The sequence below is a fragment of the Paramisgurnus dabryanus genome, chromosome 20, assembly GCF_030506205.2.
Source record: "Paramisgurnus dabryanus chromosome 20, PD_genome_1.1, whole genome shotgun sequence".
NCBI lineage: Eukaryota > Metazoa > Chordata > Actinopteri > Cypriniformes > Cobitidae > Paramisgurnus > Paramisgurnus dabryanus.
Window position 1 is genome coordinate 19,099,981 of NC_133356.1, and position 280,235 is coordinate 19,380,215.

At 37.8% G+C, this 280,235-nt stretch overlaps 12 protein-coding genes and 2 long non-coding RNA genes across 24 annotated transcripts in view; 7 read left to right on the plus strand and 7 right to left on the minus strand.

The window, feature by feature from the left end:
• Nucleotides 1–108,554, minus strand: part of ndst2a (N-deacetylase/N-sulfotransferase (heparan glucosaminyl) 2a) — a 132,829-nt gene extending 24,275 nt beyond the window's left edge. For 2 of the 3 annotated variants that reach the window (XM_065296928.1, XM_073812837.1), the window contains exons 1-4: nucleotides 108,422–108,554; nucleotides 81,905–82,011; nucleotides 52,299–52,333; nucleotides 15,235–15,334 (exon numbers count right to left, since the gene is read on the minus strand). The gene's annotated coding sequence lies outside the window, so the exon portion shown is untranslated. Of the gene's footprint in view, nucleotides 1–15,234; nucleotides 15,335–52,298; nucleotides 52,334–56,684; nucleotides 56,844–81,904; nucleotides 82,012–108,421 lie in introns of those variants that run through there. The other variant, XM_065296930.2, reaches the window with a different exon arrangement.
• A 2,728-nt stretch (nucleotides 108,555–111,282) lies between these two features.
• Nucleotides 111,283–154,159, minus strand: zswim8 (zinc finger, SWIM-type containing 8). Of its 7 annotated transcripts, XM_065296935.2 has the most exons (27): nucleotides 152,413–154,158; nucleotides 144,396–144,549; nucleotides 144,185–144,279; nucleotides 139,012–139,184; nucleotides 134,552–134,659; nucleotides 132,865–132,946; nucleotides 132,644–132,764; nucleotides 132,233–132,434; nucleotides 131,845–132,020; nucleotides 130,465–131,698; nucleotides 130,261–130,392; nucleotides 130,000–130,179; nucleotides 128,703–128,886; nucleotides 128,520–128,618; nucleotides 128,278–128,402; nucleotides 127,054–127,318; nucleotides 125,774–125,926; nucleotides 125,354–125,576; nucleotides 124,616–124,905; nucleotides 124,208–124,431; nucleotides 123,105–123,596; nucleotides 122,587–122,767; nucleotides 118,515–118,574; nucleotides 117,623–117,772; nucleotides 117,201–117,320; nucleotides 114,743–114,921; nucleotides 111,283–112,828 (listed from the first exon to the last, which is right to left on the minus strand). In XM_065296935.2, exons 1-27 carry the CDS (start codon nucleotides 152,588–152,590, stop codon nucleotides 112,625–112,627), a joined length of 5,784 nt encoding a protein of 1,927 aa, XP_065153007.1. In that variant the 5' UTR covers nucleotides 152,591–154,158; the 3' UTR covers nucleotides 111,283–112,624. The 7 variants fall into 7 exon arrangements, 6 of the variants coding, with proteins under 6 accessions (XP_065153007.1, XP_065153004.1, XP_065153003.1 ...); XM_065296932.2 differs by having other exon boundaries at nucleotides 117,623–117,769; nucleotides 128,520–128,886; XM_065296931.2 differs by having other exon boundaries at nucleotides 128,520–128,886.
• A 332-nt stretch (nucleotides 154,160–154,491) lies between these two features.
• LOC135787140 (neurotrypsin) lies at nucleotides 154,492–171,441 on the minus strand. The gene is made up of 14 exons (XM_065296937.2): nucleotides 171,015–171,441; nucleotides 169,421–169,463; nucleotides 165,570–165,812; nucleotides 163,540–163,678; nucleotides 163,278–163,456; nucleotides 162,309–162,456; nucleotides 161,530–161,708; nucleotides 161,018–161,159; nucleotides 160,661–160,875; nucleotides 158,949–159,090; nucleotides 158,592–158,870; nucleotides 158,205–158,327; nucleotides 157,827–158,107; nucleotides 154,492–156,987 (listed from the first exon to the last, which is right to left on the minus strand). The coding sequence occupies exons 1-14, from the start codon at nucleotides 171,087–171,089 to the stop codon at nucleotides 156,668–156,670; spliced, it is 2,508 nt and encodes an 835-aa protein (XP_065153009.1). The 5' UTR covers nucleotides 171,090–171,441; the 3' UTR covers nucleotides 154,492–156,667.
• Nucleotides 171,442–173,063: 1,622 nt separating this feature from the next.
• chchd1 (coiled-coil-helix-coiled-coil-helix domain containing 1) lies at nucleotides 173,064–175,233 on the minus strand. The gene is made up of 3 exons (XM_065296938.1): nucleotides 174,937–175,233; nucleotides 174,251–174,369; nucleotides 173,064–173,757 (listed from the first exon to the last, which is right to left on the minus strand). The coding sequence occupies exons 1-3, from the start codon at nucleotides 175,073–175,075 to the stop codon at nucleotides 173,653–173,655; spliced, it is 363 nt and encodes a 120-aa protein (XP_065153010.1). The 5' UTR covers nucleotides 175,076–175,233; the 3' UTR covers nucleotides 173,064–173,652.
• Nucleotides 175,234–183,178: 7,945 nt separating this feature from the next.
• Nucleotides 183,179–201,730, plus strand: LOC135787143 (rap1 GTPase-GDP dissociation stimulator 1). Of its 2 annotated transcripts, XM_065296940.1 has the most exons (15): nucleotides 183,179–183,700; nucleotides 189,609–189,713; nucleotides 190,866–190,988; nucleotides 191,549–191,674; nucleotides 191,807–191,935; nucleotides 192,113–192,238; nucleotides 192,442–192,585; nucleotides 192,714–192,845; nucleotides 192,940–193,074; nucleotides 195,943–196,068; nucleotides 196,793–196,932; nucleotides 197,054–197,180; nucleotides 198,548–198,676; nucleotides 198,844–198,992; nucleotides 200,544–201,730. In XM_065296940.1, exons 1-14 carry the CDS (start codon nucleotides 183,688–183,690, stop codon nucleotides 198,969–198,971), a joined length of 1,683 nt encoding a protein of 560 aa, XP_065153012.1. In that variant the 5' UTR covers nucleotides 183,179–183,687; the 3' UTR covers nucleotides 198,972–198,992; nucleotides 200,544–201,730. The 2 variants fall into 2 exon arrangements, with proteins under 2 accessions (XP_065153012.1, XP_065153011.1); XM_065296939.1 differs by having other exon boundaries at nucleotides 198,844–201,730.
• LOC135787607 (uncharacterized) lies at nucleotides 186,616–187,734 on the plus strand. The gene is made up of 3 exons (XR_010547122.2): nucleotides 186,616–186,729; nucleotides 187,012–187,073; nucleotides 187,234–187,734. It is a non-coding gene; the product is annotated as an uncharacterized lncRNA (long non-coding RNA).
• A 3,743-nt stretch (nucleotides 201,731–205,473) lies between the features above and the next one.
• Nucleotides 205,474–212,613, plus strand: LOC135787144 (uncharacterized). Of its 2 annotated transcripts, XM_065296941.2 has the most exons (3): nucleotides 205,474–205,612; nucleotides 207,173–207,379; nucleotides 210,585–212,613. In XM_065296941.2, the coding sequence occupies exon 3, from the start codon at nucleotides 210,592–210,594 to the stop codon at nucleotides 212,008–212,010; it is 1,419 nt and encodes a 472-aa protein (XP_065153013.1). In that variant the 5' UTR covers nucleotides 205,474–205,612; nucleotides 207,173–207,379; nucleotides 210,585–210,591; the 3' UTR covers nucleotides 212,011–212,613. The 2 variants fall into 2 exon arrangements, with proteins under 2 accessions (XP_065153013.1, XP_065153014.1); XM_065296942.2 differs by lacking the exon at nucleotides 205,474–205,612 and having other exon boundaries at nucleotides 206,897–207,379.
• Nucleotides 212,614–214,696: 2,083 nt separating this feature from the next.
• Nucleotides 214,697–215,095, plus strand: sprn (shadow of prion protein). Its single transcript, XM_065295960.1, has one exon. The coding sequence runs from the start codon at nucleotides 214,697–214,699 to the stop codon at nucleotides 215,093–215,095; it is 399 nt and encodes a 132-aa protein (XP_065152032.1).
• A 964-nt stretch (nucleotides 215,096–216,059) lies between these two features.
• Nucleotides 216,060–219,284, minus strand: mtg1 (mitochondrial ribosome-associated GTPase 1). Its single transcript, XM_065296943.2, has 11 exons — nucleotides 219,061–219,284; nucleotides 218,797–218,864; nucleotides 218,612–218,713; nucleotides 218,430–218,516; nucleotides 218,284–218,340; nucleotides 218,119–218,209; nucleotides 217,957–218,018; nucleotides 217,770–217,866; nucleotides 217,595–217,676; nucleotides 216,513–216,625; nucleotides 216,060–216,390 (listed from the first exon to the last, which is right to left on the minus strand). The coding sequence occupies exons 1-11, from the start codon at nucleotides 219,161–219,163 to the stop codon at nucleotides 216,293–216,295; spliced, it is 960 nt and encodes a 319-aa protein (XP_065153015.1). The 5' UTR covers nucleotides 219,164–219,284; the 3' UTR covers nucleotides 216,060–216,292.
• A 982-nt stretch (nucleotides 219,285–220,266) lies between these two features.
• elovl6l (ELOVL family member 6, elongation of long chain fatty acids like) lies at nucleotides 220,267–223,337 on the plus strand. The gene is made up of 4 exons (XM_065296944.1): nucleotides 220,267–220,485; nucleotides 220,600–220,731; nucleotides 222,285–222,436; nucleotides 222,523–223,337. Exons 1-4 carry the CDS (start codon nucleotides 220,391–220,393, stop codon nucleotides 222,948–222,950), a joined length of 807 nt encoding a protein of 268 aa, XP_065153016.1. The 5' UTR covers nucleotides 220,267–220,390; the 3' UTR covers nucleotides 222,951–223,337.
• Nucleotides 223,338–228,097: 4,760 nt separating this feature from the next.
• LOC135787149 (uncharacterized) lies at nucleotides 228,098–234,555 on the minus strand. The gene is made up of 3 exons (XR_010547036.2): nucleotides 234,117–234,555; nucleotides 231,530–231,614; nucleotides 228,098–228,326 (listed from the first exon to the last, which is right to left on the minus strand). It is a non-coding gene; the product is annotated as an uncharacterized lncRNA (long non-coding RNA).
• mxtx1 (mix-type homeobox gene 1) lies at nucleotides 229,368–231,078 on the plus strand. Its single transcript, XM_065295943.2, has one exon. The coding sequence runs from the start codon at nucleotides 229,791–229,793 to the stop codon at nucleotides 230,406–230,408; it is 618 nt and encodes a 205-aa protein (XP_065152015.2). The 5' UTR covers nucleotides 229,368–229,790; the 3' UTR covers nucleotides 230,409–231,078.
• On the plus strand, nucleotides 233,404–243,190 carry tspan14 (tetraspanin 14). The gene is made up of 9 exons (XM_065296945.1): nucleotides 233,404–233,497; nucleotides 234,562–234,648; nucleotides 235,374–235,424; nucleotides 235,616–235,762; nucleotides 235,901–236,071; nucleotides 239,046–239,171; nucleotides 239,361–239,414; nucleotides 239,903–240,016; nucleotides 241,716–243,190. Exons 2-9 carry the CDS (start codon nucleotides 234,568–234,570, stop codon nucleotides 241,779–241,781), a joined length of 810 nt encoding a protein of 269 aa, XP_065153017.1. The 5' UTR covers nucleotides 233,404–233,497; nucleotides 234,562–234,567; the 3' UTR covers nucleotides 241,782–243,190.
• A 2,579-nt stretch (nucleotides 243,191–245,769) lies between these two features.
• Nucleotides 245,770–257,834, minus strand: sh2d4ba (SH2 domain containing 4Ba). The gene is made up of 9 exons (XM_065297551.1): nucleotides 257,651–257,834; nucleotides 256,830–257,053; nucleotides 256,387–256,546; nucleotides 255,987–256,134; nucleotides 252,562–252,700; nucleotides 251,892–252,207; nucleotides 250,307–250,434; nucleotides 249,010–249,230; nucleotides 245,770–246,656 (listed from the first exon to the last, which is right to left on the minus strand). The coding sequence occupies exons 2-9, from the start codon at nucleotides 257,008–257,010 to the stop codon at nucleotides 246,564–246,566; spliced, it is 1,386 nt and encodes a 461-aa protein (XP_065153623.1). The 5' UTR covers nucleotides 257,011–257,053; nucleotides 257,651–257,834; the 3' UTR covers nucleotides 245,770–246,563.
• Between the last annotated feature and the right edge of the window lie 22,401 nt (nucleotides 257,835–280,235).

Here is a 280,235-nt window from a genome sequence, read left to right on the forward strand (position 1 = left end):
CTTAAATTAGATTTTTTGTAATAAAAAGACACTCAGTGTCACTCAATAAAAGCCAAAGTCTGACAGAGAGTAAAATGACCAACAATTATTCACTTTTTAACATGACGTTACGTCACTAGTTCAACGCACGTTTTCAAACAGTACCGTGAGATTTCAGATACACATTAATTACAATATCTTGTAAATGGTTTAGTATTTTAAAAGGGTATATTTCTAAATGTTATGCATAACAAAGGTGTTTTTTTAAGTTTCTTATTTACATTGATAACATGTGTGTTATATCCGCCTCATAGCGGTCAATCAGCTTTCTTAATATCGGTATCGGCCATAAAAAAACAACATATCGGTCGACTTCTAAAAAAGAACCAATCATCAATCGATAAGAATAGTGATGCTCTGGGGGAGGGGCTCTATACAGTTTCGTTTGACGTGCTTGCCAACCTGTACGCATACGTAGTACTTAAAACGACATTGAAAAGGGTGTTTTTAGCAGAATTTAAGATTTAAAAACAGTTAACGTAAGGTTTAAAAAGAAATATGTGGTTTAAAAGTGATTTTAGCACATGATATCTGTCTTTCAGAATCCAACTAGACAGGATTTTAGTCTTGTATGACTGAATAAACGGGCCAGTGTTGCAAAAATGACCACCTATAGACGTGGTTTTACTTAAGATGGCACTGTGCATACCAATTAAAGCATCACAAGAGCGATTTAAAAGCAGAACTGCTGCTTCACTCTCATGAATTTAATGTAATATGCCAATCAATGTATGTGAAAGTAGCACTTGAAGCATTGTTACTTCTATCAAGCCACGCTGGGCGCTTTCATTATAATGTAATGATTATAATACTTTATTTCATTACATCATCCATGAACATGATTGATTCGTACAGACAAGTAAAATAAAAGACTTTAGAATTCGTCAAACAGACAAAACATATTAATGGGGGAAGTAAATGCAATAAGAATTGTTTGTCAATCATAGTCAATTTTTCATTTATCAGAAAGAATTAACATCATTAACAGATACTTTGAGGATTTAAAATAATTCTGGTTTATACAATTACACATAATGATTAATTCCTCATAACTAATAAGAGCACATATAAAGGAAAGGCACTGTTTCTTCCAAAAGGAACGCCAAACCCTGTTACTTCATAAACATGCCGTTTCCACCATGCAGCACCACATGGCTGTTAAGAGAATAAACCTCCTGCACACAAGTTTAGCACAGCATGGCCACCCACTGTGTATGCATGTGTGGGATGGGGGACACGTGCCTCTTTCCAAAGGCAGAACGCAAGAATCTGACCACCTGTTTGGCTTCCCCCGATCATTGGATGACTTCCAGGCCCCCTCATCTCAGAAGACCCAAGTGATGTTCCTGTATGGTGTGTAAGGGGGCTTTCACACCGAGTGCGTTTACATGTACAGAATAAGCGGATAATCATCAAAAATCTGCTTCTTATCGAAAACGGTTTTAATGTGTTTACATGCAAATCAATAAACCAGGTAGGAACCGCCTACAGAGGGTAAATTTAACATAAGCTTTTATTTTCGCAGATTCTCTGCCAACTGGTTTAGTCAAGCGGAGACTTTTATGCATTACTTTGAGCTTACTTCATAACATTCACACATGAAGAAAACTGCAAGAAAGCTAGTTAAGGTGGTGTTTACATGCCGCGTGAAGTCGGAGTAATGAGTAAAAACTACCTGTACAGATCGTTTTTTGCTTATGTGGTTTATGGGCTTTCCACGATAAAACGTGTTTACATGACCTCACATGTTATCAGTTTATAAAGCATAATCGATATTAAGGTGTGAGTGTTAGTAGTTAGACTAATAGTTGCTAGTAGATGTTCTGTACCGACTGCTATAGACAACTGAATAAGGCAGCCATCACTGTCTACTCCTAATGTTAGCCACCTCATCTCAATGCATTCATTTTGCTCAACTTTGTCACATTGCCATCAGCTTCTGTTCATCATGTCACCTGAAATTGCCAACTATCACCAGAAAAGAAATACTTTGAGACTCTTTGTCACTGTAAATGCCTTTAAAAAAATCTGATTCTGACACTGTGAGGTCCGTATTGGAAGGTATTGTGCGATAGAGAGAGGCAAGGAGTGATAGACCAAGCTGTGTATCATCATTAGAAAGTGAAGTATGGCGTAGGAGGGTAAGGAGAATGAGCGAGTGAGTTGAGTCCTGTTTGCACAGTTTAGCTCTTGCTTGGCTGTCTCTCCTTTTGGGAACACTGAGTTCTAAGTGTGCAAGCCAAAGCCATAATCAAACCGGAAGAATGGCAAGGTCAAGTGTGTGAAGACCATGCTGCAGGCATGATTGAATGGCCCTTTACAACTACTTGACTAAGGTATAGAGAATCTTTTCTTTTTGAAATATTTATTGAGAAGTTTTAAGGTTTTAAATACACCTTAATAGTTTAAATAATAATTGTGATTTATTTATGAATAAAGTCAGATGTTGTTTGTAGATTCAATTATATATAGCATTATTTTTTAAGTATCATTTAAAATGTCTTTGTCTGTCTGGCATAAACGCTGCAGTGTTACATGAATACGCCACTGACCTTGAGGAAAATATTACACTATTTTTTATGACAAACAAACACTGAAAACAAAAGCAATATTGTGAAGAAAAATATGAAATTAAACTATTACAGCATATTACATACTTCATAAAATTAGTATTAAATCAATACCAAAAAGAAAAATAAATATATCACATCCTAATCTGTGTGTTTAACATGCATAATGTGTTCAAACTTGTTTAACAAAAGAGTATGGGAAATGCCTGGAGATGTGACCTGTAAGCACAGGTCCAGTGGCAGATCTAGGACAGAGATTTCAGAGGTAGAGTGACCTTACCTGACTGCCCTTACACAGCACCCACATGCTTCCTCTCTACTGACAAGCTTGAGGTCAAACACAAACACATTAACTAAAGGGGCAAGGTCCTATTCACAGGCTGACATACACTCAAGAACACTGTACTGTAAAAATGGCCTTCAGTTCTCTGCAACCTTCTTAAACCAATCAGAATGTGATTGTATGTTAAAGCGGGGTCATGGGTCAAGTCTCTAGGCAAGATTAAATCAAGCAAAACGACAAGAAAACCAGTGTGATACACTGATTTTACTGCTGTCCTCCAAAGCCATTTATACAACAAGGACTCTAAGGGCCTGTGTCCACCACAGTGTATAAACGTTGAAACGTTGAAAAAAACACCATGAGCTATTCCCAAAAACACCAACTGAGGGGGTTTGGCAGCGTTTTTCAGCTCATTACTTTGGTTGAAATGATTTTTAGTTTATCAGTCTCTGTACGATGCACCGGATGGTTGGTGTTGTATTTGTCCCACACCCCTCCACTATGATTGGATGGCTGAGTGAAGTGACATTGATTTCTTCTTGTTTTTCAATTTTTAACTTTCGGTGAAACGCTCAGCTCGTTAATGTCACTTTTTAATCAGCTGTCCAATCACAGTGGAGCATAGTGGTGTAACAGATCGCAGTTGATCCATATGTATCATGACCCACTAATACACAAATTTAAATAGGGAAAGTTTATTATTTGCACATGTTTCAAAGGCTTGCAAATGTTAACATTCAAGTGATTTTTAACAATTTAACAAAAAACAAAAGTGAGCAGCATTCTCTATGCATAGACACACATGCGGTTGCATGTGTCTGGTCCAGCACCAGTCAGTTGTGATCATCCCTATGCCCTTCTAGGGCTGGGTATTGCTTAAAATCTTTCGATCCGGTGCCAATTTCGATACTTCTGTTTCAATGTAGGTTCCTTACGATACCATATGTTTTAAAATCCATTTAAACATTAACAAAAATACATTAAACACACAACTTTTACTTTCACCTTCACCCTAATTAAAACAAATTCTGGTAACACTTCTCACTCAGGGTAACATTATTAATAAAACTGGTTGTGCTTTTGAATAGGGGTGCGCAAGCAGACACACTTTTCAGTTTTTTTATGAAAAGAAGAAAACAAAAATAAAGAAATTAAGAATATAATTAACAATGCTTTATTTTATGAAATGTAAAATGGTATTTAGCTTGGACTAACAGTATTTAAATAAGTGGGTTCATTTTAGCTGCAACTTTGACAAAAAGTTAAAATATTTTAATTATTTTAATTCACGTGGTGGTGGACAGCCAATTGCCGGCGCTTTAGGTCCAAGTACAGGCTCACACAGACACAGCCGCTTGGCTTTTGGAATCGAAATTTGGCACCAAAAATAAAAAAAATTTCGATCCTTAAAGTATCTGAGGTTTTCTTTCGATACAATAAAAGTATAGACGTTCTGTACCCAGCCCTATGCCCTTCAATGATCAGAACGCTTGATGTATAAACTTGAGTTGCGCTACTGTGTCTCCATCTAAATACATTTGGCGAATAGAGCAATGAAAAACAAAGTTTTTATGTGGAGCTACTGTTTATGCTGCGCCGTTTGGAATTCACTCTTCGTCTGTGTGTGCACGTGTTTAAGCGCACTCAAAAGTGCACACACGGAGAGACGCGTTTTAAAAAGCAAGCAAACATAAAATCTTTCTGTTCTTGACAGGGCACAAACAAACAAAATGACCTCCCCAGTATTCTTTTTCTAATAAAAACATTTGTTTATGTCTTAAGTGTATGTGTAGGCAGAAAACTGTCTGTGCTTATCTTAAAGAGACAGTGACCTCAATTAACCTACTTAAGTCGGTGTCATTAATGTTAATCAAACAACCCAAGACAAAGAGAAAATCACTTCTGTAGCCTTAAAAATTATAATTATGTTTAATTTATTGAATAAAGAGAGTGTTATTATTCATTTGATTTCTGTACCTAATGCTAATTTTAAACCTTACTTAATATGCAACTTTATCTTTTTATAAATATGTTTGTGATTTTTTATTTGTTCTTATTAGATTCCCCCCCCCCTTTTTTTGCTGATCTGAACCTCAAAAACCGTAATGTGATCCAAATGGTGAGTTTTGTGATCCGAACCATGAGTTTTGTGATCCGTCACACTCCTAGTTGAGAAGAGACAAACACCACAACAACCAACCGGGCACATCCTACTATGACTAATAAAAAAACAAAACAAAGGTATCACAGCAAACAAAGTATTTAGCTGAAGAAATGCTGGCAAGTGCCCACAGTTGGCATCTGCCTGCCGTTTTCAGCCACGTTTAAACACTTTTGTGTACACAATCCCTAAGCTCCTCTTCTGCTGCCGGCGTTTTAAAAATGATGCTTCCATGGAAACAACTGGAAAAATATTCTGGCGTTATGAAAAACACTTTGGTGGAGACAAAAGCTAATGTTCCAAAAACAATTATTATTAATAAAAATACTTTAAACAGTTAAAGGTCACATTCTTTCTGTGTTTTTGAAGCTTTGATTGCGTTTAGAGTGCGCAATATAACATGTGTTCATGTTTCACGTTTAAAAAACACGTTATTTTTCACACAATTTACTTTTCTCTATATAGCTGTTGTCATTGTCCCAAAAATGGGCTGATGTCTTCCTTGTTCTATGAAGTCCCTCCTTCAGAAATACGTAACGTGTTCTGATTATGTAGCATATATTGACTAATTAACAATTTGAAATGTCAGAACCTCCTGGTATCAATAGATTTGATGCCAGATTGTAAGGCCACAGCTCATATGCTGTGTCGCAACCTTGCATTGAGGCTTTAGAGTGTGTAAGTCATGTGGGTTCACATATCGAGTTTACGGCCGACAGTGACATACGTATCATATGCTCTGACAATGGCAGCTCATTCTTCATATGAGAACCTGCCCAAAACTCCAACAATGATTCAAACGCTCCATCCATCAACCAGCCTCGCCTCGTGAGTTTTGTAGCGTGAGCAAATTGTAATGCAATATTGCCAGGCAACGTTCTTTCAAGTATAAGGCTTGCAAAAAACAGAGCAATGAGTTTCAGCAAAGAAACAGCAGGGGAATTAGCCACAATCTATTGCCCAAACTAGCTAATGCACCTTTTTGCTCAAAGCAATGTTTCCTGGCAGCAACATAATTGCTGTTGTTGGCATGTACCATTAACTCTCAGATTGGTGTTTAACTCACTGTCTGGTCTAATATGCTAGGAAAGCTTGTTTACATCTCATCTCCAAAATCTACTTAATCGCTTGTCTAAAATAAAAGGATCACTTTCTTTGGTACTCTTCTAAACAGTACAACATTTAAACACACGGTCAAAAAACCTTTAAAGATAACTTCCTCCTCTCCCACTTAAAGTACATTTAAAAAGTTAGAACTTCTTCAAAGACCTTTAAATATTAGGGAGGGGCCTTTTAACCAAGCACATCTCTGAAGCAGAGGAGATCATTCATCTTAAAAAGCCACAAGAGTCAGAAGTTATTTCCTCACATCTCAGTGTTTTCTGATGTCTGGTAGCAGGAGGTGTAAAACCGATGGCACAATGTCCTTTAGTGGTGCCTGTTCTTCTGGAGAAGGAGAGAGCAGGGTCACTGAGAAGCTCAGATCAAAGACAAGCCCAAGAGGAGTACTTCTGAAGGGAACACACGGATACCTACAATAGTCATGGTGGCACTCAGCTGAAATCTGGCAGGGGTCTTACTTGTGCCTGACATGTAAAGTACAGAAAATGTTGTCCTGCTTCTGCTACAAAACCACACAGTGAATACAGTCACAAAAAAAACAGAGGCTGTAAGGAGAGAGCTTACGGATAACATTTTGGCGTACATTCACACAGTCAATGTGTGGGATTTCCAATTTAGACGACTCTCGTGTTTTCAAACTGTACATACAAACAACAGGAGCAGATAAAATAATATCTGTAGCAAACAAAGTTAATACCCTTTTTATCTTCCTATATCTTGTAATAGCCTGGAGTCATGCCTGTAACTATTGACTATATACAAAAGTAAACATTAAGTCTTTGTGTTGTTGCTGTTTTTATAAGACTCAAAACTATGACAAGGTTAGTGATTACAAGTAAAGGATGTCAAAGTACAAGTGTGCTGTCAGGGTATTGTGTAAAGACAACTTGTTGTCAACTATACACCATACAGCACCTATTTCATTGCTAAAAAACAAGGTTTTTTTGTGTATATGGTATAATACAATGTGTTTGTGTGGTTTATGGTAAAAAACACATTATTTTCTACATACCGTACATGTCTGTAGCACCAGATTTCACACTCTTCCTGAAACACACAGATTTGAAAAGCTCTGTGTCCCTGATTGGCCAGCTAATCTGTACGTTGTGATTGGTCTGAATACATCTGATGTCAGCCGGAAATGTGACGCTCCTTAACCATGTTTGAAAGATTTTGTTGCTAACAATAGTTAACTTGCAGAGTCCGAAGCGGGAGGAATTAGGATAATGTCGGTCTTGCCTACATCACCAATCCCAGGAAGTAAACTCTAGCCTACAATCCGTATGCTTACTTTGGGGTTTGTACCTTTTGCATATCGTTAACATGTACTAATACACACACACCAAAGGAAATGAAAAATCGTGAATCGGACAATAGGTGCTCTTTAAAGTTGGATTGTGACATTGAAAATATGATGTGTTCACCTAGAATGTTGTATTTCATAGGCAATGCCTGCATGCACCAAATCTTCATAAATCCATCTGAATTCAATCCAATAGCAGATTAGGAAAGCACAGTTTATATGTATCCTAAAAATTGCTATCCGATTTAAACACCTGTCTAAATGTATCAGAGTCCTGCACGGGTAAATTTTTGGAGACTCACTCCTGCCCGTACCCGCAAAGTTCAGCACCAGATCCGACCAGTCACTCGTGATAATATCAAAATTAAATCCGCACCTACCCAGACCCGTTAATATTTGGCCCATTACCCGACCCGTACCTGCATAAAATCGCACACGCATAATTCACACACGCTAAAATCATTCCAATTAAAGGGTCTCTAAGCGAATCTGTGCGACGTCACTTTTTGTTGATATTTGAACTGTTTCCAAACAAACGGAGCGTAGCTCACTCCTTCCCCTCCCCCTCGTGCTTTCATGAACGCGACCAACCCCCACCACCAAATCCTTCTTGGCGTTTATTGGCTGTAATACTTTGTTTTGTTTCGTGGTGCAGGTTTGGCCACTGTGTGTATATTGAAGTTTGTAGAGCCTGGGCTGTCTACAGAAATCGCGTTTTTTTACAGTTTGATCAGCGGTCAGGTAGCAAGCAGATAGTGAGGAGATGTTTGCTGTATGTAACAAAAAATGCTTTATGGTCTAAAACGCGTGAATTCCCTTAGAGCACCTTTAAAGTGCTTTATTTTTTATATCTCGAACCTCTCTCAACATCACAATAGCGTTATGAATGGGCTAATGAAACGGGCTAAAAACTGATGTACATTCCCTATATTCCAACCAAAAGTGAATTGCCAGATCCAAGTAACAAATCCAGCCCAATGGCCATTCAAAACTAGCCCAAAACCAGCCCTATTACCATGCACAGCAATGTGCATAAGTGCGCTACTTTGCAAAGCTGCGCTACCGTCCATTATGAAGTTTACACTTCACATCTGAATGAATGTTCAAAGTCAAGATTAGATGGAAAAAGTTGTTCTTAATTTTACAGATGTGCATTGGAAACAATTTTGAATAAGAACAATGCTACTTTATTGTTTTTTGTCATGTGATTGTAAATGAGACGTAACCATAACCGCTAAACATGAGCAAAATTCCACTGCGCATGTATTTTTGAATCAGATTCAGAAAACACTATGATTCACAATTTTCCATACTTAATTTACTCCATTGATCAGATTACTATAGGTCTACACCACCCCATTCAATCTGATTCGAATTAACCTTATTCAGATAGATTAAAGAGTTTATATAAAGGTTTTTTAGTCTCGAGTCATCAATCTGATTAGATATGGATCATTTGGTGCATGTACACATACCTATAGTAAAACTGTATATGGGTATACGATGAGTTGGGGGGCACATTTAGCACTTCAAAAGATCTGAAAAATGCATTCTGCAGTGAAAATGCTACTCAAGAGATAAGATTGTTTAGGAAAGTATTTATATCTGTGCATTTAATCTGGGAATATAACAAGAAGGAAAAGCTAAAAATCGATAGATCCAAGCAAGATGTCACAGTGACCAATCACGGCCGGCTTCTGTCACTGCATCACTGTGACATGGGTATTTAGAGCTTTCTAATTGGTCACGCTGTGCGAAGACTTCGAAGCTGACAAAATGACAGCTGACAATGGATCCTCGCTCACTGTCAAGCTATACATCCACAAACCGCCCACATCCTGTAGCTAAGGTGCCACAGTTATGCAGTGCAAAAATTGTAGAGTGAACCTTGCAACTTTCTGTGGATTCAATAAGATGGCATGCTGTCTCACAGCTGGCCAATCAGTGCCAAAAGCTGCCGGGGATTCAGTGTGTTTGTGTGGGTAGGCGTGAGAAAAAGCAGTGGGGGGGATGTATGTAGCGAGCGACCCTAGTTTCTTTCTCTATTCTCCATTGTCGTTCTGTTTTGCTGGCCAGGGTTTAAGGCACTCCCATCCATCCCCAAAACAAGAATGCCTCTTCGCTCCAATTAAAATTTCTTTGGCACAATTTCTCTGCGGTTATCTTTTCATTTTGTATCTGTCTGTGGAAGGCGCTTGCCAGGATTCTCCATTCATTCGGCGATCAATCGTAGCGCGCATACAAACGTCCTGCAGGACCCCACAAGCACAAACTCGTCCTTTACTCTCTCTGTCTCTTTTTCTTTCTCACACACGGCAGACAAATAAAGGCACACAGAATTATACAATCGAGGGAATGTGCATGCAAAGCACCTCTGAATAATGAATCCTTCCCTCTCAAAGGAGGTCCCTATTAAGAAAAAAACTCCAAAAAAAGTAGATGACCATTTTACGAGTGTCTTGAGATCAAACAATGACATCTTTTCTTGTGATAGGTTTGCACACCTAGGTGAGGTAGGTGTTCACTGGAGGTATTATAAGTAAGTAAGGTGCTAGCTTAATTGGCACAGAGCTGGAAGGACCACAGGAGGGGAGGAGACAGAGGTGGGTGGACGGTTCAGAGGCCACAACTCTCTTCCTGGCAGAACTGATAGCACCACATGGACCACACACACACACACACACACACACACACACACACACACACACACACACACACACACACACACACACACACACACACACACACACACACACACACGCTTTGTCACTTAACTCCCCAAAGCGTAGTACACTGAAGCATTCATACTCTCCCTTTCTCTTAAACACTCATTATAAAGGTCAAAATAACAATCATTCACAAACACAGCCATACTGCACACCATACATGCAGGCAAAAACAGCATAGAGTCAAAACAGTAAGATTATATATAAACAAATTGTGACCCTGTCTGTGAAATCCAAGCTAATTATGAGATTAGGAGCATCAAAGATTGATTTCACATTAATTTGAATTTTTGATTTGGCTTTGCTCAGTCAGCATTAAAGATATCAAGGTTATATTTTCACAAAATGTTCTTTATATTACATTGGATGATTACAAAATTACAAAAAGTGACTTTGCTGGGTTTTCCTGGAGACTGAGTCAGAAATAAATACACATTTTTCAAGACAAAAAGATTTCCATGATTTTTTTTATGAATACTCTAGTGTTACAACATTTTAATATCACTGTATGATGGCACACACACGTGTATTGCAAAGATATATTAGCAAAAAATGTTTTTTCAATAATTTACTATGTTCATACCTCAACTTAGACGAATAATACATACCTATCTTTTTTCATTGTGTGCACTTAATCTGTGTCATAGACTGTAAAAAAAGATGGACGAGGCCTGTTCACTCTCTTCCATTGGTGAAAAGTGAAGCCGCCAGTGTCCCGATATGGCGCTGACATCTTTGGTCTTGAGTCTGCGCAATAGTGATTTCGGGACCAGTCATGCGCAGTAGTGAGCAGGAAGTGAAGCCGCAAAGTCAAAACCCCGCCCTCGCTCTCGTAGAATGCGCATATCACACGAAATCACAGCTGTCAATCATGACGTGACACCACCGTTTTTATATCATTAAATAACTAACTAAACACAAACCTATTTTGAAAACAAACATTTGAATTTACATCAGCGTGATAAAAACTACAGTAAATGACAGAAACCAGCTTCGGAAAAAAGATAATTGAAGTGTAAATAATTTTTTTAGTTGGTCTCAAGTACCATTGAATAACATGGGGAGGCGGGCTTTATGACCTATACTGGGACCAGTCACTGGGGGGCGATCGAGACGTTTTGGCTTCACTTTTCAGGGCTTGTGCGGAACGCTTGATCTGTGTACAGCACGTCGTGAATGCGTTCGCATTTAGCCTAGCCCCATTCATTCCTTAGGATCCAAACAGGGATGAATTTAGAAGCCACAAAAAACGTCCATTTTTTCACCATTTAAAGACTGTTACATGAGTAGTTACACCAGCATGGTGACACAAAATAAAACTTTTGTTTGGAGCCATATGAATGAATGGGGCTAGGCTAAATGCGAACACATCCAAGTTGAGATAAAAACATAGTAAAACATGGAAAAACGGTGGTGTTTTCCTTTGATAATGTATCTGTTTGACACAGACTACGAAGTGTTTTTTATTTTATTTTTTTATTTATTTAACCAGGAAGATCCAATTAAGACGCACACAACATCTCTTCTACTATGGAGTATTGGTCAATGAAAATAAATATGTATATCTAAAAATGAAATCTAAAAAGCAGTAAAAACCCTAATAGCTATTAAAACAAACATTAGTGACAAAATGTCACTTTTACCAATATTAACTTTTACCAATAATAATGAGATGTTCAAGCATCAAATTATCATATTTTGCAATTAAAGGCACTTCTGGCATCCAATAACTATTTTCATAATTGGCTATGAGTTAATTTTGGTAAAGCAGCATTTATATGTAGTCACAAATGAGAGCAGATTAGCAACAATAACTGCTCTAATTTATTACAAAAATATCTCAATATTTTTTGACTCGCAAATTGAAATCGTTCAAATCCGATAATGCAACACAGACAATGAGATGACAGCACATTGAAAAGCTAGACTAGACATAAAAACACAAAAGGTCTTCCTTCATCCAGAATAAGTGAATAAATGAAAACATTTAAAATCAAGTGGAAATGCATTCACTGTAATCCTCTACTCTAAATAAATCATAGATCTTAGGTTTTTAATAATGCGTCATATTTAAATAACATTTGTGATTATTCAGAAAATCTTCATTTGGCATCTTTATCTTAACCTTGATCACAATAAAACAAAACTCACTCGCTTCCTCATTCTTAACTTCTACAGCTCAAGCCAAAATGCCGAAAATCAAATTTGCACTCGGAGAGAGAAAAATGACAGCTCTCCAATTGGGTAAAAGAGTCATCGATCACATCGGCCAGTGTTATTACTGTGACAGAGCTGTGCTCAGCGATTCTGCACATATTCATTTTGAGCAGAGTTCAGAAGGGGACCGTGAGTATATCGAGCGTCCATCGCACAATACACCTGATTCTATAGAGTAATACTTTCTGCCAGCTCACCAATCAATGCAATTCAGCTTCAATCAATTCCTTTATACTCAATTCAATAGATGTGTCATTGGCATCACTTAAAATATACATAGAGGGGGTGTATATGATAAACAGTAGTATTAGGCTCTCCTCCCAGGCACACATAAAACACACACCTTGTTATTTGTTATCAAAAACACATTGAAGTTTTACCATCACACCTGTGCATAGTCAGCCTCATTATTTGAGATCCAGGGTCAATGGTTTGCACATGCAAAAAATAACATAGGTTATTATGGTTACATTGCCACATTCAAAATAATAAGCAGTATGTAGTGAATACAATGTAAAAAAGAGAGGGGCAGACAATGGTCAACAACCCCAAACACTGATGCAATCTCGACAGAGCAAACAATATCAAATCAAGATAGTTTTCACTGCAGTTTTACACAGGCATCGGTTTATCTCTCTGTGCTGACTGTGTTTGTGTATTTTTTAGAAATGCAGCTGAGCATGTATACTACTGTTCAAGGGTTTAGGGTCACTTAAATGAAATGTTTTTCATGATTTTAAAAACCTTTTGATTTGAAGGCGTGTGTTTGAATGTTTAAAATTAGTAACAGGGAGAAAAAGAAAACTGTGTCAACATATTACAAAACAAACATTTTATTAAAAAATGTTTTTGAAATGGATAACTTGGACCAAATAAAGAGAAATCATTCAATAGCATAGATAAAAAAACTGCAAAGATGTTTAAAAAGCATCCAAGGGTGAAACCTCAAGAAGCTGACAGATAGAATGCCAAGAGTACTTTTTAAGTAAATCTAGTCAAAAGTTGACTACCCTAAAGATATAAACAAGTTTTATAACAAGTAACACAGTATAAACAACACAATTTCTAAAGTTGCATTTGTGTTATTCCATAGTTTTGAGGCTGCATTATTCTTGTATATATGCAAATTAATATGAATAAATAATGAGTAAGTGATCCTTTTTCCTTTATTTCTTAACGCCATTCCAGCATCTACGGCTATATTCATGGCAAGAACCAGGTAATCCTACACAAGTTTATTCAGACAAGTTGATTTATACACAAGTTGGGGGAGGGACAATTTGGTATCTCCAATTTGCCTAACTTGCATGTTTTTGGCCTGTGGGAGGAAACTGAGGTACCCGGAGTAAACCCACGCTGACACAGGGAGAACATGCAGAAACTCCACACAGAAAGGCCACCTGCCCTAGCTGGGGCTTGAACTGGGAACCTTCTTGCTGTGAGGCAACAGTGCTTCAAACTTTTTCCGCGTGCGGACCCCCTTGTGTACGGTGAATTCCTTTGAAAAGAAAATTTATGACAAAAACAGTTCTAAAATGTAACACTTTATTTGAACAAAACATATTAAATTAGTAGTAGTGCTGTTGGTAAGCAGCCTTATTTTTTTTTTAGGTTTAATTACACAGAATTCGTGATAAATGAATGTATTAATTTTATTAATTATTATTATTATTATTATTATCTCAAATTATTATTATTATTATTATTGTGTCTTCTTTGTGTTTTTGCTGCTGTAACACAGAAATGTCCCCATTGTGGGACGAATAAAGGAATATCTTATTTTATAAAATGTCATAAAACTGGGGCCCCCCTGGCACCATCTCGCGGCCCCGGCCTCCAGTTTGAGAACCACTGGTGTAGATTTTATAGGCTGTGTTCAACTAGGCAGCATTTTTATAATTGATAGCAGGCAGGTGAAAAGATATATGAAGGAAATGGCAGACATCAAAGATCATCTGAGGAGTGTGTAATCTTAAAGGTCTGCCCCATAACCCTTTCTGAAAGCATGTATGTGCTCTTGACAGCATTCACAGGTACATGATAAAAGCTTCTCTTGGGTTCTCTTTTGGGTCAATTACATTTAAATAAGAGGTGCACTGAAACTCAGTACACAATTTAAATGCACACATAATACGTAGTTTTATATAAAAGTCAGAAAAACGTATTGACTTTGTCTAAATTTAATATCTTAGGTTGGCTAAATGGGATGTGACTTAAAGTTTTCATACATCTGTTTTATAAACCCAAAAGAAACTAGATGATTGGATGAAAACCTTCAGACATTACTGTTTGTTCAGACAGTAAAGGTCAACAGCAAAACTGGGAGGAATACTTGCATGACTTTTCACAGCAGTAGAATTGAGGGCGCACTCACATTAGTGCTAACCTCAATCAAACCAAACCCCACCGTGAGTGTCGCCCCTCCCTACTCCCCCAGAAGCATGCACTCACACTGTACTATGAGCGATCCAAGCTCAGGCTTTCGTCATTAGGATGTGATTGTTTCAAAGGAAACAGGAAGTGCTCTCTTAAGACTGGAGCCCATCGTAATGTTAAGTCTGTGTTTTTTATTCTGAGCCGTTTGATGCCCGATGACACACAGCCCTCTCACATGTGTGTGCAGGTCAAACATTCACGTAACCTTGCTGCATCCATCAGAAGATTTTTTAAATATATGCTGGCCTAATGAGACACACTGGCACTGGTGTATCGTTACACCCCTAATCACTAATATACTGGGTTCCTGTACCTAGAACATAATTTAGGAATATATCACTGACACAATTAAAGAAATAAATGACTAAAACACTTACAACTTTTTGCTGCCGTGGATGATCTTGTTTAATTTTGATGAATTGTTCAGTCTACAAGTCGATTCGTCCTGGGTGTAAATCTCAGCATGTGTTCAGATACCTGTAATGAGGACACAGAGGACACATGAGGTGAAAGTTTGATAGATAACTGCTTGCTTCTTGCATCACGGTCCAGTCGATGTTTGCACAATCTGATTTGAGCATTGCCTCTGTGTCAGATTGCCCACTTTTCTCCCCTAGACTATGCTCTGAACACCACTAAAGCACTTTGTGGGTTTTGTGTGCTGATGCTCATCTGTTGACAAACCACACAAAGACAAGAACCCATCCATGACCAATAGACCTCTTGCATTTGTGTCACATGTTTATAAACTGATCTAAGTACAGAGAAGTCCAGAAAAATAATTAAAGAGAGGACAGTTATAGAGAAAGGTATAGCATGAAGATTTGACCCTAGACCAGTGGTTCTCAACCCCAGTCCTCAGGCCCCGCCTCCCAGAATGTTTTAGATGTCTCCTTATATGAAACACCTGATTCCACTTATTAGGCTCCTTCCAGATTGTTTGAAACTTTTCTTTTGCTTAACACACTAACTAGCTGATAAACTGACTGCCCTAGACAATGGAGCCTTACAACAAAAAAAAAATGGTGCTAAATGGCACTAAATTATCGTAATTATAGGGGAACCATTTATAATACCTATATAGGACCTATGAAGAAGCAAACTTGGTAATATAGCACCCCTAATGTGGTTCTACACAAGTGCTGCATAGTTGCTATATGACACTTAAAATGGTTCCCCTATGATTATGAGCAAGTGAACGACTTGTTTTTAGAGTGTATAGTGTTTTTTGCAATGAACAGTATGCATCTGGTGGCTTGGAAGTAGATTTTGTGTTATAGCTTGATTCGCTACAGCGCAGGTTGGTTATGCACAACAGGAAGCAGAGAGAAAAAACAGGGACATGGAGGGAGGCAGACACAGACTGACTGACAGACGAGATGCTGTGTGAGAGAAAAGAGGGTGGGCAAAAAAGATAACAGAGGAAGCACACAGCAAGGCTCCTTTGTTCTTGTTGATGCAAATCGAAAGTTCAAAGTTTAATGATACAGTAAGCTGAGAGACACACAACATCTATCCAAGAGAGGAAACCTTTATTGAGCGATTTTAGTCTAAATTATTCATGCGTAAGATATGATGCACACATGCATAGCCAGTTTCACATGCATTAAACCTAATTCACAAAGTATACATATATAAAACAAAACATAAAACATTCTCATAAAATGATGCTAAATACAATTTACAGATGTACAACTATGCACAACATTTTAAAAGCTTAAAATTTACAAGTTTATCATGGAATGTAAACATGCAATATGTCAATAATGTGTGAATTGTATTGGATTTGTGTGTGTGGTTTTTTGAGACTCTCCTGGCAGCACTAACCCCTCTCATATTTGTTGTCATACTCTTTAACCAATCAAATTCAAGTTGCAATATGAACGCAAATACAAATCTAGACATGCATTTACATCCAGTACAATGGCATTGTGTATGTATAATGTGCTCATTAAAAGTGACAGCATTTATACAACGGTACTCTTACCGACGCTCAATACTGTAAGTCTAAAAACATTACATTATCTCACTAAACTGAGTCTATATTTGCCAATAATTATATTTAAAGGTACTCTTATTCTGAAAGGATTAGTCAATTTTCTTTAAAAAAAAAAATCCAGATAATTTACTCACCACCATGTCATCCACAATGTTGATGTCTTTCTTTGTTCAGTCGAGAAGAAATTATGTTTTTTGAGGAAAACATTCCAGGATTTCTCTCATTTAAATGGACCCCAACACTTAATTAACTCAACACTTAACAGTTTTTTTCAACAGAGTTTCAAAGGACTCTAAACAATCCCAAAAGAGGCATAAAGGTCTTATCTAGCGAAACGATTGTCATTTAAAATTTTAAATATGCACTTTTAAACCACTTCTCATCTATCTCCGGTCCTGTGATGCGCCAGCACGACCTCACGCAAAACGTCATCACGTCAAGAGTTCACGAATGATGTATGCGAAACTACGCCCCAGTGTTTACAAGTATGGAGAAAGAGGGTGTTTCGATGTTGTTGTATGTGAAATGACACTAATTAATGTATTTGTGTCAGTTTACTATTTAAAATAGTCCACAAATGTGCGTTTTATATATGTGATACGCAACCTTTCTACGTCACTATGCTGGCGCATCGCAGGACCCGAGATAGACTAGAAGTTGTGGTTTAAAAGTTCACATTTTTTATTTTTCTTGTCAAAAATGACAATCGTTTCGCTAGAAAAAATCCTTATTCCTCGTTTGGTATCAATTAGAGTCCTTTAAAACTCTGTTGAAACTGCAATTTTAAACTGCATTAAAACTGTTACGTGTTGGGGTCCATTAAAGTCTATTAAAATAAGGAAAATCCTGGAATTTTTTCCTTAAAAAAAATTATTCTCGACTGAACAAAGAAAGACATCAACATTTTGACATTGGATGACATGGTGGTGAGCAAATTATCTGGATTTTTTTTTTTTTTTAGAAAATTGACTAATCTTTTAAACTTATTCAAAGAGCACTCATTAATACAAATATTGAGAGCGATGTTCCCCTCTCCACTGACTAATCCAACATTGGTTGAGAAGTGATACAAACTGGACGACCTCCAGTATATCAAACAGTGAACTTCTCTCGTTTTCATTTAACTGAAAGCTTCCTTAACGATCCACTGCAAAAATCCTCCTATATTCAGTCTATACATTATAGCATGCAGTAAACGGGACACATCTGGTGTGCTATATTCCGCCCTGATCTTTTCTTTACACATGTAACCCACGTCTTCACTCTGCCCTAACGCCTCAATGTGACAGAACAAAGTCTATAGTTCATTCAGAGTGTTAATTAATTCCCCAAAATCTCTAAGGATATGGCCCGCATGCTGATTGGTTGACTATTTGACAGCAGTAAAAATCACCCATGTCAGTCTCAACATCATCAGGCTGAAACCAGACAAACTCCATTTCTATCCTCATTATTCAGGTCTCTACTGATTATCAAGTTTGCACATGCAAAAGTCCACAAAAGGCTCAAAAATGAGTTTTCAAAGAAATCCCATCAATGCACCATCAAACCAGACAGCATCGGTGATCTACAGTACATGTGACAGGCTGATGGTCGGTAAAGTACGTACAACCGCGTAGGGACGGTCGTGACTCATCGCTCCAGCGGGGAGTCGTGAGAGACCGGTGAAATGGTGACATAACCGCATGTGCAATGACAGGGTAGAAGATTAGAAAATGATCATATTGGAGATTGGAGGGCTGTGCTGCCGTGGCAACACTCTGAATTATGAGTATATTTCAAAAATGAGAGGAGGGAGGAGAGAGGCAATAAGTGAAATACCCTTTTAAGATCCTGCAATTTCAGTAGCATTTTATCAGAAAAGCACAGCTACAAATCTGGGGAGCCACATGAGTAAGAATGGAGAAAATAATGGAGGCAGGGTATACATAGCTGCTAATCTTACGACAGTTAATGATTTAATTACACCAGAAACTATACAAGTCATAAAAATGACTAAAGAGAGAATAAAAGTAGAGTTATCAGAGATTAGACAGGCCTAGTAAGGGAAATGGAAAATGAGGTCTAAAAAATACTTCAAATTCATCAGTGTGAATATCTGAAAATGAAAGAAACAATTTGTTTAATACTATAATGAAAGAGGTTGACAGAAAGACATCAGCACAGGAAAGATATGGTCACTGATGCTCTCATACATCCCTACAGAACCATTCAGTCTGTCTGAAGGCATTTCATCATCTCGGCTGCAAAAGATAGCAAGTAGAGGAGATAAACCAGAAAGGTGATCCTGTTTTCATATAATCTCTATATCCTGACAAATACTGTCTCTATTCTTTAGCACTGGACACATCTATTCACATATCTGCCTCTAAAAGCCTAGGTACAGCGCGAGCATACGCGCACAGTCGATAACACAGCCTTGCAAAGCACAGTTCATTTGACTCATACACATGCACTGACACGCGACACATGTACAGTTGCAATACCATTCGTGACATAATACATACTCCATACAGTACGTTGCCTAAATGGCAATTTTTTCCCAAATGAAGGGGCTGATGCTTTTAAAAACTGCGAATGATGAGCATTCAGATGCTGTGAAAATCGATAGATGTTTCTACATAGTCTGTGAGCACAAATCTGTGTGGGTCTGCACAGCATCCTCTGTCTGACTCTTGTGCTCTCATGTACTGGTTATGTCATTTCCGATGCAGAGCTTGTTTTTGATAAAACCCTGAAAGATACTTTCTTACATAAAATAAACATTTGCTGCAAATAGGGTTCCCACACATTAGTTAACTTCAAATTCAAGGACCTTTCAAGGACTTTCCAGGTCCAATACCCTCAAATTCAAGGACTAAATGTGGGGACACATTTCAAGTGAGAGCAAGGTTACATCATGTTACATTTTAAGATACATTGTTACAGTTCCCTTTCACGGGAACTCGCGCTGCGTCACTGCTGTGACACTTTGGGGACGCTTCCAGGGGTAAGTGCGTCTATATGTGTTTATCAAATTCAACCAATAGTGAGGCTTAACAACAAAGACAGGGTGACTCGGGAGTCAGGAAGTATATCGGTATCTGAAATATTGCCATACACGGCGTTACATACAACAACAGTTACATACATAACCAGAGAAGTTTTCATGAAGTTTTCATGAAGTTTCATTTTGGTATGAATTTGGCATTTAAAGCGAACAGTTTAGCACGTGCGCTTAAAAAGTCTAGAATTATCCTACACTACACAGGGAATAATATGGATTTTTTTCCAGAAAACATCTTGCATAAAATAGACTCAAGCACTTCCAATGGCCTGTATCTATGTATGTACTGTATACTTTAAAAAACTTCCCAGGGCCTTGAATTTTCCCCCCCAGATTGACCACCTTTCAAGGATATCAAGGACACGTGGGAACCCTGTGCAAATGTTACAAATCTTCGTTTATCTTTTGGAGATAGGGTCATGGTTTTTTTAGGGGTGCCGGAGGATAAACATTCTCTGCCTTCAGCATTCGCTTTCAATTGCAAATAGACTTTATAAGTCTCACTAAATTGTGAAAAGTAAAAAGGCTAAAAGGTTGTTTAGAGTCTTCAACTGCGAGCGAGATCAGGATTTGCGAGTCTTATTAAGCTTTTCCTCCACTCAGGGCCAGAGAGGTGCAGAGCTTATCAGTGAATTCAGATGAGATATGCCAGTAAGCCCTGGAGATATTAGCTAATATGAGTTAGGCGGAGGCAAATTTCTCAAAAATGAATGAGTTGGAAAATTAATCTCATAAAATTACAAATTGAAGGAATTGCAGAGAACAAAAAAGGTCAGCGCACTTATCTTTACGGTTCATGTTCAGGCTGAAAGTATGAATTAAAGGAACAGTTCAGCTAACAAGGAACATTTTTGTCACCATTTTCTCTAATAACAAAACCATATTACTGACTTTCATAGAACGAACGTAGAACGAAGGTGGTTATAATTTTTCAAAGTTTTCAAATTGTCCAAATGTATTATTTTCATACAATGAAAGCATTATAAAACTACCAAAAGAAGTGGTAATAAATGTTTTCCATATAGCTTTCATACCTGCCACCTTACATTCAAACCTGTGTCGCACCTTGAGACTTATTGAGAAGTACCTGAATAAGATCTCGTATACAAAAGATCTTTGTGCTCCTCTGAAGAAAATCAAAACCGTTTCAAATGACATAAGAGCAGGTTGATAAAGACCATCAATATTTAAGTTGTTTCTTTAAGGTTTGCACAACTATTTAAACAACTGTAGATAGATACCAAATACCTTGCCTAAAGGCACTGGATTACAAGACCTTGTAAAGATGTGGAGGTGGAAATAGATTTAACAATGTAAAAAATCTTGTCTTGTGGTATGGAAGATACACATTATTTATTAGGGAGAATAAACACATAAAGTACATATTAGCACTGAGCAACGACAGCAAGAGAAACCATCTCTATTTTTCAGCCTTTTGACCATATTCACCAAATTAAATATTTATACATTGCTCATCCAAGGGCAAAAAAGAACATCACATCAACGTCCAAAACGTTGATTTATTTTATATCTCCAACAAAAGAGAATAAAGTATTAAATAGGCCTAAATTGTAAATATTTAATAGACTGCCCATCTCTAGTACGAACTGCTGTCTTTGACCAGCTGTGTAAGGAGTTTTACTGAGATTGTAAGGGTCTCTATGGAGGGATCATGTGATTATTACTGTACCATTTACTGCATATTCCATGGAGAGGTAAGTCTGTGCTTCATCACATTAATAACAGCAAATAAACATTAATAATGAAGGAGAACTTCATCACCAAAGACGCTCAGAGAAACAAAGGTGACCCTCAGAGAACCACACACACCCAATATCTTGATATACAGACCGAAACTCCCATGACAATGGATGACCCATGACCTTCTGTCTGCTCGTCCTCTTTAACAGCCTTCTTTTGACCTGCCCTTTAATTCCAGAACATAACATTAACTTTTCGGCTCCCATTAGAAACCAGCTGAAATCAATAAAAGCAGAGCCCAGCAGTCCAGCACATCCCATGTGATTCACTGTGACTTAATGACTTTATTTCTGTGCCGTGCTTTCCATCATCCACCTGGTATTTTTAGAGTGGCCCGAGTTCGTGACACAGCTTTAATTTGCAAATGGGTATAAACAAAATGTTCAGTCGAGGCACAGTGCTCTCAGACAGGGCAAAGGGAAGGAACAACAAAGAAAGCAAGAGGGCCAACATCATGACGGCTTCAATGCAATTGCTTTGAGCCTCCGGTTTATTCTACACTGCGGAGCAGACGACACACAGCTCCAACTCCCATCACACAGTCTTCACTTGGCCTTGCCATCCACAATCTCACTGGAGCAGAAAACAGAGAGAGCAGAACGCAGCTCAGATGGAACGGACGGCTCGGTCAGCTGTGCAGGTAGAAAGGATGTTCCCCTTTTTTTCCAACTAGTAATGTTTCACCGGGTCTCTTGGGATTGGGCCGAGCTATTGATCAGACCAGGGGTGATGAAAGAACAGAGGTTGAAACTTTCATTTAGAGATGATGGATGGTTTGTTTTAAACCGGAGAACAAAGAATGGCTATATGTGTTAAGACATAAAAAGGACCCAAATGTAAAGAGCAAATGCAATTAGTGTCACCTTGGTCAAGGTTGGACAGTTGTGAGAATGATGACGATAATTCAAAGAGAGACAAAGGAAAACAAACCACACAAACGTTTGGTTTTCTGTGGGCGCTATTCTCTCTCATGGGTTGTTTTTATTAACAGGGCTCAATGCAACAAATTTGTATACTGGCCCAGTCGGGCCAGTGGTTCAGGGTTTACTTGCCCTGCCAAAATTTTCACTGGCCCCACCAAAAAAGATTTCAGTGTCACAAAAGTAAAATATAGTCAAGTATAAATATACGTTTTATTCATGATTTGAAACAGTGTAATTGATTTGCTGTGTTGAAAGGTCTTTCAATGCGCTTAAAAATCTCTTCATTCATATGTTTTGCCATCAAGTTAAGTGGACCATATAAAGGGTTATCTGCAACCCTTTTGACACCATGCAAGCTATTTGTTGTGAGTTTCTGGTTTTGTTTACGGCATTCGCTTGTTCCAACGAATAAAGGCTTCCGACTTTACCTGGAAACTGACGGCAAAATGTACAAAACATCACATTGTTTCTTTCAACCTGTTTTACCCAAGTTAATATCTTCTTCAAAGATGTTTAATAATTATGTTTTCGTTTGGCCTATAATTAAAGGTCGTCGCCGTCTTAACTTTTTGCTCTAACACTTGACGTAACATGCCACAACCAATAAGGTAGGAGAAACCTCATGACATTGCTGAGAAGTTAACATTCGCAACGCTTAAAGTGTGTCTTGATGCTTACATTGCATAAGAATATATACATACAAACGGCCACAGGCAGAAAACATATTTTAGGGACTGATGGCGATGCACTGGCACAATCGGGCAAGTGACAATAATGGCCCGAATGGCTCTCAGGCTGCATGGCCCGGGCAAACGGCCAGTCTATTATGTTGAGCTCTGATAAAAAAAGTTATATGAAGGTCACAAAAAAAACCTTGTTTTGATAATTTTCAATAGTTTTATCTATTAATAAATAAATAAATAAATCGTAAAAAAAAATTTTTTACAATTCAATAATTTAAAAACACAATAATTTAAATCTTGCGACCAAGTTGTGACTTCATTAACAACGCAACCAAAAATTCTAATATGAACCAAAAGTACCCATAGTTGAAGAAACACCCATACACACATATAAAATAATGTGCATAATGAGTTCCTGTAGCTCAATTTATAGAGAACTGCAAGTAGCAACGCAAAGATTATAAGTTTGATTCCCAGTGAACATACATTTTGATAAATAATACAGTGCTTGAAGAACTATAAGTCGCTTTGAATAAAAGCGTCTGCCAAATATATAAATGTAAAATGTAATTAACACTACATATGGCATTGTATACTCTTTGCGCCAAAGAGTTTGCAATTCCAGTTACTACATTTACATTTTATGTGATCACACGTCTATTTATATAACACCAGAAGAGAGGTCATTCAAAGGAAATAAAGCCTAGATCCAAAAGAAATTGAGGTAAGTAAAGGTATAAGTTTCCAGCCACATCTTTCAGTGACATTGACAAAGTGTCCAGGCAGGGCGTCCAGAGGCTGTGGGACATGAGGCCGAGGGACATGTCCTTCCACACCAATGCGCCCAGGGCCAAACAAACATAAAGCAATACGTGTCCAATGAAAGAGCCAGGTCCCTCACACACAAGCACCTCTGAAGGCTCAGCCACCACAATGCGATCAAATAAATAGCTTTGAGGTTTTATTATTAGAAGTCACCTAAATTTCACCTCCAAGTCAAACCTCAGATAGTGTTGTGGGAGCTGAGGAGCAGAGTTAATATCTATCTTACCATACAAACAATAGAAGGCAGGGGGCAATACCCAGAGACACGGTTAATAGTGGGCTTGGATCTGAGCCTCTAAAGAATCCCTGTCTAACTGAAATCTGACCCAATAAACCAACACTGAGCAATAAGCACTACTCCAAGCCCCTCATTAACTGAGGTGGAGGTCTGTCTCTAATGCCAATTTAACAGCCCTGCTATTGCCCATGTCGATCTCATTCCAATAGCCCAGATCCCTCCATCTCCCTTGCCCTGAGGGTGTTTTGCTATTGTGACCCATTACAGACCATAATCGTCCTCTGAGAAAGATGAGAGCAATGCGTGGAGGCTTGGAGCGACGACCACGCTGGAGCATGCGTCTGGCTGGGCGGGAGATTAATCCAGCCCCATGCTGCGACAGGCCTCTGATAAACACAGGACGGTTGGATTAAAACAAAGACCAGACGCTCGAAAGGATGACTAGCACACGGGGAGGAGAGCCCGGGAGAGACTAGGGATTACCTGATGGAAATATTCATGAAGGTTTCCACTCCCTGCTGTCTTTCCCTGTTGACTTTTTTGTGATTGCCAAATGATGGGTCCCTCAGGGCCACTGCTTTAAAAGCAGATTAATGATAATCCAGGTTAATGCAAGAGACAAACCCACTATGAGATATGTGTGCGTGTTCTGAACCACCATGACTACAACAAAGGAAAGTGTGTTATAGCAAATGGTGAATAAAGTACAATGTTTTGTTGAAGTCCCTTTTTATATGACGAAAGTGTGATGTTACCTTTTTGGTTCAAAGTGAATTAATAAAGAATCATTATACTCTTCGCTGAATGTCAAAACGTGGCTTCAATATTGTGATGTATAACTCAAAGCATCTAAATATTTTCTCATTTTTACCTTCGTGATAGTACAAAGTACATCATGCACATTGTGTACAATTTCAAAAATTACAAGACTTGATCCAGTCAGCACGCTTACAGTTGGCTGCACATTAGAATGAACATACAATAACTGTCCAGTGTAAAGATGGTTACAAAAAAACATATGCAAAGACGACACGCCAGTTTGCAAATACTACATAAGGAAATCTTACTGTCATTTTGAGTATTGAACATTCTAACAACGTACTTCATAGTAGATTTTTTTTACATGTTATTTTACATATTTGAAAAACTCAATTTACAAAACCTTAAATCTATAACGCACATTAGGGCTTTTCACACTTGAAATAGATATCAGTTTCACACTGTTCATACTTATCCAGGGGTTAAGAGATAATCCTGGGTATTCATAATCTGACGTTTCACATTGTGCATTCCTAAACCCTAGGTTAACGTTTTCATTAGCATATTGCCGTGTCAACAGTCATGATTGGATGAAAAGCGATGTCAAACTGACTGAATAAAAATAATGTGCTGTCACTTTAAATAACCGTTTCTCACACTTCTGCGTCAGTGACAGAACAGCTTGCAACGCAAATCTCTCTTAGCTGTTTTATAATCCTTTTTACTCCAATTCAGGTGTTTTCAGTACACTGACTATGATATGGGGTATGTGCACTTTAGTTTCTGATTGGCTGTCCGTTGCTTAGCATCAAATCATAAAATTCTAACCCGGGGGTAACCGCAGTGTAAAAAAACTACTATGGGCATTTCGCATTGGGCACAATAAAACAACGTGAATGTGAGATGCAATGAAAGCGAGGATTATTTTTTGACCAGTGTGTCAATTTTTCCTGTGTCGCCGTACGCTCCATCCAATTAGATTTGAGTTTTAAGTGACATGCCCGGAGCCAATGTTGTTATGTAAAATAGCAACGAAAACACACAAAGGCGTTTTCAAAACCAGTTTAAAGACCGGATAGAAGAAGAATGATACATTTATTTCTTTTAAAATTAATATTTTCATGCTTCTTAACAGTTTGTGGTGACTCGTGATGCTATGCATTAATGTCTAAGCAATTCTTATTTTTATTGGTAAAAGACAATAGGCTGACCAGCTGAATAGTGAGTGGTGCTACCTATGGCACTTTTCCATTGCATAGTATCCCACAGTTTGGTTTGGGTCAGGTCGGGTCACCTCACTTTGGCTTGGTTAGCTTTTCCATCGAATTCAGAAACACTTCGGAGTGGGAGGGATTATAGGTGTGTCGTTATATTTGTGCTGCCTTCTGCTGTGACATCATGTGAGAGCATCATTGTACATTCCCATACATTCATTAATTTCTCAGTCCGCCACATGAAAGTTTCTATATAAACTACGCTGAGCCTCGTTGCATTGAAGCATATATGCAGACGTACGTGTCGCGAATGTGCCGCCACAAACTGCAAGTCTGTAAAAAACTGTTAAGGTGTTCCTGATTCTCAACCTGTGGATGTTGAGAATCAGGAACCAAAAAGGTAGTCTGGGAACTTGATGACAACATGTTTGCTCGAGACAGTGCAAGCAAGCATGAAGGTAAAGCTAATCTTTTACATTATAGCGATGACGCTGGTAGTGACGATTCTCTCAGATCAATCAGTGATCTACAGTGTTTCGCATCACGTTTTGGTATCAGCTCAGGTCGCTTGGAACCCCAACAGAGGTGGTACTAAAAAAAGTAAAGGGTACTATGTACTGCACCCACTGGAAAAGCCCCCAAAAGTAAGCTGACCTGACCCAAACCAAACCGTGGGGTACTATGCAATAGAAAAGCGCCAGTAGTGGGCAAGTCTGCACCACCTATCAGAGAAGCTTGAATTAGCACAAGTCGACCAATGGTTTTGTGCTTGTTATCTTGCAACACCCGGTATGAAGGGTCCTTTAAGACTGAACTGTTCTACAACACAAAGTGTAAGTAAGGTCTGTATGTAAAATACCCTGGGATTAATTAATTTCAAAGTGTAATACTTAGGGTTATAGGTTTAATTCAGAGTTATCTCGTTTTGGAACCAAACTCTTCATATAATAGTTGCCTAATTATCAATAAAGAGGGACACAAGTCCTAATAAATCCCCACTTCCCCTCTATTTCTCTCTCTCTGTCAGTGTGGCCACATTAAGAGATATAGCTGCTCACTTCAAGCGTGCTTATTGGGTTAAATGCGCCACACTGCTCTGCTTCACTCGAACGCCATACAGCTCAGGAGACGAGACGAGACTCCCCGCCGAGAAAGCTCTGAGCCGGAGAGAACATGTTGACTCATTGCTACATTAGACACACTCGCAAGAGCGTGCACACACACACACACAAACACACAGAACGAGAGATTTTCCAATGACGCATCCCACTTACAAACACTTTGATTCTGCTGAACACAGATCAAGATGACACGTGGAACCCAAATCCATTGAACACGCTGATTAAAGACATCAACATGTTATTCTTAAGGAGAACCGTGAGCGAATTTCAACTTCAAAAAAGGCAAGAGATTTCCGTCCTCCAAACTCCAGTGAAGTTTGTGTCATTACCTCCCACTTCTGTGTCTCTCTTTGAGGGCCATCCGAGCGCTCTGTGTGGAGGTAATGATGCAGCAGTTGAGACGCAGCGGTTCAATGTGTCAGATCGCATCAGGGTAGAAGCATTACCCTGCAGCAAGACACATTCAGAGGAAGCATAGCTTCGCTCACACACACAGAGTTTAAATGATGGGATTAAGCACTGTGGCTCATGAAAAGAAGGATGAGAGAATCATGTCTGATGACAGCCTGAATGTTTTCTCTAAACGCTTGTTTCTCATTCGGGAGGGATACAGGGAGATGTGGACAGTTTTGAACAGGGAACGACAGCAAATCTGCAAGTGGAGTCTTGTGAAAATATCTCTTTCCTTCTTTATTCCTTACCTGATCTAAACTCACATGAATGTCGCTTGATTTACTCATGCTTAATTCATGGAGCCTTGTGGAGACAAACACCCACCCACAATGAGGTTTGGCTGTTACTCCTCTTATTAAAACACTCTGTGGGAATCAAGCAAATACACAGCTATGTATACAGAGTATAACTTGCACACACACACAAGCGGTTTCATAAAATGAAATCACATAGTTACTGTTAATACAACAGTTGTCTATTTTATGCATCCTAAGCTTAACTTTGTGTTGACATTAAATGGATTGTTCAGCCTAAAAATTTTAATTACCCCATTATTTACTCACCCTCAAGCCATCCTCAATGTATATGATCATCTTTTTTCAGAAAATGTCCTGGCTGTTTCAAGCTTTATAATGGAAATAAATGGTGCTTTTGATTTGAAGCCCAACAAGTCCATTAATCCTTCTCAAAAGTAATTCGCACGGCTCCAGTAGATCAATAAAGGCCTTCTGAGGGTAATCGATGCATTTTTGTAAGCAGAAGAGCAGTGTAGCTCACTAGGTTTAAAAAAGAGCTACTGTTTCTCCTAATTACAGCAAAGCCAGAAATAAATATGGCGTAATACGTGAATGTTTTACATCAGAAGTGTATTTGAATTATAACTATAGCTGACTCACAAGTAGATTTGCCTGTGTCTTAAAGCTGATATCACCACATCCTCTTTCACATATATTTACATTCAGGCACTAGAACAATTTCCTTTTAGTTAGTCCTTAATTTCCATTTGAGAATCTGCTATTTAAGGACCAAAATTTAAGCATTTTCTTTCTGGTTATAAGCTCTTTTTTCATACTCAAATTAGGCCAGTAAGAGGCAAGTCATATCGGATGAAGAATCTTATGTTTTTCCATGCCAGAGGAGGAACAAAACAGAGCCGTGATTGAGTGTTTGGCATTCATAGCCAAACACATTGAGATGTTGTCGTGGAGGAAGATAATTCAAACTGTGATGTGGGAAAGCAATAGGGGGAAATGGAGAGACGAGGAGGCTGACTATGTACAGATCTGACATGGCACTCAAAACATTTAAGATATTCTGCTCTTTTAAAGCAGTCCATTTAATCGGGCTCAGAGGTTCAGCCAGATTTCTTTAATTTTTGAAAGACAATATGAAACTGTAGGTATAAGCACCAACTTTCTTTAGCTACATGCTGGACAGTAAATTTCGTCTAGGTCAGTTGATTTCCTGAAACTATGGTCAATAAAAAAACTGCGTAACTGTGTTACGGGGTCCACCCATAGTCCACGACCTTCAAGTCCAAAAAAAGTGCGTCCATCCTTCACCAATTAAATCCAAACAGCTCCAGAATGATAAACAAAGGTCTTCTGAGGGTAATCCGCGCGGTGTTGTTGTAGAAATATCCATATTTAAAACGTTACTAACGAAAATAAATACCTTCAATCCAAATACCAAATTCGGGGGCACAGAAGCAGCAGCAGAGTAGCCTCCGTAGGCTGCGTAAGCTCTCATCCTGAATGCGGACGCAACTAAGATGGCAGCGCTACCGGAAGGTAGTTATTTACGTTAATAAAGTTTTAAATATGGATATTTCTACAACAACACCGCGCGGATTACCCTCAGAAGACCTTTGTTTATCATCCTGGAGCCGTTTGGATTTAATTTGTGAAGGATGGACGCACTTTTTTTGGACTTGAAGGTTGTGGACTATGGGTGGACCCCGTAACATTACATTTAATCAACTGAAAGATCTAAATCATTTTCTAAAATATCCGAAAATGTGTTTGTCTGAAAAACAATGGACATATGCAACTCGGACAGCTTGGGGGTGGGTAAATCATGGGTTTAATATAATTTTTGGCCGCACTATCCCTTTAATATTGTAATGCATTACTTTTAAAAGTAACTTTACCCAACACTGCTCATGTGCGACGTGTAGTTTTTCTTTCTTTGCCCATTGCAGAGATACTGTATGTGTATATGTCAGGTCCTAACAGCGCAATGCGTCTTCACATCCTCATCAAACAGTGTATGCAACACATATCTATCACGAACATTTGCATCCTCATGCCGAAAGTTTATTATTTGCATGCATTTGAAAGTTTTGATAGTTTAAACTTTAATGCTCCTAACAGCTGCTCGTCTGCGTACACCCCATGCGCGTACACATAGCTGCCTGTTATCAGTGCGTCTGAACAGAGCAATCTCTCTCTCACGTCTTAAAGCTGCAGTAACCTAATTAATCTCTGAATAAAATCACTCTCTGCTTTTCAACTGTTGTAATATATATGAATGCATGTATATTTAACAGACATAAGTCTTTTTAAAGGCATATTACATTTCTCGTTGCAGAAGAAATATTTGTTGTGCTATTTTTTTAGATTCTCTATTAAAACAAAAAATATACCTTATTACTGCAAGTAATATAACAAACACAAAATCTGTGATATTAATTTATCTGAAACAAAATGTTAACGGTTGCAGTCACCAAAGAGCTTGCAAATCAGCTTAAAGAATCGGAGCATCCCTAGATTTGAGTATTAATGTACTATTGAGAAAAAACTAATGCTATCAATAACATATACAGATTTATAAGAAAAACACTGAAATTTAGAGTTGTGCCGATAGTAATAGCCTTCATGATTATAGTTGGCTTGTTTGTCCATTAATGTTTTAAATTATTATTATTATTATTATTATTATTATTATTACGCACTGTTATAATTATCATCATAGTTTCATATTAACTCTTTCCCCGCCATTGACGAGATATCTCGTCAATTAAGAGAAAACGCTTCCCCGCCAATGACAAGATTTTCCGTCTTTCCGCAATACCGCTATTATCCACCAGGTGGCGCCCTTCCGCAACTTTTTAAAACCGGAAGTATTGCCCTATGGCAAGCTGCTGCATGTCCGTGTCTGTTTTAAAGATCGCTCTGAATGGGATCTCTATGAAAAGTCAGTCACAAAAATTGAATTATCTCTGCTTTTTGCTCAAAATATGGTGTTTTTGCAAAAACCTACCCATATTCAAAAGCTGATTGCAAAAGAACCACTAAAGGTAGGATGAAACGTTTTTTTTTTTTGAAAGCAGAGGGTCTGTTCTTTCATTTGGTATATTGTATGTTTATTTATTTAAAGAAGAACATTTTCTGGAAGGTATTAAACTTTGGTGAAAATCATGAAAAACGCTGGCGCTGGCTGGCAACTTTTTTTAAAAACGCTGGCGGTGAAAGAGTTAACATTCCCACATAACCTTGCGTCACCAACAAGCATTGCATGAATGAGAGAGATTGTAATGAGCCCGGCTTGGACGACTTCTTGCGCAAGTGAGCTTGTAATGTGCTTGGCCTTTTCCTCGCACCTGAGCTTGTAATGTACGTTCGTAATGCGCTTGGACATTTCCGTGCACTTGAACTTGTAATGCACGCCAGAGAGGTTGTTATGCACAAAGGGAATTGAAACTAGCGAGGGAGTTGTTTCTGTTTCCCAACACGCAATTAATTTACAGCACCCCTGGGCATCAATGATGCGCTTGGATAAATGGCATCATGTTTAGGAAGGCTGCGGTCGTGACAGTGTTTCCAGCTGCCCTTAAAGTAAAGCAGCTTCTTTTTTGTCCAACAAAGCTGCTTGTCATAGACAAATTAACAATTAAGAAAACTATTGCGCCACCCTACCAATACTATAGTGTATCGGCGATCATATAGGCTGACGATAAGACAACTCACTATGGAGAATATCGGTCAATCCTACTTTCATTACAAAAAAACTAAAGGCACATAAGGCCATTAAAGTTGCCTATCTCTAATCATGAAAGAAATGAGGTGGCAACAACAGATAAGAGCAGGAGTTGCAGTTTGTTTCCACACTCGACCCATAATTCATGAGGCATGTGCTCTGATTGTGTCAGGGATCATTAATTGGCCATTGCATTGCTGTGAGCCATAACTAGAACAGAGGCCACAACAACAAAAAGACCAATATCTATTAATACATTATGTAAAACTGCAGAAGTGAAGAAGATGTTGTTTCAATTGCCCTGTGACCACAGAGAAATGGGGGAAAGAAGGAACTGGCATTGATGAAGAGAACTGCAGGATGTTTCTGGCACTACATTAACACTAATTAGGGCAGAATTGATTGAGAGGGGAACATTCTCTCCTATTATAGTGCTGCCATTACTCACAGAATGACAACTGACAGTGTTGCATATGAGACTGAGCAGAAGTCAATGTTTCTGCTGATAGCGGCATTGCTCAGAGACTGCATCTTACTGCTGTGTGCCAAGTAATTGCATTGGGCTGCTGTACTGTTGTATAAACTCCAGGGCAGTGTCCGAAACCTGACAAATTCAGTATCTGCAGGTAGAATTGCATCTGAATTCAATGTTTGTCTAACATCCAATCTTGACAATTCATCCATCTGACTGATTTTTAAAGGTAGCAGTGGCACAGATCCTTACGATATCCCACAATCCTGTGCATGTAGTTTAGCGATTGCTTGAGTAGAAGACGTCATCTGATAGAGCAACTCAAAATAGTAAATCAAATAAAAAGAAATTCTTTCATGTTATGATTGCTGCAATTAAATACTCAATTGAGTTGCCTTAATGCCCGATCTTAAATAATCGCTGCAATCAGCACAGCTGGACAAAGTTTAACTCTGCACACCTGAAAGTACTGAACATGCTTACTGGAATGTATTTAATACTTTGTACAAAAGTCTTTGTTGGTTATGAAAGCTTCAAGATGTCTCCTGTATGGAAAAACTAGTTGCAGGCACTGCTCTGGTGTGATTTTGATCCATTCTTCCACACAAACAGTCTTCAAATCTTGATGTTTCCGCGGGCCTCTTTTATGAACTCTGATCTTTAGTTCTTTCCATAGATTTTCAATTGGATTCAAGTCAGGTGATTGGCTGGGCCATTCTAGCAGCTTTATTTTCTTTCTCTGAAACCAATTGAGAGTTTTCCGGGTTCTGTGTTTGTGTTAGGTTTTACTCATCATGAGATGTTTCTTGCGTGACACCTTTATAATGAGACACTAGGCCATTATTTGGGACTGAACCAGCTGTTATTATTTGCACTGACAAGGGGCATGATTACTTTGTTTTTACTGACTGTCTTGGCACCTCCTTTTCTTTATACTTTGGCCTGTGTTATTTTACACAATTACACAAATTTATGGACAACTATGATTTGATTTCTTGCATAGTATTTGTTGTAACCAACATCTGGTGACAGGGTTCCCACACCTTAGTTAACTTCAAATTCAAGGACCTTTCAAGGACTTTCCAGGTCCAATACCCTCAAATTCAAGGACTAAATGTGGGGACACATTTCAAGTGAGAGCAAGCTTACATCGTTTTGCCTTTTCAGATACATTGTTACAGTTCCCTTTCGAGGGAACTCGCGCTGCGTCACTGTGGCGACACTTTGGGGATGCCTCCAGGGGTAAGTGCGTCTGAATGTGTACATCAAATTCAACCAATGGTGAGGATTAACGACAAAGACAGGGTGACGTGGGAGCCAGGAAGTATATCGCTATATCTAAAATATTGCAAAAGACGGCAATACAGGGACGCAGGAAGTATGGCAAAGACGACACAGCGTCTCGTTCCCTTCTCAGGGAACAACAGTTACATGCGTAACCAGAGACGTTTTCATGTGTCAAACACAACTATGCAAAAAAAGCATTTTGGTATGAATCAACATTCGAATACAGAAGATAAAAGCATTTAAAGTGAACAGTTTAGCACGTGTGCTTAAAAAGTCTAGAATTTGTATATGTTATTATCCTACACTACACAGGGAATTATATGGATTTTTTTCCAGAAAACTTATTGCATGAAATAGATTCAAGCACTTTCAATGACCTGTATCTATGAATGTATATTTATAAAAAGCCTCCCAGGGCCTTAAATTTTTTCCCACAGATTGACAAACTTTCAAGAATTTCAAGGACCCGCGGGAATCCTGTGGTGAACATTTCATTTCAATAGAACACTATATTTACTAAAAGATTTATATTAACATTTCAATAGAGCACTATATTTACAAAAAAAACATGACATGTTTAATACTTATTTTATCCACTGTATACATGGACTAATGGCTATACTTTAAAAGGGGATCAATTTAAATTCAACTTTGCAAAATAGGGTTTCCTATGCAAACTATTCCTATGCAAACTAAAATCCAGTCAAAAACCAGAGAATACATTGTGTATAAAACAAGTGCTGTCATAAAAAATATAAAACATACAGTACAAATTTGTAGATAAACTTAAGATAGTCAACCTTTAATTCACTGAGCGATTAGTTAAACAAATACCATGATACAATTTATAGATTTTTCCTTCATCAACAAAAAAACAGTTTGAGACCCAAACTTAACTTGCAGTAGACTTTCACAAAGAATCAATAATAGAGTAGATTCTAGAGTAGATCATTTCTGATAACAAGCTAATTAAATAAGTAAATTACCTCATAGCTAAAGCCTATCAACTATTACCCTGAGCTAACGTTACCGTGTAAAACTAATGTATACAATCATAGCTACAGATCCTTGAATTGTTGCCTGGCTGAAAAAACTCTCTCTCTTTCGCACAGCGGTGATCCATGCTTGCCGCCACTCCTCATCTTTGGGAAACAAACACACTTTCGACAAGGTATTTGTTCCAGAGATCAGTTTAGTTTAGTGTCTGACATGCTATGTACCGACTAAACAGCAAGGCAGCTGCCATGGTTTATTGCTACAATCGAGACAACTTGGACATGAGAAACACAACGAGAAAATGTTGGAAATTTCCCACCTCAGACGTCGAAATAAGTCTTGCAAGACATTTGAATGTGGACATCTGACCTCTGACTTTGGGGCAGATTGTTTAACCCCGAACTTAGGAACAAATGCCCAGGATACTTCCACATGAGACTAACGCTGTACTTTTTATGTTAAAATGTGAAAACTTTAAATTATTTTGAAATGAAATGAAACATTCTTTTCTGTAAGATATATGACTGAATTCAAACAATAAGTACCGTTTCTCATGAGACGTGATTGACTGGAAACTACTGAGGTCGGAGGTAAAACAATTAAACTGGGATATTCCCACCTCAGACTTGGGTCGTTTCTCAATTCCAAGAACACAAAGGACGGACTTGCGTTCTTGTGGAGATCGATCTTGCCAGACGACCTTGGAAGAACGAACTCAGGTCACAAGAACATGGAACGCACTTGTGAGAATTGAGATGTGCGCGATCTTCCTGTTGGTCACCAAAACCATTGTTTTGACGCAATGACTTCTGGGTCGTAAAGCGATTTCAGCGCGCAAGTCTGCACTCGATGCACCCTCGATATCAAGAACACATCCGGGTATTTTTATGCATCCTCTATACTTGCGTTCTTGAGAATTGGAATTGAACTTTGTCTGTTAATGATGACGTAGAGCGAGAACACAAAGAAGTAAGATCGCTGAAGAACGCACATTGAGAAACACCCTTGGTCTCATACGTGCCATTAAAAACACAGTGGTGATTTATCCTGTTCCTGAAGATCTACACTCCTGCAGAGCTGTGCTTTAATCCTGCCGTCAAACACCTGCCTGCAATTTTCAAGTGAACTCCAAGACCTTGATTAGCTAGTTCAGGTGTGCTTCATTAGAGAGAGACCTGAAATTTGCAGGAGGTAGACTTCTAGAAGCAAAAATGAGCACCCCTGTTGTAACCCAAATCAGCATCATGTCTACAGTTAGTACGAATACAAGAAAGTAAAAGCAATGTGCAATCCCCACCTCTGGCATCAACCGCTTCAAAATGCCAGACACGCAGACACAAGTACATTGATGTACTCTGGTTTGGCCTATGGTTAATGACTCTAACACAGTTAGTTTTCCCCTCTCCATCTGCTTGGTTGTCTCAGTGGCACTTGGCAGCGGATTCAGGATTCACCAAATCCCCACTATCGACACCATTCATTTCCCAAACAATCAGTCACACTCTCTGCCGTTATCAGACACGCACACGCGTGCAATATACAGCAACACGGATGCTCATTAAATGGACATAAGTGTTACTAAAAGCTCATCTCTGTCCACAAACACCTCTCACATCACACACTCACAGTCTCTGTGATGAAGTAGTATTAACCTACAGCCTTCCAGCATTGCTCCCCACTGTCCTCTTACACAGCTCTGATCTCATTCGTACAGCTCTTTCAGCAGCAGTTCATCACACAACACACAACTGTCATCGCTGCTAAAACAACCTGCAGATCCTGCTGATGATCATCAGCCTCCAGGCGAAAGAGCCAGACAGAGGGAGAGATGTCACAAATAACGGTTTAAAAAAACAAGCGCACAAAGAAAACTGATATAAAATAAGATCAAATATTATATGACCCTATTCATTTCTTTGTCCTCACTTACACTCATTGAAGAACTATGAATGCCATAAAGCCCAGTATACAAAATGAGACAAAAGCTTGTGGCCTATTCATGTTAGAAATCTAATCTCAAAATTACCATCAACGATCTTCTAGTGTTTACGCTTTTGCCTTGATCTTTTGACATATTTAACAGGTGTTAATATCATTAAAGGTCACATTCTTCCTGATCCCATTTTTTAAACCCTAGTTAGTGTGTAATGTGGTTATAATAGCATAAATAATACCTGTAAAATTATAAAGGTCAAAGTTCAATGCCAGGTGATATATTCTCTTTAACAGAATTCCGCTATCAAAGCCTACAGCGAACGGCCGGTTTGTACTACAGCCCTCTACTTCCCAGTTGAATGACGTCAATAAACAGGAATACGTCAGTCGGCAGCTAAGCTAATGGCAAGCTAAGCTGCTATCGAATCACAACACACTAAACAAGCTACACAATCAGAACTCAATACATACGTATTTCTGAAGGAGGAACTTCATAGAACAAGGAAGACATCAACACGTTTTGACGACAGTGGTATACAGATAAGTAAATTGTGTAAAAAATAATGAATTTTTTTTAACCGTGAAACATAAACGCATGTTATATTGCACACTGTAAACTAGGGCTGGACCAGAAAATTCGAATATTCGAATATTCGTTCCGTGGGTTGACATTCGATTTTCAGTTTTGAGATTCGATTATATTTATAAATATTTTTCAGCGTTAATGCAGAGCTTTTGCCAAGCAGGAAGTGCGCTTCACGCTCCCGCTCTGTAGGTGGCGCAGAGAGACCAACATCCATAGCCAACAACCACCAAACGCCACCAGTGGAAGAGATCGCCTCAAACGGAAAGCGCGCTTCCTGCTTTGGCATTCACGCTAAAAGTGTTGTAAATAACGTTCAGTTTCATGCAAAAACTGATTGATTTGCTTCACAAGACGTCAATATGTCACACAGAGTTATGGGAGCGGAGTAGACGCGCGGAAAAAGCAAGCATTTGACGCGCGTCCGAAGCAAAATCCGCTTCTTGTGGGAGGGGCAACTGCTGTGCGAGTGTCTGTTTGCAAGATGACTGATGTTACTTGTGCATTTATCAAGAGAGTTACCAGTTTTGTATTGGGTAACCTTACTATGGGGAAAAATAAACGGCGCGGGTAGATAAACGTCACGTGACTCAAAAGTGAAGCGTGTATTACAACTTACCAAGTTGCCCAAAGTCCTTACTGACACTCTTCCAAGCGAGGTCCTTTTTAGTCCTGTCTCCACTATAGAAATAAAAACTTGTGTCATATAGCTTCGAGTGACTGCTTGAGTGAGTGACTCCGGGCGGGGCTGCCACCACAGCAGCAAGCAGGCTCCTGATTGGTTAACGCGGCGCGAAATTCCGCCAAAGTTCAAATATTTCAACTCGGGCGTCAGCCGCAAATTCGCGTGAACCGCAAGATGCACAAAAAGCACCATTCGCGCTTACCGCGCGTACCGCGCACAACGCTCAATTCGCGCCTTTCGCCCGAGCTTCACGCGCGAAAGAGGCGGAAACGCGTCTTCCGCGCCGCGCCGAACGCCTCTTCCGCGCCGCGGGACCTCCTGACGCGCGTCAACGCGTCTTCACATTGACTTAACATTGAAATCACTCGCGCTTCACGCCCTTACCGCGGTCGGGGTAAATGCAGCATAAGTGTTAGTAAATAAACTTGATTTTGAAAGTATGCTACCTTTTTATTACAGTTTGTTGAACTTCGTTCATTTATTTTCGTTGTTTTATTTAAATAGCCTACCCTTTACGTTGTCAGTAATTACTGTGCTGCTAATTTCTGATACGGGAATGTTTGTTTGTTCGCTTGCGCTGTTCTGTAGAATTTTTAAAGTTTATTAATTCTAAACGTGTCACATGTCCATATTGCAAGAAAAAAAGGCACTACACTCCCTTGGGTCCGCAGCAACACATCCGCCATATAATAAAACTGTAGACAGACAGACACACACATACACACACAGAGATTCTTGCCTTTATTAAAGAGAAAAATATGTTCAGCCCCTCCTTCCGAAGCTTCGAATATTCGATTTTATTTCTACTAGAGCTTCGAAGCTCAAAAAATGGTATTCGGAACAGCCCTACTGTAAACACAATCAAAGCTTCAAAAACACAGAAAGAACGGGGCCTTTAGTACGTCCTGCAAGTTTCTTAGCTTTAAATGCCCTCCTTTTCAATAACAAAATAATTTGTGTAATTATTCTCAGCAAAAACAAATATATATATATAATAATGGCTGGATAAGTGACATTAACAGATTAATTTTCATATAACCCCCCACCACTTTATGGTGCAATACTATGTATAAAAAAAGAAAACTTTTGTACTCATTAGCTGAGAACGATATATCGGTGTTCCCTAATAATTCATTTATATACTTCCTTTAGTGGTCAAAACTTTTATCGTTGTGATATTGGCTGTATGTGACATAAATAAACACACAATGTGCATAAAAAGAGAAGCTGTTTCTGTAATAAACTGCAGTTTTAGCAACAGCATATAGCCTGTCAATCAACGAAAGTGGGCCCGACACGCTCTTAAAGGAAAAGTTCGGTATTTTACACTTAAAGCCCAGTTTTCAGATTGTTTATGATGAAATAGAATGGTTTTGACTGAAATTTCGACATATAATGCTGGCGCGAGAATTTTCGGGTGTTTCTTGTATCACCTCCCATCTCTATAATGGCTTTATAGGTGCACAGGAACAATCCTTCCTAAAATGCATTAGACTTTCGTTTACAAAGACGTGAAACTCACCGAGTGGTCAGGGGTGTTCACTGATATGCTCACACAAAAATCGCTGCAAAAGACGCATTCCAACAGGTTTTATTGTAGTTTTGTCCAACTCCATTGACTTGTATTACATGTCCTGTGAGGTACGGTATTACTCCGCGCCGGGAACTTTGTTTGTATTCTTGCAATTGGCAAAGGCGGATTTAGACGAAAGTTTAATGCATTTTAGGAAGGATTGTTCCAGTGCACCTATACACCCATTGTAAAGGTGAAAAACAAACACCCGAAAATTCTCGGGGCAGGCGCATATGTCGAAATTTCAGTCAAAACCGTTCTATTTCATCATAAACAATCTGAAAACAGGGCTTTAAGTGTAAAATACCGAACTTGTCCTTTAAAGGGGAAGCACACAAATCAGACTTTTTCCAATCAGAGGATGAAAAACAGTGTGGAAAATGGTCATAAATTACTTAAATCTGTATGTTTTTCTGCAAAAAAACTTAAGTAATATTATACGTGCACCTCATGGAACATAATAAAAACACATGTCATGACCCCTTTAATTCAGATACTAATTTTTTTAAATTAAAAACTTATTGACCATATTGCCAGGTGTATGCACTGTCCACAGTAAATAAAATTAGGAATAAAAACTATCCAATTATATTCAAAAGTGAGTGACAGAGGAGGGAGAGATATTACCTAAAGACCCCATAGATATGACCTTGATGTTTCTGATGACTTCAACTATTGTGTTGCTATGAGAATGTGACGGTTATGACTTAATAAGCTTTTTGCTTAACCTCACAAGAGCAAACAAGAAAACAGGTCTCATTGTTTCTGCTTGTCAAGAAAATGTTAACTGCAGTAGGATCTTATGGCAATACAAAAGCTAATAAGGCATTCAGCTAACCTAGCTAGTTATTTTTATTTCTTGCATTTTTCCATTTTATTATCCAAATGTCTGTGAGAAGAAGACTTTAAAATATATATGTATCTGTATGCTTCTTCGAAGGCATTTTGTATTAACCATAAATTTAAACCAAAGAACCTGAATTGTACAGTACAGGTACAGGCTAAAATGCTTCTGTCTTGTGCTGAAACCCAAATTCACTTTAAAGAGACTCTAGAGAGACATGTTTAAAACGGCAATGGAGGTTCAGGGCTCATGACACTGATTGGGAGCGAGAGAAAGAGAGACAACAGAGACTCTGGGGGTGGATGTGGTGAGAAAGATGAAAAGATAGACTGATAGCCAGACTGCTATAACGGCACAGCGTGTCTACTGCTAACAAGGACAGAGAGATCAGATCAGAGGCTTAGCGACCACCACCACTACCACTACAAACAAAGACAAAGAGAATCTCTCTCTATGAATATGTGGAACTGTGTTTAATGACGACCATGAAGTGTTAAAGCTTTCTCGGGTCTGGGATCATCACGTCTAGAAGGGAAGGTCAAATTCATACTTCATTAGGGAATTGAGTACCATTCCATTTTTCTAAAAAATAAGTGATATGGCAAAATATATGAGGTCTTAGCTGAGGTGCGAGCTTGCAGTGTGAATGAATTGTCTGTGATGAGATTCTGAACATATTCATTTTTGTAAATGATATTTAAGAAGATGATCCTTAAGTAATTAAGCAATAATTTCTGAAAGATTAGGTGACATCACAAACAGAATCATTACATTTCTTACCATTCACATCCATACAACTCACTGCCTGCGTATATGCACATCTATTTTTTATGACAGTATCTTCTACTAAGAATAGTGCTTGAAGCACAAGGTAACTTTCAGATTTTACATCAACTCATTGTGGACTGGGATTTTTGTTTGAGCCACTTTTGTTCTCTAGTTGCAAGCCTCAAGCTAGAGACATAGCAATGTATACACTCTTCACAACAGATAACCCTAGTAAGAGAGCCAACTGGAGGAAACATCTAAAATAGCTTTTTCTTTCTACCTAACATTTCCCAAATCCGACTCTTCTCTATTCTTTTCCACTCCCCATAAAGAAAACTGACACTTTCAGCACCCTCCTCTCTTTTCCCCCCTCTGGGCGTCTCATCTCCCCGATACCATTTTCCTTTTCCTCTCTCTCCCTGGACACATTCAGTTTCTCTCCGGCTGCTTCATTATTTTTCTCGTCTTTCTGGTGAAAACAGATTCTGAACATTCCTGTACACCATTAAGCTGCAGGCACTCATTACGGATAGCTCTCGGCTTTCTAGCACAGCCGAGCGATCGCTCAACCTTGCATATCCGCTCCGTTCCTCTCCGGCTTTCCACATATGCTGTTCACACAAATCGAGAGAATGAGGAAAGTCAAGTGAGGAATTGCACAGAGCATTTTTTAAAGTTTAGACTGATCTGAAGTCAGAGCGACCATCTGCTAGGAATCCTGCACAGGCTCTGCTTTGAAAGACATCTTTGCGCACAGCCAGAGCATTTCAGGCCTCCTGCCGCATCTGTCATAAGACATGTTGATCTGTTTGATAGGTCTCGGTGTACTTCGAAAACAACAGACATTTGGTTAATGAGCAACAATCTGATACAATGAAGTGGTGTAAGATCAATGCAAGCAAAGCACAGATAGTGCTGCGTTCTGAGATTGACGTGGAGGAGCAGGAGCCGGGGGTGTTCGATTACCAGCACTTCCAGCAGCTGTTGGAGTGACAGGATGAGGTAAAGCTTTACCGCTGGTATAAAGTGTTGTTGTAAAGATGAAGTTGTGCTGCCGTTAAGCTAAGCCAATGGAAAAACGCGGCTTCCCGTTGCAATGGCTTCAAAATAACATCTCGGTGTCATCAGGATCAGATCGGGTTACTCTGCTGGAGGGAGAAAAAGCAGACGACGGTTGGCTGCTTTATAAATGACTCAGCATTTCCCATCGTGATTGTGTGCCTGTGGTTTCGCCATCTAATCGGAGACAAGCCGCACGCACCTTCACACATTACTTCCATTTGTGGCATGAATAAAATCAGTAAGTGATTATTAGTGATAAGTTATATAACTTATGATGTATGATGACATACAGTCAGCAAGAGGTAGCATGCGTTTATATACAGTAATGTGCAAGTATGCAAAGTTAATGCGAGGTCTTAATAACCATCCATATTTGAAGAGTTTGGTTCCAAAACGCAAAACACCATTTAAAATTTAGTTACCACCAAATCAGTATTGTATCAGGTCAGTATTAAAAAGTAAATTCTTAATTTTCTGCTAAATCCGATATCCGCCGTGTTGTTCAGTCATCTTTTCTTCCTTTTTTCCAAAACGCGATAAACGGAAGTCCTGCAGAGTGCAATAAATCTGCTCAACAAATTACAGCGCACCATTCCACGCATTGTGAACAATAATGGAGGCGCTTTGAATTCACACAGAATCCTAGTTTTCCTCATGTACTTGTATTTTGTGATCAACAAACAAACAAACACACACAAAATAATACCTTTGATGGCATTGACAAACCCGTGGTGGTTTTCTGTGGCAGGGAAGAAACGTAAGCCACCCGGGCGATGGAAAAATGCCGGCTGTTGCTTGTTCTCACACGATAAGTAAGTGTTTTGATTAATGGCATTAATGTTTATTTTTTAAATCAGTGTATACCACTAGTCAACTAAATGAATACTAATACTGTGTTGGATCCCCTTTCGCTTTCAGAACTGCCTTAATTCTATGTGCCATTGATTCAACAAGGTGCTGAAAGCATTCTTTAGAAATGTTGGCCCATATTGAAAGGATAGCATCTTGCAGTTGATGGAAATTTGTGGGATGCACATCCAGGGCACCAAGCTCCCATTCCACCACATCCCAAAGATGCTCTATTAGGTTAAGATCTGGTGACTGTGGGGCCATTTAATACAGTGAACTCATTGTCATGTTCAAGAAACCAATCTGAAATGATTCAAGCTTTGGGACATGGTGCATTATCCGGCCTGAAGTAGCCATTAGAGGATGGGTACATGGTGGTCATAAAGTGAAGGACATGATCAAAAACGATGCTCAGGTAGGCCGTAGCATTTAAACGATGCCCAATTGGCACTAAGGGGCCCAAAGGGTGCCAAGAAAACATCCCCCACACCATTACACCACCACCACCAGCCTGCACAGTGGTAACAAGGCATGATGGATCCATGTTCTCATTCTGTTTACACCAAATTCTGACTCTAACATCTGAATGTCTCAATAGAAATCGAGACTCATCAGACAAGGCAAATTTTTCCAGTCTTGAACTGTCCAATTTTCAACTGTACAACCCGGAGGGGGCTTCTGCTGTTGTAGCCCATCCGCCTCAAGGTTGTGCATGTTGTGGCTTCACAAATGCTTTGCTGCATACCTCGGTTGTAACGAGTGGTTATTTCGTCAAAGTTGCTCTTCTATCAGCTTGAATCAGTTGGCCCATTCTCCTCTGACCTCTAGCATCAACAAGGCACTTTCGCCCACAGGACTGCCGCATACTGGATGTTTTTCCCTTTTCAAACCATTCTTTGTAAACCCTAGAAATGGTTGTGCGTGAAAATCCCAGTAACTGAGCAGATTGTGAATTACTCAGACTGGCACCAACAACCCTGCCACGCTCAAAATTGCTTAAATCACCTTTCTTTCCCATTCTGACATTCAGTTTAGAGTTCAGGAGATTGTCTTGACCAGGACCACACCCCTAAATGCATTGAAGCAACTGTCATGTGATTGGTTGATTAAGTAATTGCATTAATGAGAAATTGAACACGGGTTCCTAATAATCCTTTAGGTGAGTGTATATAGATTCAATAGATTTAAAGCATTTTGAAAAAAAAAACATTTTTACGGATATTAGTCAAAATGGATGTGTGTGTTTTGGAACCAAACTATAAATTTTTTTCACTGTCTTTAACATACAAACAGAAAACACTGGAAATATGTACATAAAATGTAAAAAAAAGGCTTCTTGCAAAAGATGATATTTAGTGTGATCTCTCTTGGCACTAAGCACTTGAACTTTTTGAGTGAAGACCTGAAGTCATTAGATTAAAATCATTTTATTTAGGTTTAAGAGAGCAGGTTCCTGCTATTGCTCAAGTGTAAGGGGAACTCTCACTAAATACTTATGTTTACAATCAGTTTTTTAATACTGCATACAAATTTTTCTGTATTTTCTGAGAAATAACTGAATAAGATCACTATACCATTGCAACAACAACTAATTAAATGGTGGCAAGTATGGTCCATTTTTAAGTGTACACGAGGGTTTGCGATTCAGTGCGCGTGATGCAAATTTCATCACCAGAAAAATATAGGCATACTGTATGTAAATGCTAAAAAAAACATTTATTGTAGTGCAACCTTTTCTTATATGAGTGAAATAAGGAATAAAGAAAAGTTATGTTATGTAAACTTTAGTTGGCTTCGACTTCCTGTTTAAAAGGTGTAGCGGAGAGCAGCTGGTGCCCTGATGAAACCTTGTAAAGTCATGTTGTAAGTGTAAAGCCGATGCAGTGATGAAGTGACTGGCTGAAGTTGTTTGAGGTTTTCTTTCCCAGACTTGCACAGTTCACAGTCAGCCTTCTCGCTCCGAGCACCTGGAAACAAGCCATCTCAGCTTTTCAGCAGCATGCAATCAGCTCCACACCGAACACTCCTCGCCTGCTCACAAACATGCACACTCGCCCCCTGATTTTCCTACCTTTAACATATAAGCCGACAGAGACAAATAGAATGTGAAAGTGGAGTTGATGATGTGGCCTTTCCTTGTGTCTGATGCATGCAACAAACACCGTCTCCCACGCAGACAAACACCAGGATGCACGTATACACACAAAGTGACTGAGACAGATTCAGCTCACACCCCATGTCTAGGTTTTGCCAATGGCCTCTTCCTGTCTCCGTGGTGATAGCTGAGGAAAAGCTGGCCAGTGGGCGACACTGACAAATGTCCAGCCCTTAATCTTAGTGTGTGTGTGTGTACGTGAGAGAGAGATGACAGTTGCTTCAAAGACAAGGCCATCTGCACTGCACCAATTTCAAAGGCCTTGGTTTATACACTTTACTTTCCGTTCCGGTTTTTCTGCCCCATTCCTGATCTTAATTCTCCAGCCGAGTAGAAAGTATCCCCTCATGCACAGTTACAAGTAATGACGACTGCAGTGAAATTGAATAGTGATGAGGTTCGGGTTCAGGCCGTTGCTATCATAACGGGTTGGCGTGCTGCAGGTCCGGGTGGTAAACCTGAAGGTCTCCATTAGCACAAAGCTAATGAGACAGAACCTCCGTGGGCTGGGTCACACACTCATTACAGCAGGATCACAGGCGCGTGTGGGGTAAGAAACCAGTGTGTGCGAGCGCATGACTTATGGGAGAGCCAAAGAGGTGTGATGGAGTCTGTCGAAAGTTATGGCTTCGGGGGTCTATTTTAATCAGAAAGAAAGAGAGAACAGATCGAGCGTTCAATGAATTTTTTTAAACATCTGCAAAGTGTTGCCCAAAGCTGTCGCATTAATAAAGAATGCTGGAAAATTATAGAAAATACTATCTTGGAGAACCATCTTTATATTTGTTAAAGAAAGTCTGTCTGTACAATTTTAATGGTTTCTACATGGTTGCTTGCTAAATGTTTCACACCAATGTACAGAAAAACACTGCAAACACCCTGAAAAAAATGTTGGACCACAGCAAAATCAGCAATGTTAAATCAACACTGCTGGTGTTTATATGATTAACACCAGACCTGGTGGTCCCCATATACACCAGCAGTGTTAATTTAACACTGCAGATTCAACCTATAGTTGGGTTAAATTTGGACAAACCCAACTGTTGGGTTATACATAACAAAATCCCAGCATTTAGACTAAATAACCCAACATAGGTTCATTCCATAAACAGTAAAAGAAATGAACACAGCGACCCCATTGGATTTAAAGGAGACAAGTGAAGTCAATTAGAAGCACGCACTTCCTGGGGGTCGAGCGTACTGCGCGGACTCAAACTGAGCTTAATGACGTAGATGTCACGTGAGCAACCTGTCTGACAATCGTACGTTTTGTAATAGCCATGCCAAGAGAAATCTGAATCAGCCATCGAATCTTGCAGAGACGGCGAGCTTGAACAGGAGCAAATTTTGGTAAGTATTTGGATTAATAATCTCCCTTGACTTTATGCCTCAATGTTCATCCGATTGCCTCATAAACAGTAAAAGATTGCCTACGAGCTTCTCCTCCTGTCCATACGGTAATTTCTCTAATGTGCGACAGTGTCGCAGGTTATGACGCATTCATTAGCCTATCTTTACAAAAACTGCTTCTACTGGGCCATAACGTGGGCCTTTTATACATTTTCGTGTTTCTTTAGAAATAATTAATGGACAAATGGAGTCTTTAAACACCTCAGGAGTAAAGTTATCCGCTGTCAAAGTGATGGCAAAATGAATGGGAGTCAATGGAATGCTAACAGCAGGTGGGGGTCCGCTGATCAATGGCGGCACCCGGGGAAGCTTCAATAAAATATGAAACCCTGCCCCCATGGTTTTTTCAGAACCCAACTATTGGGTTTATATTTGACCAACCTTGGATTAAAACAATAGGACTGGGACAATTGATCGTTCAAATGTGTGTTTTCTCAATGGATGAATTTTAAAGCAACACTATGTAGTTTTTTTTACCTTTAAATAATGTCTCTAAAATTATTTCAGTGATAGAACAACTTTTAACTGGACAAATTGTACTGTTGCTGCAACCTGAGCAGCCTCCTAGCTGCTACAAGCACACTCTGAAAGTGGCGGTGGAGGGTAGAGCACACAGCCCCGCCCCTCCCCCTGCCTGCAGAAGAGTGTCTGATACCAGGCACTGTTGCGCTTTTCAACCACATGGGGGGATGTAAGTCATTTTTACATGGAAACTACATAGTGTTGCTTTAATGAATTACGGTGAAATGCTGCCAAATCTAAAAACCAAAGGCCGTTCTCGTATAGAAACTCCATTTGTGCTGCAGAAGAAGTACCAATACAAATGCTATTCCAGGAAATGTCTATAAGCATATTTACATCTCTGTTCTGCAAATTGTTTCAGGTATTTTCATGATAAAAAATAATATTTTAAATGATTGTGTTGCTTTTTTAAAATGCACGTTATAAACGAATTAAACTTATATTGATTTTTGGTTGATAAAGACTTTCTACTGATCAAATAGCTGTAGTACGCGCACGAGCTGTGCATGAATCACAGAATCAGACCCTTGTGATTCAGAATCGAGTTATTTTTAAACGAAAACGCAATGCATCGTCACACCCTATAAACCAGCCCAACATTTTTTTGCAGGGTGTTGCTTTGCAGTGTTTTTGGTTCATGGATGGAACATTTAGCAAGCACTACTTGCATTACTACACATTAAAGATTACCAACATGACAAATCTAAAAATACGGAGCTACTGCTCTGACAAGCTAAAGGATATGTATTATTGCAACTTGATTAATATGACCCGTCACTTGTGTGGGAACCTAGTGTGATCTAACCCAGCTCCCTTTCCTCCAAAACACACAAGAACAGAGCCAGTCTTAACACACCCTTAAAGAGCGATCAATGCAATGGACAACACCTGCTTAAACACAACAGGACCCATAAACCAAACCACTGGAGGAATTCATTAGGATGTGCCCAACACTGGCCTTTCTTTCCAAAGCTACATGCAGGCAGTTGTCCAACTTGTCAAAACTGCACGGTGCCGTGACCTGTGCTGAAAGAAAATAAACAAAGCCAACCTGCTCCATTAGGGCATGGTTGAGTGATGTCAACTCTGGCATAGCCCCTGTGATGCAACACAGGGCATTAATAATCACACCGAACAGAAAGACGGAGCTGCTCGGGCCATAAGGGATCGTGATGGACTGTGCTTTAGCATGGGCTCGCTCTTTGGACGCCATACAGAAAAGCCATTACCGACGAAGCCATTTAACAACATCAATTAATCAATCAAAGCAGGCAGGAAAATGATTTTGCTAGCGTCTTACCGAAGACTCCATTCTAGAGAAGTTTTGATGCAGGATGTCTCATATTTCAGAATGGGGGGAGGTTGGGGACAAAGAAAAACAACACAGCAGGGAAAACATTCTCATTTGGATGCCGTCCCAGCTTCGAAAATTGCACTTCATTAGCAAAGTGAGCAGAGAAAGCAACAAGGTCTTGTGCTCAAAGAAACTTTCAAGTAAACTTTTATCAACACTATACTGAAGGAGCAACAACGGCCGTGTACCAAATGATGATGAGGCCTACACCGATACAAACAGCTGTCTTCAACAAGACACACTGATTAGCGTATTTATATATTTAAAGCGGATCTTGAATGAGAGATTGCTGGGTCAATGCAGAACTGATTGTGTATGCAGATTATCGCACACAGACAAAGCTGATTAGGATCAGGGCCTTGTGTTGGTTTGGGACGACAAGAGACCAATACTGATGACAGGAAATGCTTGTCAATTACCGGAGGCTGCGTATCAGGTTTTCACTCCATCTGTCTCAAACAAGCTCTTGCACCCTATTTTTACAACCTTCAGTTTTTTTCCTCTTATTTATCGTTAACACAGAGGCTTGTATCCTCAGGTGGCCCATCTCTACAGAGTGGCAGCATGTGTTGGTTTCCCCTTGGGACACATTAGGGGGAGGGACAGCAAAGCCACATCAGCACTAAAACACTTCAGTGCTCTAAATGGGGCTCTAATCAATCGGATCAATGGACTTGATCAGCGTTATGAGCTCCGATCAGAGCGCGCGTGGGGAATGGAGTAATCCAGTTAAGCCATTAGCATTATGGGACGGATAAGCCAATTGGGCACCGAGCCCATCTATGAGATCTGCTTATTAGCACAATGCCATATGGAGACAATAGTACACAAGTGCGAGACAGTCATGAATGTAGGAGGGAGAAAATGCAAGACGAAAGGTCTTTATTGTCGAATGTCTGAGCCAGTGCGACAAAGAAAAAGCATGTTTATTAACAGTTCACCATGGTGATGTGTCGGAAGGGAAAGAAGTGAGACTCTGACTTGAGTAAACAGAGACAGCATGGCCCCGTGTTGGAGGTCACCCTTCAGTCTGTGATTGAGCATGAGGATCAAACTACATTTAATGCACCACAGCTTGTGTTACAGAAATCCAGTTGCAGCCACGCAATTACCAGACAGTTTTCAGCCTGCGCTCACACGCTTTTCCCATCTGTAAGAGAGGTTAAACACAAATACCGTCCCACCGTTAGCAAAAAGGAGGGAAAACCTACAGGTCTGCTCGGTTGCCGGCTGAGTAAATCGCATTAATCATCTGTCCTGATGTTGTTTTTCCTGGAAGCGCGTTTCATATTTAGATGCTCCTCAAAGAAAACTCTCTACAGATGCTCACGTAGGCTGGCGAGGACCGAGGGGGCATTAAGCAGCTCTGTCTGAATCTACTATAAATAACAATGTTACATTAGAGAAACAGAGCTAATGCAGAGAAAAAGGACAAGAGTTAGACTGCAAGAAAGGAAAAAATCTTTTTTAGTAATACAATAACTTAAAATAAAATAGTTAAACTGGCAGTAGGGGCAGGGTTATGGGTTGACTGATAAAATGTACACCCCAAATGCACTGTAGACCACTTCTGATCAAGACAACGGCAAGATGCATAATGTTAAATATAATGTGAACAAGCTGAAGAAAGAGTGGCAGATACACTGCAGGAAGACCTCCATCTGAACTGGGAAAAATCGATCATGTCTCTTACTGACAGAAAGACAAGAAAACAGATTTGAAGAAATGTCAGCGGATGAATGCTGACATAGGCTACACTTACACTGGTGTGCTTTTGTTTTGATGTGGTGCCATGATAGGGACTTGACAAGTCAGGAGAGGCCCAGAAGACCCAGTCAGGGAGCAAATGTGGGCAGCTACTCCTTCATTTACATTAGGGTTGTAACGGTACTGGCGGTATATCATGATATTAACATATACAATTATCATACCGAGAATTCTAATCTCTATCCCCGCTGAAAAAAGTTCAAATCTGCAGCATGAGAAAACTTTGGGTATCCAAACATATAAACGAGTATAAACGAACGCAGGGTTGTCCTTGAAGATGGATTTCCAGTTTGCAAGAAAAGTGGACGATGAGTGGCTGCAAAAGGAGGAAATACGTTAAACATGTTCTACCTTATTTGCAAACACATCCCTCTGTGCAGACAAAAGTGTCTTCTGTTTATAAATTAAAGCAGTATTATTTACGTGATGCAGAGGGAATCCAGCAATCCAGTCATGATAATCGACCATAAATCTGACCCGGATGTGTGTTTAATTTTCGGCTGATCTGTATCACGGACAAAAAGCTGTTATATGAATGCGCCTTTGAAGGGAACTGCCTTGATAAAAGTCTCGATGGCATTTTTTTTTTCGTCTAATCGCAGTATAATGCCTGATAAAGCCCTGTTTATGAGCGCATATGGCTTCTTTCTTTACATAGCAACCCTGGTAACTTCTCTCTCTTTCTCTCTCTCTCGAGCGCACACTCTCTCCGTCTAAAACTATTATTATACTGTGAAAATCTCATACCAACCGTAGGAAGTTTTCATGGGGGAGATTTCAACCCCAGAGGGTCTGCAGAGATTCTAAAAGTCTCCACTTTTAAAGGTTGAAAACTCTGGAGAAGTGTAGATACCCGACATAACTGTAGCAAAAGAAATGTGTAGCCAAAATCAGCACATTGCGCTTTTCCATTGCATAGTACCCCACGTTTTAGTTTGGGTCGGGGCAGCTTACCTTTGGGGGCTTTTCCACTGGTTGCATCACATAGTACCAAATACTTTAAGTACCACCTCGGTCGGGGTTCCAAGCGACCTGAGCTGATACCAAAACAGCTGCAAAAACACCGTAGATCACTGATTGATCTGAGAGAATGGTCACTACCAGCATCATCCCTATAATGTAAAAGATTAGCTTTACCTTCGTTGCTAGCTTGCGCTGTCTCGAGTTAACCTGTTGTCATCTGTGCTTTCCTGTAAGTTTCCAAACTCTATTTAAGCGATGAAAAACATCCACATGTTGAGAATCAGGAACACCATACCAGTTTTTGCCAGACTTGCAGTTGTGGCGGCACATTCGCGACGCGCACGTCCACATATATGCTTAAATGCAACTTAAATGAGGCTCAGCGGAGCGCGTCGACTGACGCCACAGGTGATTGTACAGAAACTGTCATGTGAGTCAGAGGTAGTGATAAATGCGATGTGCAAACATCCATTTATGGTGGTCAATTTTAATTTGTGGCGGACTGAGAAATAAATAAATGTATGGGAATGTACAACGACGCTCTCACTTGTATGATGTCACAGCAGTAGGCAGCGCAAATATAAGGACACGCCTATAATCCCTCCCACTCTGAAGTGTTACTAAACTCGATCGAAAAGCTAACCAAGCCAAAGTGGGGTGAGCTGACCTGACCCAAACCAAACCGTGGGGTACTATGCAATGCAATGGAAAAGCGCCATTAGAAAGGTAGGGAAGAAAAGGGGAGCAGATAAAGCAAATTTGGTCATCACTTCAGCTAAATGTAAAAAACAATCTTGCCTGAATCTGTAATGCCACACAACATCAAACTACAGAAACTTTGCTTGAAGAGAGAAAATAACCTTAAAGCATCAAACACTGGCAGTAAAAAAAAATTTATGTTGCCTGGAAAGCTCGAAGATTACGTTGCAATAGAAAAAAAAATATCAAAGAATACCCCATACAAAACATCACACTTTTGAATATACATGGCTGCTCCCTCTCCACATTACTTGAAAATCTCATTGTGTGTCTCTCTTGTATCCACATTTTTCAATCTCAAATTTTTAATGGAGACAAACTGCTTTGTGTAAGGATGACGAAACCCATTCTCAGGGCATTTCTCCATTAAATGACAATGTCTCAATTACATCTGTGGTTTTATATAACATTTATTTAAAAAACAGGGTATTTCTAAGGTTTAATCTACATGGCTTACCTTACTGAGAGCAGTCAATCAGCAAAGGTAGAGACCTGGACAGAGAGAAAATAAAGGGAGACAAAGAAAGATCATTACTGATGCAGCTAAAAGCTCAACAAATTAAGACCCTGCTGTTCAGGTCTACATCAATATCACCTGCCCTCCTCCAGTAGTTCTTAAACCAAATGAGAGAAAGACACTAAATGGCTTCTTAAATAAGGAAAACAAACTATGACGTATGTGTCCATATGTTTTTCAGAGATGAATGTTCAACACTGAAAATGTGTGATTTGGGATGATATATTCAGGTAGACATAAAAACTTAAATTTAGATCCTGTTTGTGAAATCCACGCTCATAACCTAATTATGAATTTAGAAGCATCAAAACTTGATATTTTAATCATTGATTTCTCACTGATTTCAATCTTTGGTCTTACTTGGTCAATATTAAAGATATCAGGGTATAATGGTATGTGGAGTGCCTAGTAATATTTTATATTTTTACAGAATGTTCTTTAAATGTAGGATGATTTTTTTTTGTAGAAATCAGTATCACAAAAAATGACTTTAGCTGGGTTTTCACAAATGCGTAATCGAATACATTCTAATCTCAGTTTGCAGATTGTTTAAAAATACATTATGGATAACCACCCAGCATTTTCCCTATGAGGTAGCAGGTGGTCACACAATTCTAAATTCACACAAATCTAGATAACGTTGCCTTTACTAAAAGAGTCGTGCTCGATTGTCTTGGTTAAACAATACAAGAGGTCCGAATGGGCTGAGGAATAAGTAATACTGCATGGGGAAGGAACAACAGAGATCGGGAGGCTTTAGGACTTTGACACTTAACCCCATGAGCTTTAGTGCTGTTGACTACCACATCACAATCCTGCATGCCAAACGTCAATCATCATGGATCAGCCAACAAGCCAACCAACACTGTACATAAATAATACAATGCGAATGGCTTCAACTATGAATCATTCATACATGTTACACACATATTGATGTATGCAAAGCACATTGTGGAACTGTTTTAATGTACTCTTACATGTTTAAAAAAGACAGAAAGAAGTATATACAAAATTAACGTACAAAATCTTGCCTGCAGTATTTACATCAATAAAACCTGCCCTCCTAAAATAGTTCTTAGACCAAATGAGAGAAAGACACTAAATGGCTTCTTAAATACAGAAAAAAAACTATGACGCACGTGTCCATATGTTTTTCAGAGATCAAAGTTTAATACTGACAATTTGTGAAATTTAACTATGAAATTACAGATGTACTTTGAAGAATGAAAATCCATATTAAATAAATAAAAAACATATATAAATGCAATCATAAGAGCAAGAGCTCTTTCCTTTCACATTTAGAGATCTGTCGATTTAAAGATGAAGTTATGTCGGTGCTGTCGATGAGGAAAGATGTCTCAAGTAGAGCCCGACCGATTTATAGTTTTGCCAATTTTATCGGGTGATATGTGCCTGTCGCACATATATCTGTATCGGCGTATGCACAAATGATATGGTAGTTTTTTAACAGAACATAATAAAATGCTTGTGAATGGTGTAAGTGAGTGGTTCTCAAACTTTTTCCGCATGCGGCCCCCCTTGTGTACGGTGCATTGCGGACCCCAGTTTAAGAACCACTGGTGTAAGTACTTGTATGTTCAGCAGATTGTGCTCCATTGTTTGCTAGGTCAAGTGTGCATTTTACAGAAAAATAATACACCCATGGAACATTTCTCAACTAATCAGAATAAAGCATTTTACAGGCCCTTGTTATAAGCATGTGTGTACTGTCCTATAACATACACAAAGAATATCAGGCATTATATTGATATCTGAATTTTTTTACTGCCTAATATCTGTATTGCCCTCCCCCCCAAAAACGATATCGGTCGGATTCTAGTCTCACGTGATCAGACTCGGACTTAAATCTGTAAGCAACAGAAGCATCTTTCATGAAGACATTGGCAATGTTGTTTCTAACTTATGCTGTCTATGTGATATATCTGCCAATTAACAAACCAGTAGCAATGATAACAATTCCGCCTTACGGATTCTGCTCTGGATGGTGTTTCTAAACCAGACTCTCTCACTTGGGGATACAACAAAGACAGAAAGACATTGTTTAAGAGAGAGAGAGAGAGAGTGAGAAAGAAAGAAAGAGATAGAAAAGGGGAAAGAAAAAGAGTCTTCCAGCAGGTAAGGATTATTAATCTATCATAATGGGATTTTACCTGTGCAGCACTGTGCGGATAAGTTCCTCAAGACTGAACTCTTTTGTGCTTTTCTCAAAGCTCCCTCCATCTGACCATGTTTGGAAGAAACAGGTCAGAGGCATATATAATATTAGTATGCAATGCAAGTGCTTGAGCAACAGTCCAACTGTACTTATTTAATCCATATTTACAAGGGGTTTCACAACAGCAACATCTGATATTTCACAATTCTTAAAACCAATTTCTGCAGGTTGGATGAAAAATCACATAAGTGCGTCTGACATGTTTGCTTGTAAATAATCATTTTTAATCAGGCTTTTATGTTTAGGTTCAGTAAATTCACTTTAATTGCAATGAGAAGGTTATTAGTTAGTAATTGAAATGCCTTATTTTCATTGGTATTTAACAAATCTGACCATCTTCAGCTGCAAAACCCTCTAAGGGGCCAATCACACCAAACGCGTGTATGGCACTTGCAGGCGCATTTTTTGATATTCTATAGGCAGTGAACGTATGCGCGCTGTTTATGCACGGCGAACGCCTTGCGGTTTTTGCCGGTGGGTGCAGCACACGTTTATAAAGGAGTGCTGAGAGCGGAAAAGCAGCCGACGTCATTTGCGTCTTTCCATTGTCCAATCGAATGAGGGGAGAGGCGGGCCTTACGTTGTGGTGAGGGAAGTTTACAGTTGCTTTGAAGAACCAGACTCCACTTGTTCACTCTCTCCTGCGTGTTTGTGCACCTCTCACCCTCAAACAAGGTCAGAGCAAGCGCCCTCTTTTCAAAGTTTCTGCTAATATGACATGTTAACAGCAAGAGCGCGCACGCTTCAATATTTGATTGACAAGACAGCTGACTTGGAGGTTGCCTAGCAATATAAAAAGCCGTGTCGCACTGCTCTTTTTTAAAAAGGGCAGTGCGTCGCGCCTTGCGTTTCAAAGCGGTTAAAGCGCGTTTGGTGTGATTAGCCCCTAATGCATGCAAGCTTTTGTGGCAAAAATTTTCTTTGGACAAAACATAGTAAACAATTGCAAAATCACTAAAGATGCAACTAGAAACATTGCCAAGAATGAAAGAAAATGTAAAAATGAAGAAACTGAAGCACACATTAAGGGGCGCTGCGATCCATGTGACATACAGGGTGTATTCAGGTCCAAGTACTCACAACAAACTCGGATCTTTCGTGTACTTAGAGAACAAGTGCACAAAGTCGATTTCGTTTAGAGGATTCTGCCAAACAAATCGATGTGGAGTTTAGCAAATTCGGAGGACAACATAGTATTTCTGAATGGCGCAAGACCATAATTATGCGGATTTTAAGCAAAGGTATTTGATGAACATATAATATATAATGTGAACATTTTTTTAATCGGCATCAATCTCATTTTTGATGGTAGTGTGGTTTCGCAGTTTAGCATCTGCGCTCGTTAAAGAGGCCATGACATGAAAATCTGACTTTTTCCATGTTTAAGTGCTATGATTGGGTCCCTGGTGATGCTATCAACCTAGAAAATTTGAAAAAGATCAACCCAGTAACTTAGTTTTGGTAAACCATTCTCTACAAGCACATGAAAAAATAGGTCGTTGAAATTTGGCTCTCCTTATGATGTCATAAGGAGCTCTTATTATAACAATCCAACCCCTTAATCCAACCACAGCACTGCCATTTAGTGCAGAGAGAAAATAATTCACAGAACAATTGAGTTTCAATTTCAACAAACCACCATCATTGTGATCAGTGTTTGCACTTGATCTGCACATGTGCATTTTAGAGGACACACCCAGAACGGCAAATTTTTGCACACACCTACAAAGTGGCAATTTTAACATGCTATAATAAATTATTTATATGGTATTTTGAGCTAAAACTTCACACATGTGCTCTGGGGACACCAAAGATGTATTTGACATCTTAAAAAAGTCCTGTGACATGGGCCCTTTAAATACTATACAAACAGTGGCAAATTTTCTAACTATTTAAAGAGAAGTAGAAAAGGTTGTAGAAAAAAATGAATAAGCAATCAAACAAACAGTTAGTAGCAGAACAAAGATATAAATGAAGTAAACAGCAGAGTCCAGCAGTACACCCCACCCATTATGCGACAGCAGTATTCATTTATATAACAGAAGAGTTAATATTTAAATTATTAAATAACACATTAGTGGTTTACTCACCAGGTAAACAGTGCTGCAAGATAGTACTGAAAGTACTTAAAATATTGAAACATTTTGGAAAAGTTTGCAAAAATATTTCAGTGTTTTCATTCTTAAAGCCTGCTGTCACTTTCAAGTACTGGAGTCCCACACCAAATTCTTACATTACGCTGGCAACTACGGCTCATCTGTATCCTTCAATCCCCTACGGAGTTCATTTTAAATTAGAAAGACCATTTCAAGAGTGTGGGGAGAGAAGTTAACAGAGGCCGAAAAGGGAAAACATATTTCACTATAAATAAAAGGAATCTTTTATTATGCAAGCACATTCACTCCTAATCAGAGCGTCTGAAGTTCATGGGGTGACATTTGCAAGCTGACAAGTGCAGGGCCGATCATGCTAATGCTACGAAGTAATTAATCTGCCCCCAATGAAACCCAAACCATTGAAAGGTCACTGACATACTCACTCCCCTTTTTATATCTCAAAACACAAACACGCACTCCCCCGAGTGCATAGCCACAATGTGAAGCCAAGTCCAAACACAGCGCATCAAAACAGCTAATTTATCTTCTAGTATGAAGCATTCTGTACCTTTGCGTGTGTCTATGTGTGTGTGTGTGCATTTTTATCAACCCTGTTGTTGCCGTTTCGCTGCCGACAGCCAAGATACAAAAACTAACTTGACCCAAGCATCACACGAGGGAGGACGAGGGGGTGGGAGAGGACCGGTTTTCAGAGTTAATGCCGATGGAAATCTCTGCTGCTGGATCAATTTAGGCAGCACAGACCTGCAAAAGCCACTGATCCTTCACTGCTTATATAGCTCAAGCAAACTGCGTATGTGCACCACATCTAAAGGAATAAGTATTTTCCCATTACCCATTCCTGACTTGGTGTATTAAGAAAAACTACAATGTGACAGGTTAATGATTTGTTAACAGAGACATTTTTTCAGACGCAATGACCTACACTACTTCTGCATGACATCCGATTGCCTAAATAACTGTGAATGGATTTAGTGAATACAATATAAGATTTCTCCATTATTTAAAGAGCTTTAAAGATAGAAATTATGTTGCATGTGAGATGAAGCGCATGAAGAGCTACAACATATAAAAAAAATTTAAAAGATCAAGTTATCTAAATAAAAAAAATCCGAGAGCCGATCGGGTTCGGGTCTAAAAGTTTCACATGTGCCTCTGACACGGGTCGGGTACAATAATAGCGGCATCGGGTCTCGGGTAATTTAAAAATGAATGTGTTTTTTTCTGAATGGACCCGAGAAGACTCGAACTCTCTCGCCTGTGTGTGTCAATGTCCTTTTCAAACCTCTCATCTGTTTGCCAAGAGCGCTTGCAACATTGTGTGGTTGTCGGAAGGTTAATTTTCGTTGAGACAAACATGTCAGTCAATTATAAATGTACATTTTAGCGGTTACGTTTGTGTCGTCGTCAGATAACAAAGTAAATCGAATGGAGCAGCTCAAGAGCCACAAGAGAAAAAAAATGCAATGCAATGTAAATTCGGCCTAAACATGCCAATGATTTCTTTAGTTTGTCATTATAAATCAGCACCCACTTTCATTGTATGTAAATTAGCTGCTACGATATTCTGCCCACTCTGCCTCATCTCTTTGTTTCAATAATAGGAAAATAATATTGGTTAAACTCACACAGAGCTATTCATTTAAAATATTACTGAAAGCATCTGCAAGTTTATTGGCTCTATGTCTAAATGTGTAAAAAATTACAAAATATTAACAAATAAGGGAAGAAAAATGGTCTCGACTCCAAATGAGCCCCTTTGTGCTCTCACAAATAAATGACTTATACAAGTATGCTATTGCACTGATGAATAGGCACATTTGTGCAAAAGAAAGACCTCAGGCTTATATATCTGATAAGATGTAAAAATCTCCGCAGTCTCACAATAATAACAAGAGGGAGATTTGAGTAATTGCCAGCCCTTATGCCTTTTACAGAATTGTGACAGGACTGTGCCAACGATCTAGCGTAGATTAAGAAACGCAAATGAGAGAGGCTTTGATACCAGGGTTGGCATATCTGACTTAGGAATCAATAAAGCAGAAAAGATCTAGTGACTTATCTGGCCACAATAGGTCTATGACGTTGACTCAAGGGCCATGGCTTTTTAAAGGAGCGTGGAGGAGTTATGAGAACAGCAGGGCTATTATTAAGTGGGTTTCTCCATCAGCTATTCCACATCTAGGATTCAGTGCTATTAAATATGTCAAAAAATGCACCCATAAGGAAGCCAGCAGCATGATTTGCCCATAAACTGATATTACCTGTATGCAACACCTTAAACATGTTTAAAAAACAGAAAGTGGCACGCCCTAGTTAAAATCATTCATTCTTGCATACTTAAAAAACACATACAATGCAAAATGCATACTTCACCCCTCCCTTTTACAAAACAGGGAAGAAGAAATAAATATGAAGAGTTACTTGGAAAGTGTACCGCAGGAGAAGTGCACACTCGTGCACTTTCTGACAAGAGTAAGACGGCGTGTAGGGCGAAGATTTATGGCGTGCACAACATCAGGACTGGTTGATAATTCTATTAGAGGCAGCACCATGGATTAATACACATTCTCCCTGGGCTCTCTATGTGAGGAAAACAGGGTAAAACAGTTAGTTCTTCCCAATAGATCGATAGAGGACAGGCAGCAAGCTGACAAAACTACAGCTCCAATTTCTAACGGTCTACATCAGATGAGATCTCTGAGGGTGACCCAAAGAATATTAAGTAAATTTTACTTAGAAAAGCTGATTTAAATTAACAGTAAGTAGAATTTACTTAAGTTTACTAATTAAAGTTAAATTACAATGTAAAAAATGTGATGTTTACTTAAAATGTTATAAATAATATTATTTGGTAGAAAAACACTTTTAAGTACTTTTAAAGGGTTCCTACTTTAATAGAATCTTCCTGATTTAATCACGTAAAATTTCTTATTTTCTTTACATATTTATTATTACATACCACATTATGTTGAGCAAGTAAGAAGAGACTTAGTAGGTCTCAGTACTGGCATTAGCACAGTTATTGCTCATCGCGTGAACTAACACACATCATGATTTTCATCTAGTCATCTATTGTCTATACACAAGCACAACTCTTCTTAAAGATGGTAACAACAAAACTCAAAGATGAAGCAGAAATAAATGAGCATTAAACACTAATACGTCTTGCTTTTTAGTTAAAAACACATAAATAGTGTTTAATTTCAAAATTTACTCTTCAAATGCAGTCCTATGCAAAGCATGCTGGGAACTACAAGTCCACTGCCTAGTTAGTTATATTTATTACTAAAATAATTCAAGTAGTTTTAACACAAAATTATTAAGTTAATTTCCCTCTTACAAATTTAAGTAGATTTAAGGTAACATAGGTTAGATTTAAGATTTAACATAATAAAATAAAGTTTAATTAATTCAATAATAGGTTCATTTAAAATTACTTAAATTACTTACATTTTTGTGTTTTTTTTTATGTTAAAACAAGAATAATTTTTTTAACCTCCTAAGACCTGGATGTGGACATGACATTTTTTTGTTGTTTGCACCATAATACTTAATTCTGTCTAACTGGAACCTGTTGTACCCAAACATGGACAAATACACTGCTTCATGTTCAAACAAAAATATTTGGTTATTATATTTATTGGTTCTTCCTAACCCCAAAATAGCTGGAAGAAATCAGAAAAAAAAGACAAACCAAAGCTCAGGTCTTAGGATGTTAAATAGAATTTACAATTTTTTTTGTTAAATTTACTAAAGCACATAATAATTTTTTACAGTGTGCATGCATTGATGCATACAGGCTTATATATAATGCATACATATATTAAGAAATGTAAACAAGGATCAAATATAAGTTCATAGGTGCTTGTTCATAGGTGCAGATTTCCTTTTCCACCGGTGGGTAGGGGTGTGCCGGTTTTAGAATTGGTGATGACGGTTATGACGTGAGTCAAATGTGACGGTTCATAACATAACCGTCGGTGGGCGGCGTTTTGCTCATTTAAATGCTCGTGGATTGACGGGAAAGTGTCATTTTCCCATAAAATCATGAATGTGATGCCAAGTGTGTTTTAAACAGTAATAACAGAAAGCAATGAAATATTTAAAAAACACACTGTTGCCAGAAGACTGCGTTGTCACTCTCTCATCTATCATCTATTTGAATAATCTTCATAGAAACAGATTTGTGCATTGGGCTTTTTATGTCTGTAATTGTGTCTATATCTGTCATTACACGGACCAGAACAGCACGAAAACAATGTGGATTAAAAGCGTATTGAAGAGGTTTTGCTCATAAATGCAGGTAAAAGAAAGTAATGTGAACTTAAGATTGTTATTAAACGCAGCCGGTGTAAAAGCACAATGGCCACGCGCAGCAAACGCTCTCCGCAGACGCGCTGCACAGTGCTCACCTGGCGTTTGAATAAACTAGACACTGATTAGCTTCTTGCTCTACGTTTCTTTAAAATTAACAGCAAGACAACTAGCAGTGAATGTGCGTTCAAGAGAGTTAGTAGATTAGCATAGGAGGATTTGGACTTGAAAAGCGGAGAGTACTGACGCCTTTCCGCGGTTAAAACAACATTCCTTCTCATGGTCATTCATGTTTATTTGATGCTATAAATTAACTAGAAGGAAGAGATGATTTCAAAGGCGAGACTTTGTTTAATATGTTTAATCTCAAAAGTAACCGAAAAGCAACCTGGTTTGTCCTGTATGTCGGCGCGTTGTCAGTGTCTGCTCCGCTCTGTATTTTTCACTGCGTGAGAACGTGAGGGGGCGTATAACACAGACTGTTAACAATTGTTTTTAATTAGTATTTAAAAATTCTTTATGATAAAAAATGTTTAAAAAAAATATTTTAAAAACACGGTTTTGCCGGTTATAGAGTTCTAATGACGGTGTTCAACTATAACCGTCGGTCTCACGGTTATATAATGACCGTCACACCCCTACCGGTGGGTGCTCGTCACAACGTGAAGCAATGCTTAGGTTACTTAACAATGACAGATGCTCTGGAGCACCCAAGCACTTTGAAAAGGAGGAAAGCGGTGTGGTCATGTTTTTCAAGTGGGTTTAGACACGAAATGTAAAGCAAATGTGAAGCAATTGAGTATATGTGCTTAGCAATTTCGGTGGGTGCTTAAACGCAAAAACACATTCTGATGGTGTACTGATAACACAGATTGATACTTTTTCACAACCTTGACCACGAGAAAATATCTTGCCTAATTGTCCTGCCCCAAAGCAAGCGGGTCATCATCACTGATATAAGTTGCCTCCCCTTGCTTCCACACGAACTTGAAGACATCTCGCTGGGTGGAATTGTACTTTAATTTTTTCATAGTTTGTGACATGCACACCACCGCTGGTCGCACTTCACCACTGCAACCATGAGTAATAATGCACAAGCATAAAATAGTTTACTTGTTCTTTAAAAACTTTACAGCCTTAGGTCACCACATATGTATTTTTAGGTGAGCAAACAAAATCTTATAGGTTTCACTGGGTGTGCAGTTCTGAAAGACCTATACTTTAACAAACAAAAAGCTCTCAGAAAAAAGCTGTGTTTTAAAACACAGGTATCAATGATCAAAAGAACAGGTTTTTCTCCTGCACTCGGCAGACACTGACAGCAGGCGATGATGGACAGTCAGAGAGACGTAACTCCTATAATCACCTTTTGAAGAGAGGATTGTGGTTAAATGCACAATAGACGGTCCTAAACAAGCCAATGCAGCCTGTAGGGAGGAATCGTCCAGATGCTGCAGACGGTGGCTTGCTGGCCAAGAATTCACCGGAAGAGTGACTAATAAACACACGCAGTGAGCCAGAAAAATAATGTAATCAAATGGTTTAAATAACTAAACAAAAAGGAAAATTTAATGTAAGGAAAAGTAATCTTATAAAATGCTGTCCAAAGGCTCTTAACTGCATCATGCCCTCAGTACAGTATCAGATTGCAGATGGAATAGACTGCTGAGGTCTATGAATCGAGTCAGACGACCTCCACATAAACACACACAACACTACTACTTTACAACTTAAGTTACTGTCTGATGGAGATCAAGACATGGAGAAGCACAAAGACTACAAACTAAATTTACAGGAACACACAATGTCCTGGCATTTGCTCTAAAAGGGCTCAATTATTTTAGTATTACAGAGGTGCTCCAGAAGAATAGAGTAGCATAATAAATGGCAATGAGGCGAAACTAATGTACCTCTCTCAGTCTGTAAACTCTCCAGCCTCGCTGAACAGAAACACATCTGAAAGGGCGGGAGGATTTTTTTATGTTCCCCTTTGGTTTAGTCTCAGCGCTCATGCAGCAGCCTGTATCTTTGAGTTATCGTAGGGCAGTGGATTCACAGCCTGTTACTCTTCAACCACCCCCACCCCTCCAATTGTTCCCAGTCTGTCTGCCACAGGAAATTACACTTCCACCTTCAGGCCACGCACAACCAGGCCAGGCCTGCTTGCACATGAAGACCAAAATCAGACAGCGGGAGAGAGGGAGACAAATGCAGGCTGACATGCTGCTAATTCACAAAGGAAAGAGACTGGGTCAGGTCTGTTTACACCTGGCCTTAACATCAATCTCAGGTGAAACACAAGCACTCAGCTGAGACCCACTGCTATACATAAGGCATCAGCATCTGACCACCGCTGTTTACGTTTTGCAAATGATTCACTTGGATAACTCTTGTTGGTGAATGGTAGACAGAACTTAATTTGCTGCTGCATTAATGTTTACACGACAAACACAATGTGGTCATATCCATTTCTGACTACTTTCAAATGAGGTTTGGGTAATCAGATTGCAGAATGCTTTGGATCCTATGAACACCTGCAGATGTTGTTTATTGTTGAAACAAGGTCTTAGTGAAGACCAAAGCAAGTGAGCACTTGATCAGGAAATGAGCTCATATCTTTAAGTCAGTGCAGAAAACAGTTATTAAAGGCTAAAAGTATTTACAACCTCTAAAAAATAAGGTGAAAGAAGATCGTTTAAGTTTAAGAGAAAGAGAAGAAATTAAGTTACGAAAAGATAACTAGACACTTCATGGTATCGGGGAAGATCTCACAATTATTCTATTAATCCTATTTTTTCGAATTTAATAAAACTGAGGCTGTACACAAGAAAAATCACCAGTATTAAATGTACCAGGTCTGGTGGTACAGGTCTCATATAAACACCAGCAGTATACATTTAACAGTGATGATTTTGCTGTGTATAAAAGAGAAGATACAGGGATGTAACGTTTTTAACTTTGCTGTCAATTCAGGGTTTCCCAAACTGGGGTATAGAGGGTATGCATCTGACGTCACCTTCAATGAAAGTGACTGCGGTTACGCCCACTGAGTGGCAAAAGACAGAGCGGCAGAATTTGAGCACAGTGTGAAATCAGCGGAAACACAGGAAAAACGCATCTAAATGAAAAAAAGCTGCAGTGCTATAGACTGTACTAAAAGATTAAACAAGAATTCGGAGCTATTGTTTTACAGACTGCCAAAACACATCGAAAGGAGAAGTAAATTGATCGTTCATGCCAACGTCCACAGATCACAGATGGGTTGACAAGTTGCTAAGGTCACTATCAAGCAGAGGTTTTACTTTCTACTTAAACTTATTTTTTCAAGTATTTTATCCGTGTTTATCTTTGGAAAACATACATTACAATGCATATTATCATAAGTTTTTCTTTTCCATTTAATATTTAAGTTTACACTCCACAATTTTAAAGTAATTAGGTAATAAATACATTTTTATATACAATATAAAAGAATACACAGTATGATTCTATGTATTAGAATATAGTGAAGTAAAAATTTTCCCAATACAAACACCCTAATAAAGCACAGATGCTTGGAAAATGTAACCAAGTATTGTCCACCTCTGCTATCAAGTCCAACTATATTCAATTTAAGCTGATAATAGTCAGTTTTACTGGCATTTTTGCAGCAGCCCCTATGAAAACCAGACATTTTGTTGAACGTTTGCCACTCAACAGGGGTGCTCCGGCGTGGTCACGTGGAAAAATGACGTCAATGCATACCCTCTATATGCGAAACTCCTAGTGGTTCTCAAAGGAATTGCAAGAGGTTTGTGAGGTGATGAAAACCATTTAATTAATTAATTCCAATTAAATCACAAGATGCAAACAAATTATAACCTGACAACTGTGTAAAATACTACTGACAAAAACTTAAAACGGAAAGTTAAAATAAATAAAAAATATGCAAATGTGCTATTAAATTATTTAATTATTTAATTAAAATCTTAGGGGATATTTCAAGTAAATAATTTAGGTAAAGGGGTTTTGACTGACAAAAAGTAAATTGGTCACGTAGTAACAATTAAAAAATCTTGCTGACAAAAGTTAAAAAAGTGTGAAAATTAGCTGTGACATTGGATCCAGTAAATTGCCTACACAAAGTTCAAGCTATTAACTAAATCTGAAATAAATAAAAGCTGTTTATCAAATCTGGAGTGTTGTTAAAAAATGATAAAGGATATAAAGAGAATGAAACCAAAAATGCATAGGAGACTGAAAGGGTCAACCGATTATCGATTTGATCGATTATCCACGTCGATATTAAGCATTTTGCAGATAATCGTCATTTTACCATCTGATTTGTTGGGAGTCACAAGTCTGGCCAATTAGCGCAGGAGGCTGAAGACACCGCGAAAGTACTTGCTAACTGGAGCTGCTTCGTATACAATGATTTCGTTTCAGGCAGTTGACCGAGCTGGCATTTGTACGTCATTGTAAGTCATGCCATTTAAAAAATACAAGCCATTCTAAAGAATAAAGAACTTGAGCACTTTGGTTAGGGGTGTGCCGGTTTCAGAATTGGTGATGACGGTTATGACGGGAGTCAAATGTGACGGTTCGTCACATAACCGTCAGTGGGGGGCGTTTTGCTCGTTTAAATGCTCGTGGATTGACGGGAAAGTGTCATTTTACCATAAAATCATGAATGTGATGCCAAGTGTGTTTTAAACAGTAATAACTTTGAACAATTTAACAGAAAGCAATGAAATATTAAAAAAAAAACACACGGTTGCCAGAGGACTGCGCTGTCACTCTCTGCCCAGCATAAATTAATCCTCTATCTATCATCTATTTTAATAATCTTCGGAGAAACATATTTGTGCATTGGGCTTTTTATGTCTGTAATTGTGTCTATATCTGTCATTACACGGACCAGAACAGCATGAAAACAATGTGGATTAAAAGCGTATTGAAGAGGTTTTGCTCATAAATGCGCAGGTAAAAGAAAGTAATATGAACTTGAGATTGTTATTAAACGCAGCCGGTGTAAAAGCACAATGGCCACGCGCAGCAAACGCTCTCCGCAGACGCGCTGCACAGTGCTCACCCGGCGTTTGAATAAACTAGACACTGATTAGCTACTTGCTCTACGTTTCTTTAAAATTAACAGCAAGACAACTAGCAGTGAATGTGCGTTGAAGAGAGTTAGTAGATAAGCATGGGAGGATTTGAACTTGAAAAGCGGAGTGTACTGACGCCTTTCCGCGGTTAAAACAACATTCCTTCTCATGGTCATTCATGTTTATTTGATGTTATAAATTAACTAGAAGGAAGAGATGATTTGAAAGGCGAGACTTTGTTTAATATGTTAAATCTCAAAAGTAACCGAAAAGTAACCTGGTCTGTCCTGTATGTCAGCGCGTTGTCAGTGTCTGCTACGCTCTGTATTTTTCACTGCGTGAGAACGTGAGGAGGCGTATAACACAGACTGTTAACAATTGTTTTTAATTAGTATTTAAAAAATCTTTATGATAAAAAATGTTTAAAAAAATATTTTAATAACACGGTTTTGGTGGTTATAAAGTTCTAATGACGGTGTTCAACTATAACCGTCGGTCTCACGGTTATATAATGACCGTCACACCCCTAACTTTGGTCTTCACTCAGTGCGCTCTCAACAAGTGACCGATTGAGTTATTTTTTGCCACTCTTTAATTATTACACATTAATGTTCAGATACACACACAGGTATGCTTAAATGCCCGTCTTGGCGACACATATACTTAAGGAATAGGCTATTGAACCAACTAAATGTGCATATAATATGGTATTAAAGGCAGGATAGGCAGGAATTATCTAAAAAAAACTTTTTTACAAATTTGTTTAAACTGTCTTTATATACCAATACATAAGTAAAATGTAAGTACTCTGAAAAAGACAGTATAAAAATCGAGTGTCTGTAAACCTCTCACCACTGTTTTAAACACAGCTCATTTTTCCATTCACTCCACCCCCTCCCTTCTGGGTTTCTTCTAAAGCCACGCCCCCAAAACACATGAACGCGCGACGCTGACCGGCTCTGCCGGGAGCGCGGTGCATGTAGTAACATCATGTCACAATCACATGTAATAATACACCTAACTTTATCACTATGAATATAAACAAATAGGATGGCTTTTAGTACTCACTATTAAGCCAGTGTTTTGCATAGAAGAGTTTCCGTGATGAAAGCAGTGTTGACTCTGATAATGACTACACTCCGGACACAATACCGCTACCGCATCGTCGACTCGAGGAAAACCCAGGCGATATTTACTCTCGTTTGATTGCTTCGTTTATTCCGTTTGCCTTGTTTGCCTTCGCTGACTGGATATGCAGGTACGGTGAGTTCTGAATGCACTTTCTCTGCCATACTTTTGCTCTTCCTAGAGTGCCTCATGCACGTTCAAATCAATCGGGTGTGCGCATGTGTGGGAAGATCCTATATCAACAGGGGTGGTGCCATGGTCGCGAGAGAAAGTGATAGTCGCGCAAGCCAATCATTTGTTTCGTCCCGAATGGAAAAATTAGCTGTGTTTAAAAAGGTCGTGAGAGGTCTAAAGACACTCGAGTTTTATACTCTCAGAGTACTTACTTTTTAATTATGTACTGGTATATAAAGACAGTTTAAACAAATTTGTAAAAAAGTTTTTTTGATAATTCCTGCCTATCCTGCCTTTAACGTTATAGTTTCATGAAAACATTTGCGGTCTTTTCAAAAACATACACAATAAGCTATGAAGGTAATTAAATTATTTACACTTATTATATAAATTCAAATTGTTTAGTTAATTGTTATATTCATAGGATAGTTCTTGATGTGTCCAATGATGTATGCAATGATTAAATCGTCAGAATATAATTTATTTAATAAAATTGTATAGTTTATATATAGTTTATGGGTGCTTTGTGCTCTTTTTTGTTATTATTAAAATGATTGTTATAATTAACATTTCTTAACATTTTTTAATTAAAATGTTCAAACCATTGACAGTTTTTGTCAGAGCCTGTGTCTTAATTTTGGCATTAATTTAATTTGTTACACCAGCACTGTAAAAAAGTTGCTGTAATTAAGCAGCTGGTTGCCAGTAACTTACTGTAGACAGGGTTTCTGCAGGTTTCACAAAGTCTAATTTAAGACTTTTTAAGACCTTTTTAAGGCCATAATGAATGAAATTTAAGACCTATATCACGACAATGAAGTCCAATTTTATAGTCCAGTGTACATGTATCCATGTGTTTTTTTTAGAACCTTATATCTTTCATGACAAAAAACAAGATGTGTTTTCTAGGTGTGTGACAAGACACGAGAAGATTGGGTTTTCGAGAATAACATCAGCCAAGATGTTTACACTTTGCTGATATTAAGGTGAAGTTTTTCACCTTAAACGTCATACAAGGTTTTAAGAAGTCCCCAATGACAAAATATATGAAGAAAAATAGCATTTTAATGAACTAAAATCACATTATTTTAAAATGTTTTAAGCAATCCTTGGGTGTTTTACTAACAGTTATTTTGGTAAAGGATGATGATCAAGTAATATGATTTTTTTTTGTAATAAAAATAGAGCTAAATGGGAAAAAGCATTAACGATGACAATAATAATTGATTCAAATAATGTATCAAAAATAAACACATGGTTTTATGTAACAACAATGTTAAAATATTAGGTCTGGTTACCCAGATAGAGTTTAGATGAATCCAGGACTAGGTCTTATTTATATTAGGACTTTTAAGGAGTTTTTAAAAATATAACTTCCAAAATACTTTACTGGTGTGCATCTTGAAACAAAACAATGGCAGGGAAATATTTTATGGCAAAAATATAAATAGTTAAATTGCTGAGACATTGGCAGTCTAATGCACAGGATATGCAAGCAGTGGGCTTTCATGCATGACAGAGTAAAAGACCACACCATTAAATTCTTATATATCCTATCATACTTAGATATTTACATAGACAAAGTAAACAACTTAGAATTAAACAAAGCTTTGAATGTTTTAATTCAGAACTGTTAGAATTAATCAGCAAAGTATTACCTTTGTGCAAACAAGACAGGCTTCGTTTTATTTTGTCGTGGTGCTCTTTAGGGCTACTCTGCTGTAGGCACTACAGAAATGAGAGATACCGGGTGTTTTCGACAGGTTTCTGCAGCGGCTTTATGTTTCTTACATTACATGTGTGCCACTAAAACTTTGATGCCCACTGTTCCGAGTTTTAAAACTTTCTTGCAAAATAAACAACGGACCCCGTACGCTAACTGTTCTTTAACACGGAGCAAAATCAAATTTCATTAAATGTGTACTTCCCCATAGCTAAAACTCACACTTTTCTCCATTTGCTTATACCCGGTCCACGCAGTTTAGCGAACTCCCCACAAGTTTAGTAGATCCTATTCAGTTTTGCTTGACACATGACGATGTATAAAACAGTTACAATGTTCTTGGCAGTGTTGGTTGGACAACATTTTAAGACCTTTGATACGCGGATTTAAGACATTTTAATGCTAATTAAGGCCTTATTTTCATACTACAGAATTTAAGACGTTTTAAGACTTTTTAAGGATCCGCGGACACCCTGTGTAGAAGATAAAGACTGAAAATGTTTCTTGTTCATTAAACTTTGGAAAAACTGTTGCCAGTAATACTGTAATTTTACAGAGATTTTTTTTACAGTGTATCAATTCAAAATATAAATTTATCGGTCTACTCGATCTGTAATAATCTGTATTGACATCGGCCCTGAAAAACACAAAACGGTTGACATCTGGACGGAGAAAAGAGAGAAGTGAAAGAATAAAAAACATCTTAAGTAGGCACAAAATGATGGCAGCCGAGTGGAGCAATTGTCCAAGTCAAGTGTATGAATAAACATTTAAAATGTATAAAATACATGAATGACGCTTTAAGCCAAAAGGTCTTGGGTTCCAAATGGAATCTCATTACTTGGCTCTCTAGGCGGCATAAAAACTATTAACACAACAGCTGGATTTACACAGTGGGGAGAGACACCAGGAGGGAGAGAGGGAGTGGGGGTTGAGGAAAAGAAAAGCGAGTTGAATTGACATGTCAGAGCAGCAGGGGGGAATGAGAATAGATGTGAGCATGGACTCACATGTGTGAGCAAGGATGACAGGAGTGGAAGCGAGGGATGGCGCAGAACAGCCCGAGACACAATAACTTTAAACCTTTCACCTAATCCACAACAAGACGAGCCACGACACATCAGGAAATGATCAGATCTCTATCTGCCTCTCCAGAGGAAGTGTGTGAAAAACACTTTCGCTGACACCATTAGTCTTGAGGGATGAACAAATGAAACGACATTCCTCTTTCACAATATATTTATTTCAATGCTCACAGGAAACAGTCACATTTCCTGTGTTATAAATATGTGTTTTGTGTGAAATGTGTGAACTGATTTCAGTTATTATGTGGGATACAAAACGGTATTATTACAAACTCAAAATACAATGCATCTCCTAGGCTACATACTACATGTTCCTGTATGCACATGCGTGACCTACGCGTACAATGTTTTTGCAGGGTTTTGAAAATCTTATGATGACAAAAATGTTGTCATGCGCACACTGTACACGTAAAAAGTGGACCATAATTCGGACCATAATAACAGTACATAAGCTGTGTGTATGGTCCAGTATAATGCCTTGCTCCAGGAGGACAGGGCGTACAGTCTCCATACATTTCCATACTGCAAGCTTAGTGTAAACATATTCTTAATCAATAGGTTGCCACCACCCAAACCTCTCAGGAAAAGCAAAGGCCTTGATGAGATTTACTACCCAGCGGAAATGCTGTCTATAAGACAGAGACAGAGTCCACTTAATAAACCTCCCTGTTTCATTTCTGGTCATGCTGAAGCCCTTATCTTTAACAACCAGTCAGCAACACAAGTGACATTGTCTTTTCCGATTGTGAAGTGAGCACCAAGTAGGAAAAAACAAACCAAGATACAAGCTTCTGCCAAGTTTAATCCTTTTAGTGTTTATTTCAGCACAGCCTAAAAAAAACTATGAGCATTACATGCAATCGTGCTTAGAGTTAACGTCAATCTTATGTAAAGAAGGCTGTGAAATATAAAATCAGCATTGATTATTTTAAAACATAAAAATTACAAAAATCCAACATTTCATTGAAGACCCATGTTGTGGGTCTGTTCATCCTAGTAGAGATGAACTAGAAAAGTACAAAAATTCACACCAAAAAACCATAAAACATGGTTGGTTCCAAGAGTGGTATGTGAGACAAAGGGAAGAGTTAACTATACTTATATAGGGGAGGCAAATAGTATGTTCAAACTCACAGTATTTCAGAAAATAGTATGTAAAAAAGAACCCAAATGATCGATTACCTCTGCCAAGATTTTGATGTGTGCATTCGTTGGACACTTTACTATCCCACAAGCCCCCGGGAAAGGAGTCACTCAAAGGAGAAAGAAAGGTGTTGTCATATTCAAAAATGTTGGAAAGTGGTAACACGGCTATTCAAATGTAAATACATAAGAAAAACAGTTGTTACTTGTAGTTAAATTGCACTGGTTTAACATTGTCCAAGTTAATGTGTCACTTGTGGTTATGAAGATTAGTGAATGACTGATATATTGCATTGGCTGATATAACCGGACAATATTTGGATTTTTTTTACATAAGATTTATCCAAATATTGGCTGATATATACAGTACTGTGCAAAAGTCTTAGACCACCATGCTACCATTAGATGTGTAGTTTTTGCAATTTTAAGGTGATCAAATATAATTATTCATTAGTCTCTTTATTAGAAAAAAACAGAAATTACAGGAAATGTGTATGTAGTATTAAAAACAGTATAAAAGTATAAGCTGATGTGTCAAGTATTTAGGGTAAACTCCCCTTCCACTTGATCAATAACTGTAGGATCTCTTAAACCTAAATGAAATTAAATCCTAATTTCTAATTCTAATCGAATGACTTCAGGACTTCAGTCTCCTAAAAAAAGCTTAAGATGTGTTTCGTGCCAAGAGAGGTCACACTAAATACTGACTGATGCCTGAAGAAGACATTTAGTTCTGAAAATGGTTTTGTTTTTAATTTTGTGTACATATTTCCTGCATATTGGATCTTAATAAAAGGAGTAAAAAAATAAATATGGATGGACATTAAAACTTTGCTAAAACAACAAAGCTGGTGATGGTGGCCTTTTGAATTTTGCACAGTACTGTATATCAATTGGCCAGTAACTTTTTCTGTTACTTAAATTTGTTGTTTGTAATAAAAATACTATTAATAAAATACTATATACATACTATTCATAACAAATGTTTATTTATTTTTCAAAATCATTTACTGTAATTTGTGTTATATAGGCCTCTTATCGGTCATCCTGCTTTCGGCCATAAAAACCCCCAATATCGGTCTACCACATGGCGGATGTAGTAGATCCCATTTCATTCACACTACCCATTTTCAAACTATATAGAAAGTACCTTTTAAAATGTCGATGAGTAGGTAATTCATCTATTTCAGTACTGTCACAGAACTGCAGTGGCGGTCACAAACACATACAGTTTTTCGTTAAAATGCAGAGGTTTGATCAAAGAAATGTCATGTCATCCGCTGAGCCCAGTCTGTGTTCGGTTATTCGGAAAAGCCAGAGCCATTAACTCATTTAAATCAGTTTATGTTTTAACACAGAGCCAAAGATAGCACTAAATATTTACTCCTATCCCCTCTCACCTTCATCTGCATCACCCAGCTGCTGTAAGCATGCACGCACGCTATAAATTTATGTTTACAACACCAAGCAAGAGTGCATAAACTTTTTGTAGACAAATTCATCTTTACATGCCTTTGTGAAGCACATAAAACTCTGGTCAGCTGAGGGTGACCTTCATTTTAAAGTGCATATAAAGAAACTCTCAACAAACATGAAACAGTATGTTCTTATTGTCTTAAAACAAAAACTATAAGGTTAAAAATGGTAAAAAATAATAATTATGGTTTAACACTCATGGTTTAGGTTAATTGCATTTGCAACACCTCTGAAAATAATCATTAAGTATATGACTTGTAAGAAGCCTATTTTTAAAAATAATGATGATACTTTTACTGCTGTACAGTTATGGGGAAAAGGAAAACAAATAGCAACAAATTTCAGCATGAAACAACTTGGTTTCGCAAGTCAATTCAACTTTTGAGTTTTGACTCAAAAAAATTCACATAACTTTTAAGTTGAAATTGTTTAACTTAAGATATATTTACAAAAAATTATGTTGATTTAACAAAAATGCTGCTATTTTACAGTGTGGTATTTGGTAGTTATATTTTGTTTTTCTGTGATATATATTACATTATAAAAAATAGGATGACTTCATCAAATTACTTTAATATCTCTATTTCAGAAGAATTATCTATTATAGAATAATAAAATAAAAAATTATTTACTGCATGCATTTTTTTAGTTGAATCAACTTAGATTTACAAGTCATGTCAACTTTCAATTATTCATCTTGGCGAGATGAGTTGCTACTACCCACAAAATGAAGTTGACTTCTTTCAACTATATTTTATAAGTTATATCAACTCATCTCTTGTCAAGATAAATAATAGTGAGTTGACATGACTTGTAAATCTAAGTTAATTCAACAAAATTTTTTAAGGCAGCAAATTTTTTTTAGTGCATGTAATCTAGCCCCACCACCAAATTTTTGTTAACGTGCATACTTTGCTCGCATACAACGTCACACATACAAATTATTTTCTTGCAGTATTTAGCTTAGTCACAAGGTGGCAACCATGCCCCGGGTGGCAAGTCTCAAAGTAGTCAATAAAAGACGACAAAAACAAAACAAACCAGAACACAAGCCAACTACATTACATTGGAGCTCAGTGTGAAAAAGTCAGGAACTACCCTCCTTTATACAACTGTACTATGAAAGAGTAGTTGTTTACATGGTTTTTAACTAGTAGTGTCACCCCTTTACACCTACTTAACTGCTCAATACAGACCCCTGTAGGCCTATGTACGCATTCAAGTCAAATAAAGTAAGTTATGCTTTGTGAGGCTGTGCATTCAAATATGCAAAATACTATACTTCCAGCTTTAGAGTCAGTTGTTTCAACTTCAGAATCAGTTGTGACAAGACCACCTATCCTTTTCCAGAGTTAACTCGTCAATTAAGAAGACGCTTCCCTGCCAATGACAAGATTTTTAGGCAATCTGCATTTCCCCTATTATTCACCAGGTGGTGCTCTAGCCCAACATATAAAACCCGGAAGTATATCCCTTAGGGCAAAGAGTTCAAACTCTGTATGTTTTGATCATCGCTCTCAATCTGATCTCTATCAAAAGTCCTTCACGAAAACGCAATTATTTTTTTAAGAAACCTACCCATATTTGAGAGGTGATAAAAAAAAATATTTTCTGGAAGGCACTGGTGCTGGCTGGCAACTTTTTTTAAACACTGGCGGGGAAATAGTTAAGAGCTCACCAGAGATCAAGTTTATGTTTCACAAACAAAAATAACAGTTTATCATGCAATCACGAAACAGAGTGGTTTCCAAATTCTTAATTTTCAGTGATCTACAAAACCCTAAAAGTGCAAAACAAATCATAGATAATATCAATAATTTTTCCCCTTATATTGGCCAGCAGCCCTCCCTTGTTTATACTGTCAAAAGATAGGCTTATTAATGACGATTGAGACTTCAATAGACAACACAAATGCAATCCAATAAAAAATCCCAACCATACAGTTTATCCAAACAATCTGACAGCAGACATGTTGATAATCTGCACCTTCATTTTCTCCGGTACAATCTTCTTCTGTAAATCTTAGTGCTGGTACACAGTCGGCCTCATGGACAGTGAATCATTGGCATGTTGGCAGAATGCGGAGAACCCTGCACTGCTGAAACAGCATGGCACCAAATTCAAGCATCGCAACGTCTTCAGCCAGGCCATTTTGGATCTCGACCATATGGACCCGACCATCCATCCGTTTCATTTCAAATCTGCAGACGCTAGGCTGCTTTAACTCTGCAGCACACAGGCTGAGATCAGAGCATCCTACAGATGGTTTGAATTTAATCATTAACTGATTAGATGCTGTGGACCATGAATTGCTAAGCTTTTCATGTTGGAATGCAATCTAAGTTTAAAGCAAGCAGTGAAGAGGGTTAATGTGTAAAGCGTAAAGAAATGGGGGAATAAAAAAAGAACAGAAAAGTACAAAAGAGAAGATCAGCTTAGCAAAGAGATGTCCTTCAACTTGAAAATCCTCTATCATTACCCAAAAAGATCCAAATTACAATTAAGCAGGATTGTGACCTCGCCTAAAACTTCATTCTGTACTACCCTCCAAAGCCTTGATTTCTCTAATTGAACTTTTTATCTCAAACTCAATTTGCCTTGTTTCTACCTCCGTCTAACCCTCTTACTTTCAAAATTATTAATTAATGAGACAGATTTTTCTTGCCGTGGTCCAGCATCTGCCCGTATACTCTCTGCCATGTGAGCTAAAGGGTCTGATCAGGAGTCAGGTCAGAACGCTAAACCCCACTTAAACCCAACGGATGGCAGGCGAGATGTAGAAGCCTCCTCAGGACTTAAGAGCACTCGACTGGAGCGCAGCGGCAGAGCACGAAAGCGTGTCAAAAAGCTGCAAAAAGCCAGATGGGAGAAAGCGTGTGAGCTAGAGAGAGAGAGAGATTAAGGCTTAGAAAGACACAGAGACCCATAAGAAGGATGGATGAACATGGTTTGTTTCCTAGACGTTGCTGTCGTCATTCTGTCAGAGAGTGCCGTGGCTAAATAGCGCAAGAATAAAATAAGGGAATTATAGCAGAGACTTAGAGAAAAATACACCCGTGTTTATGAAAAGCGAGCCAGAGGCAATGTTTTTCTTTTTTGGGAGATTGTCTGGAGACCAGGGCTCATTCAGTAAGCAAGTCCATAGCCATTAGCAAGACATTAGGAGACTTAGGATCAGGTTCTATTCACAACTTTCCTAAATCTTCCACATATTTGAAGGAAAAAAGGATTGGTGGGGGTGAAAAATACCAGTGAATGGGCTGCATCCGACAGTGAGACGAGAACAACAGCAGATGGATAGCTAGAAATGGGGGACCATACAAAACATAAATGAGAGAGAGCGTGAGACAGCTTTAGAGAGATGGAGTGAAGGGCAGAGAAAGAGAGATAAAGCAGCAATAAAGAAAACATTCACTGTACAGGGCAAGTTAAGTCTTGTGAAACAATTTATCCCCATCACCCCAGTAATATAGCAGTGTGAGCCTATTAAATACAGTCAGCCTGCTCTGATCTGGGCTGCTGACAGCTACACCCTCTGTCCTTCACAGTGACAGACAACAAAAGCACACTGTGTGTGAGAACATGTAGGAATGGTCATTGCCACAAAACAGTTGTCGTGGTAATGAACAGGTCAGGGTCTCGGTGCTAGAAGTTAAAATGCTTGCTTTGAGAAAGTCAGATAAAGCTACACTATGTAATACGCTTTAACAGAGAAAAGTCTGCATGCAAAAATGGAAATTGACAAAGCTCAAAAATATATAAAACAAATCAATAAAGGCCAACATTTTTATGGTGTAAAAAAACTATGTGTTCTTGAAAAAATCTACAATCGTTTTAAACTATTAAATGTATTCAGAGGTAAAGGTTGACTAGGGCAGTGGTTCCCAAACTTTTTCAGCGTGTGGCCCCCCTTGTGTACGGTGCATTCCTTCACGGCCCCCCAAAGAAAATTTGTGATAAAAAACTGTTCTAAAACTCAACATTTTAATAAATAAAAACATTATACTACACAAAAAATAGTGCTTTTGGTTAATAGCCTTATATTTTTAGGTTTAATTACACAGAATTCATGAAAAATTAATGTATTTCATAAAATGTCATAAAACTGGGGCCCCCCTGGCACCATCTCGCGGCTCCCAGTTTGAAAACCACTGGACTAGGGCACCTTACTAGTCAACACAATTCTACACATATACGAATATTTTTTAATTTAATTTAGTTTCAAAACTGTATTAAATGATAAAGTTAACATTTTTGCACGGATGCGCAAATATAATCGTCGCTTTAAAACAGGTTTCCTAAAAACCTGCACCCAACAAAACAGAAAGCCACTTGTTAAGCCTGTTTACAGCAAACTTTTGTTTACATGTTTAAACTTGGACAGAACAAATGGGCGGTTTCCCGGTTTACATTAATCCAGGAAAAGACCTTAATGGGACATTTAAGTTGTTTATACAAACATACCTTACAAAAAACATCTGGTGTGCATCTTGAGACAAAACAATTGCACTGATATATTTTAAAGAGCACCTATTGTCAAGATTGACGTTTTTACATTTCCTTTGGTGTGTAAGTGTGTATTGTGACGTTAACGATATGCAAAAGGTACATAGTGCAAAGGAAACGATGGCGTGAGTTATCGTCTCCAACGTAAATCTCTTTTCTTGGAATACAACAAAAACACAGATTGTAGGTAACAGTTTATTTCCTGGGATTGGCGATGTAGACAAGACCGACATTATCATAATTCCTCCTGCTCGGACTCACAGACTGTAAATTAACCCCTGTAAGCATTGCATTGTGAGCGAATCTTTCAAACATGGTAAGGAGCGTCACATTTCTGGCTGACGTCAGAGGTATTCAGGCCAATCACAACGTACAGATTAGCTAGCCAATCAGGGACAGAGCTTTTTAAATCTGTGCGTTTCTGGAAGAGAGTGAAATCTGGAGCTACAAAAATGTACTGTATGTGGAAAATAATGTATTTTTTTATCAGGAACCACGCAAACACATTGTCTTATACCAAATAAACAAAATAACATTGTTTTTTAGCTATGAAATAGGTGCTCTTAATATATACTCATTACCTTTAAACTCAAGCACATTTAAATACTCAAGCTGCTTCAAAATGGTCTCTACGTTACATCTGAATTATGTTTAGTAATGAGACAGGTCTCTGGTAACCGTGTCTCTACGTGTGCAGACATGCCAGCACTGGAATGCAGCCACAAAGTCCTCCGATGCTGCAACTTATGCACAGCTGGGGCGGTCGCCATGGACACATCTGGGTCACAGTTAGGTCAATGGGTTAAAAAACACAAACCTTACTAACCACATCAAGATACGCAGTTCGAATGCTTTCCACCTGAGCCTCCACTAAAAATGTTAAGTGACAACAGGCAAGGAATGGAGAAAAATCACAGACCCAAAAAAAAGAGGCGGAGCTAACACCCAATTCCTCAGAGGTGCTGTAAAAAGCTAGAGGGCCTGAACCAAAACACACATGAAAAATGACTTGCCAGGAGAACAGGACAGAATAATGGCTGAAGCAGTTTCTTGTTCTCATACTTAGACGGAGCCTCTGTGAACCAGCAGTCTGCCATCCAGCGCTGCTACAATTTCTAGACTTTGATACATTGTGACACATTTTCAATAAATATGTGTTAGGGTTGAATTATTGTCAAAGTACCAAAGTAGCCACATGCTCTGGTTAAAAATTATTTCAACACATTTAGTACTGTTTTAGGCCAGAAAACCACTCTGCATGTTCCATTAGGCCATGCCTATCAAGCGAAAATGGAAGGCAAACAGCGACTACCTTACGTTCCTCCTGAACCAACAATACATGGTACAAGAAAATGATGTAAGGAACAAACAGCCTTAGAAACGACTATAAAGAAAAAATGTCTGGATCAAGAAATAGCAGAGTTTGTGTTTTGCAGGAGGCGTGGCTTTGAAAGGCACTTTGAGCAGAGGGTGGGACCTTATGCTTTCAAAGCTAGCTTGCTATGGCTAGCCTCTACAAAACTGCCTATCATACCTTTAACAAGGCAAGGAAAGACACATTTTAAAACCGACAGCGTTGACCAAGGTACTATACAGTACGATAGGGCTGCCCGATTAATCGCATGCAATTATCTTGCGCATCTCATCAGGCAATCCACCCGGTATTATAAACGTGATATTGCTTAGCTTGTCACAACGAATGAGTGGATCAGTAGTTCGAGCCATATACATGTATGCCGGATAGACATCCTCAGCTCTACGTCTGTGATGCTCACACATGCAGTGTGAATGCTCTAACTTGTTAACATTAGAGCTAAAAAAAAGTACGCTGCGAAAGCGCATTTCACGTATGCATTGTGTGAAACCAGAATAGCAGTTATGTGTCTGAAACTGCAGAATGTAACATCTATTCACATATATATCTATGGTTCGAGGTGGTGCAAAAGAGTGGGGGTCAGTACTAATTTGCATATTTATAGATGAAGTAAGGTGTAGAGTAGTTACATTGAAGCCTTTTTAAAGCGTGAGAAAATTACTGTCACAGGATAAACTTTGTGTTATTATGATGCTCAAAGATGAGTTTAAGTGATAAAATTAATCGACCACAGGGGAACTTTAAAGGGAAGTTTTCTGTGAATCATCTGCACTACTTTACACAGAAATACGTTGAACCTTTATTGCGGAAATATTATAAAAATCTGACTTTTTCCATTTCTAAGTGCTAAAATTGGGTCCCCATACTTCTATAAACCTAGAAAATGTGAATAAGGTCAACCCAGTAACTTAGTTTTGGTAAACCATTCTCTGCAAGCATGTGAAAAATAGGTCACTGAAATTTGGCTCCCCTTGTGATGTCAGAAGGGGATAATACTGCCCCTTAATCTGCACTATTCAACCACGGCACTGCCATTTAGGGCAGAGATCAGCTCATTTGCATTTAAAAGGATACACCCAAAAACGGCACATTTTTGCTCACACCACAAATGATCTATGTGGTATTTTGAGCTAAAACTTCACAGTCTGGGGACACAAACGATTTTTGACATTTAAAAAAAGGATTGTGAAATGTACCCTTTAATTTATAGATAAGGTACTGAACGAAAGCGTCAAATTGGTTATTTGTTGATCAGAAATCAATGCATTTCATTGAATGGCAGCACATTTTCATTCAGGTCAGGTACCAAAATTAGCTAAGTAATGCTAACACTGCACACTTTAAGTTATGTATTTGTTCATAAACAAATATTTTTTCTGCTTCACCTTAGTTTTTCTCTGTGTCTAAAACAACCAATCAATCAGATTACCACTGATGAGCAATTTTTCAATTCCAGCACAGATACTGAGCTTATATAATTTATAGGGCTGCGGTGAACTTTGCATTGGCATTGTAATCCATTCTGTAGTTATTAAACAAGCTAGAAACCCAGACTGCTATCCGGCCAGGGAAAACAAACTCCAAACCCCAAAACCTCTGGGAGGAACAAACTGCTGGCTGCAAATAAAAAGGATAACAGAATGGAAAAGCCTGTTAGCTGAAAAACACAGTTTTTCAAAGGCAGGGAGACAGATTGCATAGGGGCAAATGTGACAGACCCCAGTGTGTGACTCACAACAGAAAGAGGGGATGTTCGGGGAAGCCCTTATGTTTCCTTTTGACATCGAGTGCCACCCATTTAATCTTATTTTCCCTCATATGTTGAAAAGAATGGATAACGAAATCAATGGAAGTCTATTATTCTGCAAAGTATAAAAACACGCTGCACCAACATCCACACACACAGACGGCACACCTGCTGGCATAAAGGCCGGTACAGACGGACTTCCTACTGAGATTAGAAATAAGGTAGTGGGGAATAAATGTATTTTTAAATAAGAAAAACCAATCTCCTCCTTGCAGTGTCGGGTAATCAACAATTAGTATAAGAGCTTAAATCTCAAACAGACTTTGAATTTCCCTTGAACTTATTTCAGAGCATTTGAAACCTGTAACCTCAAAAGTCTCTGAATGCACCTTTATTTCTGCATACATTCATGCATTTACTTATGCAAACATATGCTTGTGTGGTTGTGCAGTTCAAATTAAAGATCAAACCAAAGATAGCTATAAGCAAGCGACACTTAAACTCTAATGTTAATATCTATGCTCCATTTTTAAAGACACCATTCATATTTGATGTCCTTTGAAAATGCACAAAGAATTGTTTTGATGACAGCCTGACCTTTAATCAAATAAAACAAGACTTCAGCTTTAAGTCATCCAGGCTCATATACAGTATAAATGGTTGGTCGGAGTCACACCTCTGCCTTTATGTCACGCCTGTGACAGCTGCGCAGACGTCAAACAGATGATCTGCTGAATAAACTCATTCTGTGCAGCCTGCCAGGACACAGCTGACAAGCAAAACATACATGAATAGCAGGAGGGAAACAGGGTCTTCACAGAACTATTCACTACAGGATATAGAGTCATGTTTTTGTTATATTAAAAAGGTGGAAACTGTACTAAAAATGCTACTAAAAATCTTTGCCGCGAAACAGCAGCAAGCATAGTTTGGATTAAAAAGAGGAACGTTTTCCATGGTGGCACCCTGCTGGCTAATAGGACAGCCAGTAACTGACTGATCTCACAGTAAGTTGAAGTGACAAAAGAACCATTTGGTAGCACAGACACGACATACTCCAATATAGAGGATTAATGCTTTGATGGTCCATGCATGCAATGTCTTTCTTCCTCCAGAACAATCCAGCTTCATGCATTGAGTCTCCCTGCCATATTCAGAAGGTGGCATGACAACAATGTTTGAAGATTTCATATACGTTTGGTGCCTTGGAGACATGCACTTCACTTTCAACTATGTTGAAGTCGTAGTCTTATATCCTCACACACCAGATCCAAATGAAATCAAATGTGAAACCAAGATTAATTCTCAACTACAAAGCAGGGATTTCTGCAAGGCAGGTAGGCACATATCAGCTCATAGATGTACGGTACAATGTCGAACAATAACCCACATAACAAATCCGATATATATTCCTTCTGAGAGATCAAAAACCCACCTGATATTTAATTCCTCACAATGATAAAGGATCAGCATGGGTTGGCAAATGAAGGGGCTGAGAGAGAAGATGGAAAGTCTCCATTCTTAAGCAGTCAGGGGAGCAACCTGTTAAAACAAAAAAATGTTTGTTAGATTTTATTGGTCAGAACATCCTTAACATGTCAATCTATTGTATCTATATAATAAACTAAGCAGGTTTTAAAAATCGGCATTATCAAGACTGTTGCATGAAGTTTTCCTCACGTTTAGGATGCAAGATGTGTTTTAGTTGCCCGTCCTGGAAATTGCCACTTATGTAATAAGTGAAGCGCTAAGAACAAAATCATAAATGTAATGTTTGAACAATGGCATAGAAGACTCATCATGAATAAATATTTCCCAAGCTCTTTTAGAAAGTTTTCCCTATGTACCCAGTACCTAGCACCTATTTTTTTTAGTACCACTTCGGTTGAGGTTCCAATTGAGCCATATAGATGATGTGTAAACACTGCAGATCACTGATTGGTCAGAGAATCGTCACTAGCCACATTGCTAAATTAAAGATTTTTTATGCGCAGTCAAGCAAACCAAATAATGTCGTCTGTGCTTTGTTGTAAGAGTTCCCAAACTCTCTTTTCTATTATTTGCGGTAAGAAACATCATCGAGAATCAGGAACACAATTCCATCATTATGATCCATTGCTTCTGTGTTGTGTGTTTGTTTGTGGTGCGTTTACGATGATGTCACTGCAGTAAAGGCGGTGCAACTATAACAATAAGTCTAGAATTCCACCCACTTTAAAGTGGTATTAAACTGGACTGGAAAAGCAAATCGAGCCAAAGTAAAGCAAGCTGCCGTGCCAAGTCATAGCATCAGTAGAAAAGAGCCATTAGACTTGAAAGGTTCAAATTAATCAAGTCTTTTTGTAAGTAAAGGGACAGTTCACCCAACAATTTTACACATCTCCACTCATTGCTGTGACATACAGTGTTGTTTTCATGAAAATAGACAGGCATTCAAAAATACTGTCCATTTCTCACAGAAGTAAATCTTCTCATGTTTGGAAAGGACTGTATGAAAAAAAGAGCCCAAGCCAACCAAAGTGTGAATACTGTTTTTCACACAAATGCAAAAACAGTGCCTTTATGCTCCTCCACAGCCTTCATTTCAAGAACAACATCTATTTTTTAAATCATACTGACATTGTCAAACAGTTCGCTGAATTCCTATCCTTCATAATCAGATTTTGGAAGATGTTCAAGGAACACCGAGCTACTTGGTTTGAGACGGCACGTAAACAACGAAATGCATTCCAATCCTTTATGATAATACAATTTCTGGACTTAAGTTATTTAGACTTTCCCATCAATCAGTCAGTCTTTAAGTGTGAGAAACATCTGGGATGAAGAGTTTCTATTGATTTTAATTAATCCAAACGAAGAGATTCATAAAGCAAGTAACACATCAAAACAGCACTAAAACACCAATCAATCTGATATTAAACAAGTGAAACAGAATTTTTTTGTTACACAGTTGCAACTTTGAATCTTTAATAACAAGACCTCATTAAATTTGGAAACGCATGTTTCTACTCTCAACATCAGAGAACGGTCGACTCTACAGGTGCACAATCTGTAAATGTAAATCATGCCAAAAGCCCCAAGTCTAAATCGTGTTCCCTGTTCACCTTCTTACCTCACTATGTGCATGCATGCACACACAAATTAGACTCTTGTTCAATGAACACTCTGCATTTCTATAGGAGTCCAAGTCCCATTTGTTTACATGGCTCTAATTAAGTGTGCTTTAATGCAGGAGCCAAAGTGCCAACAATAATCCCTGTTTTAGGAATTGGAACACCTGAACTGCTCATGTAATGCAAGACTGACAAACAGATTGTGTTTGGTAGCCAAAGTTAAACAATGGAAACATTTCTTTAAAGGTACAATGTGTCAAACAAATTTAGGAGGATCTATTGATATAAATTAGTGATTCACCGATGTATCTCCGATTTTTTATGAATTTGAAACCATCGGCATATCGGCAATAGCACGAGAAAGGCTGATACCGATTGTTTATTAATTAACTGCATAAAGAAATCCATTATATGTAAAAAAAATGAGTTAATGTTGTTAATAAAATAAATGCTAAATGGCAAAAACCACCCTTGAAGGTTATCATGCAGTCTTATTATATTTTTTTGCTAAATTAGTGCCTCTCTTATTATGTTGGTCAGTTGAATGTTAATTAGATCCAATCCATGTTCAGTAAAAATAATTTGATGCAGAAATAAACTAGCTAATAGACCAACTGTATAGTATTGTATATAGGGATGCTCCGATCGATCGGACGCCGATCGTAATCGGCCGATAACGGCATTAAATAACGTGATCGGCACTCGCTAAATTTGCCGATCTCATGAGCCGATCTTTCTGTTTACTTTTGTCATCATAGCGTTCCTGATGAGGCTGCAATTAGAGACCATTTTAGACAGTGCGAGCATTTTGTTACCCGTTGCTCATGTGAGACGTGCAGATTTGGATTTCTCTCTCTGCCTTGACAGAGATTTGCGTATTTTCCATGAGGACGAGCTCCGGTCCTCAGCGCGATGCGTATTCACATCCCTATCAAACAGCGTATACAACACATATCTATCGCGGACAATTGCATCCTCATGCAGAAAGTTTATTACTTGCATTCGTTTTAAAGTTTTGAAGGTTTAAACTTCCATTTTCCTCACAGCTGCTCTTGTTTGCGGACACCCGCCGCATGCATACACAGCAGCCGGTCATCAGTGCACGTGAAGAGAACGATCTCTCCCACGTCTTAAAGCTACAGTATCCTAATTCATCTCTCAATAAAATTACTCTCTGCTAATCAGTGAAGAACTGTTGTACTTCATACGAATGCGTGTATATTTAATTCATACAGTAAAGACTTTGAAGTGTTTTGTTTGAATTACTATTAACAGACATAAACCTTTTTAAAGGCATATTACATTTCTCTTTGCAAGAAGAAATATTTGTTGTGCTTATTTATTTGATTCTCTATTAAAACAATAATATAGACGGTTTCATTGGACGCACGTGATACACGTCTGGATCCGAACCTTACTTCCGGTTTCGTTTTTTTAATGGTCTGACTAGCTGCTAAACTGATCTCATGAACGAATGCCTCGTCAAAAATAACAAATGTTTTGGTTTCCTAGGTAATCTATGTGTTGTTTTTTTGCTTGTTATATAAATAAACTACGTTTAAAGAACTTTGTTGTTATTTATTCTTAGCGGAGTTTACCGGAAGTTACGTGCGGACCGTGACAGCCGCTTGTTTATATTGTTACTGCTGAAACGGTCTATACCCAATTTATAGTTAGTTTCATTTCTACAAATGGTGCAAACTCTGCTAGATTATAGATAAAAGATTCCCATTCCACTGCCATTCTGTGATCGGCACTGATCGGCGATCATGATCTTGGTGATCTGTAATCGTCCCCAAAAATGCTGATCGGAGCATCTCTAATTGTATACAAGTGTTTAATATCGGTATCGGCCAGAAGTTGTTTGTTTAAATCGGTATCGGCGCATCCCTAATATAAATGCAATATTATATACAAAAACGATGTTTTCAGTGTTGTGTAAAGACCTTACATAATAAACGTAAATGTTTTTATTACCTTAGAATGAGCTGTTTTTATCTACATATAACGGCAGGTCCCCTTACATGGAAGTCAGTGTCATGTTTCTACAGTAGCCCTAAATGGACAAATTATTCTACCGAGCACGTTTCGTCTCCATGTTGCCCCAGACGATGACGTGTTTGTCCTGGGGAGGCTAGCAAAGCTTTACTATGGTTGCAATTAACAGTCTCACCGCTAAAACTGATTGCAACTTTAAAAAGTCAAGACAAAAATAAATTTAACATGGGCCCAATTGCTTTTTTTAAAGGTTAGTTACGCTGTAGGCCTACTGATAAATCATTCACATTAAAATAATAAGCTTTTATCCCCATGTTTAGCCCTCATATAGTTGGTATGCTTTCATAAGCCTTTATCCCTTTATACTGAGGCCATTTTATCCTGCCCTACATTTTTTCTTGTTTCAGAAACAGGATGTTCAACATGTCACATTACGGCAGTAAAATGGGTTGCTAATGCTATTTTTTACTGACTCTAAGTAACAAAGAGATCAATATCTGTTCCCTTTGTTGTCTTTCAACAGCACAATAACTATGTCAAAATGAATGTCAAATCTCTGCCTATAATGGACAAAGCAAATGTTTCATCCTTGAGCGATAAGGGTCTTTAAACAGTCAACCATGTTCATGGATTACAACTGTTGCTCTCTGACATAATGATTGTTTTTGCAATGAGCAGTTTATTCTGTCAAGAAGCACTGAGGCAATATCTTGTCATTTGCCAATTTAGCGTCTCTCAGTCTGCCAATTGACTCCAAATGCTCCAAAACAACAAGCACAAATCTGCCCAAAACTATAATACTGAAAGATGTGCTGAGCATGAGATGGCATTGGCTTAAGCAACACAGTAGAGGTCTTACCCGAGTGGGTTTGGGCCTAAAAGTTTCACGTGTGCCTTAGACAGGGTCGGGTATAATAATGGCGGCATCGGGTAATTTAAAATGAATGTGTTTTTGCCGAACGAGCCCAAGACGACCCGAACTCTCTCGTGTGGGTGCATCGAACCCCTCCCCTGTTTACCAATAGCGCTTGTGACATCACGTGGCTGGCGGTAGATTAATTTTTGTTGACACACACCTGGCAATAGGGCTGCACGATTTGGAGAAAAAAAATCTAATTGCGATTTTTTTTTTTTTTTTTCAAAATTGCGATTCGCGATTTAAAGTGCGTTTCATAAGTATATAATAAAAGAGCTACATCCAGGTTTGTTGTGGTGGTTTTAATAGCACCAAAGAAAGATGCTGTGCTACTGTTGATTTAAAACCTTTTAAACATTGTACCAAGTTGTCTGCAGGACTTTGCTCTTCTGCAGACAAACTTTTTTGTTTTAATCTAAGAACATTAAAATACAATTTAACAAAAATGTATTGAAAGTTTTATTTAAAATAACATATAGGCCAATGTATTTTGGTTGTCACTACAACAATGCTTCTGACAAGCAAATGTTTAGTTTTTTCTTTTAATCATAAGACTATACTCATCTTGTTTTACTTTTCAGGCATCTGTAATAAATGTAAATATATTAGTTATTAGAATCTATGATTTAACATAAGCAAAAAATACAAATAAAACACTGCACAGTCCTCACTGTAGGATTTTAAATGTGGAGCTGCAGAAGCTTGTTCAGTTAAGATTAAGGAGTGATTTTAATTTTTGGTGTGTAATAAACATTTCTGACACAGAAAGCACCAGGTTACTGTCTGTCACTTTAAGACACAAGGCAGCTTTAAAACCGCTCTGCTTTAATGTACTGATAAACATCCAGCTGTTTATGTTCACTTAGATAAGAAAGAAAACTTAAGTTTAGTGATCACGCGTGTGCTGACTGCTCTCTGTGTGCGCGCTTCATGAACCCTCGTGCCTGTAAATATTCAAAGCGGTGCAGATGTGCGCGTGCAAGAAACTATACTGTACCTCTTTCGTCTTGTGTGTTCCGGGCTTTAATGAAACCTGCTTATAGTCTGATGAGGCGCTTGTCATTGTTTGCGATGCATGACGAGAAACGGACGTATATACACCTTTCTTTAAGTCCAACATTACACAAAACGGAAATGTTTTCGCGTATTTCTGTCCTTTACTTTGCCGGTTAAGGAGTTATAATGGGTTTTTAAAATGACTGAATCCAAAATCTGCCAACTTCATGACATTCCGCGTTGTGCAGTTAATTCCATTTGTATCCATTTCGCGATTCTGTTCGTGTTTTCCGCAATCGCGGAAATCATATGGCCGTACACTTTGTTGAGGAGTTGAACTGCTGCTCGCTCATGTTTTCCTAATGGTGTTATCTGACGTGTAGTCAGCACCTCAGTGTTAATGCACTCTATTGGTTTAAACTGCATCAAACGTAAAATGCGCATGAAGTGAACTGTCAAAAACTGCGTACTAGATGATTGTTATATTTGATAGTTTTGAATTGAAATAATCGCAGCTCTTGCGATTCGAAAATCACACCCATTCACATCGCGATTTCGGTTTAAAAACGATTAATCGTGCAGCCCTACCTGGCAATCAATTTTAAATGTTCATTTGTGCGGTTACCTTGGTGTTGACATCAGATAACGAAGTAAAATAAATAGAGCAGTGGACCAAATTGGTAACGAGGCCAACAACGTTTACATTCAGGTCCAGTCGAGTAAAAAAAAGCCACTGTTTTAGGTTGGACTCTGGTGATTCTCACGAAATCCAGACTAAGAAGGCGTCCAGCATCAGAATTTTTATAGAATTATAACATTTTTTTAGATTATCATTATAAAAAATTATCATTACCGCAACATGATATTACATTAAATATATGCATTTACAAACTCATGTTTCGGTAATGAGAACTAGAAAGTTCTAAGACAGACAAAATTTTAGATTTTTTAATTATAAATTTTCCTTGTCAAAGAACCCAAAACCAGTCATGGACACGTTGTGGTAATGAAAATTTTCCCCATAAATGTGAAAAAACAACAAAATTGGTTTCGTATGATGTCATTTGAAATTATGTGCAAAATAGTACATGAAGAGATGTTTGTAACTGCTTCTCATTTTGATACTTTCACTTTGCATTTACTTTTTTTTTCAAAATGATTCATGAGACGGCATAAGTCTAATTTCGCGAGAATCACCCACTCGGGTTGGGTCTTTATTAAAAAAAAATTAAAAAAGGATTTATGCAGCTTTGGGTAAAAAAATATTCGGGTCATTTTGGGTCTGGTACAGTTTTTGGACCTGAGAAGACCTCTACAACAGAGTATGAGGATGGACACTGATAAAACTGAAACAAATTGAAATTAAAACCTGTAGTGTTTAACCACAGACAGACGCGAGGATTTCTCAGAGGAGCATCTAATTCTCGTACACAAAATCTTGTGTTTGTGGCTCTGATGACAGCGTAATAAAACATGCATGCAGCTCAACAGAGAGGAAGAGGCCGGTAAGCAGAGAAGCTCATCATGTGTTTCTCCCTCCTGTGGTGCACTGCGAGGGAGAAAGAGAGCGAGCGAGAGAGATTAAGTAGGAGAGCGAGCTGTGACTGCTTGCTTGAAACTTGTTTATCCGCCAGCCTGCCTCCACACTGCGCTCATTCAGACTGAAACAAAGACTGATCAGCCAAAAGACTCCGCTAGGACATGGACTACAAAACAGAAGCACCAGAGAACAAAACAGAGATGGACAGAAAGGGGAAGAACAGACGATGCAAGGGGAAAGCAGAGGGAGACATTTTAAATTCTGTCCCTGCTTGTGGACATCATGGTTAAGTTCATGGAAGCTTATCTGGCCATCACTTCTAAAAAAAACCACTTCTTGGATAAGACAAACTGTTGCAAAATCACTAAAGAAACTAAATCTAAAATGAAGAACTGAACCATTAGGGAGCACTGTAATCCAAACAAGGAGCTCTTCATAATTATCTGACAACAACATGAGGCACTAATGGATCAAAACTAAAGTTGTCAAAAGTTCGGAACTAACACCGTGTCTATTCCAGACGCAAACGGCACAACACGGTGTGACAAAAGACGACAAAACCAATTATAATCAGTTTACTGTCTGGGATTCCGATCTATACAACTTTGCAGTAAACACGTCCACTAATAATCTCGACAGAAACACTATTAAACCATTGAAATAAACAATACTGACAAGGGGGAAAAAAACAGTAGCTGCTTGCTAATTTATGTCTTTGTTATTTATTACACTTCACCTGAATAATTAAAGTCTGTTTACTTAATTAAGAAATACTTTAAATAGCACTGGAGAGAACACATTTATCAACAGCCAGGGGAAGATTGTTCACGCATGCCTCTTTATTCCACTTAAATGGGTTGTCATTAAAACATGTGTTCAAAAAACTATGAACACTAACTACCATTGGTGAAAGGTCAGATATGGTCAGAAAAACATGCTAGATCAGTGGTTCTCAAACTTTTTCAGTGTGTGCCCCCCCCCCAAAGAAAATGTATGACAAAAAACAGTTCTAAAACTCAACATTTTAATAAAAAAAACATTATGTTATACAAAGTAGTGCTTTTGGTTAGTAGCCTTATTTATTTTAGGTTTAATTACACAGAATTCATGATAAATGAATGCATTTTATAAAATCATAAAACTGGGGCCCCCCTGGCACCATCTCATGGCCCCCCTGTTTGTGCTAGATTATATAGCTGCACGACCCAAGAAAAATGCCATATGCAATAACTTGCTAAATAATGCAATCCCTGATATGCATAAGGGATGCTCACTGTTTAAGTAAAAGGGATAGTTAACCCAAAAATGAAAAGTCTGCCATTATTTTCACACTCTCATGTTGTAACAAACCTGTATACATTCCTTTGCTTTGATGAACACGAAGGAAGATATTTTGAGGAGTTTTTGTAACCAAACCGATCATGAGCCTCATTCACAGCAATAGTAGGAGGAAAAGACAATACTATAGAAGCGAATGGGGCTCATTAACAGATCATGTTTGGTTATCGGAGTAGTATTGGATCGGCTTAGACCATCTGATCCACTCGTTCAACTGTGTTGATGTGATGTGTTTTGATTAGTAAAAAAAAACATACGGCACACCACTGTCACAATAAGCATTAACAGATCTGCACAAACCTGTATTGCAATGCTTAAATGACTTGTTAAACTGGAATATTATACTGTATTACATGTAGTATTTACATTTAATGTGTAATCTTGTTTTGATGAACACAAATATTATCCTGACTAGAATTGATGACAGCGACACATGCAGCTGTGACCAACTCAGCAACCTGGTAGCTACAGTGTTTCCGCTATATACATTCAACCGTGGCGGCCCGCCACTCATAAAACATCCCCGCCACGCCTGCGGTTGTGGATAGAAGGGATACAGCAAACGAAATCTCGTTGGATGAGCACTGTTTTATCCTAATCCTTTAACCAAACCCAACTCTAAACACAAAATTTCACACGATTGTAGGATGTTTTTGTATCTAATTTAGCCAGAACCGCTGTTTTCATCCTAATAATCCTACCTCCAAATCTAATCCGTAACTTTTCGGCATTTGCTGTATCCCTTCTAGACAAAACCCACACCGGGAGCTCGCAAAAAAGCTACTGCGAGACTGGCTGTCTTGAAATAAATTCCTTTCTGGATTTGCGTTGTTCACTCATTTATAAATAAATCTCCTAAAATATCATAATTTCCTCCATGGGTTTAGTTTCATGCACAAATAGATTTAAATCAACAGAGGATTATTAAGCTACGTTTCTGTTTTGAGAAATAATAATAAAATAAATAAGCCTATACGAAATATGTTGCACTTAAATAATTATTAAATTGACAAAACGAATAAAAAAGTATTTGAGTTTCTGTTCTTTTTTTGTGACGCGCTCTAAAACCAAACCAGCAGAAAGCACGTCATGTTTTTTAATGATTATAAATAAGCACAAGGTTTTCTCCTTATTGTGAGTTTACAAAATAAAAAAACATCATTTGAAGTTGCGAATGTTGTTTTACTTTTATCTTTATGACTATAAATTTAGGGTGATTTAAGCTGCAAGGTCATCACGCATATGATGTTCACCGGCGCATATCTACACCAACACAGCGCAGGGCTGCGAGAAAAGACATAATTAAACTTTTGATTTAACATATTACGAGTTTTTTGGACATTCATTTGGAATCACTGTACTCATATTATCAACTTATCTGGCCATTAGTTATTCAGTATAGGCTATAAGCGCAGCGCGCTGCTGAGCGCTCAGCTGTCAGTCAATCGTCTGTGCTTTAGATCGACACTCACAAAGTTTCACATTAAATAAGATATTTGTCCAAAAACAAAAGGCTAAATACTGAATACTACTTATATGCGACTGCAAGACATTAATAGTCGAATCTGTTTGTAAGGAAACTTACATTATTCCCGTGGAAGAGAAGAACGTTGGTAATAGAAACTTGAGGCAGACGGTGAGACTGTTTTATCTGTTTTCAGACGAAACAGCAGGGTCGGGGTACCCGCGGGTGAACCGCATAATATTTGATCTAACGGGTGTAATAGGCTATTCGCGTGTCATTTGTGTTGTAGATGCAGGTCGGGACTCAATAGACAAGATTAAATGCGGGTCTAACATCCAAGACCAAAATTCGAATCGTTTTTAAATGACTCGTGCTTATTTGTGTTTAAGATCTGTCTGAAGACCGGTAAAGGTTTATATTTAACTGCGCGATTTGCGGTGTGACCGGCTCGGGGTCACAGTCTTTATGTCAAATGGTACGGGTGTGAAATAAAATTGCTGCTGATGTCGGATAACTGGTCGGTTGTTCTGTCAATCACAGCGGTGCGGATTATCAAACAGGACTGCATGACTTTGTAACAGCTCTGTACGCTAAACACGAGGACGAACTTGCAATGCACACTACATTAAAACTACAATGAAATATCCGAACTACGTACGTAGCTGTGTAACGTTTTTTTAAGAAAATACAGTTTAGATCAAACATAGAAAAGCAATATGCTATAAATATAAGGAAAAGTAAATGACAGCGTGAAAATTATAAAAAAATACATGTTAGTTTACTGTAGCCTATATTCTACATTAATTTTTTTTTTTACATTTATAATCATCATGGGCGCCCCCTGCCGCCACAGCTGAAAAAAATCCTAGAGGAAACACTGAGCTAGATTTGAGCGCTTTTTCAAACACTGTGACAGTGTTATTTTTCCGCGGCACACCAAACAAGTGGTCACGGCACAGTGGTTGGGAAACAGTGATGTAGGGAACGATTTCAAACTGCGGTTATGAAACTCCAATTTTATGAGAAAATACTAATGGTGTTGAATGATGAATTTGCACATGGTTTGTCTTAAAGCATATTAAAAACACCAAATAGACATATAAACAACAATAAAAACTAGAAAAAAATACATGCCAATAAAAAAAGCATATGTTCCAGGGACATCCAGACAAATCTCAAACGGTGAAGTAGTTCAGGGACAAAATGTCTACGATATGTATTTTTAAGTAACCAGAAAAGATAATACATAACAGGGCTCCAGAGGGCCACCAAATGGATGCATTTTGCCACCAAAATTTGAGAGTGTGCCATTGAATTTTATATCCAGTTGCACATGTGCGACCAGTAAATTTTTTTTGTGATGTGACACTGAATTTGAAACTAGGGTGACCATACGTGCCATTCTTCCCGGACGCATCCCATCCAGGATTTCGGTGCGTCTTCCGGAAGTCGTATTTGTTGACCGCATACGCCATTCAGTTAAAAACATAAGATATACAATCGTAGTTTCATTCTTACCTTAAAATGTAACGGTTGCTTTTCTGTAATAATAATAATAATTCTCTATGACATATGCGGTCGACAAATACGACTTACGGAAGACGAACACAAAATCCTGGACGGGATGCGTCCGGGAAGAATGGTACGTATTGTCACCCTATTGAAACAGCACGTTGTACTTTCTGCATCTATTATCAAAGTATTTATTAGTAATACAGTGGAAATTAGTAGAAATGTGAATATTTGGTTAGCATGTTGATTTACGGTCTGTGCCCCAAAAATTTTCAGTTGGGGGCTACTGTGCTCCTAGTGAAAAAAGTTAGTCTGGCCCCTGCATAAAAAACCTGCAGTCTCCATTGTCTTCACTAACAAGTTTTATGCAGTGTTTTTGTTAGCAGTCCATCTTGTTTACAGCGTGGGAACGTGCTGCTTTAAAACGCCTGATACAAACAGAATGCTGCCTCCAGCTGTCGTTACGAATATCACAAAACTGATTTTAGTCTTTGGTGAGTTCAACCTTTAGCCCTTCAAAGTCAACCAATGTGGGAAAAATATTCCTGGATTTTTTGTTACAATTACAACAAAAGTTTGCTGACAGAGTTGTCATTCCGTTTAAACTGATGGCTATATTGAGAAAATGTATAGGCCAAATAAAAAATCTGCCAAATAAATTTCTCAGAAATACAAAGAAATCATTTTATTTGACCTTGTAAAGTCATCTAATGCTCTATACTAAACAAAAAATGTTGTAAATTATTCAAGCTGTTTGAATAATCAAATCACTATTGTCAAGATTTGCCAAGAAATGTTCTTTAACACATTCTGACGTAAAGCAGATGCATTTAATAGTGTTGTTAGAAAGCTACAAAATTCACGCTTTTCTTGAGTGTTATACCACTGAGAAAAGTAATTTAGTCAAGATTGCTACAGGTGTACTGCACTGTAACTGCTGCACTGCAAATCACTTAAAAAGGGTCATTGAGGTCGACAACACTATTTTTTGAAACATTAACATACATAGTCTTAGGCCACCCAAACCAGCTTTGTTGTTGTACTAAACTTTTAATGCCCATCCATATTTACTTTTCACTCTTTTTATTAAAATACAAAGAAAACATACAGGAAATATGTACAGTAAATCTCTCCCTCTCTCTCTCTCTCTCTCTCTAAAACTTTTCACGTCTTTTTGCTTCAAATTATAGTAGTATCGATAACAGTTTCGTATCAGTATTGATAAAATGTAAATGATGCCCATCCCTAGTTGTAACAGTTTAAGCACACCTAAGTTTTAAACAGCAATGCAATGCAAGTCCATAGACCATCATGACTCTGCATAACACGATATAATGTTAAAAGGCTCTGAAGCAAGAACTAACCAAGATAAATTCCACCAAACATGGCCATCTTCTGTGTGGTCATGTTTATCTACCGGTCAATAAGAATACCGACTGTTCAACACCACCACAGTACTGTATCTCCCAAGAGCTCGTGCAATTCTAAATATGTGAGACGAATGCCTATTGATTGCTCTCTTTTAAAAAGCTTATACTGGTTTATTATTTTAAAGAGATGACCATCCCAACATGCTGAGTGCATGCTAAGTTGCGGTCTATATCTTAGCAGTCAGGAAAGTGCAGAGCTATTGATTTAATGTTTGAAACATTATCTGTAATCAAATGAAGGCTTATAGAAATAAAGTGTGGAAAATTAAGTCATCGGCAGCCACACATACTCCAACAGAAAGAAAAGCCACAAAGACTGCATTACTTTCTGGAAGGAAATTAAATAACATTGCATTTATTTATTGATGACAGTAAACTAATTCCCTTTAATCATCCAGAGTCCATAAGCATACACTATCTGTTATCATGGTCATGTAATCTTCTGCTAATGCTTAAATAGTTTTGCTTGATTGCAAAATGTAGTTAAGTAAAAAAAAAAAGTTATTCAGGGTAATAAGCTAGATGATAAACAAATAATCAAGCTTCAAATTTTAGCATTATTTATTTAAATTACCTAAGTGAAGTAAACTTTAAGGGTCATAGCATTGAAAATCAGACTTTTTCCATGTTTAAGTGCTATAATTGGGTCCCCAGTGCTTCTATCAACTAAGAAAATGTGAAAAAGAACCACCAACTAACTTAGTTTTGGTAAACTATTCTCTGCAAGTAGGGGTGGCACGGTTCACAAAACCCTCGGTTCGGTTCGTATCACGGTTCTATGGTCACGGTTCACGGTTCAGTACGGTTCTTGTTGTTATTTTTTCTTTAAATTTTTCACACGCCAGAAATGTATTATCTTATTAATGTATTAATTATCCATAATTTAGGATACATCATTAAAAAAGTTATATCATGTAATCATGCACAAACTGAATTTGACTTTAAGCACATTGGACCATCTCTGAGGAAAGCCAGATGAGATTTTGATAGAGCAAGAGAGAAGACATTGATGATTTCAACATGCTTTTCATTTAATTGGCAAAAAAGAGAATGTGTATTGCCATCTACATAAACTTTATGTGCATTTTTAGCACACAAAGATAACTTGCATTTATTAAAATGCCAACTTCAGTGTAGCTCTTAGATTTATCACTGAGAGGCTGCTTTAATACTGAGAGTTTATGTGGACGAGAGAGAAACATAACCTTTGCACCTGTAATATTTTAATCCGTCTCTTTTGTCCACTTTTGACCACTTCTGTCCTGATTACTTTGAGGGGCAATTTCTGAAATAAGATCGCGCAACTTTCACACGCTAGCAAAATGAAACTACGCGGAAATCAGCCGCTTTAATTTTATCAATGAAAGGCTAAAAATAGCGCTGAATATGAAAAGACGTAAAACATTGTGTTCAGTACCTCAGATAAATGGTCGGAGAGAAGGCGATCTCCTGTGGCTGTTGGAGAATATTCAACCCATAGACTGCAGTTCAATCTGTTGTTTTATTCCGCTGTCATCATAAGTAACATAGAATGGTAAGAAAGAGACCGCACTCAGGGACTGAATCAAATACAAAAACTGTATTAAAATACCGAATCGTGTTCACAGGCCATAACAAACACAAAGACAAACGTTTCGGGCTTAGCCCATCATCAGTGTCACAACTTTCGAAACGTTTGTCTTTGTGTTTGTTATGGCCTGTGAACACGATTCGGTATTTTAATACAGTTTTTGTATTTGATTCAGTCCCTGAGTGCGGTCTCTTTCTTACCATTCTATTCATTTCCCTTGGAGTTACGCACCGGGCATATAATATAGACATTAGGCGCAGACGCCACTTTTTCTCACATCATAAGTAACATGAAATAAAAATATGTTTCCACACACCAAACTTATACGACGCTGGCGCATCCTCCAACTGCGGGCAGACTTCCTTTTCTCTCCCACTTGCCATTTCTACACGTAATATAACCTGCAGTACTTATACTCCAAACGAGTCACCTCTTCTTTCGCGCGAAAGGGAAACACGCTATCTGAGGTCACATACAGGGCATGAGACTACATTGCGCATGCCATGAACCGTTGAACCGTGCGGTACACACGCGCTCCGAACCGAGACAAGCGAACCGAACGGTTCGGATTTTTTTCATGGACCGTGCCACCCCTATCTGCAAGCATGTGAAAAATTAGATTATTCAGATTTTACCTGTTTTAGGACACAAGCAGCAAGTCCAATTACAATACTACCACCCCTTAAATCTGCAAGGCTCTGCCATTTAGTGCAGAGAGAAAGAAAAAATAATTGACAGCGCAATTGATTTAATTTCAACAAACCACTATCATTCACATAGTGTATGCACTTTGGGGACACCAAAGTAGATGTTGGCCGATATATTGCCGAGGCAGATTTATCCGCCGATATTTGACCATTTTTTTCTGCCTCGGCCGATAAATCTTTCCGTTTGGCTGATAGATTCTTCGGTTGGGTCATGTTAGCGCATTAGTATTGTGTTCCAAGGTAAATACACTCGAGCCAACGCAGCAACCCACAGACCGGTTGGCGCACAACACCAAAGGAATGCAAGAGCAACCCGAGAGCAAATGGCTTCATAATAGACAATTTATCATCACGCTCAAAAATAACCAAAGAGTTTCAATATTTTTCCTATTTAAAACTTGAATTTTAATTTTCCGTCAGTCTTAGTACATGATGCAACTAGGCTTGCCGCGATAGTCGGTGAAACGGTGATAACCGGTGCTTCAGCCTCTCACCGGTTAGATCACTTGCCCACCGCGACACCGTCTTTCACCGTCGTTTTGATATTTTCGTGTAATTAAATCATTTAGTTTCGTTAGAGAGAGCAAACACTTACAACTGAATGTGTCTGTTGTCTGAATTTAGCGGAGCTGAACGCGCATCACGTCACAGAGCAGCAGGTGTCAGATTTCATTTATTTCTGTCAGAGTTTGCGAGACGAGCTGACTGACCAGATGATGACAGAAGCCGCGTGCTTACTCGTTTTTGTTATAATATACATATATGATGTTTAATATAAGCGAGATCATTTTTGTTGTTGTGTTTTTCATCAAGAAAAATAATAAACCCATCATTCAAGCCGCGCTTTATGGAGAAGTAGCCGGTTGCTCTGCTTGGGACTGGCAGGTTCTGTGAGAATTACCTGCCCACATTGACTCAAGCACTTAATTAAACCAGCTGTTGCACTCACATTGCATGCAAATTCATACGCGATTTAACGCAGCGTACCCAAGCACTGCATTTAAACAGTTGCGTAATTCAAAAGTGAAAGTAAAATGTGCACATCTGAATGCGCATTTATAAGCCCCTCCCACACGGTGAAACCGGGATCACCGGCTTTGTGACGCGCCGATTAACCGGTGGGAAAATTCTGTCACCGCGGCAACCCTAGATGCAACTACAGAAAAGTCTTAAACGTTTTAAATAGAATGTCACTGAAGGTCCAACACTGTGACTGGCCTGTGATTATTGTTTCATGTGATTGGTCAATGCACTACCGTTTTTAAATAACACAGTGGAACTGCAACCATGTGTGTATGCTTGATGAAGATCTTGTGATCAAAACGTCGCTGTAATAAATATTTTCATCTTTTGCCAGCTAATAGTGTGCGGTAGGGGTGGGCAGAATGACCAAAAATCTATTTCACGGAATGAGTCATTTTATTTTACGGAACGGAATATTTCACGGTATAAATGTTTTTCAGGGTATATTGTTTTTTGATGATAAAAATGTACAGAAATACACCACTCACTATAGCTTTTAACTAAATGCTCACCACAGTTTTAAAATATGAGCAATTTAAAGTTAATAATGTTAAAGTGAAAATGCCCAGAAGATAACAACAGCTAAGTCATGATTAGACAGAATCTTGTTTTTAATAGAGTTATTAATTTTATAGACTATTGAAGCTATAGTATGGCTTCATTGTATTTTGTATTTATGCATACATTAAACATATGCAATATGTAAAATGAACAGGTATATAAATATATGCAAAAACCTACAGACAGGATAAATACCTGTATATGAGAGACGAAGCTCTAGATATTATAAATGTGACAGGTGCTATGATGTGATGATCATAAAGTTTGTTTTAAGGTCTTGACGCCCTTTACTTTCTATTAGACTTACATTTGCATCTTTCTCATCTTTCCGATGAATGTTTGTATAAGCAAATGGCGCGTCAAACTACATCACTCCATCATCGAGAGAGAGCGAGCGAGAGCGAGAGAGCGAGCGAGAGAGAGAGAGCGAGAGAGAGAGAGAGCAAGAGACAGAGAGAGCAAGAGAGAGAGAGAGCGAGAGAGAGAGAGCGAGAGAGAGAGAGCGAGAGAGAGAGAGCGAGAGAGAGAGAGCGAGAGAGAGAGAGAATATCGCTGCGTGACCCGCGGTGGATTCACTGGCACTTATTATAAAAATAACACAAATAACTCGTTCATTTTTTATAAGTGAACTATTTACATGTTTCTCCGTCACACTCAGTCTAACATGCTGGAGGGCAGAGTTAGCCACGCCCACTTATTTGCATTCTGCGAAATAGACGGAATAGAAAAATCTGTTACGTCTGACATTTTATTCCGCGGTAACGGAATATACCGTCATACCGCCCAGCCCTAGTGTGCGGGATACCTTTTATTCATTTTTGTAGAAAAAATATTGAAACTGTTTGGTTATTTTTGAGCGCAATGCTAAATAGTCTAATCAGATTTAATGTATTATGCTAAGCTATGCTAAAAGTGGTACCGCTAGACCCGGAGATCAGCTGAATGGATTCCAAAACGGTAAAAATCAAATGTTTAATGTCTAGGGGAGCTGGAAAATTAATTTAAGTGGAGTGTCCCTTTAATCTATAAGCATTCTTTTAAATAAAAAAAGAATATTGCATAAACATGCTAAATAAATGTTTATTTAGTTTCACTAATTGTTTATATGTTTTTCAGTTACTCTAATATATATTTTAAATATCGGACACGTTGCTTTCTTCATTTCGACCATAAAATAAACCCATTTCGGTCGACCTCTACACCAAAGATTTATTTTACATCTTTAAAAAATTTCTTATAATTTAACTCCTTTAAGTCACAATACAATCTTTCCTTCGGCTAAACTACTAGATCATTATTTTAAAAGGCCAGAATTATCTTTTTTCATAAAATAATTTTGTCTTAAAAATAGACTTGGAAAAGGTCTAACAGAAAAGACAAAATACTTAAATTTATGCATTTCTGTTTGGATAGTTTTGGAAAGTCTTGTAATAATAGACGATAGTCACACAGGAATCTGTTCCCATCTAATTCTCATCTAATGAATTAAACCAACACCCGATTAGACAAAAGGGCCTTACCCCAAACAAAAATAAAATATGACTCACCAACAACAAGGCTCAACATTTGGAATAACAACTCCAGAGGATGTACATTATCCAGCCTATTACAGCACAAATTACACTCGCAAGATGTTACACTGTTCACGGCCAATTCACTGCATTCAATCTCTTTTACGAGGTAATGTTTTAAGAACCGTCTTAGAGAAATAGCTGACCTTGAATTTAAGTGACAAATTTAGTGAATCCAAATCAGTTCAGATATATCAGACTGTGGTAAAGCTCCTGCCCGATTCCCCAAACCTCTGTGAGTCAGACAATGTTTAAGAATTACACAGCAATAAATCTGCAACGTAAGACGCAGACACAGCCTACAATACACACACTTTTATAATTGATGTAAACATAAGACAACAAAAACATTTATAGAGGCTCTAAAGTCTTTTTGAAAGCTTTTGAAAACTTTTCACAAACAGGAAAACATATTAAGAACAAATATTTTATATTAAACAGAAGACTAATTAATTAAAAAGAAAACAACAACTGATGGACAAACAGATCAGCTCTTCAAGCTAAACATAAAGGCTGACATGAGAGCGGTTTCATCTTGAAAGAGTGGAAGCACTGCTCTTTGTAACTACCCCGGTGTACAAGAGCTCTTGACGGCAGGCAGAAAACCCTGAAGAGATTAGAATAACTAATCTGCCGCCGCTACTTCAAAAAATGTTGTTTTTCTGAGTCCTTTGATCTCACATTTACAGATAATTGAATCAATCTTCCATTTCTTTAACCTGAAGGGTAAAAGCATTCTAGGTGCACACTTGCCATCTCTCGGATTCAGGTAGACTGATTAATACTGGCCTGCTAAATGCATTCAGCATTTATTTCAGCTGGGACTTTACTTTATGATAAACATTTATTCATCAGCTGATTTTAATCTAAATATAAAAAAAAACACTCCACATCAGGTAAACACAAACAGTATATAGTATGTTGAAACTAATCTAAAGGTCTACTTTAATAGTCTGTTTTCTGATGCCACTGCACAATGCTTCAATACATTTATATTTTTATCACATATCCATTTATTTTCTCATCTGCCCAAAAGACCTTAAAATTGCCTTCTCAAAGAAAAAAGTAGGTCTATAAATTAGGGATGGGCGGTATACCGATATGGTTTCCCAACGCGATGCGGAATTAGCCAATACCGTTCATATCGATATGGTTTGATGCAACATAGGGCTGGGCGATATGACAAAAAAAATTATCGAGAAAATGTTTTCCATATCAGTCGATATCGATAATTATCATGATAAATAACAAATCTTTACTCCTGTCAAATTTAAAGGCAGATTTTTGCTCCTGAATGAAAATTGTAAAAAACAGACAGTTAATAATGGTTTTAAACTACTTTTTATTCAGAACATGACAAATACAAATACTAAAATCTTGTTTTAATGCATCTGTATTAAATGTAAATCTATTTGTTATGAAATCAACACATTTCTGACACAAAAGCAGCAGACTACTGTCCCTTTAAGACCCAAGACAGACTGCTTTAAGTTTCAATATACTGAGTAACAGCTGTTTATGTTCACTTAAACAAGAAAGAAAACTTAGTTCCGTGATCATGCGTGTGTTATACATATACAAGCTATACACGCTGATAAATGGATGTCAAGAGTGTCACGTTGCTGTGGGAGCGCACATACGCAAACACTATATTCACTGCAGTGGTGGATCTGCTGCTTTTCCTCAGTGTCCTGAATTTGTGAATGTCCTGTAAATATACTTTTAAAGCTGAGCGGACGCAAGGCGGGCGCTGAATGAAAGTACAGTATACTGCACCTATTGTGTCTGCTGTGTTTGACGAACCCTGTTTGCGCGTCCAACATTACACACAAGAAAATGTTTCCGCGCATTTGGATTTCGTGATTCCGTCCGCGTTATCCGCATCGCGAAAATCATAGGTCTCTACTAATAAATGAATAACTTGACTCATCTCCCACTCCTTCAAGTCTAACTGACACTGTGATTGTAAACCAAGAGCGCGTGCCGCATCCGGAAGTGCTCGCGCAACATTACGCACAGTGCGTAAACATTATCGATCACTTATCGAACTTCCCTTATCGTTTTATCGGAAAAGTTTATATCGGTAAAATTATCGTTATCGAATTATCGCCCAGCACTAATGCAACACAAGCTCTGCCCCAGCAAATTGTACGCGACATGGAGAAACACGCAGAAACCCTTCATGATGCTTGGATGCGCCTCATGAATGTAGACAAAAACTGTGGCTGCATGCACTCAGAGGATTGTAATAATCGAGATCAAAACTAGAATAAAATATCTTCACAATCTGCTTTTACAGAGAGATCATTGGAATTAAGTTACCGCTGCATCTGTGTGCTTACGTCCCAACAAGATGTCTGACACGCCATCACAACACCTATTTATCTAATGCGCTATTGCAGTTATTCTTCATCAATATTATAACAATATTAGGTGAGTGACACGGCCCGCAAAATTTCAAAATCCCTGGTAGCCCTTCGGGAAGGCACTCTTCAGTTTTTGGTAGCCCGAAATTAATGCAAGTAGCCTGAATAAAAAATACATTACTTTTAATGTAGAATATTGAGCCAAACATCTACCAAAACACAAACAACACAAAATTACAATCATCAGTACAAATATTTGCTTCTAACTGAAGTGAAATATCTATAAACTTCAGATTCTGAAATACTAACTGAAGTCACAGATAAGAAAATGCCACTTGACATTGTGGGCATAGCACAAGGTTTCTCAATTAGTTTTACCACGGCCAAATTTTGCCAATATAAGGCCAATAGGGCCTCCAACCACAATGTTTAATCTGCTATTCTGGATTTTCATGCAAACCAACCTTTCCTGCTCATCTACTCACCATTTAATAGTGGTTCAGTGGGTCACACAACTCACAGTTTGGATCATCCAGTTACAGATTGGATCTTTTTTTCGATCAGAAAAATAAAGGCTACTGTCGCTTTAAGAGCGATTCTGCACAGAATCACATATACCGTAGCCTTTTTCATAATTCTCTTCACTGCCCGTACAATCTATCTATATCACTTTGAAGCTTGCTGCGAGAGATTTAACTTTTACGTGAGGATAGTAACGACTGACAGGATGAAGTTGGAGGATTTTGCACAACAAATCCATGACAAATCATTATGGATTGTGCCCTGTACTGAAGTTAAAGTAAAACTTGAGCGCACACTTGCATGCAATTTAAATACCCGATGCCTGAATTTCATACACCACAAATACCCATCCAAATCTGTAAGGGGAATGCATAAGCATTTAAATATATTTGTCCTCCCTTTAAGTCAAGATAGCCCGACGGGCAGGGTGGGGATGCAATTTGATAGCCTGACTGCAAAGCACAATAGCCCCGGGACATCAGGCTAGCGATTTTGTGAGCCCTGAGTGATATTGCGTTTATACATCAGTACGACGGGATAGGTACGTAGATGAAACAGAAACTCTGAAGGAAGTTTTTAAAATCTCATTTGTGGGGAACTTTTTTCCTCAGATTCAAAGCCCAGTATAACAGTCACAAACAAGTCCTTAATGAATTTCACCGTAATTCATTGAGAAGCATAGCAAGCATCATCGGTCCATCGGTGCAACCCTAAAGAAAACTACAAAAATAATGACATTAAACTGTCTTCAGACCCCAAACACATCCCTGTTTGAGTCAAACTGTTGAAAACAAGAGCAATATCTGATCACACTACTCCAAGAAAACATTGCACAAATGGCTTACTTAAGGTTGTATATTACAAATCAATCAGATTATCAGGTTTTCCACTGCAAGTGAAGTAAACTCCTGAGACAGCCCTAATGGATATCACACATCTGACTGAGCAATTTCTCAAAAAGAGCAGCCTGACTCAGGCATTCCAGAGGGGTTTTCCTGATTATCAGGTTTATATTAAACCACTACCCCACATGTGAATCAACACCAGGAGGAGGTGGCTTCCATCAGGATAGGAGAGTGTGTGCTTAGCCTGCATGTCTTTTCAATTAGTCACAAATGTTATCCCCCGAGAAACATCGGGAAGAAAATAAACACATTTTTAATCTGCAGCTGTGCAGAGATAAATAAAGCGAAGAGTGACGTAATATTTGTGGCGTGATTTTTGAACCAGGTGAGATTTCCTGGCAATAGGGAGATCATCAGAAAACCTGTGGGAACTACCAAAATCAGGCAATATACACTCACCTAAAGGATTATTAGGAACACCATACTAATACTGTGTTTGACCCCCTTTCCCCTTCAGAATTGCCTTAATTCTACATGGCATTGATTCAAAAAGGTGCTGAAAGCATTCTTTAGAAATGTTGGCCAATATTGATAGGATAGCATCTTGCAGTTTAATGGAGATTTGTGGGATGCACATCCAGGGCAAGAAGCTCCCGTTCCATTTTAGTACAGTGAACTCATTGTCATGTTCAAGAAACCAATTTAAAATGATTTGAGCTTTGTGACATGGTGCATTATCCTGCTTGAATTAGCCATCAGAGGATGGGTACATGGTGGTCATAAAGAGATGGACATGGTCAGAAACAATGCTCAGGTAGGCCGTGGCATTTAAACGATGCCCAATTGGCACTAAGGGGCCTAAAGTGTGCCAAGAAAACATTCCCCACAGCATTACACCACCACCAGCAGCCTGTACAGTGGTCACAATGCATGATGGATCCATGTTCTCATTCTGTTTACGCCAAATTCTGACTCTCCATCTGAAGAAATCGAGACTCATCAGACCAGGCAAATTTTTTCCAGTCTTCAACGGTCCAATATTGGTGAGCTTGTGCAAATTGAGCTTTTTTCCTATTTATAGTGAAGATAAGTGGTATAAGGTGGGGTCTTCTGCTGTTGTAGCCCAACCGCCTCAAGGTGGTGCGTGTTGTGGCTTCACAAATGCTTTGCTGCATACCTCAGTTGTAGCAAGTGGTTATTTCAGTCAAAGTTGCTCATCTATCAGCTTGAATCAGTCGGCTCATTTTCCTCTGACCTCTAGCATCAACAAGGCATTTTCGCCCACAGGACTGCCGCATACTGGATGTTTTTCCCTTTTCACACCATTCTTTGTAAACCCTAGAAATGGTTGTGCGTGAAAATCCCAGTAACTGAGCAGTTTGTGAAATACTCAGACCGGCCCGTCTGGCAACAACAACCATGCCCACGCTCAAAATTGCTTAAATCACCTTTCTTTCCCATTCTGACATTCAGTTTGGAGTTCAGGAGATTGTCTTGACCAGGACCACATCCCTAAATGCATTGAAGCAACTGCCATGTGATTGGTTGATTAGATAATTGCATTAATGAGAAATTGAACAGGTGTTCCTAATAATCCTTTAGGTGAGTGTAGAGATATGCTAAGAGATAAAAGCCCACAAAAACATAAAGCCTAAACATGTAATAAGGCTAATAGCAAATCTGCATATTGTTTCTAAAGTAACGGTAACAAACAGATAAAAGAAAAATATCAACAATATCAATCCTAAACATCCTTAATATGCTACTCCATTATATCTTACATCTTAGTCTGGAGAAAAGAAACACAAATTCCCACTCTTAAATCATTCATTATTCATTCATAAAGCAGTAGATATAAAAGATCACTCTCTTCAATGCCGTAACCTGTGAAGATAACACAAAGCTAATTGAAGCCCTACAGGGTTGTAGATGAAGGATGCTTGTATCTCTGCTGGGCTGACAATCACCTCAGAACTCATCTGATATTGAACCAGCATGCTATTAATATTTCCAACTCTTGACCCCTGCTACACAGCGATCCCATTCCCAACAGCATCCCTTTTTATTAATAACAAGAGCTATTAGGTTCAGCATACTGATCTGCTATTAGAAAATGAAGAAGTGATAAGGGTGCTGACTGTCCATTCGTCTCTGCCTCTTGACTGGGTGAAGGCTCTTCTGTTTCAGTCAAATGCTTCGGGCTTGATCTCACGGCTTCAACTGCCTGACACAATCAAAGCTGCAATGAATGTCTATCAAACCGACTAAAATGACAACATATGACTGCAAATAAACAGCCTGATAGGAACTGGGCATGCATGAGCAAAAGACACAAACTCAGGCAGATCGAGTGATCCAACAGCCTCACAAAACAGCACCAGTCTGTATTGCCGATAAACTTCCTTTCACAGATTATTTCGGATTATTACTATCATCACTGGTGATAGTACTGCTATCATTTCTCTTGGCGTCCTCAAAACTATTGGTTTGGAGATGAATGCTACATCTGCTCTTACATTCCTCTAGGAGTGTTTTCATCATTGCACGATTGTGATAAACTTTTCTTCACAGTTTTGCACAGTTTTTATTCACAGTTCTGCACAGCACCTGACTCAGCTCCCTGAAGATTAACAGACTAAAAAAAAAAATGTTGTCCTTGCCTTAAGTGAAGAGTGACAACAGACTGTGGACTGCACTGCAGGCGCAGCCAATGCAGTTGTGCATTATAAAGGCAAATAAAATGTGATTTTACAGAAAGAGCCTACCATTTATTTAACAATGACATGCAATTTAATCTCCTGACACAAAAGCTTTCATTAGACTCATATCATCATCATGAAGTATAAATTATGAAGTGCGCAAGGCAGACAATTTGCAAATTCAGTTAAACGTTCCCTTCAAAAAGGTCATTTTGGGCACAAAAAGCAAGCATGTAATACTTTATGCTTGCAATTAAGATACAGAAAATTAATACTAGTTTTAGCAAAATAAAGAGCTTGATCATTTAAAGTCATTAATCTAATGGGTTTCTGGATTTTACAAGTCTTGTCCTACTTTCAGGGTATTTTTAACCAAACAAAGTCTTTGCATGAATGTCACCCTCAGTCCCAACACTCATTTAGAAAATTATCCCAGACATTTACAATGATCTCAGGACAGAAAGCAACTGTCTTCAACTCTCAATTCAGTACTAATTAGGTCATTATTTTATGGACTGAGTGGAGCGAGTTATGATGAAGCAATAGCACATATTTGCCCTGTTTTGAACTCTAAACTGCATGGAAAAGAGGAGGAGGAGATCGGACAAACAATATACAAAGTATTCAGTTACTGAAATGAGATTCATCAAACACTACAAAAACAATTTCATTGTCAGAGTCGTATATCCAGTGTTTAAAAAATATTGCACTAGGATGGGGAAAATCATTTTATGACCATTCATAAAAATGTCTTCAAATTCCTTGCAGGCAATAAAACAGCGGAGGATTGTGTGCAAAAAAATCTGGGCGTCTGATAACTCCTATATCATTAGTTTGCTAATTGCAAAGATACCATTTAATTTGGCAACTATTTTTAATTATTGCTAACTATGCATAAGTGTTACATACAATTAATTAATTATATTAAATATTAAGGAAAATAGTGTGTGTAATTATATTGTTTATTGAATATAAAAAGATGTGTTATACAACGTGCGTATTTATTTTACGCAAAGAAATCAGAACATGCCAAATGCAGCCATGCCTCGTCCATGTAGACAACGGAATGAAAACGTCCAAAAGTTCAAAGTAATAGCCGTCCCACGACATATGCTGTTAATATTCACCAGCATGCAAACAATGCCATTTAAACAAGACCGTTTGTAACACACCGCAATTTACAGTCTGACACGAGACATTCTATACTCACCTAAAAGACGAAAGAAACTCAATGTAGAAATCATTACTGCTCGTTTTAAAATAAATCTAGTGTCTATGGCGTTAGATAGCAAAACCCATTTAGTATCTCTTGCCTGAGCAGGCAGACACATTTAAAACCGCATGTAATAAAAGCAACAAGCATCCCACTTAAATATCCCGACTTCTCGGACTTACGCTCGCATACTTTCCTGTTACTACTTTGTGTAAAGTATACGAACGGTCTAATTTGTCTATCTGTTACGATTTTACTAATATCTAAATATCTGGATGAAAATAACAAACTATAGGAAACTTCCACAGATCTGCAAAACTCATCGCGGATGGGTGCTGAATGCATTTTTCTGCAAGCAAAAAATTTTCATTACTGTGAAGTATCGATGTTGTTTAAATATACGCATGTATTCTCAACCTAAAAGAGTTTTAAAATTAAAGCATGGTTAGAAGTCGTTCCCTCGGATTTTCTTTAGAACGAGGTTAGCGTGGCTAGCGGTAGCATTTTTTTCACTTCTGAAGACGCAAATGCGCGTTTATTTTGAAGAAACCACAAAACATGACTCACCGTTACATTTTTCTGTGATACAGCTATCCGAAAAGGAGCCTTAAACGTTAGGAAAGTTGAAAGAAACAAGCTTAAACTCAAAGTCTCGTTGACAGCATCACTGAGCCGCCATATTCACTCGCTATGATGCTCCTGTTGGCTTGAGACGCTCTACCTACCGAAAATTCTGGGAGAAACCAAGTCAGTCCCTGCAATGGGGGGAATTACAAACTTACTAACACTTCACGTGACATTATCTGATATTATTTTTAAAACGTGAACCTCTGGTAGGATGTTTTGTACTTGTTCATATGATGTTCAATCACACTTTAAACTAAATATTCCTGATATACAAGTTTAAGAGATAAATCTGTGCACAAGAACCCCCACGATGTGCAATATGTGAACATACTTCGGAGGAGGGAATCTTTTTTTTTTCAGGTAGGGGCCCAAACAAGGACCGACCTGGGATTATCGTGCATTGTACTAAAACATTTGTGTTGTAGACGCACATCTATAATGGACTTTGATGTAAGGTGGGTTGACGATGTAAAGCATTAATAGATTCTAGTGTAACCAATAATGGTTTATCAGCAAGACACAAATCATCAAAATGTTCCTCTTCACACTTAAAATGAGCGTGCGAGTGTTTAATTAAAGTTCGCTGTCTGTCTGATCTGCACTGAAGGAAAAGTAATAAAGCAGAGTAATGTAGATGTTTAACCTTCTAGCGCCCCCATGTGATGAAAACACTCAAAAGTCCAATGTTGGATATGTGAAGTTGTTTCGCTCATTTGGGACTATTTCTTTCTAACACTTGTAAAAAGTCTGTAAAAAAAACTGTAATAGCCTTTGACGTAAAAATGTACAAAAAGATATTTGGGACCTAAGTCTGTAAAAAAGCCTTTATCGTAAAAAAAATGAAATAAGATTACCTAAAACAATTTAACTTATATAATTGCATGTCTATATATATACACTACCATTTGGAAGTTTTGGGACACTTTAATATTTTCCTTACATTTAAACACAAATGAAACTTTTGGAATTATGTTGTGACTGAATTCAAAATAAATACAACTTATATTTAATCATTTTCAGTGTAGTCACCTTTTGCCTAAAATTTGGAGAAATCTGCTCTTGACATCTCTTTTAGGCTCTTGCTGGCTGCTTTCCTTTAAAAGGTACACTCCATTTTTTTTTTGGAAAATATGCTAATTTCCAGCTACCCTAGAGTTAAACATTTTATTTTTACAGTTTTGGAAAACATTCATCCGATCTCCGGGTGTGGCAGTACCACTTTTAGCAAAGCTTAGCATAATCCATTTAATCAGATTAGACCATTAGCATCGCACTCAAAAATAACCAAGGAGATTCGATATTTTTTAAATATTATGCAGTGCCTGAAAATACTCCCCTGCTATTGAAAGTAACCAAGGGGACTATTTTCGGCTGCTGCGTAATATCACTACGCCTGCTGCAGCCATGTTACGGCAGCAAAAGCCTTGATTATTACACCAGAATGAAAGTATAGTTCCTAGCCATATCTGCCTAGAAAATCGCAACTTTGAATTTTCTGTCGGTCTTAGTACACGATATAACTACAAAAGAGTTAAAGGGCGTGTTGCAGGTTAACCACCACTGTCGATTAATGGGTACATAAAACACTCAAGATATATGTATAATTTTTAAAAGGTCTCAAAAATGGTCTTAAAGAACACTTTTTTTACGTTTTTGGTATTAACGGTTTTTTTACGCAATTCTGCGATGACGTCACGTTGGGTAGAAGTGGAGAAAGCCTCAGCCAGAGCCATAGAGATAGAGGAGACATTTATTGCTGTTTAATACTTACGTATACAATTTGGAAATCATATATACATCGTAGGAAATATATAATGTGTTATACTGCAAAGTTACCATGCTAATTATTATATGATATCTGTGGAGATAAATAAAACTTCGCAAATCTGCTGATTTGATCCATTCATGTCCTGACCACCAGGCTAGAGATTTTTAAACATCCTTAATCCACACTTACTAGTCTATCAAATAATATCTCAAATATATTGTTTTGTGAAATAAAAGGATGCTTTGTTATATTGTTTATGCGATTATAACAAATCACACAATCATTTTATACGCAGCAGTCAGCAGCTGTCTGTCTATCTATCTATCTATAATCTGCGCTATCAAAACTGTACTTTACTCGTCTTTCTATAGTCATTCTCAATGCTCTCAATGCGGCTTTGGTAAATTCTCTCCCCAGCAAGACGTCATACAGTGCGTTGTGGGGGAAAGGAGAATCATTGCAAACCGCTGTACTTTTTCATACTTTTTCGGGTTTTGTGATACCCAACAACATAAAATACAATGGATAACACTTTAAATGGTTATTACACACAAGCAAGTTGCACAAATTCGTAAAAAAAAAACCTGCAACACGCACTTTAAGTTTTAAATAGGAAAATATCGGAACTCTTTGGTTATTTTTTAGCGTGATGCTAATGGTCTAATCAGATTCTATGGATTAAGCTAAGCTATGCTAAAAGTGGATCAGCTGAATGGATTCCCAAACGGAAAAAATCAAATGTTTAACTATAGGGGAGCTGGAAAATTAGCATTTAAAAAAAAAAAGTGGAGTGTCCCTTTAATATTCATATTTCCTAATACAATTTTAGTTTTCCGGTGCAAGAAATTGATAAGATGGCACAATTATAAAACATTTACACATACACCAAGATTTTTAAGATCATGAAGGTCTTGTAATCCTTAATATCTACATTATTTAAATACCAGCTCTTCTTATTATCCATGTTTGTATTTATATAGGGATACGATCACATGCTGGTCTTAAATGCATACACAGACACATTAAAAACTAGTGTTTTCATTTATCTTTATTAAGTAAACTCTACATTTTTAATATTGCTTTGTTCCAATTTAGTTTTTCTCTTTTCCCTGTTTATTCTAGATTACAGCCGTTTTTCAATCAGCACAGTTTATATATTTATATGTATTTATATAGATTTTTGTTTGTTTTTTCAACCAAGCTACACTTGAAGAATACAAAAATATCACAGTACATTTTCTACGCACTCACTCTCCACTAATGAGTTCCAAAGCTGGGGGTGAGCTGATGCTGGGAACATGAGAATCTGGCAGTGACGTTTATTGACCACTTAACTACGCTAAGCCGAGGGAAGCAGTTAACCTATATTATACTGAGAACAAGAAATAGCAGATGTGTGGTTTAGGTTACTTTAAAAATATGAAATTGCACAGATACCAACATTCGTTAATTGTATCCGGAATTGCTTGTCCAAGCTGTAAAAAGCAACCAATTTAAACATCAGGAAGCCCTGATAGTTTGGGACAAAAGTCAGCACTGACATTTATAAATTCAAAAGTTGCGTAATCTGGTCCAGCCAGACTTCTCTGTTCCAGCACTCAAGTCAGCACCAGCAATTGACTGGAAAAGGGAACCCACAAAGCAATCAGTAATAACATTCTTCCATTCCTCATCTTACTCTTCAGACACACCGCACTATACAAAGTATTAAAAACGAAAGATAAAACAAACCATTTCAAGAATCCTCACCCGTACTTTGATTATTGTCCTAATAAATGTCTCTTCGATCCTTTAAACAAAGTTTTTTTTTACACTGCCATTAATTTTCCAACGTTGAAATCCTTTATGACCGGTGGAGAATCTGCTCTCCAGGGTAGAGGAATGTTGCAGTATGATCCTGACGTTCAGTGGTATCGTTTAAATTTGAACCAAACATTAACATAGCAAGTGGAAACCTTCATCCCCTTTATTGAACGTCTAAATGAACTCAGGGGATCACAAAGCAAAGCACAGAAATCAGTGAATGCAGGATGTTAGGACAAATAGAGAAAACATTGATAGCCATTAAGTTACTTGACAGTACACACCAAAATGAGAGAAAAAGAGAGAGAGAGAACAAAAAGAAAATCGGACAACACTGGGATCAACGACTCAAACGAGGGACCCATCAAATGGAGGAATTTACCTGCTCCAGTAGCCACATTTACATGACTTTAAAAACGTTGGGACTAAATGTCACGTGAATGGACTTGTACAAGAAGTTGGGTTGGCTACACTTCCTAGAGGAGAAAAGTGATAGCCGTGTGTCGTGTTAAAGTCTAGGGAATAGCTGCAGGTATAATAATGACTTTTTTCCCTGCTGGTCTCTATAGCAGTCAGGGTGAGAAGGTGGCCATCTCCAAAGAGATCCTCTGCCAGAGTTCCTTTGTCTGTTTGCCCCTCTTCAGGTTCTGCAGGACGTCGTTGAACTGCATCATGCCAACTGGCGTCAGGCAAAACGCAGAACGTGCACTTCGAATGATGTTCACAAAGTCGTCATAGTCTGCCGGAGTCAGATGGATCAACCTATGGTGGATATACTGAAAAAAGAAGAGACATTGTGATGTGGTGGTATGATGCTATTTTAATCTTTTTTTTTATAAATGTAGTACTGTAAATGGAAATTCAAGTATGGCATTAGTATTGTGCAGGGTTCGCACACCTTGGTCAACTTCAAATTCAAGGACCTTCTAGGACTTTCCAGATCCAATACCCTCAAATTCAAGGACTAAATGTGGGGACACATTTCAAGTGAGAGCAAGGTTACATCGTGTTACCTTTTAAGATACATTGTTACAGTTCCCTTTCAAGGGAACTCGCGCTGCGTCACTGCGGTGACAGTTTGGGGATGCTTACAGGTCTAAGTGTGTCTGATGTGTATATCAAATTTAACCAATGGTGAGGCTTAATGACAAAGACAGGGTGACGCGGGAGCCAGGAAGTATAGCGCTATCTGAAATATTGCCAAAGATGGCCTTACATAGATGCAGGAAACAAGGGAGATGCAGCGTCTCGTTCGCTTCTCAGGGAACAACAGTTACATACTCGAGAAGTTTTAATGTGTCAAACACAACTATGCAAAAAAGCATTCTGGTATGAATCAACATTTGCATACAGAAGATATAAGCATTTATGCAAACAGTTTAGCACATGTGCTTAAAATCTAAAATTTTTATGATATTATCCTACACTACACAGGGAATAATATGGATTTTTTTAAATAAAATAAAACATAAAATAGATTCAATCACTTTCAATGACCTGTATCTATGTATGTATATTTTCAAAAACTTCCCAATGCTTTTAATTTTTCCCACAGATTCACAAACTTTCAAGGATTTCAAGGACCCGTGGGAACCCTGATTGTGACTCTTTCTAGCTGCCAAAAATTTAGTGGAATTAATGTGATTAACAAACTGTGTTACCAGAGTAATTAAAGGGTTAAATTCCCAACAAATACACAAACTTTAGAAAAAGGCATCCAGCAATGCATAAATGTATTCTTATACTTGGTGCCTCTACCCTGAACCTGTTTTAATAAAATATGCAAAGGTTTATACAGTGTCATGTCTCCGGATGTTTATAGAAAGTAACAGCATATGGAGCATATTTCCCACCAGCATCATCAAAATGACTGGGCAGATTTCCGTCCGGCTACATCCTCTGGGTCCCTTGTCTTATTAGGCACGCATGGAGAAAGTGAATTAGAGCTGGCACTTTCTCCCTTTCACATTTACCTAACATTCATGTGCAAAGATTAACAGTGGCAGACATTCTCTGGTCCGCGCATTTTTTAATTTAAGGCAGCGATGACAATGGTGGCCACTTGCGTAGGCAATCTGCATAGCTTGCTGATTCAACAAATTTAGAAGTCTCTGAAAGAACAAAATATAGTCTCAAGCCAATAAGCAGATAACTGCAAGACGGGGTCGTGTGTTTGTGTGTGTGTGTGCGCACGAGTGTGGGTGAGAGACAGAGTATGCGTGTGCTCCTCTAGGCAGCGGCTCATGGCTTTGGGCTGTCACAGTGTGTTTGATGCTTTCTCATCAGTATGCCCCATCCTGTGAACAGACTCGAGCTTTCCTCTCTAGTTTTAACACTTCAGAATTGTTCATGCACAATTTATATTCAGTGTGGGCGACAATGCCATCACAATCCAGCCACTTGAATGCTCTAAAACCCCGAACAAATCATCTCCTTAAAACTTTGCAGATCTTCCAACAGAGTCTAACCAATAGGTGGTTGTAACAGATTCAATACAAAAACATGATGCAAAAGGAAAGCATTTATATGAGTGTAATTTTAAATGCTTGCATTGAGGGTAGAATTTATTCTTGGATCGCCCATTGGGAAAGAGAGTTATTTCAGAGTTTATCCAATTAGCAGTGTTATTAGTAATAATATGCGCATGATAAGCTCCCCAGGCTATTTCGTGGTGATTTGGGAATTTGTACCTGTAAGTAGGCCTGCTGGCAGCGCTGCACAAGCTGGTGGAAGGCAGGGGTGCGGAGGTGTGCGTGGATATGTGCTGGGTTTAACCTCTGCAGAGCCTCCATAATGATCTCTTGCAGGACAAATGGACTCAGAACGCCTTTTGCTGCACCAACGCAAAACTGGTACACATGGTTCACACCTGCACAAGAAAGAGAAAGTAACATTAACTGGTGGGTGACGGAGGTGCTCTCTCCTCAATACTAACACTAAACCCTACACACACACACACGCACACACACGCACACACACGCACGCACACGCACGCACACAATATGCTGTTATAGTCCCTATAACTATGTACAAGCCAGGATTTAGACTTTGTTTTTTGCACAGGCTTACTAAAGGGTTAATGGTGCCACATGATGATCAACAGAAAAAATGAAAAATTTTACCTCTTTGCAAAAGGTAAAACCACAAAGAATCAAAAATGCATGATAATAAGGTGTCATGGCTCTGCAATCAAGAAATGTTGTTATAATGGAAGTCAATGGGGCAAAAATGGCCACAAACAATAAATGAGGGAGAAAAAAATAAAATCTGATGCTGCCCAAAAACTAAAAATGCATCAAAGCCAATGTTTTTACTAATCTTTTACATGCCCAAGACTGTGAAAAAGATAAAAGAAAAACCAGTCCACAATCACTTTTTATATTGAAAATCGGTCATTTTGTGTGTGTTTTTCCCAAATCAGTGACACCACTTATAAACTTGGCAATTAAAGAGTTAAATCATGGAATTTTGGTAAACATTTGGTAGTTTTGATCAGTACTGAGGTTGATTAACACATTTATGCAAAAAATTTGGGGAAAAAATTAATCTGATACATTTTTACAGCATGATAATTTAGTGGCCATTTTTAGCTGCTAACAACACGTAAGGGTAGTAAATTTGCCCACGTATATTGTTATGTTTTTGAAAAAATTTATATAAATATAAGATTTGTCACCAAAAATCATTCTATTCGCTGAAACACAGAGAAAGTTGTGGCCAAATTAAGACTTAAAAATAACAAAAATGGCCCCAACAACACATAAGGGTTAAGCAAAAATACCACAGCTTCACAGTATTGCCGTTTTGCCATTGCAACACTAAAATGTGTTTTTTTTTTAGATGTATACAAACAACTTTTAACTGGACACAATACATTTTATTTCTAAGCAACATACAACATGTATGCTGGGTGAAAATAAAGCCTTTAAATTATAATTTTCTTTGTAAAAATATTTTTGTAATATATTTTAAATGTAAATTACATTACTTAATGATTTTATTAATTTTGTGTAAACCCAGCTCATACCTTGCAAACGGTATTACAGAAAATGTTAGTGGTTTTGAAACCTCGACTGTTTAAAACTTCAGTATACCTTGAATCCAGTAACCGGCCCATGCCTACTCTGGAGACACCAAAAAATTTATTTTACATCTTAAAAAAAGTCTTGTGAAACAAGAAACCAATAATTGAAAATACCTTTTACCGAGTTGAGATTTAAATTCAACTAATCTGGATATATCCATAGTCTATAATAAATATGACCCTGTCTGCTAAAACCCAGCTGAGGTCATTTTTTGTGATTGACAAAATCATCCTACATAATGTAAAGAAAATTCTGTGAAAATATAACTTTGATATCTTTAGTATTGAATGAGTAAGGTCATGTCGAAGATTGAAATCAAACTTTGATGCTTATCTCATTATTATATGATGAGACCTTAGCCTGGATTTCACAGACAGAGTCATGTATTGTATATTAACTATTTTGAAATGGGTTAGAGTTTTTTTTTTGTCATTTTTGTTACAGCACTGCTTAAAACCACCCGATCCCCAATGCTTAAATCATGCGTCCCTACACCTATGAACCTTAGTCAGATTAGATGAACTGTACAGATCCTTTACATTTTAACTGAATAACTGTCAACATTTCTTTATTTGAAACTCTGAAGCAGAACTACTTCAGAGACTTTCGATTGTAAGTGCATTAATAAAAAAGTATTTTATGTAGCATCTGTATTCAACAGATGCCATCAATAGAGTTTATCTTCGCTTTAAATATTCCTTAAAAGGAATCATGGGGAGACCTGATTGACCATCAAACACATTTCCAAGAGGATTATTACGGAAAAAAACACAAGCTTGTCATTTTATAGGGTGCCTGACAAAAACATTGCAATATATTTTCTACCTCTGCATTTTCTAGCGTAGCATAAAAACCTGGCAACATGCTGCGATCTGGGTGGGTTACACCTCCACGATAAATGAAACACATCAAAATGTCAATAACTCTGCTGGAGATTGCTGTTGAATCACATTTCTCTGCTCAGCTGACAGCAAGGTAAAATGCTAACATATATCAACCCATTTCACCATCACAGCTATTTTTGCAGGCAACACAGGAAATAAAACAAAAAATATGAGCATACCGAGACGTGCAGCCAGGCCCAGCAGCCATTTGACGTCTTCTGTGTATGGGGGACTGCGGGAAAAGTTGTTGGGATGATCGTTGTGGGCTCTTCTTCCCAGCATCTCCAAGGCCAGCATTCCTAAACAAAGACAGAAAAAAAATCAGGTTTAGCCCTGAGCCGCTGCACCTTCAAGTATTAAAAATGCCTCATGCACCCCATGTCCTAATCTTCATGATTTATACTGATCATGCCTTAATTAATAATTCTCACTGTGAGAGTTCTTTGACAGTCCTGCAACATGGACCTCTCCCTCACCTTTCTTGATAATTAATCACCACAATTCAGGACCAGATGGATCCTATTGGGTGCAAAACAGCAACATAAGGACAGGCAAGCCATGCCCTAAAGGATCTTCGCAATGAGAAATAAGCTTTCCTTACCGACTCTGTATGCCGAGTGGAGGTAGTGCAGTCCCTGCTGACTGATCGGCTGGCTGTGCTGCTCGTCTTCCACAGGAAAAGGCGCACTGACCAATGAGGTTGGTTGGGATGAGAGTCCTGGAAGGGATGCAGCCTGAATGGCCCCTCCTGCTGGGGAAAACCGGAAGAAGAGGAGCATTCAGTCTTCTCAGGGACAAAATAAGATCTGATTGCAGATGGATTCATAACCAGGACGTTGGAAAATAAATCTATGCTAAACTGATGAACACTAGAGTACATTAAGAGTTAAAATTGCAAACTATTTAAATGACCTCATGTTAGCTTTACTGTCGCTCAACTGGCAGAGCTTAGCACGAGCAATACAAAAGTCATGGGTCTGAATATTGAAGCGATGCACATTTATAAAATCTATAGCTTAAAACCCACTGTTTGGATAAAAGTGTGCATAAATGTAACGTTATTTTTTTTTACCTACAATTTAGTTAAAAAAAAAAGAGACAAAATATTCTGTTTTAAAAAGACTCTTAAAATAATTTGCCAAGTTTGGGTTAATTTTGATGACAAAAAGTATTTTTTGTGTTTGTGATAAAAAGTTCAAAGAAAACATTTATCACACACCAATAGTGGATATAGCATCATGCAAAGGCCAGAAGCTTTTGGTTACTAAAACCATGAAAGAGCTTTTTTCAGGCATTTGCTGCCCATGACTATCAGATTTAGAAATAATTGGCTGGGTTTTTTTGTTTATTTAATGCAATTTCAGCTGGTATGACTATGTTTATGGCCAGAACCAGCTCAGCTATACACAAGTTGGTGGAAGGTCATTTGGCATCTCCAGTTTACCCAATCTGCATGACTTAAAGTGCCCCTCAGATGGATTTTCTAAAATTACCTTTACTGCAGTGTGTAATGTAGCTGTCCATCAATGTAAACGGTCTGCAAAGTCGTTCATCTGAAAGTGCACGATAAATAAAAAGTTATTGTCTTCCAAAATAAGGAGTTGACTCTGAATCGCCTTAACGAGTCGTCAGTAATTTGAATCTTTTTTCTGTAATGGATCTTCATTGCTAAGTGACACATTTGCATGATTCCCGTTTATGGCTGGTTTACCACAAACAATTTCTACACAGTGTAGACTAACAATGACCTGCCCTCAAACACCTCATGTTGAGAAGAGGCTTTTGTTCCGCACTGTGAAACCAAATTCGTATTTTTCCACTTCCAAAGGATGATCATATGCATATCATGGATCTACCAAAGTAGTTTTTTGTGTACAACAAAAATTCAATACAACAACCAAGTGACTTTGAGCGTCCCACCTGATTCCACTAAGGGTCCCGACCCACAGTTTGAAAACAGATTAAATTGGCAAAGACGCGATTCCGTGCCTCTGGGGAGGATGGGGGGTATTATTGTCGTTATGTTATTTTGTTTGTTTTTCTTCTTCAGACAACTTGCTCCATTTTGTAACTAATGTCATATTTTTGTATGTCTGCAAAATTTAATAAATAAAAAAAATAAAAACGCGATTCCGTGTGAAAAGTTTTTACATCAGAAGCAACATGCGCGGGTTAACAGATGTTAATGTTTCATCAGTCAGTGATCAACCATTGTGAATGTAGATTTGTACCCTAGCATTATATGGCAATGGGTGTTTCATTTCTGACATGCGCTGTACGCGGAAAGACAAAATCACTTACAAAACATACTGGGCCAATCAGAGCAAGCTCACAGAAAGGAGGGGTTTAGACAGATATATGAATGTATTAAATGAAAATGCATTTAAACCTGTTGTAAGGGACTCAAGGCAACTTTAAAATACCATCTGAGGGGCACTTTAAGTTTGGACTGTGGGAGGAAACCAGAGTAAACCCACACTAACAAAAGAAGGACAGAAGGGACAGATACCCACTGAGCCACTGTGCCACCCCCTTTCGGTAAAATAAAACTGCTTTTTCCAACAGGCCACTGAGTGCATTTACGGTCAACTGGCGGCCCGCGGGCCAAGTGCGGCCCGCCAATCACCTTTATCCGACCCGCCGGTCACCTTTGGCCGTTTCTCAATCGGAAGGCTGCAGCCTCCGTAGGTCGCATATGCAGACTGCATTCGTCATCAAGTTTAAGTTAACTGAGCATTACATTCACAAATCATAAGCATATTACAACAATTTACGATTAACTAAGAATAATATTCAACTTTATAATTGTTAAAATTCTGAAATAAGACTTAATGACGTATGCAGCCTGGAAATGCAACCTCCGGAGGCTGCAGCCTTATTGAGAAACGACCATTGTCTGATTTAAATTCAGCGTTGTTTACCTTTCCACTGTACAAGACAACACAACACAGAAAGGGGCTGTGTGGGGTGCCAACCATCTGCTGGTGCATAATTATCTGATCCAATTCGAGCTTTGGATGCATTAAAGAAAATAAACTTATGCGACTACACCGCATGTGACGCGGCGACCGGAAGTGATGTATTTCAGTGTGTTCCAATCAAAACTGTGTGCAGTTAAAATTATTAATTTTTTTGTTTTTGTTTAACTTTATCAGTAACGCTTGAATACTTTAATTACTGGTAAGTAAATTATATTAACTATACATAGATTCGAAGATTAAAGGTTCTCTCCCATGACAGATTTACAATTAAACTACATTTTCATTACGAGCACCACTAGGGAGCGAACTCCCGACAGTTATATCTGTATGTAATGTCCATTGGAAAGGCTGTTTAGCCTATATATCTATAAAATATTTAAAAAAACATGTAGTGCAATTTTAGTCATTAGGAGAAGACTGGTTATATGTTGTGAATACTTGACATGTAACAATTAATGAAAGTTAAACCGTTATAAACAAAATATGTTAAGGAGTGTTGATCTTTTACACTTTTACTATTTGGCTCTTACATGTTATTAATAAAGGAAATATGAGTTTTCAGTAGTGATGCACCGGTGTATCGGCCGCCGATATTTATCGGTCGATTTTTGATGAATTTGAAACCATCGGCATATCGGCAATAGCACGAGACAGGCCGATACCGATTGTTAATTAATTAACTGCATAAAGAAATCCATTGTATGTAAAAAAAAAATGAGTTAATGTTGTTAATAAAATAAATGCTGATTAGCAAAAACCACCTTTGAAGGTTGTCATGCTGTCTTATTATATTTGATTTAGCTTAATTTGTGCCGCTCTTATTATGTTGGTCAGTTAAATGTTAATTAGATCCAATCCATGTTCAGTAAAAGTAATTTGATGCAGAAATAAACTAGCTTATAGACCAGCTGTATAGTATTGTATACAAGTGTTTATTATCGGTATCGGCCAGATGTTGTCTGTTTAAATCCGTATCGGTCAAAAAAAATCCTATCGGTGCATCCCTAGTTTTCAGTAATTAAAAGGCTTTTAAATTTCAAGTTTTTAATATGTTTTTTTCAAATATACTACAACAAAAGTAACAAAAACGACACACACACACATGTATATGGTTAAAGTAAAAAATATATCAAAAGTAAAAATAGGGGTAAAAGTTTGGCCCGTGTCATATTTACAATTTTAAAATCTGGCCCCCGAAGAAAAGTAGTTGAAGACCCCTGCGGTAGACCACAACACCAACTAAACGTGGATTAATTAAACAAGGATGTCTACATCTGTTCTAAGCTTAGTCAACAACATATTTGAACGTAATCTATAACATCTCTAACGTAACGTTAGCCTAACATTAGAAAACGTTTAAGGACAAGTTCGGTATTTTACACTTAAAGCCCTGTTTTCAGATTGTTTATGATGAAATAGAACGGTTTTGACTGAAATTTAGACTCATGATGCTGGCCCGAAAATTTTCTGTTTCTGTTCTATTATAGACATATATAAACAATACCCACTTCAAGTATATAGACAAAATAGTATTGAAATATTTGCCTGCAAACTCAATATTTATCAAGTGTTACACCTAGCCCCCTTCCTTACAATTACAGTGGGGTATGGGGTAAGTTGTAACGTTTGCAGTTCCGTTACGTTTGGTGCAATTGTCCAAGAATAGGTAGTACTAGAAACAAACTTCAAATGTTCATTTGTAGCAGAGATGTGTGTGTTGCTTGTGTAAAAATATAATTAATCAGACTTAAATCTTTTTTGAATAATTGAGCCAAAACCAAAAAGCGTTAGGTTTTGCCCCGCTCTCCCCTACAAAGTACTCAAGGTAAATAAAAATGCAGTAAATAAAAATCATTGTTAAGTGGAGTAATATTATTTGATAAGGGTATCTGTACTTTTACTCAAGTACTTTTTTGTGTACTTCGTCCACCAATGCATGTAAATGCCTCAATCGGCGTTCTCCCGAATTTGTTTATGTGCGCCTGTCTCCGCGTATAGAGACAGAGCGCAGTTATGCTAATTTGAAAACCACACCCATCAGGGAAAACAATCCAACCGTCTTTATTGACTTTGTATTGCGAAAGGCCGCCTCCTTGACATTTCTGGCTTATAACAAAAATCTGAATAATGCCTAAAAGCTGCTGTGTGACAAGATGTACAGCTAACAAGCCAAAAAACCCAGAAATAAGTTTTTATAAACTGTTTAAAAGATAAAGGTCACAAATGGAAGCATAAAGCAAAACATAAAAGTCTGCTCTCGACTCATGCAGTTGACGGAGAAATGTAAAACTTTTGTGACATTTACAAGTTCTGCAGACAGATTTCCCACTGTTTTTTATGACTATATGGAATATAGGTGGTGACATCACTGTCTGCGAGAAAGCTGACAAATCTCCAAATCCCATGTGGGCAGTTTTCAGCATAGCCGGTTTATGATTTGCATGTAAACAGGTTTCGACAATAAACAGATTTTTGATATCTGCTCATTTTGTGTATGTAAATGCACTTTCTTATATGACTAATCTTCATCTCATTTTAGTTCATTCTATACCGATGGACTAAATTATTCTGCATCTCTTCTTACCTGCCACAGCAGTGCTAAGAGGCAGACCTGCCTCTGCAGCATGATACGGGTGGACGGCAATCTGAGTCATGGACGGGACAGGAACTCCAGGGAAAGTGACAGCGGTCGCAGCCATAGGAGGATGAGGGCCAGTGGCCACTGAGAACGGGAACTGAGCACCGATGAAGGCTGGGTGCATTCCCTGACAAGATAAACAGATACTATTAAAACCAGGTTCAGACAAGTCACCCTTGAGTTATATCCCTCGCATTCCATAATTTAAAGGCCACACGAAAATAAAACTTAACTGTTAAAGATCAAAGATTATAATAAACCAATATGGATCTTTCTCTCCAACTGCATTATACTATGAACCATTAACTGTTAGGAAAACATTTCCATTAGTCCTTTAGTGTAATATTCATCACATTCAGTTTACATGATGACAGCGAAAAGATTACAGATAGAAATAAAAATGCCAAGAACGATAACTGTAATCAATAAATCCTATCACAAGGGTAAACAGACAGCACTCATACTTGTGGAAAGGCAGCCCCAGACACAGGGAAGACGGCAGGACGGGGGACGTGCTGAAGCGGATGGCCCAAGTACTGGGGGGTGCAGACGGTGGGCAGATGCGTCTGAATGGTGGTGTACGGATGGAGGCCCTGCGCGTGCGCCATGGCTGAACCGGGCAAAGCGTGTGACTGGTAGATGGTGGAGCCGACAGAAATCACAGGTACTACGGCAGCCGCAGTCACTGTTGTTGTTACCGCTGCGACACCGGATGGATCCATGACTCCAGGGTTGTCAAGGATACCACAGCTTCCCTCGGGAGGGGTTCTCCCTATTCCACCATTGGCCCCGCAGCGTCCAGAACCCTCTCTCTGAGAACCTGAGCCCCCACCCACTGTTTGCTCATACAGCCAGTACCACTGGTGGGCCACCTCAAACAAAACTTCAGGGTAAACACCCCCTCCCTTCGCTGCTTCCTCAACTGCCATGCAAGCCTTCTCCAACATGACATTATCCTGAGAAGAGAATTAGGCATTTAAGGTTAACGGTTTAGTAGATAATTAAGTAAAAAAATGACTGTGTGTGATGGAAGTTCACACCTTTACAGGTTTATGTGACAGATTTACAAACAGCTTAAGCCCAAACCATCTTTTGGCATTAAATAAACTACTGTCAGGTGGTATTAAAGACAGACAGTGAAAAAATTGCAGCTCTGAAAAGGCATGGACATAGTAATAATGCATATGCATTTGTAGGAGTTTCTGATGCAGACTTTAGCATAGCTTAGCATAAACAATTGAATCTGATTAGACTTTTAGCATTGCGCAAAAAAATAATCAAAGAGTTTAGATATTTTTCCTATTTAAAACTTGACTCTTCTTTAGTTACATTATGTACTGAGACCGACTGAAAATTTAAAGTTGCAATTTTCTAGGCAGATATGGCACCTTGCACCTTGTCAGTAAATAATCTGCAGAAATTTCCACTACCATCGGTGCTTTGTTCCGTGCTAATTTGCCCCATTTGATAAAACTGTCTCAATGTCTTTCACAAATACAACAAATTAATAAAGTGTTTTTATAATATAAATAAATTGTGAAGTAGTTGTGGCTGTGCTTGACCATACCTGCTCTTTGCACTGTACCAACGCTCTCTGTATCTCATTGGGGTTAAGGGCATGAGCGTGAGGCAGGCAGCTCAAGGCCAGCTCTGCTGCAGCACGCACCATGTTGGGGTCTCGTGCTCGGGATGCACGGTCTGCAAGTGACGCCACCTCTGGAGGTGTGAGGTGCCCATCCCAGCATTCAACCAGGATGTTGAGAGCAGCACTCCCAATCTCCATTGCCTGGCCTGGGAAAATAACAAGGTGAAATGTAAATGCAAAACAAAAAAATGTGTATAAAGGAGAGCTTTATACAGTGACGTATGGCTGTCAAATTTTACATTGACTGACCAAGTCTAAGCATTATTTTTATTCTGACAATAGGCTCAATATTTTTGGTATTTTGCCTCAATAAATACATTTGTTTCTCACCTGTAATCCATGAAACATGTGAAGAATAAGTTCTCGACAACCAGTTAGGAGACACGAAATTATGCAGGCCGAGGGCATACAAGCCAATCTCAAAGGCACACAGATGCAGGTTGCGGTGAGGGCCCTGGTGGCCTCCGCTGGCGGAGGGTTGAGTAAAGATGGATGTAGAGCTGTTTCCTCCAGCTTTAATCAACACGGTCTTGGCCAGTTCAAAGTAAAAATGGGCAGCTGCCTCAGATGGTTGATTGGGCACATGTGGAGCGTGGCATTCAGGCCGACGCCCTTTATATCTAAGTAAGAAAGATTTTGAATATATTAAATACACAATAAATGCCAGTTAAATTGAATACATTTAGACAGCTGTAGAAACTACTGTTTATGGTGTATAATGATACAGTCACATCATGTCATAAATTAAAAACTGATTGGATGTGAAAAATCAGATTTTATGCAATTACATTGTTTGCACTCGTCAGTTTACTGGTATTTGCACCATGATTGAATTCCCAAAACAAGCATGTCTTGAAATTGGTCATCATGGAAATTAGATCTTACAATGAGACTTGTCAGTAAATCACCTACAGAAATTTTCACTCCCATCGTGCTTTGTTGAAAACGCTACTTTAGCCCAATTAGTAAATCCCAAAAACGTAGCTGAACTACTAGAAACAGAACTACTAGCTTCAGAAGACAGTTGAGGCCCTCAATGAGGCATTTGGAATCACAGGCTTGTCTCACCTGCTGGTATCAGTACTCTTGGCTCTGGCTCCTCCTCCTGCTCTGCGTGAGCCACTGGATGACGACGAGCCCAGCGAATCAGAAGAAGAGCTACTGATGCTGTCACTGTCCTGGCCTCTTCCCCAGGAAGCAGCCGTCCAACCCCCTCGAAGTGGGCGTCGACTAAGAGTGGGAGAGCTGTCTGATGTGGTTTCTGGAGCGCTACTGTCAATGCTTGCCATGCCTGACAAAACAGGTAAGAAAAAAACAAAACTACTAAAGAAACATATTACACTTAAAAAAAGTATGCATAGATAATTCTTTTAAAATAATATTTGAATAGGGAAAATATTCCAATAATAATGTATGTATTAAGTTGACTCTTTTTCTACAAATGCACCCTTTTATAACTGTCTAATGATCAAACCCACTGTCTCTTACCTGTGTGTTTCTTTTTTTGCCGCACAGGTGATCCCCAGCATCGTGTGCTGTATGCCCCACGGCCTCCCAGTGCCAGACGGCTGGGCACAGTGCCCTCAGGTTTGAAAGGTGCGGTCTCGCTCTGCTGCTCACAGGAGGAAGACTGCACACCTTCTGCCAAAACATGAAATATGAGAGATAAATATTAAACACCGCAAGGACAAAAGACAATAACAAACATTTAACCAAGAGCCTTTCTCCTGGCATTGTCAAGATTATTTTGTAAAAGAACTACACAGTGTTGAGCCACATCTGTTAAAGGAACAGTGAAGAAAGAAACTAATAATTTCCTCACTGACTTGCATGGATGCCATCTCAAACAAAGCTCATCTTTTTGTGTTCACAGTTTGAAATAACATGAGGGTGAATTAATGCTAAAATATTTTTTATTTATGTTAACAATTCCTTTAAATCGAATCATTGTAACTATTTTTAGCACAAAAACTTAAGTGGGCTTATTCACAAAAGTAAAAACAAGCTGCCTGCTGTAACTAACATTATGCCATTACTCCCTACATAAAGCTGTAATTTAAAAGAGATGCTTCTGTACATTTTGTAGAGACCATGGCAGCTGTGATTTGTTAAATGATGATGAATCATGGAGATGAGCATTATAAGCAGACATTGAGATGTAGCTCAAGCATTTTAGCCAAATTAAATGGACAGTTCACACAAAACTATGAAAATATGATCACCGTTTCCACCTAATGTTGTACTAAACCTGTATGAGTCTCTTTATTCTGTTGAACACAAAATATATTTTAATAAATGCTGGTTTGCACACAGTTGACGGTACCCTTTGACTTCCATAGTAGTAAATACAAATACCATGAAAGTCAACATTTATCAAATTATCTTCTTTTATGTCCAACACAATATATTATAACTCCTACAGGTTTAGGACAACTTCAAAGGGGGGTGGGGGTAAGGGATAACAACAGCATTTTTATTTTTGGGTGAACTATCCCTTTAAGATTTAGTGATGTTGTATAGCCCCAGTAGGGAATGACAGATCATGGCAGTTCACCATTTCACATCCCATTTCACTACTGTATTTTGGGACCATTTATTGGTATCTCCCAATCCTTAAGTTTATTTTTACAATTCTAAAACAAATATACAATAAACAACGTTATCATTCTTAGTTAATTCCCCCTCCATTTACATTCAGCAGATGCTTTTATCCAAAGTGACTTGCTTAAGTGAGGAAAATAAAATACCCTGGAAAACTTTTGGTTCACCTTGATCTCTATTTTCTCCGATTCCCTCTGAGCTCTGAACACCCGTTACACCTCCCTGCTGCCCAGTCGCTCCTCCACCGCTCACGCCCTGCACAGCTGCTGATGGGGCGTGCTTTGACACTCCGCCTGTGGCCCCGCTGGCACCATGGGTGGCGTGTTTAGATGGGCTCTTCTGACTGCTTGTGGCTGGTTTGCTAGAGTAAAAAGAGCTCAGAGTCTGAGGCTTATGTGTCTGACTCTCACGATCAAGGAGCTTGTCCAGAATCTACAAAAAAAATAAAAATCTGACATTAACACTCTGATATTATCAGAGTAGGGCTGGACGATATTGAGTGAAAAATATCTCGATATATTTTCTGTATCTCGGTTGGCGATATATATCTTGGTTATTTTGCGTGGAAAAACTACTGAAAACAAATATGTCAAAATCCACAAGGGCTTTTTTTATTGAAGTGCAAAGAGGTAGTTCACGTAGGAACAAAGTGCTTCTGCAACATTTAAAAAAATATATACAAAAAATATACTTCAACTATAAAATAAGAAAATACATATTGTTTTCTTTTTATTCAAAAATAAAACAACTCAACTTCAGATATTAAGTTTTTGGTAGACGTTGACAATTCTTAGTATTTTTTCTAGTATTTTGTTTAGTCATGATAAACTAAATCAGTCGTCTTCTCTGTCAGTAACATCCGTGACTGATGACATTTACGCGAAAAAGAAAGTATACGGAGAAACAGACATTAAAGCACTGCCACCTTTTAACTGTCATGAGAGAGAGACGCGCGCTGTCAAAGCGCTTCACGCAACGAGAGAGAGAGGCGGGCACACTGAGCGCTCGCAACAATGAATTTAAGCCGCTTTAAACAGTAAAATATACATGTAAATGGGAATCATGGAAGATCTATTCGTGGTGGCCAGTGTTGATTCCGTGACAAGCGCCGCCATGTTAAATGAGACAACACGCGAGGGGAGGGGGAACAAAAGCAAGGGGGCGAGGACGAGCACAGCACACAGAGAAGGCAAAGAAGCAAAGTGGCGAAATCAGAATTTAATATAAACATCATATCGATATATACACGATATGTCAAAATCCATTTCGAGTTTCAAAAATATATCGATATAGTTTGACTTTGGAGATATCGCCCAGCCCTATATCAGTGCTGTGTTATTTTGCCTGGAACCAAGTACGTTCTTTTGAAAGTATAACCTTAAAGCTCTTGCCTTTTTTAACTTGCTTTGGTCATCTTTATACGTGATCATTAATGCAAGAGCCAAGTCTCCTTTCTCCCTCCGTGTACCTTCGCAGAGAAGAGGATGCTCGGCTTCGCTAACAGTAGTCTTCATACCTGGAAAAAGAGAAAGAGAAAAGTGGAAATTTGTTAAAAACGAATGTGTAAGGAAGTCTTACATAAAACACAGTGGTGCTGAAAGGTTTTAAACATTTCACATAAATTAACTCCTACCAAGAGCTGCCACAGCAGCCTCAAAGCCCAGCTCTTCATCGCCAGGCATCTCGTTGTTACGGTTACGGCTAGGAGGTCGAGAGCCCGTGGGAGACACCACTGTGTAAGAGAAAGGAATAATGATAGATGTGTCTCTTAAACAGCATTTTGAAAATATTGAAATGAGGCAGACGTGTGACCTACCAGGGGTGCAGAGCACATCAAATATGAAGCTAGCGAGCATAAGGGGCAAAACAGGCCGGTAGTCACAGAAATTTCCATCACGGAGCTGCTCAGCTCGGTCCCTTATGGAAGTCATTTCGACAACACCCAAAGGAATCTTCTTTAACAGAGCCACCACCTCTGACTCCTGATACGCCAGCTTTACCTAACACAAGAGCACAGAACATCAAAATCCATGCAAACTGCAATATGTGGAGCATAGTGTACAAATCAGTATTAGATGAGATGCATTTTTGGTATTACTTTGGCATTATCTTGAAATATGCACTACACACTCAGAGACAAATAAGTATCCTTTAATACAGAGATTTTGGAAATTACTTGCATAACAAAGTATTGCATGCACTAATAATGGAGCTTTTCCATTGCATAGTACCCTACAGTTTGGGTCGGGTCAGCTTACTTTTGGGGTCTTTTCCACTGGGTGCAGTACATAGTACGGGATACTTTTTTAGTACCACCTCGGTTGGGGTTCCAAGCGACCCAAGCTGATACCAAAACGTGATGAGAAAACACTGTAGGTCACTGATTGGTCTGAGAGAATCGTCACTACCAGAGGCATCACTAATGTAAAAGATTAGCTTTACCTTCGTGCCAGCTTGCCCTATCTCAAGTAAACCTGTTGTCATCTGTGCTTTACTGTAAGTTCCCAAACTCCCTTTTAGCGATGAAAAACATCCACAGGTTGAGAATCAGGAACACCATACCAGTTTTTTCCAGACTTGCAGTTTGTGGTGGCACACCGGCAGTGCGCATGTCCGCACATATGCTTAAATGCAACTTAAATGAGGCTTAGCGGAGCGCGTCGACTGATTGTACAGAAACTGTCATGTGAGACAAAGGTGGTGATAAACACGATGTGCAAACATCTATTTGTGGTGGCCAATTTTTATTTTGTGGCGGACTGAGAAATAAATGAATGTATGGGGATGTATAGCATTCCAACCACGCTCTCACTTGTATGATGTCACAGCAGTAGGCAGCGCAAATATAACAACACGCCTATAATCCCTCCTACTACAAAGTGTTACTAAACACGAAAATTTAACCAAGCCAAAGTGAGGTGAGCTGACCCGACCTTAACCGTGGGGTACTATGCAATGGAAAAGCACCATAAGTATTTTAATGTTATGATGAATACTGACATGGTAGTCAATTTAAACTGCTGAAGTTAGTGAAAGCTATCAAGAGTACCCATGGAAAATTAAACTGTTCTGCAATTTGAGCAAATCACAGATTACATAATATTCTGCTTTACCTCAAGGGCTTTAGTAGAAGCTGGTGGTCTCTGCAACTCCAAGGAGAACATGCCAGTATTGAAGGCCAGATTATGGAGTTCCAGTCTTTCACTCAGAACAGTTAGCAGAAAAGCTACTTTAGACAGGGTGTTTGTGGCCACCTGGGTCTGTTTAGTGGTCGACACCTTACTCTTTTTACCCTAAAAACAGGAAAAGATTCAATTTCAGAGGTGAGCATTAGCACAGCAATATGTAGAATATTCTATTGTCAATTTTTTTACCTTCGTCTGAGGCTGCTCCACCTTGAGGTCGGGTGGGTTAGCCAGAAGATCTCGAGCCAGTTCAACAGCTAACCGGCAAGCATCGTTACTGTAGCCATGAGCATAGAGAGCCTCCACACAGGCAAACAGTATCTGCAATACACAATTGCGATTAGATTCAAAGAAACCTATCAGGAAAATAAAGTGAGAAGAAGCTCTTCTAACCTCCATCCTGCCTTCTTGCTCCAGGGGTTTCATACCAGCAAAGATATCTGGTTCTTCTTCATGATTGCTGTCTGCAACTCCTCTCTCCGCTCCCTCTTCTGATGCAGCACTAAGGTAGTACGCTTGATAGTCATCATCACCAACCACATCTCCACTTCCTGCGGCTGCCGCCTCAGCTGCCTGAGGTCCAGGCGATCCCCCTGAAGCCCCACTGCCATCTCCCTCTCTCCGGCTACGCTGAGCCTTGCTGGTGCCTGGAGCATCTTCAACCGGGTCCTCGTCTCCTCCGTTCTCATCCAGATCTGCATCTACCTCCACCTCTTTCTCCATGGCTACCACGGCTGGGGCTGACATCGAGCTCTCTTTAGAGAAGCAAGCATGGGCATCAGCAGCAGAAGGTACGGAAGCGTGTGCGGCACGTTTCGTCTCGAATGGACGGTCTTTTGAAACATTACCACTGTTGAATTTGCGTGGCTCTCGAAGCAGAGGGCTGGGTGAAGGCAGCATCTCAGGTGGAGGTGGAAGAAAATCGAAGGTATTACTGGCCTCCGCCCCAAGAGCCAGGCTGGAGCCATCATCCAGACTTAATTCTGCCATGTCAGGCTCTAAAGAACTGTCCTCACTGCTGGTTCGCCTTTTAGCACTGGGGTGCTTCCCACTGACACCACTTGAACTTCCACATGAGCCCTTGCTGCTTTGCGTTAGTTTGGCCTTGCTGCTAGTTGATGGTGAGGAGCCACTGGCTTTATACATGTTTTTTCCTCCCTCCTCAAGTGAGAGAGAGACCCCACCAGCTAGACGAACCAGCACACCACCGGTGTTGACCACCGAAACTCCCTTTCTCTTGCTCACGATGGTCTCTTTTGGGCGGACAGCCACCTCCTGTTGGGGAGGATGGGAACCGCTCCGGGACTTCTGTTCGGAGGAGCTGGCTTCTGACGTTACACTGCGACTTCCTCCTCCGGGTTCTTGAGGGTCCCCGGTAGTCCCAGCTTTAGCACCTCGGCGCTGCTGAGCTGTCCTGGTCCAACAAAACGAGGTATTTTTCTTATCTGCACTGCAATAGGTGATGCCAGGCAAAGGGTAGGCGACTTCCCAGTTGAAGTAGCAGCATTCCACTGCTGGTTTGAAGCCCTGGAAGAGTTTGTCCAGGGACTTGCGGTGTTGTCCCCGTTTCACTATTTCTATAACCTTTAGGTGCCACTGCTTTAGCTGGGCGGCAAGTTCTAAACGCCTGAAGAGATACACAGAAAGTTAAGGAACATTAGCGCACACCGAAGTGAGGACAAAAACAGCCACAAATACTCAAGAGTCAATCAGCTTAAGTTATTGTAGACCAGAAAGGCAAAAATGCAGAATCAGTCAGTCTCAATTGCTCACCTCTGAGGACTCATAGTAGGATCTAGCACTGCCAGTCTCCATAAGACCACCATCTCGTCACACATACTGGCACAAGCATGCGCTGCCACCTCTGTCTGGCCATTACTGCGGCCTGTGTGCCCACTGGCGCTACTGTGAGAGGCAGATGTCCTCACACTATACCACCAACCAATAATCTGGATAAAGAAGAGTGAAAGCAGCAGATTAGTCTAGTCATTATAATCAGTAAAGCGTAAAAAAACATTATTTCACAGCTCTCTGTAATACTTCATTCTGATTGGTCGGTGAGCAGTAATGGTCAATAATGATTTGAATGTGGGCATTAATGTAACAGATGCTCTCAAAGACATGTAACTTTCACTTTGTTTGGCTGAATAATGTTCTGTACCTGTTCATGTGTGAGACACTGTTCGGTGAGGATCTCTAACAGAGGAGCTGCATTACTATCCCTCCTCTTAAACATCTCTCTGACGATGGACAGAAGGTTCCAGATGCCCTCTGGTTCTCTTCCTCTCAGGGGCCTTAGCAGACAAGCCCATTCAGCAGCTGCGGGAGGCTCAGTGGATGAGAGATACATGGAGTTCACATCACTGAAAACAACAAGTGACAGAACACAAGAACTATTAGTTCACAACTCACCATATAAGAAAAAGTAATGCCCATGCAGAACCAAAAAAAATGTTACTCAATTTAAATGTTTTGTATATTCAAGCATGGACTGTGTTGATATTTAGTACAATAGCACTTCGGCTAACAGGATTTTGAGTGGCATTAGAAGTAATAGTCTGGCTTCTTTTACCTAAACACCACAGGTGAAGGGCCACAGAACTTGTGCAGGGTCTTCTTAATGTTGTCACTGAGGGTGGACTCATCTAAATACCAAGTACTCTGGTCAGAGGCTGAAGGGCCAGCAGTAGGATCTGTGAATGAAATCAAACTAATTAAAAAAGCAACCACACTTAATGCCTTTGTAGACAATAAGAAAATTGTAATAAATGTGCTATGTATTTCTGTGCATACCTGGGGCTCCACACACAGTGTTAATAGCAGTAGACTGTGAAGAAAGAAGCTCATCCAGAAGACGCTGAGCTGTCGGTAAGATCTGAAGGCACAAAAGATCGAATCATGATACGGCCTGAGATGTGCAAGGTCAAATAGAGTACCAAAACACACTTGTAATCAATCAGCCGTAAGGAGAATGTCTACTAACTGACATCATTGCCTGGGTTGCGTATGTGTGGGGCGGGTCTATCAAAAGAAAGTCCAGATTCTATTGGGGTAGGGGCGTGTTTGTTTAGGAGATTTCAAATATCAACATTGGCTTTCAGAGATCATGCACCCCACCTTTAACAACCAATGAAATGAAGGGCATTTGGAAGCCTTGTAACATTACCCATAGCCAGAAACAAATATCTGCTTTGCATTGACAAGGACACTGAGGCCTGTGTGCACTTTAACAGATATTAAGAGCCATGCAGAGATAATTTAGATGGTTCAAACACTTTTTCATGACCCTTACAGTCATTTGTAACCCCTGGATAAAGATTTTTAGAAATCCTTTACAGATATTGTTGAGAGGTTTTTCATTTGGCTTATTAGATATCAATTATTCTGAACTAGAAAAAAGAATAGTTCAGAGTTCAAATGTAAAAAACGTTAAATGGCACCTGATTTTGACCAAATACGCTCAGCAATATCCCAGCCTCAAGATATTGGGGTGGTTTCCTGGACAGGGATTATCTTAAACCAGGACTAGGCCTTAGTTTAATTAGGAAATATAACTAGTTTTAACAAACATGCTTTACTAAAAACATTACTTGTGTGCATTTTGAGGCAAAACAAAGGGCACTGATATATTTTAAGATATGTCAGTGCAAGTTGTTTTCAGTTTGGACAGCTCTTACATTTATTTTATTCTAAGACTATTCTAATCCCTGTCCGTGAAACCGCCCCATTAAGAAATACTGGTTTGTTGGCAGAATACACTAGACACCACATCCCTTTTTAAGCAAAGTCCTCTAAGTGCATTAAAGACAAATTGAATAAACGATCATCCATTAACCTTTGGAAAAGGTCAAACTTCAATTGTCAAGAGAGAGAAATTGACTGGAAATTGACTGGAAAACAACCATGGATCACATCTTAATAATAATAATAATTATTATTATTATTAATTTGTTACATTTATATAGCGCTTTTCTGTAGCACTCAAAGCACTTTCCATATGAAAGAGGGAATCTTCTCAACCACCAACAATGTGTAGCATCCACCTGGATGATGCGACAGCATCCAAATTAACATTGGTGGCACTGCTTTTCCATGATGGAGACAAATGCGCGAAGTAAAGTGTCCAAAAGACGATGCCATGGTTGCAGTATTTATTTTAGACGGGTAGGTACATTTTGATGGATTTAGATAGTAATGCATTTTGTGGTATTTGGAGGAGACGTGGCTTTGGACGGTGAGGGTGGGATTGTGATTTTAATACTAGCAGGCTACAGTCAATCTGCTACACTGCCTTTAACTCTGCACAAGCATTCAGGAAGCCGTATTACCAGATACTTGGTAGAAAAATGTATATTCGCTAATGATTTTTCCATGACTTAAAATTCCTTCATATTATTTCCAAGTTTAAAATTCCATGAGCTATGAGAAGCAGTCATCATCTGTACAATTAATATCCACAAATAAATATTGCATCCCTTACCTGTTGTGGGAGTTCACTGATGAGGTATTGTGCAAACTTCTGAAGTTGATCTCGCTGTAATCTAGATAGGGATTCTGACACAGGTGCTCTCAGACACACCGCAGATGCCTACAGGAAAGCACATCTCATGAGTCATTGATATTTGAGGTCTACGTTGTCCCGCATATGTAACCTGATTAAAAATAATGCAAAGTAAACCTGGCACAGACTGCTCATTAACAAACACACTGTGCATTTCTAATGCATCTGGAGGCTTTGATGCCTTCAGGTGGCTGTCCCACTGTGCCGTTACCTGGTCCTCCCCTCCAGGTTTAGAAAACCCCTCACTTGCAAATGCCCATGAATAATATATGAGCTTGAGACAGACATGCTTTAAGAAGATCAGAACTAATTCCCTTTATCCCATATGTGGTTATTAAAGCAAATGCCTGGAGTTTTCTGTGGGGGTTATGCAGTTAGCTACTTAAGTACAATGTGCTGGCCATGTCGAAAAGCCAGAGAATGAGGAGATGGATATAGGAATAATGTGTCTGGCCTTCAACATCTGGGAGGACAAGAAGGATGGAAACATTTAAGATTCCTAGCCAAAGCCTTATTAAGACACTGAGCTGGATAAGTTACGTGCCTGAGATTCTTACAAAAGCTTTCAAAGTTGTCCACATACTCCTACACACATTATCCGAATAATCCATCTACAGGCATTTCACACCAAGTATATTCTAACTAACGCCACATTACGCCATTGTTCATTTTGGACCAAATTTAGGTAATAACAAATTTTAACTTAAGCAAAATTATTTAACGTCCAACAAATAACCAGATTGCATGCATTATGTCATGAGAACATTATTAAATAAGTAACACTTTACAATAAGATTGTATTTGTTTACTTAAATGCATTAGCTAGTTGTTAAAGGTGTAATGTGGGACTGCTGCATCAAGCGGTGAGACTAAATTGCAACCAATGGCGTAGTCCACTGCTAACCTCTTTCTGAACGCATAGTGAAGCTACAGAAGCCACCACAGGAAAAACACGTCATCATACAACAATCGTACGAAACGCGCTTTAAAGAACCGTTTGTCCGTTTTAGTAGAAACATGACAGCGACTTCCATGTAAGGGGACCCGCGGTGTATGTAGAATAAAACGGCTCATTCTAGGGAAATAAAAACAATACAAATTATTATGTGCGGTCTTTATACAACACTGATAATATAGTTACGTAAATTGTATTGCATTTCTATCAAGGGATCCTTCTAAAAGTCCCACATAGCACCTCTAAAGGAGCTGTGTGTAACATACTTCAAGTAGTTAAACTTTGTACCACAGGCTAAATTAAAAATATTAAAGCGTGTTTCTGCGTATCTGATGTTAATCTGGACTAACTATAAGTTTTATCAGATTTATAAAAGACAATTTATCTTTAGAGATTCTTTCCGATAACGTACGAAAAATTCAGAAGGAGTTACTAACTGCGAGAGAAGTGGGTCACGAGTCAACACTTTATATAACACTGACTGGATAACTTATGAATCACTATATGTTTGTGTCATTTATATAGTATGCACTTACGCACCTATTTCCAACATAACACAGAAGTATTTACCGCCTGCAACTCATGACCCGGTTGGGGCTTTTAAACGAAATCCATAACTATATGAATTGTTTCCCTAATGCTGACTTTCTTCTCCTTACATTCAAATACACACTTGTTCTTTCATGCCATTGTTGAGTCTTGATATAAAACAAAGCTGTCGCGTGAAGTGATGCCTGTAACTTTGCATCTTCGGTTCTCGCTCTCTCGATGATTGACGTGTGGGCGTGGAAATACTGCTTTTTTGACACTTTGCATTTGTTTAGCATGAGGAAACCAAGTGTTATACCGTGTTAATAAGTCAGAATGCATGAAATACTGTTGAACCCCCCCCCCCTAAAAACAGTTTTAACATTTGCAGTGTTTTTTTTGTGTCTGCGTGTGGACTTTATAACTCAATCTGAGGTCATGTTTATGTGCCATTTCGTTCTCATTTAAGCAACTGTGAAAACCGAGGACACTGAGCTGTCGAAATACACTATTGGGTAAATTGGAAGTGGGTGGGATCCAAAAGGTGCATTCCAAAAAGAGAATAACTGGTTACAGCCTTGTTTTCCAGAGAAACAGGTATGTGAACTAATGTTTCCTAAATATCTATGAATAAATTGTAGGGTTTTTTTATTTAGTACAGTCAAAAACCTACATACAGCTCCTTTAAGTCAGTGTGTGGACATAATGTATTATTTTAAAATCAAACGTTGTAACTGTTAACATGAGTCAATGCATACTAACTGAACTATTGTATGAACAATTGCATTGCTTGGTATTAACTAATATCAAGAAAAATAATAAATGCTGAAAAAAAACTATATTGCTCATTGTTAGTTCATCTTAGCTAATGCATTTACCAATCTCAATATAAACTTATTGTGATGTGTTACCCTTAAAAAACAGATGGTGGTCAAATGTTTCCTTGTAGTTCCTTTGGTGCAAAAGCATTTGCAACTGCAAAGCAGTTTATGGAACATTGTGTTCATTATGGTCATGCAAAATAACATTTGGAGTGTTTACGAAAGTCAGTAAAAATGTTTTCTAATACAAGTTCCCAGGGCAGTTTTGTCTCTCACTATTAAGCTAGTAGGATGCACTGCTGCATGTTTGGCTGTAAGGACAGTCTGACAGTTCACTTGATGTGAAAACCACACAAGCCCACTCAAATAGTTAAAGGGCACATCTAAAATGCAAAAAGGGGATTAATGACAAGCACACACACACACACACACACACACACACAAATACATTTACATTTATGCAAAGGCTGCCTATTTATGTTTAGTGTGAATTATTACATAAAATCCAGTAAAGGTTAACACTAATTTACTGAACCCGCTGACATGGTGGACAAAATTATTAAAATAGGATTTAAGTCCATTTAATTCAATCCATCTGAGCTACAGGAACACTGTAAAAACAGACTTGATGAATAGTACCCAAAGCTCTATCTACTGCATAATATAGTCCAGTTGCATCAACGCTTGAGTTTTGTCAGGTCTCTTGTCATATTGCACACAGAACAAATAAGATTTATTTATAAAACAATCTGCAACCGTTGTGGGTTAGGATGCGTTATATTTTTTGACATTCTCTGTCACACTATCTGTAGGTGGTCTAAATGTCAAGCCCAAAGTATCTGAACATCAAGCTTTGATGTGAAGCACTGATAGGTAACCTCATAAACACCAGCACACAAAGTAGCAAATGTAGAGATAGTGAAGCAAGATGTCAATGACATGCTGCACATGCATTCCTGTGTGTGACTGATAACAGTCTTGAAGCATATCACAGCAAAACTAAGAATATACTTAACATCTACTCACATCAGCAGACTAAACTCATGTGTTCACAATGGATAAGACTGCATAATGATGGTCAACATAAGTGATAACTGATGTGATACATTCAGTTATCAGTCAAATTTACATACATACATATACATACATATACATACATACATATACATACACATACACATACACACATACACATATACATACATATATATATATATATATATATATATACATATATACACATATATATACATATATATACATATATATACACACATATATATATATACACATATATACACATATAAACAACTTTTAATCTGTTGAATATATCAATTTTAATTGTGCATATGAATGCATGTAGTTTATAACGCTACACCCAACTTAGTCTTCTTTGCTTCTTTTTTTGTGGGTAATTATGTATTTGTTGTTTGAGCAAACCAAGCAATGATTATGTAAATAAGTATGTTGCAATTTCCCCCAAGGGGCAGCCAGCACAAGACTGGAGCCCACATGGCAAATGCTAAACACCACCCACAGCCTGGGCCAGCGGGTCTATCTGACTGTGGCAGGGTCTCCTACAGGGGGTGGGGGATATCACAGCCGTGCAGATCTCTCCCTCCACCCTCCTCACTCCACGGGGAGGCTTCAAACCTAATCAAAAGCTTCTCAGTGCTCTCACACCCACAGTCACTCTGCACAGATAGACAAAACTAGAGACAGTTTGTGCTCATTGCTGTATGTGCAATCTTCCCCACAGATACATCCATCTGAGGAAGGCCATTGTGCATATTAAAAGGCTTGTGTATATGCGGTGTTGAGGAACAGGGAGAAAATTTTATTTTAGACCCTAGAGGTCGAAGTTGTATTGTTATTTCATCAATAGACACATTAAAACTGTATTAAAACTATTTTAGAAGTTTTATTTGCTTCCTAAGGATCTCTGACCATGTCCAATTTTGGGATTTGTTTTTTTACAAACTTAATATAGAGGTAATTTCATTCCTTGCAGTTTGTTCCCTTTTAAGGAAATCTAAAACACAATAAATTCAATACTTGTATCTAAAACCCCTTACATTGTGAATTCTGAAGAGGCAAAGGGCCACAACGTGGGCACACCATTTGGCTCCTGCTCCACAGGTGCAGCTGCAGGAAGTGATGCGACAGCGGTCAAACATTACAGCCACATTGTAGGCTCCTTTTGATTGGCCAGCCTGGGGTGACACTACTGTGGCACTGAGGTGGAAACCTGTAAAAAAAGAAAAAGAACAACAGTCAGTTTGTATTAAAAGGGCTAATTTTCCAGCTCCCCTAGAGTTAAACACTTGATTCTTACCGTTTTGGAATCCATTCAGATGTCTGGCGATACCATTTTTAATCATAGCTTAGCAAAATTCATTAAATCCGATTAAACCATTAGCATCGCGGTCAAAAAATAACCAAAGTTTCGATATATTTCCTATTTTTACGTGACAATTGAAAGTTACCTAGGGGTCTATTTCTGGGCGCTGCCCGAAAATGGGCCTGTTGCAGCCATGGTAGGACAGCAAAGTCCTTTATTATTAAGCCAGAATGAGAGTATAGTTCCTAGCCATATCTGCCTAGAATTTCTCAACTTTTAATTTTCCATCGGTCTTAGTACACCATGTAACTACAGAAGAGTTTAAATATGAAGAAGTTTTAAATAGGAAAATATTGAAATTTTTGAGTGTGATGCTAATGGTCTAATCAGATTCAATGGATTATGCTAAGCTATGCTAAAAGTGTCCCTTCCAGATCCAGAGATCAGCTAAATAGATTCCAAAGCGGTAAAAATCAAATGTTTAATAACAGGGCAGCTGGAAAATGAGCCTATTTTCAAAAAAAGTGGAGTGTCCCTTTAACATTTTGATCACATTTCTTTGGGTGATACAAAGAGATTTGTAAAAATAGTTAGGCAACATTAATGTCAAAAAAGCTAAGGGAGTTTGCTGACTGCTCGGAGTTAAGATGAATAATAAAATGTCTTGCACTGTACACAAGCCATACAGGAAATGAAAAACATCTGAGACAGAGAGAGCAAGTCCAAAAAGTGTGTGTGTGTGGACAGTCAAGTGTAGGGGGTTGGCCAAAAGCTTTTACCCACTGGACAACAGCCAGTGCTTTTCTGGCCAGCAGGAGCAAAGGTGGGGGCAGTGGGTGGTTTCAGCTTATAACTACGGTTCCAAATTCAACGGGCCAAACTTCACTACACAGCCTCTGTTTTTACTTCAGTATACCTGACTGTGCCAAAAGTACCACTTTACTCCTTTATTCTTGACCCACATTTTCCTGTCAGCTGTCTGCACGAAAACAAAACCCCACAGAATGTAATAATCAATCCTCAGTACCTTTGTTTTAAAAGTGTCTTTGTTGAAATCTGTTCTAACTGCTGCCTCAGCCAAGCAGCATATAATGAAGACATCACAGGGTTGTAACTATCTCCTGGTTCTACTAAATCTATCCCAGCATGAAATGGAACAGGCCAATAAGTTTGTAGCACCAACCAGGACATTTGGACAAGTCATTAAAGCCTTTTGGATTGCATTCTTACTACAAGGTTAACCAAAGTGCAAAGGGTAAAGTTTTGGATCAACTTCCCTAGGTGCAGCTGGTATGTGTTCAAACGTTCTGGCTCCAATCTGGTAAAGTGACACAAAATGTTTGATTCTGAAAATGTTGGCCTTCAGGGTCAGTTAGGAGGTCTGTGGGAGGTCACTGATTCGCCAAGGCAAGCTGTGCCTGTGAGTAAAACTCACATAAATAAGAGGAACCAAAAGCGGTTCAAATGTGGTCAAGACATAACCAGAAACCAAGAGAAAATAATTGGATTTTTCCTGAGAGGTACGATCTCTTTAAACAGCAAAAAAGTGATACTATACAAAGTATGAGAAACTTAAAGGGATAGTTCGGCCAAAAACGATATTAAACCCATGATTTACTCACCCCCAAGCTGTCCGAGTTGCATATGTCCATCGTTTTTCAGACAAACACAATTTCGGATATTTTAGAAAATATTTTAGATCTTTCTGTTGATTAAATGTAATGTTATGGGGTCCAGCAATAGTCCACGACCTTCAAGTCCAAAAAAAGTGCGTCCATCCTTCACAAATTAAATCCAAACGGCTCCAGGATGATAAACAAAGGTCTTCTGAGGGTAATCCGTGCGGTATTGTTGTAGAAATATCCATATTTAAAATGTTATTAACGTAATTAACTACCTTCCGGTTTCGCCGCCATCTTAGAGTCATCCGCATTCAGGATGAGCGCTTACGCAGCATACAGCGGTTTCTTTGTTGCTGCTCTGTCCCCCGCCCTCCGAATTTGTCATACGTCACTAAGAAAAGTGCGTACACTACGCTAATACTCTCTCCTGAGTCTAAGATGGCGGCGAAACCGGAAGGTAGTTAATTACGTTAATAACATTTTAAATATGGATATTTCTACAACAACACCGCACGGATTACCCTCAGAAGACCTTTGTTTATCATCCTGGAGCCGTTTGGATTTAATTTGTGAAGGATGGACGCACTTTTTTGGACTTGAAGGTCGTGGACTATTGCTGGACCCCGTAACATTACATTTAATCAACAGAAAGATCTAAAATATTTTCTAAAATATCCGTAAATGTTTTTGTCTGAAAAACGATGGACATATGCAACTCGGACAGCTGAGTAAATCATGGGTTTAATATCGTTTTTGGCCGAACTATCCCTTTAACTGTATTTCTAAATAACTCAACAATGAAAAACAGGAAATGTACAATGAGGTTTGGCACCAGTAGTGACAAACCTAATAGTGTTGGGGGAAATGCCCAGTTTTCAGATCGTACTATCATCAGCCTGTGAGATTGACGATACACGATAGTGTAGGGCAATAGTTTCTTATTTATTTATACATTTTTTAATTATTTATGACAAGTTACTTGATTGTTGGACAAAAGGTGCTAGAAGGAGTACGCACGCGTTCAGGTCACTCAAGAGTCCAAGAAGTCCAGGCGCATGCGAGAAGGAATCCGTGCAAGTTACAAGCGATCTCGCGCAAAGTGAAGCTCACAAAGCTTCTCATGCAAGAAACATAGTTACATATATTAATGTGAAACTATGATGATGATAATAATAGTAAAAACTATTGCCAACTATCGTCATGAAAGCCCGCTAAGGGTATATGTTTGACGATCTTCGATACACGTCTATCGTCACAACCCTAATGCCTAATAAAGTTTAAAGCTGCAATACACAACTTTCTATTGGTTAAAATAAAAATCAGTGCAAACAAATTTTGTGTTAAACCTGTCTCCTTACCCTGTTCTGCAGCTGTACGCCTAAAATAATGATTTGAAGAGTTTCGTTGTTTTAAAATTTTGTTTTATGGTGCTACTTAGCTGTATTTTTTAAGTTATGAAGGTTTAAATCAAAACAAACCAACTGCAGTTGAATTTATATTAAATGGAATGCACAACCAAAAAACGAGATTTCTAAAAAAAAAAACACGGAGTTTTCTCGTTTTGTAACGAAACTCTTAATTTATAATTTCAGCTGCTGGGTTTGACAAACCACGTGAAGATGCAATTTTATGCTTCAAACAGAGACGACCAATCAAAGAGAGACAGAGAGGCTGTTTACACTTGGCATTAACATGCGTTTTCATCGAACGGATCACAAGTGGACGACGTTAATGCCAGGTGTAAACGGTGTTCAAAACGTTTTGAGCTCGTCCACTTTCGACCACTTTCAACCACATTCAGAGGTAGTCGAAAACCCTTTCGATCAGATTGCTTTTGCTTGTGTAAACGCACATGTGGTTGAATGTGTTCGAACAGCCACACGCGACCGCCCTCTCTCCGGCCAATTTTCTAATCTGGGGTAATAAACACAAGTTTTACGTCTTTTCTGACTTCTGCCGTGAACACACGGTGAACCGCGCTATTTTTAGCATTTCATTGATAAATCTAAAGCGGCTGATCTCTGTAGTTTCATTTTGCAAGCGTGTGAAAGTTGCGCGATCCTATTTCATCAATTGCGCTGAAAATTCAGAGAAAGCTCTAACATATACATGTACAAAACACTGTGCAGCATGTTTACTTGCTAAACAAGCAGTGGACTCTGACATAATATTAGTTCGCGTCCATATAAACTCATATTTACTCCCGCTCGTGTTTGAATGACAGCAGAGAGACTCGCCCAACGTCTCACAGACCACCCCCTCACAGTATTCAGGACAGAAGCAGTCAAAAGTGTACAAGAGAGACGGATTTAAATACCAGGTGTAAACATAATGTGTCTCCCTTGTCCACTTGTGATCCAATCGATGAAAACACAGGGTGTAAACAGCCCCAGGGTGATAGACACAAAAGTTACAGATTGCACCTTTAAAGGGATGGTTTACCCAAAAATTAAAATAATGTCATCTTTTACTTACCCTCATGTTGTACTAAACCTGTATAAGTTTATTTTTATTTTGCTGAACACAAAATATATTTTGATAAAAGATGGTAATCACACAGTTGACGGTACCCACTGACTGTTTATAAAGTCTGAAGTCAATGGGTACGGTCAAGTATGTGCTTACCATTTTTCTAAATATCTTCTTTTGTCTTCAACAAAATAAAAAAAACACCTATACAGGTTTAGTACAACATGAAGTGAGTAAATGATGACAGGATTTTCATTTTCGGTGAACTTCCTTTAAGACAGCGGTCTCCAATTTGAAAGTGTCACTGGAAAGTTCCAACTGTAATCGAACATCCAGGGCTTGAGAGAATGTTTTCACCATGTAAAAAGTTGGTAAGTAATTTACATAGTCTAATTTACATAATGTGCATGCAGGCTGCTGGAGGGTGTTTGTGAATGCTGGGTCAGGCTAGGGCCAGCTCCATTATGATACTCCAAAAACAGCATTCACACAGCCTATGTCCGAACTACTCACAAATACCCTTCAAACCTTATGTGCCGCCCTTCGATTCTTCCTCAGGCCATCGACACATTTGAAGAAAATCAGAGTAAAAAAGAGCACTTAAGCATTGATGACAGGTGGGTAAACTGTTTATTTAGTCTTTGCACAACAAGGAACGAGTTTAAAAGATTGATGATAATGGATTCAATGCAGCAGAGCAAATGACCTCAAGGGACTTTCAGAACAGATCTGTCAAATATGCAGCACTCGTCGTGACCAAATGATGCGTGTTGGCCACTTTTGGTGGATGTGTGTGGGAAGTCTATGGTTTCTCACCTATCTGCAGAGGATCTTTCACAGCTCTCATCCTGTAGAGCTGCTCACCACGTTGAAACTCATCAGGGCTGCCGTTGGCCAGACATGAGTATAATCTGCAAAGTCAAGAAGAAGAGGAAGATTAAAGAAGCAATTCATACAACTAACATTTTGCTGTAATATATTCTGGCAATGCATTACACAAAGCTGTTAAAGGTCTCTGGAGTTTCACCTGATGTCCTCCTCGTTCTCTGGGAAGCTCCAGTATGCGATCCGTAATTGCAGCTGCTCAGGAACAGGTGGATAGACCTTTTCCACCACCTCAAATGGTATATGGAAAGCCACCTGCTTGGCTGACAGCTCCACCAGAGGGATGACTTGTCCATCTAGAAGTGACATAAAATACGGTCTTTGAGCACAACACTGGTGTTTACTTTTGCAGCTTCATGTATACACGTCAATCCTAGCTTATTTGGTTAGTTTAACGTTCAACTCAATATGTAGATTTTTGTTTGGCACAGCCTGATCTATGCTTACCGGTCACATACACTTCCAAGCCACTTTATGTTATACAATTAAAGCTATTCAAAGAATCACAGGCAACTAGTTTAAATAATATTTACAAAAATGGCTGCAGTTTAGACTAGACCTTTCAAATAACTTGGAACAGGACTAAGAGCAGAAGTGCCTAGAGGAGGGGGGTTCCAGTATCCTGCAGGGTGCTGGATTCAAGTCACCAATTTCCTCCAACAAAAGATAAGAGTAGCCAAGTTGCAAGCATGAAAAACACTCAGACTAAAAGCCACTCCCTTTGAGAGCAACTGCACAGACTTTTTGTGCCTAAAGCCTAAAGTGAATTTAGCCACAGGTTCTAGAGGTAACTTTTCTTTACAGAAGAAGAATTCAAGAGATGAAGATAAATCCTGATGGAGAAACCTAAGGGATGGGCAGGTCGTGTCATGTGGCGAAAGTCCTCCTAATTCTACAAATTCTTCAAATGAGCCATAGGGCTTTCTCTGCACATAACTATTTTATAAGATTACCGTGCTCCATCTGAAATGAAAACCAACATCAGGAGGTCATTATTATAACAGAGCTTCAGGCAACAGCACTGTAATCCACTGCTGCACGCAGTCACCCTAGAGCTAGATCTCACATTTCATCCACTGAGACGTTACACTAAAACCTCACTCCATACTTAAACTAGGGCTGTTCCGAATACCATTTTTTGAGCTTCGAAGCTCTAGTAGAAATAAAATCGAATATTCGAAGCTTCGGAAGGAGGGGCTGAACATATTTTTCTCTTTAATAAAGGCAGGAATCTGTGTGTGTGTGTGTGTGTGTGTGTGTGTGTGTGTCTGTTTATCTACAGTTTTATTATGTGGCGGATGTGTTGCTGCGGACTCAAGGGAGTGTAGTGCCTTTTTTTCATGCAATACGGACATGTGACACGTTTAGAATAAACTTTAAGAAATAAACTTTAAAAATACTACAGAACAGCGCAAGCTGGAAGCGGCGTGCCTGTCACGCGTCCTGCGAGAACAGCATTAGTGAAACAAAACACAAGAGCAATACTTTTAATAAGGTAGCCTAACATTTTTCTAACAAATAAACATTCCCGTATCAGAAATTAGCAGCACAGTAATTACTGACAACGAAGGGTAGGCTATTTAAATAAAACAACGAAAATAAATGAACGAAGTTCAACAAACTGTAATAAAACGGTAGCATACTTTCAAAATCAAGTTTATTTATAACACTTACACCATCAATATGTTTTTTCATCAGCAGAACAATAAAGAAGATATTTTGCAGAAACCCCAGTGCTCCGTCATGCAAGTCAACCGATCCGCACCCTTTAAGAGCTAAAGCATATATATCCAATACAAAAGTAATCCCCCATAACTCTGTGTGACATATTGACGTCTTGTGAAGCAAATCAATCAGTTTTTGCAAGAAACTGAACGTTATTTACAACACTATTAGCGTGAATGCCAAAGCAGGAAGCGCGCTTTCCGTTCGAGGCGATCTCTTCCACTGGTGGCGTTTGGTGGCTGTTGACTATGGATGTTGGTCTCTCTGCGCCACCTACAGAGCGGGAGCGTGAAGCGCACTTCCTGCTTGGCAAAAGCTCTGCATTAACGCTGAAAAATATTTATATATATATATTCGAATCTCAAAACTGAAAATCGAATGTCAACCCACGGAACGAATATTCGAATATTCGAATTTTCTGGTCCAGCCCTAACTTAAACACAACACTTACACACTACAAAAGCAACTTGGTGAGCTCATTGAACAAGATCAGTGCCGAATTCATCGTGTTTAATGATTTCAACATTTACAGCTAAAATAAAGTTTACATAGATTTATGTTTGTGAAAATCAGCAAGGTTGTCAATTACCACAGGGTTACTCTAAGCTATGACTGCATTTCCATTAACCGATGTTATTCAACTAATTAACAATTTTTATCTCTTGCTAGCAGTCATTCCAAAAACAATGGGAAAGGGTGTGTTCGACTTCATACATCGCCATGCAGACGACATGCAGATGACATCAAAATACAGCGAAAGCATACACAGCAGTCAACCTTTGAATCACTCTCGCTGCATGAAGTCGAACATACCTCTTCTGTCTTGTCCTCCAACCAAACATACCACGCTTTATTTAAAAATAATCATGACTTTTTACGCATGTTTCCATTGCAGTTTTGCAACACATTCCTTTTTCGATACATTACTTTTTCAAATAGCCTAAAAAAAAACATCTCAAGCGTAAAAACTTATTTTTTGCGAAGTATTTTAGTTTTTGCTAAATTGACATGATTCCATTGGGTGTGTTTTTAAATTCGCAAATTCAATTTGCGCAATTTGTTTATTTATTTTTATTTTTTTATTTATTTATTTAGCTGACACTTTTATCCAAAGCAACTTACAATTGCTATATATGTCAGAGGTTACACGCCTGAAGCAACTAGGGTTAAGTGTCTTGCTCAGGGACACAATGGTGTGTCACAGTGGATTCGAACCCAGGTCTCTCACACAAAAGGTGTGTGTCTTATCCACTGCGCCATCACTACCCAATTTTAAGGGTAATGGATTTAAACTTAAATTATGCATTGTCATTGGCTAAGCCTACATCAATTTTTCCTAATCAAGTAGAGAAACTGTCAGTAAAAACGCTGTATACCGGCTACAAAGTAATAATTATTATATATAATAATTATAAAAAATTTTTAGTCTTCAATGGTTCAAGTTTTCACATGCCCGGCTGAAATTTTCACTAGCCCCCCCCCCAAAAAAAATGTCAGTGTCACTTATTTAAAAATAATATATAAATACAACAGACATGTTCCAATGAAAAAAGGCTCCCAACTTTTCTGCTTTACCTGTAAACTGAGACAGCAAATTGTGCTAAATATTGCATTGTTTCTTTCGTTTGGTTTTACCCAAGTAAATGTCTGCTTCCAAGATGTTAAATAATATACATTGATGAAAATATATTTTTAGTGTCTGAGGGGGAAGCACTGGCCTGGGCCGGGTTTCCCAAAAGCATCGTAAGGCTAAGTAGATCGTAAAAACGATCGTACGAATCATCTTAGAATTACGGGCTGTTTCCCAAAAGCTTCGTAACTTAAGTTGCACTTGAAAATCATCGTAGATCTACGAGTGGTCTGGAGTAATCGTTCATTCATAAGTGCATCGTAAGACAACAGAGTTACAAGGTCACCTACAGGACAACAAGCAAATTGCACTCCTGCAACGACGATAATGTAATGTTTTCAATGTAGGCTATATTTATTTATCGGGTTCTTCTTTGTTTATTTTATATTAAATATATAATATATTTAAAATTCAAATGAGAAATCAAAATTAAATGGCTAAACATACATTTATAAAGAAGGAAAACGTATTTTGTACAAGTTGGTAAAAGTTTTTTGTATTTTGGTAAAAGTTGGTTTAGCAAATTGATAAATGGTTCATACCGAATGCTGCTATAATTCATCTAAACATTGTTTTGAAGGGAAATGGTATCTAATTAAAGAAACCAAATAAATATTTACGGTAAAATGCAATAATCCATAATAATAAATAAACATAGATAATAAACAACAACAAATAATAATAATAGAAACTATAATAGAAACGCAGAAGGCATTTCGCAGTGGGACGAGTCCTAACTAAATACGGAAAAGAATATTAAATCAATTATTAAAACATTTAAAAAGTCATTGAACAATAATGAAAATATATTATTAAAAATATTACTGCACATCGGCTGAAGATCATTAGCCTAAACAAGCTTCAGCTTCAAATTCAAGTCATTCTATTGGTGACATTTCAGCACTTGACAAATGGATAGCGACTCGTAAGTAGCACTTAAAACCCAGCTGCGAGCGATCGTTTCACGTGCATCTTTGGGAAACGCACGTAAATGAACAACGAATGTTCGTTAAGTAGCTCGTAGAAAGCGCTCTTAAGTGCTAAGTTCAATCGTTATCGGGAAACCCGGCCCTGATCAGGCAAGTGACAATACTTTTTACTGGCCCAAACGTCTCTCATGCTTGCCTTGGGCCACCGGCCCGTCCTTTATGTTGAGCCATGATTCTAAAAAATGGACGCAAAACTACTGACAACCTAGGGATGCGCAATAATTTGCATGTGATTGTCATTGCGCATCTTGTCAGTGAAGCCGAATCCATGATAAGAAATCTACTTTCAGATGGAGCGTCATTTACTACACAAAGCGGTAGTTCATCGACAATCAGGGCAATTTCGCATTATCGCGGACATATCATCAGAGATATGTATGTGATATGGCCCAGCTTGTCAGTGAACTACGGCTTTGTGTAGTAAATCCTGCTCCGTCTGAATAACAGGTTATCGCAATTTACTACTAATCAAGGAACCGGCTTTACTGAGGAGATGCGCATGATATCACATGCAAATTATCCCTATGACAACCTGACACATTTTACAATCATTCGTCTTTTTGTCTGAACATGCTTAAGTTTTGGATGCCAAGCAAAGCATTAAAAATAAAAGGGCATCAAAATGTGTCATGATCAAAAAGTAGAACCTCACCGCAGTATTAGCAGACACCCACATAATCGAAAACCAACAACCGTTTGAAACTCAAAAAGTGAGAGAAATTTAACTTAATGGATTACACAGACCACAAAGATGATAAAAGAATACGTTATAGACCAACAGTGGGAGTCATAGAAACTACACAGGAGACAGGTGACTCATTAAAGTATAGCCAACAAACAGCTGCTCAGCAACAATACATGTGTGTTACCCCAATGAATCAGGTGGCATACTCATAGCCAGTCTTGGCTGACTAAACCAGGGTGACCAACAGGAAAGGAGTTTACACAGGCTACTAGACAGCTTTGTGTTTTGTTAGCTAGTGAATAGGTGAGACGCTCTCTCATGCACGGTCTGCTGTCCCACTGCTCCAGACCTTACCGCCCGCTGCCGTACAATGAGAGAACAAAGACACCCGGCATACAAAGTGCTATATGAACAAACACATCTCTAAGAAACGTGCAGTCTCAGTTCCTGCGGCAAGATTCAAGAAAGTAAGCTTTGGTCACATGAAATCTCTCTGATTTACTTTTAGTACAGATCTTGATAAAAAGCAGGAGATTTGATATCTCAAAGTGGGTTGTGTGAGACCGGCAACATTACGCAGATCGATTAATGTTTTTTAACTATAATTCTGCATTCAGATATAGTGACCTGCACAAGACAAAGCTCTTTTTACAACCCTCTGCTATACTCCACCCAACCCCCACAACTCTCTCTCTATCTAAACATGACTACCAACACACAAGACCTCAACTCACGAACCTCTAACAACACAGAATTGTGTCCTTACCGCTGAAAACACTCTCTACACATGCACAGCACAGGGGCCTTTAATGGGCAGGAGTTCCTGTGACATAAAGAGGTTTCAGTAAAGCAAAGTGAATGACCAGATGAATGGTCTCCAACTCAATGCTACGGCAAAAGTTCTGCTGCATCCAAGATTTAGTCACAATGTAAGTTATTACTGTAACAGGATGTTCCCACAATTATAACACAGTAGTGTACATCAACATTTAGGCATTTGGCAGACACTTATCACATTTAAGACTTACAGTGCAATCAAGGTATACACTTTTTCAGTATACGTGTTCTCCGGGAATCGAACCAATCAGTTTTTGCACTGCTATATCATGCTCTTCCAATTGAGCGACAGGAACACCAATTTTTAGCTTTTTCATCACAAAACAGTTGGTTACCTGCTTTTTTTAGGCTAAACTAGGAATGTATATCATCATACATAACCAATATACCATCAATATTTATTAGTGGATTTTTGATCCATTTAAACAAGTGATAGACAGATTTATCTGCCTATAATCGGTATTGGCAGGCTATTGGATATTCAGGGTTCCCACACCTTAGTTAACTTCAAATTCAAGGACCTTTTAAAGACATTTTCAGGTCCAATACCCTCAAATTCAAGGACCTAATGTGGGACACATTTCAAGTGAGAGCAAGATTACATTGCGTTACCTTTAAAGATACATTGTTACAGTTCCCTTTTGTGGGAACTCGCGCTGCGTCACTGCGGTAACACTTTGGAGAAGCCTCCAAGGGTAAGTGCATCTAAATGTGTATATCAAATTCAACCAATGGTGAGGCTTAATGACAAAGACAGAGTGACACAGGAGCCAGGAAGTATATCGCTATCTGAAATATTGCCAAAGACACCGTTACAGCGAAGTGTAGCCAGTTACAAGAAGTATGGCAAGGGAGACGCAGCGCCACGTTCCATTCTCAGGGAACTGTGTAACCCAAGACGTTTTCATTTGTCAAACACAGATTAACTACGCAAAAAAAGCATTTTGGTATGAATCAACATTCGCATACAGAAGATATAAGCATTTAAAGCAACCAGTTTAGCACATGTGCTTAAAAAGTGTAGAATTTTTTTATATTATCCTACACTACACAGGGAATAATATGGATTTTTTTTTCAGAAAACTTCTTGCATAAAACAGATTCAAGCACTTTCAATGACCTGTATTTATGTATGTATATTTTTTAAAACTTCCCAGGGCCCTGAATTTTTTCCCCCCAGATTCACAAACTTTCAAGGATTTCAGGGACCTGTGGGAAGCCTGGATATTGGGGGATTGTTAAAAAACAGCTGATGATCACATACATACACATACACATATATACATATACATGGGGTGTAACGATTAACCGTGCAAATGCGCGTTTTCTCAATGAATGAATTACGGTGAAATCCCGGCACATCCGAACGCCAGGGGGCGCTCTCATGCAGAAACTCCCTTTGTGCCACAGAAGAAGTAGCATTAACAAGGCTATTCCAGAAAATGTCTACAGGAATATGTATACCCTGTTCTTCAAATTGTTTCAGGTATTTTCATGATAATAAAGAATATTTTGAATGATTTTTATTAATTAGCTTTTTTAAATGCACGTCATAAATGACTCCGACTCAATGATTTTAGATTGATAAGGACTTCCTACTGACCAAATGCCGTAGTACACGCACAAGCTGTCCATGAAACTAACCCTAATTTAAAACCATTGGCACACCAGCTATTGTTTGAATAAAGCAATATACAGCTTATATGTCAGTTTAGTGAGGAAAAAGCAGTGAATCATTAGTATTTAGAAGTAGCAAACTTGATAAAGTTAAATAACTGGTCTTTTACATTTACGGCGCATTTGGCAGATGCTTTTATCCAAAGTGACTTACAGTGCATTACAAGCTATACATTAGTATTTGTGTTCCCTGGGTTCGAACCCAAGACCTTTTGCGCTGCAAACGCAAGTGGTTATCTACCACTGAGCTATACAGGAACATACACGTAGGAAAAGACACATTAAATGTTAAAATATGAGTTAAAGTTATCAATAAGAAATATTTGATAGAAAAAATATCCTCTGAATGTTGTTATGTTGTCTTGTTAAAATAAAGTGATTGTTAATGACAAAAGTTAAAACAAAAGCAAGGAAGTGAAAAAACCCTATCTGTGCATTCTTAGTCTCAAACATGTCTATGAAGGATAAAACAGTTGACTTTGTAGTTTTGTACATGGACAAGTCACGTGACAGTGTTTTCCATAAGTTAAGAATACACTGTGAGGTCAAAAGGTGTAGCCAAGGCATGGTGAGATGATCACATTACAATGACAGCACACAAATAAACTTTCATTACCTTTAATCTTCACAGTGGGTGAATTTGGACCAGCAGACTGCTTTCTCCATCCCCTCCAGTTCTGGCAGAGACTTTCAGCCTCTGATATGAATGAGCACAGAGAGTCCTCCTCAAACCGGTCAGAGTCTTCAAAGGAGAACCTCTCTCCGTCTTCCCACTCAGCGAACATCAGTTCCATCACATCAGCCGCGTGCACTTTCTGGAGAACAGAGCACCTCGACTAAACGCAGCTCGTGGCTTTTGTTGTTTTGAAAGACTGACACTCGCACCAGGGCGAGTTACAGCTGGGGGAGGGGAAACGAACCCTCAACCAAAACACAGTAAGGAGCTCTGCGAAGTCTCAAGAAAACCCACAATGTCTGTTAATCGACGAAATATATATACGGTGTCAAAATTGAGCACGTGAACTTCATCGCGGTCACGTTAAAGCGCCAACCTCCACTTATGTGGAGTTAATCCATTTTTTATTAACGTGCTTCGTTGCTGCAGATGATCGGGGTCTAATATTTAATAAACAACCCAAGTGATACAACACATAGCTGGAAGAATCAAACAAGTAACTTTGAAATAAACGGTTTGTTACATAAAGCGTGACAGGAAAGTTGGACTCAAGGATTTAACAAACTTGAGATGTTTTGGTTTGACCTTAGACCTCGGTTTAAATCCTCTATCGCCTTGGTTACGGATAAAATGGTAACATAAATAGGCCTTTCTCAAAGCTGACTTAACCCTCTAGCTGTCTGTTGACGGTATTATATTGCTTTTCTTCAGTTTACAAACTACACAGCAATTGTGTCACCTGACAGCATGCAATGTAGTTCCACACTTAAATCTTATGAGATGTTAGTAAGGTTTTGTCATTTTCAAAAGCAAAACTTATTTACTTTTACTCAAATTTTAATTGAATCTCCTCTCAGTCTATCCTATCAGCTGAGTCCCACAACGGCCCCACGGCTAACAAAATAAGAAAACAATTAAATAAAAGGGTGAACCCAGTGACCCTCCGTGGGGTTATTTCAGTTAAATAATGCCAGATCATAAGAGTCAAACCATTGTAACTCAAAACAGCTCCGGTACTCGTATTTTAATTCGACCCCGTTGCTCGAGGTACATTGCTAACTCTAAGAGGCTAGTCGGTTAGCCTGCTAGCTTTCCGGCTAGCCCGAAATAAAAAAAACCTTTAGAGTCCTGCGTTCAAAAACATAAATAACCTGACAACACTTACTGACACGACGTGTGTTATGTCCTTACATGCAGCCAGACGGAATAACACTGTTTTATTAATTTGGCACGAAAACCTTGGTCCTTAACCCGAGACTTTTAAAGCCACTGGTAAGCAAAACAAACGACTGTCCAGTGTTTTTATCGCAGTGTTGTGTCCCAATGTCGCTTAACAGTTAAACCAAATGACCAAACTGCAGATCTGACCCCTGGACCAGGCCATACGTCCATGCACGGTAAACATATTTAATTTTCTTTATGCCCCATCTAGCTGCCTCTTCAATCTATTTATACTCCTTTGTATGTAAAAGCTTGTCATCCGCTCGTGATGATGTGCCACCGGCCGGTTCTTTTCTAGTCCCCTGTTTCTGAGTTCCCCTCTCTTTTTCAACAACAAACTCCCGGGTGCCACCGCTCTCTGGATCCAAAATGTCTTTTTAAGCCGACAATTTGAAGTCTAGATCCCCTGTTCTCTCCCTCTGTGTCCTGCCCCCCTCCTCTCGTCGGCTCGGTAGGATGAAGATGGCTCTCCAGCATCAGCTGATCCGCACTTCCGCTCAGACAGTAGTCGGACAATGACTCCTGCTTTAATTTGCTGCTATTAACGTACTTGCATTTTAATAATGCAAATATCTGATTTAGGAACTTACCCAAATGTTAATAATTTAACGTGCAACAGATTGAGGTAGGCTTGTGTTGTTGATTTGTGATGTTCGGCTACTAAATATCAATTGAATATATAAATTAAAAGGAAGAAATAATTTATTTTATTTTATGTAATAATATTGTATTGGTAGTCTATAACACAATTTTGTTCCGTTATTTTACCATTAAAAAAAAGTTTGTATTTCGATTCAAATTTTTATTACATGTTTCAAGCTAGTGTGGCCAATTAACACAAATTGTGAAAATGCAATACAAACACAATGTTGGAGACAAATGATTAATATTTTGATGCTTTAACATGATACTATGCATTCATTTTTGCTTCCACATCATAATTTCCAATACATGAACCATCAATAATGTCAGGTAATCAGTATATGTTATGTTATAGAGATAATTCGGTGTCTAAACATTTTTGACTATTCACAATTTTGCTAAAAGCATTAAATCAGCATGACTGCTCACAACCTTCACATGTTAAAAGTACAGTCACACAAGCATCTTAACAATACTTTGTATGCCATTGATTTCAATGACTTGTTTAGCAACATGGTTTTATGTAACAATAAAATAATTTACATCATTTCACTTTTCGTCATTGCTTTGTCTTAATTTCAGAAATTCTTAAAGGTGCAGTGTGTAATTTTTAGAAAGATCTCTTGACAGAAATGCAAAATAATATACAAAACTATATTATCAGGGGTGTATAAAGACCTTTTTATAATGAACCCATTATGTTTTTATCACCTTAGAATGAGACGTTTTTATCTACATACAAGAGGGTCCCCTTACATGGAAGTCGCCATTTTGTGCCACCATGTTTCTACAGAAGCCCTTAACGGACAAACTTTTTTACTAAGTTGTCTCCGACAATTACATGTTTTTCTGGTGGCGGCTACCGTAGCTTCTCTGTGAGTTTCAAGAGTGCGGGGTGAGCAGTGGACTGCACCGTTGGTTGCAATTTGCAACCTCACCACTAGATGTCGCTAAAATTTACACACTGCACCTTTAACACAAACTGAAATAAAACAGCCGACTACACTGCTGTTGTACCTCATTTCAATTAAAAAAACTACATGTGTAAGCCTATATATTCTTAAATAAATACCACAACCATAAACCTGAATAGCAACTTGGCTACAGAAAGCAGCAGAAACATTGCAAAAAACATTCTGAGAGAAAGGAAAAAACATAATATACATTACTCAAGCACCTTGTAGCTTAACAACGTAATCGAGTGACTAACAGATGGTAACAGATTACATCTCACACTCAACAGCAAATTTAATCTAGATCTTAAATCACTTCCCTCCTCCCAATTAAATTTTTTCCTTGGCAGGACTGGGTAGTTTAAATTCAGACATTGGTCACACTTTTAAAAATAAATGTTCCAAAAGTGATGCCATAAAGGAACCATGTTAGTGCCTGCATGTTTGTGCAAGGGCACATGTGCATGCTCTGATGTGTGGAAGATAATCAACAATTAAAAATAATCTGAAACATATGTTTGGTATAATTTTGTTGGATAGAATTTCAGTTTATAATTGTATTTTAATGTACAAATTAATTTTAAACTTAAAGCATTATTCAAATTAATTGTACAAACCTAAAGCACTTTTTTGGGAAATTAACGCATATTGCATTATTTTTTCAATATCATGCAGCTTTACAAAGGACCCTTTGTGCAACAGAAATGTTTTGTGGATGTTGAAGGTTTTTATGGAGCCAAACAGCCAGAATACAATTTTTGGAACCTTTATTTTTAATGAGCATGATCAATAGGCAAGTCAACTTTACTGCTTTCTGTTGAGACTGCAACTTTTACCCTGTTGTGCAGTGCACTGCCTCGTCAACTGTTTATCACTTCATTACTGATATTATCATACATATAATCTCTTAGGTAAGAGCTTGTGTAGGAGCAATATGCTGTAAATAAATAAAAACCCTTGACATGCCTATCGCCAGCATACATTAATAACTTATACATGTGGAATGTTCATGAATTAAATTTATACTGCAAGTGTACACCAGTAAGTGTGAATGTTTAAGTGCAATATGTTATTTAATTTGAGAACCTGAACCAAAAACTCAAATAACTCCCACAAATGTTCCTCATATATGACATGCAAACTAGTGCAAATTGACTTATTTACAAAGGCGTATCCATCGAAGACCTTCCAATCCAGAAGAACACTTATTCACATCATATAACCCACTTCTAAGATCTGTGGCTTCACATTCCTGTGCATTTTCATGAATGTTTCTTCAAATATAGAAAAACGGAATTGACATGGCATGGTGCAAGTAGTAAATGTGCAACACTTAAAATTGGATCAAACCAGCTAACAAACCTTTCAAAGGCATTATGTTAAACTTTGGCAGGGCTATGAGTGACTTTCTCAATCCACTTAAGAAATCTGCTGACCCGTGTGTATACACCGGGATAGGTGGGGTCCCCACAACCATGACCCCAGGAGATGATTCCTGTAAGCATCCAGTGGCCACCCTCTCCCTGGCACACCAGTGGCCCTCCGCTGTCACCCTGACAACTGTCTACACGCCGATGGTTTGACAAGCTGCCGGCACATAACATGCGGCTGGTGAAGCGACTGCCATAACGTTTTTTACACTTCCAGGAAGGCAGTAAAGGAACCCAGGCCTGTAGGAGGGTTCGGGAATACTCAGAGTCTAAAGGACACAACATGAGAAAAAAAAGAATAACATTAGAACATTTTCTTTACAACAGTTCTTAAATGGCCCTGTTTATGGTATTAACATATGTACTGGGTAATCCAATTACATAAAGACAGCACAAATTACAGGTGTGAATGAATCCAAAAGGTTTTATTATAAGATCACTAATTTAGCTGTATTATGCATGTAAGGCCAGTAGATGGTGATGTTACCTTGTAAAGAAACACACATTTTTCAACAGAGTGACAATAAAGATGGCGAAAGCAATGAGCAGTTTTGTTTAGGCGGACAATAAGGTAGGTTCATTCCTATATAGTCCAAGTGATCTTGCACTGTAAAGTGGCAACATTTTAAAGGCGGGGTGCATGATCTCTAAAAGCCAATGCTGACTATGTAGATTTCAAATCACCTAAAAAACACGCGCCTAACCCAATAGAATCTGGACCTTCTTTTGCCCCACACATACGCCCCCTTACTGCTGATTGGCTACAAGAGTGTTTTGGTACTCTGCCCGACTGTTTTTTTCAAAAATCATGCACCCCACCTTTAAATACTGATAAAAACAAATTTATAGATGGAATGCACTGTAAGTCACTTTGGTTAAAACTGTCTACCAAATGCATAAATGATCCCTGAAATGAAAGTTAATACCAGATGTAAAAGGTGGCCTTGTTTACTTTGCATGTTTAACACGCAACATAATGAAATTAACAGACTGATTCACAATCAGTTTTAATGGAAAACTTAAAAAAAAATCCAGCATTATTAGATTAGGTTTTTCCTTTCCCAAAAATGAAAATCTCAATCATTATCTGTGTTTGCTCATGCAATACCTGTAATGCCCCAGCCAGTGATAACACAGGCTATAGGCCTTCTGCCCTTCTTGTTGTTTTGACTCGGTAGGCATACTGCATTAGTATGTGGGTTAAAAGCTACACAGCTTTCATGTGTACCCTTTAACTTCAGTAAAGCAATATCATACTCCCAGCCCTGGCTGTGGTACTTCCTGTGAATCACTATTTGCTCGGGAGAGAGAGTGCGCTCAAAATCATCCCTCTCCTCTGTGTGGTAGTCACCGAGTCTTAACACATAACGGGAGGGGTCAGAACCAAACCTGAAGAAGAGGGGAAAAACAAATATATTTGTAATGCTGCCAACAAGCATTTGTTATTCTTCATACAGCCACTAGATGCCAGTAAAGTCTTTCTTACCTCTTGAAGCAATGGGCGGCTGTAATAACCCAACAGGAATTGAGGAGAGTTGCCCCACAAAGCGGATGAGTGCCTTTTGATTGAGACTTTAGCCACAGAGATACTTGCCACGGCCAGTCCCCCCTACATGACAGTCACAGATGCTTTTACGATAGTTTATGCACATGCAAAGAATTTAATAAATTCTGTATTTAATAAACACGTTAATGATATTGCCAAAATGTGGCATTATCTTAAAACTCAATTTTTAAACTCAATATTTTTGGAGTGAGGAATAAAATTCAAATAGCACATAAAAAACCTTTATCACCGTTCTTTTTATTGCAAGAGTAATGCACTGTAAATATAAAACAATGTTATCAAATACCCTGACATAATGTTTATTACCGTAGAGATTTGTCTCCTCCTATAATCCTCCTTCTGCGCCTCTGTGTGTTAGGTCTCACACCACACTCTTGTTTTCCCATCACACCGTCTTTCACGGGTTCAGTTATGTAGTCACAGATGACTCCTGCATCCTCACTGTGCCTGCAGTCATGAGCGTCTGAGCCCACAGCTGAACACTCCCCCAATGAAGCCTCTGTCCCAACACACTTCACATTGTCCAGATGAATGGGTCCCTGACCCTCACCGAAATAAGCCATGGAACGGGCCTTGGAGACCCCTCTGATATTAAGAAAGGTTTGGAGAGGTGAATCAATAAATATTGACCTTTATCTCACGCATCAAATAAAACATGCTTACGTGAATCCTAGCTGTCTGCAGACGACTCCTGCATTGATGTCATTCCATCCATCATCACACACGCTACCCCACTGGCCGTTAATGAACACCTCTACACGGCCCTCCATACGGCTCTCACCATCCACCAGTCTCACCAGAGGACCTGTTACCACAACAAAGCAGTGAAGATGGACCTCTATTGGCTAGTGGTAAAAATATGGATATGAATGAAGCTAGTTACAACTTAAAACTAGAACACACATATTGGTCAAATGTATATCTTGAATGCACTGTAAGTGGCTTTTGGATTTGTGCAAAATGCACAAATGGATCTGCACCTCTAGTGTATCCAACCGAATTGCAAGGTAGTGTTTGATACTTCTGATGCAAATATTACACACTTTAAGGACAGCAAACTTGATAAGCTAAACTGATATTTCAGAAAGTAATTTACATTTATTCATTTACTGGACGCTCTTTCTGTTCAAAATTTCTGTTTGTCACTTATTATATAATCAGATTAACATGGAAAATTTTTTGCTTTTGTTACTTTGCATCTGGCTAGGACACAATGTTAATCTTAAAGGGCCCATATTATGCAAAATTCACTTTTACAAGGTCTTTGGATGTAAATGTGTGTTGGCAGTGTGTGAACACCATCACACTACAATAAAAAAAATCCCCCCACTCCTCCTTTTTAACCCCATTAAACCAAATCAGTGTCATTAGTTTAGATGTGATGTCACACTAACAAATCCCGCCCCACAGCCACTGACTCACTGGTTAACTGTACCCCTTTAAATGTGTATGTTAGTACACTTTAGCACTTATGCAGCTAAATATATTATTGCCCCAGACTGTATTCAGAGGAATCAGATCTATTTTAACCGAAAGCAGTAGCTCATTTGCATTTAACTGTTTCCCTGCCAGCATTTTTTTATGGCCAGCCAGTGCCAGCATTTTTATGATTTTTACAAAGTTTAATGCCTTCCAGAAAATCTTCTTCTTTAAATATATAAACATATAATATATCAAATGAAAACAGACCCTCGTGACTGCTTGTGACAAATTCAAAATGTGTGTTCAGAGTGTCATGTGTGTTGCTTTGCCTTTTCAAAATATGGTTTGTTGCGTCATGTAAACCATGTGCATCACATGTTTTGTCAAAATAAGTGCCTGCTGCACACGCGTCAAAACCATTTATGATAAAAGAGACGCTCATGTTTACAAAATACACACAGGACACTCCCTTAACACTAAACTCTGATTAAGCATGAGATTATGCAAGTATCTGGCAAATGTGAGCGTCTCTTTGATCATGAACCCTTTAGACACGTCTGCAGCAGGCACTTATTTTGACAAGATACGTGGTACACATGGTTCACATGACGCAACAAACACATATTTTGAAAACACGAGCAACCCACATGGCACTCTAAACATATATTTTGAATTTGCCCCTCGGATGAGCAGTCACGAGCCGCCACTGGTAGATAATAGTGGAAATATGGATTTTAAATAGTTAAAGGTACACACATGAAAACAGCACTGTTTGGCTCCCACCCAAATAGGGTAATTTTGGACATGCTATAACAAATGATCTGTGAGGTATTTTGAGCGGAAACTTCACAGACACATTATAGGTACACATACTACATCTCTTAAAAATTGGCATAATATTGGTCCTTTAATGATAATGATGCTTGTTAAAGTATTTACACATCTTCACTCACCTGTGGCAACAGCAACTTCAGGAATTTCATTGTTATGTCCTTCCCTTTCACAGTGTATGCCCACGTCCTCACTATGAGAGCAGTCATGCTGACCCCACTCACTATGGGCACATTCTAGCAGTGAATTTTCTCCCCCTTCACATTTCACCTCATCCAGGAGGATCAACCCTGTACCCTGTCCATACATCCCATCTGGAGCCAACTCCGCACGCCCTCTATTGGACACACAGCAACAATCCACAAGTTCTGAACGTCTTTGCAATTGAATTAAACAGCACGCCTTTGTATCCAAGTGTTTTGTTATCTTATGAAATCATACATTCCTAGTTTCTAAAAAAGCTCAAATAAACTGACTACCTGTAACCGAGTTGTCGACACACCACTTGTGCGTTACGCGGGGTCCAGTTGTCGTCACAAACTGTGCCCCATTCTCCAGCATGATACACCTCAAGTCGTCCTTCCCATGGGCTGTCAGATCCCACCAAGCGTAAAACTCCATCTACAGCAGCATCCGTATGTCAACTGTTAGCAGTGCATGTATTTACACGAAAATGCAGATAACAAAACAAGGATTTTGCTTGTTGAAATACTCTTAAGGGCGGTTTCCCGGACAGGGATAGTCCTAGACTAAAATAAATTTAAGAGCTGTCCTAACTGAAAACAACTTGCACTGACATATCTGAAAATACTTTGTTTTGCCTCAACATGATGCCAGTAATGTTTTTAGTAAGGCATGTTTTTAAAACTAGTTATTAAACTAAGACCTAGTCATAGCTTAAGCTAATCCCTGTCCGGGAAACCGCCCCTTAATGTGTTATAATAAGACATATGGTTATGTTGCTGTCTGACGTAGTTCATGTCATCTGCACCTGTATATGGGTTGCATGACACTGCAGCATCCTCCATGTGGTCACAGTTGTGTCGGCCCCAGGGCGCATGAGGACATTCCTCAAGAGAAAGCTCATTTCCTGTGCACTGTACCCCATCCAGTAAGATAGGCCCAGTTCCCTTTCCAAAGTGAGCCCATGTCCATGCTTTTGGTACACCACTGAGAACAAACATTCATGGCTATAACCAACATACATTTAAGATTATACCTAGGAAGATGCAAGTTTATATTTTTAGTTCAATAATGATGATGATAATAGGTTCAAACTACAGTAGCGTGCTAAACTTAGATGTTCATGTTAGGAAGACGTTTTTGCAGTGTAACTTATGGTCAAAAGTATAAAGCAATAACAAAAGTGCTTGAATGTGCATGTGCATGTGTGTGTGGTGGAGTAGGCCTCCTTTAGTCTCTGGAAAAATATAACTTTGTGTTTATATGTACATGGATGGCAAAAAAACTCTTCTGCAGATTCATGGAGTGAATCCCATCACCTCATCAATCATTTAAACACTCCTTCCATTCATCTATATTTATAAAGTTCACTCACTGTGTGTGTAGTCTATATAAATAAAACTGTCCTTTCAGGCAAGCACTCAGATTTCTTTAAGTTTTAACATTTAATTTTCATTTTAGAATATAACTTGTTAAAGGAACACATGAAAGATGTTCATACTAAAGCTAAACTTTTAAATCAACGGTTCAATTTCCTTGTGTAAAGATTATAAGACACACATGTGAAAATATATTACTATTATTTACCCCAATCCGAGTTGCCTGCAGACCACTTCGGCATCAATATCATCCCATTCGTCATCACAGATAGTACCCCATCTCCCGTTATGGTACAACTCCACACGCCCCTCGAAATCCTCAAGCCCTCCCACGAGCCTCAGGGGGGCACCATTGCCTAAACAAAACAATCTTTTCAACTTCAAAACTGCAGTGGAAAATAGCAAGAACAAAATTATAAGTATATAAGATTTTTTTTTTTAGCAAATCTACCTGACTCCTAGAGATTTCACACCATTCATAACAGGGGCTTCTGCTATATGCTTTAACAGGGAATCTCCTAACTCCTGTACAAGCTATTACGCACATAAAGAGTAATGCTTTGAAGGATCTATATGTGTGTGTGCATGGTATGGGGAGGTACTGTATATAAGGACCCTCAAAGCTCTCAAATTTCTTTTTCCTTTCTAATGTTTCTGTGTGAATAATTCACAGCTATCTCTAAATATATCCAACCCTGTTCCAGCAGCCCTAACTCATTACAACAGGCACACTGTTTATGACCCCACTCCCATCTCTCACATTCAATGAATTCTGCCCACATTTAGCTCCACAGATAACATTTTCACACTACAACAGTTTTAAAGATAGACACTGAAATATGACTTGCAAACTATAAGTCTGCAGTTGGTCAGAAGTTAGTGGAACATGTCCATAAACTACAATAATGAAGCTGCATGAATATCAGTGTGAATTTGAGGGGAACTGACTTTAAACAGTAGAGTACACCCAATATAAATTACAGTTGCACCAGTTGGTTTTTAGTTTGCAGATGGCATTGTTTTAATATTTTGTCATTTAATGTGATGACATTCATTGATTTTTGAGTGTCGAAGGACTTTTGGGAGTCACAGCAAATAAGATTACAGTGCAGAACAACAAACAAACAAACAAATAAATACATGAGAGTAATCATCATGATGCACAAAACAAACGTACCCTGAGGTACAGCACATACCACCCCAGCCTCATTGCCATGGTTACAGTCGCCAGAGACATATTTCCTGCTTCGGCACTCCAGCAGAGAGTTTTCATTGCCATGGCAGCTAAGACGTTCAAAGTGGAAAAGACCGGAACCAGGTCCAAAGTAGGAATGTCGAAGTGCGGTCCCGATTTCACTGTTCGGTATTAACAGGTAATTAAATAAATGAATAAAAGAAAAAACGTTTAGCTGATAAAGGATAGAGTTTGCATCTTATACCCCAGTCTCAGCTGTCTGCAGATGACACTGGCATCTCGGTCAGTCAGGTGGGTGTCACACACCGCTCCCCAATGGCCATTCAGGTACACCTCGACACGGCCATTCTTATTAGTCGAACCTCCAACCAACCGAGCCGCACCTGGACAGGTGAGTATATATTTACTTATTCAAATACTGGAAAGTTACTAAACCTTGCTTTGAACTAGAAAGGCATGTCTACGCCAAGACAAAATGTTTCATCACAGAATTTTTTTAAAGTCCATAACAGCTGGATCGAATTAAAGGTGCAATGTGGGACTTTTAGAAGGATCTCTTGACAGAAATGGAATATAATATATACATAACTATATTATCAGTGGGTATAAAGACCTTATATAATGAACTGTATTGTTTTTATTAAGCCGATATATCTACATACACAGCAGGTCCCCTTACATGGAAGTCGCAACATGTTTCTACATTAGCGGACAAACTGTTCTAAAGAGTGCATTCCGCCTTTACGATGTCTCAGATGATTGCATGTTTGTCCTGAGTCCCATAGTTCTCTTCGCTTTCGAATTTGAGGTTGGTTGTAATTCGCAATCTCACTGCTAGATGCCCCTAGAAACCCACACTGGACCTTTAAATGGTTTATGCCAAATTGTACAGTTTTTTGTTCTAAAGACATATCGAATTTTACTGCTAAAACTATTTTTTTCTGTAAATTGCCTTTATAGAGTAATTAAAGAGCACCTATTACACGCTTAAAACAACCTATGTGTATTTGGTATAATACAATGTGTTTGCGTGGTTTATGTTTCAAAAACACATTATTTTTCCAAATACCATACATTTTTGTTGCTCTATTAATCCCTGTCTTCCTTAAACACACTGATTTTTGTAAATAACTATGACATCAGCCGGAAATGTGATGCTCCTCACCATGTTTTGAAGATTAGCTCATAATGCAATACTGGTAGGAGTTAATATTGTATTTACAACATTATCAATACAAGCCAAATCTAATCCAGAAAATGCAGATTACCAAATTGATCGATTAACTTTGCCAGTGCGGCTTGAGCAGGATGTAACAGATTGGAAAGGTAAGGATTACTAAAACATTTAAACCATTCATTTGTGATCGTAGAAAGACAAACAACAAGCGCACCAATTACACACCAAAGGAAATGTAAAATCGTGAATTGGATAATTGGTGCTCTTTAAAGACTGCATTAGTGTCTTGCAGCATAGATAAAGTGGGGCAAATTAGGATGTTGTTGTCACGCATTATGCTCGCAGACATGAATTTATATAAACACACATTCTAATCCTTTGAGTCTGAAACTGTGATGTCATTGCTAAAAGAAAATGAGTAGAAAGACAAAGATAATCACAGGACACACAGTGTAGACAACAAGATTTCAGCAGCATCTTGATACTGAACTACAGACGAAGGTAGGCAATGACAGACCAGCACATAGAGATACAGTACAGGGAGTAAACATACACTTTCCGATTGCTGGCCAGATTACCACAGAGTAACAAATGGACACACCAGCATAACTGACATGAATTTGATGATCAGGTAACAAAGGCTTTATGGGAAGATAAATAGAGGACAATATAAAGAGAAGACAGACAGAATCCTTGACTCCTGCACACATAATAACAGGCGAAGCTCCTGTGTGCTGTGACATCAGTAAACGTCACCCAGTTTACTTTAATATGACAGTAATGACAGCAATACTCACCAGGATACATTAACTTAGCCAAACAGGCCAGTCAGAACTTGCCTAGGTCAAATGAGGTTAGACAACATCTGGTGGTCTGCTCTTATATGTTTTACAATTTCACTGACGTTACTTTTGTTTTTGCACAAATGTTGGCTGGTTTGCACAGTAAACGCACTTGCTCAAAATTTTCAAAGATCTTCAGTATATTTATGGCAAAATAGTAACGTAATGTAAAAAGCTGGGTAAATTAAAATGCATTTTTGTAGAACATGACTATGTATGTTGTTATATGTAGAAAAGCTGTGAGGGAGGGCTCACCCTGGTGACAGTCGCAGTAGGCCCACCCAATGGCTCCAGATCTCTGCCTGAAAAAGCACCAGGGGTTGGATTCACGGTCAGGGTTTCTACAGTAGCTGTGCTCTCCCAGCCCATGGTCAGGATACTGCAGTATGTAATCTGGAAACTCAGTCCACTTAAGACAGGGAGAGCCGGAATCCGTCTGAGACACCGATCCGTTATAATAACCCAACTCAGTGAAGCTCTCAGAGCAGGACAAAGGACCTATGAGGAACAAACACACTTTATAAGTTACATTTAGTGTTTGATTTAAAATATAAAGGCCCATGAAAAGACCTAACAGACATTTTATACTATGACAAAAGGTCAACTCATTAAAACATTTTGCCATGAAACATCGAAAAGCATGACTTGTCGGAGCCAAGGTTGCAGTGGACGGTTCTCCGACACATGGTGCAGATGCACTTCTGGCGACCCGAGTTCGAATCCCGACTCGAGGTCCTTTGCCAATCCCATACCCCTCTCTTCATCCTATACTTTCCTGTCGTCTCCTTAATTACTATCCAATAAAGGCAAAAATGGCCCAAAAAATATCTTTAAAAAAAAGCATGACTTAAAACAAGTGTTATCTCAAAGCTGCAGGTGTTTTAAACAAAGCAAAGGTAGTTTTATTGGTGCTTTCTTTTTTAAACGTCACTCTTTGAATGAAAACCCCTGCAGTTTCTCCTCTGGATGCAGGAAGGACTTTGCAGTGTGTAATACTAAATGATGGTTGCTGCACTGCACTGCTGGAATAGCAATACTTCTGAGGACTCACTATGATGAGTCACTCAACCAAAATGCCCTTGCAGTTATGTGAGTCAGGTTTTTCATAAATTGAAAAAACCAAACATACCCAATTAGATTAAACCTAAAATCACCTAAATTTTGAGGACCAGGCAACCAATCTCACAGGGGAACACACATACTGATAAAGTGTATACCTCACTATATACTGTAAGTTGCTTTGGATAACAACAATATGCAAACATTTGTTTGTCCTACCAAGGTAAAACAGCGAAGGGATTGGAAACTTATTATTTTTGCAGTTCTGTTTAAAGTCATAATGGTGCAGAAAATGTGTATTTCATTTTGTTAATTATTATTGCAGGCAAGTAACAACAACAAATTCTTTGAAGTAATCCACCACAAAAGGTCATGAATAGCAATCTCATATTTATGTTAAAATGCTATTTATTTGCACAGTATGAGATTGTGATGTGAAGGATCAAACGGAGGTTAACATATTTCTCTTTAAAACAAGGCCAGGTGCAAAACCCTTAGGTAGAGAGTTTCTACCTTTATGGGACCTTTTGCGTTACATGCAGAGAATATGCTTTGGGCCAAAATGATTGCAATAGTAATGCCAGAAAAGTATTCACATCTGCGATCATGCAAATCCATCCAGGCCAACGCTGTCTTTGCTTGTGTTTAACACAATGGCAAAGACTTAGCTGAGATAAAATACATAAAGTGATGAAGAGGAGGAGATCCTGAATGGCTAAGATAAGCATATTAGAGCTGAAGCAAGATAGATCTATTAAAAAAAAAGATCTATTGAAAGTCTATTATGCACTCACTTTTGTCATCATTACAAACATTTTGTAAACAACAGACTGGGAGAAATATATCTTTCACAGTAAAGCATTACAAACATTATTATCATAGAAGAGTATTGCAATTGTTTTAAAATATTGTGGTTATCTTGATTTAAATCTATTAGAGGGAGCAGGAGAGGAAGACTTATTATTTATTATTATTTATTTATTATTACAGTATGGGTTTAGCACAGGACAAACATGTCATTGTCTGAGACAACGCAGGATTGAAACGCCATCTGTAGAATAGTTTATCCATTTAGGGCTACTTCCATGTAAGAGGATCCGCTGTGTGTGTAGATAAAAATGACTCATTTTATAAACACGATACAGTTCATTATGTAATGTGTTTATAGACAACTTATAATAAAGTTATATATATTATATTGCATTTCTATCAACAGATCCTTCTAAAAGTTATACAATGTACCTTTAAGAAAATTTGCAAAAGTATTTGATGAACTTGTAATACATGCTGAGAGCATTTGGTTAATATGACTATTATTATTTGCTTTATAGCTCAGTGGTAGAGCAATGCGTTACCACAACTACAGAAAGTCATGGATTCAAACCCAGGAAACACACATGCTGAATAAACGTATACCTTGTAATGCAATGTAAGTTGCTTTGGATAAAAGCATCTGCGAAATGCATAAATGTATATTATTTCATACATTTTTGACGGAGGTGGTGTTCAGCAGCTTTTGCATCTGAGCTTTTTAAATATGTTTTGTAGAATTTTAAATAATTAAATCCTTTTCTGAATATGTCTGAACCAGACTGAAGGAAAAGCTTCAACAAGTGGCCAGCATACATAGTAACTTAATACTCAGTAATGTTTAAAAAACATCCCAGATGGCACTTCATAAAGTTGTGAGAAGGCCCAGAATGTCCAGAGCTGTAATTTACACAGAATGCCCATTTTAAATAAGTTAAAATATAGAATATTTATCATTTGTTAAACACGTTTTATGCACTACAATATTCTGTTTCTTCATATGTTTATGAAGACTGTATAATTGTAAAACATGGGAAAAGGGAATAATACAGAAGGAATAGGTATGTCCAAAATTTTGCATGGCACTGTATGCACTCTGTAGTTCAGAATTAAGCACTGTGTCAACACAGCAAGCGTGTATTAATAGAAAAACTATGAAGAAATCATTTGTTTGTTTTTGTCCTGCATGTGGCATTATCAAGTTGACCTCTGAACACTATTATAAATAAAAAATAAACGCAACACATCTCTTATAGGTTTAAATACATATACAAATAAAAGGCATACATAACTGTATAGTTTCCATTTCCGTACAATCACATTTCAACAATCACAAATCTTTCAAGCATGCACTCATGAGAGCTCGAGTTTCATGCTGTCCATTGGTCTGTACATAAACCAATTTGTTGAAATAGAATCGGGGTAGAGTTCCTCTCTTATTTCCCAAGGTATTATGGTTATAAACTGCCATACCAAACACCGACAACAAGAGTCCTGACGTTAAATATCACAAGGGACAAACTATATGGGATGTTTAATAGCAGATGTCAGCCTAAGTAAATAAATCTACAGATGAGGCAATCACAGAAGAATCTCACAGTGCCTCAGCATGAACTGGGAGTAGGTTGACTGTATAGAGGTTGAATGAGTTTTAGCATCCTGCCCTAAGGATGTCAGCTCCCAAACCTGTCCAGGCTTGGGAGGCATGGAAAGCAATAAAGTTCATTGAGCATGAATATGACATGTTAAATACATAAAAAACTGTACTGTTTTCTAATTAGTCCTAAATCACTAACTCTTACTCTCAATGGCAATCTGTAAGTGTTTGTGCTTGGGTCGTGTTACAAGCGAACTGAATATGTGTTTCTCCTGCAAGTAATTGTTGTGGTTGAGTATTGCTTTAACTTTGCCGTTGGGAAATGAATTCACCTTTTGACAGCAGTGGTGTTGCATCAGTTAATCCTGAATAGATATTGTGCCAAGCAGGGATGTGGTTTTTGGCACTGAAAGAGATGCTATTTACAAGAACAATACAGGGTAACATTGTAGCCGCAAACAATATGTGCCTGAAGACTTGCAGAGCATGAACTCAATGGTCTACCAGAATAGCTGCAGGATCGTACAATTTAATGATCGTACAACTGAGATGGTGGCATTTTGACAATTCTTGTGAGGACATTCTGGGCAGCTACATTAAAAAAGAACCACACTTTTCACTTTTATTTAACTTTGCCTACCTGAGCTCTGTAGCGTATTCACATCGACGGCATTTGGTCCTGCCTGTGAAGACAAAAGAAGTCAGCTCTACTTTCACTAACAAAAAGTACTAATAGTATACTATTGTAGTACTAAGGTGTTTCTTGAAATGCCTTGAAGTACCATTTAAATAACATGGTATGCCTACCAACCATTCAGGTCATATTGCACCTAGACCTACCAGTTTGTGTTAAATAGATGACAAGTGAATTACAACAACAGCCGAGCATTAATTGTGCCTTGATGCATTATAATTTAGTGAAAGTTTTTTTTTTAAGTTTCTTTTGAGTTAACAGCTGCAGGTGAGATTTCCCCTGAAGAAAGAGCATCAAAGATATCCGTTGCTTTACGCGACATGTCACATAAAAGCATGTGTTAATAATTTGAAGCAGCTTGCGCTTTCAGTTTTCAGATCAAAGAGTGCTTTTATGATCATCAAAAGTCATTATGTGACTGGCCTGCTACTGTGAGCTGGGTGTGATAAACCTGAACATTTCTCACACGAGGACTATGCTGCTGCGAGCGACGCGCGCGCCTGCAGTCCGTTGATTAGAATGGGAGCGCTCTTGCTTTGGCGGGTTAACGTTACGTCATTTTGGCAGAGATGGGAATCTCGTGCATCTGGTAACAAAGACTCAAACATAGGTATTTACGTTTCTTAAATTGGGACGATGTTTGCGACAGATTTAAAACCCTCGTTTGCACACCACATGAAAAAATAATGTAGTAGGCTATTTAGTATAGGCTACCTAGTTAGTTTAGTAAATTGTAGTATTGTTCTACACTTTTTGATAGGCTATAGTATTCTGTATAGTATTTGACAAATATTTACTGTGCAAGGGTTAAAAAACAGCATATATCTTAGAATTTTACTCCAGTTAACTAAATACAAAACTACACTTTGATTTTTCATAGGCAGCTAAAGTTATCGATTAAGGCATTAAGTTATTTATAGAATGTTTATTATGTCTCATTAATGTGTTCATTTTCATATAGACTAAAATTACAAAAACAATGAATATAAACAATACTTAAAAAGAAAAATACATATCTACATAATCTACAATATAATGCAATTGCATACAAAAATGCTTATGGACGCTCTTATCACCAGATTATTTAGATCTATTCAAACATCTAAAATAGGGGCAAAGTACTTCAGCCATAAATCATGACGGCATGACTACAGATACACTTATATATACTACATTTTCACGTGAACAGGGCGTTAATGTCTGCTAAGCTTTTACAATACGTCTTATAATTGATAGAGAAAGATACACATTTGCAATCAATGGGCGTCCAATAGGCTAGCTACCATTCACAAACAAACAATGACTTTTCACGTTTCGGCTTTTATTTTACTAACTTCACGGAAACATTTTCACAATCAATTATTTTAATATAAAATAAAGAAAATACTGCCAATAATAATATACTGTTAATAATTATATTTAATTAAGATTTTATCTCCCCGTAAATGCATATCGTTTTTTGTAATCTTTTAAAATAAATCACGACCAGTTTTGCTGTTTAGGAATTTAGGATAAATTGATTAAGCTGAGTTTTACATACCTCACCATAAACACAAATGAAGAAATGAAAGACAGTAGCGATAAAGAAGATGATATCCATCCTGTCATTGGCCATCGATCCACCACAACTGTCCCATCATCGTTGTACACGCTCGACATTTATCTTCATATAAAGGTATTCTGATGCGTTCTCGTCTCAGTAAGTTTGTGTTAAAAAATAGCCAACGTAAGAAATACAGAGCAAGATATAACCTTAACTTGTAAAAGTCCCTCGAAACGACTGACACCACCAGACACCCCTCCCATGTTGGGGTCTGACTGAGTTTTGCACTCGTTAGGAGGCAACACTGAAAAAAGACACCTCCGCTGGTAGCCTTCACTACAGTTAAGACGGCAGGATAGGAAACAAACTATAAAGCAAAGCACTGATCGTAGCACTGCGGACAATCCCATAGCGTCCACAGCACGGCATAGAGCAAACAAAGCTGAAGCACTGCGAGCTCTGATTTACAAATCTACGACACATTTAGATAACGATAATCTTTTTTATTTTTAAAATAATTATTATATTATATAACATAATTATATTATTATATTTTTAATAATACAAATTATATTTTAGTGTCGTATATTAGGCTACAGTATTGCTACAGTATGTTTACTATAGTATTCTGTAGTGTTGTATTGATAAACTGTAGTAAATACTAGTTTATATAATATATTTGAGTATTTATTAAGTTTAAAAAAACACTAGTATTTAGAAATTTTACTAGTTTCGTGTATTAAATAGCCTACTCAAAGTATACCTGGGAAAGCTTAAAACTTAAAAACAAAGCTATTTTGTCCCAAACAGTAGTGTGAAAATTCCTTCTAAAGATCCCTAATATGGGACAAAGGGCATGTTTTGGTAAACAGGACAAAATTCCATCTGTAGCAAGAATTTTTTACATGTTTAATGATTATGTGAGATTTAATGAAAAGAGGTGAAGTTTATTTTTTTTTAAATAAATATTAAAGAAATTATGTTAATATTATTTATCCACAGGTGGTTGAGCTCACCTTGCCTTATTATTCACCTGTGTACACAGGCACCCAAGTACACCTAATTCCACACTGTTCACCATTCATACAGAGCTACCAAAGGATAACAGAGTCTGTATACATATCATAATGTGACAAAAGATCAAAGGGTTCTTTTAACACTACCACAGTTAAACATGGTATACATAGGAGTAACAAATTTCTTTACACTTGAATTTATCATCATCTGCAGGATCAGTTTACTTTTGTCCAATATTTATTTAGTTTCATATGTGAAGAGGAAAAACATTTGTTGCGATACAATCTTAAAGAGGTGGATTTGCCCTCCCTTTGGGTTAGGATTAAATCATTATTTAGCTTAACATGAATTTTGTGATCAAAACAACTGTGTTTTCTTAACTTCTCAAAGCTTAGCTCAAAGATCACTTCATCAAGTAACAAGGCACTAAAACAACAAATGATAATAGCATTGGTTTTTCTTATCTCATTTCCAAAGGTGTGGCTGCATTGCTTGGAATTGGCCCAGTCTCTTCTTGGGGTGCAAATCTGGTTTATATACAGAATATGCTTAAAATTAACGCTGGAACGGCTTACTGGAAATACAATACGAAATGTATCAGGTTGATTTATGCATCACAAGTAAAAGATCCTAAAGACAGTCACCGTGAAGTATTTTAAATGAAGACCAAGAGTCATACAGATGGTCTGTGTTAACCGTAGCTATTTCAGTCTTTTTCCAGATCATACAGTATTTTTGGCAAACCATTGTTACGCATTTTTTAAAATCTGTCCTGTCATTCATTTTTCAACAGCAGCAAAGTTTACAAGGTCTTGATTAAGCAGATTTTAGACAGTAGACGGCATTTCCTTTGGGGTCTAGACACATTACTTTGTAGATAAACAGCCTAAGGAAATGGTGGGCAATTTTGTCACAGGATGAAATAGCCATGGTTAAATTACATTATGAGAACTAAACCCATTCGAGGGCATGAAGTTTAACTAAATTGGAAAACACAGAACATATAAGAGCACAAAAATGCATTTAAAGTAATTAAATAAAAAAGATATTCCAATCTTTATTGCAAAGGTTTGATGGCCACATCTGATGCACTTAGTCCTGGCATGTAACATTATCCACAACTGAGCAGTTTTGTTATGTTCTCTATTTTCTGATAATGAAAAATGGCCAAAGCCTGTTACACATGAGAGAAACAGAAAAGGTCGCCGATATAAATTAATCTCAGGAAGTGATGTCGGTACAGGCAGACAATAATAAAAGGATTTCCACAAGCGACGGCATAAATTACAAGCTCTCAAAAGTATTGTGTGTGGTGCTATCAACTTGAGTTGAAAAGCAATTCTTTCTTTAATGGGATGGGGCATATGGGTGACAGTAAAATTAAGCAATCAGCCGAAGAGCCTTCACAACCTTGTGAATGCAGCTCATTTGCTTTGTGAACTGTTGTTGTGACAGATTATTTTGGCCAGAGTTTGAGTCTCTTGAGTGACACAGTTTTTATTCTTTGACACCCCCTGATCTCATCAGTCGGCTGGGCCAGTTAATCCCAGCCCTGCACTCTGCACAAAGTCCCCATCTATATAGCACATATAATAAAGGTGTCCATTCCTTGCCTGAGCTAGATTTCACTGCCCAGGTTAGGATGTCGTTTCAATAAGATGGTTGCTTCCTTTGGTGAAAGTCGACCCTGACCTCCCTGCTTTCCAGCAGCCTTGTTCTGCATCTGAAAGTGAAATCAGGAAATATAAAAAAAATGTTGTAATTTACTACACATTTTTATCTTATTAACTGATGAATGTCTGAAAAGTCTAATAATTATAACGAAATACGTATTCCATTGTATCTGCAAAAAAAGGTGTTAACGAGCCACAAAGCTACAAAAAGACTAAACAGATGTTTCAGAAACATGATCTTGCTAGATGCGTGAGGATACTGTTAACATAACACCAACAGATGAGCGAGCGAGTAAAAAAAGACTGCTAGAGGTCTAGCAGGAAACAGCATTGGGAAGTGAGAAGTGTTTGTTATGTCTCTGCCATAACCAGGAAACAGCAGACAAAAATTAGGTCATTGTCTTAATTATCCATTCCTGTGTATTCATCAAAAACATGTTTAATGAAGGCTATTGAAGACGTCTCATTTTAACTCCAAATCAGCAGGGTGGGTTAATGAGGATTTCCGGAGATCTGAGGATTGAGGTTGCACATGTGCAGTACCTGGGTCTTTTCTACACATGTGTAGAAAGTTGAAACTTCTTTAGAGCAGACTGTGTTGTTAAAGTCGTTCTGTTTCCAACAAGCCATCAGTAATGACATCTCCGTAACACATGTGGCCTCTGTAAACAAAGAGCATGTCATAAGGCATGCATATTTAAAAAAAATACGTTTTATAATAAAAGACAAACTGTACATGACTACAGACACCTAGATGACCTTGAAGTGAACAATGTGACCTCTCCTGTCCCATTTAGCAAGCATAATTTTAATTCAAGCAAGTTATGTTTAGCCAATCAGAATGCATACTTTACATTGACGTATTTGGAGGACATTTTATCTAAAGTGATTAAAATGGCATTAAAGCGAAGTATGACAATCTGTATTAGATGTTCAGTGACCATAATGTAAACAAATATGCTTACACCGTCACTATACAGTTGTATTCAAAGTATTATTCACAATTTTTTTACAAATATGCACAAAACAAATACACTTCGTAAATCAGTAAAATAAGGAATTTAAAGTATATCGGCGATCAGACAAATATACTCTTGATACACTTGTCTTACAGTAGGCTAACGTTATATGACCTTTGCGTTGCTAACTCAATGCTCTAACTGTTAGTCTAGATTAGCTACAGGATTGCTTGTTGTGTATGATAACGGTTAGCACATTAAATCTCTAACCTCCTTTCCTCAATCTGCGGTTGGCGACCTCATTCTTCAGTGCCAGAGGTTTGATGGGTCTCAGCACGGGTCTGCCATGCTGTCTGCTCAAGAGTTTCGCCACCTTCTCTTGAATCAAATTTCCACTCTGCATCGCCATTGCTTATGTTACTATCAAAAACACTCAATCCAAATGATCTAATGTAACTTTATAACAAAAATAATGAGGAAACTCAATAAAACTTCACTGTCGTCTGCTCCTTTACGTCCTTACATGCAAGTCGCCATGTTGGAGCGGAAGCGGAGCGGTGACTAACTGTTGTCATGGTTACAACCGCTGCAAATGTCGTAAAAGTGTCGTGATTTGTGTTTCGTAGGGCCTGTCCAAATCTGCACAAATACCGAGATACCTACAAGGTTCAAAGTTATCAATCATGCGTACATAAATATATATATTTACACATATCATGTTTACAAATACTACATTTAGAAAAAACATTAATTAGTATGAATAAATTGTGCAATTGTTTGCGTTAGAGTAAAAGTCCTTTTTTGTGAATGCAATTCATTAAATTAATTCTCGCACTCATTTTAATTTCCACATTAATTTTGCATTACAGCATCATGTTGCTGTGGTCAATTCATTCTACTTTTTCCAAACCATTTGCAAAGTAAAGGATAGGAAATTGTAAACATCAGGACAGGATGCCTTTGGGTGATGCAGGTTTTCCAGTAAAGGTTTTAACCAGGACACACAGCAGGGTGCGGTGACATTGCAAGACAAGCCGGAACAAATTTAACAAGGAATGAAAAGAAATCCAGTGTTCTTCATAATTAACAACACTGCCATAGTGTTTTTTTTTTGTACAATTTTAGAATGAGATTTTTTGTGGATTTGACCAAATTAAACATCAAAAAACAGTGAAGTAAAATACATCCCAAAGCTACACAAGAAGTAGTTGGCCCTCAATTAAATGTGTGTGAAAATAAATTAAGCTTATAATCAAATATTACCTGTAGTCCTTAACTCCCGAGCAATAAAAACAAACATTAATTAATTGTTTTCCGTTATCTCCTGCAGTTGTGGTGACTTCGATCAAGCTTTGTTTTTGAAGGGTGATAGATTTTGACAGATTAAGATAAGGTTGGCTGGTTGTAAATCATGCAATAGTGATACAGATTTGTACTCAGCACATTTTTTCAGTAGAAAGGTTTTTGCGTACTGTAAATATTCATTGTCAAATTATGACAACATATGACAGCCAGTGAACATAAAAATAAGGGTGTATCAGGCTACACAATCTTTTATCGTAGTGAGTGAAGCAACATAGTGGTATGAAATCTTATATTCTGACAAATTTTCCCATTATTTCTCCCCACAGGTTTCCTTAGGAGGTCCATGCATTCCACTGCATAAAAGCTAAACTCAGATCTGCTTTGGTATTCTGACTTTGTTCCTGCATGTTATAAGGGGACGCTGTGTAAAAGCCAGCTGGAACAAATATTAGAATCATAAGCTGTCTTTTGCACTTTGTTCAAATGTTTAGATTAGGGAAGTGTTCTGGGAATGTTCAGGATTATAAGTGAAGTAAATGTACCGTTCAAAAAATGTACAGCCTTTAAAGTTGTCCAAATTAAGTCCTTAACAACACATGTTAGTAATGATAAATACACTTTGATATATTTACCGTAGCAAATTTCTAAAATATCTTCATGAAACATAATTTTAATATCCTCATGATTTTGACATAAAAAAAATCTATAATTTTGACCCTTACACTGTATTGTTTGCTACAATAATGTGTTATTGCTACAAATATACCTATACGACTTATAACTGCAGTCCAGGATTACAATGTATAGTGAAATACATGAAAATAGCAATCATATGATTATAATGAAATTGAATTGTGGCATGGGAAATGTAAGTTTAACTCTGAGCTAAGAATTGAGTTGTTTTTGTCTGTAATTGTTTTTGATGGGCCAGCAGAATCTGTTGACATGGACAATACTAAAGAGACAAAGATGTCTCTCCCTGATCTCTGACCTTCCCTGCTTCTGTTTGCTTGACTGAACTCAAGTCAATGGCGTGTACACAGAAAGTTTGTTCCAAGACTTTTTCTTCCTTTTGGTGAGACTGCATTCTTTAAGCTCACAAATCATTCACTTAAACAATTAATTTCAAGCTTTATTCAGCAACCCTGCCAAAGCTGATTTTTAAGCACTAAGTCTGGGCTATTGGTCAATGGACACGCTTTGTGCATTTGCTCTTTCATAAGTTATTTTAGAGAAATATCTTCCTTAATTTATATGCTTTCAATTTAACTGAAATCAATATAATAAAATAACTTTATTATATATTTGTATAGTAGATGTCCTAGGCTCATCTGTTTGTCTCCAATGGACTGCATACACTGCACAAACAAACCAAACCAGCCAGAGGTCATGACATTTTCCTGCCTCATTGTCTCACAGGGTTACAGAGGGTTTGTGACCCAAACTGCTCCATAAAGTGACCCTTCAAGAATGCATCTCTTTTTCCTCACATGATCCCTGTTACAATCTAGGTTAAGGCACTTGTTAAAACACATCAGAATAGATGTATGAATTACATTATTTAAGTGATTTCCAAGTCTATACACAAGTTATGCTTTACATTAGTGGTTCTCAATCCTGGTGACCACAGCACTGCACTTTATTGCAAAGTAGAACACAAGTCTGAACTATATAACTCCCAACTATAGTATGTAAAAATCAGAATGAAACATTGGAAATTTCTTTTGCATGGTTGAACTGCACTTAAGTAAATTAGTTTTATGTTTGTTGTTAGTACATCATGGCTTTAAAAAAAATACAGGTAAAATAAATGTAATCTTTTAAAAGCCTTTGACTGAACTGCAGTTCTTTGGGGAACCAAATATGGTTCTTTTATGGCATCATTGTAAAGAAGCTATTGTATCACGCTTATTTTTTAAGAATGTAGCTAAGTAAACAAAAGGGTCACATGACAATGAAAGCATGGTCTGGAATGTATGCTGCACTTATACATACTGTTATAAAGAGACTATCTATTTTTTCTAATGCTTTATGAACAGTATGCAGTATATCATGATTTCTGATGCAGGGCAGGGTTAAAAACACTGCTCTAAAATCAAACCATAAAGGACAATGTTATATATTATAACAAATGTGACATTGGACCACAAAACCAGTCTTAGCACGGGTATATTTGTAGCAATAGCCAACAATACATTGTACGAGTCAAAATTATTGCTTTTTCTTTTATGCCAAAATGCGGATGGAGTTGCTAAGGACTTCATTTGGGCAACTTTAATGTCGATTTTCTCAATATTTTGATTTTTTGCACCCACAGATTCCAGATTTTTAGTTGTATCACTTCCAAACATTGTCCTATCCTAACAAATCAATGGAAAGCTGTTTTTTTAACTTTCAACTTTCAGATGATGTATTTGTTATAATGTATAATTTTTTTTACTCTTATTCAATTGAATTCAATTCAATATAACGCTTTTCACAATTGTTTAATTGTTTTAAAGCAGCTTTACATTAGTAAATACAGGAGAAAACACACACACACACAAAAAAAATCAATGGACAACTATGCTAAGTTAAGCCAATGTCAGGGGTTGAAAAAAACTCCTAGGAGAAAAAAACTCTCAGCTTTTTTTAGTTAGGAGGAAAAAGTAGGAGGAAAAATACCCTTGAGAAAGAGCCATGCATAGCTGATTCTAGATACTATATGGGAATTAAAACATTTAAATATATATATTTATATATTATATTGTCCAGGGACACATATAATGTTTTTTTTTTTTACTGAATTTAGTGATTACTATGCTGCCCTCCAAAAGCTAAGTGCAGTAAATATGCAAACACTAAAAGAGAAAAATGCCCTTTTTCACCAGCCAGTCAAACATGTTATTGCAATTTTGGCACACGCATTTCTCTGAAATGGGACAAAATTGAACCAGGAGACTTTGTCACAAGCCCATTTAAACCCTTTACTCATTTTTGACCAAATGCGTAGTTACTGCGCTTTGTGTGGCAGTATGGTTACTGTGGTTATCAAACTATAGACATTTCCTAGATACACTGTAACAAATTTCTGTAGTTTTCACAGCATTATTACTGTAAAATTAACAAATCCTTATTTTAGAACATTTATATAATTAAATATGAATTGCTCATTCCAAGTTTAGGCTGGGTTCAATGGTTCTGTAACACTAAAATGATTCAAAGGTTTAATATTTTATCCTTACTCTGTATAAGGGAAAGTAGAATTAACACTTTGAGGATTTAAAAGTGACAAAAGATTACTAAAGTTAACAATAACAGAAAACAATACATTTCTGCTTTATAGAATTTAAATTAAAAAACTCTGTGACCCAAATGTAGAACAGTTAAAGTAGGTCTGATAATAATTTGATCTTGCTTTCTTATTTATTTAAATTTTCTAAATCATTAACATTTCTCCTAATCCTCTTGATGATCGTGTCTGAGTCTTCTTGCATACTGTTAATTTTATATAATCTGATATAATATATTTCTCTCCACTCAATTTAATCAAAGCAATCTCATGAATATGATCTTCTCATTAAGTTTTTTATTGTTCGGTGTAAGTCTGTTATGATAATGAAAGAAGTCCCAGAGGAGAGCAGAAGCTCCCTGAGCGTATGAGAATGATGAATGTTTGATGAGATGTCATGGTGTGTGTGTTTTTTTTAGATGGCACATAATGTAGCTCTGATAGACACTAGGGATTTTTCTGCTGAACCCCTGCAGAACAACCATGACACCCCATCTGCCAAACACAGAACATTCAGAGGCGTTGCTCAGTGATGAATACTGGTTATTACTGTAGAAGATTATTGTGCTACTCTACAATGCTACATAAAAAATATTTTTTCTCACTTGCCAGGACACCTTGTTGGCTTATGGAAGTATTTTCGCAGTGCTTAATTTTACACGTATATGGTAGACAACATCAGGCAATATTTCAATACAGGGCGAGAAGAAATTAGGGGTATTCGTCCATTGGGAATATGAATGAAAATGTGTATGTGTGTGTGAGAGAGAGAGAGAGAGAGAGAGAGAGAGAGAGAGAGAGAGAGACAGAGAGAGAGACAGAGAGAGAGAGAGAGAGAGAGAGAGAGAGAGAGAGACAGAGAGAGAGACAGAGAGAGAGAGACAGAGAGAGACCAACCGACAGAAGAGAAAAGAGGGGAGCAGAGAGGAGGAAAGACAAAGTCTGGTCCCTGGGAGAACTGTCTGGAATTGATTAATGCAAGGCAGATCCATTAGCTAATGAAGTCTGTCTGATCAACAATGCATCCTGTAAAGCAATGACCCCATCTCTACCATGCATCTTCTGACTTATTCCTCTGCAAGACTGCGATTCTCTTGCATCATTGGTATTATGTATAATGTATCATTTAATAATTCCTATTCAGCCTTGAGTACTTTTCCATGTTGACATCAGTTTAAACAAGCTAGTCTTGTCACTGTGCCCATGACAGCTATTCCCATTAAATAGAATATACATACCGAACGTCTAGAAAAGAAAATGAATCTAGCAGTTTTATCAGAGCTTGACACATTGTGAGATAAATCTTTCCATGAAGTTGTCCCTATACACTTTAAATATTATTTGCTTCCTTAAATTGTCATTTCAACTTACTATTATATCTTACTATTATCTAGTTGTTATAACTACAGATGAGTTGTTATAACTTATAAAATATAGTTGAAAAAAGTAAACTTTATTTGATAAGTTATAACAACTCATCTCTAGTCAAGATTAATAATAGTAAGTTAAAATGACTTGTAAATCTGAGTTGATTTTTTACAGTGCATATAATGTTGAACAAGTTGGTATTTCTAGCCAAAACACTGAAATTTAAACATGGTCTTTGTGTTGTTATGTATATCGCGCGTCTCTGTCTGATTATTGTTTCCGTTTTCTTGTTCTTGACGTTCGCTGATTTTGGGGTTTATATTATAAACACCCGCTTCAGTGCAGTATAGCCACAGAGCTCTAACAGTCCAAATAAGTACAGGTTAGGTGAACTAGAGATGCAAAATTGTCCTTCCCAAACCTGTTTGTAGACTAACCGGTTCTTACCATGGATGCAGGAATGGTGTTGATTAATAAATTATTAACATGTATTAGGTGGATAACAATGGAATTCTATGAGTAAGAAAGTTCAAAAATGTTAAATTAAATTAAATTATTTATATATAAAAGTAGCCACTTTTGCATACAAGCTGCTTCTCCTTTATTATCTGTATTCTGTAACATGACATATGTCAGCTTTATACATCACGGCCTTGCAAAATTAACATTTCATTTTGGTTTACCACTCTGTGTAGTCAACCACAATATCAGTTTTTTCAGGCCTGTCAAACTCAAAGCTAACCTGCAGAGGCGTCATGGCCACCAACTGACCCAAATGGATTTTCAATGCAACTTCAAAATCAACGAAGCGTCCATTAATCTGTTATTTGACTTTTAATCTGTTTAATTTGCACAATATTATCAATTCTGTGCTGCATCCTTGTCACTTTTCGGAGATTTTCGCCGTTTTGATAGTGTTTTGATCATGTTACTTTATTCTGGCGGCAGGCGCTGCAGACAGCGCAGTCGCATACGTCATTAGCTCTGAGCGCGCTCACGAGCTCTTTGCTGTTGCTGCTGCATTTTGCTATCTGAGGAATTAAAACGTGTAAACGCTCACAACATTTCCAAACCCCAGTACGGTAATGTGCAGTTAACCTCTTCTGTGTAGAAAATGTATGGTTTATGTGACAGTCTCGACGTTATATTAGTAGATTGCTAGATTCATCTTGGTACAACGCCAAAGTTCGCCAGAGTTCACGGGGGCGCGGAAATCACACATGTTCACATATGAGGTAAAATTTGATGCAATATGCGTTCCTCTAATAATTTTATCTACAATTTTTTTAAACCAATCACGTGGCTATAGCTTATGTCATTTTCGTTGTTACTTTATAATTTTAGGATAATGCAGTTGTTGTGCAAAATGCATTAATGACACAATTAAACAAGTAATTTATTAAAACTTAAATTAAAGCCGTACATCAGATCTGTGAGTTTTGGTAGATAATGTGACCTCATACCGCCCCCTGCTGCTACAAACTTAACAACAGGAACATACGTATGTGTTTATTGGTATCATTCCTACTGAAAAATCCAGCTAAGACCAGTATAAACTGGTAGCTGGTTTTAGCTAGTTTGAGGTGGCACTAGCTGGTTTATGCTGGTCCTCCCAGCCTGACAAAGCTGGTCATGCTGGTGGGCCACCTGGTCTTCCAGCCTGACCAGCTAAGTCCAGCTAGACCAGCTTGCTACACCAGCAAAACCAGCTAAAACCAAGCTGGGAGACCAGCTAAAACCAGCTTATGCTGGTCTTAGCTGGATTTTTCAGTAGGGATGATATGAATTCTGATATGAACAGTAGTTTATTGGAAGAAAAACCTGTTTTTGTGGGAGGGTTATTTTGGGACTAACTGTTTTTTGTGGTTGTGAGTGTTGTATTGTCTTTGTGATTTGTTTTTCTTATAAATTGCTATTTATTCAAATAAGTGTTGCTGCCCTCTGCTGATGGAATACACTGAATCTAATGTTATATTCCTAAGTCATGATGGGACAGTGAGTGCCCACAGTAAAAAAAATAGTTACTGATTAGTATTACTATCAATAATATACCTAAATGTAGATAATATTTTTAACCTATGTGACCCTGAATCCAGGCAAAAGTCTCATTTATAGGGAGATTTGGAGCACCAAAGTTTGATTCAATCGTTCATTTCAATATTTCACATGGCCTTTCTTAGTCAGTATTAAAGATATCAAGGTTATATTTTCACAGAATTTTTCTTACATTATGTAGGTTGAGTTTATGTAGAAAAAAGTAAATCACAAAGAAATTACTTTATGAAATGAATTAAATGAATTTAGCTCTAATTTCAAACCAGTATTGTATTCTTTAATAAGCAGAAATTCAAGCGTCTAGTCACTAGTCCCCAACCATCCACCTTCATTATATGAAGAAAAAAAAAATCTGCTAGCATTTTTTTGTGTTCAGCAGCACATAGTTTAATAAATGATAAATGAAGTTTAATTTCTGTGTGTACTATCCCTTTAAATGCATTATCACCACTGATCCCTGCCACAGTCCTGCTAATATCTTGATAAATAAAATGCAGCTTGACTGCCTGGTTCAACAAACAGTGTTTATTATTGATGCCATGCAATATCCAAGAGAGACGGGGTATGAGATATCAGGTTATGAGTGTTTTCCTCAGGCTATTTGTCAACTGATGAGCTTTGAGCAGCTTTAGGATTTAGTGTGTCTTGTGAGAAGGGAGGGACGGAGACGGAGCAGCAAGAATAGCTACTGGGAGAGCAGAGCGCAGGGGTGGGGAGAGCAGCATCGTCGAGCGAGACGCAGAAATAATAGTGCATGTGAATTAGCCAAAGTGGATGCGGCGGCGTCACTGACAGGCACAGAGTGAAAGTGAGAGAGTGAATGACAGAGAGGCACTGGAGAAATACGCATGTGTGAGGAGCAGAGGAGGCACGGCTGCTGTATTGACTTCAGGCATTTTTATGTTACACATTCAGCCTCGAGAACGGCTGCTTCTTTGACCATAAACACGTGCACAGAGTCACAGCATCTGCAGAGAGACACGCAGACACCGAGAGGCATCTGATCCAGTGGACCTGTGGTCATGGCAGAAATAGGTGAGTGTTTAAAACCTTTTTCTTTTAATCCTCTCTATGCTTTTGCATGAGACAGTCTGCTACACATTTACAGCCATGTGAGGATACTGCTACAAGTTTTAAACACAGGAAGGTAAAATAAATTCAAGGCGTAACTTTGTGCTTGCCGCTAAACCATCTTGCCTTTTCTTTAAGGTCACCGTTTTATAGATTCTTAGCAATTGTTATTATCCACCCCATGTGGGTTGAACCCTCATTGTTAAAGGTACATCCTCAGTATGTGGGTGTTGATGAGGGCATGCTGGGATCCAGACACCCTTTTGGAGTTAATGAGAACCCCTGGGTATCCTCAACCCCGCCCAGCTCTCATTTGCACTGCTGATTTATTCATATAAGATATTGGACTTATATGAGATGTCCACTGTGAATGTGATTGGATCATAGTGTGGGGAATAAAGTGGTATGGTTGTATATGATGGCCCCCCTCTATGTCTATTTTCACCCTGCTTACCAGGGATTATCAGGGTGATTACTTACAGCGATTACTCCTCCTATGCACAAGGACTGTGCGTATTGTGCAAAAACTACGTGATGTTTAATGTGGTGTTGTATAAAGGTCAATGACGTATAAGGATTTTCAACAGACTAATATTATAATACAAAAAATCAGTTTGAACTGTTTAAACATTAAAAATGTTATGCGATTGTAGTGATTTCTCATCTAGATAAATTGGCTGTTGCCTTAAAAAATTTAATGCGACCATGATTTATCTTAAAATGTATTCATTTCCTTAACATGCTTAACATTTTTTTTTACAAGTTTTCAGTAATCTGAGTGTTTAGAAACAAAGGGGTGGCAGGGCTTAAGTCTTGTCCCAGACTAAACTGCATATTTGAACTGAAAACATATTGCAATGACATAACTTAAAAATATATCAATGCCATTGTTTTGTCTCAGGATGCACACCACTAGTAATGTTTATTGTTACACTGTTAGATGTCGCTGTAGATTTAGCAGCACTGTACTGTAAAAATCCACAGTACTATACTGTATGTGTACATTACAGTACAGTACTGCAGTTAATAATGCATTCTGGGTAAATTTGTTTGAGCGGGAAAATTTTACAGTATATTTTGGTCTTGATGTAACCTTGCTGTAGCCATTGCTGTAATGTGCCAGGTGTACTTGCAATAATCAGAGAAAGTGCGCCAACGTCAAATCACACAGACAGAGGGAGAGCACAACTCTTGGCTGCAGCTGAAGGAGGACGATTGATTTCTGTCAGTTCGGTAAGTTTGAAATATTTCTGTTTCGTGAAAACTTAATTTTTAGTTTAAGAATGTTGTCAATAGTTTGTCACAATATTGTTTTAAACGTGCAATGAGAGAGAAAAACGGTCGCCAACAAAGTTTCAATCTCCCTCAGAAAGTAAGCTCACGTTACACACAGATGTCTACCGCTGCTTTAACTCGCTTTACACCTTTTTTAATGAATATAGGGTTGTTTTAACTAAATTATGACGGTTTGGTGAGTTTATATTGTGTTGAAAGTGTGGTGACAATGAAACTATTTTTAACGAAATGGACAAAGACCACCCGCCAGTGCGATCTTGCGGTCCCAGCATAATGGTCGTTTATCTCGGCGTTTCATCCGTTCAGTTAGCGTCAGAGAAAAGTATTAAGTTCGACTGTTTGGCAAGGCTGACTCGTGGTTGTAAACAGATAGGACTTGACACCCCGTACACAGCATAGTACCGGACTACTCCACAGAAGTGAAAACAAGAAACCTCATATTTAACTGGATACATGCATCGAACTCATCGCAGCTTTAACTTCGACCAAATATAATTCAGACCTGGGCTCATCTTAATGTCAGATGAACGAAAGGGATTGCCGCGCTTATTGTTGTTGTTATTATATTACGGTATATCAGAAAAAGCAGAGAATATCTTCTCTTAAGCGTTTTACACGCCCAGTAAGTTGTCCAATACATTTTTATGGCATATTGTTTCCACCACTTCAGATGCATTACACGCTGTATATATAAGTTTCCAAAACACATCAAATCAATGCACGAAAAGAGAATGGGCTCCGCATTTACGTAACTTTGTCTTCTCGTCTCTGTCATCTGATCCTTCTCATCTCTGGATGTAAAATAGTCCATTATAACATCGTGTAGGAAACTGGCATCACCAGGATTGCTCAGATTTAGGCGATCATGTTTATCTTTAAAGTGAGCAGCTAGCTACTAACTTGTTAAAAAACTTTGCGTGAAATAGTGTTACACCGCAGCCGTCCGGGTAAAACATTAAAGGGACAGTCTTTTTACCTTGTCACTATAAATCGCTATTTTCTGCAGTAAACGAGACATTTTCAGAGATTTTCTGTAGACAAGATGTTATAGAATAATAATTAAAAAAGACTTATTTAGATATTTATATATAATATAACAACTAATATATATATATATATATATATATATTTGTTTTACAACTGACTTAACACTTACAGTAATGTTTTATTTGTTAGCATAGCATGATATTAGATTTAAACACTTAATACATTTTTAAATCAATCACTTTGTCTCTGCACAATGAACATTATCAAATATTATTAATGTTGTAAAATATATTGTTCATTGTTAGTTCATATTAGCTAAGGCATTACCAAATGTTAAGGAATAAACTCTTATAGTAAAGTGTTACTAAATTTTCTTATACCATTTCCTTCACAATGTCTACTTATTTCTATGGCTAACAGATTTTGTAACATTTGTATTTTTGACAGTCTTACCATTGCTTGTAAGTCGGATTGGGTAAGATGGATCATCTTTAAAGGCACCAGGCAAGTACATGATGTACAGTTACAAGTCATGTATTTTTTTGACTGCAATATTAAATGCTTTCACGTCACATGTAAAAGTACAAAGGGAATGTGGCTAATCACTTTTTATTTGTAGTTTACCTGATTGTCATTGCACTTTTCAGGAGTTAAGGCAGATGTGGAGGCACAACGGGTGACACCAGACACACCCAAGCACATTATGTTCGGTAAGTTTGTACTTTACCACTACAGCTTCTTTAAATACCCATGTATACACTCATTCACAATTCCCACACACAACACTGTAACACGACCATACACAACATGTACAGAATTTTCTTAGTTTGCCATGTAGAAATATACAAACAGAAATATTCAGACTTTGGTTATAAGAAATTTAATAATTGTATTTATTGAGCAGAGGTGTCCCTGGACTTTATTGACAAAAGATTTTGTTTTCAGAATAAAAAGTTGTGTCCAAATCAGTAACAATTGTACTTTCTGTTCAGGACATTCAATCATGACAGGATCCAGGTGGATGCTGTCCATTGAGGAAAGAGTTTGTGCAGCGGTAAGTGAATCTTCTGTATTTTTATGTAATTAGGTGTGGAACAGTAGAATAAGAGCAAAAGGTTTCAGAATAGGGGTAAATTCAAGGCTGAGTTTATTTTTTTTTAAAATCTTTTTCTATCTTATATTTGTTGACTTAATGTTTATGATATTTCTAACAGGTTTCTGGATAGAATTAATTCCAAAGATGGGAAAAAGTGCACATCCAGACAAGGAGCAAGCAAATAGACAAGGAACTTGGTGCAGAGAAAAGCTGTGGCCATTAACCCCCATGTGAACAGCTTCATGCAGTCCCTGATTGAGTTCGAATGGACGACTTCAAAGTAAAGGCCACTGTGGTCTGTCTGCCACAGTTTAATGCATTTATTTTTAGTGTTAAATGAAATTCAAGTAGAATATTTAAAACTATGGGCCAGTGTTCTTTTTACCACAGTGAAATGTTACCTTTTAGTCGATGATGGACTTTAAACTGAAAACTTCAAACTATGGAACAGTGTTCTATTTGCCAGAGTTAAATATGTTACAGCAGGGGTCTCCAAACTTGTTTATACTTGTTGATTTTATTTTATGTTACTTGATTATATGTTTATTATTGTTTAAAATCTTGTTTTAAATATGTTTTGTTTCGATTAAATGTTTTTTAAATAAAATTTTGATACAAACATTGCTTGGATTGACTTTAAATTCATTATGTCATGTCAAGGATAGCATTTTTACCATATTAATAACTATAGATTTAAACCTAAATCTCTAGCTATTTTATATAATATTATTGTATTAACTGTAATAAGTAATAAATAGTATTTATGGGTCAATATAGACATTACAGTAAATTACTGTAAAAATAGACTACTGTAATAAAATATTGTAAAATTACAGTACAGTACTGCTTTGTAACTATACAGTACTAGTTTGTGTACTGTAAAATGGTATTACAGTACAGTACTGTAAAACCAAAATACAGTAACTTACTGGCAACCGTGCTGCCAGTACCGTACTGTAAAAATACAGGGAAATCGTTAACAGTGTAGGTATGTTTGTAAAAAACATAAAATCACATAAAATCCTAAAATAACTAAGGCCTAGTCCTGGATTAATCTAAACCCTGTCTGGGAAATTGCCAAAGTGTTTGCATTATACTTAGTGTTCATAAGTAATCATCTCACGTTTGTTTTTAATTTTAGAGATGCTACTAAATGTAGTTAACAGATTTGTCGTGCCTGTACATCACATTAAACTGATAAAAATGTTTTAGAAATACTGTTCCCTTTAAGGTGGTGTGTGTAAATTTAACCGGCATCTCGTGATGAGATTGCAAATTGCTACTGACATCTCACCCCTCAATTTCAAAACACATGGTAGTTGCCACAGGACAAACATGTTGTCGTCTGCAATAACATAGGGACGAAATGTGCTCTGTAGAACAGTTTGTCCATTTAGGGCTACTGTAGAAACATGATGGCGACTCTCATATAAGGGGACCCGGTGTATTTAGATAAAATCGGCTCATTCTAAGGTAATAAAAACAATACAGTTCATTATGTAAGGTCTTTATACACCACTGATAATATAGTTATGTATACTGTATTGCATTTGTGTCAAGAGATCCTTATAAAAGTTACACAATGCACCTTTAAGCATTCTGTATCAGTGATTCATATTTCAGCCACAGAAATTATATATTTTATTGTTAAGTTAATACAGTTAATTGCTATTAGTGGTTACATTATGCTCCAAATGACAAAGAGACATCATTAAAATATATGTTAAGAGATCAAAAGCAATGCATTCCATACAGAGGATACATTTGTTCAACATAAGTGCACTGTTTCATGTGCAATGTGTAAAGGATTTTACAAATGCTTTCCAAATTTCAATCTTTGGCATGGCCTTACTCAGTCAGTATTAAAGATATCAAGATATATTTTCACAGAATGTTCTTTACATTATGTAGGATGATTTTAATTGTATAGTAAAACCCAAAATTATGTTTTTATCTGGGTGTTTACAGACAAGGTCACAGTCATGGGGTACAGATACAGCAGATTTTTTTTCGCAAAAGATTGATATAAAACAACCCTGACATGTTTGTCCACAGGCTGAATAACTTGTAGCGAATTCCTAAATAGACCTGATTTGGTTTCTAAACTGAATAATTTAAGGAGGTAATGTTATTCATTGAAAGATTGGACTTCACAAGCTGAATACAGATTAGATCTTTACATTTCTTCACAGAAAAAGTTGATCATCGGCTTATGTTGCTGGTACCCATGAGATGCTGGTAACATCCCAGGTTTTAAATTATCTTAACCAGCAAGACTTCTCTGGTTAATTATCCAGCTTCATTTACCAGACCAAACCCAAACTGGTGAACAGCATAAACCAACTTGAGCCAACATAGAAAATCAAAGCTGGTCTTTTTTGTGAGGTTATCTTAGCTTATCATACTGAGATGGTAATGAAAAATTGCCAAGGGACTGCATTACTTCTGCTTGTTGCTTTTCTGTGTTGCTGATTCAATGTGATGGCGTTTCAGATTCTCTCAGTGAGGCTCTGAAGGGTATCAGCGTCAGTACAGAGCTGGTGGAGGAGGAGCTCAAACCTCATCTAGATGTTCTGCTAAACCTCCTATTGGAGAAGAGTGAGTGCCTGTCTACACCTATCTACTCGTATATTGCTCATCTGATTCAATATCTAGATTTGGGTGATGATAAATGTTCTAGTTCATATCGAAATCTTCAATAATATTATGTTTTGCAGACTTGGCAAATCTGAGCTCAGTTTATGACATTTTTAAGATCTCTTTTGAAACTCTAATGGAGACGCTTGTGAGATTTCTGCATCTCTGAGATGCAAAAGCTCTTTCCATAAGCTCTCCTTTTGACATCTAGGAGAAGTAACTGGGATATTAAAGAGATCTCATGATTTTTCTTATGGGTAGACTCACAAAAAAACATTTTAAAAGACTTTGATTGCATGTCAGAGGTCCTGCTGAGTCGAGGCATCAGTTAGCACTGCACTCATTGTACCGCTCAATTGTGAGCTCTGCTTTCTTCAAGTAATGTGTGTGTGTTTGGGCATATGTGTAAACACAATCCAATGTAAGTGGCAGCCAAGGGTCAGCTTATCTACCTGCTATCAGACTGGGGCACGAGTAGGAGACAAGTAATCTGTTTTTGCACGTGAGTAAGGGCGGTAGTGAAAGGAGAAAAAGGGTGGAAAGGGTTAATCTGAATAATCCATCTCTCCCCATTTCGCTCCCCATCTTCTGCTGATTCTTGCCTCCACCACAAATGAGTTCAGACCAGCTGGCCTTTCCTGGCACACTCCTTGTGCTTTCAGATTGCAGATGCATCTAAAAATGGAAAGCAGCCCCCACAAAACAACACAAAGTCGATGTTACCATGGTAGCTAGGCTTCGTCTAACAGCTTGACCTGCCACGTTGGCAATTGTGCATGTATTTCTTGTGAAGAATAATGACAGATCTTTTTCTGCGAGCATCTATGAAGGATCTGTGTCACTGTCTTCAGAGAAGACACTCAGCCACCACTTTGAAACTGAGCTTATTATTATTATGAGTGCTTGCTTTCAGAGCACTTCTCTAGCTAAAAACACCGTAGAAAACATGAGGGAAGAGATAAAAGACAACCTGAAGCAATAAGATCAGTGATTGGGTTTGAAAATAAAGTGAGGTTTGAAATGAATTTAATTTACAGTAGGTGAAAATGCAGGTGCATTAACATCACATGTTCATATAAACAAAATGATCAATAGTTCTGTTTCTATCTCTAGAGAAAGGAACGGCAGAGAAAATCGCTTCTTGTGGTGTTCTGCCCATATTGGCTCAAGTCCTGAGGAAGAAGAGTCCCCTAACCTCTCAGGTTACATTGCTGGTCGCAGAGATGGCCAGGGAAGGTAAAAAGATTAAATATTTAGCTTTTTTATGTTTGCCTGACCATGCAGGAACTGAAAATACACAGTGACAGTAAACCTTAAAATACATCTGTAGAAAAAAAACTTTATAAATTAACTAAAAATGTTTCTCAAGGTGTAGAGTTGCATAACAATGGTTAAAAGGGGGATTAACGGATCATGCATTCTGACTTATTAACACAGTTTAAGAGTTGGATTCCTCATGCTAAACACTTGGCCCAAGTGTCAAAAAAGCTGTGTTTTTGTGCTGAATGCACTTCGCCAGGGTTTATACGTTTCCAACAAGACTAGACCAGTATCGTATTTGACCCATATCTATTAAAGCAACACTATGTAACATTGGCTCATGGTTCCCCCATGTGTTTGATAAGCGCAATTGTCTGTTAAAGTGTCGCAAATACTACCGTTGTATATAAGCCTCCCCGTGGGCAGCACATGTTACACTATATTCTTCCGCAGAGAGGGGATGGGCAGGGCTGTGTGTTTTTACCTGAACACGAAATGAAATGTCTGTTCAGACATCCTATGTTTGTGTTTGTTAGCTTCTGTGAGGGAGCGCTGTATTCAAGCGGGTCTGGTAACTGCATTGGTGCCTTTACTGAACAACTCAGACCAGGAGCAGCTACTGCACACTGGTCGAGCAATCGGACGCATCTGCTTTGAAAACGGTGAGTGAGCTTTGGACAAAAAATCCATACTTGTAACTGTTATCCCTTGTGTTCTCACATAATATGGCTGCTGATCCCGATCTCCTTTCTGGAAGTCCACTTTCTCTCACCCTTCCCATGTCTCTCTCTCAGCTGTTCAGCAGACAAAGCTGGTGGAGAATGGAGTCATCCCCAGGCTGGTGACCATAATGCAGCAGTATCCTGAGAATGACCCGCTGGTAAACGTCTGCCTGCTGGCCCTCTGCAACCTCGCTGATGTGGGTAAGACAAACGTAAAGTCGGCTTCAAAAATTAAAAACGGCAATGCCAGCCCACTTCATTCATAAAAGCACAGATATTTCTCCTCATAATGTTAACTATGCATTGTAAAATGAATGGCAAGAGCCCAAAAACGATGATATGATGCATGTTCAGTCATATCTCTTTATGTTTGCTCAGATGCTGCACGAGAAGCTTTGGCAGATGTGAGCATAGCAGAGGTTTTGACCTATCAACTAAAACGAGCTCCAGATGCAGAACGTCGACATCTTATATTGGAGGTTCTTGGGTCATTGGGAGAAAGTGGTGAGCCATGAATACAAACCAAAGCTGGGTGTGCACTTGGCCACAATATAAAATAATTTGTATGGAAAAAGCTTTCACTTAAAATGTGATCTGCCTTGGGGCCTTAGTTGCCATTCCTGGTGCTGACGTCTAACAATGAACTAAAAATGAACTTGCGTGTGTGCTTGCAAATCTCTTTGCGGCCACATCTGTGTATCTTTTAGATGCTCTGAAGCTGCAGTTTGTGGAGTCAGGCGTACCTGAGGCGCTCTCTGAAATGATTCGAACCCTTCAGGGTGGCTCTGACAAACACGACCTCTGCAGCATCAAAGTGGCTTCAAACCTTATGGTGTCTCTTCTACTGGGAGGTACGTCTCTCCCACTTTAGCACTATACATCTGTATCACTGCAACATTTGTTACATACAAGACATTTGTCAATTTGTTTGTTTAAGCTATGGTTATTATGGACTATAACAGACTGTGGTTGGTTACAGACGAATCAATGCAAAAGTGTTTTAGTGAGGGGATGGGGAGAGTCTATCAAGACGTTCTCTCTTGGCTGCAGTCGACAAACACTGAGCTGCAGTTGTCAGGAGCTCTGGCCATTGCCAACTTTGCCAGAAATGGTGAGGAGATGAATATGGAGTTTGTGTGGAATCTTCATACCGTTGCCTATGATGAAAACTACTGTGTAAGGTATTCTCATATTTTTTCTATTAGATAGCAACTGTGTAAAGATGTTGGAGTTGGGGGTCGTTCCTCATATTTTGGACCTGTTGGAGCAGCATGTAACAGAAGGAGATGTTTCTGTACAGCACGCCGGCCTCAGTGCACTTAGAAACCTCGCCATTCCAGGTTATCATTTTCTGTACCTTATAATATAATTCAATATAATTATTTGTGAATACATAGACACTTTTCCTTAAAATACCACAATGGCTGATCACTAGCATATATGTGACCCTGGAACACAAAACCAGTCATAAGCAGTCTTGGAGAAAGTTACTTTTAAAAGTAATGCATTATAATATTAAAGGTATAGCGGAAGATTTTCCCGAATTATTTAAAAGAACCGCCCCTCGATATTTTTTAAAAAATGCACACGCAACACTCTCCCTCCTCCCAAGAGGGAACGCCTGTTAAACGCGTGCACGAGACAGAGAGAGAGAGCATGCAGGAGCTCAGTTCTTCTCTTCGCTCTGTTTACAAGTTGCTGTCGGCATGTTTACCGTGTCTGTGCGGTTCGTGACTTGTGCCAGGGCTAGCATCGCTAATCATAGCTTACATAAACTTTTACTAGCAGTGATTTTAAATGGATTTCTCCAAATAGCATGACAAAATGTACCTTTCCAGTAGAAACTTTGCGTGGGAAGCCCAACCTGTCCTTTTAGCTCACGCCAGTGTGTGAAATAGTCTCCCATAAACACTCTGGTCTTGTTTCTTTCTTTATAGTCCTTTCTCTTCTTGTCATACAATTCGTAGACACTTTTTTGTCTTGCGACCCTCAGACATTTTGAAAAAAACACAGTGAGAACGCGACCTTCAATGAATGGTTGAAACCGTAGCACAACACACATACACGTGAAAGTGCGCATGTGCAGAAAGCGAACCTAGAGGCGAGCACGTACGACGGTTATACGTCAACATATAATCAGAATGATTGACATCTGGGATGACCAATAACAGTGGTGATCCACCCGGAAAACGAAAATCTTCCGCTATACCTTTAAGTTACTCCCCAAAAAAGTAACTAATTGCGTAACTTAGTTACTTTTCATGGAAAGTAATGCTTACGTTACTTTTTAGTTACTTTTGCATTACTTTTTCTTGGCTGAGGCTTGATCTCTTTCAGGCCTTGCAGGTGTTTTTATTACTGAAAAGTTCTGCATTCAGAAATTGCATATTTCATCATAAAAATGTCAATCTCTTGCCTGCCATCTCAGTTTCTGACTCAAACTGTTCCCATAGGTGTGTACGCATAGAGTGTATAATGTGACTACATTTAGTTTATTTCAGGACATATTTGTTTTTTATCTAAAAAACTTTTTTGAAAAAGTAACTCAAATATTAATGTGTACATTTAAAAAGTAATGCGTTACCCCCAACACTGGTCATAAGTAGCACAGGTATATTTGTAGCAATAGCCAACAATACATTGTATGGGTCAAAATGATTGATTTTTTATTAAATAAAAATCATTTTCCATGAAGATATTTTCTAAATTTCCTACCGTAAATATATAAAAAATGTATTTATCATGAGTATGTGTTGCTAATGACTTGAAAAAAGGCAAATTTCTGAACATTTCGATTTTTTTGCACCCTCAAGATTCTAGATTTCAAAGAGTTGGATCTCGGCCATATATTGTCCTACCAGGGTCACATAATGTGTTTTGGAGACTTGTCCCCAGTATGGGATGCTGGTGTTACATTAAGGGGGCATGCACACCAAAGCTTTTAAACGCGACTGAAAACACCTGGAGGGAGCCGAATGCCAGCTGTTTTTTCAAAATCAGCGCCTGCTTTCTTCAGCCGAGCGCCAGCTGTCTTCAGCTGAGCACTTTGGTTGTTGTGATACTTCTGCTTTGTGTATCAGTCATTGTACGATGCACCGGTTGGTTGTTGTGATGTTTATCCCACCCCTCCTCCACTGTGATTGGATGGCCATGTGAGAACTGACATTGACGAGCTTTGAATATTTTTTAACTTTTGGCGCTCAGCTCTGAAAAACCGCAGAGCACTTTGCAGCGCTTCGATTGGAAACAATTGAAAACATACGTTGGCCACGGGCGTAAAAGCTTTCATTCAAAGTGACTTACAGTGCATACAAGGTGCACATTTGATCAGTATGTATATTCCTTTACATCTGAGGTTCTCAACCTTGGGCCACAAGGTCCAATTTTCTGTAGGAGAGTTTAGCTCAAACCCTGATCAGACTGATCGCTGTATGGAATGACAGAACCGCGAGAGCAACTCGAGTGTAGAGTTTCATATTCCAAATCACTCTTGCTGTAATTTAATGTCATACAGGGATCAGTCTGCGCATTGATTCATGAAATTAAAAACACCCCAGGACCCTGATCAGCTCCTTCATGTGTGTTTTATCAGGGTAAGAGCTATACTCTTCATGAAAGTGGGCCTTGAGAGTTGAGTAGCCTACTTCGGCTTTAGTATCCCTTGGATACAGAACCAAGACATTTGCGCAGCTAATTCAATGCTTAACCTGTCAACACTGCCAGCATTAATGTTGATGTTGGTCCTATAATGATCTATTCATCACTGTTATCTTTCCAATGTTCAAAACAAGCTGTCACTGGGGCAGTACCCTTCGGAAAAATCCAGCTACGGCCAGCATAAGCTGGTAGCTAGTTTAAGCTGGTCCAAGCTGGTCCTCCCAGTCTGGCAAAGCTGGTCAAGCAGATGGGTCATGGACCAAAACACAGCTAGACCAGCTTGCTACACCAGCAAAACCAGCAAAAACCAAGCTGGGAGACCAGGTAAAATCAGCTTATGCTAGTCATAGCTGTTTTTTTCAGTAGGGTAGCCACCTAAAGAGCTCATATTAATACCTCAGAGATACATGTTGGCACCAAATGTATACCTAAATAGTACATATTAGGACATTTTTAAAATAAAATGCCCAAGATACAGCTTTGTACCATATTTGACCATTGTTTTGTGATTTTGATTAGAGTCATTTTGGTTGTCTGTTTTTCTCATTTAGCCTCCAATAAGGTGCATATGTTGGAGGACGGGGTCACGGAGAGGATCAGGACACTTCTGCGCTCTGACATGCCCCCTGTCCAGTTCAAACTGCTGGGCACTTTGCGAATGATGGTGGACGGCCAAGGTGATGAGTCAAGAAAACAGCAGTTGTGTGTACTGTTATGTCACAGATGCAAAAGGCTACTTTGCAATTTAGCTAAAAATGGTTAGATAGGTGAGCCAGTAAAAATTTTAAAATATTAAAATATTGCATAACTCTTGTCATGCAGAGGTAAAGGCCAACATGCTTATTTAGATTTTTACCCATTATAATTGTTATGAATGCACTTACACGGGACATAAATCTTTTTTTAAACTAAAAGGTATGCATGCTATCTGCTGTCCTGCAGTAAGTGTGCTTGTGTCGATTGTACAGAATCATTTAGGTCATGGTCCTAATATTTTAGTGGAATTGAAATGAACATTTATTTGGCTGAAGAGTAGGAAAAACATCCAAGCTGTAATTTTTTATACAAAGCTTCACAAAACTATACAATAACCTGCCAAATGACTATGATGGCTGTTAAATATCTCCTCTACAACTTTAAAGAGTATGTCGAGGCTGTAATTTTCAACCCTTCGCTGAAGTGTGTTATTTCAGTTTGAGCCCTTAGACACCTCAGTATACAAACAAAAGACCTGTAACTGCTTTGTCACAGCAAATTACTGCCTTTACCAAAGTGATTATTTTACTTCAAAAGGTTATCTGAGTAACTAAATACAGAGGCATAAAAAGCAGTGCTGCCATAGTGTTTCTTTTGACTTTCTCCCGTTATTTCTACTATATTTTTCTTTGTTTTTTCTCCTAGAGGAAGCAGCTTCAGTGTTAGGGAAGGATGAGGTTCTGTTAGCACGGGTCATGGAGTGGTGTGATGCTAAAGATCACGCCGGTGTCAGGGGCGAGGCCAACCGTCTTTTAGCAGCTCTCATACGACACAGCCGAAACCCGGTAAGTTTTAAAGAGACGCACAGACGGATGTAGGTCAACTCTGTAATGCATTATGCAGCATAACTTTAGTCATCACCCCTTTAGTGATCCGCTAAAATATTCCCCTCTGCTGTCCTTAAAGGAAGTCATCCATACTGTTATTAAAGCAGATGGAGTTCAACATCTCATCTCCATGGCAACCAGTGAGCACGTCATCATGCAGAATGAAGCTTTGGTAGCTTTGGCCATTGCCTCGGCTATAGACATTGGTAAGACTAAGGGCTCTATCTTACAACCCGGCGCAATGCGCGACACAAGTGTCTTTTGCTAGTTTCCACCCTGCGCAATTATCATTTTCACGTTTAGTGCCACGTTGTTTAACTCTTTCGCCGCCATTGACGACATATCTCGTCAATCAAGAGAAAACGCTTCACTGCCAATGACGAGAATTTCCGTCTTTCCGCAATACCGCATTGTTGGCGCGTTGCTATTTTGAGGCAACTAAATTAGACTACGCCATTGACCAACAAAAACTGGGTCTAAAGTCAATGGCGCAATATGTTTTTTGTTATTTAAAGAGCGCATTAGTAATATGCGCCTATAAACGGGACGACAACGCGGGTTTGCTTATCACAAACATAAATGCGCCGCAGCACAAAAACGCTTTTAAATATGAAAGATTAATGGATTGAATGTAAAAGATTATTATTGAGTCTCTTGGACATAAATGAGGACTAATTATGAGACGTTAGAAGGCACAAAGAGCTGCTTCACCTGCAGCCTGGTAAGTAAATAAATGCTTTGCTTTAAACAAATGCATATGTTCTTAAATGATTTTTTTTAATGCTACCTCACGGATTTATTGTATATGATGACTCTGTACCTGTGGATATTTGAGATGAGAAACATTTTTAAGTAATGCTTAAAAAAAACTGACGCTGTCCAAGTGCTGAAACGTGCAGAGAGCATTTTGTAAATTCTTTATCTTCTGTTTGTTACAAATAAAGTATTTTTAGAGTACAAACTTATTCTTAATAATTTTTTGATGATATTGGATAACCATACATTTAAAACAATTACAAGCCTGCTTTTTTACTTCCATGACTAAAAGAAAACGTGTTTTAAAGGTTTTATTAAAAAAATAACAATTTCAATACAAGTGAAAAACAACACAATTATTTAACATTATTCTTAAACTGAGGATCTTCTTCCTCCGCTTAGTTTTTCAGTTTACAAAGTCCGTTATCTAAATAGGGATTAGACATAGCACCAGCGCAACTGGCATTTAAAGGGGATGAGAGGGAATAAACTCTCATTGGTTTATTGCACGTTACGCCCAAAACACACCCATTACTCATTAGGAAAAAATGCACAACCCTTTTCGACCCTGTGCTCGGCGCACAAACCATTTTTCCCGTCGTTAAATTAGCGTTAAATTAAAGTGGCATCGGACACGCCCATTTAGACAGTGCGTTGTGCGCTTTAGACGATGCGCTTCGATCGTTAAAATAGGGCCCTATATGATACATTTTTCTTTACAATACTTTCTGACCTCTATGTGGTTATATCTGATATTAAGCTGATATTAATGATATCTCCTGCTTACTTCTCACTATGTATATGTGTGTTTCTTCAGAGGCTGTTCAGGAACCATTTCGGGATGCAGATCTACTGCCCACATTGCAAAAAATGCTAGATGATCCTGTTGTTGCAGTGGAGGTCAAATTCAGTGCTTTAGGCCTCATCTGCAGCCTTGCAAACTCTGGTAAGTATCTGAAAATGAAAACTCAGTCAATTTAGAGTCATATATTACATTAAAGCCAGCCAGCTGTAATAACCAGTCAGCAGGTCTTTTGAAATGTCTTTAAATGATGTGTTCAAGAGTTAATATATGGAGGTAATAAAATATGCCTTTTTCTTTCTCTCCTACAGGCATTCTACGGGACCAAATGACTTGTCTAAACCTAAGGGACACACTGTCCAAACTGTCTGCTCACACTAGCACAAAGCTCGCCAAGCAGGCTGACACAGTAATGGCCGTTCTTTCAGAGACTGGCTAGACTTTGAAAGTGATTACACATCTGGGGCCGTATTCACAAAGCATTTTATCTTATCACTAAGAGTACTCCTAAATCGCACTAAAAGATTTTAGCTAGGAGTTTTCTCTTAAAAGTTATTCATAACGCCTTTCAGACCTACTTTTAGTAAGGAAAAATGATAACTCCTAAACTAAGAGTGAGTCTTCGTTGCTACGGATGATGTCAATTCTCATGCACGAGCTGCCTTGCAATGACCAAAGTGATTGGTTGTTAGATGACAGGGCTGTCATGCGTAACATAACACAGACGCACCAAATCATGGAATTACAATATCGAAATATGTCTGTGTCCTATACAAAATAATAATAGTAATGCCATCAAAATGCATATATTAAAGAAAAGTTGTGAATTAAATTAAATTAAATCAAGCCTAATACAAATGAAAACCGCCAATTGCCTAATAATAAAACGACTTTGCATTACTTGCTTGATTAATGTAGGCCTACATCCTATTAGCCTAAATAGACTAATTAAAGCAAGGAAATGTTGCCCATATTAAAGAAGCCTGCCTAATGTAATAAATAAATGATGGTGGAACTCGCCAAAAGAAAGCCCAAATGGATGCAGGATCAGTTACTGCTGCTGGCCCAGTTGGTGCTGAAAAAAAGAAACGTAATAAAAGGGAAATTCGGCACTGAGATATCAAGCAAAACTAAGCGTGAGACATGCGAGAAAGTGATGCGCGGGTCAATGTACAAAACAACTGGCACCCGACCAACGTTTTCAACTAACCCGCCCGCAACTCGGACCGCAAAAAATAAAAAATAAATAGTGTACCCGACCCGCTCCCTGGCCAGCATTTTTTTTAAGTAGTAATTGCTTAATAGTTAATTGCCATCTTTATTTCAAACGACCCGACCGAACGCGACCCGAATATCATAAAAAATATTTTTGGATGACTCGTGACCGCGGGTGACCACATGCATCCGCTCATTTCCGATCAACCCGCGCATCACTGGGGAGAGGATTTGTTGCAGATCAATGCAACATTCCCGCTTATGTCGCGGACCCCGGACGAATGCGAGAGGCGGTGGTATATGCATTACAATCGCAGTAGAGGGTTGAGATTGCAGCCTTTAAACAGACTAGCATGGCAACAGGTATGCCTATAATATTAAATATTTAATATCATTATTGTTTCATGTAATTCTAAAAAACTTCCTGCTTGTCATGAATGTAATGAATTATGAAACAAATGTCATAAACAATATGCTTACATTAAAGTGTGCTTTTAAGTATGTGCAATGCTATTGAGTTGGTGAAACTGTCCATGTTAAGGAGGATCAGCACCTAAGACATTTTAAGATCCTTTGTGAATAGGTCTTAGTGAGTTAGGAGTCCTCTCGACTTCTTTTAAGCTGTCCCAGACTTAGGTGCTACTTTTAGGGCTAAAATGCTTCGTGAATTACTCTTAGTGAAAAAAATTAGGAGTCCTAAATTTAGGAGTGACACGCCTATTATTTTTAGGAGTTGCTTCTAAATTCGCCAGTTAGGAGCTACTTTTAGCCTTAAAATTCTTTGTGAATACGGCCCCTGATCAACAGCCCTACCATTGCAGACTTCTTCCACACTCATCATTTGTGCCGTTTCATCTGAACTTACACAGCAAATCCATCTAGCTACGCATGTAGTCAAACCAAAGCAATACGCATTTACCAGCCCATTTTAGAAAAGAGATAACGTCAGCTTGTCCATACAGTATCTCATTTGTTGTCAGCTGTCCTAACAACAGGAACACTTGGAAGACAGATAGCAATGCTAACACTGCAGTCTACTGTATCATTCATAAAACAGCTGTAATGTAACCTACGAACCACTAAAACAAGTCCAGGACTGTTTATTCCACGAGTTTTACAATAACTAAATTGACTATCTATTGTCCATGAACTTCCAGTGTTGAGAACACTAGATCTAGCAAAGCTGCTGTATGAAGCTGATTTGTATTAATGTACTACACTACTTTCGATATGTATTAATATTATATTTGTCCTGTAATTTCTGGGGTCAAACACATGCTAAATCAATATTTCAATAGTTATGTAATGTCAAATAACGTTTAGTAAAGAGAAAATATGTCTTGGGATTTAATGTCTATTTTCATATCATACAGTAGCTGGCCTTACTACTTTAGTTTTCTGGTGTATGGCTTTTTGATGCAGATTTTTTGATCATGTTGATCATTTTATTCTAGTTAGGCTACTTCTGAATCTCCACATCGTGAAAGCAATAGCCAGAAACATATCAAGAATCGTTCTTGAGCTTCCGAAGTCAAAATTAAAAAAGCAATCTAACACGTGTCAATTCTGTTGTTGTATTTGCTATCTATCTATGAATATGACGTAAAAATCTCACCGTTCGCTTTATGTGCAGTCAAGGTCAGACCTCGGAGAATGGAAAAAACACACCAATTTTGTGACTATACTGTGCAGGGAAAGTAATGCTTTGCTGAAAATAATGTATACAGTAGCAATATAACAAGCTGAATGTTGTTCATGCTTTGATGGGGTTCAGACGTGGCCAATTAGAAAGCAGATAAATGCAGCGCTGAAGATCAACATCCTGATTTAGAAAGACTCTTCAGAGCTAGAAGGATAGCACAATCTCCACTAGTCCTTGATAACTGCTACGCAAATGGATACCATTTTTAAATGAATAGACTATTTTTGTGTGTATATTGTATGGTTTACCAGAACAGCTTGTTTCTGGGAATAAAGTGAAAATATAACAGATAATGTCCTGTATATTCTTCATTCTTGTCTGTGTGGGCTGGTTGCTGATGTTCTTCATCATTATATAATTTAATAATAGGAAAATGTATTCCTGCTATTGTCACACTATAACATAATGGCATAACATAAAATTTAACCATATCAAAAATGTACTGAAACGATGGTAGTACCATATTTGGCCTTATTTCATCTTTACTGACTGAAATGCATTATTTTGATATAATTTACAGATCACGAAACTACAGAACCACTCAGTCTTTAATATGACCACTAGATGGAGACAATATAAACACTACTTGAATCAAAATATGATCCTTTCTGGTACAGTATCTAAAGGCAAGCTGAGGTTGTTTAATCATTAATAATAATGTTTTTTGGCAATAGCTAAAACGTAATATTTGCATAACCTTAGATAGAAATTCACATTTTTTGTTAGTTCTTCTAGAACCTTTATCTGATTGTTTAATTCATGATGTTTCCAGGTGCCTAGGTAAACTGACACCCAATAAAGAAGACCCACCCAAAGGGTCAGGATTTTATGATACCTGAGACACGCTGAGTACTCACCCTGGAATATCAAAGCAATGCAGACTATAGCTGATAGGCTGATAATAGTTCTGGAATGTATTGTAATGCTTTTGTTTTGTCATGAAAAGAAACATTCAGCCAACTTTTACTCCCTGCTCCGTCAGACTGTTGATTCATGTTATGGCTGAAGGTATCAGTATTGCTACGGTTTTGTTTACGTTAAACAAACATAGGCATGTTTCCTGAAGCGGTGCTGAAAAAAATATTTGTGACCCTGTCTGTAAAATCTAGGATAAAGTCTCATAATCTAATTATGAGATTTGAAGCATCAAAGTTTGATTTCAACATTAATTTTTTTATGATTTCAATCTTTGCCATGACCTTACTTAAGTCAATATTAAAGATGTTTTCACAAGATGTTCTTTACGTTATGTAGGCAAGGATGATTTTGACATCAAAACTCAACATTGGACTGATGGGCAGATGTAATGTCAGGTGGATATCACAAACCAATGTTGGCCTGATGTCCAGATGTGACATTGGTTTGAGGGTGCCGTTGGGTTTTGATGTCAAACCAGTGTTTCATCTGAACATCAGGCCGACAGTGGTTTAACGTCGGGCTATAACGTTGCATTGACATCATAAACCGACATCGGACTGACGTTCCGATCTAATGTTGGGTTGACATTAAAACCCAACGTCGACCGGACATCAAGCTGTAACATAGGGTTGACATCAAAAAACGACGTCGGACTGACATTCAAATGTAATGTTGTGTTGACATTAAAACCCGATGTCGCCCTGACGTCAAGCTGTAACGTCAGGTTGACATCAGAAAACGATGTCGGACTGACGTTCAGATGTAATGTAGAGTTGATATTAAAATCCTACTATGACCTTACGTCAAGCTGTACCGTTGGGTTGACATAAAAAAATGACGTCGGATTGATGTTCAGATGTAATGCTGAGTTGACATTAAAACCCAATGATGCCCTGACGTCAAGCTGTAACCTCAGGTTGACATCAAAATCCGTAACATCGTACTGATGTTCAGATGTAATGTTGAGTTGAAATAAAAACCCAACGTTGAACTCACGTCAAGCTGTAACATCGGGTTGACATCAAAACCGACGTCAGACTGACGTTCAGATGTAATGTTGAGTTGACATTAAAACCCAACATCGACCTGACATCAAGCTGTAACATCGGGTTGACATCAAAAAACGACATCGGACTGACGTTCAAATTAAATGTTGAGTTGACATTAAAACCTAACGTTGAATTGACGTCAAGCTGTAACATCAGGTTGACATCAAAAACCAATGTCAAATTGACATTTATATGTAATGTTGAGTTGACATTAAAACCCAATATCGCCCTGACATCAAGCTGGAACTTCGGGTTGACATCAAAAAACGACTTCGGACTGACGTTCAGATGTAAAGTTGAGTTGACATTAAAACCCAACATCGACCTGACATCAAGCTGTAATGTTGAGATAACATTAAAATCCAACGTCGACCTGACATCAAGCTGTAACATCAGGTTGACATCAAAAAACGACGTCAGACTGACGTTCAGATGTATTGTTGAGTTGATTTTAAAACCCAATGACGCCCTGACGTCAAGCTGTAACGTCAGGTTGACATCAAAAACTGATGTTGGACTGATGTTCAAATGTAATGTTGAGGTGACGTCAAGCTGTAACATCAGGTTGACATCAAAAACCGACATCTGACTGACATTCAAATGTAATGTGGAGTTGACATTAAAACCCAATGTCGCTCTAACGTCAAATCATAATGTCGGGTTGACATTAAAAACCCACATCGACCGATATTCAGATGTAATGTTGAGGTGGCGTTAATCTGTCCAGATGTTACATGTCCACTGAGTAATCTGATTTCCATTTCAAATTATGAATTATTATTTTATTATGCAACACATAGGGTCATGAAAATGTGCTGCATAGTAGAATTAATCCATTATTAAAGCTTTTCTCAGTCGCTTGGTACATTTCTCAGATCAGAATTGAAATTCTCTAAACTACAACATTCATGTTGTGCTCAACATTCACATCATTGTGTCACTTGTGCACATCAAAAAAGCAGTTTCTCATATCTTTGAAGAAGTTGCAAATGCTTGGTACATCCATGCAAATGATTATGTACAATTCTCTACTTTTTCCTAAATTATCAATTGGTTATGTCATGTTGATCAAAATCTATTATAATGGGTTTCTGTTAAATAGTCTTTACATTGGAAATGGTTGAACAAGTTGTCATAAAATGTCAAGCATATTTCTATACATAGCCAGACCTTTTTCTAAATCTGTCCTGAATTGGTAAATTGCTTTGAATCTTCCTCTGACAGACAGGAACGTCAGGAGGTGACTGCACTGTAATAATTACAACAACACTGCATGTACAGTTTTCACTAAGGAGATTGTCCTTTGTTCACTTTTTAACATTTGTTTGTTTTTTTGTGCTATGCAGTGCTGTCTTTTCCTTTCTGTATCGTTATAAAATGGTCTGTCAACAAATTAAAGTACAAACAGTAAAAGCTTTAACATGAATCTTGTCCAGTTTCTTGCAATCAAACTTCCACATACAATAAGGTGTAACCTGCACTAAACTTTAGCCATAGTTTACATCAGAACATCCCTCCATAGTAAACTGTTATATTGACAACATGACTATGCAATTTGACTGTCTTATCTGTACACAATGACACAAGGACTTGTCATTATAATGGCAATGACATGTTTATTGACACAGATTTTTACTGTTGACAGATGAACTAAGGATTTTGAGCACGAGACTGGCTTTTTCGAAAAATTTACCAAAGCAACTGAGAAAAGCTGTAATATTTCTAAAACTAAATCTATCTGCTGACCCTTACGAAACCATGTAACTATGTTTCTTGGCATACTGATACCGTTGGCAAAGCTTTTATACTGTTACTTAGATTACTTAGATACTTTTTGTAGCAAAACCATGGTTAATTTTCATAAGGAAAAACATCTCCTGAATTGGCTCTTGATAAACTAAACTGATCTTAAGTTACTTAATTTGGTATTTACAATTTAGCAGCATTGTCTGGTTTTTCAGTGTGGGATTGTAAAAGCGCCGTATGGGTGTGGCTGGTGTTCAGGTGGACAGGAAAAACCCTCTGCTCTAGGGGAAGGGAGAGTGAAGGAACAATAACGCCCTTTGAAACAGCAATGACTCATGCCTGAAGGTCTATCTTTTATTAGAGAAAGTTCAGAGTCCTGTTAAAGGACACCTGAGACAGACATAGGAAACTCATCTTTAACCACCACAGCACTGAATATCCATATGCAAGGTAAGAATAAAATCATTACGGTCAGTCTTAATGATTCACAAAGGACATACAATTACTTGTCAAATGAAGACTAGACTGGTTTGAGGAAACAGGAGATAAACACAAAGATGTTTATGTATGTTGTGTTTTTGTTCTTAATAACAGGAATGTATAAAGCCCCGCTAGATCTTTACTACAAAACAAACTGTTGAATACTATTGCAAACAAAATGTTTTCATAATGTTGTATTGAGCCATTTGAACATATTTCGTAAAGGTCAAGCTCTTTTTGACAATCAGTACAAGTAAGAAATTCTGTGTTTATGTCTTTTATTATCACTGAAGGTACATTTTGTTTTATACCGAGTCATTGAATGCATGTGAACAGTCACTTATTACGTGCCGCTTCATTGCTTAACCTTGTTCTTATCTGCTGCCCTTTATTTCCAGGTCACCAGCGTGTTATAATTAACAATGCGGCTCAAAATAGCTCTTTATCTTACACAGAAAACTAATGTAAATAAAGTTAAATTCCTGGGTTACTGAACAGTACTGTTTTTATGCTTTTCTACAATGTGAATTGATAAAGCCTGTCATATTGTGCCTGAAGCTCAAATTCATTTTGAAAAATAACCACATCAACAAAAGCCACATACATCTTTGCAAAAAGTGGCATCAATTCTCATAATAACCATTCTGAATGCTCCTGGCTGCTTTGAGTTTGTTGTATCTTTCTGCCAAAAACCCTGTATCTTTGTGCTGAGATGACAATGCTTTCTTTGAGAATCTCCCTTATTTCACAGATAGATAGATAGATAGATAGATAGATAGACAGACAGACAGACAGACAGACAGACAGACAGACAGACAGACAGACAGACAGACAGATAGTGTAGACTGAGATTATAATAAATCATATCACTGTATTATAACAAAAATAGAATCATGTCAGTCCCATTGAGAAATGTTGTTACCATAGCAACAGAGAGGAATGATGGTTAGCCAGAGAGACCTGAAGGAGTGTCAATTCTTTGTAATTAAATAGGTGAACGATTGTAATCAAATCCTACTGTGTGTTTATGTCTATGATTATGCATAAGAGGAAGTGAGGGGCATTTTGAAGAAATGAGAGAGGGGGAGAGACAGTGAGTTCATTTGAGACCACAATGAATGAACACATTCAGTGTTTCCCTTTATTTTTATAGTGGCAACAACATTGGTGGCTTAATCACCAGTGCAACTCTTCATACCACCATATTCTCCTCCTCCTCCTCTGTGTATCCAATGTCGTTCAGCTCCTCTCTCCAGCCCTCCATCACATCACACATATAGTCTTTCCCCAACACCCACACAAAAACAGCCACAGACATTCCTATTTCATCTCTCTCTCTCTCTCTCTCTCTCTCTCTCTCTCTCTCTCTCTCTCTCTCTCTCCCTCTCCCTCTCCCTCTCCCTCTCCCTCTCTTTTACACACATGCATGCCTTTCTCCTTGGGGATTTGAAGATGTGACTGGTGCTGCTTTGTAATCAGATGAAAGTGGAGTATAATCCTGAATCTCCCTCCATCTTCTTTTACTGCTAGAGTGGGGATGTTGAAGGAAAGGAGCTGGATGGGTGACGTGTGATTGTGGATGCAAGACCCCACCGACTGATTCAACCTTTATATGGACCCGCAGGGAGACTGGGATGACACCACAGACTACTAAAGAGATGCCAGGCAGGTAAAGAGGAGGCAGAGACGACAAAGATCAAAAGGGATCATAAGCTTCATCTTTGACTGGGACACAAGGTAGGCATTTTCTGTGCTTTTGAAACACTGTCTGTTACCATTTGTCCTGTTTTGTATGTGTGGGTCGGTGTGTATATGCATAGGGTGGAGATCTCACCTTGCCAGGTATTTTTAGAATTAATAAATAAAAGATGCAAAGAGACCTTGAAAGAATGAACAGTGAGAGGTAGTGTTTGATGTTTCATAAGAATGCTTTGTACAGTAGTACAATACTTTCATGAATGACATATAAGTTAATATAATATATATCTATCCAATATAAAAGAAGTGAGTAATGATAATAATAAAGAAATTCATTATAAAAGCTGTGACTTTAGACTTTACAAAGTTTATACAGCTAACATGGCACTATTTTAATCTAAACTATTTATAAAGAAAAATCTCAGCTAATGCAAGAAAAGCTTTTAATTTTTGTAAACAGTGTCTCAACAGTGGAGAACAACAGAATTCAAGTTACTTACAAAAAGTAACAAAAAAATCTTGTTTTGGCTGTATTCACATAGACATAGATGAATAATAAGAGTTCTGTACATGGTAATGACATATCGTGAGCCTCAAACATTATTGTTTCTTCCTTCTAAACCGCGTGCATGGAAAACAGGCCAGTCTCAACAAAACACCGATTGTGACGTTGCAGTTGAGATGTACGTCCCAACATTAAATGACACAATAAATGAATTACAATGCTAAAAACTAAGTTGTGACTGATGAGGCAAATTTGTGAATGGAAAAGTAAAACCATCTCTGGATAATTTTTGCACTTATCTTTTATTGTAGATAACAATTTAGGATATTATTACAACGCATTCTTTGGCACCTTAATTTTGTTGTCTCCCAGAATAAGATTGTAGAGACATGAGTATGAGAAATCAAACCTTAGGATTCAGACCCTTGTAGGTGAAAACAGCTGTTGTGTACATCCTGCTAATGTGGCACACAAATATTTCCTGTAATTCCCAGACAAAAATATAATGCAAATAATGATCTTCTGGTATACAAAACACTTCTACCTATCAAATTCCTGTTCTGACCCCACCACACCAGACCAATATGCAAATTCTGTAAAATGCAAAAGTTGGCTTATGAAGAGCAACACAGAACATTATATTATCCTTGATCGAAGCTTACCATAGTACAGTACCAGTGCAATTTGGATTTTATATATATATATATATATATATATATATATATATATATATATATATATATATATATATATATATATATATATATATATATATATATATATATATACAGTCTTGTTCAAAATAATAGCAGTACAATGTGACTAACCAGAATAATCAAGGTTTTTAGTATATTTTTTTATTGCTACGTGGCAAACAAGTTACCAGTAGGTTCAGTAGATTCTCAGAAAACAAATGAGACCCAGCATTCATGATATGCACGCTCTTAAGGCTTTGCAATTGGGCAAGTAGTTGAATTAGTTGAAAGGGGTGTGTTCAAAAAAATAGCAGTGTGGCATTCAATCACTGAGGTCATCAATTTTGTGAAGAAACAGGTGTGAATCAGGTGGCCCCTATTTAAGGATGAAGCCAACACTTGTTGAACATGCATTTGAAAGCTGAGGAAAATGGGTCGTTCAAGACATTGTTCAGAAGAACAGCGTACTTTGATTAAAAAGTTGATTGGAGAGGGGAAAACCTATAAAGAGGTGCAAAAAATGATAGGCTGTTCAGCTAAAATGATCTCCAATGCCTTAAAATGGAGAGCAAATCCAGAGAGACGTGGAAGAAAACGGAAGACAACCATCAAAATGGATAGAAGAATAACCAGAATGGCAAAGGCTCAGCCAATGATCACCTCCAGGATGATCAAAGACAGTCTGGAGTTACCTGTAAGTACTGTGACAGTTAGAAGATGTCTGTGTGAAGCTAATCTATTTTCAAGAATCCCCCGCAAAGTCCCTCTGTTAAAAAAAAGGCATGTGCAGAAGAGGTTACAATTTGCCAAAGAACACATCAACTGGCCTAAAGAGAAATGGAGGAACATTTTGTGGACTGATGAGAGTAAAATTGTTCTTTTTGGGTCCAAGGGCCACAGGCAGTTTGTGAGACGACCCCCAAACTCTGAATTCAAGCCACAGTACACAGTGAAGACAGTGAAGCATGGAGCATGATATGGGCATGTTTCTCCTACTATGGTGTTGGGCCTATTTATCGCATACCAGGGATCATGGATCAGTTTGCATATGTTAAAATACTTGAAGAGGTCATGTTGCCCTATAGAGGACATGCCCTTGAAATGGTTGTTTCAACAAGACAATGACCCAAAACACACTAGTAAACGGGCAAAGTCTTGGTTCCAAACCAACAAAATTAATGTTATGGAGTGGCCAGCCCAATCTCCAGACCTTAATCCAATTGAGAACTTGTGGGGTGATATCAAAAATGCTGTTTCTGAAGCAAAACCAAGAAATGTGAATGAATTGTGGAATGTTGTTAAAGAATCATGGAGTGGAATAACAGCTGAGAGGTGCCACAAGTTGGTTGACTCCATGCCACACAGATGTCAAGCAGTTTTAAAAAACTGTGGTCATACAACTAAATATTAGTTTAGTGATTCACAGGATTGCTAAATCCCAGAAAAAAAATGTTTTGTACAAAATAGTTTTGAGTTTGTACAGTCACAGGTAGACACTGCTATTTTTTTGAACACACCCCTTTCAACTAATTGCCCAATTGCACAGCCTTAAGAGCGTGCATATCATGAATGCAGGGTCTTGTTTGTTTTCTGAGAATCTACCGAACCTACTGGTAACTTGTTTGCCACGTAGCAATAAAAAATATACTAAAAACCTTGATTATTCTGGTTAGTCACATTGTACTGCTATTATTTTGAACAAGACTGTATATATATATATATATATATATATATATATATATATATATATATATATATATTTATATATATATATATATAATACAAATGGGATGAAATTAAATTGTTAAATGTTAAATTCATAGGTAACTAATTTATCTTGTGCTATGTTTTAAAAGAGTAACCATTTGATGCCAAACATACAGTATATGCAGTCTGGACTTATTGATCCAACCTTGATCTACTTTAAAGCTATGGAAATATATTTTTGCTTAATACTTAGAGCAGCAAAAGCTAAATTATCCCAGCCCATGGTTTATTCAATAAAAAATTATTTGCCACTAATAATGCTTCTCATCTTAAATAGATATCCAATGGCGGAGCTGTTTTCACCAGGAGGCGCAATTCCCTCAAACCCTGCTGAGTCCATCGTCTCTGACCTGACTTCAGCATCCCTCCATCAACCTGAGAAACTACAAAACAACTCCACAAAAGTATTATCTTCACTTAAAGACCTTAATGGCAGCGGCACGACTGCTGCACAAACTTGCAATACCATCTTGGATCAACAATATACAAGTCATCATTGCGTTACGGAGACCCACCCGTCTGCCGTTGTGGATTTACAGCCAGGAGATGTAAAGAGCCATCAGTCCAAACAGGCATGTGGCGGATCAGCGACGGTGCACAGGGACCATGACTTGTATCCTCACAAGAACCTTAAAGAACACAATCTGTTATCAATGCAGAGAAGCCACTCAGACAGCTTGCAGATTTTCAAAGGCGGCGCAGCTGTTCCTCACCACTGTGAAACTGGAGCACATTGCTGCCTAATAAAGGAGCAGGAGGCTTGTGCACAATCATTCCCTTCTTTAGTGTGTAAACAAGCCATGCCGCTTCAGCAAAGCAATACGGTCACAACGTCCACCAGAACAGGAAGTAATGGATCGGGAAGTCCCACTCAGCCAGCCCAACAAACCTACATTCAGGTCAGTCCATCTGCCCAAATACAAGCATCCAGTGAGGCCATTCCAGAGTCCACCTGCCCGAAATTTCAAGAGGCTGTGTGCTGTAATTTACACTTTCACCATGGAACAGTAGAGGACACATTTGCGGCATACTGCCACCCGCAGCCCATTCCTGCCCCAGCACAACTGTTGCCACACTTGGTAGGAATGGAGGAGAACAACAGGGGTCAGGTGGCAACAGGCAACTTGCTCGCTCTCCCCCGGCTCATCACCTCTGTCAGCGAGACAGGATTGGACACCAAACGACTGTTCAACTGCTGCAATCTGGACTGCACTTGGCCCAGTCAATCACATACAGCTGGGATACACCTGCAGCGGTGGAAAGACGAAGGGACCACAAAGGAAGCAGGGACCATGACATCACAAAAAGAAGTTCGAGATGTAGGAGTGCAAGTGGGTCAGGACTCTGAGGAACATCCTCAGCATGTGTTCCCTGAAGTGTGTCTGCTTGAGGAGATGAATGGGAGTGGCAAACCTGTGGCAAAGAATCAGAAGTCTCCTGTAAGAGAAGTGAAATGGGATGCAGAAGGAATGACCTGGGAAGTGTATGGAGCCTCGGCTGATCCTGAGGAACTTGGACTTGCAATTCAGCGACATCTAGAAATACAGATTAAAGAGACTAAGGGAATAGCAGCAAAGCTGTCACGCCAGAACACAACAACATCTCAGCACAGCTCAGGATCAATGCATAGGAGAAAAAAGGGGTTACTGGAATCTCTGCGCCGTCCCGGCTGCTGTTCTCGTAGCACAACTGCAGTGGACTGAATTACCGACATCTGTTAAAAGGGAAAGGAATGGGTAGCAACAGTACTCTGTATTTATTCTTGGACTAGATCAAACTTAGTGGTATTAGTTTTGAAAAGGTTTACTTATTTAGAGAAAGTTTGTGGGTTTTATTTACACTATGATAGGTATCTTTGTATTTTGTTATCATTCACTCAGCCAAGATTTTTATGATATATATAGTCTATGTGAAAATGTTTCCATTAAATCAAAGTAAGTTTATTGTTAGGTGACAACACTGTTTTAGTTAACAAAATACATCAACTGTACTCTACTTGTTGGTCAGAGCAGTTACACTGGTTTCACAATACACTGTTGCAATATACGCGACCACTAATAAATTATCAAATTATTTTTACAATTAAGAATAAGGACCCCTATGGGTGTCTGGTAAATAAAACGAAAGTGGAATTATGTATTTGGGTCATACATTTTAACATATGGAAATAATATACAGTTGTTCAATTTACACTTTTGGTCAAAGCAAGTTAAATGTCAAAAGCAGCATTGTTCTTGTCTATGTATTCCTCTGTACCAATAAAAGCAATGGAGTCTTTAATATGTGACACAAAGTTATCAGTATTAATAATTGTAAATATTTTCAGTGTTATTGTGTTTACATCATCACACAAGCTCATTTCATGGGTTCAGCTTCCATTCAGTCTGGTAGATAATGGTAAACAAACTTGCTGTTTTTGAAGGTTTCTCGAAACCAGTGCTCATCCCAAGTTGCGAAGTTTAGTCCCCCATAATGGAAGTGCACAGAGGAAGAAAAGTTGATGATTGACAGCATTGAATGTCATTATATGAATTTTGCATATGATTTTGTTCCTTTACAGGATATTGACTTACCCCTACTTTTCGATTCACAAAAGTGAAACTTTTGAGCACAAAAATACAGACCTATGTTATACATTCTGTCCTTTCTTCCATTTTGGCAGTGATGCTGCTGCTAATTAATGACTAATGGTGTAACAGAATTATTTAAATCTTTTATATTTACACAGATTAAATTGAAGCACAGGCTCTCAGAGTCATTAATGCATAACTGCAAATACACACATGTAATTGTTTATAAGAAAGTAATTGTGTTTGCAGTCTACCCACATGACAAAATACCGAATACATTACCATTTACTTCAATAAAGTGTAGTATGTTATAATAAATAATACACTATAAAATGCTAGGTTATTTTCACCCATGGTTGGGTCAAAAAGGGAAAACCCCAACCATTGGGGTATAAATTAACCTGTTGGGTTGTTTCAACCCATTGAGTGTATATGTCAATTTTTTGACCCAACCAAATGAGCATTTTTTTTTTGGTTTGGTCAGGTTTTTGGTTTGTCAGTATGCATGAAGATGCATGAAGATTTTGCATTTTAGCCATTTTGGGGATCAGTAGACTTACAGAATGCCCAATATATGCCCAAGTGCATTACTGATATTGTCTGTGGCCCCAGCAAAAGCACTTTAGCTATATATATATAACATATCATTAATAAACATTAAATTTTTATAGCCTACTTATGTTAGTGATGACCATGCATTGAGTTTCCAAATGTCTATGTATTTTCTCAAAGGCATTTAAAATGCATTCTGAAAACAAATCAAGATCTTAGCGTGTAAATGTATTATTGTATATAGGCTATATTGCTTTTATGATAGGATCTGTTCTGATGTCTACACCTGCGCTATGTTTAACTCAGCATCAGCAGCACACAACGAGCTGCGTTGCCTTACATAACGGACGCGTTTAATTTCATCTCACACATGATAGGGATATCGTGAGATATTTTGTGGACACGGTCATACACGGAGGTAAGTAGCCCAATAGGGCTGAAAATATACAATTATTTAAATACATATATCTATAAATTAGATGCGTATCTTTTGTGAGCTAATATATCAATGATAATACACACACCACTCGTGCGCTGAAACACGACAGTCGACGTCGCGTACAGTTATTGTCATAAAGGCTACCACACATAACCGTCTTCTGATATAGACTGCAATGTCTGTTTGCTCTAAAGCCTTATACATATTTAGTCGAATATTGTGCTTAAACACCGATATGAATACATTGATATACCGTGACATTTTTTGTTTTTATTTGTGAGCAGACAAAATGTATCCAATAAAATACATAAATTGCCTTATATAACTATATGATAACATAATAGTGTAATCTATGCTAGCATTTTAAGCAGATATTTTGAATACCTTGTAAATTTATAGTGACCTAGTTGGAAATGAGCCAGAGATTTATTACCATCATTATTACGCACGCACGCACAAGCGCGCGCACACACATAGGCTGCATTATGAGGCCAGCATTAAAACTCTGAAAGGTTAAATATATTAATTTGCTAAATTTTATATAACTATTACCTGTGTATCTTAAATTTATCAGAAAAGATGTACTGCATGAATGTGACTCCATTAGATAAGATAAATAGACATTTACAAACAAAGACTTTTCTTTATTTGTTTTTTTTTTATCCAAAACGACTTACAGTGCATTCATATTACACATTTATTTATCAGTATGTGTGTTTCCTGAGACCAAACCAATGACTAACTGGGCCAAAGTAAATCATGGTTGTACGTATTACTCAAGTTTACATTAAACCTTTTGATTATCTGTAATTCCCAGGGTGTTGCAGAATGAACAGGGCTGTAGCCACCTGCTGGATATTCCTCTTGCTTTCAGCATTCCTGTGCGACCAGGTGATGTCCAAAGGTGGCAGAGGAGGAGCCAGGGGGTCAGCGAGGGGCAGTGCCCGAGGCGGCCGTACATCTCGCACCCGAGGTTCTCCTGCTGTGCGGGTGGCAGCGGCAGCAGCGGCTGGTGCTGTGGTTGCGCTGGGAGCTGGTGGGTGGTATGCATCAGCCCAACGTCGACCGGATGACAGCTCAGAGAATGGAGATGATTATTACAGCAACAGAACAGACTGGGAGCTGTACCTTGCCAGGACATCAAATGCAGTAGTGCATGACTCCTTAACCTCTAGAATATACGCCCTGCTACTGCAAATAAACTTTGTGATGTACTTTGCTCCATGAGAGAGATTACAACATTTCACGAGTTTACACTTCCAAATAAGTCAGATAGAATAGATTGTATGTGTTTTTGCGTGCTGTAAAAGGAGACTGCTTTGAGCTCTGTATTTGGCCCGAACCCAGAACACTCCCCTCTCCGAGGAGAGGGCTCCGGGCTCAGTATTTGGCCCTAACCCAGAGCACTCCCCTGTATTTTTGGTTAAGAAAGTAACAAGTATGAGAAGATGGTGTGGGGAAGAAGCTGAGAACTGTAAAGAAAGAGGGATGAGTCGACAGCTCATCTGTATAGATGATCAGATGGACACACTGATTATTACTAACATTTTTGTAATGATTTAGTAAACTATTTGATTTAAGTGTTCCTTTCGAACTTTGTTAATAAAACATCATTTTGAGACAGCTTAATAAGCTCTTATCTGTAAGTTACTGTGCAACAAATTGATCACACCTTTGTTTAATAATGTGTACTTTGTTGCACAATAAAGAGAATACACAGATAAAAGTTTTAAAATAACTGTATTTAGTTAGGAAGTAGAGTTGAATAGGATTTGAAAAAGTTATTGTGCAGTTTGCTTCACCTGAAGGATTAGTAAATATCTAACTATAAGTTATGCTGGTTATGTCATTCACTGGAATGCAGAAATACTGTATTAATGTCATTCTGTTGCACTGTCCTTGTGTGTTTGAGATTCACACAAAGAAATCTTTGTTCACCAATGATTAATATTCTCATTCACTGTTACTGTAATAATTAGTTTTCTAATAAAATCACTACACAAGTTCTATTTGCCAACATTACATATTAAGATACACTTATTTTAGAAATCATGGCAATTACCACACATATTCTATAAGATTGATAATTTAGTACAAATAAAGCTTATTCTGTATAGTTTTGTGTTGATAATTGAATGTTTGGTTGTAATGTGAGACCTTTAGAGTTAAATGAATACATAAAAAACAGCAATCCTATTAAACAAGGCTATATAAAACCAAATAATTTATTGTAGCTTCATTTTCAGTAATACATTTAGTGCACAGAATATGATAACTGTATGCAAAACAAAGACGTCTCCAAAATTCATTGTGCACACATCTTTTAATTAAAACATTAAAAGTAATAGGTGCTTCCCTTACAGTATGCAATTGCAACACTCCACACAAACCAGTTACACCAGCAAGAAATAGTTTCATGTCTTATTAGTCAAGCATCACTTTTCCAAGTTCTCCTTTCCGGAAAGCTCTGATGAAATCATAGGCTGCTGTAGTGTAGTCTGGAAGTTGGACGGTGATGTTACCTTACAAAATTTCAAAGAATTACAAAATATCAGATCACGCCATACTTTGGCATAAAGCTATGCAATTAATTGCATAAACTGATTGAAATGATATCTCGAGTGTTTTGACTAAACCAATTTACCAATCCCAGTGATGGCTTTCACACGCTTTGTCTTGCCCAGTTTCACAGCTATACACTTCAGCACCTGATGAATGTCATCACATGGTCCTTCAAGATTGTACCTTTCAACGTAACTGTGGAGGAATTATCACAGGGTTTTTATTATATATAAATAACACACAAAAAAATGCTTACAGCAGTAAAATTTAACATTTTGTCAAAGGAAATTGCATTTTTAGTTCAAACACAATAGGTGGGTTGCACCAACAAGGATTATGTTTAAATGTGGTTTAAATCAAGGATTATTTGCTAATTCTGTTGCACCACACTTTTTCCCTCGTTTAAAAATAACCAGGGTTACATTTGACCCGTCATTTTGATCCAGTTTTTAATTTTACAGTAAACCTAGATTATCTCAGTTGGGGATAAACATTAAACTTGGAAATGAGGAGGTGTAAATATAAAAAAATCTACAATTAAGTTTGTTAAATGATCAGAAACAGGTATGTGGTGGCATGATTCAAAGATGTAGGCTATTTAGGCCTATTACACATAAAAAAAAAGAGTCATTAGGCGACGCAGTACTTGGCTTATCGGTTTAAAGCGTCAGACCCTTTTTATCCTACAATAAATACAAAGACATATTTTGTAAATGCATGGAAAAGAGTCCAATCGCTCAAGAAAAACATCAAGAGCACCGGTGATATTCGACCACATTGCTCCACTAATCAATACAATATTGTTTTAATGAATTGTGAAACTATCATTTTATTGTGAATCCCGATATATGTAGGTGGTGATTTATAATACTTTATAATCATTTATTAATTATTACCTTACCTTTGTCTCAATAAACTGTTTATTTCCTTTTTGACTAACAACATCATCATTGTTGCTGTTTAGTTCACAATTATCATGGAGGACAAAATAAACTGCATATGAAGGTTTAAATTTTAAATATAGGATGTTAATTGTGTTTAAAATTAAGCGGTGCAAATTAATTTAGGATTAACAAACCTTAAATTAGCTCTAAACTCTGTTTAATTTAATTCTTGTTGGTGAAACCCACCCATAGAGTAGTACAGTATCACCACAGGACCTACCTAAATCTGTCCAGTCTGTTTAATGAAAACAGCAGATAATCTGCAATGATATCCTCACCAACTAAATGGTCCAAAATGGTACCTGTTTGAAAAGACACAGACACTTGCATAACTCTAAACAATCAGAATAAAATAATAGCAATAAATCTCCTATTCTGTATCGGTGTTGATTTACCGCATAAAGCAAGTTTCATCCCGGTCTCTATGTCCTCTATTTTAGGTGGCAGAACTCCCGGGGTGTCCAGTAAATGAATTACGGGTCGCTCACAGACCTAGTGACAAATAAAAATCTTTAACACTTGAAGTAGACACATAAGCTTAATAAAAACATTGAACAAATTATCAGTGCAATATCCGCACACCTGAATTTTGGTCATGACAGCTTTTGTAATTCCTGGTTCACCTCCAACTCTTGAAGCTTTGCCTGACAGCAATGAAAAGATGTCCAATGTTTAACCCTATTGTTAATTTGTTAATTCATTCAAATTTCTATCAGCAAGTATATTTTTGCATAAAACAAATACCTTTCTTCAAATATGTTCTTCTTACAGCATTAATAAGTGATGACTTCCCCACATTTGGCACACCGATGACCATCAAGCAGTAACTTGTGTCCTAAACACAGATGAAGAAAAAAGTCAGCAAGCTTTAAAGCAACGTGTAAGCTGTCATTGTTATTTTAAACTCACTTCTTCTCTGTGATAACGTGACCCACTTTCTATCATCTCTGTCACAAGAGGAACAATCTGGGAACGTTGCAAAGAACAATGACTAGTAGACAGTAGATGATATTTTCCATTAAATGATGACATATTATCATGATGTAATGTTATACCTTTTTAACATTCTCGTCTCGTTGTTTTAGGCAGTCTGTAAACAAAACATTCCTCACACCTTCCCTCTCAAGCTGTTTCAGAATACTCTGGTGGATTTAATCCAGCAGTCTGTTATATGCTGTTTGCACAACATAAAAATACTTTGAGACAGAATGACTGTAAACAAAGTAGTAGTACACACCTGCTTTTTTGAAGTGTCTGCAAGGTCCATTTTGTTCAGAATGAGCAAGTGTGGCCGGACATCCAGGCTCTCTTGAAATAAAGGATTTCTTCCAGAAAATGGTATGTTGGACAGTTAAAGAAACATGAAAAAACTTATACTGAAGCTTAATGATGTCAAGTGTACAGTCCCTGCCATATAAAGGATATTCTGGCATCATGGATTTCAATAATGCAGTCAACCTTCCGTAAAGTGGCTCTCATCTGCTTGATGCCTAATAGGAGTAAATTATGAGCATATTTCTATGACAGTCGCATCAAACACTCACAGCACGTGTGATTGACAAATGGAGTACTAAACAAAAAACTGTAAAATCATTTATTTCCTGTCTCAAAGAACTGTAAAGACCACTAAGCACTCAACTGCTGCTAAATGACATTAGTTTATGATTTTATGTCACACACACGCACCTTTAGCCATATGCCCAGGAAACCAATGTGCCACCTCTCGTTCACCAAAGTCAAACGCTGTCCTAAACTTGGCAACATTGTGTAAATATGGATAAATCCTCATTGTGACTACAGACTTCTTTATAGGATCAAACACCAGGAAAATCTTTAAACGAAAGATTTCTGGGAGATTTTTAACACTGTAACGCACACCATGCTTCTTCTGTGATGTTACTGTGTTTTGTATGTATAAATCATCAGCGCCCTCTGCTGGATTGGCAGGGGACGTTGAGGTCTCGCTGACAGCTACAGAAAATACAAACCACTATATGGCACTTTATGGCATGTATAATATTGAAAAATACTTTCTAAATATTTTAAACTACACAAACGTTTATATTGCTTAAGTTGTTTTCTTTAAGTATATTATTATTATTTTTGTTTTAGCGTGAGTGTTAAAGACCTAAAAGTTGCATAAAACAAGACAAAATATTTGACTGATTTTAATGGATTGAAACCTAGTTTCCACATATTTCGTTATGTTAATAATGTACGTTTTAGAAACTCGCTTATTTTCTACTGCAGTGCAGTATAGAAATAGCGACCTCGTCTGTCCAACTAAGGCAATCCATACAATTAGAAAAAGAAGCCAAGTCAAGTGGTCCAGGGTTTGATAAATTTGTTTTACATGTGTATAATTTGAGTGAATTGTATTAACATGAATTTGCTATGTTAAGGTTGATCACATTTTAAACATAAATTCTGTGCTCTTATCTCAAAGTGATCTCACAAGCTTGGTATCACACCTCAGGCTAGGTATATAAAATGCACATTTGTAACAAGGAACCTTCCTTAAATGACACACATTTTTGTTAAGCACGTTGTGAAACCTACGGTGAAACTCCACGCCACGGCCATCGAGAAAGTGCTGCATTCAGGATCCAGTGATTGCGTCACTCATTTGCATACCAAATTGTTATTGGTCTGTTTTTAAAAGCGTTACAAGATTTATTAATAATAAAGCACACTGAGTGAATTTTTTCTTTTATTCTCTCTATCTACATATTTTATCTAAAACTTAAAAAAAATATATTTTTAACAGTCTCTGGCTACATTACAACCGCTGGTATTTCTTTCAGGAAATGCAAAACTGACCCTTGGCTCAGAGCCAAGAGTCACTACAGGCTCCATTATAAACTCCACCCTCTATTTAAATAAGACAGGTGTGTGTGCACAGGTGTGGGTTTAAGGCTGCCTTGCTGTGTAGTCACTGATCAGCGACGACAGAAATCAAACATTGTCTTAGCGTTTTAATCACAGGTAAATTCAAAATTTGTTCAGTTTGTTCATAATGAACGGGACTGAATTTCAGCTTCCTCTGACTGAATATGATTTCGAGCGGCACTTCGATGAGAGGGTTGCTATTGAGTGGATGCAAGAGAATTGGTAAGAACAACATCCGACTTATTTAACTTTTTTCTGATATTTATAGAAATGGAGGTAAACACACTCCACTACAATCTGATTTAATTGAATTGTTACATGTTTTGTGTGTTGTAGGAAAAAGTCTTTCTTGTTTGGTGGAGTGTATGTTGTAGTTGTGTTTGGAGGGCAGAACTTCATGAAGGGAAGGGCGAGACTTGATCTGCGTAGACTGTTGCTGTTGTGGTCTCTCAGTCTGGCCATCTTCAGGTAGGTGAAACTATAGTTTGTGACACACCTTTAGATTCCCTGTAATTAAATTAGGAAGTTTATTTATGGTAAGTTAGTATGCATCACTTCCAGGCAAGCATGAGTGATGTTTGATCAGATAACCGATGTTGTCTTTTCGAACAAAGTCCTTGTGTTATTTTTATAATGAACTCACTACACTCTAAATAAAGGTGTGCATACAAAAATGCTTTTGTGCCTAAACATATTTGTGGTGCAAACTAGTACCTTTTCAAAGGGTACTTCCACAGTAGCTTTTTTCTGACAGTGTAATATTATCAGAGGTGGACGTTAAAGTATTTTACTTACATTTTCCAAGCATCTGTGCTCCATCAGTCTTGGATTTTTTTTTACCCTACCACATTTAAAAGCATACAATCATACTCTTAATTCCTTTTTATATCGCATATTAAAATTTATTTAATACATAATTGCATTAAAATTGTGTGCCTTGTGTGAGCCGATGGTTTAGTGGGCAATGCTCCGACATGTGGTGCTTTCGGACTTTTGGCGACCCGAGTTCAATTCCTAGCTTGTGGTCATCTGCCGATCCCATACCCCTCTCTCCTCCCTGTACTTTCCTGTCCTCTCCTAAACTCACTGTTAAAGGCAAAAACTGGCCAAAAATATAACTTAAAAAAAATGGTGTGCTTTTCCTTGAGTATACTTTCTACACTGAAAAAAAGATTCATTCAATTTACTAATTTTTTTAAAGGTAAGTGGTTGCAATCAATTAATTTAAGCTACATTTAAACAATTTTGTTTATTTTACTTTACTAATATTTTTTGTTTAAATTTATCTAAAATAAATTGATTGCAACCACTTACCTTAAAAAATTGAGTAAATTGAATGAATCATTTTTTTTTTCAGTGTAATGGACACTAGTTTGTACAGTCTCTGTCTTGTAAGATGCATTTTTCAGCTTGCGGTTTGAGTATTGGTTAACTTGGTTTCTCTTTCAGGAACAATAACTATTGTTGATTGGCAAAAATGTGTTTTGTAACATGAGCACGTCAAACTTCAAGTAACTGTCGTTTAAAATGCAATATGAATACCTATACAGCAGATTTGTGAAAGTCCGCTCTTCATGTGGTTTTTAAGTCTCAGCCGCTATTGTTTTTGGTTAGGTTTTTGTTTCACTCTGGGGGTGGGGGGGGTTTGTTACTCCCGTCTCAACGATCAGAGAGATGACCTCTACAACAATGTAAATGTCAGTAATATTTTACTAGTAATGGACATGGTTTGCATGCTTGTGAATGGAACAAAAGAATAATGTGATTGGGGGGCTGACCTCTGGTCGCATGCTTTGTGGGTCTCCCACAGCAACTGGACTTTCACCACTTAGCGAATACCTCAAGCAAACACAGAAACTGCAAACCTGTTATCAAAGTGATGTTTCCATGCAACCCAAAACGAAACCTAAGTTCCTTTATGCTTAAAACCAACATGGCAAAGACACGACTGACCAACTTAAGTGTTATGTTTGAGCAATATAAAGAGAGCCTACTTACACTTCATGCTTTTTCTCTTTCAGCATCATTGGAGCTGTGAGAACGGGATGCTATATGTTGTACGTCCTCAGCACCAGCGGATTTAAGCAGTCCGTTTGTGATCAGAGCTTCTACAACGGTCCGATAAGCAAGTTTTGGGCTTGTGCCTTTGTGCTGAGCAAAGCCCCAGAACTAGGTGAGCCCTGATTTCAGTTTACAAATGTGTATATAGTTGTAAGATCGGTAATGTTTTCTAATCGTATCTATCTTGGCTTTTTTCAGGGGACACCATATTCATCGTCCTGCGCAAACAGCGGCTCATCTTCCTCCACTGGTATCATCACATCACTGTCCTGGTTTACTCCTGGTACTCCTACAAAGACCAAGTGGCCGGTGGGGGCTGGTTCATGACCATGAATTACACCGTGCACGCCCTGATGTACAGCTACTACGCTGCCCGAGCTGCAGGACTCCGTGTGCCAAAACCCTGCGCAATCATCATCACTTCGTCACAGATTGCCCAGATGGCTATGGGGTTGGCAGTAAGCGTGCTGGTGTACCGGTGGATGCAGGACGGGGATTGCCCCTCTTATGTAGATAACATCGTGTGGGCTTCACTCATGTATCTCAGCTATCTGCTCCTCTTCTCCTCTTTCTTTTATCAAGCTTACGTGAAGGGTTCCAAACCCACGGGCATCAAAACTGACTAAGACCGATTGGAGAATTATAATATTATTTTACTGATGATCTTTACCCTTGTTAGTATTTCGTTGCTGTTTGTTTTAAATAACCGCTGTTGTAGTCTGCGATCACATGCTATTTTAGTATAAGCTGCAGTATGGCCGAGAGGAGCTGACAAACGTTTTGGGGGTTTATTTATAATCCTTAAAGTTTTGCATGACTGCTCCTTTCTAACAAGTTAACATGTTTGTTGACGTTTTAGCAGATTGGAACGTATAGAATGCGTCTCGGCGATGTTAATGTTTGTGCCAAGATTCGTGTGTACGTGCCGTTGCATGTGTGCGCTTGTGGTTTGAGAACAAGTAATTTTGCAAAGATTACACTTTCTACTTCACGTCTTTCACTGGGTCATGGTATCCATTCCACAGATGCTCTCTTGTCCTCATGGGTGTGTTGTTAAAGAGCATGTTTACTATCACAGTGATTCAACCTCATGATGTTACAGAAACCCATAGTATCTGTACTGACTGGTTGTACTGGTTTCCGGAAGTTTAATTGATGGACAGTGTTGAGCTGGAATTTTCTCGACACCCATTTTCTTCTCATACTGCGCACGTTTCTGTGCTGAGGTCACTGTAGCTCCAGGTAACTCAAGCAAAAAAGAATAGCAGCTGAGATGATGACTGATATAACTCTCACCCATCCTTGTATTAAACATGGGCAGAGTTGGTAGGAAGTCATTACTTAGATATGAGGGTGTTTTTGCTATACTGGATAGATTGTAGCACATGATTCGGTGGCAATCTTCAGCCATCCCTATAATTTAGTTTGAGTTGCTATTAAAATGTACAATTGTTTTACAGTAACTTTTGGTCACCTATGGAACGTTGTTGTTGTTTAATCATCATAATCTTATGGTTAAGTTGTCCGGTGTTTCTCCATCAAAAGTATAGCAAGTTAATAGGTTTCCACCAAAATGCCTCATTGAAAAACTTTGTATTGTTTACTAGATTGTGAGAACGGATCTTAGAGAATCAGTTTGATGTCTGGTCTTAGTGGTATCATCTGAAATGTGGCTGCTACCTGCAATATGTGGTTTATTTGTCTATAATCTGTTGTTTCTTAGTGTCGACCGAATATTTATTCTGTTTTTTAAAATGATTTTATTGACTTAATTTTTCTTATTTATATGTGAAATATTGTTATACGGCAGCCATAAAATTAGTTTTGTGTTGCAAAACCAAGTATTTATGAAGATGAATGACATCACTCAGTTTACAATGTCATTACCTTTTTGGCAACCTTTGATTAAATTATTTATATATTCCAAGCTGTTCTTGTTCTTAAGAGCTACGAAGTGTTAATCAATTTGTGTATTATTTTTATGTATTTAAAAATAAAAAAATGTTTACATTGAGTTGTGCTTATCTGTTCTTTTCACAGAAAGTGTTATCTGACAGGGTCTCAGTATGCATATGCATTACCAAACAATGTTTGTAATGAAACGCACTATTTACATTTTTTTAGCGTTCAGTTTCCAACCCTGTTCTGTGGTTTTACACAGGTCATGAGTTGTTACTTAGGGCTAAAAAATGGCAGAAAGTTACTGGAGGGGTTGTAGTTTGGAAGGGAGCGATAGTTTCCGATTACTTGGATGTATGTCAAAAAAATGTATGTTTGTTTATCTCTGTTTTTTTTTTTAGTATTGTCACACAAACTTTAAACAAATGTGCCCTTAGGTTAAAAATAAATTTTGTAGAGAGGGGATATTTAGTTATTTTTAAATCTGAGGGAAAATCTGAAATGAAACTGATACATCAGTCATACAGTGCCATTGATTGTGAAGCGTCATGTGACAAGCTTAATGATGCAATATAAAATAATAATTGCAATAGTCTAAAATACACTCACGGGGAGTCATTTTTGTATCCAAAACCAAATGTATAACAAAGTAAAAAGTTAAAGAAATGATGTAATTGTAGTTCGAAGCATCTCTCTCCTTTTTGGCTGAAATTGCTCGTATTTCACGAAAAATAGGTGGGCCTGCATTCATAATTTTTAAAAGTTGTTTGAATATTTATTTGCAATTCCTCCATTTTAAAAATTCTAACTAGTTTCAGGTGGAATTCCATTCCCCCTTGAAATTCACTTCTGGCACTACAACATTTTTGCACTGTGTCTGAGATGTTAGTGTCTCTAATAAACATGATCACAGCACAATCTTTGTCTTATCCACATTTCATCTCACTCCACTTCTTTTGGCCTTTTGCTCTTTTATTAAAGAAACTTCCTGAAAGTCTTTCTCCTTACTGCTTTCAGTTTGACATTATAAGCTATTTATAGGATGCCATGTGAATAACTTTTATCTTTGCAGGATCTTCTCTTTAAAGAGGAAACATCTACAGTTCAAGGAATTTTTTTAATGTTGTCACAAGAAGCATCTCTTTGCACTAAGAATTATGAATGCGGGCCCTGGTATTTTTCATGAAATGTGAGCCATTTCAGCAAAAAAGGAAAGGGATGCTTCGAACTACAATTACATTATTTTTTTTTAGCTTTTTACTTTGGTTTTTGGAGACAAACTTTAAGAAGCGTCTTCAATTAAATAATGTGCAATAATATATACTGTCAAAAATAAATTTACAAAGCTGTCGGGCAGCCTTTAAAAAAGGTCCTAATATGTACCGTTTAGGTACAAATATGTACCTTTATAGTACTAATATGCTCTCTTTGGGTACAAATGTGTACCTTTTTTGAAAGGGTACGGTCTCAGTGACAACTTTTGTACCTTTATTTCTGAGAGTACAGTTAACAATACAAGTCAGACTCAGTAGTTATCCTCATTTCTAAACGAGGCAAAAGCTCTTTTCTGCCCTCTACTGTGCTTTCTGAAGCATTACATATTTCACTTACAATATGTCAGCTGGGACTGAACAAATAAACACATAAAGATTTTAATAATTATATGATAATGTGTGCAGTTCTTTTCTGTTTTATCATAAAATGTCAAATATGCAATTCAAAAAAGGTTATCAAAAGAAATTAATTGCATATTCATAAAAGTTTATTCAGAAGTTTGTATTTGGGTCATTCCACCGAATCGGCGCCATTTGCATGTTGTAACTCGTCAAAATTGAAATTGAAATTTTTCTTTTTTTTAAACACTAAATCTAAATCGTTTTACTTTTTCAAAATGAGTATTGGTCAATCTCAGGTAACTAGTTTATTTTTTAACATGTTTTTTTTAAATGTGGAACGGAGGCATTTTGAACAGGATTGAGTTTTTAGCATAGATTAAGCAAATAGTTGAAATATAGCTGCAGTAAATATGTGCTAAAGGCATAAAGACACTTAGCAAATTCTAGTGATTTACCAAAATATTTTATTTGAAAACAATCCGATAACATCAAATAAATAAAATAGGTAACAGGACTGAAGATTGACATTCACAGTCATAACATCAATATCATAAAATATTCAGAAAAGAAAATTAGAAAAGTTACTTTTTTGATTTTAACATGACCTTCAGAAGATCCAGATGATGTCACTTCCTCTTGAAAAGGTGAATTGAGGGATATTCTTAAATTCTCAGAGGGGGTATCAACAGGACTGCAGTCAAATCCTGGGGACATAACTAAAATGTGCATTTTATCTAAAATATTATTATTTTCCCATGGTTACAAAATATTTAAAGCAAAGTTGGAATATGGACCCACACAAAAATGCAAAAGAAGTAAAGATATCTAAAGAATTGTTTGCTTTATAAAAGTATAGAGATAAGCAGGGACAGATAAAAAATATTAGTATTTAATGTATTTAATAATGTTTTAAAATGTTTAGTTTAAATTTGGTGTAAGCTTAACATGCAGGACACTTTGCTTAATAATAAAATGTACTTTGGAGTTAGTTTTCATGCATTTTTATACTTTTAATAATATCCTGGGACAAAAATTTTACCCATTCGGTGGAATGACCCATGACAATGTTTGCTTTCTGTTTTACTATGAAATGTCAAATATGCCATCCAAAAGAAAGGATAATTAAAAGAAATTGATTGCATATTCTATAGAAGTTTATTCAAAAGTTAGTTTTCCATACATTTGTTGTATAAATACAATGTTATATTTGCACATGTATATTAAACTAACATAAGGACTTGATTGGATTTACACTGCAGTACAATGGAGTATCAGCTAATAGGGTGTAGGCTATTTGATTAATGGGGTTTTGTTTGAGATTTTCTGATAACGGATCACAACTACCTTATTGTAAGTGAAATGCAGACTTACCTTACTAATGAAAACAACTTTAATTACTGTGCATTGACAGCCTTTAATAAATTATTTAGGAATTAAGTTTTAGATGTACCTGTACTCAAAAGCTGCAAAAACTGATGATAACTATAACCAGATGTAGCTTTTTTTGAATACAAAGGCTGATTTTCATATGGATATTATTTATTGATCTCAACTCAATGGATTTAGTTTGACAGCATGTACTGTATAAACATCTCATCTACATTGACAAGCTTGGCAAGCACCTTGACTTTGAATGACTGTTATCCTCCTTTGAATCTGCTGCAGAAGAAAGAGAGGGTGACAATTCACAAACATGCAAACTCTCCTATTAATCATTCACCAATTTGTTTTCTTCATTCCTCTTTGGTGGCAAACATGTTTCTTTTATGTTCCATTTGAAAAGAGATCAGAGGACACAAAAGAGAGTCCATTGTTTTATTGATTGAACGGAGAGCTATTGCAGGAAGACACCATCCATTAGCACACTTTCCCAGTATTCTGTATAAAATGCTTGATTAATGTAAAAGAACAGGTCTTTATTATTTGTATTTAATTTTTAAATGCATACACATTTCAGTGTCAAATTATTATTAAACATACATTTCAAATGTATGTACTTTTCAAAGCATTGTACAGTTGTTGCATATTGATTTGTTTTCTATTGGAAATGCAAACAACAAACAAACACACAAAAGACAAAATACATAATTTATAAATAACATTTACCATATACATAACATAACATTTACATTTGTGTTACTAATCTTTACATTATCTTATTTTATCATTTTTACCAAGAAAATACAATGATACTTTTAAACAAACTTTTCAAATATCATATAGTCCTCATAAGAGTTATTATTTAAGATGCTGGAGTGATGTAACCATTTAAATGGACAGGCTGTACTGTCAAAGTATTCCCTCGCTTTGGTCTCCCATCTCATTCTTGATTTGTCCATAATAAGCACTTCTAATGGGGGAGGTGAGGGTGAAAGGGGGGTCATGGGGTAGGGACTAGAGGGCACAGGTATAAAACAGTGTTGTAGGGGTCAGAAATCAAATCCCCAAGGAGCATCAGACAGGACAGACCCATTCGGGCTTCAGCCTCTAAAAATCAAGGTGAAAACACATCATGTGGAAAGACAACAGCACTGGTAAGCATATCACTGAATGAGGGAAATGTTTATGCTTTTTACATTTATTAAATGAATTAGGAAAATGTTTTTTACGTTTTAAACAGTTTGAAATAAGTTATTTTACCAGTTACTGTTTCTCTGCTGCATACATTATAGTGCCTGATCCAAAAATAACTTTTGTTGCAAACATATGTTGCATATATTTACAAACATGTGATAGTTTTAATGAAAGCTGTGTAATTCATGCATGCTCATATGCAAAAGCCTTTAAATGCCAGCTCCGTCAAAAATGAGATGATCATATTAACCGAATGCTCTCGTCACGCATTAAATACTTTCACTTCAAATCTGCTTAATCTCCATCTCAGGCCATTCATAAATACTGGTTTGTAGTTGGACAAATGCTTATTTACAAAAAAACATGTCAGATGCATTTAGAGGGTTTTGCATCTGAGCTCTTTATATATCGATGAACATATGCATGTTGTTCATGTGTTTCAATTCCATTTTGCAATTGTGCATGCACAAGATGTATCTTACATGAATCATGACAACACCATGTTTGGCTAAACACTAATTTCAATCGTGTACTATAAGATGTTACTAAAGGATCTGGAAGCAGTGCTGCATCAAGGAGCGCAAGTCGCCGAAAAAGGACAAGTTTCTCCAAGGAACATGTTGAGCTTCTGCGAGCCACATTTGAAACAGACCCTTACCCGGGAATCAGCCTTCGAGAGAGTCTCTCCCAAACTACAGGACTGCCAGAGTCACGTATACAGGTGGGTTGTGGTTCTTATGATGCCATGTTATGGCACATATGCATTCACATAATGCATTTCCTACAACTTTATTATTATGAATACTTTAGGACACAACTCTCTTATATGTCACATGTAAAAAATACACATGCACACAATAAAGCCACAAAAACAGGTGAACTGTTATGCTAATAAGTCCTTATGTGATAATGTACCGTTTACTGTTGTTGATACCAGTATCAATAATCTCACTTTATCAATTCAACACTGAGATGATGCAAGCGTCTCTGTGATTATCAGTTGTTTTGTTTAGAAGACTGTACAGCTTGTAAACAAAAGACATACCAACCCCAGATAACCATTCTGACTATGTGCTACCATAGAGAGATGCTATTGCAAATGATTAACCTGAAACTTTTAAGAGGAAAGCTTTTATCTGTGCACGCAAGATGGTTGGCCCTAATCTATCAACTGTATTCTTATGAGGCTGCCCTTCTTTATCTCAATGTCTCTGCTCGCAATAGGTGTGGTTCCAGAATAGGAGGGCTCGCACACTGAAATGCAAGGGTGGCAAGAAACCGCTGTGGCAATCCGATTCCCCGTTGTCTGCCTACAGTACCGTGCCGAATTCACCAGTTCAGCCACGCTCTTCAAGCAGGGAGGGTAGCGATCGTGGCATGGCCGCTATGCCCCTGTGCACTCCGCCACCTGCATACCCCAACCAGATTAAAGAAGAGATGGAACGGGATGGTCTCTATGTGTGTCAAACACCATCTTCCATGTCGGTTGGTAATGATTCAGGCTACTGTACCCCATCATATGGACATCAACAGGGCAGACCCCTAAACACTCACGGAGGTTCCCCTGTTTTAAATAAGGAACATCAGATGCCCCCCACCTGGCCTGCAAGGTATGAGAGCAGGTCACCCATGAGCTCCATGTGGAGTCCCTTTTATTCAGATTCAGTCTATGCCTGCAACACCAGCTCCACTCATGGCTTTTACTACTCTCCGTCTGAAAACCACAACAGTCTCCAGCCATTAACCCCTGTTACACCAGACTCAGGCTGCTGGGAGGGTGGTTTGGAGGGCACTCCCCCAGCCTCCAGCTCTTTTACTGTAGAGAACTTAGAAGTGAACGGGATGGAGAGTCCACAGGAAGGGGGCGTTCACCACGGTCCTCTGCCTGAGCTGCCTGCCCTGTCCTTGCACGAGATCCTGGGAGAGTTGCAAGGAGATTGGTGGCAGGGAGACGGACCGAACAGCCAATCTGAGGACAGCCATGTGTATTGCTGAGCAATCTATTTAAAACTATTTATTCAATGTATTTATTTACACAAGACATGCTTAACCGTGTATTATTTATCTTATCTGAAAGTTTACACCTGGAACAGATTTCAGATGTTTTCTGACTGATTTGCATAGTTTTGGCAATGTTTTTTCATTTTTGCTGTTTATTTAATGATGGTTGTACATATGTAATCATGCAGCTTTGTATATATTGTTTACAAACATCTTTATTGACTTTTTTAAATTGCTGCACTTTCATTTTAATAAAGATGTTATACTCATATTTACTCTTAAATGTCAAAGATTGTTTCTCAAGTTAATACATTAAAGATCTGATCTCCATCCACAATGCAATTACATTGCCGTTTGTGTTTTCGTAGCTGCTCATTCATCCACATGTTGAAGGTTAAACAATTTTTTTAGAAAGCATCTTACAGCAGAAAGCATCTTACAGCAATTATAGTACAAACTACAAAAGGAGGTCCAACATCCTTATTGGATATATATAAGGAAACCAGCTGCTATAAAACGAAATGCCTCCTGATAGCAGCATTTATGTTTGCACTATATATGAGTATTGCCTTTATGTTTCAAACACAAGATTGGAAGCTAAATATAACAACATATACAAAATAAAACAGTCCTAAATGCTCTTTCCAGACATCTAGTGCTGTTTTCAGAACTGTAAACAAAAGAAAACAAACATAAAGGCACTTACACTTGATGGGATTTAAATTATAGCAAAATAATAGTCATTATCAGCATTGAAAGTAAATGTGTTTGATTAAAGGAAGGGTGGGGGGGTTGACATAATATGTCAGGGCAGACAGATATCACTAATATCCCTTTCCTGACATCGGTTTAATGTTGCTATGAAGCAAGGCACATATTAAGTGTTCTTCATGATACTGCATTTCATAATAAATTAAACTTTTTATTTATTTCTGAGTTTATACATTTAATACCATGCTCTTCATGCACACACCTCTGATAATAATTTATTTAAGGTTGAATAAAAGCACCAATAACAAAAGATATTTAATGATAATTAATGAAAGTGTGGCAGGAAGGAAATAAATAGTGAATATTTAGCTCTCATTCAAAAAGTTTGAGTGTAATCTACTTACAACAGCTGCTTTGGGGCGTAGACAGCATCTTAAAAGTCAGGGGACAAGGGACATGTCTGTCAGCTGGCCAAACAAATACAGAGCACTGAAAAAAAGCAGCATGAAGTTAAAACAATTTGGTTTTGCATCTGACTATTTTAAGTTTTGGTTTGTGAAAAGTTGTAAACTATTGTTAAAGTAACATAAGAATATAGATTTTTTTTTACAGTGCATAGGTTATATGTAATTAATTATATATATATATACAAGCAGATACGCTGAATAGGCGTAACAAACCAAAGAATATCATCTTTATGTTTTATTTTCAGTTTTCTGAACCATATTTTGCTTTTTTAGGTAAAAAAAAACTAAATATGTCCATGAACTGCTTTGTTTTTCACTATACTTGTAGCTCTTTGATAAACAGGAGTCATTTAAGTTTAAAGAAGGTTTGGACCAACAACATTGAGTTTTGGTTTGCTGATCAATACACTCTCAGAAATTTTTTACAAATGTTGTCACTGGATTAAAAATATGTACCATTTAGGTATGGTACCAGTATGAGGTACAAGTATGAGTGTATTTTTTGAAAAGGTATACACCCCAGTGACAACTTTTGTACCTTTATGTACGTTTTTTTTTTTTGAGAGTGTATATATTTAATTGCACTTTTTAGGAGTTGTTAATCCATTATTAAATGACAATACAGCAGCCTATGGGTGATCAAGAACATATAGTTCTTCACCACGGTTCCCCAAGTGTATTGTATGAGTATGGTGGTCAAAGAGCAAAATTTTTTGATTTGTTTATGGTTTTGTACTGTTGGCTGAAATACATCTAATCTGTTTGGGATGTCTCCACATGACACAGTCTTTTCACTCCCCTCTTTATAAACACTCCACAGTGAAACAGGCTGGAGTCCAGGTGGAGCTTTTGTGAAGTAGAGGTATTTGCCAAAAACATTGTCAGCCTTAATATAAATGATGATCTTGTGAAAGTAACCTTAAATTCCATCTTTATGTCCCAACAGTTACTCAGAAAAATGTATTATTAAGCTGCATTGCAAACTATCCACCGTCTCTCCTCCACAAAACCACACATTTCCAAAAGTTGTCAGAGTCAAAAATGTATGGGAAGAATAAGGCCTTCTGCTTATTCTTTGTTTGTAAATCTCTATGTTCTGTAATCTCTTTCTGAGAACTGAAAGTGTATTAAAGATCTACAGATCTATGTGTGTTTCGTTCTCATTTTTTCCAAAGCTCTGTGTTACAATGCTCTGGTTTCCTATAGCAGGATGTATGGTTTTGGCCATTTCCGTATAGTTCAAACACTCTGCTGTCAAAACAAGAACGAGGAAGAGCCAGTCTTCTCTTCCTCTTGAACGAAAGTGCAAGGGATGTGACTCATGCTGTTGTCATGTTACAGACTGTTACTTTGTACTTTATCTAGAGGTGTTTAATGGAAAGAGATTTAAAGATGGGGATAGCAAATGCTTCAAATACCTTAACAGAATGTCTGTTCTTGCTTAGGCTATATATCCTTATTTATGTCACAACATCTAGTTTCCTGCATAAACATTTTATAATTAGCCCGAGTACATTTTACATTCACATTTATATTTAGGCATTTAGCAGATGCTATTGTCCTACTTGTATAAAGAGAGAAAGAAGATTCACTTGAAATTTGCCTTATTTATTGTAAAATTTGTAAGTTAATTTTTTAAGTTTAGTTGATGTTGATTTTTGGATAAAACAGGCAATATTTTGCTAAAAAAAATAATAAAAAAAGAATAGGTCGCATTTCAATTGCAACCACACTTGTTTGTTGTAGCTATAGTGAGTTTATGATGAATGCAGAGGAGTGCAGGGCGTGTTTTTCCTCACACTCATTTACGGACAGTACTGCATTCATGCGTGGGGTGGTGGTATATAGACTTTTCTCAAAGTATAAAACTACCAGACGGAGGCGTTGTGTGACACAAACAAAGGGGTAAGACTTTAAAAAAAATCCATAGCATAACTTCTGAAATAATTATATGTTTTAAACCCTTACTTAAACCAAAATTTTCTATTATCGACTGAAACGCTTTGCTTTGGGTTTTTTTTAGTTTTATGTTACGCGAATGCGAGCGATGAAAGCGCGCGCGCACACACTCTTCATAGTACGCCAAAATAAACAACAACAACTATTTTAAATAAAAGTTTAAACGGTACTTTTAAGGCGCATAATTGTTTTAATGTTTAAAGTAGTATGTTGGTAAGGACTGCGTTTTGTTTAGTCGTGAAGCGACAAAGAGTTGGTTGGCTAGCTAGTTGAATAGAGTAACTAACGTTAGCTGCTAGCTTTACGCGGTTTTGTTTTCGTAACGTTACATTGTCATCGGCTGAAGCACTGAAGCTGTGACTGGCAGATATTATTTCTGGTAATGTTTCAACATTTTATAAACATTAGCTGTTATGGGATACTGAGATTTGTCTTAGTAGGTGGTTTAAAAAAGTGAGCTGACAACTTCGCTAATCATTAGCCACTTGGCTAACTAACGTTAGTTAGAGGAAGCAGTGAGCCATCTTGCGTGTTCGATTACTAATGCTTTATTTCTGATACTTACTGACAGTATTTCTCAACCTTCAGGCGTATGTTTTGTTGGGCCACTACGATAGTTGCAAAATAATTGGTGTAATCCACGAAAAGATGACTTCTGAACTCCATTAACCTAAACCTGGATTGGGTTTTGATGCTCTTTTGCAGCACTTGGTGGTACTGCTTGACAGATAATGCATCTAAAATGATTCATTATTTAACTTTTTACACTAGCACTATGTGAAATATTTCCAAACGTTGTAAAACACAGTTTTAAGTAATAACTTTAAAAATAAAAAGGAAATTCTGTCCTACTAGCTAAGTGTGAAAAGTGATACGTTTTTTTTTATTTGATAAGATCAGTGTTAGTTTAACACCTTAGCTTTGTGTTAAAACACAGTTTATTTTAAAACATGTTTTCTGGTTTGTTATCATGGTAAACTGTGTGATCTCTTTTCTTTTATATGGTACAGAGGAAGATGCACTATTACAGATATGAAAACGCAGAGGTCAGCTGTTGCTATAAATATCTTATGTTCAGCTACAACATCATCTTTTGGGTAAGCTAATGTTTGATGTAAATTGATTAGGCACTGTATATACATGCATGCGTACACATGCACACAAGTGTACATAAACCTGTGATGGCATGCTTTACTCTGCAAATCATGATTCAAGTTGCCACCTAAAAGTTTTGAGGTTAGACACAACATAACCAACCATAGACCTTCACCAATGTGGTAAACTACTACTATCTGCCCTTGCTGTCTTTTTTTGTCACGTATTTGCACGCTAATTTAATCCTTTGTAGTTTTGCACTGCATCCATAGATGTTCATACTCCGTTTTTTTTTCAATTCTGGGTGGGTTATTGGAAAGTAAGTAAAAAAAAGTCAACTTTTTGATGTCAGATGTCACGAAACAGACTTACTTTGACATAGCCTGTGGTGCCTTTACTGGGGAAACGTGTGATAACTGACTTTAACCCGTTTTCCTGTTTTCAATGTTTCTGTTCTGCCAAATGGGTGTTGCTATTATTCCCTAGTGTGTGTGGTTATACAAATATTTTATTTTAATGTTTAAATGCAAATTGTAAGTTTAACTCTTTATTTCATGTGTTTTCCCATGTTTAGTCACAAAATGCTTGAAATGATGCTTTGTTGTTTGGATGCTTAGTCATATGTACGTCATCATGTAACCACATGCTCGGTAGTTTTGTAAGTCAGTATGTCAGAAAATATTTCGATACATTCTAAATACAACATTACCGCATGATCTGTTTTCAGCTGGCTGGAACAGCATTTATTGCAATTGGCTTCTGGGCCTGGAGTGAAAAGGTAAGTTTTTCCCTTGTATTTTTTGTATTATTATCTGACTACAAGTCGTCCTTAACAAAAAACAAATTTAGGGTTTTAAACTTCATCATTTACTAAAAACTCAGTGAGTCTTGTGACTACAAAATGTTTTCATTTGGCTCAGAAAAAAACCGAACAAATTTGTAAGTGTTTTTATTTCTGCTTTTCTGCAGGGTGTGTTGTCAGATCTGACGCAAGTAACAAGTCTACATGGTTTTGACCCTGTCTGGGGGGTTTTAGTTGTGGGCGCAGTCACTTTTATTTTGGGCTTTGCAGGGTGTGTTGGAGCACTTAGGGAGAACATATGCCTCCTTAAATTTGTAAGTACACACAATTCATAGTGATACCCCTTTCCACTATTAAGGTGTTAATTTGCTGGGCAATGACATGCCCCTAAGAGTAATACATTTTTCACTAAAATGATCTCAGTTTGATGAAGAAATACTTTTGTTTTGCAGTTCTCTGGAGTCATTGGGTTTATCTTCTTCCTGGAGCTGGCAGCAGCAGTGCTGGCTTTTGTTTTCCAGGGACAAGTCAGGGAATGGATGAATGATTTCTTCTTGGCCAATGTGAAGGCTTATAGGGAAGACATTGATCTGCAAAACCTGATCGACTCAATTCAGAGATTTGTAAGTTTGATGAATTTTTCTTCGATAAAATCCATTAGCTGTTTTGTAGTATGAGAATTGATTATTCGACATTACCACATGCATACATAAGAGGTACAGCGGCACCTATAAAAAAAGTTTTAATACATTTTTATACTGATTCATTTTGTCTAAAGATGCCTCTAAAAACAACAACAACAACAAAAAATGATTGGGTCTGTCAGTAAATATATAAATACATTTTTCTATCACTTGAAATGTATGCTCAACAATTATATCGAATCAACAGGCGTGTGCAACCTAGCTAGCAGGTTGCTCAAACAACAAAAATCACCAGCTAACTTACTTTAAATTTGCATGAACTATAGACTAATACATTAACAGGATTAAATAAACCCAAAACATAAGTCCACTTACAGTTCTCACGGACACGTGTTTTATCAACTGGCTATCCTCCAGACAGTTGACGGACCATTTTGGCTGTGTGGGGCGTGTACACGCTCACGGTGTGAAGCGCGTCCGCACTATTCTCTGAGATGTTTTATCAACTGACTACTAGTTATCTTCCAGACAGTTACGGACCACGTCTTTTTCTCATTTGGTAGTGCAAGGCTCTAGACTAACTTTTTGCACTGGTTGCATTGGTGCGCCTAACATTTTTTCTTAGGTGCACCAGCACAAAAGTTAGGTGCACCCTAATTTTTGACCGCATCGGATTTATAGTTCACCCAAAAATAAAAATTCTGTCATAATTTACTCACTCTCATGTTGTTACAAACCTGTATAAATGTCTTTGTTCTGGTGAACATGAATGAAAATATTTTGAGGAATGTTTGTAACCAAACCATTCACTTTCATAGTATTATTTTTTCCTAGAAGTGAATGGGGCTCATGCTTGGTTTGGTTATTAGCATTCCTCAAAATATCTTGCTTCGTGTTTATCAGAACAAAGAAATTTATACAGGTTTGTAATAAAATGAGGGAGAGTTAATGATGACAGAATTGTAATTTTTGGGTGAACTGTCCCTTTAACACCGCAAGTTTAGCGCCCATGGGGGTTTAATACAGAATATAAACATGTAGGCTATTTTATAATTTTCCTTATACGAGTCATGCACAGTCCTGTTTGATAACCCGCATCCGCGCGATTAAAATAACACTTGACCCGTTATCCGACATCAGCATCAATTTATGTCATACCCGCCCGTCATGGCTTTAGAAACCTTTAAAGATCTTCAGGCAGAACATTGACAGAAATAAGCACAGGACCATGACTGGACAAATATATTAACATTTAATGTGAAACTTTGTGAGGGTCGGCAGATTGACAGCTGAGCGATCAGCAGTGTTTGAACACTCATAAGTGCTGCGCTTATATTTATACCTTTTAAATTGATGATATGATTGCATTGATTCCAAAGGGATGTCCAAAAAAACTCAAGTAGAATGTTAAATGTTTAAAGTTTAATGTATTTTTCTCACTGCCCTGCGTAAACCCGCGCCGGTGATGGCATAAAACGCGTGATGAGATTGCATAAAAAAGTGTTTTGTGCTGCATCGGATTTGGAGCGCGTCACACAAAAAATAAACTCATATAGGCTATAGGCTACTTTTGAATTCGTTTTGTTAATTTGCTAATATTTAAGTTGAACACATTTCATGTAGGCTTATTTATTTTAGAATTTTTTTACAAAAGAAAGATGTAATCATCATGTTCTATTTATTTTAATGCTTTTTGCGCATAAACTAAACCCTTGGGGGAATTATTTATAAATGAATCAACGACGCAAATCCAGGAATTAACTTATTTCTCCATTTAAGACTGTCTGGCAGGGCGGTAATAGCGATACAGCAAACACCGAAAAGTTTATAGGATTAGATTTGGAAGTAAGATTATGAAGAAAACAGCGGTCCTGACTCCATGCTTTTTTCTATAAATTTGGCGCACGGCACGCGACATTGCTGTTCGGGGTTACGTTCAAATAATTTTCTTCAAAAGAATCATGCTCTGGCTCTGACTCGATTGTAAGAGGCTCATTACCTAATTCCGTCTTCGGGTTCGGACCTGATGTGACGGGAGGTTGATGTCAGAGCATTGGTTATGATCTTCGGACCGATCAGGCATTAACTTAACATTTTTAACGAAAAAGTTGTCAATCGTTCTTTTCCTCTTCTCTTATCATCAGCGGCTACATCCACTCTGTTTATCTGACGGACTCACACCTCTCTCTCTCTCTCTGACTGGAGCGCACACGCATTTTTAAACGTACTCACACGTAGATCTGGACCATGGCTTTTTCCCTCGAAAAATGCGACCTGATATTTTTTTAAGTCGCACCATTGAGAAATTAGGTTGCATGTGCTCGTCACAACGTCAAGCAATGCTTAGGTTACTTAGGTTAACGACAGATGCTCTGGAGCGCCCAAGGAAGTTGCGTGGTCACGTTTTCCGCGTGGTTTTAGACGCGACATGTAAAGTAAATGTGAAGCGACTGTGCATGTGTGCTTGGTCATTTCAGTGGGTGCTTGAGCCCAGCCCCGGAACACCCACGGGATTGGCACCTATGTGCATGTTTAATGTAGCACTTCCATCTGTAAACAACACTTGGTTCAAGTGAGAAATCTTTTCGGGGTTATAATGTTTCCAGCCACGCTGAAAACTGGTTCTTATGGTGTACTGGTAGTGCAGATTGATTATTTTTTGCAACCTTGATTGACCAAAAAAAGAATCTTATCTAATTTTTCCGCCCTCAAGCAGCGGGTCATCACTGATATCAGTTGCCTCCCCTTGCAAATAGTGCACTAACTCTGAGTGTGCTGGCTGTTTGCGTTTACACGAACTTGAAGAAATCTTGCTGTGCGAAATTGTAATATCTTATCATTCAAACATGCACACCACTTCCCACTTCACCACTGATACAGATTGATACAGCCCTACAGATTATGGTGTTTATTGGTTATTGTGTTTACCTAAAATCTGCTGTTTTGTTTACAGAATTATTGTTGTGGAGCGAAAGAGCCCAACGACTGGAATCTTAATGAATATTTTAACTGCTCAAATGAAAACCTCAGCAGAGAGAGATGTGGAGTGCCATTTTCCTGTTGTGTCAGTGATCCTGCTGTAAGTTCTTCAATCCTCACACTAAAAAATATGTTTTCAGCGTTATGTTTCAGTTTTAAAATAACCTGCTGTATTCCAAGCACTGTGCTGAGTGACCCTTTCCCAAGTCATTCCACATATAAAGCAGAACATCAGTTTATTTCCTAAAATTACCTTTCCAATGATAAAGTATTTTGTCTTTCTTTACAGGCTAACGTGGTGAATACTCAGTGTGGGTATGATGTTAGAAAATCTGGCTCAGCGGTAAGTGCACAATGCACAGTTCCTCTTGAACTTTGTACATACTGACAAATGTTCTGGTTCTGTAGACTTATGGATGAATTGTGATGGTTGTCCAAAGTGTTCCTGCTTCAGAAAGTCAGTGGGATGAATTTGCCAGTTAAAATATTATTGGCAAATGTGTGAATAAATTAGAAATCAAAAGATATTTTATAAAGTTAGGACTAGTTTGTCAGCAGCAGTAAAAGTTGCAAAGTATGATTATTGTAGATCTTTCATGCTGGTCTGATTGTTGTTTCAGTATCTGTTAATCTTTTTAGGTGGCATTTTTTATGAACAGGGTATGTGTATAGTTTCAGCTTTTTGCCCTTTACTCATCATTATATTTCTATTTGTGTCATGTTGGCAGTAGGGAAAGGATATATAAGGTCAGAGTACCACACAGAGTGAACTTGTAAATGATAACATATTGCTTTTCCTCTGTTGTTCACATCTACATTTTCTGTTTACAGTCCCAGTGGAGCAACACCATTTATACCAAAGGATGCATCACAGCTTTAGAGCAGTGGCTTCCAAGGAATCTGTACATTGTGGCAGGAGTCTTCATAGTCATATCACTTTTACAGGTATTCAATGTACTTACACTGTCAGAGAAAAATAATATCGCATGTAAAAGACATTTTACAGCTAGATGTCACCCTCAACACTTATTTTCACATAGCAGTCAAACATCTCAAATAATAATACATGCCATGCAAATTGTGATTATAAATTCTATACTAATTCCAATATAAAAAAAATAAAAAATACTTCACATCATGTCTGTAAGGAGCAACTATGGTCTGATTCACGATTTTACATTTCCTTTGGTGTCTGAGTGTATATTAGTACATGTTAATGATATGCAAAAGGTACAAACCCCAAAGTAAACGATGAAGCGGGTTAAAATTTCAAACGTAAATCTCTTTTCTGGGACTACAACAAACACACAGAGGCAACAGTTTACTTCCTGGGCCGTCATTATCATAATATCTCCCGCTTTGACTCACAGCCTGTAAGTTAACTCCTGTTAGCGTCACATTTGGGTCATTCTACGGAAAAGGTCAATATTCTGTCCCTAGCCTTTAAAGAAATTTTACGCTTGAAAAACACTTTAGGGATATAATTTTTTTATATTTTAAAAAGAAACAATATGTAATTTGAACAATTACACCTTCTTGAGCCATCAATGTAGCAATATTTGATTTTTGTTAATTAATTAGAATTCCAAGCACCACAGAAGTGCTCGCCCCCACATTCATGTACAGAGGGAAAATGCTTTATTTTGAGATCAAAAACAGTGTTTTCTTCCATTTAAAATACAAGAATGTGTCCATAGCTATCAAATATATGATGTAAATTACATTAAAAAATAAAATGCTAAATAAATATAACGAAATATCCGCTGTCTCTTTTCAGTTATCCGAAATCTTCTTCTTTCTCACAATTTCATATGAAGTTTTTAGTTTAAGTCACAGGTATTACCTCCTTTATTGTTTGGGAATTGCAAAAAAAAACCTACAATACAAATGGATTGAACTACTTAATTTAGTGAATATACAATGATTGACAACATGTGGTTTGATACTTTGCAGCAGCAATTTTGTAAAATTCAGTTTTTATGAAAATTGTCACTGGTGTTACTGTCACTGGTGTTACCTTCCTTATGGGTAACAGCAGTGAAGATCAGTAACACCAGTGACTGGTGATTTGTTGTTTCACTGTGTTTTTTTTCTTTCACATTAAATAACATGATGATAATTTTAAATTCATTGAATTATGCTACACTTAAGAATTAAGCTTTAAAGCTGAAAAAACACCTTAAATATTGCTAAAGAAGTAAAGTAACACCCGTGAAAAAGAAAAGGTGTATGCAGTCTTTAAGTACATGCACACAAAAAAATGATCTAATGATGTGGTCTAAGTTTAAATGTTAGAAAAATAAATCGATTTTAAGACATCTTGCCATAGCAAAAGTGGACGTTTCTGTAGAATGACCCATTTCCGGTTGACGTCAGGCCAATCACAACGTACAGATTAGCTGGCCAATCAGGGACAGCACTTGTCAAATCAATGAGTTTTGTACAAAATCAGAGCGTTTTAAGGAAGGCAGGATATCTGGAGCTACAAAATGTACAGTATGTGGAAAATAATGTGTTTTTGAACCATAAACCACGTGAACACGTTGTATTATACCAAATACACAAAATAATGTTGTTTTTAGCAATGAAATAGGTGCTCTCCAAAACTTTGAGTCTGAATTGAATGTTATGTATTGTTATGCAGATGGTGGGAATCTTCTTGGCAAGGACGCTGATCGGAGACATTGAAAAGGTCAAATTTAATTATTAGAGGTCACGTGACTGTGAAAGATGCAGGTCTCATTCCTCTGCATCTCCTTTGTGGTAATCCTGAATTTGTGGAGAAAAGGACTCCATTCTCTGGACCACGTCTTTAACATTTCTGAAGACCATATAATGAATCCACAGTGGCCTAGTTTGTTTGAATTCAGATACACGTGTGCCTTGTATCTTCTGCAAGTTTACCTCCAGATTTACTTTTTCGTTGTTGATGAAAGCACGTTTTGGATCCTTTTATAGGACAACTATAACCCAACCCTTCTAAAACCACATTAAAACCAAGCATTATACATATACTGCTGACAAGATGAGATCTCACTTCAGTAGATACAGTCAATAGATGTAATCACTTACAAAAATGCATCTGTAAGATCACTGCAGTAAACTAAAGTGAATACATCTCCTTTTTCCTAACAGATTGTGTTTATATTAATACAGGTATCATTAAATATATAGTGTCTGCTAGACCTTACTTATGCAAACAGAGAATGCCTTTGGGTAGATATCAAACATCAGGTAGTATAAGTCCATCTAACAGATTACAGATTTTATTCTAAGCAACTAGAATGATGGTGTTCATTTTTTGGTAAAGCATTTTGAATGAATAATTTTACCTTTAACATCTGAACTTGGGCATGTTGGAACTGCGAAGACCTTTAGGAATAACGTGATATTGTGCCGTTGAGATGCCAACTCCCGTTTTTTCTATTTTTATACATAAATGCAGGTTGTGCCTTTTCTCTGACTTTAAAGATTTCTGAAAATGTTTTCGAAACCAATGTTGATGAAACCAAGTTTTCACCAGTTGTTCTTTTTAAGTTAATCTTGATTATCAAATTGCAACCCTTACTGCCAATGCAACTCAAACTCTTATTAACAACACATTACTTTAACATAATCCTCATCAGTGGATCATGGGTGATGTGACACAATATGCATTCTTACCAAAATATGCACAACTGCCTATCACCACCTGAACAGCAAGTTTCACTGTTCTCTAACCCAAAGACTTGTAATCTCTGCATCTAGCTGTTCTTTTTACAGTTTTGTAGTAATAACTTTTTATAATGATTTATTAAATAATCATCCATTCAAAAATGAAAATATAAGAGTTAGTTACTCTTCTCAATTCAGAATGCACTATTTTCTCCCAGATTTCTTTTTTTTTTTGGTGTCTGTCTGTGTCAGTGTAATGTAAAGATGCTTGATAGTATATTTACTAATGCAGTAAAGTCTTTTTGTTACCTTAAAAACCTTATTTTCATGAAGCGATGTTTTTGTGTGTAGGTGCTGTTTGATGTTGAAGTCATTTGTTGTGTGTTAACTTTGTAAATATTTTCATAATTCCTTCCATTACTTTTATATTCAATAAAAATGAGTTTAAGGTTAGTTTTAACCTCACTGCGGTTGGTATTGTAATGGAGAAGTGTCGATGACTCATTGGTGTACTACTGATATGGTTAGATTTTAGGTTTTAAATTGACCTCAAACAAAACATGATATACATATTCAATGACGTACACTGTAAAAAAAATCTGTAGAAATTACAATGTAATTGCAGCTGAGTTGCCGGTAATTTACCGTAGTTTTAAATTTATGTTATTTATTGGCAAGAGTTTGTTCAAAGTTAAATAAATTTTAAATATTAACAAGTCTTTATCTTTACAGAATAAAATAACAGCCTCATGCAAATAATTCTGGGAACCAGAAATCATCATCAACCTTTTTCTGGGTTTTGCTTCAGATTTTGTTTCCCAGAATGTTTTGCTTGATGCTGTTTTTTTAGTTTTACTCTGTAAAGACAAAGACTTGTAAATGTTAAATGTTAATTTAACTTTGAACAAAATGTTGCCAGTAAAAAACATAAATTTAAATCTACGGTAAATTACCGGCAACCCAGCTGCAATTTCTACGGATTTTTTTTACAGTGTACATTTCTTAACAATCTCTTTGGAGGTATGCTAACAATGTTTTTTTTTTTGTACCACAGGTGGTATTACAGAGAAAGTGGGTCATATTTAAGATCTGCTGCAATTACTTATACCAGGGTTCCCATGGGTGCTTGAAATCCTTGAAAGTTTGTGAATCTGTCTGAAACAAATTCAAGGCACTGGGAAGTTTTTGAAAATATACATACATAGATACAGGTCATTGAAAGTGCTTGAATCGATTTTATGCAACAAAAAAAATCCATATTATTACCTTATTATTTAGTGTAGGATAATATAATAAAAATTCTAGACTTTTTAAGCACACATGCTAAACTGTTCGCTTAAATGCTTATATCTTCTGTATGTGAATGTTGATTTATACCAAAATGCTTTTTTTGGCATAGTTGTGTTTGACAAATGAAAACATCTCGGGTTACGTATGTAACTGTTGTTCCCTGAGAAGGGAATGAGACACTGAGTCTCCCTTGCCATACTTCCTGCGTCCATGTAACGCTGTCTTTGGCAATATTTCAGATACCAATATACTTCCTGCCCCTTGTCTTTGTCGTTAAGCCTCACCATTGGTTGAATATGTTATACATATTCAGACAGAGCTACCACTGGAGGCGTCCCCAAAGTGTCCCCGCAGTGACACAGCGCGAGTTCCCTCAAAAGGGAACTGTAATAATGTATCTTAAAAGGTACCCACATTTAGTCGTTGAATTTGAGAGTATTGGACCTGGAAAGTCCTTGAATTTGAAGTTAGCTAAGGTCTGGGAACCCTGTTATACCTTAAAAGTGCTATGCTGTTTTAACACAGAGCTGGGTCAATACTGGACAGAACACACTGCTGGGTTTAAATTACCCAACTGCTAGGTTGATTCAACTTATAGTTGAGAAACAATAACCTAGCAGTTGGGTCCTTTGAACTCAGCAGTTTGTTTTGTCCAATACTGACCTAGCACTGGGTTAAAACAACCCAACACAGCACTTTTTAGTGTGAAGCAGGTTGGTAAAGTTTAATTTACAATTCATCAGTGCATGCTGTTTCAAAACAAGTATTTTAGAAAAATTAAAACCTTACGGTCAACAAGTGAACAAACTTCATTTGCCTTCACTATTGGAATGATTTGCCAATCTGTTCGGTTAACCGTATCCATCACAATGTTCAAAAAACATCAGAATGTATTGTTTGCAAGAATACTTGAAACTAGCAAGGTGTTTTTGTATAGCACTTCTGATATTGCCTCTCTAATACATATCTTTTGTCGTTTTTCTCACTTCTGTAAGTCTCTGGATAAAAGCATCTGTTAAGTGCCAAATTGTAATGTCAATGTAAAAACAGTAACACCTTATTTTGCCATCCATACATTTCAACTCCTCCCTTTATGATTAAACTAAATACTACATTTATTATATTTGCATTGTGCTTAGCAAACAACAATAAATTATACATTATGGACGTATCAGAAGTATGGGACAATAAGTTTGAGTAGCTTGTTATTAAAGGGATAGTTCACCCAAAAAGGAAAATTCTGTCATTATTTACTCACTCTCATGTTCTTCCAAACCTGTATACATTTATTTATTCTGATACACATGAAGATATTTTGAGGAATGTTTGTAGCCAAACCAATCAGAAGCCCCATTTACATCCACAGTATTTTTTTCCTACTATTAAAGTAAATGGGGCTTTTGATCAGCTTCTGATCATCAGAAATGTATACAGGTTTGTCACAACATGAGAGTGAATAATGACAGAATTTTAATTTTTGGGAGCTATCCCTATAAAGCACATCATCCTGTAGAAACCAGGGGTGTCTTTCTCAGTGGCGATAAAACAGGACTGTGATCTCAGAGACTTGTTGTTTTATCTTCACCTCTAAGTTAGATTGAAACCCACTAACAATTAGACTACATTCACACTGCCATCAAAATCTGATTAAAAGGTTAATGATGGCCTTCACTGGCAGCATAAATGGAGTGGGAACATTTTGTAATAAAATATATATACTTTATCCCTCCCTTGCATAATGTCAAGGAGGTCAACTATCTTTAATCTTTGACTTGTAACTGGAGCCATAGAAAAATCTGGCACCACCCAAGCCCTATCCTGAGCTGTGACATGAAAAGCACCAGTCAGGAAAAAAACACATCCATTTCATGCTTTAAAGAGCAACATTAATCACTACATAACATCTGATAATGGAATCAAATTTATGTGGTAGCACTTGGCTTCTTTTAAATGATTTGTTTTGCCCCAGGCTGGTGTAATTTCAACATCTACCATCAGGGGCTAACTAGCTCATACAGCTAAACATAACTATTGTGGAGATTGCACCTTTTTGTTGGGTCAGAGATGTTAAAAATTCCCTCATTTTAAAACTCAAAGCTGTTGTACGGTACTAAGAGGGAGGAAACTGTTTTCTTAGTGTTGTTTAATCAGACCTTTCCCAGTCACAGTGGGGTGCTTTTAATACATTGTTTCATGGGTCACACTGGTCTTTATTTACACAGCAATATCAATTTGCAGCACATTCGCTTCTCAAAAACAGCACACAGTCGTTCTTCTTAAGGTTGCATTGCCATTTTGACTGCATTTTGATCCAATTATAAAAAAATAACCGGAAACATAGCACTAATGGAATCTCAGACACAAGGGAAAGACCACTGATCCATTGAAAACATGCAGTATGTATTTCCTTTATGAGTTTAGTTTGTCTGCTTTTTATTTGTAAGAAGCATAAAGCATAGACATTTTGAATTCTCTTATTACAAGACTGGTCTTAATTGTAGTCGTCTTTTAACCATGTTCTTTAAAATGCATTGAGTCATATGAGGAGTTATGAGAAAAGTCCTCCAAAGTCCGCAGAAGGTCCAGACCGCATACAAGCCTCCAGCAGCAGCTCTTTTCCTGTTGTTGTGATGACGTCCTCCTAAAAATACTCATTTGTTAAAAATACACCTGCATTCAGATGCTAACAATACGAGGGCTTATGCTTTTTCTGAATACACAGTGACAGAAAAACATGCTGAAAAGAAATTGGCAAGAAATGCGTCAAATCTATTTTACATATTCAGACATTCAGTCAAATCTGACTTGGAATAGTGGGGTCCGCTTTGTTACCCGCACTACAGCATCTAAACCCAAACTGTTTTATATTTATTTATCCATTTATTACATTTGTTCTATCCACATTTAAACAGCATCTCTACGGCGTAAAAAAAATGTTTTACCATACTGCCAAGCCGTCAAGTGTGGAAGCTTGTTGGCAGTTGTACAACGTCACAGGCATTTGCATTTAAGTAAAGTCAAAGATTTCACAGCTTGTGACTTCATATTTGACAGCTTTCCAGACAGTGAAATACGTATGTATCTATGGTTACACATACTATTCTGTAAATATGTGTCATGTATAGATGGCAGATCTTCTGTAAGCTACCTTAGTTTAACAGTGTTTAACATGGCTATTAGTTTGTCTTGTAAACTAAATTCCACAGTTTTCATTATGAATATTTTGAAACTTAAAAAAAAAAAAAACAATTTGACATATATAAGTGAATGAGGACAGAAAGTGATGGGAACAGGATGCTGCAGAAGACAAGTGCTCTGTCCCAAATCGCCTACTTCCATAATAGCTATATAGTAGGTGAAAATCAGTAGGCGAGGAGTATGTCCGAATTTATAGTATTCGAACAGTATAGGCGAAAAGTAGCCGTAGCATCTACTACTACTGTACATGTTATGAATTGTGCATTTAATAGAAGTTCAACTATTTAGTGAGCACCCTGGTGAGGAGTCACCCTGTGCAAAAGAAGGAGAGGCATCTTCCTTTTAAAAATGTCAGAAAGTGGTAATGCGGCTCTATTTAAATATATGCACATAAGGAAAACAGTGTTCCTTGTTTAACATCATGCAAGTTAAAGGATTAATCAATTTTCTTAAAAAAAAATCTCACCACTATGTCATCCAAAATGTTGATGTCTTTCTTTGTTCAGTCGGGAAGAAATTATGTTTATTGAGGAAAACATTCCAGGATTTTTTCTAATTTTAATGGACTTCAATGGACCCCAACACTTAACAGTTTTAATGCAGTTAAAAATTGCAGTTTCAAAGGATTCTAAACGATCCCAAACGAGGCATAAGGGTCTTATCTAGTGAAACGATTGTCAATTTTGGCAAGAAAAAAATGCACTTTTAAACCACAACTTCTCGTCTTCCTCCGGCTGTGTGACAAGTCAGCACGACCTCACGTAATTGCATAATGACGTAGAAAGGTCACGTGTTACATATATGAAACGCACATTTTGCATATTTATCTACAATACAATCGTTTTGCTAGATAATGCCATTGTGCCTCGTTTGGGATTGTTTAGAGTCCTTTGAAATTTTAAACTGCATTAAAACTGTTAAGTGTTGGGGTCCATTAAAGTCTATTAAAATTAGAAAAATCCTGGAATGTTTTCCTCAAAAAACATAATTTCTTCTCGACTGAACAAAGAAAGACATCAACATTTTGGATGACATGGTGGTGAGTAAATTATCTGGATTTTTTTAAAGAAAATTGACTAATCCTTTAATGACTCACTTGTTATGACAACGTGATGTATCAACATGGCAGATGTAGGACGTCCGAATTTCATTCACACTACTCATAATCATACTACATAGCACATACTGTTTTAACGGCTGATGAGTAAGTACTTCATCTGATTCAGTACAGACTCACAGTATGTTCAGATGCAGGAAAGGAATTACAGCAAGAGGAGCACAAACACATCACCAGCATCAGAACTATAGCTCAATGTACCAAACATGTTATAACATTTTTGCATAGTTTTTGGATGTAAAACAGATACACAGGAAAGATTATTACTGCATGCTGTAAGTGCTTGATGACTATACATTTGTTGATTATTCTTTTATTTCAGTTTTATGTCTACTGTTCTAGCCCATCCACACAGAGATGCGTCAAGCTGTATACATTAAAAATTTGTATCGTATCATGCTTCGTCTAGGTAGACCCTGCATAGCCTGAAACCGTTTTTTTTTTTTAAACGGGTCCCAAAGTGGATACATCTGAAAATGACACCCTTGCGTTTTCATGTGTACAGCCTATGCGTATGTTTTGTAAAACGATGATGTCTTTACCCCATGTCTTGACCAGTCACTGCTACACGTACATGTTTACATAATTCTTTTTTAAACGAGGATAAAATATTTTCTAGGGAAAGCTCTGGCTTTGTGTGGATGTGGCTTAAAACTTTCTGAAGTTATTACTTTCTCACCTTGTGGAAGTCGATGAGATCAGCAAGGGTTGCATGACGGTTTTGGTCCACACCCAGAAAGCTGTAATAGTCCCCAGAAGCATCAATAAGGAAATGTTTGAAACCACTGGCTGTGCGATAGGACAGTGTGTAACCCCATATCCTTTCACTGACCCGCACCAGAAAACAGCCTTCGGTAGCATTCATAAGTAGACCCTCAGAATCCTCTCGAGAGATGATACCTTCAAATTAAAATCACCAGGAACTGTTAGTGAAGAACTTAACTTAAACAATTCAGTTTATGCTGTATGTGTAACATCAAATTTAATAATTGTCCCATATTTTTAGTTTGTTCCTGTGATCTTATTTAAACCGAGTGAGCAGTAAGCTTTAGGGACTGATCACACCAAAAGTGTCCTTTATCAGTTAATATGTTCCTTTAGATCGAACCAATGACCTTTGCGTTGCTAACAAAATGGGCTGCTAGGCAACCTACAGAGATGCCTTTTTGATGCACTTTGTCGTAAAACAGTGACAAAGGTAGATTGTCGCAGGCAGGGTCACAATTGTTTCAATTACACATTTTTTTTTATCTCCGAGATCAGGTAGAAAGCTGTATAGTTCGTTTTTTCATGTATCTGTACCAGCAGTGCTGGTGTAAATGTACACCAAATGCCGTGCGTGCACCTGTGTGTGTGTGTGTGTGTGTGTGTGTGTAAGGGTATGATCATATGTTGGTGCCCTTATCAAGATGCCATTATTCAGATCTTGACAGACATGTAGCCCATGTTCAGATGAAATTTCTAACACTCACAGACCTATTCATCTGCTCTCCTGTCATTTAACCAGCAGTCACACACTGTAACCCATTTTAACATGACAAAGCTGCAGGACCCATGCCAGCAATTAGCCAAAGCCTTTGAATTATTGATAACACCTCTAAATTTCTCTGTCCTGTCTCTGTCTGTGTACAAGAAGATGCGCACGCACGCACGCACACACACACACGCACGCGCACACTAGTGCTCTCCATCTGTTGGTGGACCAGGTCAGGTTTTTTGAATACATTAAACATTTTCCACACTGATATATAATTTATCTCTCCTTGTGGATGCGTGTGACAGTGTGCAACAGGGTAAAAGGGTAAAGACCTGTCTGAGAGCAAATGTCTACATGCTAACCGTTTATGTTTCCCAGTTTAATGCTTACAGAACCCCATCTCTGAAATGAATGTCCACATTTGCAAGCGATTTAACAGGTAATAATAGATTTATTGTGTTGTATGGGAATAATGCCAGAGGTTATCAAGAAAACTTACCGTGAAACCATGGGGCGATATCATTGGTGTTCCTTTCATATCCAGCTTTTTTCGGTTTTTGCTCTTCAGTAAACCAGACTACAACAGATTCCCTGGAACTGGGTCGTGGTGCTCGTACCCATGCAGGGCTGATGGGAAGTAAAAGCACTAGTTTAAGTAAGGGATAATGTAGAGGCAGCCGGTAGTTATTGCAAAATAAGCCCTGACAGTGTGATCAGGACCTGATGTGAAGCAGAGGGTCTTGTATCACACTGAAGGGGCTTATTTTGCGATAACTACAGGCTGCCTGTACATTATCCCACTTATTATATGGCTGCTTGCCACATAAGGAAAAAAACTGGACATGAATATAAATTTGAGACATTTTATTGGCATATTTGTTTTAAATAAACATTCTTATCCTTCCGCGAAACGATATAGTACCACCATTGTTAATTGTGTTTGTCACAAGATGGCGCCAAACGGTAATCTTTATTGGCGCGGAGGGATTTTAAACATACAAGTAGTACCGGCTATGCGTTATTACTTTGGAGCGGTTATTATTTGAAAAGAACGAACCTGCAAATGTCTCAACTGACCAATCAGAATCAAGCATTCCAGAGAGCCATGTAATAAATGACTGTAAATCCTTGATATGTTGTACAATTAGAATTATTATTTATTACCCACACGCCCTGGACTTCTTGATTTTGATTGGTCAATTGCAGTTTTTGCGATAAACTATTTATCTGACCAGCAAAAATGTATCTTTTAGCACTACGTGATGTTATAATAAACTCAAAATATATAGTTTTTGTTTAGACAGACAATAAGGTAGGTGACCCTGGACTATAAAACACCTTTAAACTTTGTTGGAGAAACGTTAATAAACATCTTGAGCAGCTGTAGTTTCCATTGTTGATTTGGTTAAACTTGCGTATGCATATAATACTGAATTAACACATGCACTTGACATCACCGTTATTCACATTTACGTAGTTTACACTCCTTTTCAGGACCCCAAAACAGTGTTGTTGTTTAAACGTACAGCCAAACCTCATAAAAATGTGAACGTTTACAGTTGAAATTGTTGTTGTGCAAACAGCCCCTAAAGGGGCGTACAAACCAAACGCAAATTCAACGATTTGCGTGAGTATACTACAAAGTCATTGCGAAAGATGCAAATAGGATGCGAAAGATGCGAATCGGGCAATGCGATTGCCAAGAACACATGCGCTATTTCGCAAAGGTTGTGAATATTTAACTCAAGCGAAAAATTTGCATGACACGAAGGTAAATCCCGCGAGTAATCTACAGCGAGGAACGCGATGCTTCACGTCTGGTGTTTACGCAGCATAAGAGTGTATGGTTGATCAAAGTTCAAATGTTTTGACCTATACGTCTTATTCAGCCTCCCACCATGTTGATTCTAAAACGAGGCTGTGAGGGATGGATGTACATTTAAACGTAATACGCTTTAAACGTATTGTTTTGTACCGGGATGCTGGTCATTCAGCCATCAAAACACAGAAAATACATCATTTGACAAATTTCCACAGGACAAAGAACCTCAGAAATCATGGATTGTTCAAATAAGAATGATTACCTATCCATTAGTGGTTGTAATGTTGTTGTACTATGTCTGCGACTTTGTCTGCGTCTGTACAAAGGAGGTTCTGCACGTTGAAGGCCAGGCCTCGGATGGACTTCATTGTTGGAGACAGGACTTGTGGTGGGTTCAGTGAACGTACTGTGTCTCTTATGGGGGTTTGCTTTATTCAGGTGGGTCTGTTTTTGAAACTGCACGCTCAGGCCAGCCACATGGCCTTTCTCTATGGCCCGTAGTGACTGACGATTATATTCATCTCTTGCCCAGCGGGCCTTTCTTGTCATCTCCTCATCAGCTTCTTTGGAGCGACGCACTGAAGATAGATGAATAGGTGAATGCATGAAGAAAAAGTGTCAGAAAATGACAGGAGAATAGAAAGCCAGATTAGATTTCAATCTTGGCCATATTTGTAGCCAATACCCTTGCAAAAAAATAACCATGTTTTTTACTATAAAAGTGTAGTAACCACATTTTTTGGTGCCTTGATTACCATTGGTTTTACTACAGATACTACAGCTATATTTACTGTGGTATGCATCAGACAGGTGCGTGAATGTTACATGAGTTCAAAGTTTTACATGTTAACTGTTTCACACAATAGGCTGATAAGAAGGTGAAGAGATTGAAATGCTATTGTGCATGATATATAAAGAGAGTTTTTCCTCACATTGCTCCTCCCACTCTCTATCACGCTGTTCACTTTTGCTTTGCTCCTGCTCCAGAGACATGTAAAGCTCCTTCGCTCTTTCTTCCTCTGCACGCCGTATCTCCTCCTCTTCCCTCTTCCTTTCCTCTTCCTCTTGTTTCTGAGCGAGAGAGAGAGAGAGAGAGAGAGAGAGAGAGAGAGAGAGAGAGAGAGAGAGAGAGAGAGAGAGAAAGCAAACGTTCACAAAGCATACGCATCAGTACACACTTAACATCAGTATGTTGTTTTGACTAATGTATCAGCAGCAGTGGTTCATTAGCTGTGCTGAAATGGAAATCGTTTGGTTGAATAATTAATCCTGAAGGATATAAACACGTGGCTATATAGTTGTTTGAGACACTTAAGCCGTGTAATTATTGTCATAAGGTAATTACCAATGAGGTGTTATGTGGAAATGAACAGTCATTGACTCGACCACTAGAGTCATCAGCAGTGGTCAAAAACATGAGTGCAGCTGCGGTTGCGATTATTGCTGTTTACCAGCGCGCTTTGAGTCTTGGGAGTCTGGGAGTAGTTTTGATAGTGAGGGTTAATTCATGGTAAAAAAACATATATAGATATTTTACTACATCCTTTGTTTGTAGAAAAGAGGAAATCACATTATCAGCTTTTTTAATGGTACTGACAGCTGATGTAATAGCATTTCTTTAACATTCATGTTGTTTACAATGTCATTTTTTAATATGTCTAGATTGCATTGAATTACTAGTGAGGTAAACGGTGGAAACAATTTTGTAAACTGTCAGAGAAAAGTAAAATAAAAAAAAGGTCCCTAGCTGTCACTGGGGCAGTTCATTTCAAAAAGTACATCTTTGCCCCTAAAGCAGAGGTCTCCAACCTTTTTGTGAGCAAGGGTTACCACAATAGATAAAACAATCTGGAGAGCTACTTTTTTGATAGTTAACTCAAAACTTAAAACTATAGTCTACTCTTTAATTGTTGATTTTATTTTATTTGTTGATATTTTGTATCATTTTTTAAAACGTTAACATACATAAAAGAAGCCAAGCTAATATAAAAATATGTAATAAGTAAATATTCAACTTGAGGTTATTTATAGAATGTGCTTTGGCGGGCAACTCACAAACTCCATGCGGGCAACCATGTTGGAGACCACTGACCTGAAGAATTCATAGTACCTCAGAACAACAAGTTGGTACCAACGAGTGCATATTAGTACCACATAGGTAAATATTAGGTACTTAATAATACCTTTTTGAAGGGTATTGACCCAGTGACAGTTTGGTACCATTTTTGACAAATTTTACAGGTAACCCACAACAATTCCTATATGTTTTTTAAATATTGGTATGGGGCTTATAGTATACTCTAAAAAGACTGGTTTTATGACATAGACTGTAAAAAAAGATGGACTCAACGCCATGTTACGTAAAATGTCAGATTGGAGCCAGGGGCAGAGGCGTAGCTGTGGTATCACACTTCCCCCCAAACACTCACGCGCCTTATTCAACCAGGCCAATCATAACATCACGCCCCATTTCTATAGCATCAAATTACTAGCTAAAATGAAACTTATCACAAAAATGAACAATTGAACATATATCAGCATAAAAAGTACCTCAAAGGACCAAGATCATATTTCGAAAAATTTTATTGGAAGTGTAAATCATTTTTATATTTAGAGAAGAGTCCCATTCGTTTGAAAGGAAAAGGAGGGGTTTATGACTTGTACTTCAGCCAGCCACCAGGGGGTGATCAAAGAGCGAGAGGCTTCACTTTTCAAGAAATATGAGGCACACCCGGTTCAACAAGGTTGGATAAAATATGGACAAACCCAACTGTTGGGTAAAATTAACCCATACAGCAGTCGACTTCGGGCTGGATCTTCACCAGATCCACACCGAAGTCGGCAGCACCAGCACAGATCTGGCCCAGAGTCTGGAAACCTAGGAAATGTTAATTTTTGACCCAACCATGGGTTAAAACAACCCAGCATTTGGGTTTAATACAACCCAGCTAAGGTCTAATTTAAACCTAGCAATTGGCTTTGTCCATTTTACGCAATCATGGTTTAAAAACCTCCTTGCACCTTTATAGAGTGTACTGTAAAATCATAGGGTACAGAAGTCTGGCACATAGCTCCTGCAAATCCAGTTATGAATGGCTAGACAAAGTCCTCCAATGTTTGAGAAAATCCTCTTTTCTTCTTTTCTGTGTTTGCCATACTCTATGCTTCTATAGTCTATAAAGACTGTTGTGAAAGAAAACATTTCAGTTTAAACACTCAGCACTTTCCAGTTGGGAGAATAATATGTGGGCTGTGATAAATGAGCTCTTTAATATTTGACAAGTTTCTTAAAAAGGTCTCATTATCAGGCCGCAAATCATCTCTAACCATCAAGGCCTCTTTAGGGAATCTGCAGTTTGAATATTGAAAAACGGTCTTTCTGCCACCCTTGCCTGCCCCAGCTCCTCCCACGTTTTACTATTTCTCTCTCTTTGAAAAGATAATGCCATCAGTGTGGCTCATGAATAACTTATTATGCAGCAATGGAGATGAATTCAAGATCTAAACTCCTTTTTAAGATTAATTGACTTCTCCTTTCTCCCTTTTACAGCTGAACTCCTATGCATTTTTTGCATTTAGTCTTAGTATGAATTTAGATTTCACATTGTGCTTTACCTGTTTTTACTTTTCACTTCATCTGAAGGCAAAAACAGACACCTGATATGTGACCATATCTGTGAAATCCAGGTTAAAGTCTCATAATCTAATTATGAAATTAAGAGCATGAAAGTTTGATTTTACTCATTGATTTCGCTTTTATTTCAATGTTTGACATGACCTTACTCTGTCAGTATTTAAGATATTAAGGTTATATTTTAACATTATGTAGGATGATTGTATGTGGAAAACAAAGGTACACTTAGAGGTACACAAAAGCTGTCATCACAAAAAAAGAACCTACAGCTATATATGGTTTCAAACTAAGATCCAGATCTGTCATCTCTAGTCTTCGTTGTTGAAGCAGTAATTGGTATCAGATTAGGTATGGATTGCTTGGTTGTTTTCATCAATGTTCTTTGTCTCTAAATGAAAGGCACTGAGAAAGAAGTACAGAAGGACCGACTAGGCCTACATACAGTCATACTCTACCACGAATACGGGACACATACTACATTCAAAAGGTTGATGGACAAAACATTTGGGACGGTGAATGTTAAATTTGGATAGCAAAGAAGGTCTATTTAAAGTTATGATTTTTTTTTATTTTTGTGTGACTTTCACTTCTTGCTTGGTCCTTTATATTTTTCACCTTGAATCGTTGTAAAACACTGCAAACTATTTTGATTTTGTTAAAGTTGAGAAAAAGACTTTTCTATGCAGTATAGTTAGAAATTAGGAGGTTTGTTTTTCCAATCACCTTTAGTTTCTCTCGTATCCGTTCCTCTTCCTGTTTAGCTGCTTTCCTGTCCTCAGCTTCCTCCTTCCATTTTCCGGCAACTAAGCGTGCTTTCTCTTTTGTGATGGCATCTCTGAACTTCTGCTTTATCTCCTCTTCTTTCTTCCGCCTTGCAAAATTACAAAAATATGACTGTGGAATTTTTTTCAAAAAATTTTTTCTCGCAAAATAGTTTTAACTTTTATGTTATTACATTACTTTTTGCCAGAGCACAGTCCTTGGTCTTATTTGGAAGAGTGAAGCAAAAATTCTGTATGAATAAAATAACCTTATGTGTCCATTTGACTTCTCAAGACAATATTTCATCGCTGATCCGGTAACCTTGTTAAAATGTAATTGTTGTACATGTCATAAGACTCACCACAGCTCCTGGGCTTCTAGCTGAGCCTGACGCTTGGCTCTCTCCTCCATCAGCTCTTTGACTATCAACTCATGTGGTTTGTCACCAGGTGCCTCTCCCATTATCCAAACCCACACCTCGCCATCACGACCCTTTAGCCACTGAACACTCTTCCTGGTTTCTGGAGAAAGTTATAAAGCCAGGGGTTGTTCTTGCAAATAAAGTTTTCCAAATAGTTCATATATATCCTTGAAGGCAGCTTAATACATTTCCATGACTTGGAAAAGCCTTCAATGCATTGATATGCTGTCTCCTTATGCAGCTTAATAAGTTGGCATTGTCGTAATAATGTATTGTGATATGAATCATTTTCAAAAATGTGTATTATTAAACAATACTACCATATCATAATTGTAACAATGCAACTACCACATGCAGACGTGGAAAGGCCTTGCTGGACCCACCATCTCTATTCGTGAGTACCCGGCTCCTTTCCCAGCTTCCCTCCTGTTGGCTGTCATGCTCTGTCCAGCGTCGCACCTGCTCCTGACGTATTTTGTAGAAAAGTATTTGCTTTTGCCCTTCATTCAATTCATCCAGAAGCTCTGGATCTACGAACATGTCTCTCAGAATCTGTTGCATCATCCTGGCTTGCCAGAATCTCCTCGCTATGCGCACACTGCAAGAACTGCCAAATAAATTTGGAGCAGAATGTTTCGCAGTCAATCAAATTGTCCAGAGTTAACTAACATTTTGAAACAGCCTGTAACAACAAATGCTTCTAGACAGTAACAAAGCCCGCACGTGATTCACATTGACATTTCTTTCATTTTTGCTAACCACAAACTGTTGTCTCTATAGGTAGTGGCAATAATAAACATGTGTGGACTTTGACACTGTATTTTTTACATGCCACTGATTTTAACTGATCGACAATATCAAAAATCTATTTTTTACCTTTTTAATTTGTTATTAGTGGCAAATGAATAAGGAAATTATTTAAATAAATTTGTTTTAGACTAATTTACTCATGAAACCAGTTCAGATTCATTGCAATAAACAGAAACACATACATACATTTGTCTGAGCAAATATTAGTTAATAAAACATTTTATAGTACAGCATTAAAAAAACTATAATTTCTCCGTGACCTTTCCTGACCCAGAAACATCATTTTAAAATGATGTTTTCTGGACAACATTCATTAGAAGTCTGCTGTCTGTACTCCTACTTTCTATGACTCCTACAGTAGCTTGTTTTTGTCTACATTATTTATCTTACTGACCGGCTTTGGCTGCTTCAGATCCCCGTGGGTCTCGTCACCATGGAGGTTTTTGCTGTGTCATTGAAGATATCAAAGGTGATTGGTGGTGAATATAGTGGGCCAGCATTCCGGTCCATTAAATCCATGATGTCTGCTTGTATGGTTCCTTGTATGTTGTTGTGACTGTTCTGTTGTAATGCATACACTAAAGAGAGAGAGAGAGAGAGAGAAAGAGAGAGAGAGAGAGAGAGAGCAATGTAATTAGAAACCTCTGTTGAGCTAGTGTTCATCTTGGTCCATTGCTCTCTTCATTACATCTGTCATCCTGCTACACGTAAATGCCTTTGGAAAGAAGTTTGAGTCATCTGAGGCATTTAAGCAATTTTATTTCAATGTTGTTGTTAATGAGTGTCATTTAGATAATTAATGACAACAAACATTTCTCCTAAAACAAACTACACTCTCAGAAAAATAGGTACAAAAGTTGTCAATGGGGCGGTACCTTTTTAAAATAATAAGCCAGCAGCTAGCGGTTTTCTTCCGCGCTGAGCACCGAGAGTTAAAAAATATTCAACTTTGGATGAAAAGCTCCGCTCGTCAATGTCAGTCCTCACGCGGCCGTCCAATCACAGTGGAGGAGGGGCGGGACAAGTATCACAGCAACCAACCGTCTCACAGCTGACGTATCAGAGCTACCAAAGTGCTTAGCTGAAGAAAGCTGGCACTCAGCTGAAAAACAGCTGGCATTCGGCATAATCCAGGCGTTTTCAGCCGCATTTAAAAGTTTTGGGGTACACAACCACTAAGAAGTGACACTGATAAGCAGAGCTTTTCACCCAAAGTTGAATCTCTTTCAACTCTTGGCACTCAAAGCTGAGCGTTGAAAAACTGCCGAACGCCAGCTTTCAGCACGGAAAAACCGCTAGCTGCTGGCTTATTTAAAACATGTCGAGCTTCCATTGGAAACAATTAAAAAACATGCGCTGGCCACAGGCTTAAAAGCTTTGGTGTGCAAGCCCCCTTAGAGTTACATGCTGTTATAGATTTTTTTATTCCTTCCCCGCCATTGACAAATTAGCTCGTCAATTAAGAATTTTTTTTTGCATAAATAAATGTGATCCTGCTGAATTTATATGTTAATCTGCAATATACCGCGATTATCCACTATACCAATTTATGAAAAAACTGAAGCCAAAACGTTATTTATTAATTTTAAATTCTGTGTATGTTTTGATAATCATTCGTAATCTGATCTCTAACAAAATTTCTTCACAATAATGCAATTATTTCAGCTTTTTGCTAAAAAAAATTATGTTTATAGAAAAATACCCATATTTAAGAGTTTATAAGCAGAGAAAAACAATTAAATTTTTTTTATTTGTTTTTTTTTTTGTTTATTGTTTGTTCGAAAGCAGAGGGTCTTTCATTTGATATATTTGTATGTTTATATATTTTTAGAAGAAAATTTTCCTGGAAGGCATTTTGTGAAACTTTTGTGAAAATCACAAAAAATGCTGGCGGGCAACTTTTCAAAAAATGGCTGGTGGGGAATGAGTTAAAAAAGGTACCATCCCGGTGAACAAAGTAGCATTTTTTTCAGAGTATAAACTAGAAGAACACACAAAATACGATTTCACAGGTGAGATTATGGATGAGCTTGGCTCTAGACCACCACAACCACCATGATCAGTTTAAACTTATCACAGAAAACAATTAAGGCAATTGTTCTAACTGTGTTATTAGTGTATGATTTTTAGTGTGTGTCTCTGGAAATAAGTTTCTAGGGTTTTACAGTAGGTTACTCAATTTAAATATTGTCTTAGTATTCAGTTTACTTGCATCGAAACATTATGATCTCAGCGGGGCACCTCAAACACCCACAGGGAGCTTAATTCTCTATATTCATGTAAGATTGTTAAAGTTATTGTTTCCCAAAGTTTAACATTGGTGAATGTTTAAAAAATTTGTCTATAAATATATGCTATTTTTTCTTAAATTTAGATAATAAGTACACTATAATTGAATTGTTTAATATTTAAAAATACTGTATATTTGTTACAGTACTGCTTGTTTATATTTATGAATGTTAAAGTACCAAAGAATAGATGCTATCCAGCAAACTGAAACTTTTTACCAACACACTCCATCTTTTCTCTTCAGCACTTAGGAGTCCATTTATCTCCCAACAAGCTTAAGCTGAAGGCATCAAGACAGATGGTTTTACTTCTTTGCTCAGCTGTAATGACACATGAGATATGGACTAGCACAATTGAACGTGTGGGTGTGTGAGTGTGTTACACCATCTGTATTTTATGTGTATGTGAGTGTGTGGGTGTGTATTAACAGATGTAAGTCGAGATCGATCAAGTGCTAGACTTGTGGGCCATCAGCACCCAGAAGTTCTTAATATAAAGAACTTTAAGTAAGACCCCTTGGTCTCAGGGATTTATATCTAAACTTCATTCCATCTCCTTTAGAGGATTTATAAAATTCCCATTATTAGCTTATCTGTCTTGAGCAAAGACTGATGGGTGAGATTGTTTTTTAATAGGTGGCCTGTGTTTGCACATTTAGTAATATACAATTACGCATTATTCCCATTGGACCTTTGCTCTATTATCTTTTATCTTTATTTTGTTCCTTTAAAGAATTTATCCTCGGCTCACTCATTACAGCTATTTGTGCTACAACAGGCAGGGGGCAGTGTTGAGCTAAAGTTTAGCAAGCCATTAGAGATTAGTTGGACTCTCAACACATCACTAATCAAGAACAAGGCTTTCAAACAGGAAGGACCAATCACAGCCAAGGCTGCCACAGACTGCTTGGCACTGCTTTACCTGTCGGTCACAGTCTGCTGTCAGGCTTCGACTAATGGTGTCTGCAAGTGCCTTATTCACACTTGCTCATTCTGTCTGTCTGTCCATGTTTCCCTGGCTTTATTATTTCGCCCTTTATGTTTTTTCAACTTATCCGGTGACTCGTCACCCTTTCTCCAACACTTTCACTTCTTAGTTTTATAATACATTGATTCTGATTTTGTTAAAAAAAAAATTCAGAAGATAAGGAAAAATCAACCTCCAATGTTGTTAATTTGTCATGCTATTATAATGACCATGTACTGAAAACCCAAAGTAGACAGTAAATGTGACAAGTGAGACTTGCAGCAGAAATATATCCTGCATGTTTAGACTCAGCCCACCTACAATGCCCACCCCGCCTTGGGCTATGCAGCAGCACATAAATTGATATAAAAACCACAACAATAAGAATCTTCAATGCACAATAATTGCATCTGTTCCACACAAGGCAGAGAGATGAAGGCTGTGTGGATTAGAGATGACACGTACAGGGAATTACAGGACTGGATCAAACACACACAGTGGGAGAGGCAGAGAGTGTGGCACAAGATGGCAATCAATCTGCCTGTTTGAGACACCAAGCTTCCTTTATTGGTACAGATAGATTTGTTGGGGATATGGCAGGCATCCCTGCTGTGTGGTCTCTTTATCATTTTCCACTCTTTTAACTCTATTGTTGAAGCTTAAGTGTAAGTGTGAAAACATGGAAGTGGTCATTGAGATTTGTGTTTGTGTCAAAGAGATGCATTGCTTTTAGTGAGGTGCTAAAACATTTGTCTTGCTAAGAACACAAAGTGATGCATCATTAAATTTCATCCATTTGTATTTACACACACTTTTTATGTGTATTGATTTTTCAGCATTTATTTATTCATGATGTTCACAAATTGTAGCCCCAACCTATCAAGAAAATCAACAGGGATGCCTGTAATTTGAGCCTGACATTATTAGACTAAAGGTAGATTCCTGGAGTTTCGTATTTTTGAATTTGTGCTTCATATGTCATCATAAATAAGTCTACACATTAACGATTGATCATCTTAATAGATGGTTTCATTGGATGCACGCTCATTGTCGTGGTTACACACCTGGTTTGAAGTTAACTTCCGGTCTGTGTTTATTTGTCATGGCTAGTGGATAAACTGAGCTCTTATACAAATACCTTGTGGAAAATAAAAATGATTCTGTTTCCTAAAGAAGAGAGGAGATGGCGAGCATGTATCACAGATGTGCAAAGCCAGGCTAGCCAGGCAAGAATTCAAATATCTGTAGCTAACAATAACGTTAGCCCAGTATAGTTAATATGCTTTAGCTACGATTTGAACTAAGGTAATTTACTTGTTATTTATTTTGCTTGTTATCAGAAATAATCTAGTTAGTTTTTCGTAATTTTTTCTTCAGTGCTTTAAAGGAATAGTCTACTCATTTTCAATATTAAAATATGTTATTACCTTAACTAAGAACTGTTGAATCATCCCTCTATCATCTTAGTGCGTGCACGTAAGCGCTGGAGCGCGCTGCTACACTTCGATAGCATTTAGCTTAGCCCCATTCATTCAATGGTACCACTCAGAGATAAAGTTAGAAGTGACCAAACACATCAACGTTTTTCCTATTTAAGACGAGTAGTTATACGAGCAAGTTTGGTGGTACAAAATAAAACGTAGCGCTTTTCTAAGCGGATTTAACAGAGGAACTATATTGTATGGCGTAATAGCACTTTTGTGAGTACTTCAACTCGCCTGAAAAATCCGCTCCCCTTCTCCCTCTCATAATGGGAGGGGGAGGGTGTTACTGCGCCGAGTCGAAGTACTCCCAAAAGTGCTGTTCCGCCATACAATATAGTTCCTCTTTTAAATCCGCTTAGAAAAGCGCTACGTTTTATTTTGTACCACCAAACTTGCTCGTATAACTACTCGTCTTAAATAGGAAAAACGTTGATGTGTTTGGTCACTTCTAACTTTATCTCTAAATGGTACCATTGAATGAATGGGGCTAAGCTAAATGCTATCGAAGTGTCGCAGCGCGCCCCAGCGCTTACGTGCACGCACTAAGATGATAGAGGGATGTATCAACTCTTCTTAGTTAAGGTAATAACATGTTTTAATATTGAAAATGAGTAGACTATTCCTTTAAGGTTAAATCATGGGCGTCAGAACCATTATACTGTATGTGGGTGGGACAAGACCCACTTACTTTTTAAATCCAATGATATTGGATCCACTTACTTCTTCACTAATTCAGTGCATATGTCTGTTCACTTGTCAGAGCGCCGTCTTTCGAATCCATTCCACCTGAGGAATTCCCTAATAAATTAAACTCAGTCCGTGTTTTAGCTACAGCCTTGACTTCCATGCTGCTGGTTCTTTAAATCCATTCCACTTGGCTCATTAAATTAAACTTCCATTTCATGTTTTCACTACTTTCGCCAACTGCACTCCCTTGACACAACAAGGTACACAAACCTTTTAGGCAATAAAACCAATTGTGAAATTAAAAGGCACCAGAATACAAGAAAATTGCATCTACTTCAGTAAATGCTTTGGACCCACCTTCTGACGGCTCATTCTTGAGTGCAACAAATAAATTGAACATACCAAACAAATAAACCGCACATTATTTTTCACATTCTCACATTAATTTTTTGGTGCTGGGCAAAAATTAATCGTGATTAATCGCATACAAAATAAAAGTGATTTGTAACATAATATACAAGTGTGTTCTGTGTTTAATTATTATGTATATATAAATAAACACACATTCATGTATGTATTTAAGAAACATTTACACGTGTATATATTTAGCTCTTTCCTCGCCAGCATTTTTCATGATTTTCACAAAAGTTTAATTCCTTCCAGAAAATGCTCCTTTTTAACTTACAATATATAAAATAAAAGAACAGACCCTCTGCTTTCAAACAAAAATTCCTTCCTTCATGTGTTTTGTTTTTATCACCTCTCAAATATGTTTAGGTTTCATCAAAAACACCAAATGTTTAGCAAAAAGCTGAGATAATTCCATTTTTTGTGAAGGACTTTTGATAAATGGATTTTTGCCATATATTTTTTTATTCCCGAGAAAAATGATGAAGGAAGATCAAACCATTACTATGTGAAAGTCTCGACAGTAGATAGAATTTGGGGATAAGATGAGGGCTTTCAAAGAGTATGCTATAAGATCTCTTTGTCACTCTAACAACACACAATTGAGGTTTTGTATTGCTGTATCTCTAACATTCCCTCTTCAGTAGCAATCCAGTACACTCCAGAGATTTGACACACTTCTAATGGTGTAAATCAGCCAATCATTTTTGTTTTTTGAAGTCTCACCTCATTCTGTACACATCGCAAACTGCCAATGAAACTAGAGGAGTGCTCCAATTCTGCACATGAATGCGTTTAAGACTGAAAATCAAGCATTTTAAACCTTCAGGTGCTGCGCAAAGCCTGTTTTTTTGTATGTGGGCACCAAGAAGAAGACACTTTAAGGGGAGGACCAAACCCATGTCTATTTGCAGTTCACTCCGTGTTCTGTCTGTCAAGAGAGTCATACATAAAAATGTAATTCATATATAAAGCTTATATGCACCGGGATCCAAAACCAAACATTCAAATAGTTATCAGTCACAAGTTTAAAAAAATGATTGGGTTACTTTTAACCCATATTAGGTAAATATTGGACAAAACACATGCTGGGTTAAAAATGACTCAATGTTGGGTTGTTGTTATGCAACCATGGGTTATAATAATCCAGCAGTTGGGTTAAAACAACCCAGCATTGGGTCAATTTTAACTTAGCGGTGTGTTCTGTCCAATATTTAAAATAACCAAGACATTTATAGAGTGATTGTAAGCTGATTGCAAGCTTTTATCTTGACTATATGCTCAGTACAAAATTTTTTTTCTCAGGAAAAGGTTGTGTGTCCAGCAAGTTTGATCTTTCACTCTCAAATCTGATTTACACAGAATTTGAATGAGGCCATTGCTAAAACGTTAAAACTGACCTCTGTTTTCATGCAGTTTTGATGTTCCACATTCTCAAGGCCTGTTGCCTGCTAATTATTAAAACAAAATGCTTGTGGGTGGATTGTTACATCGCAGCATGTAACAAGCATATAAGAAATACTGATTGTGGTGTACCCTGCGTTGCCAGTGGTAAAGTACAAGATAAAAAGATCTAAAAATAATTTTGCAGATATTATACTGCACATCACTTTAAATGATCATATCGAGACTTTGAGGCTATTTCTAAATGTATGAATATGTGAGATTATTCAGGGGTGGATTGTAGTCCTGCAAGGCCCCTGGGCCATAGGCCCTTGAAAGTTTGAGGCCATGGGACCACGAGTTGATGATATATGTGTAGATAAATCAGACAGATGACATGACACATCCCTGTGGTGTAAGCCTTATCAAGGTGCGAGCAGACCCTGTGAAGCATGCAGATTAGGGCGTCAGGATATAGTCCCCACAAAATGCTTTTGGGGTTTTAAACCACCAAAAAAGTAAATAAATGTCATTACATTTATAACAAAATATCAGTGATATCTGCAAAACCAGTGTAATTGTTAGTGGATTAATTTCCACATCACATTAACTACAGAAAGTGTCAACAGTTTCTATTGTTATTATCATTTGAAACCTAAAAGCTTTTGGTAAATTACTTGAACTTAAAAAATAAAAATACATTTGGTTAAAATAATTTCTTGTCTAATGGAAATGTAAATCAAACATTGTGAAGAGTGGCTTAAGTGTCTTTATTACTTCTTGAGCCCACGGTATAAACCCATTCATTAAAGTCCTTAGACAATTTCCTGATATGTTTCACTTTGACAGGCAATTGAACATAATCCTCAGAGAGTTTCTTTACCATTAAAACAGACAGAAATTATATAGGGCAGAAAATTACAGAAAGGTGATCCTGCTTCCTACTCATCTAAAACTCAGTCCTATAACATTGATTCAGCCAAATGATGACATGAATATGATACTATCACTTGATACTATCACTTTGACTGATTTTTACAGGATTTATCATCTGATGGGTGACACGAGCAGAGGGAGTCGAAGGCAGGTTTGAAAGATTGCTGCTTTAATAGGGTCACTCTCAGGGCCACTGTCCCTTTAAAGATCCAGTGTGTAAATTAAATCTCTTGACAAAAATGTAATATAATATTCATAACTATATTTTCAGTGGTGTATAAACCTTACATAATAAACAGCTGTGTTTAGATACCTTAGTATGAGCTATTTCTACATACATCTACATACATCGCAGGTTCCCCTACATGGAAGTCGCCATTTTGCGCCGCCATAACTTATCTAAGAGCGTTTCATCACTACGTCATCTCAGAAGACAATATGTTTTACTCTCTATGTATTTCGGAAAGGAGGGTGACCTGTGGACGGGGCCGTTGGTTGCAATTCGCAATCTCAACGCTAGATGCCGCTAAAATCTACACACAGTATACCTTTAAATGCACTTATACTGCTTATCCTTATTCTGCCTCACTACAACAGACACTTCAATATTCCACTCATAATGGTGCTCATTTATACTGAATCTCATCTGCATGTACATGTTCACACTGTCATTAATCAGGTCTCTCAATAGCCCTTTTCAAACAGACATTCCGTAAAATACACGTAAAAGTCATCCTGGATTTTTCCGGAATCCTTAGATGTTTTGTTCATTCACACTGACATGATTACCCGGCATCTGATGGTCCCGGGAAGACACGTGACCTGTTGAAAGTATTGCCCTCTCTTCTATGCAGCGTCTGAAATTTGCATATTATTTATTATTTCTCTCTCCAGAAACCACTCGCGTGCATTTTTGTTTATGATAAGACTATAAAAGAGCGCGTGACGCGCCGTTCTAATGCTGGTGAATGATCTCAGCTTCTGAGTGGATATTTGATGATCTCCCTGATCTCTGCTTTAAAACAGTTTTCAGATATTTCTCATCGTGATTGTTTATATGCATTTAAAACCCGCATTTTGAGGAGCTGAACGATATATCTTGTTGGGATGACGCGCGGGAATTTTCGTTTAATATAGCTCAAATGAGCATGTGACGCGATATTCTTTTATGCTGCTGAATGATGTCCGTTTCAACGCAGTAAGTGACGAGCTAACTTACCTGATATCTGCTTCAGTCCAGTTTGCTAACATTTCTCGTCGTGAATGTTGTAAATCCCTCATTTTAAAGAGTTGAACCAACTTCATGTTGCCATGTCACGGCACGTGCGTCATTGTTTATGCATCTCATTTATCATTTCCTGATAACTGCTTCAATCTAGTTTGCAACCTTTCTCGTGGTGAATGTTTATATACATGTTATCTCTCGTTGTAAGGAGCTGAACCATAACTTTTGACGCGCACGTCCTCACTACGACACGCCCATTACGGCATTCGTTCGCTTCTTGTTCACGCAGAGGGTTATCCGGGTATCTGACTAGGTCCTCTTTCCGGCAACGATCCCAGAAGATTAACGGGATGAGTTTGTGTACGGGTATTTTCTGGGACCAAAGGTCTGTGTGAATGGGTTAATGCTAAACATTTCATAATCACAGAGTTTAAAAAATCTTTTCTACACATTTTATCCCACAACGACTAAACTCAGAAATTCACTTTCTTTCTATTAAATTTAGCAAATTATTTATTTTGAAAAATAATATAAGCAAAACAAGATATCATAGAAATATGATGATGTTTGTAATGCAAAAATGCGTAAAGTTCATTCAGACCTGCAACATGGTATGTACATGGTAAGTGTGCAGTACATATAGGCCAGTGTACGTTAATGACAGCACATATAGTGTACAGTATACTGAACTAACAAGAAACATTACTGCAAAATCTATATACATGGTAAGTGTGTAGTACATACTTTCAAGTAAATGAAAGGTACTTATAGTGTAATGATGTGCCATTTTTGTACTCAATATCTTTGTCCTTTGTTGTACTCTTTAAATCCAAGCATTAAATACCGTACGCATTATACTGGGTACATTTATTAGAAGGTCCATAGCAACTAGAAACAGGACTGTAAAATAAAGTGTTGCATTTTACACAGTTATTACACAGGACCTATCAGGTAAGTTATAGCATAGTATACATACGCCACTGTGAGTTATATTAAATAGTAAAACCATAAAAAATGATGCATTGTTGTCTATAACTTATACTGTACATTCATTTTTAAGTACAGTAGTATTTCTTGTTAGTTACAGTATACCTACACTATAAGTATGTATCCGTTATTACCCAGTACTTACCTAGTAATAACTACCAAGTATGTACCACTGGTAAGGATAGTAATGATACCATCTAATTACCATGTAGATACTCAAAAGTAAGTACCACACATTTGTCTGTAAGTACAACATATTTACCATATATGTACAAGGTAAGTACATGTACTGTAAAATAAAGTGCTACCAGATGGTCAGCTATTTCCTTTCCTTCCCAAGCTTTTGTGTAAAGTTTGCTTTTGTTTTAATGTCTTGTTACATCATTTGTTGAAATCTCTACACAGGTACAAAAGCAGTCACTGGGACAGTACCCTTTAAAGCGGTCATAGAGTGAAAATCTTTTTGTTATGTTTTAGTGCTATAATTGGGTCCCCAGTGCTTCTGTCAACCTAGAAAATGTGAAAAGAACACCCCAGTAACTTTGTTTTGGTAAACCATTCTCTGCAAGCATGTGAAAAAATAGGTCATTAAAATGTGGCTCCCCTTGTGATGTCAAAAGGGGATCTTATTATGATAATGCCACCTCTTAATCTGCTCTATCCAACCATGGCACCGCCATTTAGAGAGAAAATAACTGACAGCACAATTGAGTTTCAACTCTAACAAACCACCTTTATGGTGATTAGTGTTAGCATTTCATCAGCTCATTTGCATTTAGAAAAACACACCTAAAAATGGCACATTTTTGCTCCCACATACAAAGTTGCAATTTAAACATGCTATAATAAATTATCTGTGAGGTATTTTGAGCTAAAACTTTACATGCAGACTGTGTGGATGCAAAGATTTATTTCACATCTCAAAAACGTTGTGTGAAATGTCCCTTTTAAGAAGGTCCTAAAATGTATTATTTAGGTACACATATGTATCTTTGAGGTACAAGTATATACTTCTGAGCTACCAGTATATACTATTGAATTTAAGAATGATGCACCATTTAGGTACAAACATGGGCGGACTGGCCATCTGGCATAGCGGGCATTTTGCCGGTGGGCCACAGAGCTATTTGGGCCGACAGTCTCGAATCAGACACTTTTATGTATTATTGTTTCTGACCTGCCCATAAATCCAGACAGTTATTCAGCGTCCTGATTGACATTGGGCTGGCCCAATCACATCGTTAAGCACCAACCCCTTTCACTTTGGTCCTGCCGGCGTAATGCATTAAAAAAATAGCGCAGGAGTAACCACCGGCCCTTGACCCTGTGCGGCCTGCCGGCCCATAGGCTATTTTCTTTTTTGACGTAGTTACAGTGTCAAAATGTTGACAAAATGAAAGAAGGCGAGAGTTTCTGTTCACAACCAATCGAAGTACACGGCTGAGCAAGATTTTTAACCAGTAAAATGAAAGAAATCAAGTTTTTGTTAAGACGAATGTGAATTCCAGCCAATCACATTACAGAGCTGGGAGATGTTAGTTTCATACCAAAATGAAGAGTGAATGACTGTGGTAACCGGAGTTCAGACTGGCATCATCTTTTATGCTTTTTTGAGGTATTAAATGCATTTTGGATTTGTGCAGACTCGCACTATGTGGCAAACTGCCAGTGGGTGGACTACTTTCTGGATGTCTGGTGTGTAATTCAGCCAATAACTAAAACTGTAAGACAGAGACATAGAATATTAATTTAAATTGGCTGGCCCTTTGGTGGCTGACTAATAGGTGGGAGAAGTGAATATTGGAGGAGGGTAATGAAAGGATACATTTCTTCACACACTCTGTTTAAGGCTTTTGAGCTAAAATCTTAAGTATGGGGGTGCTCGGCTATACCAAAGTCCTGAAGCTCCCTGCGGACATCTGGCGCTGTTTGTTAATGTTTTAATTACGCATGAAATGATTTTAACACTTTATATCATTAATGAATACAATTATGTTTGTGGTTTATAGTTTTAATGACTCTTGAGTTACGCTAAATTAAATAGCCCAAATGGGTTGAATAGATTTTTAACACATCACATTGTCTTGTCTCTAGATTATTTTTGTGATAAAAAGAACAGTTTTCAGATTGTTCTTTTAAAAGATAAAAAAGTTCAGTGGTGTGTGATGAGAACACCTTTGCTTCTGAGGATTTCATTAAAGGGATAGTTCGATTTAAAATGAAAATTCTGTCATCATTTACTCATCCTCATGTTGTTCTAAACCTGTATGAATTTCTTTTTACTGATGAACACAAAAGAAGATATTTTGAGAAATAATGGTAAACACACAGCAAATAGTGACCTAGACTTCCATAGTAGGAATAAAAAAATATGATGGAATTTAATACGTCAACTGTGTGCTTACCATCATTTATCAAAATATTTTCTTCATCATAAATCACAATATTTCCAAAATATTTTTTTCCTACTATGGAAGTCAATGGTCACTATCTGCTGTGTATTTACCATTATTTCTCAAAATATCTTTTTTTTTGTGTTCATCAGAAAAAAGAAATTCATACAGGTTTAGAACAACATGAGAATAAGTAAATTATGACAGAATTTTCATTTTAAAGTGAACTATCCCTTTAAACACTGTAAAAAAAAAAAAATGCAGCAAGTTAAAACAACTTTTGACAGTTATGCAAGTCAGCTCAACCTACTAAGTTTTGCCTTGTGATAAGTTGGCATAACTTTTAAAACAAGTTGAAATCATTTAACTTAATTTGTGTAGTTTTTCTTAAAGCAAGATGGAAAAGTTTTGCGATGTTTTATTGTAAAAAGTGAAAAGTTGGATCAACTTTTGAAAATTACTTCAATTGGTAAAAAAATACTTTGATTGTTGTTTCAGCTTAAAAAAAATCACTTAAACATTTTAGTTAAAACAACTTAAATTTTTTAGATGTTACCAAAATAAGTATTTTTAACCCCTTCAGACCCTGTGTCCACTGGAATGAATATGTTTCGTGTATTAAACAAAAAAAGCTAATCAACCAATCAAAATAAGGCGCACGAATTAAACACCTGAAAAATCAGGTCTGAAGGGGTAAAAGGGACAGTTCGGCCAAAAATTATATTAAACCCATGACTTACAAAAAATCCACCCCCCTCACAGTTATCATGAAGGGCAAAATAAGCTTTACAGACCAAAAACACTTTTTGTACCCGGCTAAAAACATATTATTTTCTACTGTAAAGTTTTACATGAAGGTCTATGGGAATTGAATCCCTTTTGGAGGCAGCCTCTAGCAGGCAGTCGATGAATTGCACTTTAAGTCCCTTCCGTATTGGCTTCATCAGAGAGATCGGAAGGTTGCCCCTCGGGTCCACCTCCTTCAAGTCTAAAAAATGTGCATCCATCTTTCACAAAAGTAATCCAACCAGGGGGGTGAACAAGGTCTTCTTATGGTAATCCATGTGGTTTTGTCATTGAAATATCCACATTTAAAACTTTATAAACAAAAATAACTAGCTTCTGGTAACTGCCTCAACATTCAGGAGAGAGTATCAGCGTAGTGTACGCACTTTTCTTAGCGACGTAAGACAAAATGCAGAACTATCCCTTTAAGTTGATCCAACTTTTCACTTTTTACAATATTTATGTTTTATTGTAATTGGCTACATTTGACATAATTGTCTCAGCCTCGAATGATAGTTGAGTTGCGGCAGAAAAACATTTACTGTTTTTTGAAGCCATGTGTTAAATGGACTTCTTCACTGGCTCTTCTTTGGTGTATTGGTAAGCTGAAACTACAACACTAGAATATAACCAGCAGTTATGTTTTCAACAAGAGATGTGAAAACAAGTTCCACTTTCCCTCAGGAGAAAAGCTTTGAGTCTTGGAACAGTGGGAGGAACATTGGCACTTCATCCTTTTATACAGGGTAGGCAGCAAGTTTTACAAACTGTTCCTCAGGCACCAGAGGTCATTTTTGATATATTGTCTTCTTCACAGTCACATGCTTTGTCTCACTGCTTCCTTTTGGCAGATTTCTGTATGGTAAAAACACTTGACCACTGTAAGACTGACTCATGCTGTTACAGGCATTCACAGTCTTACTTTACCAGCAAAATGTACCACTGCTGTTACTTCGGGATAAACACAAACGACAAAATGAAATGATGATTTTTGGCAATTGCATATTTTGATATCATTATGAGTATTTGTATGTTCACAACTTAACAGATAAAGGTAACAGCATGGAGATCAGCTCGGATAAAAAGCCTCCTATGGTCACAGTGCCGCAGAAAGAGCAGTCAGACAAGGGGATGCTACCCGAGGGTAATTGCAGTTTTCCAGTGACAAAACGGATCTTGACTACAATTACAACACAAATTGCCAGTGCTTCTCCAAGGCACGCTTTTAAAAATTCATGCAAAAATTGAAACCTCAATCATGACCCCCATAATGGGCTTGACATATGACTTTTTGACAGAAAACCAAAGGCTTGTGTGGTTATTGTGACCTAGGGTAAAAGAGGTTCATAATACTTCAATGCCAGGGGAGTGTTAAAGGGAAAATAAATGGCTGATAATAATTTGAATGAAAAATTATTTTTGCAAAAAGTTTTTGTGCAATCCTTTGTCTCAAAGTAAAGGTTTAAAAACTAATAGCACTATTATATTGCATGTGGTGTGATTTATAACTGTAGAAACTTTTATATTTGGGGAACAATTTAAAATCTGCAGGTATTCATTTGCTGAACTGTTCCAGATAATAAGATTAAAACTATCCTTATTTTATATATCTGAAGGAGTCCAGATTTTTCCTTTTTCTCTCTTACATTTTTCAATAATATTCTGGGTTTACAGTTTTTTGTGCCTTTATTAGATAGGTGTCTTTGTCCCTGCCTTTTATCATTTGCTGCCGTACCACTTATTATTGTTAAATTACGCCAGATTGTTCCATCTGCCGAAGTGCCAGAACTGAACACATACACTGTCAGAAACAAATTGTCAAAATAATGGTCAAAAAAATGATTCAAGCCCTTCTTAGAAATGACACATTAAAATTGTGTTCATTAAGAGCTATAAGTATATATATTTAATTAGTATAACACAAAATAAATATTTAATTAAATTTATTGATTTCTTTTTAATTGCGTTAACACAATGGGCTCTATCTTGCACCCAGCGCAATTGACTTTGTCAGTGACGCATGTATCATTCGTATTTTGCGCCGGCGCACAGCGGGGTTTTTCCCTCCACAGACGCACGTCAGCAAACTAGGGAATGAACTTGCGCTCCCTGGGCGTTTCAGCGCAAAAAGGAGGCGTGTTGCGGCGCAAACCATCTCTTATGCTATTTTGCAGTTTCAAAAAACAATTGCGCTACTAACCAAAAAAAACTAGTCTAAAGTCAGTGGCGCGTTGCGCGTTGTTCATTATGCTATTTTAAGGGCGCATGCTTGACCATAATGTATAGCGTGCACAACGCGCATACACTTTGCTTATCTAATCTACACAGATGCAACAGTTATTTTTGCAAATCATAAATTGTTACACTTAAAAATATTAATACACGAGATAAGGGGAATCATAGTGGTGAGCATTGTGGTGATAGTTTTTATTTATTCTCATGCAAATAACGATTTAAATATTTTCATAACTTTGTTGTGTGGCTGTATTACGTTTATTTTATGTAAATAATAGTTAAAATGTTTTCATAAGAAACCTTAATGTATATGAACTTGATTTGTAAGAGTACTTTGGGGTTGGACCTTGCTTGCGTTTCTTGGGTCCGATTTCAAAGCCCCCAAACCCTTTCAGCGGTGAGGGTGGACGCAGCGATGTCCTCTGCTGGCGTCAAGTCCTGAGGCAGATCCACCTCCCGTTTCACGGCGTGCCCGATTTATGCTGGCAAGCGTGGGATTCCCCCGTACAAGGACGTCAGTCTCCTCGGCTGTGAACCGCTCCTGGCGTGCGCCTGGTAAATCCGTCATAATAATAGCAACCCGCCATGGAACTTGCGCCCTTGCGTTTAAAGGGAATGTTGGCTAGCGTTCTGATTGGTTTATTTGACGTTACGCCCAAACCACACCTATGAATAATGAACCTACTTCAGACCAACCCCTTATTGATTTGCGCCCGGCGCATGAGTTATTTCTCATGCCGGGAAAATAGCAACAGCGCCCAAGATCCGCCCACAAACTCACTTGCGCGTTGCGCTTCGCACTTGCGTTTCAGATCGTTAAAATAGGGCCCAATAAGTTTGAGTTTGGGTTTTGGAAAAAGAATTTCCCAGCATGCTTTGCATGCAACTGCTTTTGGAGAGTAATTTTTTTAATTAAGTAATATTTTATGCATTTTTAGGTAAAGATAAAGACTTAATAGTGTTTAATGTCTGTTTATTTTATTGATTTAGAAGCGTTTGTGTTATATTTTTTCAAATTGTTTGGTTACCATCGTGCAGAAGGGTGGCGCTTGTGGTTAGGTTGTGGATGTGACGTATTTCTCTCAATGAGCACTAACTGGGTTAATGCTTGTTTGGAGATCAGTCTCTTCTCACATGCTCATTCAAAGTATCATATGTTATTATTATTAGCATGCTAACATGTGCTTATGCTAATTAGTATGATATAAAAATGTTTTATATAAAATAACAGAATTGAGTTATTCAGACTACACTACATTGAGTTATTCAAACTACGCTAAATCAAGTTATTCAGACTACACTAAATTGAGTTGAGGCAACTAATTGAGTATTGCCATTTACTTTAAATTGAGTTGGACTAACTCAATATATTTTTATTGTGTAAAGCAGTTTTTTATGAGTTATGGGTACACATTCATATTGGATGGAAATCCTGCCCACAATTTTATTGACTTAATTCAATTAATAATTTTTTTTGAGTGTAGATGTTTTTGGGGCAGTACGCTTTAAAAAGGTCCTTATATGTTGAGGTACTTATACTGTATACACTCTTTGGTACCAGACAGTATGTACCTCTGAGGTATGAACTCCACAGAGACAGCTAAGAACTATTTTCTGGCCATTTTTTCTAACAGTTTACAAATTACCAGATGTTTTATATGACATATTTCATCTTGTCATTCGGGTTTTTCAAATATTTATTACCATAAGAATTTTACAATGATAACATACCTGTAAACCAATCATGAATTAACTGGATCATGCTACAACTAGCTAAACCTTGGTACTGACAATCTACGATAACACAATGCAGTGTCAAAAAGATTCAGGTCCTGTTTCTAACAGAGAAATGTCACATGACACATCCTTGATCATGCGCTCACACATATAATACATTGGATGTAAGAAACGTTTGCAGTCATCTTCTAGGGGATGGTAGAAAGGACCTGCGGCTCCATTGAATAGAAAATTGAAAATCTTCCTTTTATAACATCTCAAGCATTGCTTAAAGCACTGTGGCAGATTGCTGAATGCTGCATTTGCCACGACTGCAATAGCTGGCAAACATTCAGCCTTGAAACTAACAGACTTAGATGTTAATGGCAGCAAGGACTTTAATTCAGCAGTATGTTTGCTTCATAAAGTCCATTTGTTAGAGCCACCCAACTTTAGAACAGTGAATAGACATTTTGTGGATGTCAGGCATTTATTAAGAGATGTAAATGATGATATGAAATGCAGCCTGTCCATGCGTTTAATGTTCACCATCAAATGTAAAGATACAACATAAACTTTAAGGTCAAGAAGTATCAGCTCCATTTACAAGGCTATATATTTCAATGCCTTTACTTGAGACATGCACTTAAAATGCTTTATACAAAACAAGTATGAACTAAATTGAGTGGTATAATTGTTGGGTAAGATGGACATGAACAATCAGGGGGATGCTTAATTTGTAAGATGCCCATACATTTTATAGATAAAACATGTCATGTCACATTCAAAATATACCCATTCTGTGACAAATAACATTCCTGTATAGGCTACATACAATTATAAGTTGTACAGTATACAATTAAATGGTAATATACTGCATATAGTCATACATCAGATTTCAGTTTGAAAATAAACAAATCTCATGATGCAAGGTGAAAATAGATCTTATAATTTATATTATTGGCATTTGGATAGCTTGCAGACACTGCTTCTTTAGTGATATTATCCAGATATTAAAGAAAGTTATCCAATAATCACTGCAGTATTGATGTACAACCCCAAAGATGATGCTGTTTCACTGGTGTAATTCAAGGCATTTTTCACAAGAGGCCACTGTTTCATTGTTTTGTCTGGTTTATGTAGTTTTCCTGTAGATAGTGTGTAATTCCGCCAGTGCGTTTTTGCTTTAAAAAGGAGGCGATTGTATATATTTATTGAAAATTGTAGCTTTTGCCTACAACACTGATGCATATAACTGAGCACACTGTGTCCGTGGAATGTTGAAATCCGTGGAAGCACGGGTTGAGATGTAGAAGCTCTCTCTCTCTCTCTCTATCTCTCTCTCTCTCTCTCTCTCTCTCTCTCTCACACACACACACACACACACACACACACACACACACGCACACATGTGCTGTTTTTCACTCACTGTGTTCTGGTTTAAGTGGCAATGAATTTTCTGAGACGGCCCTCTGGGTTGAGTCCTTAGACAAGAAAGGACAGTTCTGTTAAGCAGAGCACTATCCTCCATTTCCCCTATACAAAAACACCACCATTAATTAAACATAGAAGACTTATGGGTATATAATTCTTAAAAGACTAATGATTTCTTTACTGCCGATGTCTCTTTTTACAACCATTAGTGCCAGCTTACAGCTGTTGTTTAATTTCATCTTAACTAGCATCAGCGCATAATGTGAAAAAGGATTGTTTTCAAATGGATTTTAACCAATAGATAGCCTCACTCTCACCTGGCCAGACCTTAGACTGCATTAGTAGGCTTTTTGCAGCTTACCCCAAACACATGCCATTGGTTGAGCATGTTGTCTGGTTAGACTGTCTGAACATATAGATGTTTGATAGCATCAGTGTTTTGCACCTACAGGGAAATCAACATACAAATGCTTGCAAAGCAGTATGGCGAGCAGCCACGTTTGGTATGAATTGAAATTTTTCTATGTATTTTGATGTGTGTAAACTGCATTACCAAGCTGAACTGTGCAGTGTGACCAACGTGTTAAAGCAGAATGGACCTGCTTGCTTTTGACCCATTAATAGATCCGCTCCGTGCTGTCCCTATTGGTCATGCGGATAATTGGTCAGAGTTGAGTATTTGGTCCAGCTGAGTAGCACTGTTTTTCAACCTAAATCTCCGACTTGGTTTAACTGTGAAATAAACAGTACAACCTCAACACCAGGTTTCTTTGAGTTTAAACACATCTGAGCCAAAATTAGATTGTAGATCATAGATGGATCATTTCAGTCATAATTTTGACAAAATGTGGCTTTTTAATTACATTCCTTTTGCATCTGCAGTCTCATAATCCCAGACTTCCTAGAGCCACTATATCTTAGAGAATATTTCTATCTTTCAAATGAAGTACCATAGGAGAATTCATCTTAATTAAGTCGGCTTGACTGTTTATATTAAAGTGACACAAATGTCTGATAAAGAGTCTTTGCTAGTTTACGACTGATTGCATATTTTGTTCTACTCGACTTGCACAAGACACTTTCTTCATCCTTAACTGTCAGTAGTAATTTTATTGATGAACCCATCGGAGAGAAAACGAGTAAAATCCATATGAAATGTTAAAAGAAGAGACATTTGAGTTAAAAGCATCAATTTTCGCTCAGGCGATCACAATACTCAAGAGTAACTTACTCTACTCCATTAAAAGCCATTATTATTTTTGTCAGAACAGTGACAAGCAAAACTCTGTTGTTACTTTCAAATGGACATGCAATCATTATTGTAAGTCCTGCTGGGCACAATTTCCGCTCAGACTTTCTTCTCATTGCTTGAGTGCTCCGAGTGCAGTTTACTTGTTTCATGTTCAGTGAGAATAACAGATTGAAATGATGACATGGTCTGACAATATAATTGCCAATACATCCTGTTTTCTCCTTTATACCATTATCACATAACACCTAATACACATCAGTTTCAAAGAGGAAGACATTGCAGGGCTATTATGACCTTAAATGGAGTTTGCATATAAAGTTAATAGACACCTGCTGAAAATGGCTGATTTTTTTACCCATGAGTATGAATATGAGTATGATGATCCAAAAGTTCAATATAAGAAAAATAATTTGATTATATTTTTACAGAATATATTTAGCTGTGTTTCAGGCGGGGTCACATATTTCATACTTTGACTGTTGAATTAGAGAAGTCATTTTGTACTTCATAAGAAATTCTTTATTTATTTGAAGCAAAATAGGATTTTCAAGGTGTTTCATATAAATATCTTTTCATTTGCAGTCTTTTAGAAATGTCCTACCTTGACAAAGATTAAGAAAACAGGAGGTCTGGATGTATTATAAAAGCGAGGCTGAGTGCTCTTGGGGAATATTTAGGAGTTGTTAGTCATGGCTGAACACACAACTCCTATAGGATCATGCTTCATTAAGACAGGGTTGTCAGGTCAATATATTCTGCCTCATATTACTTGAGAACGTGCAGTACACTTGTTATCTAGAAATGAATTAAAGGATCATGCCATGTAGCAGGTAATATCTAAATGAAGAAACATCATGCATAAAATAAACCATTGCAATAGTTTGATTAGATGGAAATGTCAAAATTAAATGGCTGCACTTGCTATTTAGACGGGTTGGCCTAAAAACAAATATAAAAATCTTATGAAAATTATAGCTTTCCATGTTATGGTGCAATTTAAATGTGTTTATAAGCACAACCTTTTTGAGATTGTTTTGAGCGTAGATGTGAGGAAAAATTATAAAAAATCTTGTGTTTAAGAATTACAGCTTGCCAAGTTATAGTGCAATTTAAATGTGTTTATAAGCACAACCTTTTTGAGATTGTTTTGAGCTTAGATGTGAGGATAAATTATATATGTAATCATAGCCTTCTTTATCAGTATTCACTATTGAAACTCAGTAACACTGTTATTAATATGTATACACATTTGATTCATTTATTTACATTAACTGCACTCTAAAAATGGCTGGGTTATTTTTGACCCATAATGATTCAATATTGGACAGAACACACCGCTGGGTTAAAATTCACCCAATGCTGGGGTGTTTTAATCCATGGCTGCATAACAACAACCCAACACTGGGTCATTTTTAACCCAGCATGTGTTCTGTCCAATATCGACTTATTATGGGTAAAAAATAACCCAGCCATTTTTAGAGTGTGTCGTTTTTAGGTAGAGAGATTATTACTAATCTGCTATATATTGCACTGGCCGAGAGTTGACCCCTTTTTTCACTTTATCTTGTGTTCAGTTTTATGGATCTTAGATCTTTGATATTGATCTTCCTGTAACATGTGTTTCTTGCAGAATAACTTAAGTCTCTTTGATGTCCATATTATCAATGTTATGTGCATTGTTCATGGTGCCAGTATAGATCATCTCTGAGGCTGAGCACCATTCAAGCTTCTTAAAGCAGTTTTTTTATGTTTTAGATGTTTCAAATGATGTAATCTGTTTATTCTGATCTTTGATTTCCACTGGGACCTCATGCTTAATAAGAAAGCTCATATGATGAACTAGCATGTTATTATAAAATATATATTGTGAATATTGAACACCGATAGAAAAAAAAAAAAAAATAATGCTTTTTTATTAGAAATGTTGCTAAGTAATTCCAGAACAAGACATACTGTATGTGACGTAGCGTAACTTAAAAGACTAGTTCACCCCCCCATGCAAATGTACAGTATAGTCCTCATTTACTCATCCTAATATTATTTTGCAGCTTTACTATTTTCTTTATTCTGTGTAACACAAATAGGCAGTAGCCTATAAAATTCTTATATGGCACCCAAGTTGGTTTTTTATCTTTCCTTTCACTCTAGTTCCAGAAAATTGTTTGCATTAGTGTAAGTCACAGTTATGAGATGCACTTAAGCCAAATTAGATTAGACCTCATGAGCCTTTAGGTGACTTACCATAGATTTTACCACAACCCAATGTAATGGCTGACTCCTTCAATACATGCTACACACCTTTAGTAGTGCAATGCCCCAACGACTAAGGAGGACCCAATGGATCCAACCTCTCTTCATTATATTCAGCCATTACCTACCTAATGAAGCAGGGAATTAGACTCAATCATTAGTTCTCAGTCTATTATGTCATTACCATTTCTGCTGTTTGGCTAACTGTTTTAATCTACCTTCATGAGAAGCCAAAAATGACCCTACGTGCCAACTTGATGCAAATGGATAAATGCATGATTGCATATAAAAATATGCAACTGCTTTAAAATTGGATGGAAATACATAAAAGTATATTTTATCATTTGAACACGTTACTGCTTGATTGCTCATAATTGTACAAACTACAATTATTGACAGCACACATTTGTACTTACTTACTTTGACAAAGAATAGCATTACAAGATAAGAATGTGTTGATAATAAAATGAATACTAGATTGAGTTGGCAAACCTTTTGCTACTTAAAACATTTAATGTATCACACGGCATGCACAAACATCAAGTATT

Coding starts and splice junctions, on each gene's coding strand:
- LOC135787143 (XM_065296939.1), top strand. Junction 192,846..192,939: donor TGCCAACTTTGCCAGAAATG/GTGAGGAGATGA, acceptor TTTTTCTATTAG/ATAGCAACTGTGTAAAGATG. Junction 193,075..195,942: donor TAGAAACCTCGCCATTCCAG/GTTATCATTTTC, acceptor TTTCTCATTTAG/CCTCCAATAAGGTGCATATG.
- elovl6l (XM_065296944.1), top strand. CDS start 220,391: ATGAACGGGACTGAATTTCAGCTTCCTCTGACTGAATATGATTTCGAG. Junction 220,732..222,284: donor CTCAGTCTGGCCATCTTCAG/GTAGGTGAAACT, acceptor TTTCTCTTTCAG/CATCATTGGAGCTGTGAGAA. Junction 222,437..222,522: donor GAGCAAAGCCCCAGAACTAG/GTGAGCCCTGAT, acceptor GGCTTTTTTCAG/GGGACACCATATTCATCGTC.
- chchd1 (XM_065296938.1), bottom strand. CDS start 175,075: ATGGCGATGCAGAGTGGAAATTTGATTCAAGAGAAGGTGGCGAAACTC. Junction 174,370..174,936: donor CCGCAGATTGAGGAAAGGAG/GTTAGAGATTTA, acceptor CTTTGTTTACAG/AGGCCACATGTGTTACGGAG. Junction 173,758..174,250: donor CATGTGTAGAAAAGACCCAG/GTACTGCACATG, acceptor TTTCACTTTCAG/ATGCAGAACAAGGCTGCTGG.
- sprn (XM_065295960.1), top strand. CDS start 214,697: ATGAACAGGGCTGTAGCCACCTGCTGGATATTCCTCTTGCTTTCAGCA.
- mxtx1 (XM_065295943.2), top strand. CDS start 229,791: ATGGCCGCTATGCCCCTGTGCACTCCGCCACCTGCATACCCCAACCAG.
- sh2d4ba (XM_065297551.1), bottom strand. CDS start 257,010: ATGATGCAACAGATTCTGAGAGACATGTTCGTAGATCCAGAGCTTCTG. Junction 256,547..256,829: donor GGTACTCACGAATAGAGATG/GTGGGTCCAGCA, acceptor AACTTTCTCCAG/AAACCAGGAAGAGTGTTCAG. Junction 249,231..250,306: donor TATCGCCCCATGGTTTCACG/GTAAGTTTTCTT, acceptor TTTAATTTGAAG/GTATCATCTCTCGAGAGGAT.
- mtg1 (XM_065296943.2), bottom strand. CDS start 219,163: ATGAGGATTTATCCATATTTACACAATGTTGCCAAGTTTAGGACAGCG. Junction 218,341..218,429: donor GAGACGAGAATGTTAAAAAG/GTATAACATTAC, acceptor CAACGTTCCCAG/ATTGTTCCTCTTGTGACAGA. Junction 218,210..218,283: donor CACGTTATCACAGAGAAGAA/GTGAGTTTAAAA, acceptor ATCTGTGTTTAG/GACACAAGTTACTGCTTGAT.
- tspan14 (XM_065296945.1), top strand. CDS start 234,568: ATGCACTATTACAGATATGAAAACGCAGAGGTCAGCTGTTGCTATAAA. Junction 235,425..235,615: donor TCTGGGCCTGGAGTGAAAAG/GTAAGTTTTTCC, acceptor GCTTTTCTGCAG/GGTGTGTTGTCAGATCTGAC. Junction 235,763..235,900: donor ACATATGCCTCCTTAAATTT/GTAAGTACACAC, acceptor TTTGTTTTGCAG/TTCTCTGGAGTCATTGGGTT.
- zswim8 (XM_065296931.2), bottom strand. CDS start 152,590: ATGGAACTGATGTTCGCTGAGTGGGAAGACGGAGAGAGGTTCTCCTTT. Junction 144,550..152,412: donor ACCCACTGTGAAGATTAAAG/GTAATGAAAGTT, acceptor TGTCACTTCTAG/ATGGACAAGTCATCCCTCTG. Junction 124,906..125,353: donor AAGAGTACTGATACCAGCAG/GTGAGACAAGCC, acceptor TTTCTTACTTAG/ATATAAAGGGCGTCGGCCTG.
- LOC135787144 (XM_065296941.2), top strand. CDS start 210,592: ATGGCGGAGCTGTTTTCACCAGGAGGCGCAATTCCCTCAAACCCTGCT.
- LOC135787140 (XM_065296937.2), bottom strand. CDS start 171,089: ATGGCCAATGACAGGATGGATATCATCTTCTTTATCGCTACTGTCTTT. Junction 165,813..169,420: donor GAATACGCTACAGAGCTCAG/GTAGGCAAAGTT, acceptor TGTTCCTCATAG/GTCCTTTGTCCTGCTCTGAG. Junction 163,457..163,539: donor TGCAGACAGCTGAGACTGGG/GTATAAGATGCA, acceptor AATACCGAACAG/TGAAATCGGGACCGCACTTC.